Here is a 241452-nt window from a genome sequence, read left to right on the forward strand (position 1 = left end):
TGTGGAAAATGAGCTGCTGCTCCACCGATAAATACCAACAAACTAAAACAAACTGGAAGTGTTGCTTTTAGTGATGTTTTAATAAATAACAAATATGAGGCTTTTATTTTTCTGGAAGTAAAAGGAAATGTTTCCTATCCGTAGTTTCGCTAACTTAACTTTAGCTGAACTTTCACCATGTTCTAACTGATAGATCATTTTTATTATAGCTGCACTTTATTTGCATATTTGGTCATTTCTTATGTTGCTTCTGTTTCACTGCAATTATATTTTAATAATGTCACTTTAAATACAGATAATTGAAAAGAAAAAACTGGCTCTGAAATGCTCAATGAACTGATACCTCATCTCGTGTTAAACTGAATAAGAATTCTTAATAATATAAAATGTAACTGAGTGAGCTGTATTAATTAAAAATTAATTAAATTGAAAGAAACACAACATTGACTGAAAGATTTCATTCAATTAAACATCAAATTCATTTACCTAAGAAAACCATCCTTTATTGTCTTACCTTAAAATGACCTACATTTAATATGTATATATATATATATATATATATATATATACATCTGCAAAGTAAAAGTTTCACACTAAAGATGAATCACTGATGAACATTTAATCCATTAACTAAATTATTATGAGGAAACAGAAATTCATTTCTAATATTTCTATCAAATATGTTTATGTCTATAAAATAGACTGGGCATGAATAAAAATGTCTGCATAGTGAAATATATGAAATCCATCTGCATTTATACATCATACTGATGTTTAAATAACGGGAACTGCAGCCCCCGTTCAGTCAAGTTAGCAGAATTACTGATTAACAACGTTTCCAGGTTTCTCTGACAAAATAAAAACCGTGATTTGATTTGAATGCGACTTTGAAAATGTAAATCAAATTGTAATAATCGTTAGCTAGCTGCTCCACTGGCTCTGAATATTGTCGGACAGAGTTAGTGGTTAATGTTTTAGGTTCTATGACAGTTTTGTGTATGTGTTGCTGAGTAAAGCCTGCTGATTGGTTATCCAGACTCACGGGAGCGTGCACAGAGATAAAAGGAGAGACCCTCTTATGAGTGTATCAGTTGATGGTTGGATGTTGAACGGTACTCATGGCTTACACTGCATGGACATGCTAACTCGCTGTCTGTGCCCGAGCCAGAGACCTCAACCCGACCGAAAAGTGTTGTTGAAGCTTGTATTCCATGCTGACGTTCAGTAAAGGCTGCAAACCAAGATTCCTTGTTGTGCGAAATACTTTCCACCCACGCTCGTAGGATCACAAAGCATCAAAAAGTCCACAGCGCAACAATATTTTTGTTCTCATCTTTGCTAAGCCCAAATGAAAAATTAATCCATATTCTGGCTACATAACCGACAATAACATCCATGGAGTGACCGGAAGTTAGCTGACCTAGCGGAAGTGCTAATGAGGTTACTGTCACACATAGCTTTTAAAATAAATCCTGTCCAGGACACAGAGCTGTAGCTCCGTTTCAGTGTGAGCTCTAATGTTTCTCTGTGTGACTGTGTCTGTCTTCCTCTAATAAAATCCTCCTGTTCACTGAAAGCTGCAGCCATAGATATATTTTTATCTACTGATTCATATCTATGCACATTAGTCTGGTCCGATGCAGTCTCCATGATGACGTTTCACAAGCATGTGAGAACCGGTGAGAACCCAAGTACGGACAGTTACGTACTGAGAAACGGCCACAGTCTTCTTACCGCAAAGGTACAAAGTCTTCTCCTCCGACATCAAGAAACATCTTCAAAGCTTCTTCAAATCCAAACAAATACAATCAAAAGATCAAACTAACGTCATTGGTGCATTTAGGTGCAGTCGGACAACTAAGTTGCATTCAGGAGCGTCGGAAATTGGATTATCAGTAATGTAAATTTTCAACGAAAATTTTGGGGGGCACACGGGGTGGCCAGTCTGATCACAGTGGGGGCCACTAGAGTGCCTGTATAACCAGAGTGGCGACATGACGGGTCCAAAAAATTTTGGTCACGTGATGTATAGGCGCCATTTTGTTTCCAATTCATGAACACTGGGTTTTCCTTTTAACGTTGTGTACACCGCAGAGTGTAATTCTAGGTCTTTTCTCGCTCCCCAAATACCTGAAAAATGACGGGCTGTTGTGCCTTTGGGTGCACAAATCGGTCAGAGAAGGGATCCCACATGTTTAGATTTCCCAGTGATCCAGAAAGAAGGAAACTATGGGAAAATAAAGTCCAGAGAGTGGGATGGAAATCGACTTCATCATTGTTTTTGTGCCAGGTTAGTCTCATGTTATGATGTATGGGTGAATGACAAATAGAAAAGTTTGATGTGATTTTCGGCAGTTGTGGTTATTTTTGACTGACCATTTTCATGCATGGAGATGCATGAAATATGTGCAAACGTATTTTGCTAAATTGACCGAAGCTGCAAACTCAATGATAGAAACATTATACACCCATGGAAAGCTTAGATTCTCATGAATCCACCGGTATAAACCACTTTCAGATGTGATTACCACAGCGGGTAATATGAAGACATTTGTCCAACAAATAACGTAAACAGCAAAACTCACCTTTGAATCCTCATAACTAGTCACAGATGAAAATGGCCATAATCCAACCTTGGACATCCAGACAAAACAAGCCAGTAAAATATTTTGTCCAAAACATGTCTTGAAATCAGTAAGCAATCCACAAATGGCTAGTTTTCGTGAATGTGCACCTCGCGCTGCACATCCCATATTGAGTGAATGGAAACAAAATGGCATCAAATCCCCAGTTGTCGCCACTCTGGTTATACAGGCACTCTCGGGGCCACTGCCCTTCCATGCCACCACGGAAGCTCTGCCATTGTATGCAATTGAGAAAAATTAAAACTGAAAGTTATTTATAAAGATATTGTAGTAAACCTGTTGACAGGCGATAAATCTTCACTTGACTCACTACTTTATATTAAATAACGAAGAACGTCTTGGAGTCTTGCCAGTCTTTTCTTCAGGAGGAAATGACATCATGTGGAGAGGTGTTTTTGTAACGGACAACTTAGTTGAAAGTGGTTACTCAGACACAGATACAGTTTGCTATTTTCCATCTAAAATTTGATTTATTGCCAAAGAAGAAATATCTGTCATGATTATCTCAACTTAACCCTCCTGTCGTCCTGTGGGGCAAATTGACCCGTTTTAAATTTTTTAAAATGTGGGGGAAAAAAATATTTTCACAGTGAAAACTTCCACATTTTCAAAATTTGTTTAGGAAATTTTTGAACATTTTTTGGTGGAAAACAACAAATTAAAAAAAATGTTTAAGAACATTCAGAAAAAAAATCAACCAAAACGCAGTGAATTTTGCTGTCAAATTTAGGGATTTTTTATTTTAAAAAAAATAAAACTTTTGAGGGAAACTATTTAGGAATTTTCTTCCTGAAGATTTTGCAATTTTTTATAAATTTGGGGACATGTTTTTAATTTTTGGACTTTTTTCAGACAAAGCAACAACATTTTTTGGTAAGGACAACACGTGGGTTAATAAAAATAACACAAAACAATTTTTGAAGAAACTCATTTTATTATTGTTTAGCTAATTTGAAGGTGGTTTTTATTAAATTTGGACGGTTATTTAGTTGATATTTTAGTGATATCCAGTCATTTTTTATTAAGTGTTTCAATAATAAATAATTATGGAATTTGTAAAAACATGATCATAATGAGCATAAAAAACATGAGTTTGTTTTTTTTTACCTTTAATAAAAATGTATGCAAGACATATCCCGTGGGCCAAGTCCCTCAATTATATATTGGCCCAGTAACTAGTGTTTTTCTGGAAGAATTTTTCTGCAAAACATTTCTCTACAGCAGTTGTTCCCATACAGATTCATTTTATCTGCAGAACCACCCCTCATATACAGTCAAGGGATTCTAACCAAAACAGAAAATGTTGCACTGATTTTATAGGACTCCACCTGTATTATTGTCACTAAAAAGTATACAGACGGTATAAAATGGATCTCTTTTTTTAATGTAAATAAAGAATTTGTTTGTACCTGTGTTTGCTAGTTACAGTGTGCATGACTTTTAAGGGTGGATTTAGTAGAAGTTCCTGCACAGAATCTTAACACTAGGAAGGGATGAAATCTACTTTAAAGAACTCTGGAAACAAATGGCTGAACAATGAAAGACTGACTCAGAACTTCAAAATTAAAGAATCGATAGACATGATGTAATGTGTCAACTGGGCGGCTGTATAAGCAGAACAAAGACACTTTTCACTGAAGAATCTTAAGCATACTTGTCTGATGTATTTTAAATTGCAATGATTTAAGGAGCTTTATTCAAAATTATAAAAGACCAATTTCAGATTTTCCACCTAGGGTTTCATATATATACATATATGTATACACATTATACAGTATATGAGTCCTTATTAACTTTAACATGACAGTGTTGCCTACATTAGCAAATCATAAGATTGTGTTAACAAAAACTTGGAATGCATTATAAAAATGATCCATCTTTGTCACCGCTGAATCTGCTCAATAATACTCTACTGTTCAAAAGTTTGGGGTCACTTAGAAATGTCCTTTTTTTTGAAAGAAAAGCAGTTTTTTCAGTGACGATAACATTAATCAGAAATCCAGTCTAGACATTGATAATGTTCTAAATTACCACTCTAGTTTGGAAACGGCTGATCTTTAACCACCACTCCTGTGTTCTAATGCTACATTGTGTTAGCTAATGATATTGAAAGGCTAATTGACAATCACAAAACCCTTGTGCAATTATGTTAGCATATGAGTAGAAGTGTGAGTTTTCATGGAAAACATGAAATTGCCTTGGTGACCCCAGCCTTTTGAGCATAGGTATTTCCAGTCTGGACCCTGACTGCACCTCTATTGGCTATTTTCCTGAAGTACAGAAAACAAGAATTCAAGGAAAAGGGTAGCAGGTGAATCTAAAATCAAGATTTGAATAGTCAGCAGTGTTGTTCTGCTGCAGCAGCGAATCCTTCATGTGTCGGAAAGGATGCCGTCATGCGCGCTGAGTTTAATTGAATTAGCCCGGCTCTAGACAGGAGAGTAGCCGGAGCCACGTGTGCTTTTGACATTACATGCTGGCAGATTATCTGAGCGGCGACAACTGGCAGTGAAACCCAATTCTCTCTGTGGTTTCTACTTTTAGACCAGGAAACACGGGGTGAGAGGTTCAGCGGTTGTAAAGCACGAAAGGCTGGAGACCCGACAGGGCAGCAGCTAGTTAAGCAGGTCATTTAAGCGACCCCGCTGACCCTTTAGGGGCCCCGGCATTAATCTGCTGAAGAAACACACCACACACTGTGCTCTTTTTGATTGTTTTTTTTAATGGAATGTATCTTTTCGAGGTATGAAAATAGATCTCACGTTGAAATAAGAAATTGGACAGTGGCTACAAAGGGCACAGCTATAACTGTGTGTGAAATGATGGCAACGGGAAGGCATGTCGGAGAAGCATCACACCAGTCGCATTAGATAAAGGGCACGGCTCCAACCCTGTGTGGGAGATGACAGCAGCACCGAGGCATGTGTCAGGCCGGCGGTGATACTCTGGCGAGAGGGGGAAGCTGTGGAAACACTCCCAGCAAACAGGAAACAACACGAGCCACAGGGAGAGGTTTCTTGACAGCAAGACATCCCTCCATCATAAAAAAAAAAAAACAACAACGGGGGGGAATTTCTGAGCCTGCCACCTGACACTTTCCTCTAAGTGTTGTTCTGCGTATCACCACCTTCAGAAAGATTGTTTAGTCTGTTTGCTTCCTCGTGGAAAGTATTTCATGCCTTCAATGCGCAGTACAAATGATTGATAGAGGTTTGTGAACAGGTCTCAGAGGCAGAGCTGCTGCAGAGACAGAAATATGGAGCCTTAATAACCTTGTAGGTAGAAATCTTCAGAAAACTCAAAGTTCAAGAGTTGTGGCGTGTTTCCAGAAATAGTGGAAGCTATAGAAGTCAATTTTTTGGTGAATGGTAAATTCATTTAGTTGTCACGTTAATTGTATAGAGTTGCACTTCATACTTTCACAGCATTTGAGGAAAGCGTTGATATTCCCAAGTGCCTAAATTTTTCAATCAGCCTTTGAGTTTGCTGCCATGTGTTGCCCGCACATTAGTTTGCAAAATGCTTGTCTCAGTAGCACTCTGTAGTAACTGACTTGGTAGTTCGCTAACTGTCTTTCAGCAAGCTAGCTACAGCGCCCTCCATAATTATTGGCTCCCCTGGTTAAGAAGTGCTGAAAGTCTTAAAATAAATTCAATTTTTATTGCAGAAGCATACTCTCACACTGAAAATTGTTGAAAAATGCATTTTAGAAGATTAGGTGCTGTTTTGTTGGCAAAAGAGGGTTGTACAAAGTATAACATCAGTGGTGCTAATAATGGTGGCAGACATGATTTGATGTAAAAGAATTATTTCTTAATGTGTGATTTTTTTCCCCCCCACTGAATAAATGCACTTGGATTAAAGGTTGGATTTTCCTCTTTTTTTCCATTGTGGTCCTACATTATTTAGAAAAAAAAATGAATTTATTAGAAGCTAAAGATCCGAGTACAGTAGATACAGTAAATCAGAGTAAAGATCAAAACATCTTAACCAGGGGTGCCAATAATTATGAAGGGCGCTGTGGCTTAGTTGTTAACGGGACAGAAATATTCAAAGCACACAGTATTCGGTATAGAAAATCTGCGGAAACTACAAATGGTCACAGCTAGTCAGCTATGATAGCGGGTGTTTATGTTAAGCTAAAGCAGAGTTTTCTCAAAAAGAAATATGTCTAAATTTCCACTTTATTTTTAGGTTTCCTTTGATTTTTTCTTCTGGGTTTCAGACTAATGTTACTTTGCTGGGAAAGTTTTACTGCAACCAGTCAAACTGTCTTTAAAGCAGCTCAGCCTCTGAAGTATGACAAAAAAAGACTTCAGTGTGCACATGGTCTTCTTAGTATGACTAAGCTCTTCTCTGTAACCACTGAAAACAAACTGAGGGTACTAAGCTAGTATCCTCCTCCGATTTAAGACTCACAAGAAAGCAAGAGATAACCTTAGTATGCAGTCAAATAAAACGATGGAACATGATTGATGCACACAATGTAAATACTAAGATATACTGTAGCTTTTAACAAATCAAGCACTTAAAACAAAGTGTGTATATGGGGAGCAGGTATCTCATCATATACAGTATCTACAGATTTTAGTACTGAGAGGTGTAACGCTGCACAGGAGAGAGCAATGTAATGAAATGAGTCTTTGGTTCAGTTGAAAAATGAAATCATGGGAAATGACACATTTTACCGACTAACCTACTTCAACCACTCTAAGATAACTATATGTGATCTCATCTCCAACGGACTAGCAGGCGACGGACCTCAGACCTCCTGTTCCAGTCTAACAACAACCAAACATTCATCAACAACATAACATTTTTTTATAGAAAATATATATACACATCTAATAAATAAGGGATAAACCCATCGCACGGTAGAATACAGTTGTTTTCTCACATGCTTTTTGTCCATCAGTCTTTTGTGAAAGAAGTCTCTGTATTGAAAAGGGCCGGGGCGCTGGTCTGTGGAAACCATTACATGGAAGAGGGGTCCTCCTGGAGAATGGAGCTCAATGGGGAAGCGACAGGGGGAGATGCAGCCCGGGTTCGCACTCATCCTCCAGCTCAGTGTCCAATTAACCTGCGGACGCAATCAACGAGACAGACTGCAGACTGACTGAGGCGGACACAGGACACAGAGGAAATCTAAAGTCACGTGGAACATGGGCAGAATGGGACCTGAGGCTGCTCATTTTAACAGTCTGGATATAGCCATGGACCTCAAATCACTCCTAAAAAATGGAACACTTCAGTGAGGCTGCATTTAAATTGCTTTTCTTTAAGAAAAAGGAGGGAGGATTAGTGCTGCAGGGCTGTAGCCAGGATTTTAGAAATGCAGAGGTCAAGAGAGAACATTCTGGTCAAACACCGAAAATAAAGTTCCTCCAAGAACTAAAAACTCTGGTGGGGAAATACTGAATTCTTTGTGTTTTTATTTAGTCATTGGAATCAGTGCAAAGGTGCTAAAATCACCAAATTGTCACTAAAATATTGATCTAAGTGTCCTCAACAGCACACAATAATATGAGCCCTGATCTGAAGGGCAAATACCTTTCTAATATTTAAAAAGGTAGATTAATTGAATTATCTAAATGCCTAAATTCATTCATTAGACTGAAGAGAGAGTGGTTCTTAAAATAACAATAAATATTCTTATTGTTTTAATGGTGGGGTTCACACCGAAGCCTTTGAGAGCACCGTACAAGAACGGTACTGGCACTTAAACGCCTCTTAATTCTTCCATGTCTGGTGACTCATGCCTACTATTTATCACCGTGACTAAATAAATCAAATATGACTTCTTTGTTTGGTTCATGCCATGCTGGGTTGAGACCTCAGCGTGGCAGCAAATGTGCCACAGAAATCTGTTGTTCAGCCAAACACCACAGCAGCTTGTTTCACTAAGCACAACTTTACTCAGGGTCTGGATGGACTGTCAAAGCTGCACACTCTGACTCTGGTGAGGCTCTTATAGCTGAGGCTGCGCTACACTTCAGGTGAGAGTGCACATTTGGAAGTCAACTCATGCGCGCACACACACATGCAGGAGGGATTCACCTGACCGAGTTTGATTTTTACGCATTATCCGTGCGTCTTTACGCTTAATTTGGATATGGTAGGCGTGTGATATCTATTTCATTTGCTTTTCTATTAAAGTTTTATGACAGAATCTTTACTCAGGTTCAGCGCTTATGCAGCTTTTAACTCCCAATTTCAAAAATGCCAAATCAAATGCGCACCTTTTCAGCATTTATGGAAGTAATTACGCGCCGTGCGTAATTCCATTCTACTTATAACTGTGCGTAATGTTTTGGGTATGGAGAAGACCTCCTTGTATGAAATATCAAACCTGCCGGGGAATGTATATCCAGCACATTTTCCTGCTGAGGGTTTCACCTCCAAAGAGGGGGACGTATATGGCCTACAGCAGAAGCTCTCAAACTTTTCTTTACGCCAAAATAAATCCACATTTTGTGCGACTGTCTCCTGGAAGAACACTGGTTCGGCGTTTGATCAGTGAAGGAGGACTGTAAGCTACGATGACAACAGACGTCCTCACTCATGGCACAAATATCCAGGAAATAATACAAAAAGGTAACAAAAAAAATGGTCCTTAATTTGTAAGGGGATCCCCAGGTGGTCCCCGGACCTGGGGAGCCCCCGTCTTTCTCTTTAGCTGTCTTACCGCTAATGGCGAACCAGTGTCCGCGGGACTCGCCGCAGGTCACGCTACGTTCGGAGAGCTGCGGACGGTCTTCTGTCCGGGCATCTGCACCACCAGCAGCTGCTGCTTTTGCCGGGTGGACTTGACGGCCAGGATCGCCTGCCGGTTCTTGTACTGGACCATCTGCAAGGTGATCTCCGCGTTCCAGCCCTCGTCCTGCGGACACCTGAAGTCGATCTCCTTCCCCTCCGTCATGACCACCGTGAAGTAGACGTACTTGCCCTTCCGCTCCACGCAGTCCACCGTCTTCATGTTGGCGAAGTGCAGCTCCTTGACTTTGCCCGTGTCCCCTCCGCCGCCGTGCTGCTGCTGGTGGTGCTGCGGGTGGTCGTGCTGCTTGGGCGGCAGCAGCAGCACGCCGTCCTCGGTCAGGACGCAGTGCTTCTTCTTCCAGAGCTGCAGCAGCCCGTCGCTCCGCTTCTCCAGCAGACCCTCCTTGAACACCTTCCTCCCGTTTTCCAGCATCTTCACCTGCAGACTTCCACCTTCCTGGCTGCTGGGCTGACTGCACGGACTGTCGGGCGGCTGGACGTCTGTTTATCCTGGAGCAGGTGGAGGCATGGGATGCTTGTGAGGCGGCGGTGCGGAGCGGAGCTGCTGGTTGTTTTGAGGAGGCTGGCTGCCTGTCTGTCTGGTTTGTGGCCACAGTGTGTGAGGGGGGAATGAGGGCGGGAGGGGTCTGGAGGTGCACCGCCCCCCTCAGTGGCATCCAGCCTCCTGAGACAATGACAGCTAATGATAATAAGCAGTTTGGAAGTCTGACAGCAGCTTCATTATGTTGAGTTTAGCGTTTCAAAGTACATTAAAATCATTTGGAGACTTTACACACCAGGACCCAAAGCAGCAGAGGAGCTGCTCTCATTTGTACTGCTGATAGTTTAGAATATTCATACACACTTTCTGAAAGCATTTTGAGCTGTTCAAGTCTCATTTCTAGCATCACATAGGTCATATATAGCCTCTAAAATCTAATTTAAACTTATATATGTACGTCATGTGTGTGTTATTGTGGTTCATCCCAATTTATAAATTTGACAATCAAGATTTAGTGACAGTTTGGAGAAAACAGGAGAACTTTCTTCCAGTTTACCCACAGACTCCTACTAATGGTCCACATGAAACAATGTGAGACAGGTTTAATGCTTTCCATCAACCACTTGTGATCTTACTGCTTGGAAGCATTTTTATTTTTAATTTGTATCATAATGACCTCCCTCTCCCCTCTTCATCTAATGGCCCTTATGGTGGTTGTGTGGTGTTTAATGTGGTCATGTCCAATTGCCATTACAAACCATATTCCCCACAGAATGTCAGAGTTTCAAATGTTACACAACAGCACCCTCTGCTGACTGAGAAGTTATTGTCCAAAGTGCGAGTCCGTACTCAGTGGTCAGCTTGTAATGGCTTTAAGATCCTGATGTGTTCACAGAAACGTTCAGCGCTTTAGTAGAGGTGACTGGAAGAGAATCTTTGAACAGTCCATGTCAGATGCAAATTTGATGGAAACAAATGAAGTCAACCGTCACAGTCATGTTTAACCAATTTATTCATGAACATACACGTACAGTTATTGAGTACATTAGTATTTTTGTAGCATAGCATTTTGCCTTGACAACAGCTGCTCTGAAGGACCCTACAGAAACCCAGTCACGTTCTTCCCCAATGAACATGATCTGAATACTCCCTGCAGAATGAGAAGTACCCTGGCTCTCCACAGTGGACATAATGCTGCCCGACACAACCAACACTTGGCTGTTTTCACAACTGAAAAAGGCATTAAGAATGGACTGAGAGGGAGGCAGGCTACGGTTTGTTCTTGGTTCCCCTCCTGACTATAAGTATTGCTCTGACATGCTTTTCTGTGGCCTTCTGGGTAACAAAAGGAAGGAGGGCTGGGGCGGGGAGTGCAGTGGGTCATTGGCCAACATCATGGCCTTATCACGCTTCCCCGTTTTCTTTCACAGTGATTAAAATGAACAGAGACCTCAGGGGCTGGGCTGAGGTCCGTGTGAGTCACCTGACTAGACATGAATTGGCGACACAAGAGGAAGGGTTTATTTTTTGTGAACCTGACATGTAGACGGACACTTTTCCTCGTCATCCACTGTGCTACATCTGCTCACGCCATTCCTACAAAGCCTCTCTGAAAAGGCAAAGTGTGCCTCCACCGGTTGGAAAAGTAATGCGCTGGAAAACCAGACAGCACAAGTTGAACTCTCCACAGAGCGGGTTTACAGCAGCGCCTCCCGCGGCCCTTCAGACAGAGGTGGGGGGGTGAGCTGCTCACAAGGAATGCTCAGCTAACCGATGACAGGACGCCACTGGTACACCACACACTAGTACAAAGTGCTACAGAAAAGACGACAGCCACGCCACTGCGAGCCTACGAGGAGCCTGAAGCACAAGTTTATTGGGGCTGGGTGTCCCGAACTGGCCGTCCTGCCAAACTGCCTCACTTCCTCCTCCTCCTCCTCATCATCATCTAAAGAATTCTCTGGAATGTTCAAGAGACTCGACCGGGCTGTGCCAAGCCCTGGGAGCGAAGAAGTTGACGCAGACTTCACTTCTGATCAGGTCTAACGGTCTGTCCAGTTGGAGGACGACAGACCGGTTGAGAGAGGTTCCCGATGGTGCCAGCCGGTCTGCGTACTGGAATGTATCGAGAGTGGAAAGCAGTCGAGCACAAGCGGCCAAAACCTCCCACCCTCAGCGAGATTAGATAAACTGGAAGGACACCCAGCTGCAGGTCACCCATCTGTCCTCTGTCTCTAGAGCTGGAAATGCTACAGTGCTTTTCAAGTGCTAAAGGCCCCGCTAAGAATTCAAAAAAAAAAAAGAATAAATCATCTGGGACAACCAGAACTGACCAACCTGGAACTTTGGTAGGAGGAAGAGGAAGCAGAGGGAAGGGGGAGTGTATGAATTGACGTTGCCGCGATGCAGTCTAAACCACAGCTGTTGTCTAAGAGCAAATACAACAAAAGACTTCACAAGAACCCAAACTATTGTAGCAGTGAAGAAACAAGTTCATGCTGTTGAGGGAGATATTTCCTGTAGTCTATCTATTGTACAGAGAAGGAGGAAGAGAAGGAAAAACAGGTCTAGTAAAATACTATGTATATTGAGCCACACAGCTCCCAGTATATTACCATGAGTTTTTGTAACAAAAATCTTGAAACCTTTTTTCTTCAAATTCTCTACCAAGAAAAATACAAAACATTATAAGGCGGTAAGTAACTATATTTTTTAATCGTTTTTTTCTTTTTGTTTGATTTTTTTTCCATTTTTTTTTTTAATTTGAGAAGCTGTTACAGTGCAGTTGATCCTCAAGGCAGCCAGGCCAGGCTTCACTGCTGCTTGCACTCAGCTGGGGGGCTGCATCCTTCTGCAAGAAATCACAGGACCGTGGGCCGTTAGGACAGAAATCACTCGTACAGTCACACTAAAAATCTGATCCACACACAGCCAAGCCACTCCAAGACCCAACACATTCAACAAGCAGCTACAGACTTGAAGTAACAGGTTCTTTCATCTCAGCTACTTTGAACACATGACAGAAGTGACAGATATGGACGGGGTGACTGGGACACATTCAGATCAGACACGCTGTGACGGCTGTGGTTTGTTGGAGCATCTTTGGAAAGGCAGGGATTGCAAAAGTGTTGGGGGCCATGACAACAAAGCTAAGGGAGATACTGTGGGTGGAAGGGTTGGGTTAAATAGGAAAATATACAATACTGTTCAAACGTTTGGGGTCATTTAGAAATGTCCTTTTTTTTTTTTTAAGAAAAGCAGTTTTTTCCAGTGAAGATGACATTAAGTTAATCAGAAATACAGTCTAGACGTTGTTAATGTGGTAAATGAGTATTCCAGCTGGAAACAGCTGATTTTTAATGGAATATCTCCATAGGAGTACAGAGGAACATTTCCAGCAACCATCACTCCTGTGTTCTAATGCTACATTGTGTTAGCTAATGGTGTTGAAAGGCTCACTGATGATTAGAAAACCCTTGTGCAGTTATGCTAGTACACGAGTTTCATGGAAAACATGAAAGTGTCTGGGTGACCCCAAACTTTTGAACGACAGTGTAAATAAACTATTAAAAATACTCTTTGTTTTATAGATTTAAGTAGTAACAAACAGACAAGACTGATGTACTGATATAAATACACTCCAGGCCAGCGAGTCATTAGGAAACTAATGATGTGGCCGTTTTAAAATGAGTGCTACAGGAATCATTTGACATTTTGGGAAATATGTTGACTTTCCAGCAGAGTTAGAGAAGATTGATTTTACACTCATACGACTGAGCAGAACATTAAGAAAGAGTCAGGATCAGGTCGGCTTAGCACGAGCCTGATTGAGTCTGCAGTAGGGATGTTAATGTTCAACAATTAATCTTTTATTTGTCACTATTAAGTGAGTCTATTACAAGGGACACATTTTCAAAAATGTATTGTACATTAGCTTTAATACCTCGCTGTGCACCAATCTTCCTATAGAACTTAATAATACAATATCAGCCTATTCCTTTCAGCAGTCAAAAAATACATAAATCACCATTTCCATCATGAAGTTTTTGCGCTCTTTGGTACCAGAAAGACTACAATTTAACACCTATGTTTACATGCACACTACTATCCAAGACCTTAGCCTGGTTAGTCCAATAAACCTCATCCAGGATTCTCAATGTCTTCTGCCACAGTGGCTGAGATGTTTAAAATTGAACTGTACACAGCTAACCAGGACCTTGGATCCTGTAACGAATATGTTCCATGTAAATCTAAATATGATAAATGCAACAGAACACTAGTATGCATGTAGACACACTGACCATCACCCATTTTTCCATATCACCCTTCAGTAAATAACTTCTACTGGTATTTTTAACTCCTCCTGGACCGGAACAACCTGCATAACACGGTCAAAGTTTGTTTTTTTTTTCCTGGAAGAAACCAAATTGAAGTCAAGGCTTTAAATCTTTGACGGCCTAATGGAACCTAATTTTGCTTGTTGGAGGACGTCGAAAAAATATTAGAAGCCTTTCCACTGCAGGAGCAGGTGGGAAGTGAAATCAAAATTTACAGGAACAACCCTCTAGTTGGCCCTTCCAGCGTTTCTGTTTCCACTGCAGTGTAGCATCAGACCACAACATTTCCTCCCAGTGCGTCAAAACAACAGATAGCAGTTACTGGATGGAACTACAGCACGTAGGAAAGAGAACAGTGGAGATTTAAGCTTTTCTTTTCGGGGAATTACATGGTACAGATGGCAACGTTGGAGAGATGAAGACTGCTACCAGACAAGGACATGGAGAGGGCAGACAAAAGATGGCACTTGTCCTTTCTGAACTCAACCAATCAGAATTTCTTCTCTTCGTCTTCTCTAAATTTAGCCCATCAGTTTTGAGCAGCACACAGCAGTTTTTCCAATGCTGCTCACAAGAATGTACCCTGGATTAGGTACTTTTTCTCCCCTGAAAATGCCCTACAAGAGGTTTTACAGGGGTAGATCCATACTTAAAGTTTGGGTGACAATTCAAACAACTTGCATGTTCCTGCAGTGGAAAATGGCTTATTGTTGGATTTATAAAGTGAGCAAGAACTTGTAATAAATCTAGATAAATACTGGAGTTTAATGCCTATATATATATATATATATATATATATATATATATATATACCAACATTGACATTTGAGAGAAAATCCCACTATATAAGCCCTTTGGTGGATACACTAGGCACAGCGTTTCTAAATCACCATCATCTCTTTGATGTTGCTTAAAGATGATCAATATCTGATAACTGAAGAGTGGCTCAATGCCTTTGAAAACCAGGCGACATAACCTCCACTGGTTAATGACTAAAATGTTTTAAGGTTATAGAAAACGGGATCTTGGAGTAGAAATGACAAAAACATTCTTGAGAAGAGAGCTTTTGTCCATGCAGATGTGCCAAAAGAGCTTGTTTTGTGTTACCACCACAGGATGAGAAATGGAAACACTTTAAAGGCCGCTGATCTCAAATCAATTAGCTGCTAAACACAATGGAAACACTTGGGTAAATAAGGCATAGAAAGTGCACAGAAAGATAATAAAGCTCCCGTCGTACTTGGGGGAAGGGTGTCCTTGCGGCACACAGACACTTCTAGAGGAGACGGCACACTGCAGCTGCTCTTTATGGCCTGATGCCACTCTGACAATTTCAGTGTAAGGTCATTTTCGCCATTGTACAATACATTTGGCTTGTAATGAAGTCGTTTCAAGTGTCCAGATTCCAAAAATAATGCTCTTTTTTGTGACAGGCTTTTACACGCTGTTATATCTCTCCTCCTACTGCAGATGAGATTGTAGCATCTGTTGAGAGACACATTTGATTCCTTTCTTGTTTTTTTTAATCTGCTGCTGCAAGCAATCGAGTTTCTAATGAAAACTACAGAAAACAAGCTTTTATTGCTGACAGTGACGGTGCCCTTAGAGATAATGCATTTTGTTGGCATTTCTTACATTTTGGGAATCTGCCAAACATCGGTTTCAAAAGAGAACAGCCCTCCAAAGTTATTATCCTAGCATTAAAGCAGCTCTATAGAGGAAAATGTAGCTGAATAGAACTCAATGTGAACAAGGAAGGAAGATAAAACCACAGACAAACAGACCAATGACATTTAAATGGGAATTATAACACTGATAAACAAAGAAAAGGATTTATGAAAGACACATCCTCACTCTGACAAACTCAAAAACTAGCCTGTGGTTGTGGAGTTCAACATGGCGAGCACAAAAACACAAAAGAAAAAACAAAAACAGGGAGGCTGGACTAGCTTCAACATACAGAAATGATACAAGTGCAAATGCAGAGCGCGGTATGGGTTAAACTTTTAAAAAACCAACGACAAACCAGTGAGTTAGTAGATCAGGAGGTTGCAGCACGGCGGCGGAGGAGGAGCTGATGTGTGGGGTCAGGGAGTGCAGAGAGATGAATGAAGGATGGAAAAGAACAAGAGGAAAAGGAAAGCCAAAAACTCAAACTGAAAGAGCGGGGTGAAGGGTGGAGGGTGTGATGGTAGTAAGCTGACAATTCACAAGCTGTACCTACCAGGATAGGGTTATTTTTCTACTGTCACCACTTAAACCTAGTGAGGAAAAATTTAAAGAGTAGCTGACAAAAGATGCCAAAAGTGACTGGAGATGAAAAACATTAATGAATAGGAGGAAAAAAAACAAAAAAGCAAAAACTAGCAGAATACAGAATGTCAAAGACGTTTTTTGTTGAGCAGAGAAGCAGCAGAGGTCAGGCTTGTTTTACATCAGGGTTTCTGCAGAAATCAAACAGTCAAATGTAATGCTTATAAATGCCATTTTAATGCTAAACTGTAAAAATTTTAATGCTACGACCGTGAACCCAACAAATTACATGGGTTTGTTTTGGGGGTTTTTTGTAAAAGATGATTTTTATATGAAAACTGTCCTTACATTTCACTATTACTGAATCCTGAAACCACCCCTGATGATCCACGGGTCATTCTCTGAAATCCACGTTTTAAGCCATTTTTGCGTTTCCCCGTTTCCCAGCTTTCCTCCACCTGATCCAGGTGGAGGAAAGCTGGGAAACACCGCCGGCCACTTTGACCATCCTGTTTTAATTTACGGGCAACAAAAAAATACATTTTGTTGTTTGAAAAAAATCCAAAAATTCAACAAAAAAATAAATAAACCCCCCCCCCCCCAAATTTCTGAAAATTTTCAAAACCTTTAGGAAGCAAATTTCAATAACTCCTTAAAAGTTTCCCTAAAAAAAGTTCTATTAAAAAAAAAATAAATTTTGGCAAGGAAATTGTTGTAAATATTTTCAAAAACAATGAGTAAAAATCTTCCGAAAGAATCCTAAAAATATCTTAAGTGACTGCATATATATTAGTAAAGCTTCTAATATTTAAGAACATTCACACACACACAAAAAAAAAATCAAGCAAAATCCAGCGATAAACTGTGGATTTTGGTTGATTTTTGTAATAACACTTTAAGCATTTCTTTTTTATTCCCCACCAAAAAATGTTCAAAGATTTCCCAAAAATGTTGAAAATGTGGACATCAGAAGTTTCACTTTCAAACTTTAAAACTGGTCAATTTGACCCGCAGGACGACACGAGGGTTAAAGACATGACGAACCACCGTCTATAATTATATATTTTTATATTAATACTGTCAAATATTTTCTTGACAACTGCAGAAAGAATTTTTAATGCCACTGAGAATCAAATTTAGTGATTTTTAATGCCATTTAAAGCCTTGATTTCCGCAAAAATCAACTTAATGACTATTAATGCTTTTAAATGACCTGCAGAAACCCTGGACATGGTGTAGTGTCAGACTTGTAAGCTGCTTCAGACTGGTTCTATTTTCTAAAAAAGTCACTAAACTCAGGCCAAATTCAGCTCAACCCACGCATGTGCACTGTGGAAATCCTAAACATCATGCACACAAACTGCACAACTACTAAACATACACGCTAAGACTATTTATCTACAGATTTGTGTCGTTTTGGGGCTTGCGACTCTTTGGAGCCAGCAGAGCTTTTCTTCAGTACATTGTTTGTCCACAGTTTTTCAGCTACATTACCTCCATCAGGAAGGTAGTGAGGCAGAAAATCTCAGTGAATAAATAGAGCCCTGCAGGAGAGGACCTGTTATTTGTTTGTCTCAGTGGGATTACACTAAACCTCAGCAGGTTGGCACTTCATTGTGTGTGTCCTTCCATTCAACAGAACAACCAGAGATGCACCGATATGGAATTTCAGAGTCGATAACAATAACTGATGCTGGTTTGTGGCGGCCAATAAGATAACGAGAATTATTCATCTCATGAAAGGGGATTTCTCCTAATGAAGCCAGTTTTGAGAAAGCCCTCATCATCCCTACAAATAATAATTTAGTTTTGTAGCCCGTAAAGCAAAAAAATCCACCTGCAGTTTTGATAGTCATGTTATCTTAAAAAATAACTTCCAAATTCCATCATTTATTAAAGCCAGAACTGTAAAACCAGAAAGATTCCTTAGATCTACAATTTTCCAACAGTCCCTGAACTACACATCAGTCACTAAACTGAAGGACTCCTCAACTTAACTGCAGACTGTGATTAGACAGAAAACACAGGAGACAAGTATAGAAAGAATTTAAAAATCTAAGTATTAGTAACGCCTGCAATTGATTTCAGGATTTTTCGATCCTCAAAGAAATCCAACTCTGCCTTTGTCCTTTTTGCATTCATAGCAAAATTGTGTTCTACTGCACAAAAGGCATTCCTCTCTTCTTGAATTTATGGCTGTTCCGTTTCCATAGAGCAACAAGATTACATATTGCACTGACAAATGAGCCCAAAGTAAGTTAAAAAAAAAAAAAAAGCAACAGGACACAAAAAAAAAAAAAAGTCCGGTTCAGTGGGTTAAACTGTAGAATACCACCAGACCTTCTATTATTGATCCTCCTTCCTCATTGACGTGCATGTAAAGGCTACAGAGTCCATTAGAATAACAGCCCTGTGGCAGCATCCGTCCTCCTCCCTCTGCTGCTGCTGATGGTCACACTCTGCTGGACTGATACAGCTGCCTGAGGGAGGAGGGGCGGCTTGGTCTCCAGGTTTAGAAAAATTCAGCTCATTTTCAGATACGCAGCTAATCAGGCTTAACCTGCAGTTAGCAGTGTTTATGTATAAATACACGAATAGCAGAACAAGCTTTGTGTGGCTGATCACTCACTGTGGGTACAGAGGTGAATATGCTGCAGTTTTGCAAGCCAGTGTTCCCTTTTTTCCTACTAGTGTTTGCCCAATAGCTCACACCGTCTGTTACTGGCTGATTTTGCTGCACGACCAGCTAATGAGCAGATAGCTTAAAAAAATGGGGTATAATAGTGGAAGATTCTCTCTGCAGCAGCCTCTGCTCTGACTGCTGTGAGGAGCTGAGCTCTTGTGCAAACAGTAACAAACAGAAAGGTCGGGCAGGCTGCCATGCTTTAGATTATCACAGGTAATCGTCAGCTGAAATTCCAGTATCAGAACACCAACTGAATTTTATCACTAGCCAATAAATACTAGCACTAAATGAGTGCATCCTTGGTAACAACTTGTACATTTTGACAGCGCTCCCTTGACAACTAAAGTGGACATACGTATTTCTACTGATAAGCATGAGGACTTCAGGTGCACATCATTTCATTTAGTTTGCATCAGGCATACTGGATCTGTGCATTACTTTGAGTTAAGGTTTTAGTAACAGCATGCAGCATTCAGACTCAGACTGCTGAAAAGTCAGCAGCGAAAAGAGAAGAAATATCCACTGGATGTGTTCTCCATCTTAATCTTGAAGCCAAATCACGGTCACAACAACAAAATAAAAGCTGAAGCAAACCAAAAGCTGGTGTAAAATGAGATGCATTTGACAGTATGTATTCTGTATGTTGAAATCTAAGTCATTAAGGACAGCAGTTCTCTACCTGCAGCTCAGGACACCCAGAGGACACAGAGGTGGAGTGCAAAAAAAAAAAAAAAAAAAAAAAAAAAAAAGGCTTGCTGTAGTAACACTCAAATTGACTCATGAACTGTGGAAAGTTCAGAGAGATCACTGCAGCTATCCATGGCCTCCAGTAAGAGCATCCTGAGCCAACAAAGTTGAGAACTGCTGAGTAAGGTCTTTCTCAGGACACCAGAGATCTTCAGAGGGAGGGTGTGGGTGTGAGGAGGGGTGACTCACCTTGGGATCATAGTCGGGGTCGTTCTCCTCGTCAGCCTCCTCTTCACCTTCCTGAACACACAGCACAGGCAAACTTCAGTCTACTGGACTTCCTCAACAGAACCACAGTCTATTTTAACACTAAAAACCAGGCATCTTTTTGGTCGGAGCCATTTCCTCAATATTCTACAGTATTGTGACCAAGAGCTGAAATGATTCTAGGAGTTATTCCAGTAATTTGATTGCTAAAATTCCTTGAGGCAAAAGTCTCTGAATCGAGGCTTCATTTATTCCACTAGTAGACCCCAGGTCACTAACTGGAGGAACCCAGTCTGGACCTATAATCAATAAATCAGAAGAGGATTTTAAATTTGACGGGACGCTTCTCGTTTAACCGTTGCAGCTTTTCAAGTGTTTACGGCGTTTATCAGATCAGAGGACTGAACTATGAAGGCAGTTTAACAGACTTTCTTTGTGTGAGTCGACAAAAACTAAACCCTCAGTCAGCGTGAACAGGTACGAAGGAGGTTTTCAACTTTCTGCTTCAAAGTCGTCACACAAACAGGAGCGTTTAACCATCATTCGACTCGTTTTCCACAAAATGAACCGATCGCAAAAACGTTGTTTTAATGGAAAACAATGAGGAAAATAAAAATTTAGTGATTATTTTACTAATGTAAGTCAGGAATGCTGGTAGAACACTGTTAAACATGTGTAATGTCTCTATTTTACTGATCAGTGCAGCTGATTATTTCTAACAACAGCTGCACAATAAAACAATCAGACTTCATCTATTCAAACATGATCTTGAAGTGCATGTAGGTCTGACACTGCCTCATAATGAAGGAAATCACTTTAACTTGTGGCCAAATCAAAATGAAACTAAAGTTACTGACTGAACATTCTCTGTAATAGACACTAATAAACTGATCAGTTTTCTTATGCGTGTTCCATCAGCTGCAGCAGCAGCAGTTTAAACTGACTAAACATAAAAACATATTTGTGTGATTTCTGCATCAACAACTACATACATGTAGGCTCCCACAGCTTTAGTTTTAGTTCAATACCCCTGTACTATACTATAAATGTACAATACACTGCAGATGTCCACTCGTGCTCCTCCAGGACATTTATTTCTGTTGCACAGCACGCTCACTTCCACTTTTGATGCTGTAACGCGCATGCAAAGTGTGGAATTTGATTAATCGCCAGATCAAATCGACAGAATACTTGATTCATAAAATAATCCATAGCTGCAGCCCTATTGTGACCATAAATGTTTTACCTCATCATCGGCCTCTTCACCCTCTTCATCGTACTGTTAAAAAGAGAAAAAAAGAATTAGCAACAAAAACATTTGAGTTTTTCCCCCAAATTCATTTTTTATCCCCAGTTAAAACCCTCATTTCTATCCAGCCTGCATTAGTAGACAAACATTCTGCCATCTTATTACCATATCATTCCTTCTAACTTATGACAGCTTAAGAGACACCAAGCCTCATTGTTCTCCCTGACAACTGACGCTCTGATGAAACCAAAACATACTAACAGTAAAGCAGAACAGTGAAACTTGCACAATGGTGGAGAGTTTTATCCAAACGTGATACTAGACGCCGGTACTCACATCATCGTCGTCATCCTCTATGGCCTCTCCTGTGAAGTAGAGCACAGCCCGAGGTACGATGCGCTCACGGATGAAGTGGCCGATTTCAAAGTCGGCAGCCAGAACCGCCTCCGAGTCCTCATCCTGAAAACAGAGCAGCCAGCATCAGTCAGTTCACACGTTTCCTACCTTTTTTATACAAAGGAACCACAGCGGATTCAGATTCAGCAGTTCAATGCAACAACTCTTGGCAAACCTTGCATACTGGGAGGTGGGTTAACAGCCAATTGATATTATTTATGAATCCGTTTTCTCAATATTCCTACAAGCATTTCAATAGAGAGAGTTCTCCTTTGGTTGGATTCCTGGTTTTTACTACAATGCAAGACAACACAAACAAAACAGAGTAACATTTCAGACAGCGTTTAATATTCCTCCTACCGCCCCCAGATTAAAGAGAAAATCAGCACAGATGGAAGGAAGAAGGGAGTTCATCAAAAACCTTCAGCCTGCTTTGTATATCAGTCACTAATGATTGCCTTTAAGACGGGCTAAATGCAGCTGAATTAAAAAAATACGTGATGGCTGTATGTGAAAATAAATTAGCCACATGCTAAACTTAGTTTAAGCTCACGGTTGGGCTTTAGAAACAGTTTTGAACTCTGAACCAGCTCCATAATAATGAACTTAAAGGAATCCTTACGAAAGATAAAATTTGCGTCCACTTATACATTCCTAAACAAATCCATATGTGCTGGTTTATAAACAGCGTACTGCAAACAGCTACAGCATATCGACAACTATCTGTCTGCACCGTTAGTCATGTAAGTTCAATGCCTGCACAACTTGTTACCGGATGCATTTGTCTAAACTTGTAAGAGTAGAATTATTCAGTTATTATACTCAAGGTTGCCGAGTTGTTTGATTATCCAGTGAACAGCACAAACTGTGTGACTGTGTTGGAACAATCACCTTAATTTAGCAAATGCTGCTCCACTACTGTAACAGTAAAATAGCTGAAGGTAACCAGAAACCAGACACCTGTTCCTGTGGTTATTACTGCATGTTGCTCAGGTTTTTGACCATGACATAAACAGGGAATTTTTCTTTTCTGTGACAACAAAAACACACAAACTTTCAGAAGCAACTCTGCTCATCAAATCACATTACAGCTGAATAAAACAACTTCACTGCCATTATAGCAAAACTGTTCTACAACATGCTGCTTCTTCTCGCACACCAGGACAGACTGGCTTCAAAACAGACCCACTAGCTTGTGTCACCACCGTAAAGATGATCTGCGTTAGACTGTAGCTGTGTAACCTCACTGGATAAAAGCATTAATAAATTGAATTATTAGGCTATAGTTTGACAGATTAAAGTACTCAGATCTCTTACTTAAGTAAAAGTACTAATAACACACTGTAAAAGCCTCTCATTCAAAATATTAAAGTAAAATGTTCTGTTGTATTAAAAGTAACAAAAACCCAATGCAGAAAGACGTCTTCTGTGATTGTTCTACAATAATACACTGTATTATATTATATTATATTAGATTAGCACTCATTCACTGATGTAAAAGCAGGATTTCACCGTTGCAGAAAATCTAACCACAGGAATTGGAACGCAAAATCAGAAACTGACTTTATCCAACCTCATTTACAAACTCAATAAAGACCTGACTGTTGCCTAACAGACTATTCCAGTAAACATTAAGTGTAGGAGACAGCCAAACAGACATGATTAGCCACACTGGTTAATGTGACTGTGGCACAGATTTCCATATTCACACAGATCTGGTTAATCCAATATCTGCACATGCAAATTTTCCGGGGTTTCCAAGTTACAAGGTTTACAATAAAACATGTTCTACTTTACTAACATGATCAACTGAGTAAATAACCGAGAAAAAAAGTACACCAACTTACCAACTCTCCATTTTCTGGAACTGTGAACAAAGAAAAGAGGAACAACATCAATTTATGCATGTTTCAAGTACTAAACAAAAACTAAACCAACGCCTGCCTATTATTATTGCTAATATTTCTGCCCTGTCATCCTTACCCTCTGGCGGGGTGAAGAAGTTGAAGAAGGAGTCATTGGGGACCGTTTTGGTGACCGTCCTGACTGTGCCGCGGCCCTTGTGCTTCTGTTTCTTCTTGATCGTTTTCAACGTGACGTTCTTGCCCTTCGTCCAGTCAATCGTGCAACTGTTGTGAAACATGAGGAGCGGCACGAAGCAAGGTCAGGAGGCAGCACTTTAAATGTCAAGTGCAAATGGCATTTTTGGATTTATTCTAGGAATCTAACTAGTGAGGTCACTGTTGACGATTCAGAGAGCAAAGATAATGGAAATACTGGAGGGAAAATGTCTGGTACAGACTATGATGGTCACAGAGGAGGGACCGTTTATAATACAAAGTGTTTATAGAATCTATAATCTTTCCATCCATAATTTATTAAATAAGACGGGAAGCAAAATGAAGCTGAGATTATAAACGCTACTATGAATGTTGGCACCATGACTTCAAATGAGATGAATTTGGATCGACTGGAAAAAGAAAACTGCTAACTGTCTTTGCAGAAACAAAGTGGCAATACCACAACACGCTTTCACCTTACAACAAAGGTAGTAAAATGAGTGGCCGCCCTCACCCTGTGCAGCAAATGATCTCTGGTCCGTCGAAGGAGAAGGGGTCGTTCTCGTCGGGCTCTGACCTCATCTTGTAGGTTTTCGTCAACACTGTGTTTGTGAAGAAGTCGTTGGGCTCAAAGTGGAACTCTAATGTGAAGCTCTGGTGAACGCCGCAAGAGAGTGCAATTAAAAGACCGTCCTGAGTGATCAGACGAGTAGTTAGCCTTCAAAATGAGCATGACGCAGACTCACCATTGGCTGTCCTGGATCTGAGAATTTGACTTTAATATCTTGTAAATGTTTAAGGATGGGTTCATCGTGTTCCTGAGAGGGAAAAGAAACAGCACACATATATTAACTTCAAGGGTGCAAAATATTTTGTTCAATTCTACACCAGCTTGTGCCAGCAGGTGGAGGCAAATCTTGATTTTTCACTGCAGGAGGCAGCTACAGTCTGACCCATTTTCTCTTCCTCTCCAGCATCCGTCTGGATTCGCCTACCTGCAGCATGTCACTGAGCAGGTCCACGTTTTTGAAAACCGTTAACCAGAACTCGGGGATGCCTTTGGGGTCTTCCTTCTCCTCATCCTTCTTCTCTTCCTCTAGCTTGGCCTTCTCCTTCATCTCATCCTGTTAAAGAGAGGCATTTTCTCTTCAAAATAAGGCAGAATTTTTGCTGCCTTTGCACATATTCATCGCTGTACGCAGGAGAGAACAGCTTTCCACCAGCTACACCCACATCCAGCACCGAGCATGGGGGACCAGACACAAAGAACGAAACAGAACTAGCTGCATTGAAGCAACAAAAACAGTACAACAATTTCATCAGTCGCACAGCTGAAATCTGTTCCTACATACTAGCTACATCTTTTTTATTTGCTCTGGATGAGGCTACAAGCTGCATGCATAAAATGTGAAAGCAGAGGGAAACGGAGAAAAAGCCACAAAGCCCTGTGTTCAGCCAGACAGGAAGCATGCAGGTGTATACGTCACCTGTACCTGCTTACTTACTGTCAGCTCTTCCTCTTCATCCGCCTTCCATTCACATTCCTCATCTGTGGGCTCATAGGCTGCTTTCACTATGTCACTTCTCTGTGAAGAACCAGATAATACAAAGTTTGCACCTTTGCCGTACAAATTAAGGTTACATCATACATGTTCTGCAATTCTTATGAAACAGGTGTCAACTGGCTATTCATGGGAAAGTAGCCAGGTTCATCTTTGGTTTGTGTACATAAAAACAAGCCTTTAAAGCTGTGTTAGCAACCTGAGAAACATCCGGGTTACCGTCTACATAAACATCACAAAGGAAAGCTGAGGGAGCAAGGTTACATTTACTTGATGAAAACCTCTCATCTGTTTGTTTTCATTGTGCACTATTCCATAATAAAATAAATTAAAAGTAAATAAAAATTCCCCAATATGCAGCATGTTAAATTTTGTATGCCAAAAATTCACGAGCTTTTTAACACACAGCTGAAAGTTATAAAAGTAGTAGTTTCCACCCTGTGGTTAACACAGTAGCTGCTTACACCAGTTAGAGCGACACCAAAACACCTGAATGATCATCGTACACTCGTACTAATGCGACCACTTGAAATCTGAACTCGCACCCTCTCATCAAATGTCAACATTTTGGTTGCAGTCTGGAGTCTTTACAAGGTCATTTCATCTCAACTACAAACAATTACAGCAAAGACACCTCTCTAGAATAGCTTATTTAATTGGGGCACATGGCATAATGTAAAGACAAGACCCATAAGACACTTCAGCTGTAAAGATTAATAAGCTGTGAATACTATGGTAGCACATTTACAGCTTTAAGCCACACTAGAACGATCAGTTTTATATCTGAGCTCTAAAATGGATCACTGGAACTGGCTGCACAGCTTTGAAATCCTAAGGTTGCTACAGAGATCAAAGGTAGTACAGGGTGTGTGCGCTCAGGACCAAAGATGCTGAGGAAGAATGCATTAATAACATCTGCATTTAAAAATGCATGCTTGAATCGACTCATAACAGTAGGGGCGGACACTGATCAAGTCTACCTATGAGCGCAATAAGATCCATATCCTTGAATATTGAGTATCAGACGACAACAAGCAACCTCACATTTATTTTAACAGAACAGTGATCAAACATGGACCGGATGCACTAAAGCTGCTGCCTCATACGCTTTGGTCCGGTTTGGACATCGGCTTACAGAGAGCAAACAGCCCAACAGGCTTTATTTTGACCTGACAATGATCTGAATTAATGCTGATGTGATCTTCCACTGCCTACGTTTTAACCACTGACACTTACTGCAGTATAAAGATGAAGCTGTCAGTTGAATGTTGTGCACGCTGATCTATGGTAATAACAGAAGAGATAGTCATGTATTTTGCCAACGTTGAGGCAAGAACACTGTTGATTACCACTACATACTAATATTTTTTTCTACACTCTAATTTTCACTCGCATATGGAGAGAAATGTTTGCGCTGCAGAGCCTGGCTGTGACTGCCCTGACGGGGGGTTTTGCTCAAATTGGGTCTTTGGTAACCTGGCAATAGCCAGATTAATAATTGTGTAGTACTTGATAGTACTCCACAATATCAATCTGGGACCGCTCCATGTAAATCCGTTCGGAGGAAAGAGGCATGGACTGGACAATGCAACAGTATGTCCCGCCTCTGACAGGTTTGTTTTTAGCCAATCGCGGGATCTTCACAATGAGTGGAGCCAATTGATAGATTAAACTCTTACCAAAACCCGTAGGTAAAAAAGCACAAGCATCTTTACCATCCAGAAATGCGTAAAGCGCCTCTCATTGTTCTTCCTTCAAAGAAGTGATAGGAGATTCAGCTAAAACTGACTTAATAGCAGCATCTACACGATCGTTGTCCTCCGTTGCCATGTTTGTTTTGATCTACTGGCGCTTGGTGTCGTCTCTTCACACCCGGATATCCCGCCCCACACACGAATACTGCTGCGTGATTGGCCCGTGCCAACTTGGCTCTGTACGAACAGGGAATGCGGGAGCGGAGCAAGATGGTTTCTTGAGAGATTTGTGAACTCACAAATATCGCGAGAAATCAACTTGCTGTCAAGGTTAGGTCTTTGGGGGTTGACTGCATGACAGTAAGCATGATGGTAAATGTGCTACCTTATTACTGTGACCATTTGATGAACAAAAATGTCTAACTTAGAAATGTACTGTGTCCTTTTAACACAGTGGTGGGCTTCAGAAACACAGAATCCATATATAAAAGTATCGGTGAAGAAAACATGACGTACTTTGTCAAAGAGGGGCTGGTAGAGGGCTGCATACTTTCTCTCCAGTTCATGGACTTCTTCGTAGAACTTGGCTTCAATGTGGGCGCATTTGACCTGTAGGTTCTTCAGGGCGTTCACACGTCTCTTGACAACCTTTGGTAAACTGTGGGATGACAGTAAAAAATAGAAAAGACGTGAGGACAATCCTGGAAAGCTTGCCTGTTTTTTTTCCCTGACTTACCGCTGTCCTTTCAGTGCAAAACAGTTCACCTGCAATTATGGCACTTTTGACAAGTAAAACAAAATAATGATTGAACATATAATGAACAGAATGATGAGTTGTAACAGAGTCAAAGTACATTTAAGTGAGCTGCTGTTGTTGCTGGTTTGATTAGATGATTAAACAATGTGTAATCTAAAGATATTAACAATTATATGACCGTGTATTTACTAAATTTAAAACCACAGGACAAAATGTGCTTAATAGGGAGCAAACGGGGGCACGGAGGACCCTGCCTCAAAAGTTAATCTGGTGAGAGATTTCGAGAACAACAACACACTGCAGGGCAGAATTCTCCCCAGAGGATCTGCAGTAAGTCACAGTGGCCTTCCAAGTACACTCTTTAAACAAACTGAAACTCTGCCTCCAACAGCTTTTATTGAGATTTGCCTAATTTAATGGCCTGGTGAAGAAATTATGTCCTATTTGTACACAAATTTACTGCTGCATGCTTGGGGAATTCGTGGCCCGATTCCTGGTGTGGATGATGCAGCGGGTTCCTCTGCGTTACATCATTTAAGAAGTCTTAAGAGGACATTTCGGCATTCACTTCCTGAGGAAATTCAACATTTAAGAAGCGGCAAGCTTAATGTAAAGACGACATCAAACAATCAGCTCAGTCATTCCACAGTCCTGGACTATGATGGGATCTGATTTCAAAAGAATTACTAAGAAATTTAGATTATGCTTATCAGAGAGACAAATTTCACTCACACCACCAAATTAACTGTGTACTGACCCTACCAACCAAACATCTACTGCAATCAGTCTGTGCCATTAATCATGCAAGCTGAATGCCTGTGTGTCTTCTCATCTCCTAAGGCATTAGTCTTAATAAATCGTAGGTCTGTACTCATTTAAGTGAAAGTACTAACACCAGACAGTAAAGGTCCTGCATTTAAAATGGTATGTAAAGCAAAAGCAATAAAGTAAAATCAGGAAAATGCACTACCACATTAAGAGCAGAAGTACTGGATGCAGAAAAATGACTTTTTTGTTGTTTATACTAGGGGTGGGACTTTAACATGTTCATTTTGATTAATTAATTAAATATTGAGTTTTTTGGTTAGAACGTATTCTTTTTAAAATCTTCCCCATGGCAGCTTGGATAAAAGTGTGCCTGTGTGCAAATTGTTAGAGTTTTCTGATCACCTCAATGCAAAACATGTTGCTGTAGCACCAGAGCTAACCTAGCATCCCATAATAGACCACTTTTCAAGACATTGAAAGTGCCCGAGATTACAAAAAGTCTTAAAATGTTAATTATAATCACTATTACTGCACTTTGATTTTGCAATAATCTGTGAATGTAGTAGACAGATGAAAAATGCAGATAAATAGAAATGAAACAAACATTTTTGTCATTTAAGTTCACATACGTCTATTCATCGATTCAGTCAACCAAAATTTATTTTAATTGCAAAACTTTGATTAAAATGCGATTAATTGCAATTAGTTCATTACAAAGCCTCTAATTGATTAGATGAACTTTTGTAATCGTGTCCCACCACTAGTTTATACTATTGTCTATTATATTATTAATCATATAGTAAAGTACAGATGCTCCTTGCATTTGAAACTGCAAGTCTTTGCTGTCCTACACAAGGCACCCAAGCAAAAATATACTGAAGAACGCTCATATGACCACACTATACCCTCACATAAACATCCTAATTACTGCTTCATAATCAGCTGGATAATCTTGCAGGATGGTCAACCAGGCTTTCAGAGCTCTAGTGAGGCTGCACAGAATCAAGTTTCTCCGCAGTACGGTAAATTAAAACGCCTGCACTATCCTGGCAGGGGAATGCATGTTTGGTCCCAAGTGCTGGGATGTAACTGGTGACTTTGTTAGCGACTGCCAAACACTTGACATGCTGATCAAAGAGCTGCTTGCTGATGGTTTTGCTGAGGAGAGGAGCAGTGGGTGGCACAGCCCCACAGCCAAAACACAGCTACATTCACACAGCATCTCAAAAGCTGCTGGAGGTACAGACTGTATCTCTGCTCTCAGGTCAATTTCAGGTTTCAGCGAGCTGGTGCATTCAACGCCTTTGTAGGAAAAGCTCATGAATGCTATAAAAAGTATTCACCCTTCCTGGACTTTTTCCATGTTCAACTATGAATCACAGAGTGTGACAGAAACAACACATCAATCCAAATTAACTACTGTTTACTGTCCATCAATTAATCTTCATGTACTGATTGGAAGTGAACCTATACAGCAGAACAAGTCACTTGAAAAGCCCCACTGAAAACACATATTGCTGTGTGCATTCATTTGAAATGATTTCTGGTATGTTGCAGTTTCTTGAAGGACAACAGGTACTCAAAGCTAAGTGAACTCCAAGTGAATGGGAGAAGAGTGCTTGACATTTTCTTTTTTTTATATGAATAGACAATTTGCTCTTTTCTGAAATTCTGTGAAATATTTCACTGCCTTAAATCCATATTAACAGTCTGAAATTCCTGCTAGGTGTACATAAAAAGCAGGTCAAATCTGCCACAAAGGGCTGGTATATGTCAGACAGTGGCATTTAAATGGACGTACACAGGCATCTCTTGTTCTCTCAGGTTGCCTCTGCTGACCTCCATTTTCTTTGCCGCAGTTCAGCCAATCAAAGCCAAACTCTACAATGGCTGTGCATCAAACAAGCTGCAGGCCTGTTGAGCCGCTCTGTACAAAGTGAAGCTGTGACAACCTCCTCTTGCTACACTGCTTTTTTAGACGGTTAAAAACTGACCGAACCCTAGGCTGGGGTTTGACATAATTTTCATGTGAACAGCTCCACAGTTCATCAATTAAAGCTCAATGGAGCATCAGTTAGGACTCACTCAGTGTTGGTACTGGCTACATAAGTGTATCCTCACTTCTACATTCAGCGGTTTAATTTTTGCTGCCAACCGAGTGTGAACTCAACTTAAAATTGCTTTGCATAGAAGCATTGCTACTCAACAAGGTGCAGTCTCCACTTAGAAAACTAATTATGAAAAAGTATGCAAACTGGCCAAGCAAAAAACATCCACCCACCATCTATTTGCAAGTAAGTGATTGCAGCCTAAAGCAACAGTACTCAGTCTGATTAGCAAGTACCTGAACAAGTTTTAAATGGATTCTATGCTTTGCAACACACACAGTTTTATATCGAATCAACATAAACAAAATGCAAACATAACACAACAGAAAATGTAAAATACTGCAGTTCTGATCAATATAAAGTGCCCATAGGAAGTGTTTACTATGCTTTAGCACAACCGGCCTCAGTGTCCTTAGCCAGAGTGCATTCTGCTTACTATGCTGCAGCCGATTCTGCTTCTATGACGACTAGATAAGGGGTATGTTGAATAAATGTTTGGAGAAGGAGTTACCAACAAGAAAATGAAGCACCCCTCACCTCTCCATGTACCCTGATGGTGAGCCGTTCAGACCATCCAGCCTCTCCTGCAGCGCAGCCAGGATCTGTGGATTCTGCATCATCTGCACAGTCAGCTGACGAGCTGAGGACAAACACATCACAGTCAAAAGTGCAATATTACCAAAGCAAATCGACTGAGGACTGCTGAAGTATTCTTTCACCTAGAATTTGAAAGAGAACTGACCCAGAGTGGGAGGTTTGATTAAACTAAAGCGACACTTAAATAAGCAAATTTATGTTGGGGAAGGGAATCAGCAGCTGCATAACATTTTTATTTATTCTGGTTAACATTATTAATTGATCCTGTCTGCGATACCAGAGCCAGAGATGCTGCAGATCTGTTTACCAGAGTATGTGATCAGGGTGGAGGACACAGAGCAAGATCAGCTTCCTGTCCAAAGCATTCTGTCATCTCTCTATCACATAATGAGTGCTGACCTGTATTTAACATGGATTTCACACATCACTTGTCATTTCCCTTTAACTATATTCATTTTACAGTATTCTTTATTCATTGGATTTTCAATTAGTTGATGACTTTGTATTTGCCATATAGACTCAGCTTTGTTAATATATGGAATGATGCGTCATTTGGTTTATCGATTAATATATTTATTGATAATGCTGCTGGCTATCAGAAAACAACACTATTTAAAATGTGCATCCTTATATTTGACAATCAAAATAGTTGTTAGGCAATGACGCATGTACACGAGAGGCATCTGTCTTCAGCATGGGGTGTCTCTTCCTTTATGCTACCAGGCAGGTGACAGATGGTACAACCCAAGTGTCCAACACATTGTTTGCACCAATCAAAGCTCAGTCAGATCGCTGCTGGCAGGTGAGAAGATTAAAGAGACTAGAAGTCACTTTTCTTGGCATTTTGCTTGCGGTGCGTTAGCAGCTAAAATAGATCAGCTGTCTGCATCGAGTCAAATAAATACACCTATGCCTCTCTGAATTCACAAGCGGCTTTGATACGGGATGCTTCTTTGGTGGACAAATCAATGAGCCTTAGCTAAAACGGTGGCAGATGTCATTGTTGAAGTAATGAATGTGTATCCACTCTGTTTTAGAGACGCATTACTCCACCAAAAACTGATCTTCACTTTCTCTCAACTAATGCAGACTTAAAATGTGGCTATAAAATGAGTGTCTGACACTTAAAGTTAGATTTTAGATGGAATATCAGTTTAAGCATCATCTTGATACACTGTTCAAACCTTAAGGCCATTAACTGTTAAACTGCAACAGCGCAGAGTTTCAACAAATAATCTGTATTTCAGGTCGGATACCAGTGACCTTGCCAACGTTGGGAGCAAGTTCCACCCATTCACCTGAGCATATGTAGGTACATCATTTATGAATCCCTGCTTTAAAAAACATGGAGCAACATTGTCTACAGCGAATAAACTTGAGGACGTGGGCCGCTTCATAATTTAAGGTGCAGTTTAAAAAACAAAAAAACAAAACACCAGTTCACTTCCACAAATCTTCAGAGCCGACTTGTGGATCCCTTGAGTTTGTTACTGTTGTTTCACGGCAGCTTTGATGTGTGACTCTGTGATACGTGAGGCTCCGTAACGAGGGTTTGTACTGCATGTTAACGCTGGCAAGCTGTAACTGTATTACTCATGCATTTATAATCCCCCCTCAGCTTCCAGGCATCGTGTACAGCTTTCCTGAGAGTGTGGTCGCGATGACAGATCAGTCGTAGGCAGCCGGAATGAGCTTTCATTCAAGTCTGGCTTTTTAAAGACTGCTCCAACTTGCTATAAAAAGACGAGGCCAAACAGTCTTCTATATCTATCCACAATGAGCATGGAGTAGGCTAATAAAAGAGGGGCTGTCTGAATCATTTATTGAGCATCAAAGGACGCATAAACAGCATCAAGATCCCAAAATAAAGCAGATTAGTGCCTCCCAGCTCTTAACTACAATTCAAAATCATGTCATGCAAATATCTCCTGCTTAGTTTAAATAGCAGGCGGAGGCACATAGAGTTCACACTGTTGCTCTGCTACTCCAGTGACATTTTAATACACCTGAATGATCCGACATTCACTCTCTACCAAGACTTCTGCACATTTCATCATCTAAATTTTGTATTCTGCTTCGTACACCGTCACATTAACAGAATAACCTACATCGTAAGACCAGATTTTCAAGACATAAGACACAGTCTGCCTACCTTTGCTGTTTTCATCTCCCCCCGTCTCCTCCTCTTCCACTTCCTCCACGTCTTCCATATCTGCCGGGTCCATCTCAGCCTGGTCTTTGCTGCTCAGGGAGACACCGAGGGGGAGGGCAGAAAAAAGGAAGGTCAGCCAAAACACAGACACTTTGGATTGTTTATGAGTGGACAGAATTAACACTGGCCACCAAACTACTCCTGGCATGTTTAGACTGAGGCTGCCAGCGACTTTAGCCACCCTGCCAGTGGCTTCAGCAGGAAATTAGCTACTGGACTCCTTTCCAATTGCAGAAACAATTGATTGTTGGAGCAGAAAAAAATAAAAGGGAACCTTTTCTCATTCACACTGGAATCTTCTCGCTTGAGCATAGCAGTACTTTGACAATAAGCATTAACTGTACCCCCTAAATACATACGCAAGTTCAGTCATTTTCTCCTAGAGGACAATACACTGCAAAACTCTTCTGTTTACACTGTGCGATGCAGTGCAGATCGAAAACACTCCAGCAGTAATCAAAACTAGAGCAGGCTTTTACCCATGATGCTGTTCCAAGCAGTGAAACATGAGACCCTTCTTTGACATGCAGCACAGGAGAGCTCAATGCTGAACATGACACAGCTCCACCAGCACAGCCTCTCATGTCGGCAGCAAGAGCTGGAAATCAATGGCTAACACTGGAGAGTGTGTGTGTGTGTGTGTGTGTGTGTGTGTGTGTGTGTGTGTGTGTGTGTGTGTGTGTGTGTGTGTGTGTGTGTGTATATAAGGGAGACAGCATCCATCTATGTTGTGTGACAACTACTGGAGCGTCACTCCTGCAGGACTAATGTTAAGCTCCATCACTCAGATGTTGTGAGGCGCCTTGTTTGTGTGCGTTTGTGCATGTGTGCCCATGTAGTGTGAAAAGCTGTCAAGATGCAACCTGAGCCCAAACAGCCCCGGGTTTAATAAACAACGGTTTCCATTAGGGCTCCTGCAGGAGGAGGCTGCTGCACTGCCCTCCATCAGCTCAATATGACATACATCTGACCACACCCAAATCAGTGATGTCACAGCAGGTGAGCTTCCTACGACTGTCAAAGACCCAGGTGGCAGAGAGGCCAAGTGTGTGACAGAGTAGCAGAGGATGTACTTACTTGTCCAAGTCTGCCATCTTTGCTGAGTCTCAAAGGATGCTAGAAGGAGACAAGAGAACATTAGCTTAGAAATGCTGGCTTAAACTAATAAAAATTACACTGAACTGGAACTAGATTAGGTCAAGCAGTATTTGCAAATAACCCCTGAGGTTGCATGCAAGGCCAGAGTAATACAGGAGTGATGTTAAAGTTAGTAACACAAAATGAATGACAGTTATCGTTGAAGCACCACCAGCAATGTCTCATCGTTGCTACTGACGTTTCTATACATCTAAAGTTTGGTACATTTATAGACTTTACTTTTAAGTGATCTGTTAAGACTTTTAAAATAAAACACTAACTGTCCATATAACATGTTGTTTCAGCATTGACGGTGCAATAAGGCATTCTCAATATTCACATTGCAATATCCTTCAGACATAACAATATAGACTGATTTAAAGGTTCTTTAAACCAAGCTTTGTTTGTCTGCTCCACACATAAACCGAAGAATGAACAACAAACAGGACAGAAACATTAAAGGAAGATCTGGGTGCAAAACCGAAACAAAACATCAGCGGCATGGAAAAATTTTGGCTCCAGAAAGGTTGTCGATGACCAAAAACAGGCGCCCGCCGTCAGCAGGAACGTGCAATTGTTCCCACTACGCAAGGCGACACGACTAATTTGTTTGACATTTTAAACTGGCATCACGAAGCTCTGTATGATGAGTGCACAGCCTGATCTGAATGCCATCCAGAGTAAATTTTTCTTAGATCTATCTGCGCAACACTGTGTTAGAAAGTTCTTTTTATTTTACACACAGATGCACTACTACAAAAATCACACTTTCTTGAATGAAATTGAGTTACACAACTCATCTTTTGAAAATTGCTCTATTAGAATGATATTTATAAATATATATATATATATATAGCAGAAAAAAAAAACAAGAATGGAATGTCTTTTCGAACATCGTTAACCTTGAATACTAAATCCATTTCTAATTCTTTTTTTCCACTTCCCATTCAGATTTGTCCACCTCTACCTGGGCTCAGGTGTAAAGCATTTGTCTATAAACTCCTGTAATAACTTTCCCAGTTGTGTTTTAATGCATTTTATCCAAATCTACTGTTGATAGTCATAGCCAACGGATTTCCAGAAAAATTCCAGTTCCTTCCTACATCACATCTACATATGCAGCGATGCATCCCCCTTCTGTGTTATCAGAACATGAGCACTACTTTACATGACTTCTCTTATGCAACTTACATTTTACATAAAAGAGTTATGAAATGTCCCCATCCTAACCATGTTAATGGCAATCAAATAAAATGAGCATTTCAAGTAATCCTACTCCTGCAGAATACTGCTGTGTGTGCACAACCTCCATTCGAGAGGAAATGCATAAAAAATGCATATAAAAAGGAACCCTACGCAGCAGTCAACACAACACTTCACCGACATCCAGCGAAAGATCAAAGCGGAGCAGAACCCTTTCTTCTACACACAAGATACTCAAACTGATTAAACAAACTAGACTGTGGAAATCCATATGCTAAAATATGCCACCAATAAAAAAAGAAGTCTACCTGGATGGAGCTTAACTTTCTACACGGCTAAGTGTGTTAGCAACACATTCCTCCCCATTTTGGGAGGTGACACAGGACAAAATTATGGTTCAACACACTGTTTTATTTTTCAAAAACACCCTATGAGACCAGTAGTTTTAGAATGAATAATCAATGAGTTAATCAGTTCCAACAGTGGAACCCGATTACAGCTTCCCTTCGTACCAGATTCTAGACAAAAGAGCTATTTTTTTTAAAATGTATGTATGTGTCATTTTTCCAAGGAATGTTCTGGACAGGCATTTTATGTTTCTACTGATGTTTGCACAAACTGTTCTAGGTAAGTATGAGGTATCACTATCAGCCACAACAAGCAGCAGGTGGTGAGCTACACTTCCCTAAAATTTCTTAACCATCACCTTCATATCAGATTTCCCTCATGATCAATTAAAGAGTATAACAGTAAGAAAACCATCATAACTGAGCACAATTTAATCACTTTTAGAATCTGTCCAAGCAAATATTACATATATTTAGGAGCCATTTGGAGATCGCTATTCGCAATCTTCAATAACCACTGAAATGTGTGGCCAATTGCAGCCAACACACAAGTTAATAAAGAGGACAAAAATGCGGTCTGTGCAGAATACAATTAATTCAACTTTGACTTGAGAAAATTTGATTTAATCAAATATTTTGAAAGTAATGCTATAATTCTTGTTTGGAAGAAGATAATTTTAGTTTAAAATTGCCATTTATTCATTGAAAGTTTGTTCATGCTTTCAGAGGACAGCTTATTTGTATTAAGCATCCTGGCCTTGGTTGAGTTGTGTATCAGTTATATTAAAAAAAAAAGTTCCCTTTTGGGTCCAGACAGGATCAACTGTGGGTGTCAGTCACCCACTTCTCACCTCTTCTCAGCGGCTTCTTCCCTTGAGAGGGATTGATTACTGTGGCGTTCTTTTCACAGGGGGCACATAGGGGAGACTTGTATTGATCATCGCTACCCATAAGACCGTGAGGCAGATCATGACCTGAAAGTGACCAGGGTGTCAAAACCTGCAAGTGCTAAGGTGGTTGTAACTCAAGCCTAAAGTCTTGTGATCAATTACAGACGAGGAAGAAATCTGCACATCAAATGTAACCAAACAGTTTGAGCAGGTTGTGTAAGGGCCAGGAGATTTTCAATATTAGTTCTGGATGAGAACAGACCCAAAGAAGTTGGCATAATGTGTGGCTTTCTGGGGGAAAAAAAGTTATCCTTTTGGCCTCATAATAGCCTGTTAGATCACCACCCTACATATGTGTGATAAGGTGCCGACAGGGCTCAAATGCATTGCATGATAGTAAGTATCCAGACTGATCCTGTCCCGTCACTCTCTACACTGGCTTTGCAACAGCACCAGTAACAAAAATCAGACTGTGATGACAAGAAAGACCACAATTGCAGCCATAAAGCAGGCCTAGCAACACTAACGAAGGAGCATCTGTCCCACCGGTGCTCACTTGATGACTAAAAGCCAGCAGCTGATCATTCCACTGCATGATTGAGCACACATTTCCTGTAATCAAAACTGCAAACAGCTGTATTTCTCAAAGCTATCTCAGTAGAGCACTCTAATGTTCTCAGAGTTCAGAACAACACTGATCAATTTCATGCTTGTGTTTTGTTTTGTTTTTAAAAAGGGAAACAAAGAAGATGAGACAGCTGATGAACCAACAATAAATTAGTCACATGAGCATGTTACTCCCTACAGGATGCCACCTTGGTCTGATAAGAATGTAAACACAGGGCGTTAAATGCTGCAGTATAAAATTCAACTGTCAGCGCTGCTGGCAGGAACCACAAAACAACTAAGTTAGACTTTGCCAAGTATTACATTAAACTTCTGACAGAAATATGTGATAATACACCACTGAGATTTTGGTTGATAAATTTGTGTTGTCCAAATTAATCTTTCAGAACAAGGTGTGATAAAATCCAATTAAATTTGTTACAAGTGTTTGTATGACACCTACAGAGTGGGATCGCACTGAATCACAGTGACACAGTTCATTAAACTGAACTAGTGTAACTATGATTAGCTGATCAGGAAATAATACATCAGCACTTAAGTGGAGGATTTTTTTCTAGTAAAACAGAGTGAATATTTGGGGGATTTAAGCAGGTACGTAAAACTCAACAAGCACTTTGAATACATGACCTTATATCCCCAGAAATCAAGACTGTTTTATACCACTTCTTGACCATTTAAAAGCAAAATGCTTACTCCGCTATGAAAATGAGAAGCAACTAATTTCATCATGGGGAACAATTGTTATTAAATCAGTTCTAATTTAGATTAGGGCTGAGCGATTTGGGAGAAAACATCTAATCACAATTTTATTTGTAAACAAATGTTTTTAAATCAATAAAAAAGTGACAGCACTGTGTTGCTATCAAAACGACTACTGTCACAAATGGAGGGCGGCATGAATGTGTAGGATCACAGACATGACAGTTTAAACTCTGGATCAGATGTGCCTCAAAGTGTACAAGATAAGGCCACTAAATGGCACTGTTTACGCCAGTCGAACCACATAATGCGCTTTGATCAGAGGGGAAGCATAAACAACCTCAGAAAGTTTCAATGTGCTTGAATTAAACAACACTGAATTACAGCATTGGTCTCATTATTTAGCCACACCTCGTATAGCCTAAACTGCAGTCGAACTGTTGATTTAAAGTTGTCTGTTTAGCCCTCATTCAGAATCCTCATTTGGTCGTTGGACAAACAAGAAGCATTCAGAGCACATGGTCTGTGCCAAATCTTTTGAAGAAAATTTTAAATGACATTTCAACAAAAGGTACAGAGGACGGCAGTGGTTCCTAATCCTGGTCTTTGACTGCCACCTATCTGCTGCCTTTCCATCCCACCGTCACTAACTGCATTCACCTCTCATGCCAGGGGCAAATCAGTCCCTTATTAGATGGTGACAGTTTAACAGCTGCAGGGCTCCCAGTCCCAAGGCCCAAAACTTCACCCTTCTGGTGTCAAACTTGAATGGAGTGCCAGTCAAGGAGGAGTTTAAACTGAAAATGAAATGTCTTTTAGGTCTTTAGTAGTCTTTTATACGGTCAAAGCCATCATAACAATCTCTCTATATATTAGGTGGCCTACATACAGCTAATGCAGCAAGATTATTCAACTACAGAGCTGACATGACTGTTCACTGAGCTCAGAGGAAAGCCACGTGACAGATCAAATTGTTTCTTCCTTCATCAGGGGATAAGTGATGAAGAGAGCAAGCTGCGTGTTGACTGATTTGTGGCTTTAATCATGTCCCATTTCTCAACCCAGCACCGCAACCTGCCACTTTCTGAACACGGAGGCACATTTTAAAGCTTTCACTTTTTTTTGCTAACAAAGATGAATGTGCAAATACACATGTGTCAAAGCATAATAAAGACACATATGCCTCACACCACATTATAAAATCTAAGACAGGATGACCGGCACTACCATAGTCACCTTGTATGTTCCAAATTATTGATGGCACAGTACTGTAGAAAGCTCTTAGCAGCGGCACTTTTCAGAAATACTATTATTGTGCACAATGAGATGACAGGCTGTTACAAGCTGGGGTGATACTTGCTTTAAAATGGACAAAAATAGATGCAGGTAGGCAATGCAATGTGGACAAAGAGCTGCACTGAAACCAGGCTGCAGGAATTTCTATGCATGTTAAGTGAAGCCTGTGAGGAACTATGAGGGCATCTGGATCGTATGCCATTGCTGGAATTCTTAAAATATCTAACCATTATGTTGTTTCTCCCCTAAGAAGAATCAGAACATCTTTTTAACAAAGCCTCTGCATCTGATCGGATGACTCATGATATGAGTTAACATTACCGCTTTAACTGGTCTTGTTTAGTTTGGAAGGAACCATCAAGCAACAAAAGCTAGTCGGCACATGTTTTATGAGGTAAGTGAATGGTCCAACAGTGTGTCCAGACGGAGACCCTTTCCTTTCTGGGGCAAGCTTTTCTTCCTAATCCTACCCTGCGACCACGTGTTGCACGCTCAAGTCTAGCAAACCATCAGTGACTAACAAAAAGCCCCGGGTGGGAGCCTGAATGCTTTCTCTCCAACCACATTTCCAACTTCATTTGGACCAAGCAAGCCTGCCAACCTGTTGAAACGTTCACTGACCACTAATGCCCGCTCACTTGTCCCACAAACAAGCCGCCCTCCCGGCTAGTTAACTGGGTAACTTTAGCCGGCCTGCCCGGTCTTGTCACTGCACAGCCTCGGTGTGTCTGGCTAGTTAAGCTAGCTTACGAGCTGCTAGCTTGATGCGCACTACTTGGGCTGAGCAAGTGGGAGGAACAGCTCGACAGACACGGTGCCGTAACTAGAAAATATGGGCCAGTTAGGAAGTGCTGGCACCACGTTTCAACCTGCTTTCTTTATGTAACACAACCAGGCGGTCCGCTTCGATCGAGCGCCGTGTGCCGGATCCCTAAAGTCCGGAGTCCCGTCCACAGTTCCACACCCCGGGTCTCATCCTCCAAAAAAATAAGGTCAAGTCCAAAAATACAAGATACAAGACACGTGTCAACAAATGTCGAAAAACGAAGACAATTACAGGAATTACCCGACGGCTGGTTATCCCTGTGAATGCAGTGGATGTGAAAACAAGCCGGCAGAGAGGAGGCATACAGGAGAAGGGCTGATTTATTATTTTTTTTAAATCGCGTGTAACACATCATGGTGGAGCCCGTCTCAATGGCTGCTGCCGCTATCTGACTTGACTAGCATTAGCAGAGCACAGCCGCCCCTCTTCGCCGCTGTTTGTCAACGCAGCGCGGATGAAATTAAACTTCTGACACGACGCGCAAGTTTGGGGCGTTGGCACCGAAGCCTTTCCCGGGTCCCTGTCCCCTTACCTTAGCTCTGTGGCCGGAGGCTGGACTGGTTCGGCGGCGCTGCGCAGTGAAGCGGTCTCGGGGAAGAAAGAGACTCCGCTCCGATGGCGGTAAAAGGGAGAGAGATCCCGCCGCCTGCGCTCATATACATCCGACGTCATCACGTAAACCGGCAGTCACCGGGGCAACGCTGCTGATGGGAGGGGCGGCGGGGAGGGGTGCCCCTAAGAGGGGAGGAGAGGAGAGGGAACATCATCATCACCACCACCATCATCTCCACATCATTTCTTCATCATCTCATGGTGTTATTAGGGTCTTCCTCTGTCATTAGCATCTACTTCCTTCACATTTAAATTCTTCCTCATCATGTTGCTCAGCGTCACTCAGCAGCTTCATCATCCTCACCATCCAAGCAGACACCCACCATCAAGTCGTGCTCCCTCTCATCATCATCATCATCATCATCATCATCATCATCATCATCATCATCATCATCATCAGTGTGACCCTCAGTGTCCTCCCTGTCCTCAGCACTGTCATTACCATCATTTGCATCACATTTGCATGACTATCTTTATCACCGTCCCCAGCCATCATACTCATCATCATGCAACACTATTGATTCTAGCAACAAGCTCCCCCTTCATCCCTCACGTTCATTCCCTTTAAAATTCCTCTTCATAAGATAAATCCTATTTCTGTCCATTCATTGTAATGCTTCATTAGAGCTACATCACCATTACTGACCTTGGAAACAGCAGTTTTACTCTGACAATTCCCTGGAGCTTTCAGTCATATCTCATCAGCAGATGGATACCATTATATCAAGCTGACAATTCTAGATCTTTTGTAGATTTTTTTTCTTTTGACAATGGTGCATCTGCCACAAGGACACCGCGGGACTGAAGACTTGGAATCTAGGATGTGTGTTTCAAGTACAGAATGACAAATATTACAACCTTAAAAAGGCGCCTATCTAGTTGTTGTTGCCTTTTGACAGCATTGCATTTAACAATGCATGCTGTTGTAAAGGTAGCTACCTTTATGCAGCTTATAGTCTGGATCCACAGATTTGTTAAAGATTTCTGTATCATTGTGAGATAGCGGCATGGCATCAATGACTACAAGTGAACACTACATCAGCTGCCTGCTGACGATTGTGATTGAGATCCTACTACAAATTGACCGTTGTAGACTTATCGGGACTTATCCGTCAGGAATGATACAAGGAACAATTGATTAAATTTTGGAGGTGTTTCGGAGTCTCGTCAATTAGCACCATCTGCTTCATATTTGGGCCATGCGATTTGATATCTGTACATAACATATACATGCATAACACATGTCTATGCTCAGTGCAAGGTAATTTTTTATTAAAGATTTAATCCATCAGAAATGATACAACAACTGAGCAGCCTTGCCGGAGTACTGCATTCTCTGAGTGCTTTTCTTTTTGTTAAACCAAACATTTTCTGGAAGATTGCCTGGAGTCCTCCATGTCTGCACTTTTTGCTCTAATGTTCACTATCTTTATTTCTTCTCATCTTTTTTATAACCACATCATGAACAAAATCAGCAGCCGACACCATGACCAACTATTTCCACCTTAAGACTGTAAAATTGTCTGTAAAACACAGCATTAGAGCATTAGGACATGAGACACCATCAAATGTGTGACTTTCAGACCACAAAAAAGGTCTGAATGTGTCAAACGACTGCCATGACAGTTTAAACCCTGGGTGGTGTTGCAAATTGTTTGCACTAAATTGCAGCCCTTGTGATCTGCTAATTGCATTTTTTTTTTTTTTTTACTGCAACTTCAATTTGAAACCAAATAATCATTCAGTGCTAGGACTGTAAAGAAGCTGTACAGTTTTACAGCAGTTGTAGGTGAGCTGGTGTGCTCAAGCTGCAGTTAGTGTCTGGAGTTTATAGACCTGCACAGTGTAGAGTTAGATCTAAGACATTTTAAGGCATGAATGGATTATTTTCATGGAAAAATCATCAAAATATGAAACTTGACACAAAGAAATTTTACGGATTTAAGTAATGACCAGAGAGCGACCTCAAGAGACACAAAGATCCACCTAAATGAAGCACTTGTCTTGACTTTCTGATATGTCAGTAGCATTAGTTCAACAACCTTCTCCCTGTTCTCTCTGTTCTGGAGTAATTTCAAGAAGTTCTGAAGATTAAATTCTCTGTGAAATGGTTCAATTTTCCAGTACATCACAGAAGTCATATTTGTGCCACCTGAGCTCAAATTGCAATTTTCTCACCTGTTAAAACTCACAAAAGTGACGGAGCAGATTTGCAGCTGCTCTGTAGAAGCACACCTATTACTATTCAAGCATGGCCACTTGTGTTCAGCATCCTGATATATGAGAGAAAATGTCTCCGTGGGTTTCCAGGAGAATACATGTATGCTGTTGCCGTACTTGTTAATAGAATGTGGAGAACCCACAGAGATGAAATCCTCAGTGATGACACATTTCCAAACACAGACGGACTCAGACAACCTCTTGCTTGTGACCCTGAATGAAGCCAGAGGCAAATACTGTGAGGATTTCAGTGTGATTCATCCATCAGGCGGCAGCGGACTGTGTTACTAACACCAGGCGTGCTGCTCGGCTTCAAACCTCCTCTCACTGATATCTGGCAAAAGCCCAAAGGTCGGATTTGTCTCATTCTACGCTTTCCCACAGGAGGAAGGCTTCCCACGTGTGTCTTCCATGTCAGGAAGCAAAGGGGTGAATATTTCCCTGAGTCATGCTGGCCAGTAGCACAGGAATAGACAGTGGAGCAAATAACTAGAGGGATGGCTTCCTATCACTGCTGTCTTTTAGATTCCACTTGGACCTGGGAGCTGCCAGAGTGAAGCTGGTGGCTGAGCAGCTTTAGCCTGGGAACTTCGTAATCTAAGAAATGTTTGGTTTGCATTTATCTTTTTGAATTGGGACAACTTCTAATGAAATTATGTTCAGCCAGGATACTACACTGAGTCAGAGGAAATAACTTTTCCTCTGCAAAGGTATTCTTAATGATCAGTTACTCAACTAGAAAAGCACTATGAAAGCACAGTACTCCACCAAGGCTGTTCATTCCCCAATATGGTATTGTCAGAAATACAGCATTTTTTTTTTTAGAAATGCAGCATTTGTTTATTAGTTATTGATGATCAGAAATCACAGCAACATAGAATGTGGCCATTTAATATTTATGCACCTACCATACTTGCCCAAAATGACCTTGAGGTGAGCACAGGCATGTGTTACTCATGTGTACATTATGTACAGATACCAAATCGTGTGACCTAAATATGTAGCAGGAATTGATGGGACTCAGAAAACCCCCCACAATTTAATCAATTGTTCCTTGTATCATTTGCGATGGATAAGTTCCAATAAGTCCACAGAGGTGGATTTGAAGTAGGATTACAATCATGTGATCATCAGCAGGCAGCTGATGTAGTGTTCACTTGTTGTCATGGTTACAGTGACGCTGTGCCGCTATCTAGCAATGATACAGAAATCTTTAACAAATCAGTGGATCCAGACTATAAGCTGCATCACTGCCAAAATCTAATCAATTGGTCATTGTGTCATTTCTGACCGTCCCTGAAAATTTCATCCGAATGTGTTAGTTTGTTTTTGAATATTGTTGCGAACAGACAGACAGACACACAAACCAACACGATAGTCACATAACTCCGCCTCATTCTTTGGCGGAGTAGTGACTGCTAGCATAAAAGAAAGTTGTTATGCTCATTACTCATAAAAATCAAGATGTTCCAGTTAGTATTTCCACATTATTTAAATGTTGTTAATCACTAAATTAACAAAATGAGGAACATAAGTTTATGAGTTGGCAAATTTTTTTGTTCCAAGTGTTAGGTTGGTAATAGAGGGGATATTCAATCCCAACCTCAAGGTTAAGAAAGATGTAGGAATCAAACCAATTTCATTAAGTTCCCCCAACTTGAATTTAGTTTTCAGTTATCTCATGCAGAAATTTGAGGTTAAATTCCACACAATATTCTGTTAATGCAATTATCAGCATTAATATATCAAGTCAACTCATCAAGACAAAATTTGCAACTTAAAGGGTTTATCTAAATCATTAAGTCTGAATTTGTACCTTGTAGCCATGTCTTCATGTTTTTAATGAAGTGATAAGAATGTGTCCCTTGAATTACATTTTAGTGTGATTAGAGTTGCTGAAAAACACAAAAGAAGGCCTTTTATAAATTTATTAAACTTGTGTTCTTAATTTGATCATTTACAGAGCACTAAATTGAAAAAAAGAAAAGTCTATCAACAAAATAGGTTTTTTATTAATAGCACTAACAATGTCACACTGATTTAACTCTCGTTTGAAAATTTTCAGTAGGCAGTAAAATTTAAAAAATCATTGTCTGACATTTTTTCGGTGAACAAATCAGAGCAAATTGTACAACTGCAAATTATTTTACATAAAATTATACCTTAAGTGGAGAATAGCCAAATGAAAAGTGGAAGATAATATATATTTTAAAAAGATTAATTTGCAAGCATTGTACCTTGCACTTTATTTTTATGCCAGCAATCATCTTGTGAGAGCAGTCTGATTTTTCCTGGGCTCAAGCGTTTCAAATAACAAGGAAGCTCCTTCTAAACAAAATCCTCACTCCTGACTTTGCATTTATGGAGGCAGCCTGGGCTGTCAGCAGGATATCTGGTGAACTTCAAGCTGAATTGGATCCAAGGAGCATGCAGTGGTTTATTTAAATCACACTGAAGTGCATCAAACAGAGTTTTTGAACAAACAGGGGCAACAGTCGCTGCTCAGGGCCCTGCTGCATGGCAATGAGAACTTTGTGCACCGCAGCCTCAAAATGTCAGGGTGGGTTTGTGTTAGGAGCCGAAACTCTGCCACCAACTTCTCTGATGCATGCTGTTCAGAAGTATTCTTCAGTTGGAATCTAAAGGTGGGAGAAAGTAGAGGTTTGAATACTCCTGTGGTCTGAGTGAGTCAGCCCAGAAGGATGCAGGTGTTAGTGACCAACGTTAGACAGCTGTGGCTGGACTGAGCAGATGCTTGGACAGATATTGATTAGGTCCTCCTCTCTGACCACAATAAGAAAACTAGCTGGAAAACCTGTAGGGAGACGTTATTTTCAGTTTGATTTCCTGCATTAAATTAGTATTACAAGTATTTTTACTCCACCAAGGAACGCAGTGGAGTTATGTGACGATCAGTGTTGGTTTGTCTGTCTTTCTGTCTGTTAGCAACATCACTCAAAAACAAATACACGGATTTGGATTAAATTTTCAGGGAAGGTCACAAATGACAGAAGGACCAACTGATTAGATTCTGGCAGTGATACAGCTTATAGTCTGGATCCACGGATTTGTTAAAGATTTCTGTATCATTGCAAGATAGCGGCACAATGTCACTGAAACTATGACAGCAAGTGAACACTACATTAGCTGCTGACGATTCTACTAAAAAGCGACTGCTGCGGCCTTATCGAGACTTCCATTCATCCATTCTCTATACACCGCTTTATCCTCACTAGGGTCACAGGGGTGCTGAAGCCTATCCCAACTGACTCGGGCGAAGGCAGGGGACACCCTGGACAGGTCGCCAGTCTGTCACAGGGCTGCATATACAGACAAACAACCACACTCACATTCACACCTGCGGGCAATTTAGAGTTATCAATTAACCTCAGCATATTTTTGGACTGTGAGAGGAAGCCGGAGTGCCCAGAGAAAACCCACGCATGCACAGGGAGAACATGCAAACGCCATGCAGAAAGATCCCAGACTTATCCAATGGAAATCATGCGACTGAGCAGCCTTGGTGGAGTACTGCGCTCTCTGAGTACTTTCTTGTTAATTATTGTCACTCACTATAAAAATAATCCAGGGGATCTGCTATTTCCAACTCTTACTTAAAAACATGGTTGCCCAAATTCAAATTTATTGATTTGGATAAAACATTTCAAACATTTAATATTATTTTCTTACATATGTTTGACATAATATTGGTAACTGCATCAACTTAATAATGTGTGTAATTTGAACTCAAATTAGTTGTTTCTGCTCAGAATATTTAAAGATTGTGTGTTCAAATACACAACTGAAAGGCAAAATAAAAAGTTGATCTGGCAAAATTGCATGTTGAATGATTGTTTCTTTTTTTTTTTTAAAGCAACAATATGGGAAAAAAGACAAAGAAAGTCAAAAACTACAGGAAAAAATCTAATTGGCAACTTGATTTTTCTAAATTCTTTCAATCTAAAACTTGTGTTCATAATCATGAAAAATGATGTACATAATCCTTGAAAAAGTCTTTGAAATAGCATAGAATTACTATTTGTAGCAACTTAGTTTTTATTAGCAGTCCACTTTAAATCTTGTATTTATACCACCAGTAATTGAATAAGTTTCAAACAAAAAGACTCTTGATTGAAAGGGATGAGATAATTCACCTAATTCAGTCAGGTTGAAACAGATTTTAATCAGAAGGTGTCACAACTCAAAAAGCTTCATGCAAACGTTTACATTATTTTAACTTGTTGAGGTCAAACATGAAATTTTAGACTACAGGTCTTTTCTGAAAACCATTGACATAATAGTGAAAAAATCCAATAAAACCTATCATAAATAAGCATTAGACCAGACTATAACTGATTTCATTTGAGTACAAAATGGTTCCTTTATAAGCAGTGATGATGCCATGAGTGGTTCAGTCATCCCTCAGTGGTCCAAGTAAAGATTCACTTGTGAGAAGTTTATTAAAGTTCCACTTATGGATCCAAGTTTTTTCAGCCAAAACAAGTGTAGCAGGGTGTCATCTGCCTTGGAATCTTTTCTGCAGTCTTTCTCCAATTACACAGTCAAAGCACAAGCACAAACATTCCTCTGCCCACATACTGTCACTGCCTCACTGCATGTTAGATGTTTTTGGTCTCTAAAAGATTCTTCTGTGAGTTTAAAAGGCTAAAATGACCGGTTTTGGTCACTTGGATTGCAGGGGGGTGGACGTAGAAATGTGTGTCCTGATTTCTACTTTCAACGCACACTGTGTAACTCTGCCTCAGACAGAGCAGATGACGTTCTATTGATCTTACATGATTCAGACTGAAATCATTTTCATAGATGAAGTAAGGTGTTATGTTGAGTCACACAGTTTCATGCTATTTCATTTGGATAAAGAGGTACGTTAGCAACTTTAGTGCTCATCGCTAACATACGATTAGATGAGTTGACTCCTCATACAGCTGCTTTAGCTACGTTCTGTGGTGAATTGAGTTGTGGCGTTTTCCAGCCTTATACAAACAATAGTCTTACCCTAAGCAGCAGCAGGCAAAAGGAACATGATGCCATATCTTCTATACCCATATCTTGTGCTGACAAGTCACATACACTACCATTAAAAAGTTTGGGGTCACTTAGAAATGTCTATATAATTGAAATAAATGCATTTTTTTTTCAATGAGAATAACATTAAATTAATCAGAAATCCACTGTAGACATTGTTAATGTGGTAAATCACTATTCTAGCTGGAAACGGCTGATTTTTAATGGAATATCTACATAGGGGTACAGAGGAACATTTCCAGCAACCATCACTCCTGTGTTCTAATGCTACATTGTGTTAGCTGATGGTGTTGAAAGGCTAATTGATGATTAGAAAACCCATGTGCAGTTTTGTGCAGTTATGTTAGCACGTGAATAAAAGCTCAAGTTTTCATGGAAAACATGAAGGTGCTTGGGTGACCCCAAACTTGTAAACAGTAATGTATATTCACATTAAGTCATTTCACTACAATAAAATAGCTGCAGAAAAATTAGCTAGTCTCACGTTACTAGCTAACTTATCATTTCACGAGTCCACTGCACGTGCAGCTGTCATGCTATATGCTGAATTCCATTGTGTGGCAGCCCAGCACTGTTACACAAATTATCAGTACAAGAGACAGAAAGAAACAAACAACTGTCTAGGGGATATGTTCCTCTTGACAGCCGACCAAAATTACTCTTGCATCAAATAAAATTACAAATTTTGTAGGGTTTAAACATTGTTGGAATCATTTGGGTTAATGTCAGTACACCTACCAAGAAAAAACGTTGGTCTAGTCATATTTAGACATTATTGTTAAACACGTTTGTTGTATTCATGGATGAGAGGATATGTCAAAGTTTAATTTGCGCAATGTTTATTCCCAGATTTTTATACTTCTCTCGAATGAAAAGCTATGTTAGTTAATGTAATGCTAAATGCTAGCATACCACTACATGAGTTGACTACTATACAGATACTGCAGCTAACATCATGTGGTGAATTCAGTCATGGGGTAGCCCAGCTGTGTTATTGGTAGTCAGTACAACCAGAAAACAACACTGACAAACACTACAGTCAAGGAAAACAACAGTTACACTCCTTACAAGTTGACAGGACTGGTTCTTTTGGTTCATTACACATGAAACTGTAAGTCCGTACACACTCCAGTTTCAAAGTAGAAGAATTTAGCCATCATGTTGATGGTTTTTCCTGCTCATGATGTGTCTTCCAACACATTAAAAACATTACATGGACATGTTAAAGTAAGAAAAGAAAATCTTGATTTTCACTGCAGGGGATCTTTAACCACTCCAAGCCTGTTAAAATCTCATTCTCGCGACAGATGTAGACTTTTGAGAGTTGCGAGTGACGAATATATTTCATGAGGACATGTGCGAAGTAGCTCTTGAGCCAGACGTTCATCCTGAAGCTTCATTTCTGCTAGAAGTAATTATATCCAGCTTACTGGAGAGGAATAACCTTACGAATTTTGCACGCTGCCAACACGCTATTCTTTATTTGATGCATAATTAGCTGCAGAAGCTCGCAGGCACGTCTCCTCCAAGTCGCAGTGTCCTTCCTCCGTTAATAATGCAGAGGGATGGTGAAACTTTAATTTTCAACTTGAATGCATGTGCACTAACTATCTGGTGTGCATTTCCCCTCCTCGCACAGTCAGGTCACTGTCACTGTGTGCAAACAAAGCGGAACTATTTATACACTTAAAACTTGATAGCTCTTGTGAATTGCCTTGAACAATGAAATAGTGGATCCTAGAGTGAGACTGCCTGTCTGAAAGACTATGTTCAGGGATGGTGGTGACATTTTCGATAACATTTAGAGACGTCACTAATTAATATGAGCAAAGGTGTGTCTCTTAACACAGTCCACTTGGCAATTCAAATTTGTTTCCCCATTATTTTGAAACAACTGCTCTCCCCATATGCCTGACTGACTCTTTGTCAGCACACATGCAAACCCACACACTCCATCCATCCATCCATTCTCTATACACCGCTTTATCCTCACTAGGGTCGCGGGGGGTGCTGGAGCCTATCCCAGCTGACTCGGGCGAAGGCAGAGGACACCCTGGACAGGTCACCAGTCTGTTGCAGGGCCCACACACTCCAGTTAAAGCTAACATGCTGCTTAGTTACTATGGAGTCCAGTATATGAGTCTGTAGCTCCATTCAAAGCTGCACAGCCCTGTTTTGTAGAAATTCTTTAACTATTTCATTCTACGGCATGGTAGCTGTGTTATCTCATTAATTAATGGATAGTTTCTCTTGAAATTTGGTACATTTGTTTTGCTCTTTTTAATACAGAGAGAGAGCAGTGAGTTGGACAAAGGTCAGCCTATGCAGTGCTCTTTGACTCCTCTGGCCCTTTGGCCTCTTGTGGATGAATCAGCAGCTCCTGAATCCAGTGTAAAGCATTGACCCAGAAGAAAGAGGTGACTCTTTGCTATCAGGCAAGAATCCCCTCCCTGAATGGAGGCTATCTGACATTGTAACCCGCACTGGAAACGTCTCTTTATGTTCATTTTCCATCCACTCACGCCTCCTCTATTCCATCGGTGTGCAGCACAAGCGCCACACCATAAGCCATAATGAGTTCTGGGCCATAGGTTCATTAATTTAAAATATGAGAATCCATAATGTTACAGATGCATTATGTAGCAGTGAAAGCAGTGCATGTAGTAGTTGATTCTGCCTCCGAACTGGTCATGCTTATAAATGTTGTTTGCAAGCTGTGAAAGACGTTTTACTTGTTCATGTGTCAAACGCTGTGCAGACATAAAAGTTTTATGGATGGAATCCCTGAGGTACTGTTGCAGAATACACCTTTTGTAGACCCTCACAAACACTCAGACATGACATTTACACAAACACACAAACACTGAAAACTTGGGGATGACATGCACAAAGCTTAGATTAGAGGTTACTGTGGCATATTCACTAAGGATCAAAAGACGTGAATGGAAATGTGACCTTTTTCGCTTTTGTGAGGTGTTTTGATTATTGGGGCGGTGAATGGTAAATGCCTGTGCTTACATAGCGCCTTTTAACCTTCGCTAAGTTCTACAAAACACTGAGCAATGTGCTTCTCATTCTCCCATTCACTAGTCTGACTCACTGGATATAGACTTAACATGGCACCAGCAGGGAATCTGCTAACAATACGGACGTTTACGTGCATTTTGCTGATAGTACACTTGCACAGTTATTAAAGGTCTTAATAATATTACATTATTAAATTGTTGGTTTTACATAAATAAGACATCTGAAAACTCATTGCGAAAAGTAGTTGGAATATTTCATTGATACACATCACAGGCCTTGTAATCAAACACATGTAAAATAGGAAATATCAAAGGCACTTTAAGAACAACTTTTTGTATGTATTGTATTTACAGTATTTTAAATTGTGATGCCAAGATTCAATTTCACTGCAAATATATATAGGTTTTTCTTTTACCTTTCTTTTCTGCTAGCATTGTGTGATGGCTTTAAACACAAGAAGTGACTTTCTCATTATAGCCTCCAAGTCTGGATGAAGACAGTAGGAACTGTCCCAGAAACAACGCTGTAACAGGATGAATCAGGTACAACACAATAAAATATTTATACATGCAAGTTAGATGGCATCATTATCAGAGACACAATCTGCAATTGTGTCAAAACTGCTGCCTAATAATAACATCTCTGACTAAACAATGTTCCCAAAAAACTAACTGCGAAGCCTCCATTAGGTGGAGAAATGCCACCTACTTCTCAAGGGCACCTGGCAGAGCTGCGCAGCAACACATCCTGCGGCCATCAGACTGCAAATTGCCACAGAAAGCCTCCCGTCCGCATAGCGAGGCTCCCTAATGGGCTGTTTAATGAGACCATCAAATGCAAATGGGACCTTAGTTGTGACTCTCAAGAGCCGAGGCAAGGCATTCGGCTTTAGAGCGTGTGGGTGTGAATATTCCACCTCTGCAATTTTCCATTCAAGTAGTAGACATAACACTTGGCTCCAGAGTGATTACTGTGGGAAGCGCAGACTGATGTTATTGCACGATAAGCACTGTCGTCACAGTTATCACAATGGAGGACTCACATCCCAGCTGATCAGTAGCGTCTTTCAAACAAACTGTGTGTGTCTCTGTGTTGTGTCTCATTTGTAATATTTAGCAGCGCTATTTCTTGACACAGTGGTCCACCATCTGCTCACAATCTGCTCACGCATTCAACCTCCTGATTTCTCTTACCTGGGAAAACATGCCTCATCATGCTCTCTATCAAGCACAATAAGTGAATTTTGTGTATTTTTAAAGTGCCTGAATATAGACTCACATAGCCAGACTATTTTGCTGTATACAAATGATCCACCTGTTGCCAATCATCTCCCTCCTCCATAGAGACTCAGCTCAGACCTTCACTCTCTGCCAGACTGATGAGTCATCACCTGTTAGTCAGCTCGGGCCACGCTTAAATTATCAGCCAGCTTTAAATGTACCAGTTTGAGTTACAAAATTATATATGTTAGTCATCTGTAACTGACCACATAATCAAATGTTGAACAGAATTTACTGAATAGTTCCATCAGAATATTAAAACCATCCAGCTAGGTAGTGGGTCATTCCAGGTGAAATGACCAGATATTCCTTGGGGGTGTTGCTGCACCATCTTCAAATTAGTCCTGAATTTGTATGCCATTAGATAGTCACAAAAGTACTTTCTATGCAAAATTGTAGGCCTGTAGCTCAAATAGTTTCTGAGTTGTGGGGGTCTGAAATTTCAGAATTTGGGCTATAAAAAGCCTCACCAGCGTTTTTTGCATCTTTCAGTGGTTATTTCTCAGCCTCTAAACATACCAGAGAGCTGTAAGTTGGTAAACAAGGTATCTGCATGTAGCTAGTGCCCCGCAAACATCCCCAGGTGTTTCCCTACACTCTGCAGGCCGTGGGGGCTTGCTAAAAATGCTAACAAATTAAGAGACACCTACTCACGAGTGGAGTTTGGGACCTTAAAAGTACTAGAAATACTGCACAGAAGTGTTCTAACACCCCTGGGTTCCATTCTACACAAACTTGTGTGATAACTTAGCAAACTGGAGCTTTCTAGGTACCTCAGTTTGGAAATATGAGCTCCCAAGTTGGACGAGATTTTAAATTGGCTATTTTGGGGGCAAAAATCTCAGTGTGGGACAGGTACCAGAGACCCCAAATTTTTCTACAAGACAGTTCCATCTGTCGTCTATCACTGTACAAAAAAGCAGCAAGGTTATATTTGTAGTTACTGAGATATTCTTACTCAAAATGGCACGGGTGATGTCAAAATCGTGGTTTGCTTTTCAGTACTTTAAATTGGGATACAAGTATTAGTAGTCATTCCAATGGTAGTATTATGTATGTTTTGTTCTTTTTGAAATGTTAGTTGTTAAAGGTGACTACCTTCAAAAAGTGTAATGGTATAACTTAGGTATACCTAAGTTATAGAGGAGATATCAAAGAACACTTCTGTGCAGTATTTCTAGTACTTTTAAGGTCCCAAACTCCACTCGTGAGTAGGTGTCTCTTAATTTGTTAGCATTTTTAGCAAGTCTCCATGGCCTGCAGAGTGTAGGGAAACACCTGAGGATGTTTGTGGGGCACTAGCTACATGCAGAGGCCTTGTTTACCAACTTACAGCTCTCTGGTATGTCTAGAGGCTGAGAAATAACCACTGAAAGATGCAAAAAAAACGTTGGCGAGGCTTTTTATAGCCCAAATTCTGAAAATTTCAGACCCTACAACTCAGAAACTGTTTGAGCTACAGGCCTACAATTTTGCATAGAAAGTGCTTTTGTGACTATCTAATGGCATAAAATTTAGGACTAATTTGAAAATGGTGCGGCAACCACCATCTGGTGAAACCACACGGAATGATCCTAGTATTAAAGATCACACAGCAGTTTTTAAGCATTGAGTAAAGCAGGTGGATTAGCAAAGTGGTTTGTGTTTTGAATGATTGCATTTGTGTACTAGCAAATGAAGTCACATCTGAAACATCAATTCTGAAGAAAAGTTGCTGTGCAGAAAGAAGTCGGTCTCATTTAACAGGCTAGGCTCCAAAAATGTAGCCAATAAAACCTTCTTCTCACTGTGGCATAGCTGTCAAAGTTTATAAGGTTTCTAAATGCATCACAAATAAAGAAACCAAAGAGAAAATAATAAATTTGAGGATTCTGTGCAGCCTTTACACTTCAAAAAACATCCATTTATTGTGTCGATCAGCAGCGAGAGGCAACGTTTGACATGGGTTTTCAGAAAATAGCTCATGTTTACATCCTTCATCTCTTTTTAACACACTAATGCACAACACACGGAACAGCAATACATAAATAGTTGAGGCATTTCACTCAAAATCCATAAATGTCATCCTCACATTGGTGCTATAGGAAGAGCAAGACTTCATGTCCATCCATCAAATAGTTGTTAAGACAACTAAACTGTGACGTTGTGGCTTTAGTTGACTTGATTTGATGACTTTTAAATTCAAGTTGGCTGAAATATTGCTTTTTAAAACACACAAACCCATTGTACAAGCAGATTAATACTATTTATAGCTTAGGTTTTAGTGGGACGGAGCCCTCCAGAGGCTGTTGTAATGATTATGGAAAAATATGTATTTTTGGATGGATGAGTGGACAAAACATTGGACTTAACAGTGGACATGCTTATTTCTCTTTTCAAAGTGGCATCCGATCAACTTTTTGTTAAACGACTGTTCTATAATCTTAAGCATGTGGTCATTATCATAACAAGGGTGACAAATGTTGTCCGTTTTAGCCTAAACCAGATCAAGCTTTTGTTTGCACCTAAAATTAACCAGAGGTGAGACACTCCTAAGGATTTTATTCAGAGAGTAGTGACAAATGATCTACTGTATATGATCACTCAGATCAGATGACTTGGTTACTTCTGATTGGTGGACAGAAGTAAATGACATCATAAATTCCACCCATTCGAGCTCTGCTGATCTTACACCAGTTAGACAAACCAGGGCAGAAATTCAATTACAAAAATCCTTCCTGTGAAATAATCAAAACTGCTCTAACTTTAGCAAAAAAAAGAAGAAGATCCAACAGCTATAAATGCGTTCTCATAGCCTTATAGTTCAGAAGTCATAACTGAGAATTATTGCAAGGCTCCTTTGCTGTACAGAGGATACTTCTGAGGTCATAATTCTCAGATTCAGTGGTTTCTGCTCTTTGCCTCTTTGAAAGGATGACAACCCTGTCATCAGCTGCAAAGACATGACTCGACATCTCAGTAGAAGCTGTAAGGAGAGATGCCTGACTGACGTGGCAAAGTTAAATATTAATAGCAGCTTCCTTTAACCTTTCCCTGGATAGCAGATGCTCCCCAGCTAACTCTTCACTTTCCCAACGGAAAAAATAGATTATTACTGGGCTGGTGGCAATCCTCTGTTTGCAGAGCGAACACAGCTGGAGGTGATGAGGAGAGAGAGAGACATCTTGTCTCTCGGGCTCAGTTTTACCACAAATATTAGCCACAAGGCTAATGTTAGCACCACGGCAGCCCTGCAGTTTAAGGGATGCTTTGAAAAAGTCAAACAGCCTCTGAGAGAACAGAAAGATGGGACAGTCTATGTAACGTCTGGAGAAATTATCTGTAAACTTACAATTATAGAGAGAATAACAAGCTGACAGCAGCACAGACGACATGAGTTTGAACTCTATTCAGCAGGTTTATAGTTGGAAATTTTTATCAAAGTTCATTGCACATCGTGTTAGGATCAGTCAGAAGTGTCTGGGAATGAATTCCACCAATGAAGGGAAAGAAAGGAGGATTATTCCACCACATATGTTAGATTTATACAGTACATACAGTACATTTTATACAGTACATTTTAGAAAACTGGAATCTGATCCTTGTTATCAGAATAAAGAATTTGTTTCTTGAGGATTTCTTTAAACCTTAACATCAGTTTTTCCTCCACTTTCTACAAACAGTGTTTTTGTTTTAATCTGAATTAAATTTCTCTCAAAGTTAATCATTTGCTTCAAATATGAGTATTTTGTACATTTACTGTCTAAAAATAATCAGAATATTGTAAAAAGGAAGAAATATTTGATGTGAATGATTGCAGTAAAGAGAGTAACGGTTTGACATCGCATTTAAAATGGTTTTGCTGAAACTGAGAGCGACTTTACTGTAGAGCTTCACAACCAGTAGATGATTAAAAAACACAACCAATAAAAGGAAAAATGATTAAGACAAAGCAATTTTCATCTTATGGGTCATTGGACCAAATAAACAGAAACTTTGCATGTATTGCTTGGAACACTATTACAACATCTAGGGAGGAGTTACAGCTAAAAAATGCTTCTGTAAATCGACACAAAATGGTGTGCTCATGTTTCTGTAGGTTGCAGAGGCTTTCAGAAGGGAGGAATGTACACACCTTCCATACATCAACAACACCCTGCATGGACTTGAGCATCAAGCAAGCTGATTGGTGGATTCAACTTTTGCCGGGTTGTAGGTTTGCAGTGGAGATGGAAACAAGCACAGCACATAGAAGTATTAAAGAAAGATGTTGTCCTCTGTTCAATCTGCAGCCTGGAAAAATATAATCCCAGCTTAAACATAATAGCTCATTTTGCTAGTACAGCCAGTAATCCCAAAGCTGTATTCCACTGCTGCATGTGTGTCTTTCAACTAGGAAGAAAATGTTATTTGGGACTGTCTGACAGCATCATTGGTATAATCTGTATCGGGCTGTTCAGGCTCTTGATGGAAGCTAGTGTATAATGTTTACACTGTCTGTAATAGTTAAAACCCAGACACGGTTTATGGCATTGCACTACACCATTAAAAATAACCATTCTGTGGCGTGTCTATGTTCCAATATTAGCAATCCTGATTGATGTACAGAAGTAAAATATGGCAACAATACATCAAATACCAGAATGGACCTTTCCTTCAGTTTGTCATTTCTGCTTTGCTGTGCCAGTAAGGTGGTGCAACGTCAAGTAAGTAGTGAACTTTTAATTTATATTGCTAATGCAACATAAAACAAAACCCATATCTATATCTGCCATTGTTCTTGTTTCGGGCACATGTTGATTACACAAAGCAAAAACGGGAAATCGCAAACTTATTTGACCCGTCTACACAGATACTCATAAATGCTTTTACATTTTTAAATCTACATTTATGAAGGCTTTTGCAAAACTCTCTTTTTAATGGGCTAAAATTTTATTTGCATGTGGACTAGAGGTCCAGGTGTAGAGGAAAATAATAATTTTTGCAAAATATGTGTGAACAAGGCCTGAAAATACCCAGGTGTTTGCTGTTTGTGTTGGCTGATTAGGGCGAAGTTAGGCAGAGCTGTGCCAAGATTTATAAGGCATCACGAATGTTAACCATTTCGAACCGATGTGACAAAACTAACACCAAATCGAGAGAAATGTCAATCACTCCAGTCAATACTTGCCCAATCACTGACAGGAGGTTAAATCAGGTAAAATGGTGACCACAGAAAGTGATAGTTTGCATGTGACTCTTTTAAATGTCATTTGATGCCTTTTGTTTTTGCTTTGTTTCGATAATTATACATCGTTAGTCAACGAGGAGATATCAAGAAAACACTACTGTAATCCACATCTTAAGAATGTCTTTATTTGCCTCCTGAATTTGTCCTTTCAGACAAAATGTTTCCTCTAGCAGCTCATAGATCCTGCAGCAGAATCAAGACACAGAAGAGTCCAGGTGACGAGGTTTACCTTTTCACTCACTGCTTTGCCCTCCTGCAAATGGCTCCTCTGACAAGGCTGTGATGGGTGTAATCCAGCGGTGTCCTGACAGACTGGATCTCGGCCCGCGCACTCCGTCTGCCACCACACAGCACAATGGGAATTTCAGTTTGATCTGCCAGATGGGATTTTCATCACAAACCGCCACTGTAAAACTAGTGAGAGTGACTTGTGGCAGCAGAGAAGCTCAATCTCCACGTGTTTGATTTTCTGTCTCTGCCTCTGCTCGTCCCGGTGTGATGTACGACTGGGTTCACGCTCGCATTAGGAGGAACATGGCACATGATCAGGGTTAAGTTATGACGCTGCATCAGGATTGATCATTATGCTGTATAACGTCTGAAGCTTCACACGTGCTGCTGCACAAATGCTGGTTGAATTCGAAGGAATGGACGTGACATCTGGGTATCCTGTGAACACACATTCAATAAATGGGAGGAAAAATAGATCACGCTTGGCAGGAGAGATAGAGGAAGGGGGGAGAGGCAACTGGCAGCCGCCTGCCGTCCCTAGCTTACACAACAGGCTTGATAAATACTTAACTAGCTTGTAGCACATGGCATAAACCCCTGTTGTGTAACAAGCAGTGAATAAGGCTCGGGGGGCAGACAGAGCGGTGGAGGTCAGAGTGGAGGACGAGGGGGTAACGGCATCAAGGGGCAAGATCCACTGTATGACACCCGACCACCCTCTCCTCACCCTCCTCCCCCCTCAGTATGAGTCTGTGTGAAGCTTCCAGCTGTGATCCTCTGGATATTATCCTGATGTTGCGTCACAGCCTCACGTCTGCTCCTGGATGATGCGCCATCCAGTTTTCTACAGCAGCAGACACATCACAGCTGTCGGATTAAACCCTCACATCTCCAAAAGTGAAATACAAATAAACAGCATATAATTATTAGCAGTTCAAGGTCATGGTCCTCATATGGTTCCCCACTCTCTCTCTACTCCGACTCATTTCCCTACTGGATAATATCCAATAAAGACAAAACACCCTGCAAAAAAATCTTAAAAATGACAAGAAGTGTTCCCAGTGGTGTAGTGAGCATTAAATGGAAGGATAAGGGAGGCAAATAAATTTAAAAGGAGGCCACTGTTATTTAAAAAAAGCCAATAAAACAGGTATCCAGAGGCAGGTAAAACACAGAGAAACAGCCACTCAGCTGCAACATCATTTCAATTATTATCGAGGAGCATCAAGGACAAATATATTTACAGAATGTCCCTGTTTTAACATTTGAAAGCGTCATATAATCTTAAATATATTTAGAACCAGTGAATAACAGAATCAGCCACTGTAGATATACATTTTCTGCTCTGTAGTACAAGTCACAAATAGCAAGGAAGGCAAAGTGAGTTTCGACAGCTTGCAGCTCATTGTTTTGGGTTAATGGACCGGATTTTTGTTCACTTTCATCAGTCTTATTTCTGGCTGCAACAGACAGCTGTTTTCACTGAAAAGGCTCTGATGACGAGTAAAGAGAGCTAGCAACTAGCTAGTGAACATAATGAAGTATTTAGCAGCTAAAAAAACAGATATTTTCACAGAAATTGGCAGAAACAGAGCTAAGAGAAAAGAAACAGCTAGCAACTGGGTGACAAATGTAATGCAAATTTAGCTTCTAAAGATGCAGACATTTGTGTTATTGTTGGGAGAAACAGGGTTAAAAAGGAGATGAAATGTTAAACTTTTAATTGAATATGAGCAATGAATTTTAAATGAATGCTACTATTGCTGTTTTGGGTGGAAGAGGCTCTAAAAGCACATTGTACACTGTTTGCCCAGCACCAAATAGCAGAGAAACAAAGTTAGCACGTAGTAGGCTAATAAAGCTAAAGAAGAATTTAGCAGCTAAATGCACAATCTTTTTTTCTCAGGAGCTGGTGGAGAGTAACAGAACTGTGAAGTGTGAATAAGCACGAGGCTGAGATTCATCAGGTGGACATAAACTTCAATGCAAATAAATCATTATTGTTAAATATCACTTTCCTAAGGTAATATGTCGCTCTCAAATGGTGAAATAATTGATGCTAATTTAAGATAACACTATTTTATAATACTAATTTGCCAAGTATTTACAAGTGTACACTGAAAAAAATTATAATATTTGGCAGGTTTTTACTGATCAGGTCAAAGTCTTTTTTTATTTAGGCCATTTTTAGGCTGGTGTTAAACTTTCTGTCTCTGTACGAATGCAAGAATCCAGTCTGCATGAAGGAAACTTTCGTCTCCTCATAGCTACACAGACTCAAAATTTGTGTCTGTGCGATGATATATAGTGTGAGTGCAGTGGTGTGAATGAACAGAACTTGTAGATGTGACCTACTGCACATGTAAGTAACTTCTAAGTGGACTAGTACAGTCTAGTAAAGTTGTATTATGACCACAACTACATGCTCATTGGTGTCTACAGTGATCTTAGTGTGTGTCTGCAAGGGAGCATAATTAGCATATTATAAATTCTGCTTTAGTTAGTATGAACTTCATTAAGTCTGTGAAAACATGCAACCAAAATTTGTGTCCATGCATTGACTATGTAACACATGCATGCATTATACACTCACCAGTCACTTTATTGGGTATACCTGTTCACCTGCTTGTAAACACTAATAGCTAATCAGCCAATCACATGGCTGCAACTCAATGCATTTAGGCTTGTAGACATGGTCAAGACAACTTGCTGGAGTTCAAACCGAGCATCAGAATGGGGAAGAAAGGAGATTTAAGTGACTTTGACATGGTTGTTGGTCTGAGTATTTCAGAAATTGCTGATCTGCTGGGATTTTCACACACAACCATCTCTAGGGTTTAAAGAAACTGGTCTGAAAAAGAGAAAATATCCAGTGAGCAGTAGTTGTGTGGATAAAAATGCCTTGCTGATGTGAGAGGTCAGAGGATAATGGGCAGACTGGTTGGAAATGATAGAAAGACAACAGGAACTCAAATAACCACTGGTTACAACCAAAGAATGCAGAACACCATCTCTGAACACAAAACACGTCCAACCTTGAAGAAGATGGACTGCAGCAGCAGAAGACCACACCAGGTGCCACTCCTGTCAGCTAAGAACAGGAGACTGAGGCTACGATTCCCCAAAATTGGTCAATAGAAGTTTGGAAAAACGTTGCCTGATCTGATGAGTCTCCATTTCAGCTGCAAAATTCAGATCAGAATTTGGCATAAACAACATGAAAGGATGCATCCATCATGCCTTGAATGAACAGTTCAGGCAGGTGGTGGTGGTGTAATGGTGTGGGGGATATTTTCTTGGCACACTTTGGCCCCCTTAATACCAGCTGAGCATCATTTAAACACCACAGCCTACCTGAGTATTGTTGCTAACCATGTCCACCCCTTTATGACCACAGTGGACCATCTTCTGACGGCTAATTCCAGAAGGATAATGCTCCAAGTCACAAAGCTCAGATCATCTCAAAGTAGTTTCTTGAACATGAGAATGGCTTCACTGTACTCCAATGGCCAGAGATGCCAGATTTCAATCCAATAGAACCTTTGGAATGTGGTAAAACGAGGGATTAGCATCATGGATGTACAGCCGACAAATCTTCAGCAGCTGTGTGATGCTATCATGTCAATTTGAACCAAAATCTCTGAGGAATGTTTGCAACACCTTGTTGAAAGTATGTTACAAAGAATTAAGGCAGTTCTGAAAGTAAAAGGGGTCCAATCTTTTACTATTAAGGAGTACCTAATAAAGTGGCCAGTGAGTGTATAGACATGTCCTACTGTGGATTCATAGAACACAGATGTCCAAGCAGAACCCATTGGTGGTGTCAGCGACTGTTCCTATGTGTGTTCTCAAAGGAGTATAATCAAGGCTTTATCTGAACAACATGAGCGGCAGCATGGTAACAGCTGATGATATTGTCTACATTCTAAAGAGGAGTACTTCAGTGCTTTATCTATTATCTCCTATAACACAGAATACACTGGAGCATCTTTTATGAAAGGAAAACAGATAATGCAGCTGCACCAAATGTACCATCCACTAGTGCAGTTGGATTCTCTTAGCACGTTGGTTGTGTTTTTCTATGCTCTTATGAATTCTCCATCACGTTTTTCCTTGATCTACTGTCATTTCCCATCGAGGTCAAAGAAAAGACCAAGAACTTTTCAACTCAGGCCCTTACAAACATTTGTTCAGGCAGTCATTTTGACTTGTCTCAATATTGAAAGTACAGATGTATAAATGATGCTTGTGTTGCAGTAGGGGTCCTGTTTTTGTGCATGCTGGTTCACTGTCATGGCTTTCTCGGACACTATATAAGAGAGCCATCATTAATTCCACCTTTGTTTTTCCTACTATAATAAGACAAAATGTCTGCCATGAAAAAGAATGAACACACACGCTTTGGCTGAGTTACTGAAAAGAGAAAGCAGAGTTGTGTTGGAAAGGGAGAGAGAAGGACTTTGTGAGAAAACAAAGCAAAAGGCTTCAGTTCTTCACTGTCATCACTACAAAAATATGGCGCCTCCATTATGATGAAAAGACTCTTCTCTCTCTCTCTGCAGGCAGGTTTGACAGCGCTTAAAAATAGTCGCACAGTGAAATGAAAAAGCCTCTCTTCCAGAGCTCTGGTTTGTGCCGTCAAGCTGCTCTGTAATCCCATTCACCACTGTCACTACTACGTGTCGCCACACTCTTCTCTGGGCAGTGGAATAACCGACTAGCTCGCCCGTTAGCCAGCATCACTCCTGTAAGCCCTGCTTCTCTGACATTAATCTGTGACATGAGTTGACGAGGATGACTCTGAAAATATTAAAAAGCCCTCATGGAAGCTACTGTTTGAAATGTCAGCCAGTGATTGGAATCTGTGTGTGTGCATGTTATGTACTTCAGCAGTTAGTCCATGCTTTAAGCCATTCATAATGATTAGACTTCAGTTGGGATGTTTCCATCTGCAGCGTGAACACAGCCTGCAGGAGATCAACAACTCAACACGATGAGAACAACTTTAGATACCAGAAATGGCAAAGGAAATGGAAATAAATTTAATTAAATGTGATGCACAAAATGTGTCAGCACTGAGTCGCAACAGAAGTGTTGAGTCACAAATATTCAGGGGGAGGATTAAAGAAACTCTGGAGGTTCAATCTCCAGACGACTGTCACTCCCTAAAGCCCTCAGTGTAAATAAAGAACAGGACTAATATAAAGCTAAGAATCATTCATTGACGACTCAAAGCAGGAGGGCATGTTGCACAAACTGCTTTTTTGGACAGAAATGCTTTGAAGAATGGGCCGAGCGAAAATATTTCAGCTCTTGTAAAAACCTCCAAGGATCTGCCTCCGACTTTCTCCAAAATCACAGTTTCAGTGAAGCCTCCTCGAAGCTGGAAGTCATTTTTTTTGAATTTGCCTCCATGCATTATTCATGGCCTGGCTGCTGCCGTTGGCCTGCTCGTGTGCCATGGCCTATTTACAGAGCCACTCGTGAATCCATTAGCCGTGAACGGTGGAGTGCCAGGGCTCATCTCTAAGCAGCTTCACAGGCACGTGAATCCATTCATAACCTCATAGACAATAACAATAAAGAGCAGCTGGGCCTTTTTAAACCTGGCTCTGGCTAATTCATGGATCATAAATAAGGCAGCAATAAAAAAGAAATGAGCAAAACTGATACAAAGCTTGGTATTCCACACTACGTTTTGTTGACTTCTTTGTCATGCTAGCCACGTTGATACATTGGCTTTAGATGTTCATGGTGCCCACAGGAATCCCTTAACTGATCCCTTAACTTTTCTCTAAAGACCATCATAAAATAGGTTGCAAGTTCCTGCAAAGGCAAACAGGGTATTGTACCCAACACCAGCATTGTAGCACCATAACCAAAGATGATGAATATACCGACTAAACACCAGCAACATTATGTTACGTGCATGTTAGCATTACCATTGTGCATTTGTTAGCATGCTGATGGTAGTGTTTAGCTTTAGGAGTCTTGGTGGCTAATGCTGCAATAAAATATTTTCTTCTTATTTGTTTTTAAAAGTGGGACAGTTCGTATTAATGTACATTTCCACGTAAATACGAGAGATTGTAGCCATACGGCCAGATCAAAGATGACTCTGACTGATCAAAGAATCTCTGACTTGAAAGTGTTCACACCTTGCTACTCCGCTAAGGAATACGGTGGGGTTAAGTGATAATTGGCATTGCTTTGTTTATCTGTTTGTCTGTCTGTTTGCAACATTACTCAAAAACTGAAAAACGTATTTGGATGAAATTTTCAGGGAAGATCAGAAATGACTTAAGAACCAAGTGATTGGAATTTGGCAGTTATGCAGCTTATAGTCCGGATCCACGGATGTGGATTGTTAAATATTTATGTATCATTGCAATATAGCGGCATGGCGTCACTGGAGCATGATTGTGATCCTGCTGCAAATCGACCGCTGCGGACTTATCGGGACTTATCCACTGGAAATGATACCAGGAAGAATTGATTAAATTGTGGGGGTGTTTCTGAGTCCCATCAATTCCTGCTGCCTGCTACATATTTAGGTCACAGGATTCAGTATCCATATATAACATACACATGCATAACACACACCTGTGCTCAGTGCAAGGTCGTTTTGTTTGTGGATACATCTGTATTAAATGACTACATGCTATGTTGCCATGATTTCTGATTATCAATAACTAATAAACAAATGCTGCATTTCTGACGATGCCATCTGGGGGAATGAACAGCCTTGGTAGAGTATTGCACTCTCTAGTTTTGAGATGCTTACTCCCACTGTTAACTTCCAAATGGCATAATTCAAAGAGCCTAAATTAATTTTTTTGTATGTTAATTATCAAAACAATTCTTTAAAAATTAGTTGAACCAATTCTAGTGGTTGTCCTGGATTCACTGCTGACTTAAAATGCCAGCTGCAGTCATTTTACTTGCAATTTTTTGGCAATTCTCTAGTTTTAAGTCACACAGCGGTAATACTGTCAAACAGAGTTTTAGCTTAAAATGATAATTCAAACAGCATGACATCCATATAGCTAAAATACAGCCGGTAACTTCAGACTCTTAGTACTATTAACCCTGCATATCAAACTTTTGACCCTTTCACAACTTTAACTCTACAGAACATACAACATTGTATCAATGTACAAGTTTTTCATAGATGTTGTGTCAGTATCAGTGTGGGAGCAGTTGTCCACGGGGAGAGCAGGCTGGGCCTCTGAGGAGGTCGGGGACAACCGGCGTCTAATCCACAGGTTCAATGAAAAGCGCTACATCGGCTTGTTCGGGCAGAGCAAGATCATTGTCAGTGGCCATTTGCAGGCATGTGGCTGGCTGGCTCTGGCCTTCAGAGCCTTCTCACGCTATATCCAGAGTCGGTGCTGAACGCTGCAAACCTGCCGGCCACCGCGTGCTCCATCAAGCTGGGGAAAGTACATGAAAAGGTTTCTGAAAAGTGTTTTAAAAATAGATAAGCGTAGATCAAATTTTTGAAAAAAAAATGACTGAAGTGCACAATAAACAATAAAGTTATGTAACAGGGACAGAGCTGCAGACCTCAGGCCAGTGTCAAAGTGGGAAAAATGAGTCACTCTTTTCACACAGATGGCACAGCTGCCCACCAAGGCCTTTGCTTTTATGAAAAACATCACTTACTGCTCTAATAATAACACCTGAGAGCACATCCATCAGTGTTATTATTGGTGCAAGCAGAAGCTAATGATGTTCTCCAAGATAATCAGGGTTTAATAAAGTAGCTGTCAACATGTGCACTGACTGACACATACAGGTTTTAGAGTTTGGCTGTAATCTTTAGTAGCTGTGGTCAAGTTAAAAAAAAACAGTTTGCAACACACTGCAGAAACTCAAAATCTTACCAAGTCTGTCTTATTTTTAGTCACAACATCTCATCCCACTTGATTTAAGATAAATTCACTTAACAAGTGACATTTCAGCAAGATGGAGGGACTTGTTTTAAGACAATACATCTTAAATATCTTGCTAAGTCAAACGATCTTGAAATTATTTTGTTTTGAGTTGAATTTTACAAGAAAACTCCAAATAAGTTTAACCCTCATGTCGTCCTGCGGATGAAATTGAAACGTTTTAAAGTTTGAAAATGTGGGAAAAATATATTTTGACAGTGAAACGTCTGATGTCCACATTTTCAACATTTTGGGGAAATCTTTGAACATTTTTTGGTGGAAAAAAGAAATGCAAAAAATGTTTCTTAAGAACATTTTGGTCGATTTTTTGTGAAGGTTCTTAAAAAAATATTAGAAGTTTCACTGGCTAACTAGAAAAGTACTCCAAGGCTGTTCATTTCCCCATATGGCATTGTCAGAAATGCAGCATTTTTTTAATTTTAAATTTTAGAAATGCGGCATTTGTTCATTAGTAACTGATGACCAGAAATCTAGGCAAAATAGAATCTAATCATTTAAAATACATGTACCCACAAACAAAATGATGTTGCACTGAGCAAGAGTCATGTGTTATGGATGTGTACATTATGTTCGGATACCGAATCGCGTGAACGAAAAGTGTAGCATGTGCCCGGAATTGATGGGACTCAGAAACACCCCAACAATTTTAAACAATTGTTCCTTGTATAATTTCGGACCGATAAATCCTGATAAGTCCACAGCAGTCGATTCATTGTGGGATCATAATCAGCAGGCAGCTGACGTAGCGATCATTTGTTATCATACTGCAAAAACTCAAAATCTTACCAAATCTATTTGTCTTATTTTTAGTCAAAACGTCTCATCCCACTTGATTTAAGATAAATTCACTTAACAAGTGACATTTCAGCAAGATGGAGGGTCTTGTTTTAAGACAACGCATCTTAAATATCTTGCTAAGTCAAACAATCTTGAAAATATCTTGTTTTGAGTTGAATTTTACAAGAAAACTCCAAATAAGTTTAACCTTCATGTCGTCCTGCGGGTCAGATTAACCTGTTTTAAAGTTTGAAAATGTGGGAAAAAAATATTTTCACAGTGAAACTTCTGATGTCCACATTTTTAACATTTTTGGAAAATTTTTCAACATTTTTGGTGGAAAAAAAGAAATGTTAAAAATGTTTCTTAAGATCATTCGCAAAAAAATCAACCAAAATCCAGCGAATTTCATTCTGTGAATGCTCTTAAAGAAAATATTAGAAGTTTTACTGATATATATATATGCAATCACTTTAGATATTTTTAGACATTTTTTGAAAGATTTTTAGTAATTTTTAAAAAATATTTACAAGAATTTTCTTGCCAAATTTGAGGGATTAAAAAAATAAAACTCTAAAGGGAAATTTTTAAGGAATTTTTTGGAATTTTCTTCCTGAAGGTTTCGCAAATTTTCAGAAATTTGGGGAATTTTTTTGCTGAATTTTTTCGATTTTTTTCAGACAAGGAAACAATATTTTTTGGTGCCCATAAATGAGGACAACAGGAGGGTTAAAACATCTCAAATTGGAAGGTTACATGAAAGCAAAAATCTATTTTTGAGTGAAAAACTACAATTTTTTTTAAGCATACGTGGCTTATTTTAAGACACCTAAGCTTGACAATCCTGGTAAAATTTTGCTTAAAATAAGTTTTCACAGCTAATTTTAAGATCTCAATATTCTAAATATCAGATCTTCTTTCAAGAAATCTTACCAAGCCAATTTTCACTTGTTCTATTGGCAGATCTTTTCACTTATTTCAAGGTAAAAGTTCCTTGAAATAAGCTTTTATTTCTTGTTTTGAGAGGGGCATTTTTCCAGTGCATAATTACAGTGATGCCATCCTGCTATCTTGCAATTATTATTCCATTATTCCGTTTTTTGAGCAACGTTGCTAACAGACAGACAAACCAACTCCAACTGTTACATAACTCCACTGTGTTCCCTGGCAGCGTAAAAATGCTAACTTATTACTTATAAATATCTAAACAACTGTAGAGAGCAGTGAAATATCATTTAACATCACTTTATTTGGGAAAATAGAACAATTGGCAAATAAGCCTCATTTGCTGTCATATTCTAGCAATAAAAAGTTTTCATTTTTATCCTGCACATGCACATTGGCTTTACATTTCAAGAATACACCACCATGAAATCAATACAAGAGAAGGGGCCAGGTTTATTTCTTTCTCTCTTTCAGGCAGGCACCCACATTTCAGCTGCTTTAAAAGGATCTGAAGCTGTGCACACATCACCCACTGCATTAAAAATAGTCGCTGCTATCCCAAAACAACGTCTTCTTTTTGCATCCCTTCATTTATTTTTAGTTTCCAGATAAATGCGACTCACCTGGCACAATATACTGAACAGTATGTGCCGACCCAGCCGTCCTGACAGGACATATGAGTGGTTTGTGGGTCTACATTCTCACACAGAGAAAACTGACCTTTTCTTTAATTAGCTATTTCTTTTGTACCAATGCAATCTGGAACCTCTTGCTTTTGTATCCGTCCATCTTTTCTGAAACTCTCCACCATCCGCAGTCTAACAAAGGGAAAATTCAATCAAAATAACCTTGTGTTTCTGTAATCCTGACACTGGTGCTGCCGTATCTCGCCGCTGTTCTCCACAGGACTGCAGAGGCATCTGGAGCTTCAGTAATGAAAAGCTTCCCCAGTCCAAAAGCTCTCAGCTGTGCCCTCTCTTAACCTTTCCTCCCACATGGACTTCCTCCTCTATCACTGAGTCATCCCACCATTCACTGTTAGCTTACAGTGTTCCACTGACAATGACTGAGATTTTGGCTTCTTACATCACATCTGTTTATATGACAGAAACACAAAACACGTTTTTTACTCAGTTCCACTTTTGTCTCTCCCCCCGTCTCTGCTGTGCTATTTTACTGTGGCAATAAAACGGAGAGTAATGAGTCGTTTTTTCTGTTTATTCAGAAATGCTTTGTCCTTTATTGTGTTTAGTATTTACATGTGGAAATTAACTTAAACCTGTTGGAAGAAATGTGCAAGACCAAAGCATTATCTAGTCAAATGCAAAAAGGTAGCAGAGGGGCCACAGTCACCATGCATAGAGTTCATTTGCCCGTTGGGTCTAGGGCCCCTGGACCAGAATCTCAATAAGAACATTTCTTATTATATCATCAGTCAGACACACCAGCACACCATGCAACACAGAGAAGGAAACTGATCACAAAGAGAAGCAAAACAACCACAGTGTGACACAGAATGGCCACAAAGTCAGCATAATGACACAAAACAACCATGAACATTAAACAACTACAAAGTAATGCAAAGTGACCACAAAGTGATGAAAAATGACAACAAAAAGATGCAAAGTGTTTTTCAGATTCAGGGACTGTCTCAATCTTCACCGGTTAATAATTTTGTGGCCGCCAGGGGGGCGTCGGTCAGAACACAATACAAGATGTTTCCTTTTTCTCCCTTTATTCAGTAGCAATCACTCTTGAACATCTATGTGTGGTTCAGTAGAACACACAGAGAAAATGACAAGCAACAACAAATACGTCTGTGCAGTCCCAGCAAACACTCTCCTCTGGCCCCTCCACGAACACGAACAAGGTTCTCCTCTGCAGAGCAGCAGAGTGTAGTGGCCTCTGATTGGCCAATGTCTCGATTGCCTGTTTGCAGGCCCTTTCCAGCTGTCCTTCATCACACAAACAGAACACGAAAGAGCACAGGACAACCTCAAAGTGATGCACAACAGCTATAAAGAGATGCTAAGTGATAGTTTAGTGACTATAAAGTTGACTAAACAACCACAAAAGTGCACATTGGCCATAAAATTGCATTAAACAACAGCAAAGTGATCCAGAACAACATCAAAAACCTGCAAAATGAACACAAAAAACAGCCACTAAGTGATGCTAGATGATCACAAAAAGGTGAAAAATAAACACAAATTTAGAACAAAACTACTAAGAGACACGAAATGAGTGATTTACTATGACCACAAAGGGACAGTAGACAACCGCAAAGTGGTGCAAGATGATGCCAAAGTGATGCAAAACAACAATAAAGTGAAGCAAAATTATCCCCAAAGATGCACTGAACGATGCACAATTACCAGACAAATAATGTCAAACACAAAATCCCCAATTTGTCATTTTGTGTTTTGCTTTATTCGTTGTTTTGAGATTCTTTTTTGTCATTTTGTTTCTCGCTTTTGTGATTTTTTTTTTGTTGCCTGGTTTGTGTCATTTATATAATTTTTTGTCTCGTTTTTTTTCATTTGTCCATTTTTTGTGGCTTTGTAAGTTTTTTGTCAAATTCTTTTTGTCTGTTTTCTTTCATGTTGTTTGTATCATGTTTTGGTCATTTTGTTTCTCACTTTTATCATTTTGCATCTCATTTTTGCAATATTTTGTCTTGCTTTTTTGTTTTGTGTCTTTTTTTGTCGAACTTTTGTCGTTTTGATCGTAAAGTAAAATACTACGTATATCATCCAGTTCCAGATACCTGTGACTAAAAGTTTTGTGCATTTGCAGGTACACTGAGATCTGTAAGTTGTAATGTGTAAATGACAAACCAAGGCAAAATGCTGATTTTATTTTTCTTAAGAAATTTTAGGTTGTTCATACTGTTTTGTAAAAAGAAAATTTCTGAAATGTGAACTTATTTGCACTAAAACAAAGGGAAAATTTAGGGTTGCAGTTATTTATAGGTTTTATGCCGTGATTTTACTGGTCCCGTCCACTTGAGATGAAATTGAGCTGAATGTGGCCCCTGAAATAAAACGAGTTTGACACTCCTGGTCTAAACTCCATGAGTGTCGTCTGCTGCTATAAACATTGTGACACATTGGGGAATGTGACAATGATGGTCTGTTATAGAGTTCAGTCATTACTGTCGTTCAGTTTTTGTCTCTGTTTCATTTATGGACTGTTTTTAGAACGTCTGTACTTCTCACCAGCACAGCTTGCACGTCCTCTTTTACTTTTCAAGTGTTTTTTTCATTTGCGCTAAAGGACGGACTGTTCAGAAAGCAAAAATTGGATTCTTTCAAAGCACTTCTAAAAGCAATCCAAGTTTGAATCAAAGGAAAGTTAACAGAACGCTCGTGTTTTACAGCAGCATGGTGCTTCAGATTTACTGTCCACCTGGGAGCTGCTGGGAGCCTCGGAGCTGCTAACACGCCTGGTGTCTGCTGGAGATGTGTTTCTCTACCACCAGCACTTTCCATCAGTGCACGACATGAAAAAACACCATTCTAGGAACAAGTCTGTTAACCTTCACAGCTCCTTCTATCAGCCACGTATCCAAGGCAGCGATGATTTCTGAGCCAGACAGAGGCAGTGCTTTGTTGTTGAACATCACAGACAGCAGACAAGAATAAAAAGCTCACACCATTTCCTGCTTTCACAGGTTGTGAGAACGGAGAGAAAAAATAAAGGTGGTGAACATAACTGCTAGTGGCAGTGGAACATAGAAAATGATATGTGTGTATATTGTCTGATGTCTTTCATTCTGAGATGAATCAAAACAAAATCCAAATGTGAAAACACACCTACAGGTTTCTAAGCAGACACTATGACTAGTATTAGTATAGTATTACTCACAAGCTGACATTACAAGGTGAGTGTAGAATTAAGACAGGACAGGACAGGACAAGACTAGAAACAACAAGGTAAGACAGTACAGGACAGGACAGGACAGGACAGGACAGGACAAGACAAGACAAGACAAGACAAGACAAGACAAGACAAGACTAGAAACGACAGGATAAGACAGTACAAGACAAGACAAGACAAGACAGGACAAGATAAGATAAGATAAGATAAGATAGGCAGAAGAAAGAAGCCTTTGGAATGTTACAGCAAAGATAGTACAAACATTTAAGTCAAGAAGTAAAAAAAATAAAAATACACCAAAATATACATAAAAAATACATATATGATACATATATAATGATATAAAAATATATTTTGATGGACTTAGACTGACTTTATTAATCTCCCGAGAGAAATTAAGTTGTTACAACAGCTGGATATTCAATAAAGGGGTAAACAATAAGACAACACAGAATATTAGGCTATGAAGTGAAGAAAAAATAAAATAAAAATATATAAAACACAAGAAAAGCACTTAAAGTGCAGTTCTTTGCCAAGACTGCTCAGTCATTGTATGATTTCCAGTGGATGAAATCTTTAAAAAGAAATCTTTAATAAATCCATGGATCCAGACTATGAGCTGCATCACTGCTAAATTCTAATCACTTGGTCCTTAAGTCTTTTCTAACCTTTCCTGAAAATGTCATCCAAATCCGTTAGTCTGTTTTTGAGTAATGATGTGAACAGACAGACAGACAGACAGACAAACCAAAGGCAATCGTCACATACAGTGCATCCAGAAAGTATTCACAGCGTTTCACTTTTTCCACATTTTGTTATGTTACAGCCTTATTCCAAATCGGATTCAATTATTTTTTCCCTTAAAATTCTACACATAACACCCCATAATGACAAAATGAAAAAGTTTTTTTGAGAGTCTTGCAAATTTATTAAAAATAAAAAACAAAGAAATTACATGTACATAAGTATTCACAGCCTTTGCCATGAAGCTCTAAATTGAGCTCATGTGCATCCTGTTTCCACTGATCATCCTTGAGACGCTTCTAGTGCTTAATTGGAGTCCACCTGTGGCAAATTCAGTTGATTGGACATGATTTGGAAAGGCACACACCTGTCTATATAAGGTTCCACAGTTGGCAGTGCATGTCAGAGCATAAACCAAGCATGAAGTCAAAGGAATTGTCTGTAGACCTCCGAAACAGGATTGTGACGAGGCACAAGTCTGGGGAAGGGTACAGAAAAATTTCTGCTGCTTTGAAGGTCCCAATGAGCACGGTGGCCTCCATCATCCGTAAATGGAAGACATTTGGAACCACCAGGACTCTTCCTAGAGCCGGCCGGCCATCTAAACTGAGCAATCGGGGGAGAAGGGCCTTAGTCAGAGAGGTGACTAAGAACCCCATGGTCACTTTGTCAGAGCTCCAGCGTTCCTCTGTGGAGAGAGGAGAACCTTCCAGAAGGACAACCATCTCTGCAGCAATCCACAAATCAGGCCTGTTTGGTAGAGTGGCCAGACGGAAGCCACTTCTTAGTAAAAGGCACATGGCAGCCCGCCTGGAGTTTGCCAAAAGGCACCTGAAGGACTCTCAGACCATCAGCAAAAAAATTCTCTGGTCTGATGAGACAAAGATTGAACTCTTTGGTGTGAATGCTAGGCGTTTTGTTTGGAGGAAACCAGGCACTGCTCATCACCAGGCCAATACCATCCCTACAGTGAAGCATGGTGGCGGTAGCATCATGCTGTGGGGATGTTTTTCAGCAGCAGGAACTGGGAAACTAGTCAAGATAGAGGGGAAGATGAATGCAGCAATGTACAGAGACATCCTGGATGAAAACCTGCTCCAAAGCGCTCTTGACCTCAAACTGGGGCGGCGGTTCATCTTTCAGCAGGACAACGACCCTAAGCACACAGCCAAGATAGCAAAGAAGTGGCTTCAGGACAACTCTGTGAATGTCCTTGAGTGGCCCAGCCAGAGCCCGGACTTGAATCCAATTGAGCATCTCTGGAGAGATCTGAAAATGGCTGTGCACCGGCGCTCCCCATCCAACTTGATGGAGCTTGAGAGGTGTTGCAAAGAGGAATGGGCAAAACTGCCCAAAGATAGGTGTGCCAAGCTTGTGGCATCATATTCAAAAAGACTTGAGGCTGTAATTGCTGCCAAAGGTGCATCAACAAAGTATTAAGCAAAGGCTGTGAATACTTATGTACATGTGGTCTCTTAGTTTTTTATTTTTAATAAATTTTCAAGAATCTCAAAAAAACTTTTTTCATGTTGTCATTATGGGGTGTTGTGTGTAGAATTTTAAGGGAAAAAATGAATTGAATCCGATTTGGTATAAGACTGTAACATAACAAAATGTGGAAAAGGTAACGCGCTGTGAATACTTTCCGGATGCACTGTAGATACATTGCATTCCTTGGCAGAGTAATAACAGAAAAAATCAACAGAATATACAAGAGCAATGCAGAAATGTGCAAATGAGAACTTGCTTGGTGCAGATGAGTTTACAGATAGAAGGAATGGAGTTTAGAATATGAAGTGTCCAGTATGTAAACTGGTTTCATTATTGCACGTATCAATAGTATTACACAGATTTTTTGACAAATAGAAGATACTGGTCGAGTCATTAGAAATTGGAAAGACATTTACCAGTACAGGGGGTCTAATGCAGAGATGCTAAAAAGGTGCATCAGAGTAAATGCGAGATTGGGTGTTTTATGAAGTTTTCCCCATGCAAGGGACTAAACATGAGGATATTTAAGCTTCCGTAACTTTGATTTCAACTGCAATAAATTCTCCTCTTAGCAGAACCTCAACTTTCTGAAAGCCCCGATCTTAACTGCTTTAATAGACCCTTTAACATAGCCTGGTCCTTTCCACTCAGTCAACATCTGTGTTAAAGTGACAACACGCATGGTGGAACATGCCTCACTTGACACCAGTGCTGTTGTGTTACACATGACACCTTTGATTCCAGAGCGCTGGCATGCTACATGAAAGTACACACTTAAGTGGCATTATACTGGCTCGTTTGGTGCAGTAGGAACAAGCAAAGGCAAGCAATGATGGCAAAATGATGGGATGTTCTTAGCAGCATCAACTGTGTGAAAGTGTCTTTTTTTAACAGCGATGTTAAAGGGAGTCATAGCTGTAGTAGATATCCTATAGAAATTCTTTATTTTATAAGAGAGCAGTTAGGAGTTGAGCATTTCTTTCCAACTTTCCTATAGCCAGTACCAGGGCCCGTTAGAAGAAATGTACCTTTCAATATGCACAGATATCCAGAAATCCATGGATCCGTACTATAAGCAACATCACTTCAAAATCTAACCACTTGGTCCTTGTGTCATTTCTGACCTTTGCTGAAAATTTCATCCAACTCTATCCGTTTTTGAGTAATGTTGCTAACAGACAGACAAACAGATAATCCAATGCCAATTGTCACATAACTCCGCAGTGTTCCACAGGATCATTTTCTCATAAACTTCTAGACAATCAGACTTCTTTTAGCAACCAGAGGAGTCGCCCCCTGCTAGCTGTTAGAAAGAATGGCGGTTTTATACAGTTGTGCATTTTCAATTTTCAGACTCAGGCTCATCTTTAAACAGTCTGTGGTTCTGATTGCAGTTCATCACTGAAAAAAATAGCTATTGTTTGCACAAAAAAGAAAATTACAGCATGTAACTCTATGGAAAGTATTCTACATTTAAGTTTAAGTATGGATAAAACAAGTGAAATACAATGATCTAATTAGCAAGTGTTGTTAAATAGGTATATTTTTGATATTTAAACTAATCATCTATTGCCTTAATCTCCCTTCTTAGCACCCAGACATGACAATGTTCCCAGTCTTTTCATCCAACATGCATACACATATAACCTTATATACCAAAATATCAAATTATCCCTTTATAGTTGCCCCTAGAGACTTTAGCATCATTGACCTGATGATGTTTGAAACCAGAGAAAACCAAACAGACCAAAGACATCTACACTACCGTTCAAAAGTTTGGGGTCACTTAGAAATATCCCTTTTTTTTCTCAATGGAGATAACATTAAATGCAACAGGAATCCAGTCTAGACATTGTTAATGTGGTAAATGACTATTCTAGCTGGAAACAGCTGATTTTTAATGGAATATCTCCATAGAGGTACAGAGGAACAACTTCAGCAACCATCACTCCTGTGTTCTAATGCTACATTGTGTTAGCTAGTAGTGTTGAAAGGCTCATTGATGATTAGAAAACCCTTGTGAAGTTATGTTAGCACATGAATAAAAGTGTGAGTTTTCATGGAAAATATGAAACTGTCTGAGTGACCCCAAACTTTTGAACGGTAGTACACGTCCAGGCAGGGATGATTTCGTTTTCGGCTTGATAAGACATGTTGTGTAATGTTGTTTAGACACCAGCGACAGATGCAGTTTCCTCTTTATTGAGCCAGACTAAACTGTGAATTTCCAGCGTGTCAACATACTCAGAATACAACACACACACACACACACACACACACACACACACACACACACACACGATGCATTCTGCTATTTATAGCGATAGAGTTAGCACCTAAACCAGCCCAAATGCCAATCCTTGAGAGACGTCTTTGTCTGGGTCAGGACAGAGTGTAACCGAACCGAGCAGAGACCAACAGAGGTGTCTGATAAGGCGGAGAGGAGTCAGCACATTGTCGGCCACACAGACAGGCAGGCTGGCAACCAGAGGAGGCAGCGCTTCAAAATCTCTGAGTCATCGCCTGGCTTCTTTTGATTACTGCCCCCCTCCCCCTCCAACAGCAGCACCGGCTCCTCTTCCATCCCATCCTCTGTTGTCTCAGCCATCAGTCTCAGTGACAGCGCATGCAAATAGAGCTGTTAGGAGTCAGACAGCAGCCGTACACACAGACGGGCTACCTGGGAGAAACCCTCCACCGCCATGAATGCAGGAGGGGAACACTGAGGACATCTCAGGCACTTCATTAGCCGGTGGAGAGTGGGCAGAGGTGTGAAGGGACATGCTGGGGATTCAGTGGCAGCAACTATGTACTGATCTTTACCAAAAATCCTCAGAGCTGAATCACAACAGCGGTGGAAAAGAGCAAGCTGACCTTTCTGTCATCGATGGCGGCTTTGAGATGATTTGATGTTTAATAAGAAATGATACAGGAGATAAAAATCAGTGCAGATTACACATAAAATAATCCTCTCTAGCAAACTGAGGCAGAATCACAAACTGACAAAAATATGTCAACAGCTCCAACACAAAAGGAATCACATTTCAGCAGCGTTGTGAAAGTGATTGGTCTATTTATAGCAGCTGCTCCACTAATGCAGCCGGCGACTGGCAGCCAGGAGAAAGACGATAAAGAGAGAGACGGCAAGAGGTTGTTTACTTGGACTAATATTTCCCCACATGAGCACGTCAGGCTGCTGTTTGTGAGGACAGATGTTTGTTTGAGGCAAGAAACTTAGACAGCGTTGTGGGAAACCTTGTATACTGTGCACTCACAGTTTAGTATTATATCTTAGTATCAAGTAAACTTAACTGGTTAAAAGTCCTGCTATGAACAGAGAGCTTACATTTATCAAGGTCAGGTTATTTGGCTTCAGTATGTAAGAAACTAATACAGAAAATTTCAGTCCCCCCTGGAAAAAACAATACCTTAGTTCTCACATCAGTTTTGTTTTGTTTTGATCTTCCATGAGGTTCTCCAGGTTTGTTGGAAAATACAAAACACTGGCGTAGACAAAGTGGGTGTGATGAGCAAAAATTAAAGCATTTTTTTTTTCAAAATTACAGACAATGTTCATAGATTTTGTTCTGTCTACATGGACTCAAGACAAAACATGATTCAAAAATAATTCTGAATTTTTACATGTACGTTGAAAATGTGTTACAACAACACAACTTGCAGCAGTTTCAAATTTGTCTGTGTACAAATTTTGTTAAAACTTTAGATAATTTAGAATGAAATTAGAAAAGTGCTCAGAGAGCGCAGTACTCCGCCAAGGCTGTTCATTCCCCCATATGGCATTGTCAGAAATGTAGCTTTGTTTATTAGTTACTGATGATCAGGAATCATGGCAACACATAATTTAATATAGATGTACCCACAAACAAAATGACCTTGCGCTGAGCACAGGTGTGTGTTATGCATGTGTACGTAATGTACGGATACTGAATCACGTGACCTAAATATGTAGCGAGCAGCAGGAATTGATGGGACCCCCACAATTTAATCAATTGTTTCTTGAATCATTTCCATTGGATAAGTCCTGATAAGTCCCCAGTGATGGATCTGTAGTAGAATCACAATCGTAATTGCCAGCAGGCAGCTGATGTAGTGTTCACTTGTTGTCATAGTAACAGTGACACCGTGCTGCTATCTCACAGTGATCCAGAAATCTTTAACAAATCCATGGATCCAGACTATAAGCCACATCCCTACCAAAGTCTAATCAGTTGGTCCTTGTGTCATTTCTGACCTCCACTGAAAATTTCATCCAAATCTGTTAGTCTGGTTTTGAGTAATGTTGCTAACAGACTGACAGACAGACAGACGTTGATCGTCACATAACTCCGCCCCATTCCTTGGTGGAGAAATAAAACAACACTGGTAAGCAATTACTGGAGAGACATAGTTACAATGAATTTAATAAAAGAAACCATCTGCATTCTGATTCTCTGTTTGCTTTTATGTGTAAATGGCACTATATCTTCCTTAATGTATACCAGCACAACTAAAATATCTTCCAGTAGTGGAATCAGAATCTCAAAGAGACTTACATTGCTTCTGTTCCAATGCACGCTTTTGTTTCAGGTGCTGCTACTTTTACTTCTAATAGCATTTAAACATTGGTCTGTTCCATTTCCATACCACTGAGGTAACATGACTACCTTTCTTTGTTATAATTTAATTGTCTTGACTGCGGGTGCCATTATTCCAGTCTGATAGTGACTGGTGAAGCTCTCCCATGCCAACATCTCCACCAAGCAGCCTCTGTTTCTTCTGTAGCTACAGTGATCTGATGGTGTTGGTGACTGAATGAGAGCAGGCGAAGGACTTACCTTGATTTAGGTACTTTTCAAATCATTTAATGCAAAAAATTTGAACTAATTGGATAGAATGTAGCAGCATTAACATGCTTTAGTTTCATGTAAGTAACACTAACACATCGCCTTTGTTGATGTGACTGATATGACTAATGAGGATATGATTTGGTGATCAGTTTGCTATTACACAGTATAAGCACTTATTTAGAGTTGTGTTTATTTTACTAAGAAAAAATCTGTAGCTGCTAAATGCTGCACCATGTTCCTTGCTAACTGTGTCTGCCTGCTGTTTGGTGCTGAGCAGGAACTAAAATATTATGCTGAAATCCTGTATAATGCTTCAAAGAGCTGAGGGGAACTGCAGAGTCTCTGCTGGTTTGTCATCAAGAGCGAAACCTTTTGACGTTACACATGGTCATCTCACTAACTGCTCACATAAAATAGTGATTAGTGCAGCTTTAAAGCTTCTTCAGAGGCTGAGTCATCTGGGACATGCTTCAAAGGGGAAATGTGGCACTTTAAATGTCTCAGTAGTTCCCTCATTGATTATAATATAATTGTTTCTGTGAGCATGTTTCTAGTGCGATATCAATGACAGAGTCTTTCACAAAAAACAGACACATGACGCCCACTTGGAATCTGTTGATGGTAACTGTTTTAGCGAAACAAAGAGACGACAGCTGAGCGACAGAGCAGGACACTGAAAACTGATTTGGTTTGATCTGCTGGATAGAGGTCTGCTAACACAATTTGAATCAGTGTCAGTATGCAGCTCGATGCATACTCAGAGGTCAAAGTTCACCAGCCAGCCAAACAATGCCTTGGCTGTGGACACGCAGATCCACATAACTTGCTGTCCGAGGCCTTTGCTAAAATGCTGCGGTGGTGAAACGCAATCCGAGCGCGATGTGCTGTGTTGATGATCTCTGCCGCTACGCCAACATTAGATCAGCTTTTGTATTTATGGCGATGCGAAGCTAAATGAAGGAAACCTGAGACAGGAGCTGGGAGTCCATTAATGAAACGGAGAGGGACGATGTATGCAAAGAATTTGTCTTTGGTAATGTTTTTAGATCCGGACGAGAATGACAGATGTAGTTCACAACCTACAGAGCTAGGTCACACAGGGGGAACAGACGATCATAGTCAGACTCCAGCTGGAATCACAACTCTCATATGTTGAAGGGCATTTAGCATGCTAGCAGTGAGGACCTAGGGATGGCAATACTGAATATACACTTATTTGTAATCCCTACAACTGACTTGGTGATCCGTTCACTTTTTAACCAGTGCCACCAGCAGGTCAAAATTAAACTCATCCAGCGAAGCATCTCCGCATCCTGCATAGTTGATTGAAAGAGACATTTTGACACACATCCATGGTCCTCAGAGAACATTGGCTTTTCATTCAGCTGACATTTGAGATATATTTGTGTTTTTGTATGTTTCATCAACCAAACATTTGATGCCGATTCGCACAAGCTGTACTTTTTTAGTGTTAATTGAAACTAATATCAGCATACTAATATATCCATGGTGATATGTCAGCACTAAAGAATGGTCTGGATTGGATGAATTTCTTTATATCAATCACAGGTTTTGTTAGCGGTGTAAAGCTAGGACGTAGTGATAGCAAATGTTCTCATCATATTCTTTATATGATGAGAACGTGCCTGGCTGCCGTAGCTGACCTGCCACTCTCAATGCAGACGGCTTCTCAGGTGGTGCTTCCTCACCTGTCTCGTCTGTACCAGGCGTGAACTAACCGTGACGTCACCCGTTGGTTTCAATGCCGAGAAAATGAAGCCTGGATTTTGCTACTTCCTGGTCACCATTTTGGATTTTTTGGAGCCAGTGACGTAAAAAGCGTCATCAAACAGGCTGGACCGGAGAGCAACTCGGGGCAGGACCAGTCAATGGGACTGTCAATTAAGTATAGCCACGCCCCCTGGCTCCTCCAACTTTAACGATTTATTTAAAATTCAGTATTGATTTATTTTAAGATCGGTCACCTGATCTCTCATTTTGACCATGAAAACTAACAGGAAAAAAATCCTGAGCTGTAGAAAAACAGCCTATCAAATTTTATTTTTTCCAAAAATGAATTGGGGTCTATGGAGAAAAAGCTTTTTGGAGCCAACCCTAGTGGACGGTGTGATATTGCAAGTTTTTGACACTTCCGGGTGGCCTTCAATTTTGGAGCCAGATGCTACGTCCACTTTATATACAGTCTATGGTCTGTACCCAGCCCGGGGGCGGGGGGAGGGGGTGTGAATGGGTAGAAGGTGAAGCATTGTTTTTAATCGTTTCTAATCTGTAAAGCACTTTGTACTGCAATTTCTTGTATAAAAAATGCTATATAAATAAAGTTTGATTTGATTTGATATAGGTCTTTACAACCAGTCAAAGAAAGAGCCAAGCAGGAATGCCATGTTGTCTTACCCAGATCTTTGTCTAGATTTGTGATTTTCAGTGTGTCGGTTTCTGCTCTGTAGCCGTTTTTGTTTGCCGGACTAACAGATATATCAAAAATGACAACATATAGAGAGGAAGAAGTGTGTAAATGTGGAAAAACTGAGCCACTGGTTGACTTATACCTACTAAGTTCCTTAAAGACATCCTACAAGACGGTCATTGTGGTAGACATCATACAGTGTAAAAGTGTGAACACACTGGAAATCTCATTGACTCTCTTTTTTTTGCCTCCACAGATTAATATGGCTTTGTCGAAAGAAGAAAGAGGTGAACTAATACTTCTCAGTGGACATATTGAAAGATAGCAGATAAATTTCATGCACGTCATCCAAGGAGGATTCCACTTGGCCTTTCCACGGTGGTGAAGGTGGTTAAAAAGTTTAAAGAAACGGGCAGTGTCATGGACAAACCCTATTCTGGAGAAGGTGTTCTCAAAGAAAATCACACATGCAACACACTTGACTGAACGCATAAAGAGTGAATGTGCTAAAATTGACAGCAGTGTGGATGTATTGCATGTGTTCATGTGGAATCTTGCAAAGTGCATCAACTTTTGCATCACAAATGATGGAAATCATACTGAAGATGTTAATAATCCTATTGAATATAATGTGGTTAAAAATTTCATTTCTTGAAAATATGTATTGATATGTATTTTGCCTTTGTATCCAGAATTTAGGGACACCCTGTATTTGCTAAACATCCGATGTTCAAAACAACCAATGCCAAGAACCAAGAACCAATGCAATGGTCACATGTGAGTTCAGCTATGAGACATATAGTATTGCTAAATCACTTGATCGACTAAGATGCAGACAGCAGCATCTGTACTGTCTAATCAAGCATAATTAATCTTAAAGAGCTGTTCTGGTTAAATACTACATTCTATATCCATCTGAGTAGCTTAAGTTTTGGAGTTGACAGAGCATTGCAGTGCTCATTAGTTTCATCCATGTGCTCTCTGACATGTCAAACAACAAGACATGAGTTCTACCCAAAGTTTAACAGTGAGAAATGTAAAATGTTGCCTGGATTGCTGAGTTCTGGCAAACAGCCCTGATCTAAATGATACGTTTCAAGTCGTTCTTGTCATCTAGAGGTGAGGAAATCCTTGACCATAAAGGAAACACGAGCCACCACCATCCCTTGTCAGTCGCATGTCACTTGTGTTTCTCATCATAGGCTATTCTGCAGTCAGATTCTATTTGTGAGCAGCTCATTTGAACATTGCAGCTCCACAGCAGCTAACGTCTGTCCATCAGCAGCCTGGTGCCAAGAACTAACATCTGAGCCACAGATTCAGCTTTCTCAGCTGAAATCAGCTCAAAATGTCACTTGTAAAGGATAAACATCATCTGTACTTGTGAACAGATGGTCAATGCATATGTTGCCTTAAACAGATGTACCTACAGCACTGACAGCAGTGTAGCATGTTGCCATGTGCTAGACTGCATTATTCAGGCTTGTGTTGTCACAGAGTGGTGGCAGCTTAAGACACATGGCAAAAAGCATGATTAAGTGAGGAAAAACCCAGGAGATCACATCTGCATTAGAATGTGTTTCGTGATCTGGGAGAGACAGAGGAGGCAGCTGTACTTATAGGGGTTCCCCAAAGCAATTCCTCTTTCTAAAAATAGCTGCAGTTCTGCCAACCTGGACGAGAGGACGGGGGAAAAAAAAATCATCCGAGGCTTGCATTCAAATGAAGAGAGGCAGAGAGGGAGAGAGCTCACCGATGTCTTGTTAGTATATTGTGACAGCCTTCTAATTAAACTAAAGCACACATAATGGTTGGTAATGAAAGCAGGGAAAAACTACTGATATGTTAAATAACCTAGAGCAACAGAAAATGGTCGTGCACTGGCTTTCTTTCCTGCATTGCACTTTACAGGCGTTGCATAAATTACATGTCACACTTTCCTTATCTTTGGCCCAGATGTTGGGGAGGAGGAGAGGAGAGTGTAAAGAGCTGGTTCTACGAGCAGAGCTGCCCTGAGAGCCAGCTAGGGCGCTCCATAGAGTGTTCATGTCTGTGTTGTCCCTACAGACAGGGTAAAAAAAAAAAAAAAGAAAGAAAAAAATGATAATAAAAAGACGACTAAATGCTCCACTAATCCGGCCGTGAATGAGAGCGGCTCGCTGCAGCAGTTCTTTTATGCTCTGTCGATTCCACGGGGGGATAAACACAACGCTGAGCCAGCACCCAGCTCACCCTCGGCAGCCCCGCTGCACTGCAAACACTGCGGATTAGCTCATTTTATGTCTGTTAACCCATTTAAGCCTACCAGCACATACAGCTGCCACAGTGGGCGCAGGGTTTTCGGGTGACGTAACGCACCCTCTGGCGGACATACTGGAGGTCCTCTTCATCCACAGCTGTCTGACCTGTGAGGGATGGAGGGGAGCAGTTTTTATTTTAGTGCTGTTTTGACTGGAAATCTTAAAAACAATAATTCATTACACAATAATGCACAGTCTAGGACACTAATGGCTGATTAAGAATTGAGATACAGAGCAAACATCCACCCATCCATTAGCTGTAGGCTTACCATTTATACAGACAATCACACTCACATTCACACCTATGGACAATTTGGAGTTACCAGTTAACCTCAACCTGTTTTTGGACTGCGGGAGGAAGACGGAGTACCTGGAGAAAATCCACGCATGCACAGGGAGAACATGCAAAAAAATCCCAGGAAGGCTGGAGCGTGTACCGGTGATCGAGCTGCAAGGTGACAATGCTAACCACCAAGTCACTGTGCAGGCCTACAGTACAAACATGTATTCAGATAACTGACTGAACTGTGCACAGTTTACATAAACTGACGCTACATGACACAGAATGTATCAGTGGCCTTCATACTGTAACATCCGTGAGCTAAAATGTGTGCTGGCTCAGATCTGCTTTATTACAGAATTCAAGTAGAAAACACGACAGAAATATGACGTTTATATTGGCTTCATGTGTTAATTTAAAGATTAAGATTATAGTATCTTTATTGTTACAGACAGATCTGACATTTTCACATCAAGTGGACTTTGAAGTCATATTACTTTTATCGATACACCAACTTTTCCACCTTTGGCCAAGTGTAAAAATTATTATTTGGGCTGTTGTTGTATTTTTATAAAATAAATTGAAGATACACATAAAAACATGGATATAGATGGATGGATATAGACTTTTTGGCTGCCTGATGGTACAAAAAGTAAATGGTCCTATATCTAAACTATCTTTACGGTCCCTTAACATGTTTTCCCAAAATGACAGGGCAGGAAGTGTAGCAGACATATTTTCCAACCCTCATTTGGTTTAAACACAAAAGAGACTTGGCTTGATATAAACCCAATGAAAACAGAGGACTTTTGTCATGAAGGTTTACAACAATATAGACTGCTGAGTGGCGAGACTTGCCCATTTTAATCTGGTTCAATGATTTTGAAATTAACAGCAGTTAAAGCTACCATGTTAAAATCGGAAGATTTTTTTTGGCCTATTCATCCATCTCAACCTCCTCTCCATGCTGAATTTGTGCCTCTATTAGAACATCACTTCCTTTCCTCTTTGTCCACACAATAATTGCTACATGGTGCCTTGACAATGAACTGTAAATCTGGGATCTATTCATAGACTGTACATCAAAGATGGGCATAGCCTCTGAAATGTGAAGCTGAGACATACAGTACACTAGGTAACTTAAACTTGCAGTCTTTTTAATGGCCAGTAGAGGGTGAGTCCTCTGGTTGCAAAAAGAAGTTGGATTACATAGAAATCCATGAGAAAATGACCCTACCCAACACCCTATGACTTTTCAAAAATGTTTTAAGTCTTCTGTAATACAACAGGATGTTCATTTTGTAAATTGTTACCTTTAAGAGTAAACTAAATAATACAGTGGGTTTGATGTAGAATGAGACTATCTTGTGATTGATTTGTAGTGTATTTGATTTCTCAAATGAGATCCGTTCATCATTTATTACATATGGTTTCACAAGAATCAAGATGGTGGCGGCCAAATTCTAAACTTCAGGCTTTAAAGCAGTAGTCAAACCAATGGGTAGTGTCATGGTAGCTACATGGAAGCCATCTCTAATACACACCAAAAAAATTCAGGGTCACCCAGACAATTTAATGTCTTTCATGAAAAGTCACACTTTTATTCATGTGCTAACATAACTGCACAGGGGTTTTCTAATCATCAATGAGCCTTTCAACACCATTAGCTAACACAATGTAGCATTAGAACACAGGAGTGATGGTTGCTGGAAATGTTCCTCTGTACCCCTATGGAGATATTCCATTAAAAATCAGCTGTTTCCAGCTCAAATAGTCATTTACCACATTACCAAAGTCTAGATTGATTCATTTAATGTTATCTTTGTTGACAAAAACTGCTTTTCTTTCAAAAATAAGGACATTTCTAAGTGACCCCAAACTTTTGAATGGTAAAGTTTGTGTCTTTGATCTGTTTGGTTTTCTCTGGTTTCATTGGACCAACAATGCTGAAGCCTCTAAGGGCAATCATAAAGTTATGATTTGATATTTTAGTACATAAGGTTTTATGTGTTTGCATGTTGGATGAAAAGACTGAGAACATTGCCATGTCAAGTGACCCTAAACTTTCAAACGGTAGTGTACATATGATCAAAATGCTGCAAAAACAACTCATGAGGTTGGTTTTCATGGGTCTTAATGGCGTGATAACAGCAAATCCTTTCATTAAAGAAAAGTTTTCTTTTAGAAAGGTATATTAAGATAAGCATAAACTCAACACATTAACTCGAGCTCACACACAACATATTCTTCTGTCAGATTTGTGTAGCCATTACTGTTTTTCCACACAGTAATTTGCTCTTGAAGGTGAAATGTCATTGAAAGGTCATATTTATAGGGCCAAGCAGCGAGGATTTAGTAGCTTTAAGTACTGATCAGCCTTTTCAAATGGGTGAGTAAATATCCTACTTTATCACAGGAAACTAGAGGAGTGTGTCTAAATGCACCGTGCCAGTGTTTGTAACATAACGCTCACAGATGAAAAGTATTACCGTCGAGTCACGCCCAGCGACATCAGTCTGCCGGCCCGTTGCCAGGACGATGCCAAGGGGGGCAGAGTGTGTGCACTGGCCTGAGGAGAAAAATGATGACAATACAGAGATGAAGGCAGATTACATAATGATAAACACAACATGAGGTGGTTCCTTTATCATCGGCTACAGCTGAACCCTCTCTCCTCCCTCCCTCCGTCTCTTATTGCCTTTGCTCTTCATCATTTCTTCTTTTTAAGTTTAATATCTATCTCCTGCTGTTTTCCTCTCACTTTGCTTTCCTTACACCCTCCTTTTATTGCTCTCCTGTCTCTCCTTTCACCCTCTTTTCCTTTTCCTCTTCCAGATCCTCCCTACTCCCCCCTCTTGTCTGGCCCTCTCCTCCTTTAACTTCACTCTCATATTTCTGTTTACTGCTCTCTTCCTTGTTACTCTTCCTGCTTTATTTCCTCCATGCTTCCCTCCCTCAGCCCTAACTCATTCCCTCCTCCCTCGTTCCTCTCCAGCCTTGAAGGAAAGCCAGCCAGTCGTCAGGATGATGTATCCTAGCAACAGTGACATCCCACCCATCCAGCCTCAGTATGAACCAAATTTAATTTTTTGGATGAAGAGGAGAGAGATGGTGATTAGAATGAGAGGAGGAGGGCTGAAAGGATACCAATCAGCCGATAATGTCGCTATCATGGATTTAATTTGAACATCAAACGCTGACCGCACTGCCTGACTGCTTTGCTCCAACTCTTCCCTCAGACCACGACCACGTGACCTTGGTTAAGCATTTTGCAAAGTCAGTGACCACAAATCAAAGATTCCAAAACAACAACATGCAAGGACAGCAACGGGTTGAAGACTTCTGAGGTTTAACGTCTGAGAAGGCTTTAGGCTTTCTGTGAGAGTATTTCAGAACCAATGAAAAGTGTCAAAAATGTCAAAATTCTCTACTTTTACTTTGTTAAATGTGAATATTTTCTGACAACAAGATATTTGAGAACGTCATCTTGGACTTGGAAAGCACTGACTCACATTATTCACCATTAGCTGATATTTTATGGACCAAACAACTAACTTGTTAATCAAGAAAATAACCAGAAAATGAGTCAACAATAAGAATAATTTGTATTCTTTATTCCTTGTGCAAAGTAAACTCTGCAGTCAGGAGTGTCAAAGTCTTCTAAGTTCAGGAGCCACACTCAGCCCAATTTGATCTTAAGTGGGCCGGACCAGTAAAATCATAAAATAATAAATTTGCAGAAAAAAAACAAAACAAAAAACAAACAAACTTGTAGCTCCTCAAATGGCCACTTGAGGCTGACTTCACAACTGAGTCAATCCAATGTTAAAATGTCCAACTTCAAAGCAGAAATAAACATTTTTACAATCCAGTAAGAAAAAGGATTTTGTTCTATAATTTCCTCATTCATGACAACAATAGAGGAGGAGAATCTTTACATAATTGAACCAAAAATTGCATTCAGACCTAAAGTTAAAGATAACTCAGAGGGTTGACAGGTTGGTGTGTTTTGACTGGCCCACCTCAGCTCCACCCTGGCTCCACTGTCTTGTTCATTCTAGGACTGAGTGAGCATTAGGAGGAGTCTAAAGCCACTACGCTGTTCAGGACACCTATGGGTGACATCCTGGAACGCTAATCTATCTGTGTAGACCAGGGGTCGGCAACCTTTAACACTCAAAGAACCATTTCGACCCGTTTCCCACAGAAAAGAAAACACCGGGAGCCGCAAAATCCTTTTGGCATTTAAAATGAAGACAACACTGCATTTATCGCTTTTTTACCTCTATGCCCTTGTTAATCAGTCATGATTAATTAATTACAAAGCCTCTAATTAGATAGATTCATTTTTTAAAATTGTGTCCTACCACTAATATTTATCTTACTTGGTTAATGTCATTTTTGCTCCTGGACCTCATATGTTATGTAATGTTAGCTGGAAATCAATATTTTGCGAATGTCTACTTAACTTGTAAACTCTATTTTTCTATTTATCTTAAGCTAATAACTTTTCTCCGGTAAGTCACTGCCCTATTTTCCAAGACCACACTCCTCTGACTCTCTGACCTGCTGCCTGGATGCTGGACGTGACATCGAGCCGTGTTCTCGTGAGTAACGTCGTATTAACCTGACATATCAAAGAGTACATACTGAGCAAGACAATTATCCATAGTTTACCTTAGTACTCATGAGTGCCCGACACAATGCAGGACTCTGCTGTGAAGACGGAGACGTGCAGAAGTGGTGTATTTGCGACAATAAGAAAAAGAAAGAAATTTGAAGGAGCGACGGCTAGGATTTAGGAACGGTGGCCCACCGCTGCTGAATGAATGCAGAGCAAACACTGGGATCCAAAGATCAACAGGACTCCAAATGAATACATGCAGGCCGGTGAGTGTCGGAGATTGACGGCTGGGACGCATATTTTGACAGAGAAAAAATTAAGACATTTTATTTTGATGTTACAAAATCACCATAATCTTCAAATTTAGAATTAAATTTTAAAAATCAACAATTTAAAATAAAAGAAATTTTAATTAAATAATCTGCTGATTATTTTCCAAAGTTACAGGGAGCCACAACAGAGGGACTAAAGAGCCGCATGCGGCTCCAAAGCCGCGGGTTGCTGACCCCTGGTGTAGACAGTCTATGGGTTTACATCATATCTGACTGGTGATTATGTGGTATTTATGTTCTAGGGACTGTTAAAATGAGTCTTCATTCCTGGGCATTCCTGGGATCTTTCTGCATGGAGTTAGCATGTTTTCCCTGTTCATGCGGTGGTTTTCTCTGGGTTCTCCGGCTTCCTCCCACAGTCCAAAAACATGCTGAGGTTAACTGGTGATTCTAAATTGTCTGTAGGTGTGAATGTGATTGTTTGTCTCTATATGTAGCCCTGTGATAGGCTGGTGATCTGTCCAGGGTGTCTCCTGTCTTCACCCTAAGTCACATGGGATAGACTCCAGCCCCTCATAACCCTAATGAGGATTACAGTAAGTAGTGTTTAGATAATGGATGGATGGATGGCTGTTAAAATTACAGTTATGGCTCCCTCCCTATTCATTTAGAGAGGAGATGTTCTTGTTAGCCTGAAATAACTGCCCAGGAGTGTTACCGAAATGGTTGCCGAGTGGTGAGATTCACCTATAAATACTTTGCACACGGCTTATTCCATCCCAAAACACCAAATATTCAGGAAGGTGGTTGCAGCACCACCTTCAATTTTACTGTGGGTGCTGGTGGTGGGAAATCACGATAAAAAAGCTTTGTGTGTGCAAAATTACAGGCTTATACTCCCAATAATTTTTGAGTTATGGCATTTTCAAATTTTAATAATTCAGGCCAAAATGCCCTCCCCCTAATCCTCGCCTGGAATTTTTAGGTTTTAAAATGCTTATATCTCTGCTTCTGGGTATAACAGAGACTTGAAATTTTTTTTCCAAGCTCTCTACATGTTGGTGATGTCCCAGAAACAACACACACTCTCAGGAGAAGTCTCTACAGAGCAGGGGGGCTTGCCCAAAATGTATAAATTATTTGTAAATAAAACACTCGTAGGGTTAAGGGTGTTAAAAATACTAGAAATCTTACAGACGAATGTCTTAGCACCATTTAGTATTGCTCTAGACCAGACTTTGTTAAATTGGACATGTCTCGCCCCTCCTGTGTAATGGAACTTGTGTTGGCCTAGTGACTGGAAACTCACCAGAGCTAGATTTCCTGGGTGCTAGAACCAGGTGGCGTTGTCGAAACCATAGTTGGTCTGATTGAGTACCAAGATTCCTTGTAAATCTCGCCACATTAGTATTTGAGATCTGCATAAGCATTTCCTTAAATGTCTGAAGCTGCAAATGCGATTATACAAACACTATACGCCAATGGAAAGCTTAGATTCTCATGAATCCGCCGGTATAAACCACTTTCAGATGAGATTACCACAGCGGGTAATATAAACACATTTGTCCGACAAACAACGAATATCCATCCATCCTTTCTCTATACACGGCTTCAACGCACACAGCGCGACTCACATTTCCGGGTTCATCATTACACACAGATGAAAATATTCCACAAAAAACGGCCATATTCCAACCTTGGACATCCAGATGTAACAAGCCAGTAAAATATTTTGTCCAAAACATGTCCTGAAGTCGGTATAAAATCCATGAATCGGTCGTTTTCGAGGAAATGCACCTCGCGATGCGCGTCCAATAGTCCCTGTATTTCTCGTCATATTTTTATTTACAAATAAAATATTAGCGATTTTTTTTTTGTACTGAAAATGGCTGGAATTGACTGCAGCTTATAGGGCTGCAAAAAAAATGCCCAGAGCGCTTTACAGAGGAATGCTGTGACAAAAACAACTGCACAGCTAAGAATCAAGGCACTATTAGCAGCTGCCTCAAAATAAAAACGTAGTAACTGTATCTGATTAACAGCTGTAATGTGATTACTTCATTAAGGAACATTTAGGAAAATTTAATGTAATTGCAGTAACTTGTTACACCAGCACTGGCCGTTTTTACATCTGCCCTGGCGAGAAAGTCGCTCTTTCTTGTTGCAAAGAACATGATAGATATTTGATATTTATCCGTCCTCTGGTTGGGAAAAGTACAGAAAGTCTGTGTCAATAAATATTGACTGAAAGAAGTGTTAGTTCCCAGCCCTGTGTGGACAACATCAGCGGAAAAAGAAAAATACTCTACGAAGTGAGTGTAATGGAAAAGTAACATCCATTAGTTTTTCTCTCTGATGTCTGAGGTCAGCAGCAGCATCTTCACCAGGATGGATGTGGCTGTCAGGAGGTTTAGAGACACCCTGCTGAAATAATCTGAGGAAAATCTTATCAAATGGTTTGACATGTGCTGGATGTTTGAGATTTAAATCTGCCCAACCACCACAGATACATTATGAAGACCTGCGCTGACAAGGACTGGCTTATCCTTTAAAAAATAGCTTTTTCCTTCATTCAAATCTGTGTTCAAAGGGTGATATCAACATTTTCTATTATCGTCTGATCGTAGACATTTTATTTTTACAGATGTGTTGCTCACATGTGGCTCTATGCTGTGCAGGCTGCGTGACCCGAGTTATGGATGTGGTCATTGTAATGTTGCATGGATGTTTTGCTGCTTCCTGTTTCTCTTCATAGATCTCTGCTGAGTTCTTGTTTCTCTTTGTCATTTTAGCGTCTTGTTATCTAATGTTTTCATACCTTTACAAGGTATTCCATCAAATGTGTTCAGTTGGCCTCTCATGAAAAACAAATGTGGATGTGTGATGATTCATTTTACAGCTAATCCAACAGTGACTATTTTAGTAGCTGATCTACACTGTCCAGCCCAAAAAAAAGAGCTGCACACTCTGTTTTGTTGGACTGCCTTAAGCTTTGAGAACGACACTCATTCACCGTGACATCATTTTGATAAGCTTCTGCAATGTCACCGCATTTATTCCTGACCAGAGTTGCATTAATTTTCTACCAAGATCTTATATTGATGATGGGAGAGTTGGACCACTGCACCAAGTCTTCTCCAGAACATCCCAAAGATTCTCAGTGTGTCTGAGGTCTGGACTCTGTGGAGGACAATCCATATGTGAAAATGTCTCATGCTCCCTGATCCACTCATTCTCAATGTGAGCCCCGTGAATCCTGGTATCGTCATCTTGGAACATGCCCATGCCATCAGGGAAGAAAAACTCCACTGATGGAAAGACCTGGTTGTTCAGTATATTCAGGTAGTCAACTGACCTCATTCTTTGGGAACAGAACATTGCTGAACCTGACCAACCCCAGATCATAACCCTAATCCTTGTAGGCAGTAGCCATGATGAGTTCATCACTTCATCCGCCTCTCTTCTTACCCTGATGCACCCATCACTCTGGAACAGGGTAAATCTGGACTCATCAGACCACATGACCTTCTTTCATTTCTCCAGAGTCCAATCTTTATGCTACCTAGCAAACTGAAGCTTTTTTTTCTGATTAGCCTCACTGATCAGTGGTTTTGTTAGAGCTACAGCTGTTTAGTCCCAATCCTTGCAGTTCTCTTCACATTGTGCGAGTAGAAATGTTCTTACTTTCACTATTAAACCAAGCCATGAGGTCTACTGTTGATTTCCTACAATCATCTAAGACAGGGGTGTCAAGATCCGTTCCTGGAGGGCCACTATCCTGCATGTTTTAGATGTTTCCCTCTTCCAACACAGCTGATTCAAATGATCAGGCTCGTTATCAGGCTTCTGCTGAGCTTGATGATCATAGATATATACAAACACTAGGGCTGAATCCCAAACCGCCCCCTACACACTCCCCCTCCACTTCCGAGTGTCACTCCAAAAGAAGTCACACTCGCAGCTGTGGAGGGCACCTATTATTGAAGGGGGAGGGTATAAATACGATCGTCAGGAATGGGACGCCCTGTCGCCTCACCGGAAAACGGAAAACGTCATCGCCATGGTAACACAAAGACGCCTACTGTGCATGGCTGTAGCGCTGTGGCACAGGTTGCAACTATCAAGGATCGCTGCTGCTTCCAGAAGATGAAAGCATCCCACTTTTTTTTCACTCACATGTTTTCCAATCCTATTATCTGGCATTTCAAATGAATCCAACAAATGAATGAATAAATGAATTCAGTCAGTTGTGTTCAAATTTTAAGGTGTCAGGGGGCGCACAATTAAATCAAACGTCAGCAGAGAAGAAGATTTGTTTCTTTTGATTTATCTTTTTACACCACTCTTTTTGTGATGTTCTGTCAGTGTGAAAAGGGTGTGGGAGAAATAATGGATGCATGTGGAACTCACGTCAATATGATTGTTTCCTCCTCCATTTCGACGTTGCACTTCCTGAAAAAGTTGTCCAGAGTGAGCATCGATGCAGACTCGCTATTTAAAGGCTGAACAGTCCACTCTCCCTCCGCACTACGCGGTTTGGGACGGCCCTTAATATGGAGGACCCTCCGCGAGAACGCGCAAACGGAGGGGTAGTGTGTAGGGATAGTGTGTAGGGGCCGGTTTGTATGGAGGTATTTCAGGTGCAAAAGAACCATCCAACACATTATTAAAACCTGAAGGATAGTGGAGAACCATCATCTCTGAGAAAAAATGTGGTCAGAACAAACTCTTAGATCAGGGGTGTCAAACTCAGTTCCTGGAGGGCCACTATCCTGCATGTTTTAGATGTTTCCCTCTTCCAACACACCTGATTCAAATGATCAGCTTATCATCAACATAGATATATACAAACACTGGGGCTGAATCCCAAACCCTATGGAGGTATTTCAGGTGCAAAATGTTTGAGCACCTGTAACATCGACTTTGTAGTTGTGTACATTGAATTTGTATGTGTACATTGAATTTGTATGTGTATCAGCAAATCTGATTTCCCACACTCTATGAGTTGTGTACTTGTAAAATAATTTTTTGTATGTGTCGATTTTTTTTTCTTCCCACAAATACAACACAAAAATACACATTCACAAATCGTAATTACAGGCGCACAAATCACATTTACAGGTGTACAAATCATATTTACAGGTGTACAAATCATATTTACAGGTGTACAAATCCTTCTCTACAAGTCACATATTTCAACATTGACACGCTCACATTTTGCACCTATTGTTGCAGCACACTAAGTGCAAAACATACTTGTGCACCTGTATTGTACGAAGTGAAGTTGAGGTGAGAATTTGAATATGTGCAAATCTGAATGTGAACTTGTGCAATAAGTATGTGAAATAATTTACCACCAAAATACACAAATTGCTACTTACAACCACTCGAATCCTCCCCACGAGTCACACATTCTCTGTTTTCTACAGGTGCAAATCAGAAATCGTACTTCCGGTCCCGCTGAGATATTTGGTGCAAAACTACAAAACGATCAGATCTGTGTATAAATTCTATGCTCTGAGATTGACAGACTTCGGCCAGTCAGGGAGACGCTTTGCCCGCCCAGCCAATCAGAGGTTTTTATTCCGTCTGAGGTCGCTTTACCGACTTCCGGGTGTGGAATTTCACGATGGAGAGAGTGTAGGGAGTTCTTGTTTTGGACGGCTGGTCTGCTCTAATCTCTATAATGTGCATTTCCCAGTGACTCAAATAACTTATCCATTCCTCTTAGTATATTGAAATCAAAGCCCATACCAGTGGTTGGCGACTGGCGGCCCGCGGGGCAAAACTGGCCCATCAGGAATAATATCTGGCCCGCCAGATGATTTTGAAAATTTGATTTGGCATGGAGCCACGCCGGTCCGTCACCGCAACACGAAACTCGCGTTGTCGGCTGCTGCCGGGCATTTCCGCGTTTGCACTACTGGTCGGACACAGTTGTACCAGCCAGATTTCACTGAGTAACAGTGTGTGCAAAACATGTGTGTGTCTCGGGAGTCATTTTTAATACATCTGTGATCAGAGACATGTGTCCCAAGCAGCGGCGATCAGCTGTAGAAGCTCCGCTGCTCGCGGTATCGCCAGTAGCGGTTCTCGACCTGGACCTGGTCTAATGGGGTCTGGATGAGAAAAAAAACAGTAAAATGTGCCTTTGTTGCATTTTCACAAATAGAATAAAGTTTTCACAAATCAGAGACTATGTTTTTATGAATCTGCAGGCTCTGTAGAATAGTCAAGTACAGATTTGAGGAGTGTAGGTACAGTGGTTTTCAATCTGGACCTGGTCTAATAAGGACTGGTTATAAAGCAAAAACGGTGAAATATCCCCTTAAACGTTTTCACAAATAAAATACAAATTTTACAAATACAATAGCTCTTGTCAGGCATAGTTAATGTCTTACCCAAATGTCTAAAATGTTTACACATCAAGAAGTGTCGAAAAAAACAGATAATCAGTGGATAAACTGTCACACCGCAGGTTCATTTCATTTCCCCTTAAGTGCTGAATCGGAAGCTAACTTCAGCGTCGTTGGGCACGTAGAAATGACTGAATAAATTGAATAGAGTAGTCTTCTATGTCACTGTTTCTAAAACAGGGCGTTTTTCTGGACTAATTAAAAAAAAGGTAAAAATTAAGAGTATACCCACTTCTCCAGGGACCACTACACCACTGGTTAAATTCAGGTGGTGACTTAAAAGAGTCCATAAAGAGAATTAATCTTTCAGTTAATCAGAGACAGAGATATGTGGAACAGCATGGGCAGGAGAAACTGTAATCTGAAAAGTAACTAGTTATTTTGTAGATTCAAACCTCCAATATTTACCCCAGAGATGTGGAGTAGTAGAAGTACATCGCGTAAAGCACAAGAACCTAAAATTTGAAGTTAAACATTCTGTAGAGTCAGCAGAAAACTTCAGCGCTCATCACATGACAAATGGAGAAGGAAAGAGAAAAAAAGTTCTGATACATAAATTCTGAGAAAAACTACAGCATAAGTACCTCAAATTTGGACTAAACTACAGTACTTGGCTGAATGTGTTTTGTAATTTTCCACTACTCTCACTATAATCGCATGCAAACTTAAGGGAGACCAAAATAACACCCACAGACACTTGAGCAGGAGAGGAAGAACACAGGAAGGAAGGCAGTGTTTACGTCTGTCATATGAAAACTGAAGGTGTCAGAGTGACTGGCAGCACAGGAGTCACAGGGTTCTCTCTGATTCCTTTAAAGAATCAGCAGCAAATTCTATGACAGACACTTGTAAGTACAGTTTATATGTTCTATCTGTTTGAATTGTTTGTATTAGAATATCAAGGAAGTGCATTTAAAAGAGAAGTCCACGCTTTTTCACTTCCCACTTCCTCTTAAAAAGGATTTTGCTTCATATTTGTCAGACTTTGCATAGATCCCGTTGAGGTTCCGTCCAGTGCTTCTCACACTTGTATGTTCTGTCCTCAGCGTGCCGACATGTCCGCTACCTGCAGCTTCTTATCTCGCGATGAGCTTCTGTGCTGCATCTGTCTGGACGTGTTCACTGATCCGGTCACCATACCGTGCAGACACAGCTTCTGCAAGAGCTGCATCACACAACACTGGACCGTCAATGACCTCAACACATGTCCCATGTGCAGGAGATCTTTCAAGAGAAGACCTGAGCTACATGTTGACGCTGACATTTCTGAGATGGTTCATCAGCTCAGACAGTTAACTGGAGAGGAAATCAGCGTCTGCTCAAAGGAACGAGAGGACAAAGCAGACGTTCTGTGTGACGTCTGCACCAGAACCAAACTGAAGGCTGTCAAGTCCTGCCTGGTGTGTCTGACCTCCTACTGTGAGACTCATCTGGAGCTTCATCACAGATTCCCAGGTCTGAGGAGACATCAGCTGATGGATCCGGAAAAGAACCTGGAGGACAAACTGTGGAAGAAGCATGACAGAGCTGTGGTGCTGCTCTGTGGGATTCAGTAGATATGTGTGTGTTGGAACATACTAACCACCGCTTTGTGCTTCTGGAGGAACGATTTTAAAGACAGAAGGCAGAGCTGGGGAGACAGATCACGGAAAGACGACAGGACCTAAACAACCCCTTTGAGGACAGAAACGAAACATCTTGGATAGGAGGTCAAACATCTTCAAGAACCATAAAAAGAAGTCCAGTTGATTTCTACTGATTGAATTACCGGGACGTGGATGACTGAAAGCCTACAGAGACTCTTCGGGAACATTTTACAGCTAGGTCAGTTTAAAGAGAAGACTGGCTGGACCGTCAGAGAGGCAGGAAATACTAGAAGTCTGGAGAAGTTCAAGGTGCATAAAAAATCCTATTTTAGTTAAAATGCAGTTAAAATGTGTAAGTAAAACTACTGGTTTTGGTACCTCTGACTGATATATTGTTAGATATGACATCTTTAGATTATTAATAGTGAAGCATCAGTGTGCTAGAAGCATGTTACTGTTGGAGCTGCTGCAGGTTTTAACAACTTGATATCACTTTACTGAGGGTTCATCACAGGATAAATGGTTCAATAGATAAAAAAAATTAAGCTCTGGTCCACAAATCTGTTTTTCTCTTTTCTCTGATTTTTACAGAGATATTGGATCATTGGAATATTTTCTGAAATGAAACCATGATAAATGTTCAGAGGGAAAAATGGCTTTTTTGGTGGCGCTGTAAACAACTCATAGACATCTGAAATGTGAGCCAGACTACGCTGCTTTTTGTAAGAAGCCACAGCGTCAATCCTTCATAATGTGCTGTGTTTTAAAAGCTTTTTGTATCACTAATAATCCAATGTCTTCATCTCAAATGTAACTCAAACTGTCAGATAAATGTAGTAGAGTAAAAAGTGCAATATTACCATCTGAAATGTTGAGGGGTGAAGCTGGAAAGTAAAAAAAAAAAACGTTTTCAAAAACTGCAGTTGCCGTGACCTGGGTCAGCATTGCTTTGATGGAAGTCCATATAAAAAGGAGGTGTCAGTGTGTTTTCCATTAACTAGCAATGACAGGACAACTGAGTGCTGCAGTGACACTCAGTTTGTGGAGATTGGAAACAGAGAAAGGCGGTTTTAGCAGGTAATACATGCTGAACCTTGGTGAAACGTCATAGGTTTGTATAAACAAAACACAGATGAAGCTACAGGAAAGTACAGAACTGTCAGTGAGGTGTGTCTCTAACTCACCCTGAAAGCAGGAGTAGGAAGGTGTGGATGTGGTTTTTCATCAAACGGTGCTGTACAGATGTAGCATAGATTTATGTTTTGTCTTTATCTCAGTGTGAAGCCACAGAGGGCCTCTTTAGGGGTACTTGATCTAGGTCAGAGTACTTTCAATTCAATTTAAAGTACTCTGACACCTGCCGCATGTCTTCATGGTTTGATTGGAGCATTTCCAACAGTTACTGTAAAGATTTTGAAATGTTATTTGCACACGTGCACACAGAATAGTATGGTATGTAAACTGAAATTACACTTTTTAAAGCTCTGTTTGTTAATAAGAATCCGTTGCGTTTTTTTCAGTAAGGAATGTATTTTTTCATTAATAAATAAAGGTATTGTCAAAACTTGGCTGAGTCATCTGGTAGTGCACTTTCTGTTTTCACTCGTCCACATCATGTTTGGTATGACTTCAAAATTTCACTTTAAAAAAAGCAGGTAATGCTGTATCAGACCACACCAGACACACGTGTAAAAGAGGAGATAAACCACTGGCTTGGTGTCCAGATATCTCAGCTGGTGTTATAAAATTCTAATAATGTTATGATAAAATGCTCTTTATGATTTCAAACTACTGTATAACTGTGTGACTGTGAACTCATACAACCCAATGTGCCCAGTAAATTTCCATGATTTAACTTTGACCAGGAAAATATAACAAGCTGGTCCTGCAAGCGTCCGATTGAAACTGGCAGCTCAGAAAACTGATAATACCAGTGTAGCTTGTTTATGTGCCTGCATAAAAATTAAACTGTATCCATCTATTACCAGTCACTCGTTCGGACTCTGCTCTGTTCCAGTGATTCCTTGTGCAACTAAAACTTTGCTTTGACTTGAGAAACGACTGAATATTTATTTAGAGAAGTCAGGACTCCACTGAAGAATTCTCCTGACAGTGGGCGACCCATAAACAGGAGCTATAGTCCTCAATGCAGCGGTGTGGGTTTGATTCCAGCTCATGGCCTTTTTCTACAGGTCTTCTCTCTACATTCCTGTCTCTCTCCACTAATACAGTGAACAAAAGACCAAAAAACATTTTTAAAAACCCCCACCAGCTTACCGCCAGTGGAAGGTTGACTTATACAGGACAAACAGGACTGTTTAAATATAATATTCAAGAGTCTTCTGGGAAGAAACTATAAAGCCTGGTTCAACTAAGACTGGGCCACTGCAATATCTGCCAGCAAACACAGGTAAGTGGAGGAGATCAGTTTGAACCAACTGTTTAAATAACTCACAACACACATCTAACTGGCATGTAGATGCTACGTTTTAGAGGTACTTCTTTAATGACATTTTCAAAGGATTGAAATCCATCCATTCTCTATACGCCGCTTTATCCTCACTAGGGTCGCGGGGGGTGCTGGAGCCTATCCCAGCTGACTCGGGCAAAGGCAGGGGACACCCTGGACAGGTCACCAGTCTGTCACAGGGCTACATATACAGACAAACAATCACACTCACATTCACACCTACGGACAATTTAGAGTAACTTATTGACTGTAGAAGGAAGCCGGAGTACCCGGAGAAAACCCACGCATGCACAGGGAGAACATGCAAACTCCATGGAGAAAGATCTCAGGCCCACCCTGGGATTCGAACCGGGGATCTTCTTGCTGCAAGATGAAAGTGCTAACCACTACCCCACTGTGCAGCCCCAAGGATTGAAATGGAAAAAAAATATTAAAATTAGTAGCATGGGTGCCCAGATAGGTCAACAGTTTGAGCGGGTGACCCATAAACTGCAGTGGCCTGGATTCAATTCCCCCTATTCTTTTCCTCATTTTCCTCTCTGATTCTTCACTAGTCTGTCAAAAATAGTGAAAAAAATAACTTTATTATTTTTTTTAGCAGTATATCTCATTCAAAAATGGTATGCTACCATTCAACAGTTTGGGGTCACTCAGACAATTTCATGCTTTACATGAAAACTCACACTTTTATCCATGTGCTAACATAACTGTACAAGGGTTTTCTAATCATCAATGAGCCTTTCAACACCATTAGCTAACACAATGTAGCATTAGAACACAGGAGTGATGGTTGCTGGAAATGTTCCTCTGTACCCCTATGGAGATATTCCATTAAAAATCAGCCGTTTCCAGCTAGAATAGTCATTTACCACATTAGCAATGTCTGGACTGCAGTTCTGATGCATTTAATGTTATTTTCATCGGGAAAAAAAATGCTTTTCTATCAAAAAATAAGGACATTTCGAAGTGACTCCAAACATTTATACGGTAGTGTATATTTATAGGTTGTACCGTATCGATGCTATTTTATACACTGCAAAAACTCAAAATCTTGCCAAGTCTATTCGTCATATTTTTTGTCAGAACGTCTCATCCCACTTAATTTAAGATAAATAAACTAACAAGTGACATTTCAGCAAGATGGAAGGACTCGTTTTAAGACAATGCATCTTAAATATCTTGTTAAGTCAAACAATCTTGAAATTATCTTGTTTTAACCTCGTGTCGTCCTGCGGGTCAAATAAAAATGTGGAATATATATATATATATATATTCACAGTGAAAACTTCCACGTGTTCAAAAAATTTTTGGGAAATTTTTGAACGTTTTTTGGTGGAAAAATAGAAATGTTAAAAATAAATGTTGCAAAAATTGTAAATATTTTCAAAAAATAAAAAAAAATTCCCATAAACATCTAAAGTGATTCCATATATATCAGTAAAACTTCTAATATTTTCTTTAAGAATATTTTGAAAAAAAATCAACCAAAATCTGGCGAAGTTCTTTAAGAACATTCGGAAATTCGCTGGGTTTTGGTTGATTTTTTTTCTGAATGTTCTTAAATTTCTTTTAACATTTCTTTTTTTCCATCAAAAAATTTTCAAAAAATTTTGATGCGTTGTCTTAAAACAAGTCCCTCCATCTTGCTGAAATGTCACTTGTTAAGTGAATTTATCTTTAATCAAGTGGGATGAGACATTCTGACTAAAAATAAAACAGATAGACTTGATAAGATTTTGAGTTTTTGCAGTGTACCCTGGAAGATCATCGAAAAAGAAAGTTGAGAACTTCTCAGAGAAACAATTCACCAGACTGAAGGCTGTGAAGTTCTGTGTGATGTGTCCGACCTCCTACTGTCAGACTCACCTGGAGACAAAATACAACGTGATGGATCCTCAGGAGCTTATCTCCTCCTGTCTGATGATGAAAGTTGTGATGATGTTAAGAAGATTTTCCCAGACAGCGCAGAGAGATGGTCTGGCAGTGAAGTCTTGGGAAAGCAGAGTTTCTCTTGGAGAAGATTTCACTCTGAAGGAAAACTAAACAGGATTTATTAGCGGTCAGAGAGTCAGCAGAAACACAACGTGCCCCAAGAACGGTTATGTGGAAATGATTCCAGCTCTGCTGCTCTTTCTGTCCGTCTCTCTCTGAAGTTGAAGCCTCAGGAGTTGAGGGTGTTTGTGGATTTTGAGGAGGGTCTGGTCTTCTTTTACGACATGGATGCTGCAGTTCTCAGTAGCTCACTTCATTGAGAAACTCTGCCTACATAAAAGGGAGAACATGCAAACTCCATGCAGAAAGATCCCAGGAAGGCTGGGATGTGAACCAGGGATCTTCTAGCTGCAAGGCGACAGTGCTAACCACTGAACACCACAAAGTGCAATATGTGCAATTTACATTTCAGGGTATCTATTTTTTATTTTATTTACACAAAGTGCTCTTTTTACAACCTTCCTAATATTGTATTGGTCCCCTGACCCATCAAGGCCTGGACTCCTCTAGACCTCTGAAGTTGTGCTGCGGTATGAGCAGATCCTTTAAGTCCTGGACGTTGTGACGTAGGGCCTCCATGGATCAGACTTGTTTGTCCAGCACATCTCACAGAGGCTGGATTGGATTGAGATCTGGGGAATTTGGAGGCCAAGGCAACACCTCAAAATCATTGTTGTGCTCTCCAAACCATTCCTGAATCATTTTTGCTTTGTGACACATTATCTTGCTGAAAGAGTCCACAGCCATCAGGGAATACCGCTGCTCTGCAACAATGCTTAGGTAGGCGGTACGTGTCAAAGTAGCATTCACATGGATGGTAGGAACCATGGTTTCCCAGCAGAACATTTCACAAGCAGCACACTGCCTCTGCCGTCTTGCCTTCTTCCCCATAGAGCATCCATGTGTTCCCCAGGTAAATGATGTTCAGCTATGTCTGTCATTTAAAAGAAAACATGATTCATCAGACCAGGCCACCTTCTTCCATTGCTTCATGGTCCAGTTCTGATGCCCACATGTCCACCAGGGTCGGCATGACTGCTCTGAGGCTATACAGCTCCACAGTCATCAAACTGTGATGCACCATAAATTTTGGCACCTATCTTTCAGCAATCTGAGCAACAGTAGCTCTTCTGTTGGGTCAGACCACATGAGCCTTGGTCACCCATGACCCTGTCGCTGGTTCACTACTGTTCCTTCCTCGAGCACTTTTGATAGATCCTGACCACTGCAGACCAGAAACACCCCACAAGAACTGCAGTTCTGGAGATGTTCTGACCCAGTTATCTAGACATCACAATTTGTTCCTTGTCAGACTCACTCAAATCCTCACATATGCCCATTTTTCCTGCTTCTGACACATTCACTTTGAGGACAAAATGTTCATTTGCTGCCTATTACATCCAACCCACATAACAGGTTCCATGATGAAGAAATAATCACCTGTCAGTGGTCGTAATATTATGCCTGATGGGTGTATTTTGTTTTTCCTTGTACACAAAACTGACTCGAGAAAACCCGCAAAGAATTCCAGTGTACCTGTGCTGTACCTGTGCAAACAGCAGTAAAACTGTTCTCTCTATTCTTATGCGTCAGTCTGCCACATTAATTAGACTGATCATTAGATTGGCTTTAAATTTTAAGCTCCTTTCGGCTAAATGACACCTGTTCAGCACTAAATAACAGACAATGAAGCAGTTTTTGATGACAATTTCCGATAGTAATCCTCAAAGCTTTTAAGTCCATGAGTTGATGAAATCTGAGCAAGTGCACCATTCGTGTTGATCTTCTGGAGCATGAAGGGAGGAGGATTGAAAATGATGAAGACAGTGTTGCGTTCTTTAAAGACGGTGGATTTTTAATTTTAACGTGGTTTTCAAGGGCAGTGGCTGTTGACTTCTACAGTGCAGATGATTCATATGGACTCATTAAACTACCTGTAAAACTTTAAGTAAATTTCATTTAAATAGCATCTTTAAAGAGCAGAAGTGTTTGCTCAGTGGGAGCCATTGGGTTTCTTTTTGTAATGCAGGTGGTGCAGGTGTTAGAAATAACCCCCACAATTGATGATTCGTTGGTTAAAGTGATGTTAGAGGAAGATTAGTCCTCAAAAGTACCACTTGTTGTCCTCTTTAATCAAAATTTTCAACCCAGTCAGGGTTGAAACCTACCCAGCATCATTTCAGGGCTTCTACTGTGGATTGTTTCTCTTCTGAGAACAGCTGTGGTGGTGTGGTTCTTGTGGTTAGAACACTTACAGGTTCAGGGCGTCCTGCAGCGGAAAAACAACTTCCTGTACAGTCTTAATGTCGACATTTAAGGTGCCCCTGTTTGTACTTTCTACTTGAGAGATGACATGGCATTGGTAAAACAAGTCCTATGAGCTCAAGTAAGAAGCAAAGAAGACACAGAGAAACAGAAATTGCAGGAGCAAAAACAAAGCTAAGACCTCAGAAGCACGGTTTCTTTTTGTGTTGAGCCCAGAGCGAGGACAATCAACAAACCCTGATTACAGAAGCTCACCACTCCTGCTGGTACTGAAGCTGCAGATCTCAAATGTTTCTGAGAGAGGGCACAGCATTTAATGAAACATGCACCAGTAGGATCACGTCTACATGTAATTATAACAATAACCATCATGAATAAGACTAAATCCAAGAAACACAAACAACCACTGCTGCAGTCAGCCTGTGCTCACTGTGATTTTAGTTTAGTTTGGCCTGCAGCTCAGTGACTCACATTTAGAATGTATTTGAATAACTTGCAATGGTGCATTTTTTGGTAAATATTTTCAAAGCCCCAAATGTTTCAAAACCCACAAACAATGCCTCTGGTAAACTGTTTGTCTTTTTACAATATATTTTACTGTGAAATGTTATATTTGAAATGAATCAGCTGAAAATGTAACATCTTTTTTGGGATAAGGTGCCTGAGCTGGTCTCCATCCTCTCCTCTCTTCACCACCTTTCTCCTCTGCCCTTTATCGATCCCTTCTTCTACCTCTTCCTTACAAATCCCCTCCCTCTTTCCCCCTCTCCCTCTCAGGCCTTTCCACCTCCATTTCACTCTCCTCGCTCTGTGCTCAGGAGCTCTTGGGCAGGAAGCAGGGCAGAAAAGGGGGCTGGGAACTGATATCAGATGTTTTGTTGTATTGAGATGGACAGGAAGGACTGTTCTGCTCTATCAACCTTCATCATTGTCCTTGGTGGAGGCAATGACAGCAGGGACGGCTGGCCAGCGGAATCAACCGCTGTGAGAGCTGCTGAAGCTCACTTAGACATCACTTTTAGAGGCTTTCAAGGAGGAGTTCTGTTGAAATGTAAAGACAAAGCTCGGGTATTTTCGCAAAACCTTGAGTCCTGACATCATGTGGATGTTTGACATGTACACCCTAAACATTGCAGATGAAGTAACCCCTCCATAGCAACAGCAGTCCTGATGCCAGTTGCCACCCTCAGCAGTCAATGACCCCGACACGGCCTGGTATGGCAACCTTACTGCGAAGCTGAAGCCAAACTGGTTAGCTTGGTGCACGGCCTTGAAGGTGATGGGAAAAGCGACTACCATCCTTGCTGTCCATTTATGAACAAACTGTTTTAGGCAAGCCCAGAGGATCGTACTGAGCGTCACAATATAGAGCTCCTACCCTCAGGGAGATATAGACACAATACAATATTAGGCAGGTGGTCATAATGCATGCCTGCTCGGTGTATTTACATTAATTTCTTGCTGGTACTTTTAATATTCTACGTTAATACTTTTGAATTTTTTTTAATATTTGTGTTTATCTTTGATTTATGTGCTTATGCTTCCACGCTGAGATCTGATAAGTCCATCTACTACAGATGGGGCGTCAGTAGGCCGATAGCGAAGACGCACAGCTGAACTAACAGCCGTGTCGAAACCTCAGCTGAACTTTCTCCTCTCATTTCCTGCCATACTCCACTGATAGATTCTAAATAATTAACAGGAAGAATAAAGCAATCTGACCGTACTTTAACACGTGTAATGTTGTGCTGACCATATGGATTAATAATGATCTGGATTAAAAAAGGAGAAATTCTTGGAGAAGTCAGTGTCGGTTCATACTTTGATGCCCGGGATCACAGTTCTGACCTGTGGATGCTGGAAGAGCTGAGGTTAGTTTTACTGCTGGAGGGCAACATAACAGCTTCTGATGAGGTGATGTCTGGATGTGAAGCTGCTGCTGCTGTCCAGCCTCAATCCTCCTTAACTCCAGCTACCAGGGACATGTGAATTATTAGAAAAATCAGTGAACCTGGCGTGACTGACGGTTGAGTGGTTTGGAGACAAATCACACGGACACGTCTGCCTGGAGCAGATCTCTGGTTGCGGTCCAGCTAGGACTGTTTGCTGTATGTGGTTCCCTGCTTCTCCTGCATCTGTCTCTGCAAAAAAAAAGAAAAAAAAAACGCCAGAAAAAAATCTTATCTAATGAAGCTGATGGGGCTAACAGCTGGATGTGTATGATGCTTCAGCAACACATGACAGTTTAATCAGCTCAGCTGCTGCCGAGCTGGAAGCAGCTCTACATCCCCTCTGATGGGACTGAGCTGCTTTACATTCACCACTTTTCAAACCAGGAAATGCCACTTCAAATTAAATACATTAAAAATGTTAAGTGCACGATGTATGTAAGAACGTTACATGCACACTTTATTTTCTTGTATCTCTGATGTTTTCTCAAGTTTAGTGTTTTCCAGTTATTGTTTACTGTATGCTAATCTGTTAGCTTAAAGGTCCATATCATTATCATTTTAAGAATTATGTAGGTTCACATGTCTCAAATGTGTATTTCGTTTCATAGTGGCTGAGACATCGACTCAAATCCCAATTTCCAGCCAACTCTAAACTAAAAACTCACAACTTGACTGGCATAACGTGGTAAATAATGAGTGTGAAAGCCTGGAAGGCATGAAATGGTTAATCAAAGGTTGTTGCTAAGGTCGGACCGTACCCGTAGCTGTGGCTACGGATACGCACTTGCCATTTGCCAATCAGATACGCGAGCTCTGGTCACGTGATCCCGGTACGCTAGCTGTACGGACCCGTAGCATCGGTACGACAGTACGGACCCTAAACTGACCTAACATACCCTAACTTAACCTTTGCTTACTTTCAACAGTTTGCAGTGGTTGCAGCTTCTTGTCGCGAGACTGCGTACGGGTCGTCTGTCTGGCAAATGGAAAGTGCCGTACCGTATGTGGACACTACCTAAATCAAAATGGACAGCATGTAATAAACGTTGTTCCAGAACAAGCACTCCTTCATGTGAACGGAAATCCTAAATATCACTGGTCTGCCCATGCAGGAAAATGCACCCATCACATCACAAAACATCAAACAGTCAGGAATGTCTTGGGGAACATGACAGTCACCCAAGATGTTGAGTGACCTCCAAACTTCCTAGACCAAATTCTGATCCAGCATCAACAGGATGCAGTGGAACATGTTTGATTCCCAAAGGATCCACTGCCAACGTCCCGGTTCAGACCCCATCGACACCTTGAGAGGTTCAGGTCCAGGTCCAGTGGTTCAGAGCATTTTTGACGACATAACGGCCCAACACAATATTAGGCAGGTGGTAATAATAATGCATAACTGGTGTATATTTCATATATATACACTACTGTTCAAAAGCTTGGGCTCACTTATTTTGGACTTCATCACCATGTCACCAACTGCTACAGCTCTGGCTATGAATCACCAGTGAGTTAAGTGTTTATACTTCCATTGAAATGTCTTAAGTTGTTGCTGGGCATTGGTTCCTCATTCTCGCTCGTTTACTTGCCTGTTTTAAGCTTCCAGGTTCTATGGATAGACCATGTTTAACTTCAAAACACTATGAACAGATATGGAGAAAGTGCACATAAAATGCTCAAAATGTCTGCAAAAAACTTCATGCACCTGAAGATTGACAGTAAGCGTTCACACATTTGGTTGGTCTGAGTTTGGACATGGGATAGGATCTTTCTGATCTATGGATAAAGGAAGAGAGAAGGGGATGGACTTCATCATATTTGGTCAGGGTCTTGACACAATAAGGACATGTAAATATGATCAAATCAATGTAAAATGATACTTAAGAGCATGTCCATACACTTTGCACACATGGATAAATAAAACCTTGGAATGCTGAGATGACAGGATGTGTTGTTTCAAGGCTTTCTCCTGTTAAAACTGTACCTTTGACCACCACCTGTACCTGCATCAAAAGAAAGGGAAGAAGACTTGGTGTGTTTGTTCTGTTATTTACTGCACGAGTTTGGCCGTGGTGAAGTAAACAACTCTGAGCAAACTTCAATAAATCTGATTTAAATCTGAACCAATTCTCTTTGTCCATTTCGCTCTCTCATTCACGCTGCAATTTCATTCCTGCTTTAATCCATTCTCTTTTGACAGAGCTTTCATTTATTTTTCACTATTTGCTTTTCTGATGCCATTTAGATTAGTTCTCTCCAACACTGCAGCCCACAGTCTTCGGACTTCTGCTGTATTGTTGGGGTGACCTATTTCTGCTGCACTCCTTTAACCACGCCTACACTTAGAAGTCATTTCATGTTTTGACGTACAATTTATCACTGCATACGTCTGTGCAGTTGCAAAGCTACACATATAATTGTAATATCCATCTAAACAGTAATGACTTTATCATATAACATCAGTAAATACAGAATCAATGATAAATCCTAAAATAAACAAGACCTGAGTATGTCATTTGTTTTTATTCTGTGTTAAGTTACATGTGACCATTAAACTTCCAGGAAGTTATAGTTGCCACGGAGATACAGTAAATATATTCAGGTACTCTTATATGAAAAAGTGAGTGGGTGTGTGTCGTGTGCGTCGTGTGGTGTGTGTGGGAGGGGGGACTCGAAGGGGGTTAAACATTGACAGTGTGTACAAGGTTGAGACAGTCACTTGTGTGTGATTTGTCAAGGAGTGGAATAAAACTGACTGGGATTTAAAATCATTTCTGAAAAACAACAAGAAAGGGAACAGTTATCTAAAGCTACGAGCAGAAAGAAAAAACATGAACATAAAACCACATAGAAAAAGAGGAATAAACTAAAATGCTAATTTACAGACACACAGGCAACAACAGACGGCAGAGATCGTTTGTTTCCCTCTGAATTTGTGTGTGAGAGATACGAGGAGAGGACGACGGACGAGAGAGGAGAGGTCTCTACTCTCTCTACTCTCCTCTCTCCCCCGCTCCCTTCTCTGGTGGCAGGAATCAAGCATCCGAAAACCTACGGCGAGCTACTTGGACGCGCCTCAGGAGGGGGAGGCGGGAGCTGGGTGTGGTGGCGACCTGTGGAGTTGGAGTCAGACTCGTTTTCTAAGGCTTCGTTATGGCACGTCCACTCTAAAACGCTACAGACTACAGCTGCAGCCAGAGTCCCACAGTCCTCCCCCACCTCCCACCCCATCGTCACCCCTTCTTTAGGACTCTGGACTCTGGCTATGTCTGTAAGCTCCACACCCAGCACCCCCACATCACTGCCGGCCTCCTTCACCTCCGCTACACCCCTTCTCTACCCCTCCCCGATCCGACTCTAGAAGGCACTGGTATTTACTTATTTCTCCACATTCTAACATCTGGATTCTCTATTTAAGATGAGCAATTGAGGCAATGAGGATGCACGAAAACACACGTACAGATACACTCGGGCCAGCCGGGTAACTTACGGGGGTAGAGCTTGCTCCCGCCGATGCTACCAGTCCTTCTTTATACCTGTGTTGGCGTCACAAATGTTTTCATCATGTAACAGTCTGCTGACGGCGGAGGCAATCGGATATGTAAACATCGACAAGGCTAACATCATGACAGGCGAAGAGATATACAAAATCAATGTTCAGATGTGGTCCGTAAGTGGTTTGGACTTTAGGAATGGCCTATAAGCGCTTAAGTAGAAGGTAACTGGGCTTTCTAATTTTGGTTCACTAAGATGTTTTGCTTCTCGTCAGGAGGCTTCATCAGTTCTGACTGGTGGGGGGGTCCCAGATATTTGGCCTCAAACACGCCTGGAAAGGGTTGACTCAAGATGTTACTAGAGGTGAAACCGCACTCAAAACTGCATTGTAACTAGCTGATAAGTGCTGCCACCAGCCACTTCAAACAAAGGAAGCATCACAGATGAGAGGTGAAACATCTTGAGGAACAAAAAGAAGTCCAGCTGCTTTCTACTGTAGCACTGAGGATTACCTTGACCTGGACGATTTAGAATCTACACGTAGATGTAAATGGCCTAAATTCGTTGCATCATTTTGATTTACTTGCACCTCAGGAGAAAATCCTGACAGACTGTTAGAAAGTTCAGGTATGGGCTTCAATGTGCTGCCTTCACCCTGGTTTGAAAACAAATCTGGTTTCTGAACTACACTATTGTTCAAAAGTTTGGGGTCACTCAGACAACTTCATGTTTTCCATGAAAACTTACACTTTTATTCATGTGCAAACATAACTGCACAAGGGTTTTCTAATCATCAATGAGCCTTTCAACACCATTAGCTAACACAATGCAGCATTAGAACACAGGAGTGATGGTTGCTGGAAATGTTTCTCTGTACCCCTGAATTAAAATTAATCAGCCGTTTATCGGTATTTTTTTTCTGCCAAATATCGGAACCTGTATCGGCCTCAAAAATGCATATCATTCGGTTGAAATCTTTGTCTTTGGTATAGCACAATCCAGCTATACAATTACAAAATTTGAGCCTGGAAGTATTCAGGGTGGTACCTCAGTGGTTTGTGTAGTTGTGGTCTTTTTATTTCTGACAACTGACAGAGCGTTCCCAAAAACGAAGGCAGCAGATTGCACCCGCTATGTATACTAACAACATTTACGAACTTCCGCAACATCTTGAGGCCATTTGGATACATTTTGATGCTAATCTAATTGTGTGCCCAGCTAATTATTTTTTTTCCCCCATGTTCATGTGTATCTACAGAGCAGTGGACAGAAAGACACACAAGGTTGAAAAGAGTGGTTTGTGCACAGAGCGAGTGTCTGCATTGAAAACCTTGGTGTTGACACGCCATGCGCTAACCGCGAGAAACTGTTACCCCATTGGATATTTACACAGTGAACAGGGACCGGCTCCTACTCTACACACTGAGTTTGGCTGGTACATTTGGAATGGTTTACTATGGAGACAGTTAGAAAAAGTCTAGGAGTCTATGTCCTCCTATTACTAGTAGTTTACTAAAGTGTCTATTCTAGTTTTCCTGGTTAACATCTGAGGCTCAAAAGCACTGGAAGAGATGACTGATGCTCTGAATTCGACTTGCCTTCGTGGCACAGCAGTCAGGGCTGTTAACAGTTTTCTCTACCAATATGTTCCTGAAGTCAGTTTTATATTTGGAGCCAGCTAGATCAGCTGAACCTTCTCTTTCTAAATTCTTCTACTGTCAATTTTAAAGTATTAGTTCCAATATATTTTGAGGATTTCACTTTCATTGTAAGATTTATGTCACCCATTCTGTATAGTAAGTATGAAGCAAAGTTGATTACCTTAGTTTAGCATAAAGGCTCAGAGGCAGCAACAACCAACTACCTCCAGACATCACTAATCAACATGTTAGATCTGTTTGTTTAATCTGTACAAAACCAAAAGAAGAGCTGTGACTGTATGCTGTAAATGAAAGATGGACGTAGCATCTGGGTTTGAAAAGAAGAGCCAATGCTGAAGTGTTTTAACCCCCTAAAACCTGCTGTTGCAAAAATACATCAGTTTTATTTCTTTTTATTATATATAAAGCTCTTTTTTTTCTATATTTGGCTTTTACAGGGTTGTGTTGTTTATGCATAAATAAATAGGTTGTTTCGAAGAACATTTCGACGTAATTTAAAAAGAACTGTCCCGATGTGATGTATTAAGGGCTTCGTTTTTCAGTGTTTTTGGGCCTGAGCTACATCAGATTTGCACATTTCTTTATAAATTAATTAGAAAAATTAGGAGAAACAATCAATCTGTTATGTTTAATCAACTTAAAAATGTTTTTTGTTTTTATTTTCCTTCAAGGACTTTATTTTTCCAATGTTTTCGGGCCTGATAAACGTCACAGTTGCCCATGGTTTAAAAATTATGTAGCAATTTCAGAAGAACCAACCTAGCTGTTGTAATGTAAATTGAACTGAAACAGTTTTTGTTTCTATTGTTCAGTGTTCTTTGTCTCAAATCGTTCAGATCCAGCGTTCAGGCCTGAGATATGTCATATGTGCACATTTCTTGTCAAATTACAATAAAGCTGATGCTATATTTTTGCAACAGTGGGTTTTACAGGATTAAACCAACAACCAGCAGGGGGAGACTCCTGAGGTCTATGAGAAAAGAATCAGACTTCTTACTTTATCTGTTATCTCAGAAAAGAATTTCCTATTTGTCTCATTGTCTCAATCGCTAGTTTGAAGCCTTCTTTAACACGGCATGATGTTGTTTTTGTAAATTCTGTTTCCATTTAGAGTAAGATGGACGAATGTTTAGTTTTAAAATACCAAACAGAGGCATCAAAAAATTCTAACTGAAAACAGTAGTCTACAAGCCAATGGGTGAGGCCACAGGTGCTATGGCCATCTTATATACAGTTTATGGATTTTTAGTTACTGAATAATTCTAAGGAACTTCTTTAACTGTTCACTGGTAACATGACAACCTCACAGTGACAAATAACAGCTACTCACATAATCCCAAACCAAATTCAAATATGTAGCTTTTACACTTTGGTTTTTGTGCAGGTTGACCAGGACGTTTTAATAAGTGACCTCTAGTGGTGAAGGCCGGTGGATTCTGTTCCCTTGAACAGTGCCAGGACAGCTCATTTCCACGGGCAGAACTTCTCATTTAACTCTCAACAGGAAAGCAACCAAACTTACTCCCTATATCACTCCATTAATGCTAAATAAGGTTTACAAAGAGCATCATTCTGCTTTGCAGCGTCCATGCTTTGAAATGTCTAAACCCCACTTCTTTCTCTGAACTCTTGGTTAAAAACAGACCAACTCCTTCTACCTGAATCCTAGGGCAGTGCTGACTGGAGTTCATGAAAAATCGACTTATTTTAGTCCTCTGTTGATAAGAGCATCCACTTGAAGCGATAAAAATAATGACTGTATAAACAACGCAAACATCGGATATTTCCAGTGCATTTGTGCCTTAAAGAAAATACTGTACATAGGGCTAATGTCCTAACCACGCTCCTGTCTGTACATGCTACCTACAGTATACAGTGACATTGTGTCAGACATCTGACTTTTTTTTAAAACACTGACTTTGTATGCAAAAGGTGGAGTTTTTATTATACAAGAGAAATTATAGCTTCTATTCCTTCTGACAATGTGTTGTTTGCCTTCATTGTCTATTCCCATGTGTGGATTTCCCAGCCTATATCAAAGTATCTGATAATAAAAAAATAAAAGTCACACAATGGACCACTTTGTTTTTCTCTCCCTTATCTGTTTTTGTCCGAGCACACCGCTATTCACAAAGGACACGCCAAGCAAAGAAACAAAAGGATTAAAAAAACACGTTAAAATTAAAGGTATACTTTATCTGTGTTACAATCTGAGTTATGGTCCTCATTTCCTGTTAAAAAGTTCCCTGTCAGTTGAGGTGAAATGTGAATCAACAGAGCAGTTTCACTCCATCAGGAAATAAAATGAAAAAAAAAACAAAAACAAACAACAGCTAGAAAATGGCTGCTGTCTTTGCCTCTCACATCAAGGCAAATCAATGAGCTCCGGAGTGGCAGTTGAGACTTCATCACGTCAAAATCTCACCTCCAACGACTCCTCCTTACCGCCGCTCCTCCTCTCCGCTTTGAAATCTGTGGATCTCCCCAGAGATTTGGAATGGACTGGTTAAAAATAAATAACAGTTTTTAAAAAGTCTCTTTCAGCGTGGAAGTTTCAGCTCTTCTGTAACTGGGTTTAATAAAGACAGAGAAGAAGACAGCTGGAGGAGACTGCTATAGTCACTTATTGTGGTTCACGTGTTTGAGTCCTCCATGGTGATGCCTAATGTTCAGGGAGTGTGTTTGTGTGTGTGTGTGAGGGCATCACTCCTTCTCTGCGGGTTATGGCTGCTACTTGAAGATATAGTTGATCAGGACCTGAAGGAGGATGAGGAAAACGATGATGACGTAGTCGCGCTGCTGAAGGAACGAGCTGCCCTCCACCCGGCCGGCTGCACGACTCCGTAACACACTGATGCTCCTACAAACACACATACGATCTGTAAGCACTAAAAGGTGTGGCGTCACTGTCAGAATGCAGTGCAACCGACACACTTCTCACCTGTTAATGTCCTCCTGCGTCTGTTTTATAGATTCAATGGCACTTTGAAGTTCACTGAGGTCTGCTCCTTTTTTCCTCAGTCGACTGTTGTGTTTGCTTTGTGTCCTGCAACAAAGAACATTAGAGAGCGTTTCTACATTTTTCACCAAATTAAATTAAACCTCTAAATGCACGAATGACCCACCGTTTATGTAAGGCAGATTAGGCCGTGTATTAAAACCATGTTGCTTGTAACCTTTTCAGAATACATTAGTGAAACCATTTGTGTGTATTAGCAATGACATCAGGGAGGTTGAACTAAATGTGGTTCTAATTCCTTTCGGGCTAAACTATCGTTTGGGCTAGCTTCATCAGTCTCATGGTCTGGTTCTGCTTTTAAATTAATGGGTTTATGTAAGGCCCAAATCTGAATTCCACATTCTAAATAGCCTTGGTAGCATCTTCATTTGCAGAGCCTTCAATATCCAGAAGTAAGCTCTGCTCTAAACCTGTTACCCAAGTGCTGCACAACCATGTTACTCTACTGTAATAAAATTACGAAATTAAATTCTTCATTATTGCGTCTGCAGTTATCATCATAATAAGGTCAAGCTGGGAACAAAAACAACAAAAAGAAAAACAAACATGATCTGCTATTACTTGTATTTAACATCCCAGGTTACCTAAAGGTTGTTAGCGACCCTCTAGGACAGGGGAGTCAAACATAAGGCCTGTGGGCCGAAACTGGCCCACAGGATGACTTTGCAAAGTGCAAAAAATACAGAAGTGAAAATGAATACTTACTGTGAAAATATTTAAATGCACAATAGTTTGGTTTAGTTGAACTCTATTGTTGATGTACTGCCATAACTTTTGTGCATTTTCTTTGTATAAATTTTATACGTTTACAAGGCAGGGGAACAACTTGAACTTTATTTATTTGTATAGCACTTTTCATGCAGAACAACACAGAGTGCTTCACAAGAATGTAAAAACAAAGAAGACAATAAATAAATACAATTAAAAGTAGAAATAAAAATAAAAAAACCAACTCTCCACCCTCCCTACATATAGACAGCCATTCACATGCACACACCCACGCAAGCACACACACACACATACACAGACTCACACACCCACCCAACATGACATCATCAAGACATGGCGAGGCACCGAGGCTAGAAGAAAGGAAGGAAGACACCACCTTGAAGAGGGGGGCAGCCACACTCTGCAACTTAACCTTCTTCCTTAATAGTTCCTACTTTAGTTTGTTTGATGTGGTACTCAGGACTACTACACAGATGTGGAAATGAACATATATTTAAAATGATTTCTAGATCCTGACAAGTTGTAAATACTAATTGTTCAGTGTCAGACACCTACAACTAAATGTTTGGTGCCTTTATAGACACACTGATGTGTAAATTGTAATATACAAATGATAAACCGACGCATAATATTGTTAAAATTTCATTTATTTTTCTTAAGAAATTTCAGGTTCAGGTCAGTTTGAGAAAGAATAATATTCCTATTTTATTATTACTCCGCCAAGGAACGTGGCAGAGTTATGTGACGACCGGCAGATGTTTGTCTGCCTGTTTATCTGTGTGCAACATTACTTAAATATGGACAAATGGATTTAGATGGAATTTTCAGGGAAGGTCAGAAATGACACAAGGACCAAGTGATTCGATTTTGGCGGTGATGTGGCCTCTAGTCTGGATCCACAGATTTGTTAAAGATTTCTGTATCATTGCGAGATAGCAGCACAGCGTCACTCTTACTGTGATAACAAGTGAACACTACATCAGCTGGCTTCTGATGATCACATGATTGCTTTCTTACTATACAAGGAACAACTGATTAAATTATGGGGGTGTTTCCTAGTCCCATCAATTCCTGCCGCCCGCTACATATTTAGGTCATGCAATTTGGTATCCATACATAACGTACACGTGCATAACACACGCCTGTGCTCGGCGTAAGGTCATTTTGTTTGTGGGTACATCTATAATAAATGGCCACATTCTATGGTGCTGTGATTTCTGCCACGACTATTTTTTTTTTAAAGATTTCAGCTGCCGGACATCACAGAATGACTGAGCAGCCTTGGCAAAGTACTGCACTCTCTGAGTGCTTTTCTTGTTCAGAGCTGTTTTACGCTGCAGTTTCGTGATTGACAGGCTTATAAAAAATGTAAGTTCCATTCCTAACTTTATTTCTTAGATGTTTTTGAGCTGCTGTGTATTTGTAAGAATGATAATGTATGACGGTTAGTGTAACTAAATGTTTTACAGCTCGTTTTAGTCATGTTATCCTGTGTCTATTTGTATGTGGGTGTGAAGGTGCGTAGCTCACGTTCGCTGCCAGATGAGTCTTGGCGGTCGGGTTCGGGTGAAGAGCAGCCGCTCTCTGGGCTCTTGGGCTTGTCGCTCTTGTGTTTCCTCTTTGGCACCGTTACCTGTTTACACATGCATGTACGTGAGCACACACAAACACACAAGAATAAACAAGTTAAACAACCAGGTCACACTCACCAGCTACAACCCAATTAAATATATACCAAAAAATCTTAGCATCCAAGACTGATAAATATAAAGAAAAAAAGGCCTATGTTTCAATAGTCCCTTCCCCCCAACACACACACAAACATGCTAGTCGGCATTGGCGAGATGATGACGGCTGTGTGAGGCATGCTGGTACATCAGTAAATCACTAATCAGTAACACACAAACAGCATCCAAAAGTAACCAAACCTGCCAAGAGCTGGCACATTACCAGCATTTAGTTCAAAGGCACTGAAGTGATTGGATTATAGCTTTTTAATGCAATATTTCAGGCAGATAATCTTATCTTGCAAACCAGATTTTAAGGTTGATTTAGAGCTGGCAGCACAAACACATTTCGAGGTTTGTCTGACAAAGACCTGAAGGTCAAAATGTGAAACAGCGTAAACACACTCTCCATGATTCTTTAAGAAATAAACCCATAAGGACAGATTTGAATTAACTAAGCACCGTTTCATGACAGCATGGAGAGTTTCCAAAGACACAAAGACGTTAATGCCGTGTGCAGAGCAGCCAATCACGGGAGTCTGATGTCGCTGCACAGCAATTGGTAAAAGGTAAACCAATGCCTGAAAGTACTGATGGTGACTTATATATTCACATGATTCCCTGGCTTTGGCACTTGGCAGGCGGCTACTTTGAACACACACACACACACACACACACACACATGTTTGTACTTCTATCTTAGTGAGGACATCCATAGGCGTAATGCATTTCCTAGAGCCTTACCCTAACCTTAACCATCACAACTGATTGCCTAAACTTAATCCTTACCCTAACCCTAACCAAACCTCAATTCATACCTGTTCTCTAAAAACAAGTCTTCACCCTCAAACATGGCTGTTTCAAAGTGAGGACCGGCCAAAATGTCCTCACTTTGATAGTTAAATGCAGAAATGGTACTCACCATGTAGCAAGTACAAGAACACACACACACACACATACATACATACATGTGTGTGTCTTGCTATCATTGTGGGGACTTACCATTGACTCACATTCATATCTAACCCCTAACCCTAACCCTAACCCAAACAACGCCTAACCCTAAAGAAACGTTTTTGCACTTTTACTTTTTTCAGTAACAACAACATGGCCAAGAAAACACTGTTTAAACTTGTGGGGACCGAAATGAGGTCCCCACAAGTGACATTGTTTTCGGTTTTCCTACAGTTGTGGAGACATTTGGTCCCCACAAGTATAGCAAAAACATGGGCACGCACACACACACACGCACACACACACACACACACACACGCGCACACACACGCGCACACACACACGTTAGACTGACTGCCCACAACAGCCTTTACAATCTCAACACAGAATTAACAAAAAGCAGCATGTCAATAAAGTTAAGAGGCCATTAGCCAACATAACATGGAAACAAACAAATCAGAGGTGAGGATGGGTGAGGACAGCTGCTCTGAAGCAACCATGTACTGACGGCATTGTTGGTGATGATGAAGCTTTTCTCATTTTTGGATTTGGGATGGGAAACAAGAGTCTTTCTGCACCTTAAAATACTCTTTTCTTCTTCTCATTTCTTCTCTTTTTTTGGTCTCAGCTCAAATATCTGACTCTGTATTTGCTAAATATTCCATTATGTTCACCAGCAGGTTTGTAGCTTTGTCAGTCTGCTTTTGGACAGGTAGTGTACAGTGGGTTTTTAAGAATGCAATCATTGAAAAGAGCTGCCTGCTGAACTGCAACGGTAAATCTGTGGCCCGAGAAGTCAAAACAATGAGTTTAATGGCACTAAAATGTTCCACAGAGCTGAAAGAAGCTGCAGATTCAGAGCTTTTAGAGTAAATGTTGATTAAAGCTCATTTAAAATGAAGTGCGACTGTGCAAAGCTCAAACTCAGATTAATTTTTGTACATTTTGATGATAACTTGCAGCTCAAGATTCTCCCTCTAAAATAAAAAAAATAAATAACAGGAAATGTTGCTGGAATTGCAGTGATGGTTAAATTAATGTGGAAATGTTTTTCTGCACTTTGCAGCCTGACTTGTTTTCACTGTGATTTTTCACCGCGTAAGACAAAAGAAGTCTGCAGCCGAACTATGCTTCCAAATACTGCTGATGTTACATGTTCCTCTTGAAGCTGAATCATCTTTTTTCTCTCCAAAGCAATAACAAAGAATATCATCTTGTTATCCGTTTACTACAGCATGCAGTTGGACATGACCTTCCCTCCTTACAGAGAGAGCAGCCGGTGCCAGAACAAGAAAGGTGAAGTAGAAGTTGCAGGGACAAAGAGAGAAAAATAAAAGAGACAAGAGGAGCAGCGGCGATGACGGCGGTGGCAGCACAGCGATGACGACACAAACAGAAGAAGCGACAATGGAGACGGTGCATCGGGTGCTGCGTGGAAGATGGCTGAGACAGCGGGATGCGTTTTTTGAATGGCAGTTGTCGGGACAACCTACCTGGCACTTGCAATTGTCCCTCCGCGGCCCCTGGTTACTCAGACTAATAAGACTGCCAGAACGTACCATAGGGGTGCGGTGTCGGACCTTGGTCTGGATACAGCCGTCTTTTTCAAACTGGATCAAGTCATTGAGTGGATCCCACGGCCTCGTACTGGAGAGAGAAGGATGAGTAGAAATAAGGAGGCAGACATGGATGGAGTACGGGGAAGACAGTTAGAATCAAGGACACAAACAAGTACATGAATGAAGATTATGTAAATAGAACAGAAAACATGAATTAGAGTACATTTTTATTAAATAAGAAAAAAAATGGGGACACCCAGCTGGCTCAGCTCGCTAGCAGGCGACCCATTTACAGGGACTATAGACCCTGATGGAGTGGTCAAAGTTTTGAAGGTCATCCCCCCACTCTTCTACCCACGTTTCCTGTCTCTCTCTCTCCACTATGCTATGCATAATAAAAGCAAAATCCCCAAAATACATCTATAAAAATAATAAAGAAAGAGTGAGATGTCATCAAAATCCTTTCTTCTACTATGAAAAACAGTACTGGCATCCTTCATCACTCAAAACTAAAGGTCATGCATCATTCATGAGTGAGAAGGATCTCTTTATTCACATTTTTCCTCTTTAGTTATCCAACATACTGTATGGCAGACAAATAACCCAGTTATCATAGCAGCCTGGACATCAGCTCTGCAGTTACAGTCAGTCACCACTAGATGACACCCTGCTCCACTGGACAATCCAGTAAAGACAATGCAGTAACACACGGCAGAAGCTTTAAACTTTAGTGTATTTAAAACCACCCATAATATGGAAATCCATGTGCAGCTACAGCCAAACACGGTAAAGGAGAGCATTGATAAGTTCACTTTGGAATAATCCCCTCATCTTGGTCTTGTTCAGGAAGTAAATTTAAGGAAAACATTTTCATGATTAACCTTTCAAACACTAATCAGCATCAGCCTTATACATCCAGTATTAGTCCAGCCCTACATGTATTAGCACTGTCTGCTCCTCTGAACAGGTTAATAAGCAGTATGCTGCAGTATAGCTGTATGGATTCATTTTTATCATCAGAGTTTGATTTGCAATGACGCACACAACTGCTGAACCGATTTTATCTGCTTATGTTTGTTTAACGTAACAGAGGTGAAGTAGCAGTATTATTTTAGCCCTTCAGGGTGCTTCTAGTCTGATTTAGAATCACACTAGTTCACAGTTACCAGAGGAGTCACTCACTCGGCATATCTGTAATGCCACTCTCCGGTGACAGAGTCCTGCTCGAACAGGGCAGGGATCCACTCCTCGCATTTGGCTTTCCGCTCGCGGGCTGACTTCCTCTGAGCTTCCTCCAGGATGAACTTCTCATTGGTGGCTTCGGTTTGGTCCTTGTTGTTGATGGCCCGCGTCACATGCTGCCACAGTCTGGTGGGTTGGGAGGGAACAAAGGACATTCACATACGGAATACTGTATGGCTGGACTAAAAACTGTAAAAGCAGCACAAGTACATTAAAAGGGAATAAAATAACAACAGTTTATACATTATAAAAAGAAGACAGTGTCTCTATTTTTTGTCATGTGGCAAGTAAAAACATTTTGAGATAATTTGATACTTTTCACAGTTTAAGGATGAGCTGATATTTTGATAAATGTGAAAATGAAGCGCACCTTTCTGACTCGTACTCCCCCTGCTCCTCTGGTGGGACGGTGCAGCGGGTCAGCCGGCTCTGCCTCAGATCCGGAGTGGGGTTCCAAAAAGTGTCCATCGTTCCCGTCTTTTTGTCGTTGATGAAGATTTCGCTGTCCTGTAAGAGGAAATTCAAAAGCGTGTTCTATTTTCCTAGTAAAAGCTGTTATCTGTAGTAAGTAGCTATTTAGTTCTGCAGGGATGAGGCTAAGACTAGTTTGGTATAATTTCTTCTCTAATTTCTTGTCTTGACTGTGGCTTATATGTTAGTTAGAAGAAGCTAAACAGTAGAAATGTTACCATTTTTTTTACTCTTGGACAAAACTTGATTATATTTAAAAGAACTACTGGTTCTGTGGTTATTATGTAACAAACAATGGCTGGATAAATGTGTGAAGAATGCGTCTTACCCAGTGTCCTTCTAGCGTCGCTAACACCTCTTTTCCCAGCTTGATCTTTCCAGAAACCTGATTGACACTATCACTGCTGCCCAGAAAAGGCTGGAGGGAAGAGAGGAGCAGGGAGGAGGGGACAGCAAAGGAAGGGGAGACAGAGAGGAGGCAAAGGGTGAGGAAGAGGAAAAGCAATAAAAAGTAGGAATTGAAAAGACAGCAAGGGAAAAGGAGGAGGAGAGAAAGAGGAAAACAAAGGAAGGTGTGGGAGAAGGGAGGGAGAGATATATGCACACATACAATTTACTGACAAAGAAAAAAACCTCTGTGACTCATTGAGTTTCATTTTATCTGCATGTTTGTGTCTGTAGTATGTTAAAACAAAAGGTTTGCTGTGTCTCGGCTCTTGAGGCTTAACGTCAGATTGTGTTATTGAGAGGACATATTTAAAAACAAAATAAACAGGACATAAAGCAGAAGAAAAGGAGTATTTCAGTAAAGGTGTCAACTTTCAATGCAACCTTTTTTTAATTTTAGACCAACTGAACAACAAATTAAAGTGACCGAGAAACCACTGTCATCAACACTCAGTTCAACTAATTTTGTTGTACATATCACTAAATAATCTTCTCTTCTAGCTCACATGTACTATAAGGATACACCACTAGAGGGCAAAACATGACAAAATAACTGCATTTATGTATTTTTCGGACTATTTTAAACATTAGTTCACTCTACGTATGGACCAAACATATCCTATTTAGTATCTTATGTTATTTTGTATTGATGTTTTCTCATATGTACCTGTCGCTAGTTCATGAGTGGAGATGATGGTGTGGATGATGGTTGGGGAATAGGATGTTTTTCAGGGAAGGTAAAGCAGCGGAATGGTGGAGATGTTGATGGCACGGGGGAGTGAGACATTCAGAAAAGATATGTGAGAAACACTCGAGGTATTACATCTCTAAGATGTTTAAAAAGTTCTCTATCCTTATTAGATTAGGGCAAAGGTCTTACTATACCCCCAGCTAACTAAATATCTGCTATTCTTAAATATTTACACTGGAAAAAATGCCCCTCTAAAAACAAGAAAAAAAATTATTTCAAGGAACTTTTACCCTGAAATAAGTGAAAAAAATCTGCCAATAGAACAAGTAAAAAATGGCTTGGTAAGATTTCTTGAAATAAGAGAAGATGTTTAGAATATTAAGCTCTTAAAATTAGCTGTGAAAACTTATTTTCAGCTATATTTTAGCAAGATTGTCAAGCTTAGGTGTCTTAAAATAAGACAGACATGCTAAAAAAAAGTTTTTTACTCAAAAATTAATTTTTGCTTTCATGTAACCTCCTAATTTGAAATGTATTTACCCTCCTGTTGTCTTCATTTACAGGCACCAAACAATATTGTTACTTTGTCTGAAAAAAATAAAAAAAATCAGAAAAAAAATGATCAAATTTCTGAAAATTTGCAAAACTTTCAGGAAGAAAATTCCAATAATTCCTTAAAAGTTTCTCTTAAACTTTTTATTTAAAAAAATTCCCCAAATTTGGCAAGAAAATTTTTATAAATATTTTCAAAAAAAATGAGCAAAAATCTTCCAAAAAATCCTAAAAATATCTAAAGTGATTCCATATATATCAGTAAAACTTCTAATATTTTCTTTAGGAACATTCACATAAAAATCAACCAAAACCCAGCGAAATTCGCTGGATTTTGGTTGATTTTTTGGTGAATGTTCCTAAAGAAACATTTTTAACATTTCTTTTATCCACCGAAAATGTTCAAAAATTTCCCAAAAATGTTGAAAATTTGGACATCAGAAGTTTCACTGTGAAAATACGTTTTTTCCCACATTTTCAAACTTTAAAACAGGTTAATCTGACCCGCAGGATGACATGAGGCTTAAACTTATTTTGAGTTTTCTTGTAAAATTCAATTCAAAATGACATAATTTCAAGATTGTTTGACTTAACAAGATATTTAAGATGCATTGTCTTAAAACAAGTCCCTCCATCTTGCTGAAATGTCGCTTGTTAAGTGAATTTATCTTAAATCAAGTGGGATGAGACATTTTAACTAAAAATAAGACAAATAGACTTGGTAAGATTCTGAGTTTTTGCAGTGTACAGTTGTTCCAAACCAGAAAACCCAGTTATACCTTCAGCTTGAACTCCAGCTGAGCACTGTAGCCCGTTTTCTCACATGCAATGGTGATCTGACCGCCCAGCTCCAGGGTCATGGTTCCATACAGGATTCCTAAAAAAACAAACAAAAAAGTCTGAGAATTTAACTGATGGGGAACTCTAATATTCTATGCAAAGCAACATTAATCTGACAGCTATTATGAGAAAATGTGCTTTGATTGTCCAACACAGACTGCTGCAATGCAAACCCTGCATGAGTTGTATTAGTTACATATGTCTGCATTCATCTGCTGTTTTCTATGAGCTCTCTGGTAACATTTAAAGAGGAGATCAGCCTGAACTGTGATGCTGCAACAGTTCACACATTCTACAGAGATCACAGCACCATAGCAGTATGACTGTGGTGTGATCAGGGGTGTGAAGTTTAGCGGGATGTACTCCAACCTTTACAGTGAGCGTAGGGCATGTTCATCACATAGTCCTCCCCTCGGTTGAGAAAAGTGAGCCGAGCCTCCCCGTCTAAAATGGCCGACAGCGAGTTTCCTAGATGTAAAGAGTGTGGATGTTCATCCGTAGTCAGAGGACAGAGAAGCTCAAACAGCAAAGCAATAATAAAGCAACGGCTGAATAAACATTGGCGTAGTTTTTATTGGAATTAAAGGCTTCGTGTGTGTTTGTACCATAGAACTTGGACTTGGCCAGGATGCTGCCGCTGAGACAGAACCCGTCCTTCCTGTTACTGACATAGAAGGCTGACACTGGGGGATGATGGGATACCTGAAGAAAGAACAATTCAAATGTGTGATATGTCAGATTTTGAACATGAAGATAGCACTGATGTACCAGCAAACAGCTATCTGCTGTGTAAAGATATAGCGGAGCAACGCCATAGATTCCCTCTGTGTGTTGTAATCCAGGCTTATCTGCTTTGACAGTTGCTTCAGCTACAGGTGCATGTTGATGCATTTTGATGCATGTGAAATCCTCCCTGCATTTACAAACACACCAAAAATGACCTCACACTGCAGTGTGAAAGTGAAAGTGAAAGTGCAGCGGAGTGTTGAGCTGTGTGAGAGTCTGTTCTGTTTAGTGATTGTCCTTCTCCACTATGTCTGTTCTGTTCTTTGTGTGTCTGTTTCCAGACTGGTCTGCTGCAGTCGGTATGTGTTGTGTGTCTGTGTGCACATGGGACACATAGACTGTAGCAGACCTATGTGGAAACAGACAGTGCAGAATCAGATAACGTGACTCATTGTAAATATTCTCCAGAGCCAGTGGCTAATGGTTGTATCTGGATTAATCCTTGTTGGTTCTTGTAAACAATCTTTCTGGTCACCTGGTTTGAGGTGCTGATGCTCTAGGAAAATCCAGTGGTTCTGGGTGTTGCTAAGTCAGTCAAAAACGGCGATCATACACCGATCAGCCACAACATTAAAACCACCTGCTGCCAAAACAGCTCTGATCATTGCTACATGAACATGGGACCTCTATGGGTGTCCTGTTAATGTCTGGCACCTGGACATTGTCAGTGGATCCCTTTGGTCCACTGGGTTCCTGGATGGGGCCTCTATGGATCCAGTGAAAACTATGTTGGAACAAAAATCTGATCTATTCCAGATTTAACCCACCTAAGCAAAAAAAATAAAACAAACAAAAAATACATTAAAATCTCCATGTTTTTGCATTTTAGCACATAAAATAGTGCTCATTCAAATAAAAAAAAAAGTGTTTAATTGAGTCTTTACACAACAATCTATTCCAGATTTGACCAACCTAAGCAATTTGATCTGGACCTGATCTAATGTGGTCCAGATATGAAAAAAACAAACAAACAAAAATCTGGGAAATCTCCACTTTTTGCATTTTCACAAATAGAGTGACAGTTTTACTCATCAGGAACTGTATATTAAATAATCTCCGGTCTCTGTATGACAACCCAGTTCATTCATTTTTACCTGTCAGTGGTTTTAATGTTGTGGCTGATCGTTGTATGTAATTGATTTACAAGAACAATCTGTAATGTGGTTTTATGGGAGTTATCTGATAAGGATGGAGCAAGGTTGTGAACCATCAGACTGCTGCTGCTTTTAGTGACGTTGTTACCTGTTCTGCGATGTAGAACGTCTTGCTGTTGGTCTTCTGATGGAGCCACATGCAGCGGAACGTCTCTCCAATAATGGGGTTGTAAGGCTTCTTCAACCCCTGCATCAAAAACCAGCATAAGACGAGATTTTACTACAACCTGCTGTATGGGGAAAATGTGCACACTTTAAGTAGCTCATCGTCATTGAGCGGTCTGTACTGACCTTTGGCTTTTTGTAAAATCCAGATATGTACCACTTGACCACTTTCTTCATTCGGTTGTAGGCATTCTCTTCAATGGCAGCTCTGAGAATGAAAACCAAACTTTAAGGATGCTCCTCTATAAAAAAACTCCATGCCTACAACTTCTGCTAGTATAAAATTCTCTTCATTTTCTCTCCTGGCTGTTCTCTAGCTTTCAAGCTGTAGTGAAATATACGGAGAATTTGTAAACAGGAAAATATTTTGCATCCCCATGTCATATTCTATCACCTAATCAGATTAACTTTAACTGTCCATCATAAAAAAAAAAACAGGAATCAGGGGGAGATTTGCGGAAGTAAACAAAGATAGGTTTAAAGAGTAAGTAACTAAAGGGGGAAAAAGGACCACTTCAAATAGCTGCTAAATATTTCCTTGATTTACTATTTTGCAAACTCTTTTTCCTGTTCTTAGCATTTATATACCAACATGGAGCAAAGCAGAATCTTGAATAGGAAGGTTAAAAAACAAACAAACAAATAACTATTTGCAATTTGGGAACATAAGCTTAATTGCTTCCTTGTCAAGATATAGATGGATAAGAAGCATGTTATCGCTCTCATGTATTTACACTAAATATGGGGACCGGGCCAGCAGGACCAGGAGATGATAAGCTCAGTTTAGTATCAACAATGGATAAGGGGGAAACTAGACGGGCTCTGTTTGAGCGGGTTGCCTGGAAACCTCATGAAGAGGATAAACCTCCAGAGAACCACTGTGTCATGCCAAGGAACAGCTCCACCAAAAAGTGCCCCCTGAAAACCCGACCTGTTTCTTTCCGCATTTTTGTCTGTGTACATGGTAAACAAACTGATGCAATTTTAAGAGTGTGTGAGCCAGGTGAGTTGTTTCATCATTTACCATCAATGTAAAACTAAGCCAAATGCCTACTAGCTAGGATGCTATTTGTATTGATTCTAATTTACCTATTGGCCAGAAAGAGAGTTGTTTAATTGCCCAGTTGTCAAACTGTTCCTTTAAAGTGCAATAGATTTTAACCCTGCAAATCCCAAAACCTGCAACTGAGTTTGAAAGGCATACTTTTGCTTAAGAAATTGCCAGAACTTGACTTCATCAGAGCAAGAAACTGTACAAGCATTAGCTGGATTGTCAGCTTTATCACAATGCTGACACAGATTCTCTTACTACTGTTTCTTGGTTTGGAGAGTAGTGTGCTGCTAATACTGCAGCTAGCAGCCAGGAAACAAAGTAGGAACTTCTTTCTCCTCTCTTATTTCTTAAGTGGGTTTTAAGCGGTTTGTATCCTGTGTTATTGATAGCTGGGAGGCTTTGAAGAAAATTGAAACTGATCTGGTTTTCCTGACAGCAAGGAGGGGTTGTATACTGCCATTTGAAATAACAGAAAGCTCGATGACAAGCAGAAAATGGGAAAGTCTTACTCTGACAGGAAGTCTGCATGGTAGTAGTAGTCAGAGAGTTTGTCCAGGAAGGATCTTTGCTCCAAGATGAAAGTGGGAAGTACAACCTTGGACAGATCCATGCCAGGTCGGACCTGCTTCAGCAAGGTCCAGATCAGAGATTTATTCTCCTCTGATACGGTTTCTGTCTGGGCAGCCTCACCAGCCTGGAGACATAAAACAGCAGAGAAGTGAAGCCTTTATCTTTGCTGGGTGGAGCTCATTATAATACAGCAGACAAATTCTTCTCAGTATAAAGCAAAACTTACTCGCCTCCTTTTTTCAACAGATTTTTTTTTACTTCCATGCACACACATCAACACAGTGCCTCAGAAATGTTCATATTCTACCATGAGTGTCCACGGGCTTAAAATGTTTACGTTGTTGTTTGTACAACTGGTGCTTTCATTCCATTTTTTTCCGAGCTTCAGTTGGTGTTTAATTAGTGAGCTGTCAAACTTCCTCAGTATGGAAATGGATGTCAGCGCTTTCACACTTGTCGTCCTATCACCATCCCTTGCAGACACTCACACACACACCAACCCACACAAACCGTGATCAAAGCCTGTCCATGCTACAGCGTTAATTGCCCCAGCACAGGAACATGCTAATTTCTCCTCATTATGCAAGAAACTTTTATAAAAACAAGCCTTTAGATGATATGATTTCAGCTACAGATGAAAACGGTTTCGAGAAATCCTAAGAGACCATGTCCTAATGCGACAATATCTCATTCCTTGTAGATAAGAATACCCTGGATTAAAGCAACTAGAGAAAACTTTAAGCAAACTCTTTGTTCCTTACCTCCCCCAACTCCTCGTGGGACTGCTCCAGGTATGGGGTTTCCCGCAGATGTTCGTTGGGGTCCAGGTCGATGTACGAGTCGTCTTGGCGCTCTGATGTGTCGCTGTCGCTCTCCTCGCTCTTCTCCAGGCCTTCTGGGTCTGACTCCTCGTGATCCTGCTCTCCCTCCCTGTCTGATTTGTCTGAGTACAGATCCGGATCTTTTAAATGGTCGCTGTCGTTGAACCTGAAGGAGAAGGGGGTGGAATGGTTAGAAAGATGTCTGAAAGAAGAAAATGTGCAACATTTGAAAAAGACAGGTAGTGCAGGTCTAATGTCTCTACTTACTGGAAACCATGCATGTTGTGAGCTCGGAGGAGGCTGTAGAAATTAATGGAGTGTTCTCCTCCGCTGGTAACTGTGCTCATGTCCTCTTTCCCCTCGCGGATCATGGTTCTCTTCAGCAGACTGGAGCACTTCAGGGCCAGCTCTAAGGCATCCATCCAGCATCGGCCTGGAAAAGAGACTAAACTGATCAGCAAACCGCCAAAAACTGCATACTTCTGAGAATCACATCCCCCCTTACTTTAGAGCTAACTCTAGAAGGTGTTGTACTTTAATAATCTTTTCATTCTTATACTTTTTATTATAAGAATAAGTTATGCTGTTAATGTAATGAAAACAACAACAGAGAAGGTTTAGTACATGAGAAAGTCTTGCTTGACCAAATCTTTTTCTAAGTAATTTTCAGGAAAATATGGTGAAAACATATTTCACACATTTAGACACAATAAAATAGAGTAACTACTCCACAGACGGTAAAATAGGAAACCCACTGAACACATTTGATTTGGTTTCTGCTTGGCTGCTGCAGCACCATGGAGAGAGACGAGGGAGAAGGCTGGACTGGATGTTTCAGCACCACGGAGAGAGACACAGAGGAGATGGGCTGTGGCTAAATCTCTTGTTCATCGAGGCAGCACATAAAAACGTCTATGAAGAGGGTTTTACAAATGGTCGGTTACCAAAAAGCAGACAGCAATTTCACAAAATTGCCTTCCATTTGAACCCCCATTTCAAGGTTCGCTCTTGCTTGTGCTGTGTTGTTTCACCATCACACAGACAAACTGAAACCTACATACACCCTTATACAGAGAGGAGCGCAACAGATCACAAAACTAGTAGTTCAGACCATATCACAGCTTCCAGATTTGATTTTTTGGATGATGAAAAAATAAACATATAAAGGTGAAAGGGAAATACTGTCACAACTGTCACTGTCAACTGCTTTTAACATGCACTGTTTGCAGGAATAAAACTGCTTTGTATCTTGTCACTACAACTCTCCATTGAGATTTAGGAAATGATTTCTTGCCAAAATGGATGTACGGTTCCAGTGCTGCTTGTTAATCTGCTGGTAAGAATTTCATGAATCTTGGCGGTGATGTAAGGCATGAGCACAGGAAGAATCCATTCAAATTTGGTACAGATTTGGATCAGTTTGTCCTAAAATGAGAGATTGGGCATTAGAATTGAGAACAACTGTACACTCTCAGTGTCCTCGTAGTTACCTCAAGTAACTTTACTACTACCCCAAGGAGTCAGAGCCTCGACGGTGATACATGACGATCAGCATCTGTTTGTCTGTCTGTCTGTCTGTCTGTTAGCAACATTACTCAAAAACTGACAAATGGATAGACCTGAAATTTTCAGGGAAGGTCAGAAATGACACAAGGACCAAGTGATTAGATTTTAGCAGTGATGAGGCTTATAGTCTGGATCCACAGACTTTTTAGAGATTTCATCTGTCAGAAATCATACGACTGAGCAGCCTTGGTGGAGTATTGTACTCTTTGAGTGCTGTTCTTGTTATATTAATTGTTTAGCATTTGTGTTTTCTTATGTTTCTATGGTGTTGTCTCTTCTGTCACACTGGATGCCCAATAAATACACTACTGTTCAGAAAGTTTGGAGTCACTTAGAAATGTCCTTATTTTTGACACAAAAGCAGATATTTTTTCAATGAAAATAACATTAACCCTTTAAGCTTCAGTCAATTCCAGCCGTTTTCAGTACAAAAAATCGCTAATATTCTATTTTTAAATAAAAAAAATTACGAAAAATACGGGGAATATTGGACGCGCATCGGGAGGTGCATTTCCTTGAAAACAACCGATTCGGGGATTTTATACCGACTTCAGGACATGTTTTGGACAAAATAGTTTACTGGCTTGTGTCATCTGATGTAAAAGGTTGGACTATGGCCGTTTTTTGTGGAATCTTTTTTTTTGTGTGTAATAATAAACCCGGAAATGTGAGTCGCGCTGTGTGCTTTGAAGCCGTGTATAGAGAACGGATGGATGAATATTTGTTTTTGTCGGACAAATGTGTTTTTCTCACCCGCTGTGGTAATCGCATCTGAAAGTGGTTTATACCGGCGGATTCATGAGAATCTAAGCTTTCCATCGGTGTATAGTGTTTGTATAATCGCGTTTGCACCCGTCGGACATTCTTGAAATTCCTATGCAAATTAGTAGGTGTACCGCCGGCGGTACACTGAAGCTTAAAGGGTTAAATGAATCATAAATCCAGTCTAGGCATTGTTAATGTGGTAAATGACTATTCTAGCTGGAAACGGCTGATTTTTACTGGAATATCTCCATAGGGGTACAGAGGAACATTTCCAGTAACCATCACTCCTGTGTTCTAATGCTACATTGTGTTAGCTAATGGTGTTGAAAGACTAACTGATGATTAGAAAAGCCTTGAGCAGTTATGTTAGCACATGAACAAAAGTGTGAGTTTTCATGGAAAACATGAAAATGTCTGGGTGACCTCAAACTTTTGAACAATACTGTACTTGAAGTTTAATATTTTCATGTTGAAGTTCAGTCTAGCTATTTAGCATTGCAATATCATGTTGTGCTGTAGACTGTTTTTAAATAAGGACAAAAATGAATGCAGCAGAACATATTCTTCTTACTTGCCAGAGTCTGGATCCTACATTACCCATAATGCAACAAACTGCCAACAGCTCAGGTGCTGATTTGGGTGTACTGTGCTCATAGTGGCTAATGCAGCTTTCAGTCAGCAGGTTCAAGTACAGATGAGGTGTGAGTTGCTAAACAAAAACTAACTGTATGTGACTACAAAACTAAGGCAAAAAACCCAATTTTTTTATGGGGCAAATAAACAGAATGAGAACACTAATGCTGTTTGGTGATATGTGTCCAACTGCCACAAACACATATTTGAGGTTAAAGTACTGAAATATGAGTCAGTGTTGAGAAACTAGCTCAGTCTCTCAGCTTTAGTATGAAAAACTAAGATTCATGTTACTGCCTCCTCTACATTTCTCCAAATTCATCGGGTTATCTCTATCACTCATTGTTTGTCAGCTGGTGACAGGAGTCAGAGATAGCCGTGAATGACAGCTTGTCTCTTACCATCAGACTCGGAGGCAGCACGGAAGATGAGGTGGCTGCTGGGTAACGGCTGTGTGATGGAGCCCACCGCCTCTCCTTTAGGTCCCTGATGACAATAAGAGACAAAAAGAGGAAGCACATGTTCAAAACAATCACAGTGTTGAAGGCTGATGTGAGTATTTTGTGTCCGCTCCTTTAATGGTTCTCAATGTTCTCTCTTTTCCTTTGAGATGGTTTCAAGATCCCCTTTGTGGCTGCCGAGGTTCACCTGCAGTGTTTATACTCCTTCCTTCAGATTGTAATTATTTATATGTGCAAACAGACAAAAATTTACACTCAGAACTGTGTAATTATGCAAATGAGTAACAAGAGGGGACAGAGGGCAGAGAAGCAGAGAGGGAGAAGTGCTTTTTCAACAGTGAAGAGGACAATGAGGAGAGCAGGAATGCTGTAATCTACAGCACAGATCGGTAATTGTGTTTCAAGCTTTTTCATCACATAAACAAACACGAAAACACTTGAGATGGGAGGTCAGTGATGAATACCAAATCACAGCTTGAGTGGACGACTGAACAGAGCCCAGAACAAATGGAAAACATGAAAATGATTGGCTGGGCATGCAAAATTTCTATACCAAGATGTGCTCTTTAATTATACAGCTACCATCTACATCTGATTCATTATTTAACTGTAAGGGGACAAAGGATTTTGTTTTTAATGGAACAGCGTATTGTCCATGATTATCCGTTTGTATTCATTTTGCTTAGTTGGTCGCTGGAGAGCAAAACGGGCTGCATTCACGTTCATCTATCTGCATCACAAAGCACAGGCATTATCTCTTCTCTGGCTCCACACTTATCAGTCTGTTAGTGTGAATAAATGAATAGTTTAACTTATTGGGAAGATATTCATTTGCTCTTTGCTGAGAATTAGATGACAATAGTTTTACCAGTTTCATGTCTGTATGATAAATATGAAGATATGACTAGAAATCAATGAGCTGATCTATTGCATTAGGAAACAGCTAGCCTCAATTTCTCTATATTAAAAAAAAATGTCAAAAAGGTACGGGTTATATTTTTAAATCAAGGCAGTGAAAATGTGAAAAAAAGCCATAAAAAAGGTTAAAAGAGTGTTCATTTATTTTTTAGATCCAACCAGAACTGGAATAACTCTTCTTCCAGATCAGCTCTTTAAATGTTAAAAGGTTCAGCCTTTGCAGAGATAAGTGCAGCAGCACTTTAGTGCACATTTTAATCACCCAGTTTATCTCCTTCTGCAGGAATTCAGCCACTTACTACAACTGGTGCTGTTAATCTCCATACTGACCTCTGATTTTTTTTTTTTTTTGTTTTAGTTTGCAGTAACAGGACTTGGAGTGAACACTGTGCATAGATACAGAGAGGTGTGTCACTTTTGGCCAGTTAGCTGGGTACAACGTATCCTGATTCTAGCAGAGTCTAAAGAAATAAGAAACTATGAGAAGTACTGCTTGTTTGTTTGTTCTGTTTAACAAGAAACTATTGCAAAAACAAGGGCTGCACAGTGGCTTGGTGGTTAGCACTTTCAGCTTCTTGTAGCTAGAAGCAGAAGGAGGATCTTTCTGCATGGAGTTTGCATGCTCCCCCTGCGTATGTCTGGGTTTTCTCCATGTTCACCGGCTTCCTCCTACAGTCCAAAAACATGCTGAGGTTAATTGGTAACTCTAAATTGTCTGTAGATGTGAACGTGAGTGCGATGGATGGATGGATATTGCAAAAAAAAAGCTGCACCTTTGCACTGAACAGATGAATTGTGTTTTTTTGGCAGTCGCAAAATAGCTATTTAAAGTAAACATTGATGCTGTTAAAAAATACTCAGTGAGGGCCTTTGAGTGTCTGAGCCAAATTTCATTCACAGCTCGATCCTTTTTACTTTCTCCACTTTACCCTTTACAAGCATTTAATTCTTTACAGTTAATTACTTTTATTCTGTTCAGTGGGTGATGCTTCTATTTGTTCTTGCTACACAGGGCACGCTCCAGCTGCTTTGCTTCTCTGCAATATTTGAAAGGTTAACAAAGCTGCCTCTGATGTGTCATGCAATGCACACAACTTTCTCACTTTGTGGGCGCTAATATCGATTCTGTGGTTGTATGTAAACCTTTGAAGCTGCACGTATCTAATAAAAAAAACGAAACATCCTGTTAACATTGTGTCAAACTCAGACTGACAAAGGTTTGTGTGTGACTTCCAGCAACCTTAGCACTGAATTGTACACTGTGTTTTGCTTTCACTGTAATGTACAAACCAGCCTGATGTTCAGACTTCTTTCTGTGGGAAGAAACAGTCTGCTGAGCCAGTTTTTTGCATATTATCATGCATTCGTTACTATTAAACTCTATCATCAAGCACAATAAATACCTACAAAGAGTGAATGGAAGACTCTCAGGAATGTGTCTGTCAGTGTAACTATTACAGATAGTCCCTAACGTTCCTCAGCCACCAAGAATCTCTCCTTGTCCTTGATTTTCTTAAAATAGACTACATTGACTCAGCACTCCTTGGCCTTTCCACAGTGTCCCTCAAAGCTGGAGATCCTGTATTTCACAGGGCACATTCTGACCTTGACAGCCCAGATGGACTGTTCCAGTGGATGAAAGAGCTTGAAACAGAAGCCGTCCTTCTTGGAGGGCCTCTCGATCAGCTCACAGGCATTGAGCAGCACCGTTCCCACCCACTGTCCATTTTTGTGGGTTTTATAGATGAGCAGGACGCCTGGTTTCAGCACACACCACAGCTTGGTCCAGCTCTTCAGAGTGCCACGGATCTAGAGACATATGTTGACAAAGAAATGTCATGTAATCTACACCCTGACCAAAATCCCTTTCAGCTCAAGGATCTACAAGTAATACACCAGCACTGTGAGGCTTTATTTGAAGCATTTGGTTTGTTACTTTGAGTAAACAAAAGCTTTAAACATGTCCATCAAATGAGCACAAAAGCTGAAAATGTTTGCATGTGAACTTTACTCTGTTCTCTATTGAAGTCATTTTTTATTAAGGCAGAAATGTTGGTGATCTGAGCTAATGCCAGAAAAATATGAAATTACTTTGTAACAGTTTTATTTGTTCACAGGTCAAGAATTAATAGTGGATTGAAATACACACACTAGCATCCAAAAATTTGAGGTCATCAGACAATTTCATGTTTTCCATTAAAACTCACACTTTTATCCATGTGCTAACATAACTGCACAAGGGTTTTCTAATCATCAATGAGTCTTTCAACACCATTAGCTAACACAATGTAGCATTAGAACACAGGAGTGATGGCTGCTGGAAATGTTCCTCTGTACCCCTATGGAGATATTCCAGTAAAAATCAGCTGTTTCCAGCTAGAATAGTCATTTATGACATTAACAATGCCAAGACTGAATTTCTGATTAATTTAATGTCATCTTCATTGAAAAAACTGCTTTTCTATCAAAAAATAAGGACATTTCTAAGTGACCCCACATTTTTGCATGGTACTGTACAGGTAAAGGAAATATTGACTGCGGTCCCACCTTCAGCCAGTCGGCCATGACGATGACAGAAGGATCAGTGATGGTGCTGAGCAGCTCCTTAGTTGCTCTCTTCTTCTCTTCCCTGTAGTTCTTTTTCTGCACCTGAAGGGAGCACAGACAGTTGTACAATGCAAACATTAATTTACACGACTATGAATTATCACACTCCACACATGGCTTCTCACTGAATATTATTTGCCAGGAAATAAGAGTGAAATCACACTCCTCTGTGTCTGCTCAATGAACATCTGGTCCCATCTGACTGCTGAGTGACGTGTTTTCTGTATTTGCATCTTTAAATGTCATGTATTGTGCATATTTTGTATTGTTGTGACACCAGTGCACCATAGGAAAGAACAGATATACGGTATTTTATGTGTAAATAACTGCAGTGGGAACACATTGTGAAATGATATTGCTTGACAAGCATCAGTGATTAGGCTACACTTAACACTCTCCATGAAAGAGTATTTTTAAAACCCTGAGAATTAGCGTCTAGATACACACGACGTAAGCTGCTTTGAGCTTACTTACCTTGAGGGATTCCTTCTTGGTGAGCTTTCCTCCAGACGCTGACACATCCTTGTCTGAGCCATTGTACAGCTTTGTTTCAGACTGTCAACACACAAGAGGAGGAAGTTTAATAGAACAGATCCATCTCACTTCTGTATCTGTCATTCTTAACCCTCATAGTGTCCTCCCCGTTGCCATACACCTTTTGTCCTCTGGGGTCAAAATTACCCCGCCTGATTTGACTGTGAGTTAAAGTAGTATAAATTGTCAATAAATTTTGCGTTACACCTTTAGTCTTACTTCAGTCCAACCCATTACCACAAATTTTCACTTAATTTTGGAATTTAGGGCCAAATAGACCTTGTTACATGAAAGTATACAACAACAAAAGATTTTACTTGGGGTCAGAATGACCTGAGGGGCAACTCGGGGGTTAAATGTAGTAATTTTCAGCTTAGACTAAACAGCACTTAAGCCATGTGTTTGTTTAATTTAACCACAAATATCTGTCTGTTTAACAATCATCCTTTCCAATTTTAGCTTGTTTAACTGCTGCACTAAATGACTAAATGAGCCTGTCTTCATAGAAAAAACGACCACATAGTTCGTCTGTACACGCCCGTATTACGACCGAGTGTTATGTTTTGACGTTAAGCGACCTCTAGCAGTTGAGTAAATATCGACACTCTGATGTCTCAGCTGAAACGTCACCATGAACAAACTTTTACCTAACACTATCCCTAACCCTAACCCTAAACCCATGTTGCGAAAGTGAGGGAAAAGCCGTTTCGCGAATTAAATCCCGTAATGCACTCCTTTCTCCCGTAGGGGCGCTAACGTAAATACGCTCTCACGGGTCGTATTCCGGGGCACGTTACATACAACCTGTGTGGTCGTATGAGTTTGAGGACTTGTTGGCCTAAATACAACCCAAGCTACCAAGTGTGTCCTTTTAATGGAAAATCTATTCCCACAATTGATTTAATGAACACTGTCAACTGAAATGAGGACGCTACATTAGATTTCTTCATAACAACTAGAAGTAACATCAGTGGAAAACAGCATCTCCAGGTGATTGTCCTTTCCTTGCAAGCTCATTTACTTCCCCGGTATCCCAAATATAGTTCAGTTAGTGGAATGAGGTGTATAAATGCTACGGCAGGTGTGTCTGCGCCAGATCCCTTCACATGCCAAGTAGAGTGACTGAAGGTGGAGGGGCAGATGAGGGTGTATGTGGGAATTCTCCAGCAGGGTTACTTAAGGCCTGAGTAGCCACAGGCAGCGTGGGAGAAGGACGGAAGTGATAGTCAGCTAAAATCTTACTTTCTAAATCTTTCTTCTCTTCAGAAACCTGTCGGGGTTCCTTGTTGGAAATGTGTCCATCCTCATGATGGACGTTTCTGATAGCAGAATCTAAAGATTAACTTAAGTCCACAGACAATCTTGTTTTAGTTTTGGGAAGTCATGCTGATAAAGAGGTTTTAAATCTCCGAAACGACCATCTTGTCATACGTCTTCAGACTTGTACATCATAACAAAAATTTAATAAGACTGTCTGGTGCGAGCATCTCTGCTGTGACTCAGAAGAAGACTCAGACACCCACACTCAAACTGACAAACATATTTGACGAGGACCACGACAGATAAACGAGACGAGCCTCCCACTTTCTGAGCTCACATGAAAGAAGGGCAGAGTTAGGATTTGACTTATAAATGTTTGATGCTGTACAGTGTACATGATGTGTGACTCATCTCAATGTAGGCTATCTCATGCCTGAGGAAAAACGGGAGAAAAGGAAAGACGATGTGCAGCAATTCCCTAATTCTCTGGTCTCATTAGAGCACCCAAACTGAAGCACCCAATCATTCCTTCCCAGCCATCACAGCTCATCAGCTCAGTGCAGTGATTTTTTCTCACCTTGCTCTTAGATATGGAATGTGAGTCCTCTTTCAAAGGCAGAGGCAAGAGGTCCTCCTTCCCCCTCTCGAAACCTGGAACAAAAAAGCTCAGTTCATCATCGCTGTTTTTTTCAGGTGAAAACTGGGCTGCTGTGGTTTCAGGTGGACCTGCCTGCTTGTGCCTGCCAAAACCAACTTTTTAGAGGCAAAAATACTGACCAGGGTCCACAGGGTCAATCAGGGGCTTTCACAAAAAGACAGTATAAACAGGACCTGCAGTGGAAAGGGATTAGCGCGCACCTTTTCATTTATTTAATCCTGTGATTTTCAAAACATTAACCAGGCACTCACATCATGAGGAGGTTTTAAGCCTAGCTGCATAAAAATAAACTGAGACCCGCTCTAAATCCCAGCATAAAAATGAAAAGGCATTGGCATTTAATGATAATGGACACAAGGAAAATGTATTTAATTTAATATTTTTGTATACGTTGTTATTCAATTAGTCCATCAACAGAAAATGAATCCACAGTTTTTTTTTGATAACTATACAAACTGAGTCTCCTTTCAAGCAAATATGCCAATCATTCTCTGGATCTAATGTGAAGATTTGCTGCTTTTCTGTTTCAGATAAAAGAAAACGGAAAATAGTGTTTCAGAACGACTGGTTTGATATTAAGACACTGACGGGTATAAATTAAGCAACTGGCACAATAAAATAATTAAAATAAGAGTGTCAACAGTAATAATAATACAATTCTTTCAACTTCAAAGCAATTAATTATTGCGTTTATACACAAATTCATCAAACAAGTGTATCTGCTTAAATTAAGCTCTACTGAAAGTTGAGAATGGATTCAGGTAACACAGTCACAGTGTTAGCGCACACTAAACTGATTCAGGTCCCCTGGATTTCCGTAATAGCTTCACCAGAAGAGCAACTTGTCATGTTCAGAAACAGATGTCAAAAAAAACATTCATAATCAGCTCTATATTTCACAGCTTCTCTGAATAAAAAGAAAGTTGATTAATGACTTAGTAGAGAGGCAGTGAATAATCAATAATTGAATAACTTAAGTTGTCAAATATTAAATGATGGTCAAGTATTTAGATAAATCCATTATTCATCTTGGGTCATTTATAACTACAACCACGACTTTCAGTCGGGGCGGCTGGTATTGGTGGTGCCTCTGTGTATTGCTTGTGTTCCTGTGTGTTCCTTCGGTCCGCAAGTACTTGTGGTGGGTACTACGGACAAATTCGAGCTTCTGTTGGCAGCTGCTGATTTAGGGTGGAGTTTATAGACGCAGTGGAGACTGAGGCTCCAACTAGCAGTCTGCTGTTCCGTATATAGAGTCTTCATATTCAGAGGCACCAGTTTTATTTAGCTTGTTTTGGTGCACTGTTGTATTAGTTTTTGTTACTTGTGGTGGGTGTTGCTAACGTACTTATGTTTGGCTAGGGAGTTTCAGTTACTTTGCTTGTGTTTAGATAGTTGTAGAAACTCTGTTAGCCTTCATTTTGATCTATTCTGTTCTTTGATTTAACAACACCCACCAGTCCTGAGTTCTTCGTATGATCACTTTTTTGTTCAGTTTGCCTGAACAAAACTACACTGAGCAATAAAATTCCTTTACCTGAACCATTAACATCTAGTTATTTTGTTGCATCCAGCCAATCCTACAGGGTGGATCGTATCATGAGGAAAAAAGTCAAAACTCTCTGATTCCAGCTTCTGAAATGTGAATATTTTCTGGCCTTTTACCTCTTCTATGTAAGTATCAGTGGGTTGCTTACAAAACAAATGTGGACACCATCTTGGCCTTTGGAAGACACCGATCAACATTTTTCACAATTTTGGGACAAATGTTTGAATACAAACAAGCGAAAGGTTAATCAGGTTAGTTATTTGCTGCCCTATCAATCAGACAGTGAACACCAAAATGATCGCTTTTAAATCAAGCAAAGGTACTTCTCATATTTACATAAAATCTGCAGTGTTTCTCTTCATATTAAATATATTACTTTTTGGATTTGGGGCTATTTGTCAAATGAAGGAAAAGCTTGAGAACAACTCTGAACTTTTAGCTCTAGTCAACAGTCGGTGATGACAGTAATTATTAGTATGTATGCTTTCATTTCCACTTTTGCGACTCCTCAAATGCCTCAGTTGCCAGCTGGAATCCCATTACACAATGACAGACACGGGAGAATACTGTCCTTCAAGGCAACTGGAAACAAGCCACAGACTCTAGATGGCAACATGCTGGCGCCTCCTACAAAGTGCCTATTCTTAACTCGGATCAAATGTTTGTTAAATTAGCTGCTGAAAGGAGGTTCCGTATTTCAGTCTGTAGTTTGACTGGGGCAGCGTCGGCACGGAAAGTTGACTCAAAACAAAGGTCAAGACAACTGCCAACTGCTCCAGTGAAGCTGCTCAAAGGAATGTGTGCTTCTATGCATGTTACACAGGCCAGTAATGAATGTAGGTGAAATACTGATGAAGTGCGTCAGGACAAAGCTAGAAAGAGGGTTGCTCTCTGGTCTTTATTTGAGCTCTACTTCAGAATAGGCAGTTTCTAACCAATTAGTCAAACCACAGCCACAGATTCCTCGCTGAGATCACGACAGGTGGCGACTCCAGCGGTCTCAAGGTGGCAGAGGGCTCGTGAATATTTTATAGTTTCTGTCTCCAGTCCACAGATCCTCAGCATTCAGCATGAGAGTAAAGGAACCACTGCAGAGTTTCATTTCAAAATGAGATATTTATCATTCAGAAAGAGAGTGGCGTCATATTTGATCCCCCATTTGTTTTAATGAAAAGCAAACTATCCATTTTTGTGTATTCATACCGCATACTTCAGTATTGTTCAGCGGACATCCTGTGTGAATTCTCAAATGATGTTCAGTTTATTCCAGGAAGGATTTTATGCAGAAATGTTTGTCATATCCTCTTTTTATTAAACTGCTTTATTTCCCCTGCTTGTTCCATTTCCAACAATCTTTTAGCAGATGCCTTCAAATACACTTTCTAGCCAGTGGTGTCTCATGTGTGCATAAAGTAATAATGATTGCAATATCAAGCAAAGTCCAAACTAAAGTGCACTAAGAAATGGAAGGTAAAGAAGAGCTTTGGTGTGTTAGAAGCACTTTTTCTCCAGACAACATCTCTTGAGGATGAGAAAAGGGTGCAACAGCAGGTTAACAACCTTTCTGTAAAAGTGCTAAAACAGTCGTTTCTGAGTATCTTTGTCAAGAATACTTCAGCTATTTCAACATCTGCTGCTTTGAAAGGAGCAGACCAGATGTTCTCATGCTGCCAAATTTTCTTCAGAAGATAAAAAAATAGAATCTGCAAACTTTCCCTACATGATATATATATTCCTTTAATATTTCTACCCTGAGATTGTTTTCTGCATCAATCTGTAAACGGGCAACACAAATCTAACTGGAAATAGAAACTATTCTCAACCGAACCGATTGCTTCTAATTGCTGCAATTTAAATTATCTAAAGGTCTAAATAAAAACACAGTCATATACATCCAGAAGTGACAACCTGCACTGTCCTCTCTGCTTTGACTACCGTCTCAGTTTTAATGCAGGTCCAGTTGCAGTGGTGCATTAGACGTCCCGACAGGCCATCTGTACCTACTTGACAGGCACATCTCCATGCCAACTTCAGCTGGTAAACAACTCAAAGGCAGTTCAGCCACAATAGCAAACCACAAGAGGTTATGCCATCCTGCTCCCTTCATTTCAACTGGAAGATGATCATAGAGTAATTAAATCGATGAACAAGGAATAAAGTCAGAATGTTGCACAAGAAATTTTACTTTCTATAGCATCTGTTGTCATTGAGGTAAAAGTCAAACTTAATTTAAACATGTTTATCTAACTGTGTGCAGTAATGTGCTAGGAGTTATTAAAGAGGCTCCGTCTGAAGATGACTGTTTTCTAGAAAACACTGGTTTGCACGCAGTCGGTTATTTGAATGACACAAATAAAAATGAAACCTATTGTTAACAGTCTAAGTAAAAGCATGATAAATGAATTCATTAACCCACTAACATGTACAAGCTTGCTAGTCATTCAATTTGCAATCAAGGTCGCACAAAATTAATGTGGTCCACTGTGATGAAGTGTCCCATTTACAGTGGGTACGGAAAGTATTCAGACCCCTTGAAAATTTTCACTCTCTGTGTCATTGCAGCCATTTGCCAAAATCAAAAAAGTTAATTTTATTTCTCATTAATGTACACTCAGCACCCCATCTTGACAGAAAAAAACAGAAATGTAGAAATTTTTGCAAATTTATTAAAAAGAAAAACTGAAATATCACATGGTCAGAAGTATTCAGACCCTTTGCAGCGACATTCATATTTAACTCACATGCTGTCCATTTCTTCTGATCCTCCTCGAGATGGTTCTGCTTCTTTATTGGAGTCCAGCTGTGTTTAATTAAACTGATTGGACTTGATTAGGAAAGGCACAGACCTGTCTATATAAGACCTTACAGCTCACAGTGCATGTCAGAGCAAATGAGAATCATGAGGTCCAAGGAACTGCCCAAGGAGCTCAGAGACAGAATTGTGGCAAGGCACAGATCTGGCCAAGGTTACAAAAGAATTTCTGCAGCACTCAAGGTTCCTAAGAGCACAGTGGCCTCCATAATCCTCAAATGGAAGAAGTTGGGGACGACCACAACTCTTCCTAGACCTGGCCGTCCAGCCAAACTGAGCAATGGTGGGAGAAGAGCCTTGGTGAGAGAGGTAAAGAAGAACCCAAAGATCACTGTGGCTGAGCTCCAGAGATGCAGTCGGGAGACAGGAGAAAGTTCCACAAAGTCAACTATCACTGCAGCCCTCCACCAGTCGGGGCTTTATGGCAGAGTGGCCCGACGGAAGCCTCTCCTCAGTGCAAGACACATGAAAGCCCGCATAGAGTTTGCCAAAAAACACATGAAGGACTCCCAGACTATGAGAAATAAGATTCTCTGGTCTGATGAGACCAAGATTGAACTTTTTGGTGTTAATTCTAAGCGGTATGTGTGGAGAAAACCAGGCACTGCTCATCACCTGCCCAATACAATCCCTACAGTGAAACATGGTGGTGGGAGCATCATGTTGTGGGGGTGTTTTTCAGCTGCAGGGACAGGACGACTGGTTGCAATTGAAGGAAGGATGAATGCGGCCAAGTACCGAGATATCCTGGAGGAAAACCTCTTCCAGAGTGCTCAGGACCTCAGAGTGGGCCGAAGGTTCACCTTTCAACAGGACAATGACCCTAAGCACACAGCTAAAATAACAAAGGAGTGGCTTCAGAACAACTCTGTGAGCGTTCTTGACTGGCCCAGCCAGAGCCCTGACCTAAACCCAATTGAGCATCTCTGGAGAGACCTCAAAATGGCTGTCCACCAACGTTCACCATCCAACCTGATGGAACTGGAGAGGATCTGCAAGGAAGAATGGCAGAGGATCCCCAAATCTAGGTGTGAAAAACTTGTTGCATCATTCCCAAGAAGACTCATGGCTGTACTAACTGAAAAGGGTGCTTCTACTCAATACTGAAGCAGAACCATCTCAAGGAGGATCACAAGAAATGGACAGCACGTGAGTTGAATATGAATGTAGCTGCAAAGGGTCTGAATACTTCTGACCATGTGATATTTCAGTTTTTCTTTTTAATAAATTTGCAAAAATTTCTACATTTCTGTTTTTTTCTGTCAAGATGGGGTGCTGAGTGTACATTAATGAGAAATAAAATGAACCTTTTTGATTTTGGCAAATGGCTGCAATGACACAGAGAGTGAAAAATTTCAAGGGGTCTGAATACTTTCCGTACCCACTGTAATTTCACTTAAAGGCGCCACTCCCCCACTCACCTAAACGTTGTATCATGGCACAAATACAAACACAATGGAAACAGAAATATTGCACTACAACGTGGCTACACATAAAAAAGCTTGTTAAGTAATTAAAGCTAAAGAAAATCTACAAAGTTTCCTTCACTGAGGGTAAAAAAAACTGAAGCTGATTTATGACAAGGTAAGGCAAAATAGGAAATGGTATATACCAACATGAATGCTATATACAGATGTCAATTTAAAAGAGTCTACAAATTGTTAAAATCACAAGCAATTCCTCATCCCACATGTGACATTTATCAAAAGAGCTTCAGTCTGTTCTTTCTATGCTGGTCTAAATTATAAAACTGTTTTTGAGGTAGTGTGGAAGGCTAATACGCATTAGCCCACATGAACCTCTCTGTTAAATTTCTGGATTATACTGAATGTTAACAATACTTTGGCTAACAAGAGGGCTTTGCATGAGAGGGCTGCAGTGAAATTTTGATAAGCTACTCCTGAGGACAATGACAGAGACTCAAGGTAAAAGAAAGCATTAGTGGTGTGTGTTTCAGACAGAAATATGATGATTCCCAAGTGTTGGTGTACATTTCGTTGTTCAAAATGAATTTTTCACCCAAATGAAGCTGGCATAGCATGACTTAACAGGCAGATAAGATAGCTGTGTAAACTGTTAAATGCATCTGCTTTAATATATGAATACACATTTACACACTTACCAAGAGAGTGTTGCAAACTACTTCTATATAGATTCCTTTAAATTTTATGCTTTGAGGAGTTAAAAAGCAAAGATTAGCTGGAAAACAGCTTTGGTTCTTGTTACCCTGTCACATAAATAATGGAAACACTGTTGAGAGATGCCACTGGGGCTGACAAAGGTCAGCGTTCAGTCTCCCAGGCAGAGACCTGCTATCCCCATCTGCAAATACAATAATCTAAAATCAATACCTTTGGTGTCTTTATTCTTTCCACAACAAGGTTTTAGCATTGGGAGACTAATGAGCCCTGACGTTGATGCTGCTTACTTCCATTAATTTATAATCATCTATTATATTGCCTCTTATCTATCCATTATAAGTGAGGTGTCCCATAACCGCTGGGAAAATGGAGTTGTCTTTTTGTAAGACAGTCCAAAAAGTAGTTGGAGCTCTGCCACACTGACTTAAAAGGACCACCATAAAAAAGATATTTAATGCAAGCCATTAAAATGATCGATTTCAAAAGTGTGTGGCAACAAGAGGAAAGACCATAGACAGCATGTTAAATATTCTACCAGCCTCCAACTCTAGAAGTGCCACTGTTTTCTTTCAAACAGCCAGCAGGGGGCGCCTCCTCTGGCTGCTATAGAAGTCTGAATGTATAAAAGCCTTTGAGGAAACGACCATACTTCTCACTTGATTTATTGCCTCACTCAACATTTTCCTAATGAGGTTATGGTCTTAATGGGCAGTTTCAGATCTCCTTCCATACAGCATGACGCTCATTTTGTAAATGATGTTTCCATTTAGAGGAAAATGAACAATGAAGCAGATTATGCTTTCGGGGAAAGCTATCTTGTGCTTGACAGGTCGCTGTAATACTGCTGTGTGTGAGATGTCCTTGAGCTCTCTGGCAGATTCACCCTTTACTGGTTACATCAGGTGTCAAGGTGGTGAGGATTGAATGGTTGAGGCATCAAAACAGCAGTTCACAAACCAGTGAGTAACGACAAATAATGATGGGTTTATGTAAACAGTCTATAGGAAAGACCCCATCCAGAGCTTATATGACCATTGCTATTGTAAACCAAGTAAACTACTTGGTAAGAGCTTCAAAATGAACAGAATACAAACACTTGACAAGTAAAAAGTATCAAAAATTTGATTGTGGGACACAGTGAACATTTAAACAAATGCAAAGGTAAAAAAATATATTTTCCACACTAGTATGTTTAACCTTAATGACAATGTGTGTAGAAATTCACCAGATCTTGCCCTTGAAGTGTGTAAATGAACATAAGGGTTTGTGTGTTTGCGTCTGTGGCTGGAGTTGTAGAAGACTCACGCCCCACTGCAGACTGACTGAGGCATTTGCCTTTTAAAAAACAGGCGCCGCAATGATCTCACACTGCATCAAAGATCACAGACCGGAGAGAGAAAGAGAGACACAGAGAGTGAAAGGACAGAACAGCAAAGAGACTGAGAAAGGAAGAGACTGAAAGCCTTTGCACATTTATAATCTCCCTTACTACATCACAGGAAGCACAATACGCATCAGACATCATAACAGAGAAGAAAGTCGGGGGGAAAATACGAATAAAACATTCAGCTCAGTTTTTTTGCTTTAAAAGCAGCAAGTTTTCAGAAAATAAACTCTCTCTAGTGATGCGGTTTCTAATGTCATTGAGGATATTCCTATGAGTGGCTTTGTAACGGTAAACAAAGTAAGTACAACAGTCACTGCGTACACAAATATCAGTCCCAACATGAAAACTTCAACTGATGCACATGATCTGATCATCTGCAGTTGTGGTATTGTTGACATTCACTGCCTCAACCCTGAAATCAATTCTTCGCATCCTGGTCATGTTTAATGCAACACTGAAGCTGCCTCTCCCACCAGAAGCAGCTGATTCTCACTGCAGGCACCTCGGAGTCCTACAACGGCCGCAGATTCAATCACATTCATTCAAATCAGCTTCATTTAAAGATCATACTTGCACAAAATCAGACTAATCCACAAAATTAAATCATCTGCTTTCTATAATTCTTTAAACTGCTCAAAAGCAACATACAACATTAATCATTCGGCTGTATTTTGTTGGAAATATGGAGGCTGCCATGGCAACAGGTGAGCTGAGAACTGAGAACAACAAACTGAGCCCAGCTACTCCTCAATTTTAGAAAGCAAATTGCCTGGGTGTTTGCGACTGAGGGAAACTGCAACAGCATCTCTAACATTTCTGCATATGTTTGCATCAGTCATGAAAACTGATTGACGGCTAATCCACTAAGGGGATACAACAAACTGCACAATTTAGTTTTTACTTCAAGTTTTTGCCTAATCAGTAGCCTAAATTGAATTTTATTATTCTTACATAATATGCGAGGACACATCTGTCAGGTATCATAGGCATACAGAATAGAATAGAATCACTTTATTCATCCCCAAAGGGAAATTCAGTAATTTATAAATTCAGTAATAGATACAGACAGGTGACAAATTAAAGGACCCTTACAGTGACTGGCTGCAATGCAGAGACTTCATTGGCTGAGTAGCGTCACGTGGGATGTCTGAACTCGTACGCAATTGTACTGTGTGTTTCCTGACCTGAAAACCAACGCTGTAAACACTGGAAACGCTGTGCTGGTAAAACAGAAGTAACCTGTCAAATTTAAAATCCCTTTAAAATTTACTGATTACAGGTCCGGTTCAGTCTAAGACGGCATCTGGGTTTGGATCCAGACAGCAGTCCACCATTTAGTGACGGATCACTGTACATACAAAGTTGTTCTGAATGATCACTTTTATTCTAAGTTATGCTTGGCACGTGTGACCCAACACCTTGTCAAGACACTTTATGACGGTTTGCTATTTAATTTGTCAACAGTCTGTATTTCCTTCTGTCTATATGGAGCCACTGCTACATTAATCACTTTACTGAAATTAAATTTTTGGTCATTTGCGAGGGCGCTGTAGATTTTTTACTAAAACAAGAAAAGCACTCAAAGAACGCAGCACTCCGCCAAGGCTGCTCAGTTGTATCATTTCCGATGGATAAGTCCAGATAAAACCGCAGTGGTGGATTTGTAGTATGATCACAATCATGTGATCGTCAGCAGGCAGCTGATGTAGCGTTCACTTGTTGTCATAGTTACAGGGACGATGTGCTGCTATCTAGCAATGATACAGAAATATTTCACAAATCCATGGATCCAGACTATAAGCTGCATCACTGTGGACAAACATGTGCAGATCGTCACATAACTTTGTTATGTGACTTGGCGGAATAATTAACTGTATACCATGTTTGACAGTGAGCCAACATTTTATTCTACCAACGTGGGACACTGACACTACAGTTATCTTTTGAAATCTTGGAGAGATCTTCAAGAACCATGAACGTAATTGCAAAAAGTATTTGCAACAGCAATGCACAGTCTCCTTTTACTAATTAAAAAAACATCTTTATCTTCTTTAAAGGTTTGAGACTCAACTGAATGTTCTAACATGCACTATGCCAAGTCATGCTGACCTCAGGATGAGCAGCAATTCCATCTAATTATACCACCAGAGTAAGGCTTTTTCCACTCTCTTATTAGTTTCACAAAGGTCCCATTTTCAACCTCCAAACCAATTTCACTTTCAGTCAGTCCCTGCCTAGAGGAGAAACAAGAGTAAACAGCACAGCTCCAAGTACTCAGACCATATGGCAGGGTGTGTTCCCTTATATTGTGCTTGATATTAGCCTGTCAATTCCCACATGAACAATACAATGTCACAGAAAAGGCCGTCGCGATGGGTATCATTGAAATGTGCACAGCTGAGCCCAGGTTTCATTTTAATCTCCAGACCTCGCTCCTGGCCTTCAAAAACCTGCTTTTTATGGAGCCTGAAAGCGTATTGCACAAAATAACACAACTACTGAGATGAAGCGGATCAATCCACACTGAGTGGATTTATTCTGTCTCCACACAGACAGCTCATCAAGACAAAAGCATATAATTTTTTGGAAGTGGTGATGTTTCAAACGGGATGTGTCTTGGATGGCAGAGGGAGCATCGGGTCAGTTGTGCTGCCATGGCTACTGCTTGGTGGCGGTGATTTATTTTTATTTCACTTGGTCTGAGTTCATGTGTGCTGTCAGATATTGGGATATCATTGGCTGCTGGTAAAGACTGATGGTAATGACGTAATGCACTGTCTTCAGAAATTTAAGAGAAGGGTTTGGGAAGGTTGAACAACAACGATTTGCTAAGACAATGGTATCAGAAAAATAAATAAAAACCCCACCAGATTCATGAAAATTTTGATGGGTAAAAGCTAAAAGTCAAGAGCAAACTAGAAAACAGAGTGGTGCAGCATTTGAAAGGCCCTGTAGTTACCGACTGTTTTCCAATACTGATTATATTCGATCATTTGATTGTTTCTGTGTTCACCTGACCTTGTGTTCTGAGTAACCAAAGGTCCCAATGATAATTAGTTTGTTACTATAAAACAGGAAACGTAATCCTAAAGATCAAAGAGGCTGTAACAAGCAAGTTTTTTCATTCTTGGTTTAAAATGAGAAATGTACGCTACAATGCTTATTTGTTCATCAAAATGGTTAGAAATCATAATTTTATGGGGTGAGCAGTCTAGCTGTGTAACAGAATTTGGTATAAAATGCTTGCTCACATTTTCACATCTACTTTAAGACTTTAAGTATATCACATTTGATTTAAGAGTTTTAGGGAAATGTTTTCATGATCAGTTAACCTGCCAGTGTTTCTAAATTAATCAATGACTTGTCTGGCCAACATGAAAATAAAACAGCAAAAAATACATTAAAAAAAGGCAGAATCGCAGAAAATAACTCCTCTTTAATATGCTTTTTTCAGGGCTCAAACAAATTATTAGCAATCAAGGAGATGAATAACTAATCTTTAATAATTATGTGTTAAAATTGTAATTAATAGAAACTTCAACACAGAACTTAGTTGAAGTGCCTTTTTTGTTTTTGTTTGTTTTTTTATTAATGCTTAACATCGATCTAATTAAAAGAAAACTTTTCAACATTAGTTCTCCAGTAATAATAGGCTATTACTCAAGGCCTGTAACCAATCAGTGATGTGAAGCCAACACCAATCTGTTCCAATCAGCCAGTGCTTTGGTTAGGACATTACACCAGAGTATAGACAACAGACAGTGGCAGCTACATAAAAAAAAAAGTCAAGTGATAATTTGTTGACCACTATTTTAGTGCTGTATAGTTTGAGTCTGACTAACATTTAAATACAATGGAAGACAAAGTGAAGTGAGCAAATTTTCACATTTGAGAGGCTGAAATCAAAACCAGTCTTGTTCGATCCATACCTTCAGAGATTTACAAGTAATAACGGAGCTCTTCTGTTTTTTTGTTAAAGAAAAGAAATCAGTGTTTCTGAAAGTATTGGTAAAACACTGTGTCTGCACTGATAATGACATTTCTTACAAAGTATCCGGCCTCAATCACTACAGGAAGCAAAAAGGCAAGAGACAATTTGCCATCTGACAGCAACGACCAGCATACATTTCACAGCATTCTAACAAAAACGGAGTCATCAGCCATCTGTGAGCGCCTTCTATGCAACAATTCAACGAGTCATGACAGCAGACATGTGGAGGATATGTAGGTGAAAAAAAACATAACCAACAGGGGCATAGATTAATCAAGAGAATGCAAAAAAAAAACAAAGCAAAGAAAGTGAGTTATTACAACCTGCCTGCGGCAGCTGTTTCCAGCAGCTCCTCTTAGCAGAATCACTAAAATAAGGATGAATGGAGCCGGGGCTGGGACTCAAATGTGAGAAATACACCGTGACTCAGACAATGTCTTGAGATATGTGTATAGCTGGAGGAGATGCTAGTTTACAAGAGAAAGAAGTGGGCTCATGGTCAAAAGGTCACCAGACCAAATCCCCAGATAAGGTAAGGGCCTGAGGAGAGAAATACGATTGCGAACACTGTCATCTCAACAATTGCTATTAAGATGGCTGTAAGCACAGAACTGACTGAGCTGCACACTGGCGAACCGCAGAGGACTGAGTTGTACCAGGTTGTGAAAGTCTGCTGCATCAGAAGTGCAGCAGTGCGTTGCTGAAAAACAGTCCGCCTTTCCCTGATTAATAAAAACGGTCATCTACGAAGGTGGAACAGAGGATATCCACTCTCTGAAAGCTCTGGTGGAGGCCAACTGTCTGCCTCCAGGTTTGTGTCCTCCTCAGCAGGACGAACAACAGGAAGATCACACAGGCAGCGATTTTATAAATGAGCACTAAACTGATTTAATCCTAAATGTTCTGTGGGATTAAGTGTCCTAAAAATGAGGATTATCAGTGCACTCTCATAGAGGTATCATTAGAACCTGTGTAAATCCAAACCAGCTGAGGTGAGGCCTGAGCCGTGCATCAGCAGTGTGCACCAGCCTGTACTTACTTTGTTTACCGTTACAAAGCCACTCATAGGAATATCCTCAATGACATTAGAAACCGCATCACTAGAGAGAGTTTATTTGAACTTCACAACCTGTCCGGTTCTAAAACAGAGGGCAAAGTAGAAAGAGTCCTTGAAGTAAGAAGTCATTAAGAGACATCTCACAGCTATGACAAAGCAAAAAAGTAGCACATACTGCCTGAACTTACACTGCAATGAGACGATATATATTCAGCCTGCTTCAAAAAACTTAAAGCTGAAATAATTGTGTCGTTAAAGACCTCCTGTGGTGAAAACCTAGCTTTATACCTCGTTAACATGTCCATGTAGTGCTTTTAATACCCTGGAAGAACGTACTGAATGAAATAAATGGTCAGTGCCTGGGCTGAGCATTTCTATCTTGAATTATGCTAACGATAGCCTTAAAAACACAGAAGGCTGAGTGGAGAGAGGGGGAGAAATCTGCACATGCAGAGTTGTACTTACATCTAAGCTACTCTACGGCAGGAAGGGATTAAACACTTAATTTCCTACATTCTGGTAAATATTCATGCAGCAATTTGTGCCTTTTCTGCACTCATTTATGTAAAGGAAAACACAAAAGGGAGGTACCCAGTGTGTACTCAAAATATACGGATCTAATGACATATTCCACAGCAGATTGTGGATGTATGAGCTTAAAATAATTCAGATTGTGAGAGTAATAAAAATAACCAGAGCTCGGAAAAAAAAAGCTTCTCCGTGAGGCATTGTTGCGTTTATTGTTTATATTATAGCATTATATATATATATATATATATATATAAATAAACATTGATTGCTTCTTTATTGTTCGTAGTGAGGTGAACAAATAAAAGCGTTCTGAATACTGAGACAGACATATCCCTTGAAACCTTTCTGAAATCTGCGGCTTTTTTCTTCTACATAAAATGCCTGTAAATACTTTTTGAAACAAATCAAATCCAATTCAAATATTTACATCCAAGTTTGCCAACTTGTAGTCTTCTTCATTGTCTTTACTGGAAGGTCAACAACAAAACTAGGACCCACATGTGTAAATATAGCTCCATAATGCCACTAGTGATCACTGGTTAACTTAAGGTTATTAATGTAAAGTTATTTACTTAGATTTTAATGTCAGGAACGACTAAAGTATAAGGATCTGTCAGATGGTGAATCAATAGACTTTCAATATCTATTGATTTTCAATTAATAGACAGCGACTCTTCTGGAGAAACGTACTACACCATGTTTTTGACAAAATCTCACCACTTTATAAGGAAGACTGATTTCTTCTGGTGTTTTATAATTGACAAATCCTGAATTTTCAACAAATCCTGATGTCAGTATTTTGGAAACAAATGTAGAAAATGTGAAACAGCCACCCACAATCATTTACTAAGTTAACATGTAGAGTTTTTGGAGGGATTGAAATGCAGTCTTCCTTTAGTGTTTAAATACGATGCGACACTGGGATGATTTTGAAAAGATTAATACATTCCTGTAGACAATTACTGCAATGTTCCTGAACTGATTTTACCCCCACTCCATGTAGGGATTGGTTACATGTGCAGGTGTGAGGGGAAAAAAAGGCAGCATTTGAATGCATTTCCCGAGTTTGCTTAGTAGCTTCTGTCAACTTATTGTGAAAAAATACTACACATCCAACACTATGAATGCCTAAAATGCAAAAAAAAAAAAAAAAACCCTGCAAGTGTGTACCATTTATCCCCATTTCTTTAAGGGTTTTCACCCTGTTTTCAAGTGTAAACGGGTAGAAACAGCAGCAAACACTTCTCTGACAGACAAAACTTCATTTCAAGCACACATGCCTTACACCAAATTCATAAACATACATCCAGAAAAACATGTTGACCCTCACATGCGTTCGTACAAGTGATGCATTCAGATGGTTTTTCTTTCAGCTTTCTTTCTGCTGACAAGAACAATGTGCTTCTTGTTACAGGCAGGTCAAGGTGGTAAAATGTGGTAGTCATACTGAGAAACCTCACACAATCCCAGACTGCACCCATTCTCCAAAAGAGAACGTACAGCCCCTAATCAGGTGAGTCCAAACAAGCTCAAACTGGTCACAAAGATTCACTAAATATTCAGTTTCTTTCTGAAGAACTGCTGTATTTGTGACACAGTACCTCCACATCACTTTTAGAGCTACTAGTCGAGCATGACGTAAAACTAAAAAGGTCTAAAACTGGGTCTGCAGCCCTTCCAAAGGCAGGAGACTCCCCGCCGTCATGCACCCACCTGGCAACGAGATGGGTGAGAGCTCGTTATAGCCCCCGAAGGAGGCATTGCGGATGAGTTTGCGTCCGTCCGGGTGTGGAGGTCGAAGTGATGCTGTCCCGCCGCACGTGGAGAAACGGCGACGACTCAGCAGGCCCTCCTCCTTCATCATGAGGCCGGCGGGAGCTCCCTCCGTGGGTGGGAGGGATGGAGGGAGGGCTGGGGGAACGGTAAGGAAAATGGAAGGGTGGAAGGTCGAGCGGTTTGGGGAAACGGTCCGCTCCGTCCCAGGCAGCTAGTGTGCGAGCGAGTAAATCAACCACACACACAAAAACACAAACACACACAGAGTGGCTCAGATAGCAGACACTGAACTAGTGCAGTATGCTGCTTTCCTCTACGCCTCCTTCAGCCGACTGCTCTCTCACACACTCTCTCCCTCTCTGCTCTCTGAGTGTGTATGAAAGCAGCAGCAGCAGCAGCAGCCTGTAAGTACTTAATAACGAATAAGCTGAGCCCCTCCTACTCCCTCTCCTCCGGAAGGGTAGGGGAGCTGCATCTTAGCTTGAAAATAGCTCTAATGCTCCACATCTCATCTTTCACATCAGCTCAATCTCTTGCTACATTTTTAATTCATTATTTTGGATTCAAAGGGCCACTTCACTGCTTTTCAACCGTATTTCTATGGATTAGTCACAAGTGTGGCGTGTCTCTGACATCTATGATGCTTGTTGTTTTTTTTCTAAATATTGCTCCAGCTGAATTTAGTCTCACTATTAAATCCTCTGACATCAGCAGATGATAGAAAAAGACACAGGGAGGGATTGTCTGAGATAACTGTCTTTTTCCCTCTTTTATAGCAGCTATGTAATTTGAAAACCACACTGTGGAAAATTCTAAATTTTCACCTACAAAAATGTGTGTGACACAACCACAGCAAACGTCAGAGCAGACTTGTATAAGCCACAGACCACAGATGACTAATGTGAAGCTCAAGCTGTTACTGATATTCCTGCCTTTAAGGTTCGTGGCTAACCCAGCCAGGTAGCGTACGGCGTGGCTGTTGTTTGAGCTGCCCAACTCACAGCATCACGGCTGCTAGCTAGCGTGACAGCAGCTGGTCCACTGGGAGTGAAAAGCCAAAGCTGCCAGTTCTACCAAAAGTAACCTGAAGCCATCATTAAAGGTGTAGAGTATGAAATCTAACCATAAAATTGACTTTATATTGAGCTTGGCTTCACTCCAGAAACAAATATATTACATAGTTGCTATTTAGTTCAGTGACGACTTTCTTAAATCTGATGTTCAATGTCATTCTTGACTTTAACCCTCGTGTTGTCCTGCGGGTCAAAGTGACCCGGTTTAAAGCTTGAAAATGTGGGGGAAAAAATATATTTTCACAGTGAAACTTCTGATGTCCACATTCTCAACATTTTTGGGGAATTTTTAAACATTTTTTGGTGGAAAAATGAAGCATTAAAAATGGTTTTAAGAACATTCACAAAAAAATCAAGCAAAATCCAGCGAATTTTGCTGGATTTTGGTTGATTTTTCTGTGAATGTTCTTAAAGAAAATATTACAAGTTTTACTGATATATATGTGTAATCACTTTCGATATTTTTATCCATTTTTGGAAGATTTTTTACAATTTTTAAAAAAATATTAAAAATTTTTCTTACCAAATTTGGGGGATTTTTTAAAAGTCAAATTTTTAAGGGAAATTTTTAAGGACTCATTAGAATTTTCTCCCTGAAAATTTTGTAAATTTTCATAAATTTGAGGAATTTTTTTGCTGAATTTTTGGATTTCTTTCAGACAAGGAAACAATATTTTTTTGGAGTCCATAAATGAAGACAACAGGAGGGTTAAAAGCCGCAAATGAACAAACTATCTGACCACAGGGTCCATTCAGTGGATATGTTGGTTGGATGACATTGTTTTAATCAGCAGATGGAGTTTAGCCAGATGTCATATGTATGAATTTGTTAGTGCTAAAATTAGCATATTTTCCCTGCACTACAATAGCTTCTTGTCCATGTTCATAAGGTTTCTTAGTTGGTACAATTATGCTCCTGAACAGCTTCCAGGAAGATTTGGTGTCGAAATGGCTACTTGGGCATTTTGTGAAATGACTTTTGTTGCTAAGGTAAAAAAGTCCTACAAATATGGATCTAAAATGAAACTGGTCATTTATAGGGTAGGGCATTGAGTACTGCTTTTATTAAAAGAAAGTTTAACTTCGATTCTGCTTATTGGTTCCAAAACAAATATCAATTGTGCTAGTTTCAGAAAAACAGTGTACTGGTTACTACCACTGTCTGTCTGCACCATTACTCATGTGAGCTGTAAGCCTGTGTGTCATCACCTCTCCTAATACATTTGTTTGTACATTATTCTCAGTTAAAATGCTAAGTTGCTTGATTAGTTGGTGAACACAAATTGTATGATTATCTTACAACAATCAACTAAATTCAGCAAATGCTCTAACACATTTTACAAGGACAAGATTAGATTCTGCTTTTGTTAGGATCAACAAGTAAAAGGAAGACTCAAAACATTAAAGAAACCAAGGTTCTGATTACTTGATCAAAATGTATCTGCTGACGACATTTACCCGTGGGAAGCAGTGTTTCACACAATTGTGTGAAAAAGGCATTAGACTGTATTAACATTGCATCAATAGCAACAGAGAGTTTTAGTAACTATTCTGCCCAACAATTCCCACAGTAAACTCACAAGTGTACATGACCACCTTCCTTAAAGGAGACATGCAACTAGACTGTTTATAATTGAATGGTACATATTGTATGCAAGTATAATTCAGTTCAATTAAATTTTAATTATATAGCAGCAATTATAATTCAGATTGTCTCAAGACGCTTTACAGAACCCAAATGGCTTGATCATAATCAGGAAATGCGCTATGGTATTGAAGTAAAATTACTCAATTCAGACGAATGCCTCCTGCATATCATTAGGACCTCATCACTAATACATTTATGTAAAGATTTTAGTGCTGAACTAATCCGAACCCGGTCAACCTCAAAAGTTGGAATTAGGAACTGTTAAAGAATGGAATCGACAAGCAGAATCAGAATTGTTAAATTACAAACAATACTCAGCCCCAGTTATCAAAACCTTTACAAACAACAATCAGCAAAGCAATGATCTCTTTTGCTGATGACATCTTTCAACATACTTTAGGTTATAATAGCAGCTAGTTAGCAGTGATGGTGGAAGAGTGTCTTTGAAGTCCATGTAGGAACTGTGGCTCAGGCTCCTTTAAGAACACATTTTTATTTCTGAATGGCTCTGAAGAGGTTGTAGGATTAATGGCCTACAAAAACGCTGGCACTCGGCATGAATATCCATATTAATAGCAGCGAAATACATTTCCTCTTCTTTCTAACCACGCTAATCCGTACAGCTTGTAAAATGTGACTGCTACGCAGACACAAGTCATCACACTGCACACACACAAGTCAGCACAAAACAGAAGCTCTACTGAGGACAGAAGGAAGCTCGTTGTCACACCATTGCAATAAGGACCCAGCTGCTACTCCCTGATTTACACCAGGACAACCAGTTACTTCAAAATACAGGATACTTAGACCAACAAATAACTAAAAGAATGGGAAAGTTGATCAAACAAAATGTAAATGTAATGCAATATATATAAATCTAGAAGTTGACCTATTTGCTACTTTCAGCATTCACACTTGGAGATCTTCAGAGTCACATAAAAAGATGCGATCTGATGAAAACGGCTCCAGTGTGATAATAACAGGTCACTGAAACGTGTGCTTCTCCTAGATGCATTTTAATAGTGCTGAAACCAAACGCACTGTCTGTGACCAAGCAGGTGACACTGACTGTAAATTGCTTCGTGGGCAGAAACCTGTGACGCACTAAGGACACTGCTTACCTCAACGGTACAAATGCAGCTGGGTTTTTGGGATAAATGTGGCTCAAAAAGGCCAATATAGTTGGATGGTATTGGACTCCCTTTGAGAAAATCAGCTCTTCACCACTCTGCTTGTATCCATCACACACAGTTTTTTATAAACTCTCACTGGTGCACTGAAGGTCATGAAAGAAGATTACAGTCATCAGGACAGTTTATATAAAGTTAAAAGATAGTGTGCCTTGACCCAGCGCAAGGACGCTGCAAGTGGCTACTTCATCTGGGCAAGAATGAACAGACTTGGCATTGGGCCTTATCTTTGAAACCAAATCTGTGGCACATTGTCTGCTGTTGATCCGTCCACAGACGTCTCGCAACTTCATCTTCCTTTTAATTGAACTGCCCGATTTATTGTGTTAATTTAGTCCTTCCAAAAACGTCTAACTCTGCTGGCCATTTGCCAATTCTGACGACTAACACTCCATGGAGGCATTTCATCCAGGACCTTGCAGAGGTAAACAGTGCCATCCCTTCCAAAACAGATGTAACACAGCCACGCCAGATGTAACATCAATCTACAGTAGATAAATCAGCAGCTCTACCCGTCTGATTCAAATGTGCTTTAATTAACACAGGTAATTAGATGTTCTGCATTTATAATTCAGATCCCAGACCTAATTAACCTGCTTGCAGAGGAAATGCCCATTTCTGCTGGTCCAATGATATTAGAGGAACTTGTGAAACATTTTCTAAATATAGTCATCATCTGGGTCATTTTTCAAGTTATTGTCAGTGAAGTTAGAGTTGACTCTTGCTAATCAGTAGTGATTTTCCTCACTATATTCACTGAGTTACCAAATAGAGCCAAGTAATAGTCAAGCATGACATTACAATGATGTAAACATCCAGTCTGTGATCAGTTCCATTATTTCTTCATTTCTGCTTTTGGTCTTCTTTTTTTCCTTTGCAGTCCCCGGTAAATACTTCATATGCCCTCCAATTTGTTGAAACCAGGCATGGGTGAAATATTTTGATGCACTCTACCAACAAATATGCAACTTTTATGCCACATTACTGCAACAGGGACACGCACAACAGCCAGTTAGGCATACTGATATGAACAATGTTTGGAGAGCCGTTCTTTAGCTCTACTGGCTCCACTGGTTGGATGGAATTACTCAGGCACCACCTTTACCTGCTCCAGTACTTTGTGTCTCATGTGTATCGGGTGAGCTGGTGTCAGGTACAGGGGTTGTGGCTCTGCTGAACAGACCAGTACAGGGGAGGATTAGGACCTACAGCTGGCCAGTGGAAAGTAATCCAATACAGATGCAGATTTGTATTGGCAGAGACAAAGTTTTTGATTAATTTTGTTAAAATTCTTTCCTTCTATGTCACGATGCAATTGCAGTGACATGATGTTAATTGATTTTAACAGAGCAAAGATGAGTATAAAAGTATGCAATGGCAACAGACTTCTTTTTCAGTGACATACCGCAGTAGCACAGCATGATGCACAATCACCTGAAGAGCAAACACACAGGTGATACTGGAAGATGCACTGCCAGAAAAGACAAAACCATGTCTTTGTCTCTTCATAAGTAGCCAGAGCTTTGTAATATCTTCCTTTGTACCTTCCAAATATATTAAACATAAAACTCAAAATTAAAACAAAGTTAAATGAAGTGGTCAGGTTTTCTTTTTGTGCTATCACCATGACAACAGATTCAATACTTTGTCTTCTGACACAATGCCTGTAAAATTAATGGATTTCATCAGCTTCGGCTGTACTTATTGTTTAGTGCTAATTAGCATAACAGAGCATGCTAATAAACTAAGGTAAGTGAGTAAATAGTCTACAAGTGGATATCATCACATTGAGCATGTTAGCATGATCATGTTGGCATTTAGTTCAAACCACTGCTGTCCCTAAATACAGCCTCAAAGAGTCACTAAGACTCCTCGTCTTGTTTACAAAGAGCAGACATGTCATTATAGAAAGTAAGTTAGTCTAACAGATGTGATTTCTCTAGAGCGTGTGATGGTACAAAAACAAAGTAGATCCTTTTTGCTGTTTTTAGCATATATCAGCAATAAAACTTTTTTATCGCAACACAATTAGGAGCACAAAAGCTACAATCAGCAGAGGACAATGATTTGTAGATCATGTAATCACAATCACACAAAAGTAACACTATACTTGTTCATAAGTCAACGATAGCACGGTAACCCGTGAGTGGCTATTCAGCTGATACCTTACAATGCAAGTGATACATACACTGCAGACAGCAGGCCACAAGCAGACAAACATCTATAGTCTTACATAAGGGCTACAAGGAGACCCTGTAATCCTGGGATTAGCTTTGGAACAAAGAAGCCTTTTAAAAACACTGGCCTACAGGCATCTTCCTCTGTACTCCTCCCCTTACATACAGAAAGCTTAACTCAAGGGCCTTGTTTGACTCCACACTAAAACTTTGGTGATCAAAAGTTGTTTTATGCTGGTGTGATCTTCCTTCTGTCCTCATGAAAGCAACCTCATAGGAAACGCACACATATGAAAGCATGATACAGACAAACTAAAAATGCCACTGTTGCTACACTGCTACGCCAACAAGCACTACCTTGACAGCTGGTACGTTTTAATACTGTACCTTGCTTCCCTAAAGTGTCCCAAGGTCAAGTGTTAACAGCAGTATAATCTCCTGAATCATGCTAAAATCAGTCCTGCATTACGCCCAAGTGGTGTCAGTCCAGACAGGCCTCCGGTTGTCCGAGCAGAGCTCAGGCTCCGAAGCCGAGATTTCCTCCATGTCTTCCTGTGCTTCCACAGCCTTGTCGTTACCTGTGGTACATATCTCCACTGTAAAACCCTGTCCCTCTTAGCGATCAGGCCTCCCAGGGCTCAGCCACTCATTGGATGAGTGCGGAGGCAGAAGTAAGGACAGTGGATTGGCAATGGCTGAAGGCGCAGATAAGACCAGCCCACTCAATGTTGTTAACCCCGTCTGACAGGATATAATCTCAGCAGCTGAGCCTAAATCCATGATGACCCCACCTGATCTCACACTCTTGCACTTCACTGGTTTTAACCTATTCTCTGTTACAGCAATTACTCTCCAGTGTATATACCGTATTTCCATCTCTTCTTCATTTCTTTGTTTTGAATCTCTTTCTCAGTTCTCTCACTGGTCTTATCCTCTTTATTATACCCCTCCCTCCCCCACTGTGTGACACTCATTCCCCACCCATTTCCCTCTGCTCAATAGAGGCAGACTGTCTGTTTACCTGGAAAGGAGACGAGCCAAAACATGGCAGTAAAAGCAGACTAGCTTCAAAGCTGATTGAAGAAGTCTTGTCAAGCAACCTCCTGAGTTTATTTTTGTTCTCAGTGAGTCATACAGAAAAGACGGCTCACTTGGCAACCGGACCAGAGACACAGTTTGTCTGTGCGTATGTGGTGATGCAACAAAACTCAGATTAAACTAAATAATCCAAACAACTTTCCAAATACATTATGAAAGCAGTATGAATCATAAAGTACTAAATAAAGCACAACCAACAGCTTTGCTGTTCTCTACTAAAGTTCAACTGATCTCAGTAGAAATGTTTAAAAAAGCAGTAACAATGTAACTGTAGAGGCAGGTGTCGATGTTTTTTTATATGATGACTAAGGACGGACAAAATTCAGAGTATTAAATAAGTGCTATGTACTACAAGAAACTCAAACTTCATGATGACGCAGTTCAAGAAAAAAGTGGAAAATGTATAATAAAAAAATTATAGAAAGTCACAGTTTCTGTGCTGAAACTTAAAACATCTCAGTCAGAGTTGTGTCACAGGTTTTTGAGATGTTCAAGGTTCAGTGAACGACTTTTCAGAACCACTAAACGCCACATGCCTGGACAACACCTTAACCCTCCCTTCACTTCCATTATCAACGAAAAAACTTCATGTAAGAATTGCCAGCACAAGCATTGAAAAATACATTGAATAAATCATAGTTGTTGCACATGAATTTGATTTTTAAAAAATACAAATAAAATGCTTTTTGAAAAATTCTTGGTATTTTAGTGCATTTGAGGAAAACTGGGTGCACGTTCATGTTTACCCTGCGGTGTGGGACATCACTCTCGGCCTCTGTTAAAACCTGCAAAGGGCAAACAGTTTCAAAGAGAGAGATTTGGATGCACTAACATCCACACAGTTAGACCAGCAGCTAAACCAAGAGTGACAATATTCACTGCTATGGAGCACCATCAGTCTGCTACTTCTTAACATACCCGGTAGTTGTTTGCTTTGCTGCTATAATTATGTTACATTTATGTTCAAATTGCATATCACACCTTAAGGAGAACTCGCTCTTCATCGTCTCAGAAAAAAAAACCCTGTTCTATCATCTGATGTTTTTATCTCTCAAATGACGATAACACTACTACTACTACCACCAATAGTAAAAATAACAATAATAAGAAAAGCACGCCGAGGCCGCAGCACTCCGCCAAGGCTGCTCAGTTGTGCGATTTCCGAAGCACAAGTCCCCATAAGTCTGCAGCAGTTGATTTGTAGTAGAATCACAATCATGTCAGCAGGCAGCTGACGTAGTGTTCACTTGTTGCCATGGTTACAGTGACGCTGTGCCACTATCTCGCAATGATACAGAAATCTTTAACAAATCCATGGATCCAGACTATAAGCTGCATCACTGCCAAAATCTAATCACTTGGTCCTCGTGTCATTTCTGACCTTCCCTGAAAATTTCATCTAAATCCGTTAGTCCATATTTCAGTAATGATGCGCACAGACGCACAGACAAACAAACGTATGGCGGTTGTCACATAACTCTGCCTTGTTTCTTGGCTGAGTAATAATAAAATAAAAGTATTATACTTTGTCAAACTGGCAATTATAAACAGCAGTATTGAGGCTGCTAACAACATGATTCACAACTGACACACTTGAGACTCAAATCATCATTTATTTTGCTGCAAATTTGTTCATCAGGTTCTGTTCTTGAGAGGATAAAGGGTTGAAATTTAATTATTATTGTCAATTCTTATGTAAACAAGGATTTTCAAGCACTGCCCTTTTAGAGTGATTGCTGAATATGCAAATGTATCAAGTGGGTTAGTCAGAGGTGAGGCTCTTCAGTGCTGCAGGCCAATCAATGAGATTATGCTTCAACAGACCTTGTGAGAATCACTGCCATGAATTTGTGATTGTTAGTTACTGTGCAGCACCAATTACCACACAGAGCTATGGAACGTCGTTTTAAAAATAACTACCCATCTTCACACCTTAGCTGTGAATTTTCACACAACTCCTACAGTGTTCATCTCCATTTCAGAAATGTCATGTCACTGCAGCTCACCACCTCGTGACTCTAACGTCTGTGCTTCTTAGAGAAATACAGTGCAACAATTAACACAAGGAAATACAGCAGCGGCCAGGAAAAACAAATAAAAGCACGCGGCGTCACCACTCTGACCAACGGCAAAATCAAAATACTGTAAAAATTAAAGTTAAATCAGTTGCCATGGACAGCAGGGTGTTGAGAGATCGAAGAAAGCTTACATGCTGCCGTATGACTTGCTAATTTGACAGATTAGTAACCACTTATGCTTGTAGGTTTGCTGCTACTTAACCCTCAAGAAACTACCAGTCAAGGAATTACAGCATTTTCAAGGATGTTATTATTATCTACTATAATTCAACTGGACAGGATATTGTGTTGGACTATTTCCCGAAAGGAAATCATCAAATATAACGTTAAAAGGCAATATATATGAATACAGATATAGGTAAAAATTTGAAAGCTATAAAGCTGTGATGCAGCACAAGCTTTTCCTATAGCTGTTCCAGTTGGTCTGTTGATCTGGTGAGCTGATATGCACTAACACATGAATCACACAAGTCTGAAACAAAGAAAATGAAACTCAAGTGATCCCTGAGAGGAAACACATCTATTAAATATGCCATACAGTGTGTTTGTTGTTGAACAACACAGAGGGGCAGTCACTGAGTTCTCTGCAATGCTTACTCCCTCTGCTGGTAGGGAGCTGCTTTCAAAATCAAAAATGTGGAAAAGGAAGTCAGAGCAGCTACCGTTGTTGCATATATTGAGACCTTTAAACTCAGCTTTTCAGCACGTGGCATGTAAGCAGATTTGCCCAGAATATTTTTTAATTAAATGTAAAGTCTCAAGGGTTACAAGGATTAAAGCATTAATGATTTATAGCAGTAGAAACATGACATGTGCCTTTCTTTACTGCTTTTCTGGTTCCCTTAACTGTGACTTAAACTCTGAAACTGGAGTAAAACATCTTGAGAAATACTGGGTAGCTATGGGCTAAATACTGTGTATCTTGATTTACAGCATGTATGCCTGCCTTCATGAGATACAGAAATGTTTCCGGCATCCATAGTTTGACAGTCTTCAACTAAAATCCAATGTCTACTTTCCATCTTTAAAAAAAACTCACAAGAATACAACAAGACCTATCTGAAAAGGTGTAAACAAAATGATAAAACCTTGCAGATGACTGATCACAGCACAAATCCACAAGGGGGCGCTACAACACAAGAACAAGATTCATGTTGCATGACTAGTGATGTGAGACTGTGGCCAAATCTACTCTTATATCTACACAGTAATGAATCCTCTCTTTGAGTTGCTCCTATTCTGTTCTGTGTGAACCTCAGTGTGACCATTAATATATTAAAATGAGATGGTTTCTAACCATATAGCCACAGTAATGACTCTTTTCTGAAGAACAACGTCTAAAAATGATGAGCAAACTGGTATTTTCAAACATGGAATTAGGATCTATATATGAGAATGTCTGAGGGAGTTCAATGTATGTATAAAAAAATCAGCAACAGAGAATCACAGAAGCAGCTTATCCTGCAGGTTTATGGCTGTGAATGAGTAGACAGACAGGCCAAGAGCCACTCCTCACAGAGTATGAGATAATGTTTGTCCACCAGGTCTGGGAAAGTTAAAGACTAAACATAACAGCCATAGTTGTCCTGGGGCCAGTAAACGTCTAGTCCTTTTCATTGTGTTAATATGCACTGCCCAAAATAAAACAAGACAAAGGAAGGAGGATTAAAAGAGTTAAGAGGCTCAAGGTAGACAGTATGCGACTCTGTTTCAACTTCAGTGGCACATACAGAGAGAGTGCAGCTCTTTGATAGGGTGAGTTTACATTTTAAACATGTAGTACATTTAGTGCAGGTAGGATTTTAGTGGCTACATGGCTACATCTGCACTGATCCAGTTTGAGACAGTCATCCTGATTATTCATCAACCAATAAATATTCATGTGTCTCATCAGGACAATTGCTGCAGAGGATCTGCAGTTTCACATTCAGACTCATCGCATAGAACAAGTCTCTCCACAAAAAAATGTGCAGGGAATCAGAAAAATCTGATCATCTGAGAGAAAATTAATCACAGGGCAAATCCGTCAGAGGAAACTTCTCAGTCTGATTTGATTTGCTGTCAGACTTTTACATCTATCCTAAGTACTTTTTGACCAAACAGTAGCAGGGAGTCGAGAGTACAGCATGAGATGATGGGAAATGTTCAAATATAGTGTAAAAGTAGCACAAGAGAGAAACAGAGAGAATTCACGGAACACACACACACACACACACACACACACACACACACACACACACACACACACACACACACACACACACACACACACACACACACACACACACACACACACACACACACACACACACACACACACACACACACACACACACACACACACACACACACACACACACACACACACACCATTATTGCCAGCATTGCTAACATTACTATAGGCTACCGGTCATACCAGTCCAAAAAAGGCTTCAGCAGCAAAACTAGACAATGTGCTGAAGTTAGCAAGAGTGCATTTTTTTAACCTATGTGCTTAACTTGCCATTTGTAAGAGGATAAATGGGTTAATATTTACTTCATGTACTTAAATTCCCTCTCCCGTTAGTGAACAAACCTATAAAAATAATAATATGTGCGTATATCTATTACATATATACACAACTCTGTTCAAACACTGTGAAACTACTCTACACTATACAATGGTAAGTTGTAGTACTGCAGTAATTCAGTCATACATGTTCAAACTGGAAACCAATTCTGAAGAATAATGACACAGAAAGCCCCACACTGCAAACTGACAGGATTGGTTCCCCAGACTTTGAAACTTTGGACGTATAAATCCGTATTTTTGAGACTCTGTCATTAGCACACAGTAATTCAAGGTGGAAATGTGCAACCATAGTGTTCACTTCTTATTTCGGTCATGACATGTCATACAGCACAGTTAAAACACCACACAGACAGTGTATTTCATGAGAAAATACTTGCATATTTGAAAAACTACAACACAATGTGATGAAAATTAGGGAATAAAGGGGTTTATTAATAAGTAGTAGAGGTGATGGAAAAATGTACATTATTCTGTACTTATGTATATTATTCTTTGGTTACCATGACAACAGCTAAACAATGAGGCGGTAGTACATTTGCATAAACAGCAAGGCAAAAAGGAGCATTGAAGGTCACAGGGTGACTTAATCAAAGCCTTGTAAGGTAAGAAGATATTTGAAAGACAGGCATGTCTCACATAAAGGCCTTTATTTATCTCTCTGTAGTAGAAGCAATTTAAGGCCCTGGCCACTGTTGGTCAGTTTGTAGTCGCTTCTACCACAATGCTTTGTTTTTTCCTGCATTGTGTGCAATTTCAGTCGGAATTACAGCGCCCTCCATAATTATTGGCACCCCTGGTTAAGATGTGTTCTTTAGCTTCTAATAAATTCATTTTTTTTCTAAGTAATATAGGAACACACTGGAAAAAAAGAGGAAAATCCAACCTTTAATTCAAGTGCATGGGGAAAAAAAAAAATCACACATTAAGAAATAATTATTTTACATTAAATCATGTGTGCCACAATTATTACTAGCACCACTGATTTTAGTACTTTGTACAACCCCCTTTTGCCAACAAAACAGCACCTAATCTTCTCCTATAATGCATTTTTCAACAATTTTCAGTGTGAGAGTATGCTTCTGAAATTAAAAAATGAATGTATTTTAAGGTTTTCAACACATCTTAACCATGGGTGCCAATAATTACAGAGGATGCTGTGTATGCTGGAATGCAAATATGATTAAATTATTATATGGGAAAATTCTTTACTGCTGTGACAACATACCATATAGCGGTACAAATCCTGTAAGTCGTGAGCATATTTTGTAGTACAAGTAATCCATTAAACCTTAACGAATCCTGCTGCATAATGCCATTTTTGATCTGTTAATAAAACCCCACATAACTAACAAGTATGGGTTGATTTCTGCACCTTTGCTGCATGTCTTATCCCTGTTTTTCTCATTTCACCTACTGTACCATCCACTGATAAAGGCAAAACGCCACAAACTAAAGAAAAAAAAAAACCAAACAGAGCAACAGAACACGTCCTACCATGGCTGTAGCTGACCCCCGGGCTCAGGGTGGAGGGGGTGGCGACGTGTTCCCTGTTGGGTGTCTGGAGGCCCGCCTCCTTGTCCCTCTCCTTGTCCCGCTCCTTCACCTGGCGCTGGCTCATCCTGCCTGGGGTCAGAAGCACGGTGTCATCCCCGCACACTATGGCAGCTACACACAGAGAGAAAGGGAACCGGGGAAAGGGAGATAGAGAGGGACAGAGAGGTAGATGAATATAGCGGGGGAGGTGGCACATGAAGAGGGAAGACATGAGAGGACAGATCAGACATGTTGCCATCTTATTTCACATCAGACAACATCTACAGCCCTCTTGTGGAGCATCTGCTACGTGCAGCCTTCTGTTTCATAACCTCTTTTTGATAACTTACATAACATTTGTTTTCATCCAGGTCTTATGATTGGAAAAAAGCAGTTTGGTGTGAGCTGATAACCTGAGTATGCATGTTTGTCTGTTATCAGTCCAGGTTGTTTATCCAGTGCTAATGAAGCAAGCAGCCATGCTATTGCTTAGCGATGGGAGATCATTCTGGATGAGGACCAAAATAAATGTGTGAAACAGAAAAACAAGTTTTATCTTTGATAACAAGTCACTCCCTGATTTTGTCCCGCTGTGACTCTGAATAGCACTCCAGATAACACACAAATCTGTCTCAGTTCAGAAACATCAACAGTGAGCTAAGAGGTGCTTTAACGTTTTTTGACAGTTTTCAAATAAACGAGTATACAGATTGAAAAAGTGCACACCAATGCATACTGCACATTCAATAATTGATGCTTTTGGACCTCTGCAGCTGTCAGATCAACTCAAATACCCTTCTAGCAACACAACCTCTTACACTTCAAAGATGAATGTGCTTTATTTATGACCAACTGGATATTGTCACAATAAGATTTTGAACAGGACAGTGATCCTGGAATTTTAAACATGTAGGCTCAGTCCTTGTTTTCCAGTGGGATGTGTCGTACCACCAATTTATGCTGTCTTACATTCTGACAACTTGAGGTGGTATGCTAGGACTCACTGTAGCTTAAAAAGGCACTAGCGTAAATTGTTGCCTTTTTAGCTCAGCGAATGAGTGAGCTCCTCAATCCTGCACTGTGATGTGTCCTGAAGTTACACAGCAAAATACTGCATGAATGTTGGTGAATGGCAGTGACATGCAGACACACAGATACATGTGGTAACAAAGATACTATATAATCCTAATCATAATCCAGTGACGTCAGCCTCTGCCTATCCTATCAGACAGCAGTGTGTGTTCAGCAGCTGATTTGTTGTGTGATTTGTGGAAACTGAGCTCTATAAATGTCTGTGAGCTATTGCAGATAACACATAAAATACGGGTTTTGTAGTCATTTCATAATTTGATTAGATAAAAATCTGGCATCTCCGGTCTGATGCCCTCTGGACAATTTAAGTATTTTGTGTCATCGTGCCAAGATCTAAAAAGCTCTCTAATGCCTTTAGAATAAAGTTTTGGTTGTGGCTGGCTTTGAGTCTGGCCAAAGATATGACAAGATATTTCAGATAAGCCTTTCCACTGTGAGAAAATCGTCTAAAAGTGGTGTAGATTTCCAGCAATTGTGAAGGTGTTCAAGGACTGGCTGCCCCAGAAAATTCAGCCCAACAATCCCAAAATCTCATCACAGGAGCTGCAGGTATCTCTGAAATTGTTTTTTTTTTTTTTTTGTCAAATGCTGCATCTACATTCAGAAAGAGATTGCACAAATTTTACCTGCATGAGATTCGGGAGAATGACTATGTTGTTCAGACATTACAGTAAAAATGCAGTCTGCCAGTGAATTTACAAGCACAGACCAGGCCTTTTTAACTAATGTACTCTGGACAGACACGTCAAAGACGGAGTTGTTTTTTGCACAGTGACGATAGACATGTTTTGAGCAGACTACAGATAGCTAACTGCAAAGTATGTTGGTGAAAATGTTATGGTTTGGTGTGGCTTTGCCATGTCAGCAACTGGACAGCCTACAGTCATTGATTCAACAAAGAATTCTGCAGGACATCAAAGCCCATTTCAAGGTAATGTGAGGCCATTTGTCCATAAGCTGAAGCTGAACTAGAAGTGGAGCTATTAAAGGATCATGATCCCAAGTACGCTAGAAAATCCACCAAGAAATAGCAGTAAAAGGAGACATGGAGGGTGTAGGAATGGCCTAGTTTTGACGTTTTGTAGCCCAATGAAATGATGTGGAGTATTTCAAAATGGGCAGTATGTACAAAAAAAGCCTTCAAAAGTCTTGGAAGTTTGAAGGTAACCATTAACATTGTTAATAAAGAAGGGCAAGACAAGTTTGTGAGGCAAAAATAGCTTCTTGTATTTATTTATTTTACAAAACAATATTAAATCTGTTGATATTTTTGATGAATAAATGATTGCAAAAAGATCATTTTATTTTACTTGTTTTTACTTTTTGTAGGTTGTTTCAAAGGGGATCAAATTCTTCTTCGTGCAAATAAGTCAAAGACGAAACAACTTCCACTACTCTATGCATCGATTTCTTCATGTGACTTGACATGCTGATGCACTTTCTAAACAGACATCAGACAGGTGAAGGTTGCAAAGAGGAAATCAGAGTCACACCTAGCAAACCACTAAGACACACATGTCACAGTAGATCTTACAGGTCTGAATCTCCCAAAATAGGAGTCAGTACAGGTGGAGAAAGAAGCCTGTGCAACTTGACAAACCTGCAAAGTGCTAAGCAGAATGGAAGTCAAAAAGGCCATATGCAAATTCCTCTCCAATGATAAACTACAATTTATGGTTCATTTCTACAGGTGGACATTTTCTAGAGAAATCTAATTTTTGGCAGGAGCCTATGATGAGTTCAAACGCACAACACCATGGAAAAATATGAACACTGATCAGATGGAAAGGCAGAAAATGGTTTCATTACTGTTAGCTTCTATTTGCGGCTATAAACAAATACTCTCCCTTGTGTTCCTGGGCCTAAATACCAGCGCTGGCCCTTTTGCACTGCCCTTAGCCCTTCCTATGAAAGGTCACTGGCTTACCGGAGGTGGCATGGTGTTCTCTCAACTCTGCATGGTGCTAGCAGGGGAGAAGGGTGGAGACAGAAAAAGAAAAGTAAAAAGAGCAAGAAAAAAAAGCAAGAGGGGAAAACATAGAAGACAAGAAAGAGAGAGTGAGAGGGATTGGAAAAAGTGTGTCAGAGGTTTTTGGATAAAGATTAAAGGAGGGGAAGGGAGGACGGGGATCCACCATGTGTTGTTGACCAGATGTTGGCAGTGGTAGGTTTGCGTGCAGCAGGGTTGGCGATAGTGGGCAGCATCAGCAGCAGCAGTGGGAGAAGCCGCAGCCACACGGGACGACAACGAATAATAACAAAAAAAGAAGAGACAGGAGACAGAAAACAAAAGAAAAAACAGACATTAGTTTAACCAAAATGTGGATGGAAGACAACTTAACACAAAACTGACAGGAGATTGGGGTAATGGGGGGATGACAAACAGCTGGGTAATACAAGAGGAATGAACAGTGACAGGACTGCACAGCAAATATACACAATGTTGTATTAAACTTGTAACATCACAGAATATATTTCAACAATAGCTGCAATATGGAAAAAATAATAGACTATGTCAGTGCACTTTAATATATCAACTAACAACTGTTTGCATTATGGAACATTCTGTTATTTGCTCTACCTAAAAGACGCCAGAGAAGATAAAATGCTAAATCATTTCTGACAAAGCAAACACATTTGATGAGCTGGAAACAAAAGGTTCATGGTATTTTGTGCTTACAATGACTGACAAAACAGTTATCAAAATAGTTCATAAGCCTTTAACAAAGACTGATTAATCTACAGACTGCTGTTTTCATCATAATGCATAAAGTCATGACTTAAAAGAAGCAAATGTAAATGAATTTCAACTGGATTTTTGCTATGAGGCTACAACTGTGTTCATAACTATGTGAAGCTCTAGTTATGCACAACTGTGCTACGAGCAAAATGATAATGCCAACAAACTAACAAGCTCTCAAGCAAAGTTTGTATAAAATTGTCAAGCAAATTTGAAGTAAAAGTGTATTGTTGCCAGAACATGGTGGCATAAGCTATGCTAGGCGAGTAGAAAAAGCTGGAAACAAAGCCAGATGCTTAGTAACTGCTTAATAAACTTTAAAGAAGAAGAAGAAACAAAACTGTGGCCATCCACGAGAGAAAAACGAAAGAAATGTTCTCAATCAGGCAAGTTGGAACCATTCATTCATGTCAGTTGGTAGTGGCCATGTTTCATGCTTCCTGGAGGTGAAAACAATCAAAGAAGCAGAAACAGTTCATGACCCAGATAGCAAACTATGGGTGAATCAATGTTGAATCTATGTTGAGACCTAACATAGAAATTATACAGAAAGCGCAAGGTTGATAAAATGTTGAGTCAACATTTGCTTTTCAACCATAAATCACACTTTACCCAGATAGCAAAAGATGTTAAATCAATGTTGAATTCGGGTTAAGAAGGTTGAATTTTGGTTACGGTTGAAGATTGATGGTTGGATCAACGTTGATTCAACAACATTTTGTCAACATTGAAGTTTGTGTTTAAAAGATACCATTGAATCTACATTGTATTTTGGTTTAATTAAAATGTTTGACAGGTCAATGTTTAATTAATGTTGAATCTGTGTTTGCAAACATGTAATCTATGTAAGCAAACGTTGACTCAACATTTTATCAACCTTGCGCTTTCTGTATAATTTCTACATTGGGTCTCAACATAGATTCAACATTGATTCACCCATAGTTTGCTATCTGGGGAGTCATGTGAGTTGACTACTTCAAGCAACATATTTACAAAACTGGGTAAGTTCGAGAGAATTTGCCGAATGCGAAGTATGTATATAAATACATTATGGAAATACGAGACAATGCTAAAATCCTGGGGGTTACTCAGTAATACTTAACAGCTGTAACGTACCAGTTATAATGTAAAATGCTAACATATGCTACGTAGATAAGCATTTGATCATCAAATTCAAGATGGCACAGGAGGAAAACTGATGCGATTGTGAACATCAGGAGGATTCATCCAGGCTCAAGTGGCCTAAAAATAATGATAAAAATAATAATAATGACAGTTTAATTAATTACCTTAATTTATTTAGTTATTAATTAGCTCTAATTCACACGGCAGTAGCTATAATTGCTGAGAAGCCGTGGTCACACACCCTCCTCCTGTTCACCACAGAGAGCAGAAGCATTTAACAGCTGGTCAAAAAAGGAAGCGGCTATGATTAGGTTTGCTCACCGCAGCTATCCTCGATTCTGCAAGCAGCATCTCTGCAGCGGAACAGCGGCAACTTCACTAGTTCTCTCCAGCCACAGTCATGGCCATCTCTCAGACCCACAATATACCAACACACTGCGGTGTAGTCCAAATGTTGCCACCCTCAAGAAGACGTCTGGCTCAGGTTTGCGTAGAAACGGCCATTTAACAAGACCCTAATTAACCCATGTTGCCAATCCGTACAGCTGCAGTCGGCTGCTTCAACGCCACGGTCACAACCGGAGCAGGACGTGATCGTCTAATCCCCAGACAGAAGAAACGACCACAAGCAGCTCAGTAAGCAGAAAGACAAAGAAAACTATGCCACTGATTGGATATTGCTCAGGTAATCAGGAATGGGAAATCAAATCGCCAAGTGCTGATTGGTTAGAACCCTGAGAGTCACTGTCTGAGAAGATAGAAACACTAAGAGCTGCTTACAACAATAAGGCAAAGGGATTAGGAAACTTTCGCTGAACGTCAGAGGTCGAGCACTGAGGCTTTGTGGAGAGGCATCCAGAGAACGGTTTTGTAATTTAATCTTGGCTCAGCTGATCGTCTCACAGAGGAAAGGCACAGTTAGACGTTGCTCATTCCCCTCAGGTTGACCTGCAGTCAACGGAGCGTAGAGGTCAGAGGAGGCCAGGTAGATTCCTAGACAGTTCATCCTAAGTAGTCCAGGGATCCCAGCCAACAATCCTCTGTTGTTCCAACCTGTACAGTAACGCCGCCTTCTACCATCACAGCCTGAGTCTAATCCCACAGCAAACTATACCAATCAAATTCTCTATTTGGATTAATAAGGTAGAAACTCGTAGCAACAGTCAGCAGCTTCCTTGACTGACAGACGGATGTGTGAACTCGGGGTGGATGCTCTTTATAAAAACCTCACCTCATGATCAGTGCTGATTAATTATGCAGATGAGTGTGTGGGGGTGGTGAAGGGCTGACAGAGAGACAAAGTGAAGGGCCACAAAAAAAATCTCCAAGTGTCACTAACAAAAAATATTAACTGCGACAGGCAGCCTGAGAAGAGCTTTATTGGTACAGTGTAATGAGAGTGCACTGCTGGATCACGGCATGCGGCAAGGCTAGATTAGCATTTGAAAAGCTTTTTTCCACTATAAATTGACAATCAAGCAGGGGAGGCTTGTGGGGTTGGATCTAAACGCATGGCAGACTGATCAAAGGGGACCAAACAACCAGCTACAGTTTGAATCAGCCCTGCATACATATATATATATATATATATATATATATATACACACATGTTCTTGGAAAAACAGCTGATTTATGCTGTGTAAACCTACAAGTATCGTAAGCTTGACTTCTTTCATGTTTCTCTCTGTGTCTGTGGTTATTGATGAGAAGGTCTGGCTCTCTTTTTCATGTTCAGGTTTTTTATATGTAGCTTAAAAAATACACTACAAATCATGAAATAGCTTCTGACGCTGTGTTAATGTAAATACATCAGCATCAGGGCTTCACTGGGCATATATTTATGGATAAACAAAAAAGGCAGGTCAAAATTCGGTCCTTTCTTTATTCTGCTGTGTCGGGTTTACTTCAGTCTGCTTGGGATGCAGGCAGCTATCCTAAACGAGACAAGTGAGAGTACTAGGCTCCATATGTGAGTGAAAATTATTGGTGACTGTTCAACATCCAGGCTGGAGAAACACACAAATTTGCTCAGCTCTGACAATAATGAGGCTATTGTCTCTCTGCTCTTATTAGCGAAGATCGGTGTAAAAATCCTCGTTTTTAGCTGGTGCCGACAGTCACATCCAGCAGTTTAAAGGACAAACATCAGCAATGAAAGGTCATATCAGCTGTTACTAATCAATAGTTTTTCCATCAGTGAATCAATGGCAGGCCAAAATAGTTGCATGACTCGCCTCAGCTCCACTCATGCTCCCACTCTTTGCACATTTGGTGACGGCTTCAGAACCACTCTTTTGGACACCTTCAGCAGACGTCACTGAGGATTTAGCCATCTTTACATACGTTCTACGGTTCGGATCCATGTGTACTGAGTGAGTACTCAGATCACGCACACAACTACAAAATCAACCTTCATTCTGATCTCTGCTACACAGCGACACGATAAGTTATGTGACTGTATCCTGCACTGTTGGGATGTAATTGTTGTGTCCACAGACAGACATATAAATACCTGTCAAACTACTCCAAACCACATTTGTGGTAGTTCCACCACATTTTTGCAGCAGCTATTGTGGCTGGTAAAGAATGTGTCAATGTGATTTCTGCAAGTGAGCATCTGTACTCAACTGAAGACTGTACACTGGATTAAGTAAAAGAAGCACCAGGGTTCAGTTACATTCTAACAACTGAGCTTTCATCTGCACCATATGAAAAGATTCAAATGATCAACTTCACAGTCTTGGCCCAGCAGTTAATTACAAAAAATACGTTGAGGTAAATTCATAAAGCTACAGCTGTTATTTTGTTGTGTCAGATACTTATTAAACAACAAAAGCACTCAGACAGCGCAGTACTCCGACAAGGCTGTTCATTCCCCTATATGGCATTGTCAGAAATGCAGCATTTTTGTTTTTTAGGAATGCAGCATTTGTTTACTTACTAGTTACTGATGGTCAGAAATCACGGCAACATACAATGTGGCCATTTAATATAGATGTATCCACAAACAAAATAACCTTGCATTGAGCACAGCTGTGTGTTATACATGTGTATGTTATGTACGGATACTGAAAAGCATGGCCGAAATATATAACAGGTGGCAGGAACTGATGGGACTCAGAAACACCCCCATAAATTAATGAATTGTTCCTTGTATCATTTCTGACAGATAAGTCCTGACAAGTCCACAGCGGTCCATTTGTAGTAGGATCGCAATCGTGATCATCAGCAGCCAGCTGACGTAGTGTTCAATTGTTGTCATGGTTACAGTGATGTCATGATGATACCTCACAATGATACAGAAATCTTTAACAAATCCATGGATCCAGATTATAAGCTGCATCACTGCCAAAATCTAATCAATTAGTCCTTGTGTGATTTCTGACCTTCCCTGAAAATTTCATCCAAATCCGTTGGTTTGTTTTGAGCAATGCTGCTAACAGACAGACAGACAGACAGATGGACAGACAAACACACGCCGATCGTCACATAACTCTGCCGAGTTTCTTGATGGAGTTATGAATATTATGGTCCATCCAAGTATATGGCTGGACTTTGCAATATCAAATGTTATGGGAGATGGACTTGGGGAAAAAAATACCTTAAAACCTGTAACTTTAAGTTCTATTAATTGATTTTAATGAATAAACTGATGATTGTTCTTGATAACATTCAGTTTCCAAAAGAAACAAATCAGCACATGTCCCATCACACACTTTCAGTCTCTATTTACTGATACTTCTGTGGTTCTAACTTAAGCAGCTGCAGCTGTAAGAGCGCTGAGCTCAGTAAACAAATGATTTAAATTTAGTAAGACAGTGGGTTTAGGGGGGTTTCTGAAGTCCTGAGTCTAGTCTGAAACAGATATTCAACTGTACTTCAGCGAACTCCTACTTTAAAGGCACAAGATGAGTTTATGCAACCTTATATTTAATTAAACTGGGTTAAATAAAGGAAAATATGCCTTTGAGGGATTGATTCACTTGAACTCAAGAGAATAATCTCATGTTGGATAGAAAATATGACATGGCCAAGACTGAATTGCATGTATCAAGTTATAGTTTATTCAGCATTTTATCATTAAACTGTTTCGGGTTAAAATGACACAATACTCCGAAACCCATTTCAGTGAAGCTGTGCTGAGTGTTTAGATAACTCAAACACACATACACACTGACACAGCTGATTACAGATGCTGGGAAAGCTGACATCTGACATCCATGTTTGACTAAACGAACATTTTAGACATGAAACTCCAATTCCAGTCCCAGACATCTACTTAAATCTAACTGATACTGAGTTATTTAGGATCATACTGACATTAATATCATGAGGTCTTATTGTCATCACATTGTCATCATTGCAGATTTTCCTGATATCATAGATGCTCACTAAAACACTGATTTATCTGTCGGGCTCTGACATTCAATCCAACCACATTTCTTTCTTATACAGTGACTGTCTCTAGCTGGACTTTTAAGACACGTCAACCTTTTTCCCTCGTCACTATCCTTGCAGCATTTTTCTCTGATGACAAGAGACGGGAACATTTTGACCAGATCCTGTGCTGGACTTCAAAGTGTCCATAAAAACTCATTCTAACAGGGGACAGTGGTTGAAATATGCATCTACATTTTTACCTTTTTTTACTATTCATTTCATTGCTGGTGATTATTCCTGTTGTCAGACAGAGGAAAACTACTTGACATACTGTAGGCTCACAGCTGTTGTCATGTTGTAACAGATAAAGCATCCAACCAAAATGTTTTTCATGCAGGTAGTGTTTCCACTGAAGCGTAAACCAAGCAGGAGATCTTAGATAAACCAAAGGAGTTGAGCAATCAGGATGTTAGTGAACATGCATGACTGCACACATAAATGTAATACTGTAAGACTGAGCAGCGATATAATCAAGTCCAAATACAGAAATCAAAAGGCAGGTTTTGCTGCAACACATGACGGTGAGCAAACCTTAGCCTGCTCTGTTTGATCAGGGAGAAGCCGAATAATATGAGCCAGAACAAACAGACTCCTGATGACAGCTGATGCATTTGGATCCCAAGGTAGTCTGTTCTTTCAGGAAGGACAAAACCTAATAGATATGTAATTTAAGCTTGCACTTCAACTAAGACTGCAGATGCATTTCGATATGTTTGGAAGATCTCTGTACCTTAAAACATGTCACAGCGTTCATATTTTAACAACCTTCAGGTGTGAGTGAGTTGAATGTGTAACTGTGTATCTCTGCATGGACACCAGACAACCTTTACAGGATCGACAAAGGCAAAATAAAGACAGACCAATGTTCCCATCACTTCAAGGTGTAGTGTGGCTTTCCATTTCTCCTCAGGCAGAACACAGCAAAAGCAAGGTGACATTTTGCTGTCTGAGTCTTTTTCATCTGTCTTTTATCTTGCTTTCAGAGCAAAGCCAGCAGCCTGCTGTGTCAATGAGATGACATGCAAGGACAGTGGAGCACATGTTCTGAACTAAAAGTGAAATATTTCACATTCTGTCTGAAGCAGAGACGTGAAGCAAACACAGAGAGGAGTCAAACCATCTGGTGTTTTGTTTTTTCTTCTCCAGTTTTGAGAGAAGTCACTGAGTGGCTTGCAAGTATAAAATTTAGCAACAAATACACAGCATATTTTACAAATCTGTATTCTTATTTTTTCTGTACAGGTCCCAGTAGAAACATCTTTCTTTCAGCAGAGAGCAGCAGAAACAGTCTATGCATTAGGGACTATAACTCTTGTGTATGGGTCACCTGCTAGTGATGCATGTTGAGGCTCATATGTGCCGTCATTTGTTGATCCTAAGAACATTCCTCAGACCGACATCTTCCACAGCGCTAATCAGAATACAGTCTATAGCTAACTACATTTGTTAGCTTGTCTTGTCTTGTTTATCTCTGTCTCTCCCACATGCTGCATCCAATCAGTCTGCTGAAGCCTCCCTCCACTGGTAGTTTGGGTGAGACGTGATGACACTCATTCCAAGTCCTGATCAACATCCAGCCCTGCTGTCACCCATGGTTGGTCTGCATGTGTATTCAGAGCCAGTGAGCAATGGACTTTCGCAATAATAACTTTTTTCTGTCTTGCTACTGCTGACACTCAACTACAACCGACTACATGAACGGCCAAGAATGCTGCTAGTGTCCATGTCAATTTATGTGATATTTATTGTCTTGATTTATTATTATTATTTATGGTTTTACTGAGTTTTTACTATTTTGCTGGGTTTTTACTGTTTTGTGTGGTTTTTACTTTTAAATTTGTTTATTTTTTATTGTTTTCTTACTAGAATGATTGTGTAAAATGCTGCTAAACAAATTGCCCTTCAAGGGACAAATAATAAAGTTGAGTTAACAATCTTTAAAAAAAATGCTAAATAAAATAACTGTCACCTTTAATTACATGTTAATGTGCCCAGTCCTAATATATATCTACATATACAGGGCTTTGCAAAAGTTCTGTTACACTCGGTTTCATGATCTTTAGAGACGTTTACATGTCGGAGTGAAAAATTCCATTAAATAAACTGAAAGTTCTACCTTATAGGCAGGTGTCCTTAATACAAATTTTTTTCTCCGGTGAAGTTGTATCAAGATGGAAGTCAAGAGTTGAGATATCTGCTCTCCTTCATGCTGAACATCAGCCGGATGACCGTCCACAGTGTCGCGGAGAGGCTAAAGAATGGTGACGATCTTTCAGGTCTTCACCATTCTTGAAAGATCACTGAAAGATCTTCACCATTCTTGAGCCTCTCCGCGACTCTGTGGATGGTCATCCGGCTGATGCTCAGCTGCTTGGCTCTGTCAGACTTGTTGTGGCCAGCATGAAGGAGAGCAGATATCTCAACTCTTTTGACTTCCATCTTGATACAACTTCACCGGAGAACAAATTTGTGTTAATGACACCTGCCTATAAGGTAGAACTTTCAGTTTGTTTAATGGAATTTTTCACTCCGACATGTAAACGTCTGTAAAGATCATGAAACCGTGTAACAGAACTTTTGCAAAGCCCCGTATATAAAGCAAAACATGACGCTCAAAAAATTGAAGGGAACTCTTCATTCTTATGTTATTTTGTTCTCAATAAATTACAGTGTCTATTGATCACTGATCGGTGTAAAACAAAATAATTAACCCAGTGAAGGGGGATTAACAATCACTTCAGCTTATGAACAAGACAGATTCATAGAGGAAGTTTAGTTGAATTTATGTTATACTGTGATGATGAAGTGTTCCCTTAATTTTTTTGAGAAGTACATAATTAAAAAAAAAAAAAAAAAAGAATACACAAGTACCACATGCCTGACTTAGGTTGAACTACTACTGAATTGGTAATTAATTTCTACTAGAAATGCCCTTGAGTTTAACCAAAGAATTGGAGCCTATCTGGACATATTTTTAAAGAATCATTAAAGCCTATGAACCTTCTATTCTTTCTTTGGCATCACTGTGTTTCTCCCCCTCAGCCTGCTAGGGCTACAGCATTGTCATCCTTTCCTGTCGGGTTCTGCGGAGCGAAAATAGCACAACATGTGTGGTAATTATCATTAGCAAAAGCAGTGAACACACCATTCAGGTACCAGCTTCTCATTTTTAGACAGTGTAGGGTCGCTGCTAGATGTTGCTAAGAAGAAATAAGGTAGAAAAGCTGCAGCTATTATTTCACGGATACATATTTGATTAGCATTTACACATCTGTCAGTATGTGGTTTGTCTAGAGACCAAAATAATTCTAAACAAAACATACAGCTCAACAATCAATACATATTCATGCGTCTAAAGAAAATGATGATGGAAAACCTCTACTGAAACATACTGAACTCTTATTTCCCCCAAAGCTTCCAAACTTCTACGACAAACCCTGCCTCAAACACAGAGCACGCTCTCTGTCTGCGAAAAGATGAAGAGTGCTTACACAGAATAAATGCCATGACATATTACATAATGTTTAAACATCACTCGCAGCAGATTTCTGACCCAGTTTTTTAGTAGCAGGGAACGAAGAGATAACACCAATAGGTTTTTTTCCCCCAGTATCTTCAGGGCACCTTTTGTCATTTATTCAACTTGAAATCAAAGCACTATGTTATGAAAGAAAAACCTAAAAAAAACAAAAAACGAGTCTAACACTCTCCTGTGTATTCAAGCAAATATCTAGAAAACAGTCAACAAATTCCCCTTCTGTGTGTCAGAGGTCATGATTGGAAAAGATCGACAATTACAGAGGCTAAAGGATACCAAAATAGAGAGATTTGGAGAGTCTAGATCCTAGACCGGTGCTGGTTGGCTCAGTCAAAAGAGGTTTCAGTGTCAGCTTTTTTTCTTAAAAAAAGCTCGACAGTACACTTTATAAATCAAGCGACTGCATCCAAGTATTGGTTTATTTAACGTGTCGGCTCTCTTTATACACAAGCTTTGGAAAGTGTGAGTCACAGTTTCATAGTTCACGTCTGGGGTCGTTTAACCTTCACAGGGCTCATCCTCATGCAAAAAAATAAACTAAGAAAAAAATACTGTAATCTCCCAAGGCATCTGAGGGAGAACATTTGGTACAAACAACCTTGACCTGTGTGAGTGCTCTATCATCAGTGTTCTGACTTCACCAATACCCGACCTGCCAGATTTGGCTCCGTGCAACCTCTACCCCAAAATGAAAAGCAAGCTAAAGGCTCGTAGAAGAGACGGTGTGCTTCACAGATGGTGCTTAAGGAGTGTTCAAGTGTGACAGGAACACTGGGAGCAGTGTATCACTGCACAAGGATCCAAATATGAATTTAGTGTGAATTTTGCTTCTTTTAGGCACAGACTTTGAGTTTTTTTTAATCACAACTTGTAGTTTGTCCAACTCTCTGATCTATTCTGGAAGAACACCAAACAATCTTCCAAAATATATTGTCTAATTGGGTCATGTTATGATTGTGATAGAGTGCTATGTAACTAAAGTCTCCCACACATTTGGTTAGCTCTGTATAGAGGCATCTTCTGCTTTAATCTTTTTTTTTAAAAAAACATGCAAAACACTGGCACATCATGAGATGAAATGAGACTTTTAAAAGGTTTAACTTACATTATAGTCAACCGTGTGTCTTTATTTATTATGTGTGTTGATGCAGCTTTAACTTCAAACACAATTTTTTTATCTTTTCATAAGGTTGATTGTGTCTGACACTGCGGCAAACAGAGACTAACACTTCGAGCAGAAGGTGAGAATTAAATAGCATAAGTTTAAGATAGTTTTTACACTTAAACTGTCTATAAAACAACATGAGTCTTAAGTTTTTTTGCTAAAAACAGTGGGTTTATCACTATATTACACACTCATTTGATTTATTTTAGATATGAAAATACTGATCTGTGCAGCCTGACAAAAAAAGCTAAATTTGTGACTTCAATCTACAGTGGTTAATGTAACGTCAAAATATTAGTCTTTAATACAATTAAGCTATTTCTCGATGTGTCGCCCTTTGTTATAGCAATCACCAAGTTCCCACTTGTACTGTCTTACAGTACTGACAAACTGCTTAACATGTTAATGTAAAATGGTGACTTTGTGTTGTTATTGCCCTTGGAGAGAAAAAACAGCCACTTAGGTTAATACGAGTCTCCCACCAGCTTCACACTATAATGAAGTGCCCAACAGCAGCTGCAGTGACAGTAGATTAATCAACAATGCTTATGAAGCCTGGCTTGGAGTTCTGTTATTTATGAAGCTAATGACCTGTGTATTTATGACTGGATTACACCGTCATTGAAAAGTTCGGGGTCACCCAGACAATTTCATGTTTCCATGAAAACTCACACTTTTATCCATGTGCTAACATAATTACACAAGGGATTTCTAATCATCAATGAGCCTTTCAACACCATTAGCTAACACAATGTAGCATTAGATCACAGGAGTGATGGTTGCTGGAAATGTTCCTCTGTACCCCTATGGAGATATTCCACTAAAAATCAGCTGTTTCCAGCTAGAATAGTCATTTAGCACATTAACAATGTCTGGACTGGATTTCTGATTCATTTAATGTTATCGTCTTTGAAAAATATATAGTGTTATTTATATTGTATATGGTGTATAGTAGTAAGGATATATACCAGTGATTCACCAATACTGAATGTCCTCAAGTTTTCAATAATGTGATTTTCGCATCAAAAAGACTCTACAAGATTTATCGAAACCCTGCATTTACCTTCTTAAAAGAACCTGCTCTGAATAAAATTCTATAAAAAAGTCAAATCTAATCAGTCTCATAAAAATACCCAGAACTTTTCTTCCCTGCCGAAACCCACAGTTTGTAAATAACCATCAAATAATTAATTTTCTGGAAAAACCATCGCATGTGATGATATCTTGCTTCTATTCGCTGTGCCAGTCTTAATTAAGAAATCTGACACAAGCTAGGTCATTGTAAGAATGTCCTAATCAAGAGTTTCTGACCCAGATATTTCCTGAAAAGACTGAGAATTCTCATAGAGGGAAATCATCACAGTCCCCTACACGGAAGGAAGTGAATTCCATTCTGGTGTTATTTCCAGAAATGATAAGCACCAATAGAAGTCTCCTGACATCAACACGGGACAGACGGGAGCTCCAGTGGGTCACAGCACAGCGATGGAGAGGCATTCACAAGCATGTTTAGGGTCCTAGGGAAGCATGCGAGTAGACAGATCCAATTAAACTGACCTGAGTTGTTTATGACCAGGGCAATAAGAGTGACTAATTGTTAAACATTCAGAATTATGCATGATTATTGTGTGAAATGGCATTAGAATGACTGACGACCCTGACACAAACATGCAGAGTATATTAATATTGTAGTTTTAATATCTGATTGTTTGGGGTGGAGGGCTTTTAAATGAGACATTTCCAGGCTTTAATTTTAATTATAATTTGGTTCATATTAAACTCTTGCACGGTACATGTATGGGAAAAATAAACAACTTATTTTAGCATATTCAAAATCATAAAGGAACAGCTTGCAAATAATGCACTTTTATTATATATCAAAATATAACAATTACCAGAAATATGTGACCAAAACTCTGTAAAGTCCAACTAAGTATTTTTATTGGTTGCATTCATGCTCCTGACATTTAGATAAGAATAAAACTCCCATTTGCCCAATACTGATACAGATGTTTAGGGAACGTTGATAAACTGTAGCATCTCTTAGGAGTAAACTTTAACTTCAGAAAATAATTTGGGTTACACGCTCCCCACTGCTCAACTTTCTGCATGCATCAGCCACACAGCAAAAACCAAAACCACAAAAATATTCTCTGACCGTGGGAAACACTAAATGGTGAATCATATCTCAGTCATACATGCTAACATTCATTTATATAAAGAACAATATGCAGAGTCAGTCTGAGGACCTGATAATTATTTTTCAAGGTATTTTTGCAATTAAGTGAATAATAGTTTCATCTAATGATACATATGGAAGTGAAACTTTCTGGTTATAGCTTAGGGTTTGCTCTGGAGGGTTCGGGCCATTTGGGTTCTGTAAAGTGTCTTGAGACAATCTGAATTGTAATTTGCGCTATATAAATAAAATTGAATTTAATAGCTTTCCGTAGCCCAAAATTATGTATTGAAATTGCCTCATTTGTCTAAAACTTAAAGACATTCAGTGGAAGGTAGTGCAGCATCAAGGAACAGCAGCAAATCCTCACATTTACAAAACTGCAACCAGAAATTATTTTTGCTTGACAAATGTCCATTAAATTGATTATTCAATAGCAAAAAAATGAAACTGCTTTTGTATTTTCTGTCAGTCAGCTCTAACTGAGTGTCCAGGAGCAGTGTGCAGCTGATCAATCTAGACGGTGAAAACTTTTTCTCGTAGAAGTACTTGTGGAGAAAAAAAGAAACACTCCAGCAGCATTTCAAACATCCATACAATCGACCTTGCATGGTTCAGCACTCTCCCTAAAGCCAGCCCTGCTACATTAAGCATCAAAACAGGACTCACTTATAGAAAACAGGTGGAAATAAAGAACACTTTACTAAAGGAAGCATGCCAATTATTCTGTGTTTATCTTGTCATAAAAGTAAAGTGAGGCAAAAGTGATGTCAAATTGTTGCAAAATACAAGAATTAAAGTCACACAACCACAGAAATTATCAGACAATAAAATTCTGCAATTTCAGTGATGTACATCTGAGAGCAGACTGAAAATTCTGCTTTATAAATGATGGTACTGCACTTCGCATTTGTGCAATACCAAATTTTGCAGTATTTTGAAAACAGACACGGCATTGAAATTCACCATAACCTAAAGATCCTTCTCTGCAGCGCTAGTTGAGTGTGAAATCACTGATTCCAGGCCAGCATGCGGCCGTGTCAGAGTGGCTTTATCCATCACAGAACTGACACATCTGCCAGTAAGAGGAGGGTCCATGCCCAAAGCGTGAGTTCAAGCAGGCAGAGAGCTATGGTATGAGATGCAGCTCTTGGACGCTGCCCAAATGGCTGCTGATTTACAGCTGGAGAGGAACGGCAACATGCGCCATAAATAAAATGTACTGATCGTATGGACCTCAAGAGTGTGTCCAGAGCGCTTCCGTTGGCCAAGATGCTGTCCAAAGTAAGGCATGACGCAAGGCAGTTAACACAGAGATCCAAGGTACTTATTCATTTCTGAAGCTGGGAGAAAGGGAGCAGCAACAATCTCACAGGCAACCAGTTTTGTGTTTAAGCATCTGTAAAGATGGGTACCACAAACCAGTAATAAACAGGCCCTGAGGTTAAATTTTTAATGACCCAAGGATAGGAAAGCTCTGATGTTATCATTTCTGCTCTCAGTATTGGACAAATGAAGCAAACAAATTTCCTATTTATTATTGTTACATAAACATTATCTTGCAGATTTTCATCAGCTCAAGTTTCCAGTTTGCCTGTGATGCATTTCTGCTATTCCCAATCCAGAACACAGATCTGTCTCAGAGCCAAACGCTGCAGCACTGTGCACTGCAGACACACACAGCCTCCGCTTTGAGTGGCAATGGCATAAAGAAGGAAACATTCAAAAGTGTGGCTACACTTCACCGGAGTTCATGCAGACAATGCTTGTTGCCACAAGCTCAACAAGTCCTCTGCTGGAAAGAGCTGACTCATGATCAATGTGTGGAAACATCCAGTGAATAGCCCAGCTTGCAGCTCATCTCTTGTTGCCCCAGGTATGGTGAATATGCCAGGAGGCTAGAGTCCTCACACACACTGAATTACATTATAAAAACACAGGTGAATAAATAAAATAAACCAATATCTATCTGGCCACTATTGGTGTGTTCATTAATTCAATTTGAAATGGTCAGAGTTCCATCTGAATTGTTGAGCGCTAAGACCGGTGACTTTAAGGCTGCAAGGGCAGAAGAACTGATGGAAACATTTCCTCACATAAAACCTTTAATTCCTATAATTACAGTGTAATCACATAATCATAATCACAGTAAAAACATGAACAAAGAAAAAGTGAAAGCCTGGCATTCAAGCTTCAACCTAAAAGTGAAGAATGAAAGAGAGAAAATCTATCATTTTTTCTCCTAAAAATACAAAAATAACAGATAAAAGAATAGTCACAGTACCACATCAAAAATCTGTACTGGTTAGAGTAGTAGTAGTACCGTTAAATTCTTAATAAAACCTATCTGTAAGTCTGTTTCAACTATATATATATATATATATATATATATATATATATATATATATATATATATATATATATATATATATAGAGAGAGAGAGAGAGAGAGAGAGAGAGAGAGAGAGAGAGAGAGAGAGAGAGAGAGAGAGAGAAAAAACCAACAGGCAGATGTAAGGTGAGTGAGGACAATGCAAGGTTCACATTTCCTTCTACGTCACTGATGTATAGAAAACTCTGAACAAAGCATTGCCATTTACTGCTTTGGCAGAGCTATGTTGGACCCAACATTTCTAATCATTAGGAACAAAGGTGTGGGGAGAATGTTAAGTAGACTGTGGCACAATGGTCCCACTACTACAGTCAAAAAATTACTTAAATCAGTGGAGCATTTCAGCACTGTGCGAGGGAGCAGGTGTGGAGAACATGGTGGCATCATTTAGAAGCTGACCCACAGCGCTGCCTGTCAGAGAGCCCAAAATCTGCTAATGGTAATTATGCTACTGCATTGAAGGGAGGTTATTATGTCAGTCTTTAAATAAATCTCTACTGCCTTGAAACTTAGAGGAGGCTAATAAAGGGACTAAAAATCTTGAAATAGAATGCATCTTCAACCAGGGATCCGTATGTTGCCTGACACTCATAGTAACGTGACTGATACTGTTCTGCATACATTCATCAACTGTCTAGAGGGATTGTGTTTAAGTCTGACACTAGACCTCAACCATCCAACAAATCTGCACAAATTGACAGAGGAGGTTCATTCTGAGACTTATTTTTACAGGGGGGTCTTGAATGTCAGAATTCCGTTCCTACGGAGCGACGTAACACAATTTTTGCTGTAAGTCGGAACTCACATAAGTACCTATGTCACTCACCTCCGCTAACTCAGTGGTAAAATCATAATGTAGGACATAAAAACACTGTACAGTAAAAATCAGAAGAGTGTGACTTACGCTTGGGAGCCATAATCAAGGGCAAAAAGTTTCCAAAAACACACCACAAACAAAAGAAAGTGAATGTAGCACAATCCAATGTGGCGTACAACCAGCGAATGTAAACAAAGCCGTCCTCCTCATATAGCGCCACGTGATGACGCATTTGTCCGCTCACCAACTAGTTCCCGTTCAAAATTTGTTTTAACGTCGCAATCGCCGTACATTGGAAGGACGGAACAAGACTTTTTAAATAAATTTATGGTGATGTAACCACGAAATGCTGTAGGTCGAAGACGTAAACTGAGGGCCTATTGTATTAGGGGGAAAAAACTTTCATACAACCTGGAAAAAGTTAATTAATGGATTTTATCACAATTTTTAATTATTTCCTTGTCCTTATGGATGTAAAACCAAATACCATTCTACTACTGTGACACTCAAGGAAAGCTAAAAACTTAATCCTTCCCTAGAAAGTTCAAAAGTAATAAGGAGCATATTTTTACTGTGATTTATACGTGGATTTATAGACATTTATGACGGGCATCAGAAATAATTGTGTCCTTGGGAAGTGTAAGTCACAATGATGCTAAATATATGGGCATTATGTCTGTGTTAAGATGTGACTGAGTCGTGACTCAGAAGGTGTCTGATTTTTAACGCAAATTTTGGTAAATCACCTCATCTTATTTTTGTTTCACATGTTTCCATTCACCATGTGAATTGGAAAACGACCAATGGCACAAATTTCTACAAAAGAAAAACGGTGTGTGAAAGAGGAAAGACTGTTAAGGACTCATTAATTAACATAAAACATTAAACTGACTTGATGCTTGATTCTCTGAGTTTAGGTGACCAAATCTATACTGAGAAAGAAACTTCAATCTTCAACCTAAAATCATGATGAAGACTACAGTTATTGCCCTGCGGTTGTATGTCGCTGCCAAATACTCCAGCTGTCATTTAACTACATGTCTGTCCAGTTAGTTCACTGTGAAGACCCTGAAGTGTCAAAGTTTACTGAGACAAACTAAAATCTAATTATTTGTAAATGCTCACAGCTTGGCCAAAATGGATGAGTTTCGGCTGAAGATTATCATAGAGAGCAGAGGTGGGTATAGAAGATTATTGTCACATGTATCTGAACAAATATGGTCACAATCTCCCCCTGTAAGTTAAATAATGGCCAGAGAAGTGGTTTTAGCTGAACATTAGGACTTCAGAGTGAAGTTAACCGCTGACCTTTTTGACAGAAAACACAATCACCACATCTTATCCTGTGAGACATTTGTGTAAAACTTTGACCAATTAGTTTATGAATGCTTGAATTACAGTGACCTCTGACAACCAATTTTTTTTTATCTTTTCATCTCTGAGTCCAAGTGAATGTTTGAAGTAAAACTTCAGAGAAATGTGCCTTACAGCATTCTTGAAATATCATGTTCACAGGAATGACATGGACAGACAGACAACCCGCAAACATAATGCCTACAGCCTCAGCTGTCGCAGAGACACAACAAAGACAGCATTAAGCCGACAGGGTTTCAACGGGGACACCACCATGCAGCTGTAGGCGAGAGTCTCTAAAGTGTCTTTCATTTTTTTGCATGTTTTCATAATTGCTTTTAAAGAAATTGAAAAATACTGTCCACTGAGAACAACGTGTACAAGTGTATACTTCTTATAAACAGCTAATGGCTTTAAATGGGGTTTTTAAAGTGGGGCTTTCCAATTCAAGAGAAAATAGCAAGTTGCTTTAAGTGGCATCAACAAGGCTTCTCAGTAAGTAACTCCCAAAAGACAGTAGTGATTGTTTGGAAATGTGGTTCATAGGGTTGTTCACAGTTTGAATTCTTTGAATGTTATATATTTCTTTGTACAGATCAAGACAAGTCATCGTAAATGCTTAATTTTTTTATTCTACGTTTGTCTCAGCAAGAAAATCAGATGAATGCACGATATAAAATGGAATTAAAGATATTCAATTGCAATTAAATGTAAAGCCTCTACCTTGTGCTTTAGATAAGGAAATCAGATGCACGTATGGCGGGACAGGAAATCCACAGAGATTATTCTCCGCAGAAGAGCAAATTCCGACACTAGAGCAAACAGGAGCAACCCTAACGGATTTCTGTTTATCGTCTCCTCTCTCCACTGCTAAGATAAACCTAACAATGTCCACTCAGAAGCATCCAGGAAGTAAGCAGATTAGGAAAGATGTCTGCTTTATTTTACAATATAAAGCAGTTCTTACGGCCGTGTTTTATCTTTAATGAGCAAGGGCTAGAGGAACCTGACACAGGCTGCATAGAGCATTTCATTAGACCATAGGATTTCAGCACATCAGTCTTCAGAACAGAGGAGGTGGGGGGTGGCTGGGTGGGTCCGTGGGCCTCATGCTGAGCCGAGTTTTGGTTTCATCACAGCAGGGGGGGACTTGGGGCGCAGGAGGAGCAAGAGGGTGAGGGGGGTATCTGGTCTTGTTAAGGAACTTAAAAACGCTTTGAGGACAGAGTCAGATTAGATGATGAACTTAACGAAGTCAAATGGTACCAAATACTGCAAGTAACACAATTTTGAATCGGCAGTCCACTTGAGAATGAGCTCCATATTAGAAAATTGGTATAATGCTTCATTGATCAAAGGCAGAGCGATGTGGTATGTTTCCACCCATGTCTCCACATAGTCAAGCTGTGAAGTAGGACATTCTCCATCTGAAATTCAAAGCCGCAAAGCACCACTGAGGATTGGTTTAACAATGCGGAAGCTGCACCACTGGCTGATGACAGTTGGATTTTTATCTTGTTAGCTGATTTTGGTATCTGTCTCGAGCAGGAAGATTCAACTCAAAATGTGATTTTAGAGTTTCAGTTAATATGCTGCATAGAGACGTCTAATAGCATTGTATGTTTTAACTCATCAAAATTTTATGTTGCAACCAAGAAAGAACTCCTGGAGAACTGCTGAAATACTCAAAGCTACCTTGCATGTAATTTTAAAGTTCTGCAGAAAGGATCATTTTGTCATTTTTCATTTTAGTATATATATGCTCTGTAGCTTGAGGACACCTTTTAATTCTGAGGGAACTGCACAATTCAACAGATTTCATATTAAAAGACTATTTTAAAAGTATCATTGGACCAGGACTAGATTCCAAACTTGTGTCTCAAATTGTACAGAATCGCAGGTACATCACTGAAACTTGCATTTTTGAGTGAGCTCAGAGAAAACTTTGAGTTCTTTAGTGTCAAATTCCCAACATACACATTTAAGAGAATTAACATTGACTTAAGGGAGTGTAAAACAAAGGGTCTAGGTACATTTTCCAGCTGCAAAGATGAATGTGCCGTCATATCGAGTGCCAAAACAAAACACCAATTTCATCAAACAGTCTGGCTTTAATCAATTTATGTACTCACACAAGTGTTTTGGTGCATTCAAAACCGAAAATCCATTCACGACCTTGGTGTAAAACTACTAGAATGCCTGTTCAAAAATGATTCTCTATCGTGTTTTAGGAAGCAGCCCAGCCCAGCTCCAGACTCCAGCAGCTGTTCAGAATGAATGAGCACAGGCCTTGGCTCGTACTGTCAATCTGATTACAGTCACTCCGGCCTAGCTGTCTGCACCCCATGGATGCAGCCAAGACTCCTGCAGAGCCTCTTTTGTGGGGGGGAATAAAGGCAAACAAAAACACAACTATTCCTGGAAAACTGTTGTTACATAACGGCATCCAAGCAAATAGATAATCGCTTAATTTGCCCTCATTCAAATGAGCTGCGACGCATTTAGGTGGCAATTAGGAGCCTTGATTGCCATTTTTGCTGTTAATTGATGTGATTTTCAGATAGAAAGCGAAGCATGTCATTGTGCCGTCTTGTAAGCTTCCCTTAGCATTTGAATTAGAGGGTTGCATTTCGACTCTATAATGTTTCCATAATGCACTTATATCCTTGCCTGTAGCTGTTTGCAAGCAACCAGAGACCCCTCCTGCCCCATCTCCCCCATCATTTGGTTTGATTAGATCCATGCTTTGGCTCTCAGCCGGCAGCAGCCTTAATCATACACATGCTAGGAATTCTTTGGAAACACTTGAAGCAACAAACATTGAGCCATGCAACTCTCTCTAACAGAAACACTCAGCGGTGAAAGAGAGAGAACAACACCATCAACAGACTCCGGAGTGAAACCTCATCAGCAAAACTGGAAACTTTAATATCAACTCCACATTATTACAAATGAGCAATCTTTTGAGATGCGGTCTTTAAAAGCACAGCAGGGGCAACTTCAGCTCGGTCTAACCGCCCACGTCTGCTTCCCGTTTTGACACTTTGACAGTGTCAAGGTTGACTTAGAGAAAGAGGAAATGCGTACCGTGTGTCGGTCCGTCAGCCGAGGGAGGCGAGCTCGTCGCTGCTACTGCTTCTTGGTCAGACTAAACCTGGTACGACAAGCCACCGAGCTCAGCCCCGTCTCTCTCCCACACACAGACACTTGGCAAACGCTGAAGGGAGGAGACAAGGCAGCGAGAACAAGCATGCAAGAGAATTCGAGCCTCCCTCCCTCCCGCTTTCTCCGATGAGTGCTCTTTCCTCTCTTTCCTGCTCTTTTTCTTCCTCTCCTTCTCATCATTCAAAACCTTCGGTAATTTTGTTTCCCTGCTCAGTAAATTTGTTACATCACCAGCGTTTGCTTACTCGTCCTCGGCTTTTATCTGTCCTCAAAACACTCATGATGTTCCCTCTAGCCATCTCTTCATCCATCCAACTGTCCCCCCCCCATTTTCAGCTAATTTTTTGACCCCGTCTAGGGCATTTCGACTACTGTGCACCTCTTTTAGACGTGTTTCTGACACAAACATCATCTGACACAAAAGCCAGTCAAAACCACACGACCACGAAAACAAGGAAGTAGGGCGTCCTCTGTTTAGAAATGGGTGAACTCGGAGCCACAGTTAAAATCTAGTGTACTGAAGCAGCGATTAGCGCAAGACGGAGCTCTGTGTACACCCTCGAGTGCACTTACTGTAACCACACGGCTCTTCCTCATGCTCTTGATGATTGAGGTCCTTCTGCACCAATAAACCAAAGCGACTGAGCCAATCTCCTCGGCCATCACGGAAAAATTACCCCAGAGGAGGATGAGCACAGGACGCAGCCGCCCTGCGACCTTGTTATGGGTCCAGTAATGCAAGCTTTACTGCCCTCTCCTCTGCTACTGTTTCCACTAACCTGCTTAACTGGGCATTTAAAGACACACAGCAGGATGTAGAGCAGGGGTGTCAAACATGCGGCCGACGACTTCGCAAAATGCAAAAGTTTCATTTAACTGCAAATTTTAAATTCGTAAAATTATACATTTTAAATAATTTCTAGACCATGACAAGTTTTGATCATGCAGTAAAATATATTGTTCATTGTTTTTTTGTCGTTTTGTGTCACATTTTAGTAATATTTTGTGTCGTTTTTGATGTTTTATCGTCTGTCATTTGTCTCATGTTTTTGTCGTTTTGTTTACTTTTTGTCTTACTTGTGTTTTTTGTCTAATTTTTGTCATTTTGTGTTTTGCTTTATTTGGTGTTCGTCTTTTTGTCGTTTTGTGTCTCAATTGCCTCATTTTTGTCTCATTTGTGTCACTTGTATGTTTTTTTCTGTTGCTTCATAACCTGTATGTCTAATTTTTGTCTCCTTTTTGTTTTGTGTTGTTTGTCTCGGTTTTTTTTTTTTGTCGTTTTGATCATAAAGTAAAATACTAGATTTCTTGCACCAAAAAGGAGAAGCTTTCCAATTTCGTTATACACTGTACTGTGACAATAAAGCATATTCTATTCTATTCTATTCTAGTTCCAGAAATCTGAGATTAAATGTTTTGGGTCTTTGTAGACACTCTGATCTGTAAGTTGTAATATGCAAATGCTAAACCGAGGCATAATGTTGTTGAAATTGAACTTATTTATATACCTCTGATGTAAAGGCGCACAGAAAAATGCTGAGGAGTTTGTCATTTTTGTGGTGGGTTGTTTGTAGATAAAGCAACACATCTGATCATAAGTACGAGCAAATAATCCACAAAACAAGACCGAGTCAGATGGCTTTGATATCAGTCTCATCAACATTAGTGTACTCAGGCGACGTAAACCTGAGGGCTGCAGTGTTTACTAATCAAATGCTTCCACATTTTTGTCTGTACTCCGCAATTAGGATGAAAATGATGAGTGATGGGAAACACAAGTACAGTAAACAGGAGCTGATCTCAGAAATGGTACTCCATGAATAAAATCTGCAAGTGTTCTCAGCAAAAGTATCACCAGCTTGCCTGACATCATCATTATTTAGGACTTGTTGGTAGCAGTACAATGAGAAAAACTTAAAATAGCGCGGAAACTCACCATGTCAGTTTTGTTTTCTATTGTTGTTGGAGAGCTGCTCCAAAGCCACCATCTGCTTTGACACATTTTGTGTCTGCTAGCAGATACATGAACGTGTCAGTTGCCAGGTAAGTTTGTTAAGGAATCATTTTGTGCCAGGCTATCACACGCTGTCTTGTCGTTGCCAGGAAACCAGTGCAGACCCCAGGATGCCATTTTTACACTTTGATTTATGCACAAAATAAACCAAAAAAACATCATATGGTGTCTTCATTAGAGATGCTCGAGGCAGATTTTGTTAACTCCAGTCAGAGCTAAGTCAAGATTTAAGGAGCTCAAGTTTGAACTGACAGAGAAAGTCCAGATTCAAAACAATCACGACTGTCTGAGCAATGTTGAGCAACTATTATTGGGTGGTTGGCAGCAGCAAAATAAATTTCTAAAGTCGGAATGGCAAAGACGTCAGCAAATAGTTGACTACTTACACATCCAACAGGCAGAAAACAACATTATCCTTAATTACTAATTGTTTTTCTGGCCACTCATGTGGGCTGAATATTCCCCAGGGCTGGGTGATTAAATAAATTTTACAGGGAACATCTGGTTCTCTAGCAGCTAAAATCTTGCTTTTGGGAGTGGTTTATCAGGGCTTTTTCTCTTACAATGGCTGCCTGCTACAACTACAAAAACAAGAAGGACAGTAAAGTTCTATAAAACCAAGACGATGAGCTGGAAGATGTTAAAAAAGCTCAGTGAAGCTTAGTGGGTGCCAAAATCTATAAGTTAACTATTAATTATTATGAAAATCTTCTTGTAGCTTTAAAATGGGAAATCTTATTCTGATCAAACCAAGTTGTATCAACAGTCATTGTATCGGACCAAATATACACTGCTCAAAAAAATTAAAGGAACACTTTGAAAATACATCATATTTCAATATAGGAAAAAAACAAACTGGATATTAGCATTGATATAGACTGGATAATGTGTTAGAAATGAAAAGATGCCACATTGTTTGATGGGAATGAAAATTATCAACCCCCCAGGAGCGCTAAATTCAAGACACCCCAAAATCAAAGTGAAAAACTGATGTGGCAGGCTAGTCCATCTTGCTGAAATTCCTTGGCAGCAACTCAAAATGGTATTCAGTAGTTTGTATGGTCTCCATGTGCTTCTATGCATGACTGACGATGTCGGGACAAGCTCTGAACGAGACGACAGATGGTGTCCTGGGGTATCTCCTCCCAGAACTGGACCAGGGCATCGCTGAGCTCCTGGACAGTCTGAGGAGCAACCTGATGGGGTTGGATAGAACAAAACATAATGTTCCAAAGGTGTTCTCTTGGATTCAGGTCAGGTGAGCGTGGGGGCCAGCTAATGGTATCAGTTCCTTCATCCTCCAGGAACTGCATGAGTTCTCTTACCACATAAGACTGGGCATTGTCGTGCACCAGAAGGAATCCAGGACCACTGCACCAATGTAGGGTCTGACAATGGGTCAAAGGATTTCATCCTGATACCTAAAGGCAGTCAGAATGCCATTGTCCAGCCTGTAGAGGTCTGTGCGTCCCTCCATGGATATGCCTCCCCACACCATCACTGACCCCCCACCAAACCGGTCATGCTGAACAATGTTACAGGCAGCATAATGTTCTCCACACCTTCTCCAGACCCTTTCATGCCTGTCACATGCGCTCAGGGTGAACCTGCTCTCATCTGTGAAAAGTACAGGGCACCAGTGGTGGACTTGCAAATTCCTGTGTTCTATGGCAAATGCCAGCCGAGCTCCACGGTGCCAGTCAGCGAGCACAGCGGGCACTAGAGGACGCTGGGCCCTCAGACCACTCTCATTACATCTCTTTCTGATTGTTTGGTCAGAGACATTCACACCAGTGGTCTGCTGGAGGTCATTTTGTAGAGCTATTGCAGTGCTCATCCTGTTCCTCCTTGCACAAAGGAGCAGGTACCTGTCCTGCTGATTGGTTGAGGACCTTCGACAGCCCTGTCAAGCTCTCCCAGACTAACTGCTTGTCTCCTGGAATCTCCTCCATGCGCTTGAGAATGTGCTGGGAGACACAGCAAACCTTCTGGCAATGGCACATGTTGATGTTCCATCCTGGAGGAGTTGGACTATCTGTGGAACCTCTGTAGGGTCCAGGTATCGCCTCATGCTACCAGAAGTGACACTTACCCTAGCCAAATGCAAAACTAGTGAAAAACAGTCAGAAAACATTAGGAAGGAAATAAATGTCAGTGGCCTTCACCTGTAAACTCATTCCTGTTTTGCGGGTTGTCTCATTGTTACCCCTGTAGTGCATCTGTTGTTAATTTTATGAACACCAAAGCAGCTGAAACTGACTAAAAAGCCCCTCAGTTACTTACTTGACCAGATCAGTATCCCACATGTTTGACTGATTTGATGCAATACTTAGATTAAAGAGTGTTCCTTTAATTTTTTTGACCAGTGTAGTTCAGTTTTTTGTTTGTTAGTTTTACTGTTTAACTAGTTTTTCACTGTTTACTAGCAAATAGAACAACTGTCAAAGATTGATTGGACTAAGCTGGCTTCATTCTCTGCCCCAAACTACCCATCAGGTGGTTGAACAGATTTAGAAACATCTTCACCTCCACATCTTTCCACTGACATACTGGGGAGATCTGTGTCTGACTGTTTCTGTCACTCGAAACCAACAACCCATCCCTCACATCAACTTCATGCAGCGCCAGGACAGCTTTGTGGAAGCGAGATAGGAGCCAAAAAGTTACTTTTCTCTGGGTCTTTTTTCTTATTTTCTACTCAACAATTTGTCATTTCTGAATCTTTTGAATGAGTCTTCCAGTTGAAAATGTCTGAATTTTCACACTAATGAAACTGAGGAAGTGTAACAAAGACTTTTGTTCATGTTTAAAAATAGTATAGTACTGTGAGCATACAGTAGTTGCTGTTTTAAGCTCTGAAAGCCATCTTTCACTGTAGAGAGCACATGTAAAAATGGCCATCCTAGCAGAGTAGAGTGCATTTCTTAGAACAGACGTACAAAGAAAGAGTTGTAAGGAGGCAGTGAGCATGGAGGGAGATGCCTGTGATTCACATCATGAGGTTCAAAATTATTTTCATCTTGACAAAAAAAGGCCTGTTTCTTGCATGTTACTGTGGTGGCTGTGGATGTAAAACAACAGCACTTTCTTCTCAAGGGAGCCTGAATCGAGCAGAACACACCAAACAAAAACTGCATCTACTACGCTCAGAAATGCAAACTCATTTGCAACAGAACACTGGCCATTATAATTAGACTAAAGAGTTCAGCTGCAGGCAGGAAGCTCCCGCTGAGAGTGATTTAGTCTGTGACTTTGACAATGTTTTCCCAAAGAAAACCCAACAAAGCAAACATTTATAGTGCTGACTGTGACAGCAGCACGAAAACCCTTAAAACCTCTGAACCTCAAAAACCAATTCTACACCAGATTCTGCAGAAAACAAAACCCCTTTTCCTCTTTTGCACAAAAGAAAAGCCATATGAAAAATGAGTTCACATTGAGTAAACACATAATGAGACCAAAAATGGCTGGAATCTGCTTGGAGTTCAGAGGGTTAACAGTAACTGTGGTAAAAGCAATACATTAGGTTTCATTTTTTGCATTGTTTGAGAAACTGATTAAATTTCTACAGCTGATTTCAAAGGTACCTAATCAGTGACTCACAACTTCCCCTGTTTGTCAATGCAAAACTAGAAAATCACACACCCACATCAGTTACACAGAAAATAACCTATCTTTATCAGTTTCTATGCAAAAACAGGCTTAGAATTAGTCATATTCTGGATAGGATGATGGAAAATACATGAACTGAGAAACCAGTTTCAAAGCAGACTTTCAAATCTGATATCAGTTCATCACATTCCATCAGTTAACGGTTATTTGCGTTGTTTCTAGGTGCTCTGTAGTAAATAAACACCTTTTGTCAAAGATATAATGCAAAACCTGAATATGAAGTCAGTAAGTTACATTTTGTAACAATGTACTAACAACTCATAACTTTACGCAAACAAGAAAAGCACTCAAAGTAACAAAAAATAACTTTGCTGTCAGCACAGGTGTGTGTTTTGCATGTGTACGTTATGTACGGATACCAAATTACATGACCTAAATTTGCAGCAGGCGGCAGGAACTAAAGGGACTCAAACACCCCCACTATTTAATCAATCGTTCCTTGTATCATTTCTGTCCTGTTTTGTCCAGTCCTGATAAGTCCGCAGTGGTGGATTTGTAGTAGAATCACAATCATGTGATCATCAGCAGGCAGCTGATGTAGTGTTCACTTGTTGTCATGGTTACAGTGATGCTGTGCCACTATCTCACAATGACACAGAAATGTTTAACAAATCCATGGATCCAGACTAAAAGCCGCATCACTGCCAAAATCTATTCACTTGGTTCTTGTGTCATTTCTGACCTTACCTGAAAATTTCATCCAAATCCATAAGTCTGTTTTTGAGTAATGTTGCAAACAGACAGACAGACGGACAAATGTACGTCAATTGTCACGCAACTCTGCGTTCCTTGACAGAGTAATAAAGCTATATCTTCTCAATTTTGTAGCAGTATCTTATGAACATGCATCCAACATCAAAACACAGGGACAGGGTTAGGTAAGTTTGTGAAACACTACACGTGCCGAGTTGGGCTATCAAAAGTCATACAGACAGACAGTAGAAATGGACACACCAGCTCAACAGTCAAAACGACCTTAAGATTTGTAATCCACTGTTGGATACGTTAAAGCCTTGCTTGGCCATGAATTTATATGAAAGGCCTGGTACAGTGCCAGATTATTTGAAGTTTAGTATTAAAAATGTGGTAGTATGTAGGCCAAAAATCTGTGCAGCAAAGATTGGACACACCACAAACAACAAAGACACATCCTGAAGCTCACTATGTGCTAAAACACGTTCCAGCAACTAGACATGCATACACTACCGTGCAAAAGTTTGAGGTCACCCAGGCAATTTCATGGTTTCCATGAAAACTCACACTTTTATTCATGTGCTAACACAACTGCACAAGGGTTTTCTTATCATCAATGAGCCTTTCAACACCATTAGCTAACACAATGTAGCATTAGAACACAGGAGTGATGGTTGCTGGAAATGTTCCTCTGTATCCCTATGGAGATATTCCATTAAAAATCAGCTGTTCCCAGATAGAATAGTCATTTACCACATTACCAATGTCTAGACTGGATTTCAGATTCAGTTAAAAGTCATTGCAGTATTCATGAATGCATTCTTCATTTATTGCATGGCACACAAAATGTCATGATATTGCTGTAAATAGGACTGCATACAGCAGCAGGATAGATTTGTAAAAGGGGACATGTATAATACACGATGTCACGTATGATTGAGAGGATGGCTCCCCTCACTTCTCGGTATTGAAGCTAGCAGAATACACACTTCATCATAATTGCAGCCCATGTGCTGACACCCAATATATTACCCTCCTCGAGCCAAGGAACTATATACTCCAAGAGGGGCGTGTCTGTGTGGCTGCACAGATCGATTAACAGCAGCAAGAAACAGGGAGATAAATGTGCTGTTACTCAGGGTCGTATAGTAAAAAGGCAATACTTAAATAGCTGGATCTTAAGGGGGCACACACACAGTGCCTCGATAAATTGTCAGATCAATGTACTGCTACATGACTGTGCCTTTTTCATTCCCCGTGTCAATAAATCCACCCACCACCTCTGCACAGCTAAAAGACGGATTGTTCTGTTTGACAAGGACTGAACAAATCTGGGCAGAAGCACTCCACTTTCTCCACTGCACCGCACAGTTCAATCCTGGATGCTAAAACCTGCAACTGCCCCCACGTCATCTGAGGTTCCCTTCGTCAAACCTTTTCAAAGTTGCTGTATATTTTCAGGCTGTCATTTGCACTTTTCTCTGAGAGCGAGGCTAAGCTAAAGACGTGGAGGATAAGCTTGCTGTTCCCGTTTACCTGAACCAATTTACTTCAGCGGTGAGAATGTGTCTCATCAGCTCTGGCTGTCAGCTGTGCTCCATCAACAGCTTCCAGAGTCTGACCGTTGATGTACAGAAGCTGACAGAGCCTCGGTTTCTTACTCCCTAGGAGGAGCCTGGAGCCAATTTTCACCTCTGGCTTCTTGTAGCCCCACGGAGCTTATTTCTGTCACACTATGTGGCATTGTAGCGTTAGTGGTAAGACCCTCTAAAAGTCCTGCCAGTTACAAATCCCTTTTCACTGCAGACAAAAGATTATCAACAATGTGATGTCAAAAGTTACACGTGGATGACTAGTGGGGCTACATCTTGTCTTTATGTTGTGGCATTGAGCACTTTTAATTTCTTTGATTCTTGGTCTAAAACAAGTATAGCTTTCTAGCATAGTTCTGACTTCTTCATTCGTCTGTGACATCTGTGGTTAGCCTTCTGACACCCAAGCAGTTCCGAGGAATTTTTCTTCTTTTATAGATGCTGAGTTTATTCATTTCAAGTGAAACATGGAGAAAGAAAAGAATTTTATTAAATATTAGTAGTGGTTAGCACTTTCGCCTTGCAGTAAGAAGATCCCCGGTTCAAATCCCGGCCTGGGATCTTTCTGCATGGAGTTTGCATGTTCTCCCTGTGCATGCGTGGGTTTTCTCCGGGCACTCCGGCTTCCTCCCACAGTCCAAAAATATGCTGAGGTTAATTGATCACTCTAAATTGTCTGTAGGTGTGAATGTGAGTGTGATTGTTTGTCTGTATATGTAGCCCTGTGACAGACTGGCGACCTGTCCAGGGTGTCCCCTGCCTTCGCCCGAGTCAGCTGGGATAGGCTCCAGCACCCCCTGCAACCCTAGTGAGGATAAAGCGGTGTATAGAGGATGGATGGATTTTAAAAATTATGATTGTGTTTGCTTATGTTTCCTGCCAGGGGTTGCACAGTGGAGTGGTGGTTGGTAACGCTGCCTGGGATCTTTCTGCATAGGGTTTGCATGTTCTCCTTGAGCAGCGACGGTTCTCTGGCTTCCTCCCACAGTCCAAAAACATGCTGAGGTTAATTTGTAATTCTGACCTGTCTGTAGGCGTGAATTTGAGTGTGATTTTCTCAATGTGTAGTCCTGTGATAGACTGGTGACCTGTGCAGGGTGTCTCTGTGTACTGTGTGCATTAACTGTGTGTGATCTGAGGTACCAGTTTTGTTTAATTAGTTCTTTGCAATATTTGTATTAGTTTCTGTTACTTGTGGTGGGTGCTGCTTCTGTGTTTAAGTTTGGCTAGGGAGCATAGTTCTGTTTGCTTAGCTCAATTTAGATTTCATTTGGCTTTATTGTGTGCTTTGACTTGGCAACACCCATCAGTCTTGTTTTGCTTTGTTTGACCACTTCCATGTTTAATTTGCTACTGAGCAATAAAATCCTTTACGTGAACCAAATAACATCCAGCTGACCCTAGATGTCGGACCGTAACACCTACCTTCAACCTAGCTGGGATAGACTCCAGTGCCTAATGAGGATAATGGATGCTGCCTGAGAAATGGCCATTGCATGCGATGCATTCATAGACAGTCAGAAAGTTTAAAATCTGATTTTTATTTCTCTTTTCACACTTTCTTGCTGTGACAAATTGTGTAATTTTGGTGATTTTTTTTAAAACATGACTTTCAAATCTGCTTGCAGGCTGTGGAGTCAAGGGTACTAATAATGCTTTTTCTGTTGATTAGGGTCAAAAAAGCTGCTATTATTCTTAGTTTCACCGTTACAAAACAAACCTTAAATCACAATTCTTCTGAGTACGATAGACAAGGACAGTTAAAAGAAATTGGATTAAACTAAACAGCTTTTTTCTATGTTTTCATGTATATATGCATGTAAGCCATTCACTGCAGCCACCTGAGCACATGTTGAGCTGAATCCCAACAACAGCGCGCTTACATTTAGCAGGTTTAGTGTTTACAATGGTCAGAATCTTTGCTTAGCACGTTAGCATTGCAAGATAAACATAAAGAAAAAAGCTTAGGCTGATGGGGAAATTAGTTTTTCAGCTATTTGGTCAAATGAAACTGAAACTTGACCACATGATTATATTAGATTAAAAAGTGAAAGGATTGCCATGAATTTTTTTTTTTTTTAAAACATCACTTGGGTATCATGTACGTCTTTACTAAATTTCAAGGCAACTCTTTCGATTGTTGTCAAGATATTTCGGTCCAGTGAACCAGCAGACAGGTACAGCTATCCCTACAGCCACACAGCTGGCACGAACTAAAGTCTCCTTTGAGAGAAGAGTGCTCTGTAAACACACCTGACTCTGAATCTGGAAATCTTAGACTCAGAGGCCATGCAGACACGCATGAAAAGAATCCATTAATGACCTACACCGTTTGTCGATTTTTATTATAAAAGTAATCTTAGCCTCCAGATAATGTGAATATAGGAATTGATTTCGATTTAGGTAATTGGGTATTCTTGTGTAGCAAACAGGAGACAAACTCTCTTTGATTCCTATCTATGGAAGTCTGTCAAGATCTGCATTATTAAGAATGTCATTCTGCTTTACATGAAGAGTACTGCAACACTGTAGACGACTGATTTATGTTGAAAGAAAGAGTTGTTATGGAGAGACTCTTAAAAATAAAACTGAATCACAAGCCTGCCTGAGGTTTAATGGGTTTAATTATCTTTGATGCAACAAGGCTAATGGCCTGTGGTGTAGTTGGAACAGATGGAAACTGTGCCAGCGTCCTGGGATGCATATGGAAGACACTTGTTGCTCGCAGAAACAAAAAACAGCTTTGACTAGATCTAAAAAAATAAATCACATGAAAGGGAACAGAGCACATTTTATTTTTCTAGCAACATTCTGCTTCCCAGCACAACCAGTCTTGTGCTGTTGGCAACCATGAAAGCTTATCTGGAACAAATGGACGTGAAGCACCTTGCCAAAGGGCAATTCAGCAGCCACTGAGTATTTATTCTCATTCATTTTCGCTGCTCAAATATCCTCAGCTGGTGATCTCCTCGTCACAGATCCTCTTCGCTTACCTCTAAGTTACCTTAAGCCCATTGTTCAAGCGCATAATGGCTGTCTGTGTGCCTTTTCACTGCTGACTATTCTGAACAGCAGGTCACCAGTGCTTTCATTACAGTATGCACAATGCAAATGACAGGACGGTGAATGGTGGTGGATGTTTGAAACAGGAGGGGGGCTGGCTGCTATAAACCTTCCTGAAGCGTCTCCTGACTGGGAGGATGTCAGAGGGAATGGAGAAGCGGCAGACACCTGGCGTGCTTCCCAGAGCCTTTCATCTCGTGTTGGGAGCCATCCTCCCTACCAACAGGCCCTTTCAGCAAACAGCAGGGCAAACCAGCTACACAATACGTCCCACAGTCTGAGGCTCACAGCATTCTGGCAACGCAGTCCCTCTACTCTTATAATGTGTGATCAAGTGATAACACACTGCCCTGGACCCTCCACAAAAGAGCTCTGTTGCTAAATCTCCAAGACATGCACATTCATCAGATTCAATCCATTTACAAGCAGATACAGTGATATGGCTTTCAATGCAATTTATGCATCAGCACTCTAATTATGCAGTGGTTAAAACAGACTGAAGGGAAGACAGGGTCAGAAATTAGCTTGCACTAATAACAGAGACTCACTGTCATTAAAACTCCCTCCCACTTTAAGCAAGACTCCAAGAAGTAGGAAAGTACTTTCGGCTCTGCTCCCATTCAGCCCCAATGTGTCGCTCTGTATGTGGAGGCCAGTGGGAGAGGCGGCCAGCACTGTTATCATCTCACTTATCTCCAATAATAATTGCCCTCCTGCTCGCTGCTAAAATGGCCACTGAGGATTACGACTGAAATGAACGGGCAGAATAAGGATTCCAGGAGGGTTATTTAATGTGTGAATATGCGTGTGCTCACTGCCACGTGCTCGGTCACATCGTATTTCACCCAATATTTTTGCTGCGGATGGCTTCATTTTGTATGCATATGGCTCCTCTCAAGCTCAAGTTGTTCAGCCTACCATTAACATAACCTCAAACTTGTGCTGAATACAGATAAGACTACATGTTTTATTCAAAAGCACTTATTTTACTTCTCTTTTCATGCAAAAAATGCCCATCACAAGTTCCCATGAACGCAATCTGAGCAACAGCCCAAAGTTCAGGAAATACTCTAATTTGAGCAGTTGAATGCAGTGAAGTCTGGACATTTTGACTTAACATAATGACTTCAACACTAATTAGATTATTGAAGAGAGTTGTTACTCAAATAATCAAGTAAGTGGCAAAGAAACGAAAGAGAAAATGGGGTTTCTTTACTCAGAACAGGAAGATACACACTGTGTGACACTAGGTTGGCCCTAATCATCAACAATGAGTGAATTACTCACATTGATAAATTGCTAAAACCCTTTTCTAATCATGGTCTTTGTTGCTATATACACCATCTCATCTGACCAGTTGAAAGCCCTGTGATTTGTGAAAATCTCTCATCTCTGGCTAGATTTTCTCAATCCGGTCAGTGTGTCAGGAGGCGGGGCGGAATTCTAGTTTCTTCTCAAAGTGGTTGAATTACAATGGCTAGAAAGTTATTTTCAAAATTTATTGACGAATATTGCTAAAAAAAAAAAAACTGGCTACACCTGCAATGAATAAAGGTGATAGGTTTCCTTCTTTGGTTTATTTTATGAACATCATGCTTGAATGTAAGACCTGCTGTGATTTATTAGCAGAAAATCTGGGGGGAAAAAGGAAACTCAGAATATTCAGGAACTGAAGGTAAATAAATGTATCTTTGTCAGAAAATACTGTTTCCGGAATCCAGATTTTTGTATTTTTGTAGGAGTTTGCCTTTAGTATGGGACTGTTGATCTGCAACACCAAACAGGAAGTTGTCGCAACACTGAATTGGAACACAAAAAGAACAACAGTGGATGACTGTGTGAGGATTTTCTATGGCCTGATGTGTCTCCATTTCTGTTCCAAGAGAAGAATGTGTTGAAGCAACACACCTCTGACCTTTAATCATCTGAAACCAGAGGCAGTCTTGTCTATCTACTGACCCACACACACACTGCCCAGGACAGAAGTTAACTAGAAGCAGCAAAATATGGTGTCTGCCACAGTCGCTCTGACAAGCCTGTGGCAGCTTGGTAATATTAGCACTTCCAGCTGATCATTAAGGTTTGGAGAGTGTACTCCTGGAGCACATGTCCTGTCACTGTTGCCAGCAGGAAACAGGAGCCCTTTCCACCTTAAGACTATACATGGAGGTTAAGCAAAGACCACCAGTTATTAGAGATAATTATCCACATCTAAGAGACAGTGAGGCACAGTGGGCGGATATAAGGTTACTGTTCAGGTATAAAGTGGAACCTACGTGCGCAGTCCTCAATAATGGTGTTACTTTGAGATTCTCTGTCAGAAAATCTAAAAACATAGCAGCTCCATGAACCTCATTATTCTTTAAAAGCATCTTTTTTAATGTATTCTCAATTATCTCCTGCTCTGGAACACTGAGACACTCTCTTGTTTAGAAGCTTTAAAATGCATCTCCATGTGGGAGAGTACAAATATATGCTACTACAACTTACCAAAGTTTTTTCAGGCTCCTGCTGGGACTCAGAGGAGGACTCCATGGTCGTGTTAAACCAGAGTCGGGCCCGTCAGCGCTGCTGTGATGACTGCATATCTGTAAAGAAGGAAAGGCTATGCGTTACCAAAGGAGGACATCATTACGACTTACAACATGTAGAATTTCCTTTAGATATTTGTTGTTTTTGGTAAACAATGCATTAAAAAAAAATCAATCCTCTAATCTAAGCAGTCATTTTTTGGCTGAACAAAGACATCTCCTATTTTTGCCACTGCATTGTAAAGCAGCAGAAACCTGCGCACGTTCCTCCACTGCTATTTTCCACCTAAATAAGTGAGAAACAGCTTGAGGCCTTCAGTAAACAGCCTGTTTCTAGTGCAAGCAGGGGAGGATGGAGGATCAGCCTGCCTGTCAGCTACCTTCCCCGGAGAGTCGTGAAAAATTCAGTCTTTCAATCTATCCTTTTCTGCCTGCCCTCGGCTTGTTTTCCCTATAGAAGTGTTGGAGCATGACACTGTTTTTAACCTTTATCTATCTAGGGAAAGTTGGTGCTGCCTGCCACTTAACTGCTCCACTGGACCAGATGGGGAGTCACTCATATACCAGTGGGGCGACCCGCTGTAGGCTCAATCCACAGGAATCTGACCCAACATCTGTCTGTATGTATGGGGTGGGGTGTTAAAAGAAAGGTTCAGGAACATTTCTTTGAACTAACTTTGTCATTAGTTTTAAAATTACATAGTACACAGTAGTTTTTTAAATCACAATATGACACAGTAAGTAACTTAATGGAATAAATTGATTTCATTTTAAAAAGACACTCCATTACATCACAGCTATAAAAAACAAAACCCAAATACACCCTGTGCATGATAGCATGTGCTAGTTCCGGTTGAAAAACTCCGGGTGCTACAGTTACTTCCGGTCCCGCTTACAGTGCTGTCAAAATGGAAGAAGCCAGCAGTACACTTTACTTTTCCAGATGCCTAAGCAACTTGCCTAAAATTTCTGTTGACGATGTTTATCGTCTCGTTGATGATTTTTCGTCAGCTCCTCAAAGCAAACGGGAAAAGGGATTCAAATTTTATATATCCCAGTAACTTTGAAGGTAAGCGGCATCACATCCTACATAACTAGCGCTAGCTTAACTGTAGGGCTTGCTAAACATGTACCTTATTTTATTTTCTAGTATTTATACATTACTATTTTTTGCTTAGTTAGCTACTAGAAGCCACTTTACACTTTAGTCTTTGGTACTTAGTCGAGTTCAGCAAGACATTTTATATTTGTAGTTTTGTTTGAACAAAATGACAAATAAATGCTTGGATTTCCTCTATATTTGATTAGGTGTCAAAACGGATTAACAAATGATTGAAGAGTGCACGGATTGTTGTTACAGTTTATCAGATATTTGCTGTTTGATCAGTGACTATGCACTAATATTCCCGATCCTCAGCTCAGTGTGAAACATTTTTTTCGTCTAATTTTGGCAATCCACTGAGCCCGCAAATGCTGGTCTTTTGGAAAACAGTGAAGGCTTATAGAACCGTTATAAACATCAGAAGCCGAACATAATGGTACACTACAGTACCTCCCATATCGACCTTGAACACGCTAAAATCTGTTTTTTTGTTTTGCCGAGAAAACAGTGTTTTTCTTTTTTGATTCCATGTTATCCATGCTGCGAAATAGCCTCCGGAAGGACCTGTAAGCCCTCCCGGTCAGAACCCGGAAGTTAGCATTTTGACGTGCACAGGGTCTATTAAAAGCTCTTCAAAACTAACCTTTACAGCTAACCCCATTTTGCATATTCTATTCTGCTGAACTCCTGCATCATCAGAGCAGATTTATTGTTTTTGCCTTCTGTAGCATTTACTGTGATGTTAAGTTTTTTTTTCTTTCTCAAAGCTACAAATGTGTCCAAACAGGAGAGGAATGGTGCTTTATTGAATTTAACTACATTTAAGGAGCAATACACCAACACAGAACATTTTTCTCCCGATTCAGATTCTAGTACCTGCATTTAGCAAATCTGCAGAGTAGTACTGTCACACTCGTTCTCCTTTTTTCCAAAAATGGAGTAGACTTCACTGTGAGGACCTTATTGATTTATTGTCCACACCATCAAGTTTTATATCGTTCTTTTGTATACACATGCAATCTATTGCAAAGCCGTCCAACCTAGAAGAAGAAACCTTCCAGTGTTCTTCCTACAAATATGTCAGCAATTTTTTGTCCTGTTCCAAATATCTAAAATTACAATTCAGTCTGAAAATACAGTGTCTTTTGCTGACATATGACGTTGTATGCAGATTGTAGGTCAAATATATGACAAATCTAACAGCTAGTAGGCCATCGTGACTAAATACAAACTGAATTTTACAGCAACACTGACAAAGACACTGAACAATACCCAATCTCCTGAATACAGACACAAAGATAAACTAAAAGCTGTTTTTTTACTGCATTTTTGAGTGATTCAATGATTTAGTGTTCATGGCAAAACAGAAGAACAACCCTAAAACCAAGAATTAAAACCTAAGATTCCATAACAAGACAAGCACTCAAGGCTGCTCAGTCGTATGATCTCCGACGGATGAAATCTTTAAAAAATTCGTGGTTCGCAATCATGTGATCGTCCGCAGGCAGCTGACGTAGTGTTCACTTGTCATAGTTACAGTGATGCCGTGCTGCTATCTTTAGCAAATCCGTGCATCCAGACTATTAGTCGCATCACTGTCAAAATCTAATCACTTGGTCCTTGTGTCATTTCTGACTTTTCCTGAAAATTTCATCCAAATCCACTAGTCCATATTTGAGCAATGCTGCGAATGGACAGACAGATAAACCACTGCTAATCGTCACATACCACCGTGTTCCTTGGTGGAGTGATTAAAAGGGCTGGACCAAATATTCGATTGTTACGGTGGTATCTGAATATTTATTTTGACATCCGAATATTCGGATATTTGTCATTAATCGGGGAAGAATATCCGGAGCCCAGAAACTCCTATTTGGGACAGCCCTAGTAATTACTAGCAAAGTGACAAAGTAAGAAAACCATCAACTGCCCCATCCAGCTGCCCCTCGGCAAATTTCTTTACCGTCCATGCAGTCACTGTATCCATGCAGAATAAAGTTCAGGTCTAACCTTTTCATTTGCAGTTGTAATGTCAGTGCCAGCTAAATCCTGAACATGAGTTCTTGAACAAGTGGGACCATCTGTTAATTACACTATGCTTTCGGGGAGATTATTTTGGGTGGAGCAGCTGTCTGGCATCACGTGGTTTCTCTCCAAACGCTTTCAAGATTATAGCAAGCAGCCACTTACACCGATTTACTGTTTTGTGTCAATATTTTAACTGTATGAACACAGTGGCCCTGCCTGAGATTACAGTTTATCAGATTAAGGCTGTTGTAACGTGGCAGTAAATGCTTCACTTGCATTGAAGCAGCTTGAGGCTGAGTCCGAGTCCAAAGTGATAGTGCTTTAACTGCAATCGCAATGCCACTGACAGCTGTAAGACGCTTATTCTTAAAAATCTCTGGCTCTTACTCACTCCCATTCAAAGAATTAACCTGCGTCTACAAATTCGAAGTCAAACTTTTTAACTAGTAAGGAAAGTCTCAACTGAAAAACTGATGTCCTCTAATAAGAGCACTGGTGGTCAGGTTGGAAATGAGGTCTTCACTGATAAGGTCTGAAGTCTTATAGAGGGCTTTGACGTCTGCTGAGTGGGTGTTGATTGACAGCTGTGACTCAAAGTTCACTCGTCTACTGGTCTCCCACCACCTGAGTTTACAATACTAGCTCAATGTTAAAATTTGATTATGATTTCTGGCCCTGATAGCACATTTTTACATTCCGATGCCTACATGGGTCCACCAAGGAGTACAAGATATAGATTTTAACGTCTAGTCTAGTCCACGAGGGTCTACAAGGGTTTGCATGTCCCTTTTCATCGGTGGTCCCCGAACACACGTCTTTCCACTGTGTTTGGTACAGCATAGATATTATCATGCTGACATGGTGCTGCAGCAGCTGTACAGTGGCTTGGTGTTTAGCACTTTCGCCTTGCAGCTAGAAGATCCGTGGTTTGCATCCTCGCCTTCCAGATCTTTCTGCATGAGGTTTGCATGTTCTCCCCGTGCATGCATGGGTTTTCTCCTGGTACTCTGGGTTCCTCCCACAGTCCAAAAACATGCTGAGGTTAAATGGTAAAATCGAAATTGTCTGTATGTGTAGTCCTGTGATAGAATGGTGACTTGTCCAGGGTGTTCCCTGTCTTCGCCCTAAGTCAGCTTGGATTGACTCCAGCCCCCGGTAACCCTAATGAGGATAAAGCGCTGTATAGATGATGGATTGATTGAGCTGCGCTCCAATCTGTAACAAGCTGCTCTATCCTCTAAAAAGTGTAAAGTCACAGGCAGCCTTTCATAAGCATCCATAGGAACCCCAAGTGTTTTCCTGTGTTTGCTATATGTGGCAATGCGACTGACCTACTGTAGTATGAAAAGAAACAAAGTTCCCATCTGCGTTTTCTGTTTTAAGTTTCCTTCTGTCTATGTTGTGTCTCCAGAATGTGAAAAACAACATCCCACACTCTTGTTTTTGAAGGCCTTCGCTCTAAGAGAACAAGATTGTGCCACTGTAAGTTGAATGACAACAAACTACTGGCATATACAGTCTTTAACAGCACTGAGGAGCCTCAAGCAGATGACTTTGAAATTTGGAAGGTCATTTGTAAAGCAAAGATGTGGTAGTAAAAAAGATCATTTTATTCATGTTTTGACCTTTATGTGGATTAAAAAAAGGTTAAAAATAGATAATTTGGTTTGCCCTGCTTCCCGTTAACCCTGCTGAGATGGTGCTGAGATCAATAATTTCATCATGAGAAAGGGTAATCTCATCGAGTCCAATCAGAGCACTGAAATTGTGCAATAAAGGCCCGAGAAGGACATAAAAAAGGCTGTTACAAGCCACAATCATTAAAGCCAGAGACTATTGACAAACCCGATCCTGTGTTTTCAGCAGGTGGTATTCCATTTGGCTGAGGCGAAAATCATTGCAGTTTTTCAACGAAATTGTATTGGATCTCTTCAGCCCAACACATAGGCCATTTCTTGTGGAAATTATCACACACATACACATTTGTAAAGTTTTATTTCGAGCATCCTTTGGGGAACAGGTAGGAAGCTGCTGCCAACATTAGCCCATAAGCTTCCTCATGAAGGTGCCAAGAAAAGAGAAGCATGAAGGTAGCAGGAAGGAAGCAGTTTAAGAGACTATTCAGAGACAAAGAGTGCCTAATATTTGACAGAGGACACAAGGACATCCTGACAAAGAGACGGTCACTAAATCCCTCCACCAGTCATTCTACTAATGTAACGCTCCAGTGCCCCAACAGCCTCTTGGCTCCAGCCAGCACACACACTTCATCTGGCCCCAATTCTCAAGGACCCATCACACGGAGACAGATGCTTTCCACTCTTTCTCAAAGCCAGCTTTAGCAATCAGCAATCATGACTCAGCCTGGAGCGGCAACCACACAGCTGAGGTGGGAAAGTAACAGGAAAAAAATCAGAGAAGGTTTTGTAGCAGTGCGGGGGAGTTTTTTTTTTTTTTTTAAACATTTATTGCAATTATACAGCGTCTGAAGTTTGTTGGAGGAATGGCAACTGCATTTCCTTCTGAAATGCAGAAGGTGTCATATCTAAGCTCTGGCCCTAGAGTTAACTTGTTGCCGTTGACGTACATTTTCTGTATTTAGCTGACACATTCTCAGAGGAACATATGCCTCGATTCTGCTGCAGCTTATTTTTGGATGACTAAATGGGCATTAACCCTGCAGCTGGCCTATATTTGGTCGCTTTGGGCCACATAATGGATCATACTACTAATCCTAATGTGTCCATCTTTGGTAGTGAGCTGAAATTCCCTGGAGTGAGGAAGCAGTAGTGCTATATGTGTGCAGTTCACTGAGAACCTGTGGCTCAATTCATGTGACTTGGTCAAAGCAGGCAGCAGTGTGAGGGATGGAAACGGTATTTCACTGATCTTTCCACTGAAGTCTAACTTGTTTTCTTCCACTGACGGGAATAATGCCACCCATGTCATTTCAAGGTGACTCAGAGCTGTACCATCTCCTCAAAACTGCCACGGAAGAATCTTCATAAAAACTGATAAGTTGAAAAAGGTGATATGTGGAGCAACGTAGTGCATGGTAAAATGTATTCTGCCATTTTTTCTATGAGTATCAGTCATATATACCATCTAATAAATATCACATATAATTATTGCTTGTATTATTTTTAAAAATTTGCACATTAACTTTAATTATGGGTATTTAAGAGTCATCACGTAATACAACAATGGACAAGTCAGGGACAAACAATTCCCTCTGCTGTGCTTCTATTGTGTTGACTTTCTCCCACACTTTATTGATAGTCTGCTGCTTCACACTAGCTGGCACATCAGAGTCTGTTTCAGCTGTAGCACAGCAGTCTGAGAGCTTAGAGCTATGAATCGTTGCCAAAGTTAGAGGGCAAATGCACAGGGAATCCTAAACTTGTGGCTTGGCAGTGGCCCCAAAAACAAAGCCGGAAACACTAGCGGAGGGGTTTCTCCACAGAGCCAAAACTGATAGCGCTGTATGCTTAGAGAGACAAAGGCTCTGATTGCCATGTGTTGGTTTTTATGAAACAACTACTATGAGCAGTGTACTATTGTTGTTGTGAATGCTGAAACATAATCACTGGCATTAAATACCACTGATGGTTAAAAGCCTCATTACTTTGCATTTTTTTTATATTTTGTTGCTCTTTGTTTTGAATACCTTTAAAGACTGCAGATATAAAGTCTTGAATTTTTCATCTCAGCTTTTCTGAATAGAAGTTGATAGCTTTGCAGAGCAATTATAGCCTAATTACTGTTCTAAATGTGGTCTAATTATGGCCACAACTTCCATTTAATCAGGGCTGCACAACACTAACCACGCTCCGTCAAAAAATAAAATCATTACATTGCTTACATGCAAACAGAATAAGTTTGTTTTAAAAGCAGAACGTACGAGAAACAGGCATTACAGAAAATGTTTGGCTTGACAATAAAGAAAGAAGATCTGAAAATTGTGTTTGGGTTGAACATGCAGCAGTGAAACACAATGATTTTGATTATGTTCAGATTAACAGTAGGGACCTGCTCAAGGGCAGGCAAGGACAGCAATCATTTCAGGATCCTAAGCTGATTGTAGTGATGATGCTGTCCACTCTCAGAAGAGAAGGTAGCTCTGTGACGGCCAAAGAGGCACATTCAGAGGTTCATCCCGTCACTGCTGAATGTCTTAGAAATGATAAGCGTTTGTTTAGTTGCAGATACACTGCTATCACACTAAATGAGTAAACACAGCATGAGAATGTTGCATGTCTGACAATTAAAACACAGCACCTCAGCACAAACAAACAGCATATCTATGTTGCTGACAGAGGATTCTGTTTGTCCTTCATTACTTCTCCTTGAGGTGACAGCCAGCCTCAGATTTGTCAGAACAAGGTTACTTTTGTCTCCATTCCTGCTCAGTAATGATGACGCTTTTAGGATAATCTCAACCAATGGTTTCTAAAAGCTAGATTCTGAAAAGGTAAATGGATGCTGCACAGTTGATGCTACAGGCAAAGCATTTCCACTTCCCACCAAAGTACAGTTAAAGATAACATAAAACACATCACATTATTATGTTTGTAATCTTGTGTCTATGCTGAAATAATGTATCTGTCTCAATAAATAAACGGCGAGCTGTGTGGTTGTGCTGGCTCCACCGGATACTTCAGCTTTGGGTACAGTACTAAAGCTGCTGCAACTAGTCCCCATAATCAGTGATTTTAACACTGACTGTGCATCAACACTGATATTTTTAACTGCCACATATTTATTTTATTTTAGGAATTCATTTATTTAATTGTAAAATATGTTTTTCTGTCATATCACAACAAAATGCTGCGTCATGAGGTCAATGCTTTGCTTTCAGTCATTGGTCCGGTGCACTCGGCACTACAGTCACTGCAGCAGCAACACAATTCCACAGTTCCTCCAAAGACCAAGTGAGAGGTACTACAATAGAGTGGTTTGTACCCTGTGTAGAGTTTAGATGGCACACCACTGCAGCACAGCAGAAGCCTCAAACACCTGAAGAGAAAAAAAATACACGGGCGCTTTTTGGTGCAGAGACACTTTACATCTGCTTGCTTCTCTCCTCCTCTACTGTAACACAGCTGAATTCCAAATAAAGCTGTTCACATTTAGATATTTTTGATCTTTCTGCTTCTGCTCTGCACCACTAAAATTTTGATTTTATCACCATAATGTCTTCCGACAGGCCATGCACATGAATTAAAGGCAACAGCTGTGCTGCGATATTTGGCTACGTTTTCCTTGACTTCAAAGCTACAAATGAAGTCAGAGAACGATTATAATAGAATTAGAAAAGGAGTTTGTTCACCTGCTTCGTGCATGTAAAATATGCACTCAGAGGCTGTACTCACAGAAAACTGAGCTGCGCTTTGAGCTAAATGCTAACATCAGGATGCTAACAGTGAAATTAGCAGTCTGATATTTGCCATGTTAGCATGGTAACGTCACTGTTTTTAATACTATTGTACTACTATCTACCTCACGACTGTCAAACTGAAAGATAAAATGACCTTCATTGTCACAACTATGAGCAGCAAAATGCAGTCTCAGAATATTGCAAACATTTGCAGAGCGTTTTGGTGTAAGGTAAGTCTTTACATTCATGATCTGTTGCTCAGAGTGGACCTCCTGGATCCAATTTCATCTCCTCACTGGTACCTCACTGGTGACATGCCCTGCCAACACATTCGTATTACTATAACGGAGGGCTGCTTTCAGTCTGAATGCCCGACTTTGAAAAGGTGAGTAGAAGGACAACACAAATCCATAATGATGTACACTAACTGCTGCTTCACTCTAATACACTAAAATAATATTAAGCAAATGATTAAAATGCAAACCAGTAGACAGACATACCATCTGGAGCTTTCTATCCCCTGCAGTGCAATAGTTATAGTGCCATTATCACTATAACTGAGAGCTCATTCATACACATCAAGGCATGTAGTACTGGGAAACCTATAAAGCCTCAGTTCTTGACAGATAAAACCAGCCAAAGCAGATGAGAGGATCAAACATGCTGCTACACTAGAAATGTCAGTTTGCCCGGAATGAGGAACGGATGGTCAAACAATGTTTTCCAGAAATTCTCTCTATAAGGAAAAGCACAAGACATCGAAAGCAGGGGAAAGGGGAATTTAAAGTCACTCGGTCCAATGTAATCTTCTGCCTGTCCCAGTTTGGTGCTGTGCTTAGGGAGAGACTTGTTTAAAGAGAATTAAATCATGTAGGTCAGGGAGTGAGGAATATTAATCAACCATGTAGGCAGAGGCAGAGGACTGCCTTGCCAGACCACAGAGAATCCAGCACATTCACCAGAATACGAATCATTTGTCATCCTCCCAGAGAGGATAGAAATGTACAAAAATCTGCTACTGTACAAGCAGTACAACAGAAGCTCATATGGAGAGAGTAGGATCACGTTTAATGTAAGCTTGGCTTGTAAAAACAACAGAGATGTGCAGATCTCACAGCTCTGCGCAATTAAATATGTGGTGGCCATTCCTGCAGATGAAACCTCATCCATGAACAGGTCAAGTTCAACAAATGCAAGATGCTTTGACCCCTCTATATAAAGTTGAGGGCATCCTGAAGGTTTGGCTAGAAAAGGTGCATGTGGCCTTCTAATGAACAGGAAACTCTATTTTAAATAAAAAACAGCATTTATGAAGCAGGTTGACTCATTTGGAAGCATTGCCTTGGCTTGAGGCATGTCAAATGTCAGTGACCAGAAATAACCTGATGCTCTGCTGAAAACAACTATTGCCCTCGCACCCTCCCCTCCGACAAACAATGTCCAAAACCTGACGGGCAGATTTAAAAGTACAGTTTGTACAGCATGCCAGAGACTGATAATCATGTTATGTGGCTTCAACTCATACTTGATCCAAGAGTTTAATGCCAGTGCTGCTGGATACTTCCAATGCAGATTTGGCTTTACATGCAGTTTATCCATTTATAGCGGCATCAGAACAGTGACCTACAGATATACAAATGGAATCACATTCAGCTGACATCGTGCATTGTCCATGCATTTACTGACAACTCCAACAAGGTTTCTGCTAGAAACTCACAACACGCTGATGGCTGCATGACGGTACAGTCTAATTTCTGTAATAATTCACCAAGAACGAGGTGCTCACAAGCTGTTCTTTGTTGAATCTAGACACACCTAATGGTTTAGCTTATTAACAAAATGTTCAGTTCCTTTGCTGGTTATTCAGACACATTTAGAATCTTCAGCGTACTAAAGTTGCCCGTGTTGCTGCATCTTGTCTCATGCTAAAGTCGCAATATTTGTATTTATTCGCGATGTAGCACAATGTTAATGTTAATTCCCTAACCATTTTCTGATGCCACCAAAAATATATATTGTTAAATAATTAAAATAATACTACTAACATATGATGATGTGTCAACTAAGGCAGTGGTCCCCAACCACCAGGTGGCAGATCAGTACTGGGCCACACAGAGAGAAAAAAAATGTTTTGTTTTATATTGTATTTCTGGTGGAGTCTGGAGGGTGTTTTATTTTGAAAAATGACTAAATCGTCTTCCTATCTGTGCTCCTTTCCTGTACGTGATGTTAAACGAAGCCGTCAATCTGCTAAAATTAATTTTTTTTAAAACGTTTCTGGAGAGCTTCTTTTAAAAGAGGGAGAGACTTGATGCTGAGACAGAAGAAAAAGTAAGCAAATATTTAGCAATAACAGCATTTTTTTTTTTGCAATCATAATTACTCCGCCAAGAAAAGCAGTGGAGTTATGTGACAATCGGCATACGTTTGTCTAAGAGCAGCATTACTCAAAAATAGACTAATGGATTTGGATGAAATTATCAGGGAAGGTCAGAAATGACAAGGTTTGGTTTGATTAGATTTTGGCAGTGATGTGGTTTTTAGTCTGGATCCACGGATTTATTCAAGATTTCTGTGTCATTGCCAGATACCAGCATGCCGTCACTGTAACTATGACAACAAGTGAACACTACATCAACTGCCTGCTGTTGATCACATGATTGTGATCCTACTACAAATCAATCACTGCGGACTTATCAGGACTTATCTGTTGGAAATGATGCAAAGAACAATTGATTAAATTCTGGGTATGTTTGAGTCCCATCAATTCCCACCGCCAGCTACATATTTAGGTTACGTGATTCGATATCACATAACGTACATATGCATAACACACACGTGTTCCACGCAAGGTAATTTTTTTATTAAAGATTTCATCTGTCGGAAATGATACAGTACCTGTCAAAAGTTTGGAAACACCTAGTTTTTTATGATTTTTGAAAGACATATGCATGATTCTATTGTTTATCTGCAACAAACTAAGTTATTTAACAGTATTAAGATTTATTTTGATCAAATAAATATATAAATGTACAGATATTGGTACAAAAAGGTCAATTTTCATCAAACTGTCACCTCAGTCATTAACAGTAGGTTTTGGATGAAATACATGCAGTTGTATTTTGATCCACTTCATATGTTTCTGTGTACAACAGGTTTTGAGCACATACTAACTCATTATATGCATGTAAGTTAAATGCCTTATCGACCATTATTTAGTGCATTGATGCATGGAAAACTGTTTGGTCTTTGAGCATTGAAACAGGGTAGTATAAAAGGCAGTGACACATCTTGTTTAGTGTTAGTAGTTTCAAAAATGGCAGGAAAGAAGCAAATCTCTATTGAAAAACGCCAGTCTGTAGTTGTTTTGAGAAATGAAGGCTATTCCTTGCGAGCTATAGCCAAGAAATTGAAGATTTCATTAAAAGGCGTTTACTACTGCCTGCAGAGAAAAAACAGTACTGGGTCCAACAAAGACAGAAAAAGGAGTGGAAGGCCAAAATGTACCACTCCACAAGAGGACAAGTATCTCAGGGTGTCCAGCCTTCGTAACAGACACTTAACTAGTCCTCAGCTTACAGCAGAGCTCAATGATACACGTGATGTACCAGTGTCAACGTCAACTGTTGCGAGGAGGCTCAGAGATGCAGGGCTGATGGGCAGAATTTCCTGCAAGAAACCACTCCTTAAGGCTGCTAATAAAGCAAAGCGACTAAAGTGGGCGAAAGCACACAAGAATTGGACAGTGAATGACTGGAAGAAAGTTCTGTGGACAGACGAGTCCAAATTTGAGATTTTTGGTTCTAAGAGAAGAACGTATGTGAGACGCAGAACAGGAGAGAAAATGTTACCAGACTGCCTCACACCTACAGTCAAACATGGAGGTGGAAACGTAATGGTTTGGGGCTGTTTTGGAGCAGGGATGGTTGGAGACTTATTCCGGGTGAAAGGAATATTGAACCAACATGGCTACCATTCCATACTTCAACGCCATGCAATTCCATCTGGACTGCGGCTAATTGGAACCAACTTCACCATGCAACAAGACAATGACCCCAAGCACACGTCCAAGCTCTGTAGGCGTTATTTAGAGAGCAAACAGTCAGCTGGAGTGTTATATATCATGGAATGGCCTGCCCAGTCACCAGACCTAAATCCGATTGAACTGCTCTGGGACGAACTGGACCGTAAGGTCAGAAAGAAATGTCCAACTTCCCAAGAACACCTTTGGCAGGTTTTACTAAAGGCATGGCAAAGTATTTCAGCTGAATATTTGGAAAAACTAACTGTTCGGATGTCAAGAGTGTGCAAAGCTGTTATAGCTGTTAAGGGAGGATTTTTCAATGAAAATAAAGTTTAACTGTTTCTTAAGATTTTGTACCAATATCTGTAAATTTATATATTTATTTGATCAAAATAAGTCTTAATACTGTTAAATAACCTAGTTTGTTGCAGATAAACAATGGAATCATGCATATGTCTCTCAAAAATCATAAAAAACTAGGTGTTTCCAAACTTTTGACAGGTACTGTACGACTGAGCTGCCTTGGAGTACTGCCATCTCCAAGTACTTTTCTTGTTTGTTATGTGTGTGATGATCAACTACTACACATCAATCATGACAGTGCTACAGGAGCTTTATTCACCCTAAACCATTTAGTAGTGTTTTTGTTTTCATCTGAGTTGTCTTTAGCTTGCTACAACCTATTATCTAAATCATGACAACTAGAATTTGTAAATTTAAATGTGGTTACGCCTCTAGAACTAAAAGAGGTGCAAGCGCATTTCTTATGAACACTCTTCTAGAAGCTGGGAAGACACTGTCTGATTGTCTATTGATCACGCATGATGATTTAACGCACTACACGTTTGAATCAGCCTCCCTGCAGTCAGACCCTACAACATTTCAGCTTACACGGTACGGATCAAACAACCAGACACCACAGGGAGCTCACATTGAACGTAAACATGAAGCCACCTATCGCTTTCGTCCAGTCACACTTAAAAAGCTTCTTTAAACTAAATGCTTCGCACTTAATGTAGACACAAAAAACATACACAAAGGCAGCATTATGCAGCAGTCCCTTTTCAGAGATAAGTTTTTTTTTTTTTTTCAAATGCTGCACTTGTCTTGATAAACATTTTAATCTATTTAGGATTTATTCGTATGTCAAAGCATACAGGCCACAGTCCTATGATGAAGTAATCATGACATTTATGCATTCATATTGACAAAATGCCAACATTAGAATTATGGACAATAAGCCACTATTAAAAAGAAAATCATAACAATGTTACTTTTTGCATAAAAAAATGTGACCTCAAAAACCAAGATTCATAACATACAATGAGACAAATACACTTTATCACAAGAACAAGCCTGATCATGGGTATAATGTTGCCCTACCGGATATTCACCCGTTTCTGGTTCATACTAGAGCAACCAATTTTCAATAAGATGCATTATGACAGCATGTGCTTCCATCAGCTGGTGGAAATTCAATTTCAAATCTCTCCCCTCATGTGTCACATGCACTCCATTAGAAACACTTTCCACTACATCTCAGCACAGCAACACAACACACTAGCATCAAATGAAGAAGAATGATTTAGAATACTATAACAGGAGCGATCACTAATGTGAAAATGTACTAAAACCTATGGGGTCCTTTGATCTGACAAAAAAATTCCCATCTGAACGCAGCCCCTTCTCTCCATTAATTGTGGGGGGAAAGCATGTGGAGATCCAAGTGTGTCACCTTGCAAAATCAAAATGCTTTAGGATGCAACAAGGTGACTCAGCACTCACTAACACCCTTTTATCTGATCTATCAGAGCGACGTGTGGATGGGAATGCTGACGGGCAGGAGGAGGAGGAGGAGGATGAGAAGGTCTCAACTCTTATGGTGTCAAGGAGACTGTGGTGACCTCCGAGTGTTCTGACCAGTTACAGGAGAAACACTGCGGCTGCCCGGGTTTTTAATGGACTGTTGGCTCGGACAGAACAAACCAACCCTGCCACAGAGACAGAAAGGAAGAAGAAGAAATAAAAAAAAAATAAATCACAGAGACAGCCGAGCTCCACTAGAGAGCCGCAAAATGAAAATGTGTATGACGCATGCAGCTTCAGCTGAATAATGTGTGTCTGTGTGTGATACCCCTTACATAACAGAAAAGGGAGACAAGATGTGAGGCAGACATGCTGGCACATCCGTCCTAAAGATGCAATCATTTCAATTGGACATTCTGAAGGATTTGTGGATGTCCTGGGGAAGCAACGAGTGCAAAGGTCAGACTGGCGAGCGACATTCCTGTGACCCGAAAATGACCTTTGATAAAGACGGCAAGAAAAAAAGCAATGCCTGAAGATGGGATCGGTGCTGCCAGCAGCTGAACAGATATCATGATTTACACTTGCATATATGCTTCACTTCTTCATCTTTACTTGGGATTTCAACAGCTACTACCTGCAGTCTAACAGCAGACATTCTGACAACCAGCGAGCCTGGTATCAGGAGACATCATCAGGCTGGAGTGCGATCTGACCTCATTGTATTACAAGTTGTTTTTTTGACAGTACATACAAACACAGCATGCACAGCAACAACAAAAAAAAAGCAACAAGAGTGAGATTATCACGAGCAGGATCATAAATAACATTTATCCACATCCAGTGCAGGTAAACCCTAACGCATGAAGACACAAGCGTGGATAAAGTCAGACCGATGTAGCATGCATGTGTGAAAGAGAACGGCCGGGGGATGAATGGAGGACCTACCTCATGCAGCTCGGGCAGCAAAAAGCACCATTACATTTACAGCACAGCCTCCGAGAGAGGAAAAGAGAGAGAGAGAGGCAGGGAGGGAGAGAGACCTCGAGATGACATCACCATATTTTTCTCCCTCCTCCTCTGAAATGTAGGCTAGCGCTGCAGGGCTGCCGGTGTCGGCGGCGGAGCAGCAGCGAGAGCTCCCTCTGTGAGACAGAAGTGGAGTATGCTGTACGTATAAGCCGTCCCCGCTGCTCAGGACTGATGTGGGTTCAATGTATGGAGCCCACACACAGAATAAGCAATAAAAACACCTAAAATACACAAGAGATTTTTAATATTCAGCGGAACAATCTTATCTTTTTACATGAGTATTATGTGCTCCTATTAAAACAAGTGCACATGAATATAAAAGCAAGCATTTCAAGGATATTTGACACAAGCATACATACAAAAACACTTAAATCGATGCGAAAGACTACAAGAAAGCTCTAATAGGTGAAGATGCATTATCATCAGGTGGCTGTTGTCCAAATAGAATAGTTTCCCAATGGGAATGTTGCATTAAACTGGTAGTGATAACAGATTTTTGAAGCTTGACATATTGATAGAACTGTAATATTGCACATATGCTAATATTGTAAATATACAAGCATGTGGGACTATCTTGTTGACGCACTGATGTAAAGTACGGTTATGGCTATAGGCTTTCTATGCTTGTATTCTGAGCGTGATTGAGTAGCCAAAGAAGAGACAAAACATCCAACAAACAAAGCGAAAATAATCCATTGGTGAAATCTGACACTAGGTATCCTCATTTCTCATAATTCGATATGAAACTGAAACTTTTGCATTATATCGCTCTGTCATAATTTACCCAATTAGAGCCATCTTCAGTATCTCCATAGTATAAGAAATGTTGCACTGCCTTCCACATGTGCAGCAGTATAAAAATATATGCAAGTGGCATGACAGGTGACCATGCCTATTGCAGAAAGTAAAGCTACCTATCCAAGCAGGCAACACAATGCAACGAGCATTAGCCTTAGAAGATAATTCTACTACCAACTGAATTTCTCACAGTCACTGAAACCATATGCAGCTTTACTGAAGAACCAGAAATAATGTTAGTGAAAATACTAAATTCACAGTGAAGGCAATGAGTCAGGAGCTGAGGTAAACAGCAAGTCAGGCACTGACCAAAATGTTAATGTATCGCTGCCTGTGTATCACAGAAGACATCATTTGCTATGGCTGTTCTGATACAGTGTTTGAAATAAAGAGAAAATGAGCAATTAAGATTTCCTAGCACACCAGCCAATCGATTTCACGGTGAAAACTATGATGGGAAACCTGATTACAGAGCCCACCTTCTCCTTTAGGAGGAGATAAGCCTGTGACCTTTCTGACAGCTACATAACAAGGAGGCAAAACCATGAGCTTTGGTAGAGAGCACTGCATCATAATGGGCAGAAATGTGCTGCAAGTGCAAGGCTTTGGCTTTCAACATCACCTTTTAAACTGCTTCTTCGAGGACACTCTTCTTCGTGTAAGGTTATCTTTGATGCTACTAGTATTGTGTAAGGTTTTACTATCGCTGCATTTTATTCTCCTTTGTGTTAAATCTGCAGTGCATTATTGATATGTTTTACACGTAAAAGTAATCTATATGCTTCTGGTGTCCTGTTAAAGACAATTCAGTTCGCATAACCAGGCTTTTATGGGGCAAGTATAAGTGTTTTTTATGTAGATACAGCCATTGGGGGGCATAACAGCTCATTTTTCAAACTGTAAAGAAATCTGCGTCTTGGAAATCAAGTTTATTTTCATCTGAAGATGGATCAGGGCTTGTTAAAGTCTCTTTACTTTGTCCTGACTTTGTTTGGAGGTGGCAGAGACAGAAAGGAGTGGTGGAAGGTAGTTAACAATTACTTAGCTTTTCTTTTTTTACAAATCACCTGAGCCCACTATCATGTTTTCCAATTTCCTGACTCAGTTTTTACAATGTAATTCAATTGTGTATGTAATGAAATCAAACAGAATCTTCTCTATTTTCCCCTTTATGTCCTATTTCTACACCAGCTTTCTATATTATTCTGATGCATCACCGTGCCCACAGGAGTGTAATGTGTTTGTTTCTTATCCCAGGAGCCAGTTTTGGAAGAATTCTATGGGAATCTGGCGAACACAAAGAAACCTAACACGGCATTTGTTTTTGTATTTTAAGATCGGGAACGTGTTTTCCTTAAGCAGCTGTTCACTTGTCTGACAGGCAGGATGTATGCGTTTCTGTATTATGTGTGTGCATGTACCGGTCCAGCTGCAGTGGAAACACGCTGTTGACAAAAGCACCCAGCTGTGTGTGTGTGTTCCTGAGGGAGGAACAGGCAGGTCAGAGTTGGGGTTGACGTGTCAGAAACACTGCCAGGGCTCTACATACACACTTAAACGAGAGCACACCATATCATAGCATTTCATAGACAGGTGCACAAATGTAGAGTCTGCAGGTAGCCTCATCAAATGACAGACTACAACAAGAAATTTAGTGATTTTACACAAAGCACCCTGACTGCATCAAGTATTTGTAACAAGCAGTGCCCTTCAGCATTCTTCACCTCTCTTACCTCATGATTTAACACATTGCTTTTCAGAGAATGTCCACAATTAAGTCATAGCACCTCCATGACCCAAAACTGTTCATGTGTTGTTTCCCTGAAGGGGTAAACAGAGGTCTGGCTTCCACAACAGCTATCATTTGGTGTGTCAACTAAATTTTAGTCAAACTAAAATTTTCATTGGTTCCGCCAGCACGCTTCACATTTAGCAGGTCTGTCTGTGTGCATCTCGGTGACCCAAACTAGGCAACAAAGTCACTCAGTTTCCAGCAGGGTAAATGTGATATTAGAACATTTTATTTCACTGCTTTTAAAGTCATTTTGGTCATAAATCTGTCTGAGCTGCTGTATTGAACTAGGGACACTAGGGGCTTTGTTGTGCACAGGTCAAGTACTGTCTACTGATGCATGTTAGGTGTTTATGGAATATCCATAAATTGTAGCATCTACCAATACAGGGGGCTCTCCTACGGATCGATGCAAGTCAATTTTCGCCATAAGTCAGAACTCTGGTGTTATATGGCAAAAATGTAAACAAAACCATTACGTGCATCACGATATTGATCAGTTCTTCAGAAAAAGTCATGAATACCAATGACTTTCATGATTAATTTTACAAGAAGATAACAGAACATGTTGCACTTTTTCCCCCTATCTGAGTGTTTTATTATATCTAATTTCACTTCCACGGTGATAGCTTTCCTTTTCTTTGAAGTGCTGCCATCAGAAGAGACCGATTTATGCTTGGGAGCCATAATGAAGGCAAAAAGTTAGCAAATGTAGCACAATCCAAAATGGTGTACAACCGGTGAATGTAAACCAAGCCGTCTTATAGCGGTGCGTCATGTCGTATTTATCCGCCACACTCGTCAACTAGTTCAACGTAACCAGTTCCGATGAAACGTTGTACATCGTAAACTGAGGACCCGGGCATAACCAGTGCCGACGAAACGCCGTAGGTCGAGGGCGTCGTACACTGAGGATCCCTGTAGTCTGCATGTGAGACACTTAGGAAGCTCTGGTAAATTGTAGCTTCAACAAACAAATGGGGATAAACGCTCTCCTTCCCTCTTAACTGCATGAGTGTTTATGCACACCAGTCACACTTCACCGCCCACCATCACCACTAAATTCCCTGCGATATGTTATAATGGCCCTTAGAACATTATGCATTGCATTTTTGCAAAGACTGCAACCAAACTCATCCAATGCTGTGACAATGTGTGGCAAGCAAAGCAGGCCACTCCCTGTAACAGCAATAAAAATTTAATACTGCTTACAATGTAGTCAAAAACACTAAGTTTTATGAGCTTTAAATCTGAGATTGCCCTAATGAGAAAGAACGGGGTGAATATCCAAAACATTTATCTGCATCATTATTTTTGCTTACAGTCATTTACATAATGTGTTAATAAATATGCATGTGAACTAACAAACAAGGCGACGTTTAAAAATGATCATTTGCAAAGAAAAAAAAGCAGTAATTTTGCAGCACCGTATTTCTGTGCAACATAGCATTTTGTAACGTTAACCAACACATAACACAACTTCGCTGGATAATACATCAAATTCCCTTTTGTAAATGCATTATTAAAACGAAAAAAATATATTTTTTTAAACATTTGTTGGAAAGGAAATCTCATTATATGCTCCTTCACTGCAAAAGCAACATTCTACCGTCATCTCTCCACGGATAGATGCACTTAAACTAAAATTACACAGTTGTATGGAGCTTGAAGCCACTGGTGAAGCATCAGTCTTGACAAGTTGGGGGTGGGTGGGAGAGCAGTAGATAGAAAATAGAGAGAATCTCCAGGGGCTCTTCTGACTACAGAGCACGTGGTCAACTACAGCAAGTCACACATTTGCGATTTGAGTATAGGCGCTACATTTCCAAGCTTTTGCAAACAAATCCTTTGCAAAGATGGACAGTGGACTACTTTCTGATGCGCTAAGCCCTTAACTACAGCATCTGTGCAAATATACCAACACTCATTATAAACAAAAAAGAAAAGGTGAGAGCCTCTTTATAGCTCCAGTCTATAGCATCATAGTATTTCACCTCTTCCGTCTTCATTTCTGTTTCATCTGATTAGACATACCTCTCCACGTAAAAAAGACCTGTCTTGATAGAATTAATTGGAAACCACTCAACTTCCACCTTCATGATCTTCCTCACCACTTCCCCAGATCTTATAAAAACGAACCCTGCAAATAAGCTTTCATATGAGAAGCTAGAGGAGTTTGACCATGGTGAACTGTGCAGAAGTCAAAGCCATATATGAGAGGATTACAAAACTGTAGTAAAAAGCTATTTTAGGAGGATTAATAGGAATGACGACTTTTTTTTAAAGGACAAAAACGTGTGATGTGGAATCTGTTTTGCCCTCAAAGGGACATAATTTCTGCAAGAGACGAGAAGTAATCTAAAGGACGGAGCACTGCCCAAGGCTTAATTCTTCAACAATAGCTCACAGTTAAGGATCTCATTGTTGAACACAGAGATCGGCCCCTTCACAAATAACTGCAATTATCAGGCCAAACCTTTGCACAGTGACTCAGTAAAAACTGCTCAGTCTGAACATGAGGTGGAGAGATGTTCTTACACTGATAAGTTATCAAACAACAAGATAGAAGACTTTTGAGAGAAAGACAGAGAAGTTGAAGGAAAATACACAAAAGTAAAACTCTGAGGCACAAAAAGAAAACTGTGGTTTTAAACAAGACATTATTGACAGGTCTGTATCACATTCTCTTTGTATTTGTTATCCTAGCACTGCAGGGGAATTGGTAATATCATCTTTAACACTGCGTTATAACTGCTTGTAAGACTGGAGACCCAGAGTAGAACTCTTAATAATTTGCTCTGGATACCAGCATCAGCTGGATTGCATTTGGTCATTTAACCTCATCCTTCTTCACTGATCAGTCATCAGTAACCCCAGTCTTCTGTGCTATAGGAGGACCCTGAGGAACAGCTGCAGGTTCAGGGATGTGACACCCTGAGGGGAAATTCTGTGATTAATCCCAGTGACATAATGTAGTTGTGCGTCACAACCACTCTCCTTTCCCCTCGGGCTACAACTAACCCCAAAGGGATTATTACAGCCGGACCCGTGCTGTTTTCTGGAGAATTCTATCGGCAGCATGGAGGAGATGCAGAGCATACCATGGTTGATCTGAATACCTGTCAGGCGCTAAAAGCTAGAACATCGGGTGTCAGCATTCTGGCATGATATGAAATTGTATCCTTGCTCAACACTGTACACTCTGTCTGAACACGAGCTTAGCAAAACAATGTCTCACCATCCCACTGTGTGAAACAGGCCCATCAAAAGCAATACGCATTGTGCATCCCTCAAAGAGCAGCAGCTGTACACAGGACTGAATGAGCAAATTAGGACACTAGAAAGCAAAGCATGTACAACACTTGTAAACTCCTTCAGCTACACATGAAAAAGGCTGATTGGAGCAGAGACAATAACTGTAGCCATCGTGTTTGAGAGTAAATTGAAAAAAATGTTTCCACCTTATTATTGGAAACATCTAGTAATTCAATCATTCTGAGCCTCAATAATCATAAACTCTGCAGAATGCTGAAGTGAACAATTACTTTCTCAACAATATTTGTAAATATTATTTTCAATATGAGGGTGGAAGTAACTGCGGCACTAATTACAATGCGCAACAATAACTTTGTCCTCTTTGACACACCACTCTGCCTCAATAAAAGTGCCCCCCTTTCCTTTCAACATGCTGTAAAAACAAGCGGTGAAAACTGGAATGTAACTCCCCACTGCGAGTACAACTAAAATCTCACAAGCATTGGGAGCAAACAACTTGTACCCATAATAAAAAAGCTGATTTTCTGATTAAACAATCACTGAATTTGCCATGTTTTTGTTCACTGTACATGTATTGTTAATGTCTTTGCAGGAATGTGTTTCCAGTCGGTAAAACAAAGAAAGAAAAAACAAAACCTACTACCAAAGGTGCATATGAGTAATACAGCAAAAGAAAACGCAGACTCCAGTGCCTTTGTTTCCATTCTATTCAAAGAGCTCAGGGACACTGATCCTCTCTAAAAGCTGCACCACTGGATTGTAGTCATCCAACTCAAATGCCTCACATGGATGTTTTTTATACCTCTTGCAGATATTCTGCAGCACACTTGAAATGTTCTCGGTACAATGCTGGGTGTGTTCGTTGGTTACAAACACCTGCAGTTCCACACCCTGTGCTGAGCCGAGCTTTATTTCAGTCTTCATGAGTCAACTCGTGAGTTCAGACACAGCGTTTTTTTGGGATGGACAGGAAGTCTTCTAGAAGCCTGGCAGCTGGTCATGACCGTCATGCGTCAAAGCAAGATTCTGCTGTGTGGGGAAAATCTGGGGCCTGATTCACCACCAAAATCATGTAACCAGTGAAATGAAGAAGTTTCAAGAGAGGCTTTATTCCACTTGTCAAGGTCTTTCACATTTAAAAAGTTAGTCAAAGATGAAGAAATTTTTCTCAACAGTGCATTCATTTAACTTCAAGAGCATGTGGGCCTTCACTGTTTTGGCCTTGGTGTTACAAAGAATGTTCCTGATTAATTCAAATGGCATACAAGAGCAACACTTCTCACAAAGTTGAACATGTGGAAGTTCCAACTGCAATCGTTTTACTGTTGCTGTGCTGGAACAGATGAGAAAATAATTGTGCACATTTTTGAATTGTACAATTACTCTACCCTCTGCTCTTCAGGGTTTACAGCAGCATTTAACAATGGAAGCTGCCTACTGTGCCTAAAGATACAAAGCTCTTCTGCTGATCTGCAAAAATATTCTTGGTAAAATGTCTCAAGTTGGAATTAATCTGCCATTTTCCACAGCAGGACTAAAAGCACCTACTCCAAAAGGTACTTCTGACCAGTCCCGACACATTACTGTGTGGAAAACTCAAATTACACCAATACTAATTGGTTAAACTCACAGAGGACAACAAGAACCCTTTTTCTACCATGTTGATGCCCTCATCATGTAGCAGTTTTCTCCTCTCCAACATCGGCTATCATGACAAACTTTAATTGTTCTTTTTCCTTTGTACTTAAAGCACTGGAGGAATGTCCAGTAACTACTATTTGTGATTGTTTTGAGACACTCAGAGCTGACGAAGCAGTTGAAACTGTTGGATCCTACATTGCAATTGAAACAGAAAGATTAAAAGGGCTGATTATGGGGTTCATCGTGTAACCTTCATACTAGAAAGTGGTCTAATTTAAGAGAAGATGGAAACATGTTAGGAACAAACTCTAATTTAGCTGTTTTCTGGGATGGGTAATTCTGTTCATACTGTGCTTTGTCTTTTACATTGCAGATTTAGCATGAAAGGTGGCTAAGACCATTTTACACAAGTTGCTTAATGTTTTTAATTTTAAAGAGGCATTTACTGCTAATCTGAATATCTAAACACTCTCTATTTAAATCAGAGTCAAATTCATCCTCTACAAAGCTTTTAAACAATGCACACAGGCCCACACACATCACATTTCAACAACAACTGATTTACAATCATAGATGAGCTTTGGAAGAATGGCACAAACAGCTCTACTAAGCAGTAAATGAAAAGTTTTATCTTTGAGTCTCTAGACTCATAAAGACACAGTTGACATAATGTACTTCTTATTTGTCGTCCATTTGAATGGAAAAAGCCTATACAACTGAAGAAATGATACTAGACACTTTAATGTGCAACCCTGAGAGTGATAGAGCTTTCTGTGAAACAGAAGGAAACAGCAGTTCAAGTGGGCAGCAATAAGGTTCCCTTGCCTCCAAAGCTATACTCTTGGAGCCCAACGACAGTGGACAGTGAAGTTAATGGGCCGGGACACCTATAAAGGCCCTGACACGCCCACGCTCCTTTATCAAATAAATCCAGCTCAGCAGTAGACCTGGTGCAAGATGGCCACATGAAGCACATTTGGCGAAGTCCTTTAATCACCAAAGACAGGCGCAAATTAAACAAGTTAAAGCTATGTTTGTTTTGCTTTGTTTGATGTCTGGGAGCCGACGGCACACAGGCATCAATAAAACTGTGGGTACGTACAGTAACTTGGTTTGGTCGGAATGAAAACAGCTGTTTTTCACTGGGAAGTCTCAGCTAACCTTCTCGATGCTTGTTGAACTGCTCACAAGGGAAAAGCAGGGCAAAACGTAACCTCATTTGTGTGCTGCTGCTGGATAAATCCACGCTGATGAGAAGCGAGAGGCAACTATCTCACTTTGAGCACATCTGCTGTTTGTCTGAGCAAATGCATCCAATCAGCCAAACCACAGCCAGTGGCCTGAGCGTCCCAGCTGGGAAGATTACGCCGCACTGTGGCACCGGCCTTGGCATTTCCATAACTTCATCAGCATCACAGCATTAGCTATGGCCACTAATAGCGTTCTAGCGCAGAAAGAGACGAGGCTGTGGCAGAAGAGGTACCTTGCTGACAGGTGAGCATGTGCTCAGAGGGGGCTGATTAAGGATCGTAACTATGAATAAGGACTATAAATTCATACTTTATTTCCCAAGGCTTGTAGCTTATTTTTGTTGCTATCAGCTGAGATAAGCACTAACTGTGTACTGTGTATTTATTTATAACCTCGAATATCAGCAATATTTAGCTTTTTGCTTGTTTTATGAGCATATTCTGATCATTTGTGTATGTATTTATAGGACTGTGTATACATGAAACTGCTGTACTGCAGAATAATTCACCATTAGTAAGCTCCACTCCCACATAAAAATGCAGATTTTCACTCAGCATAAATTAACAGAGAATATTTTCCACTTGCAAAAGCCGCTGAGAAATTTCAGCGTTGCAGTACAAACAGAAATTGCATTTTGCAGCAGAACATATTATATATTCAACATTTTCACAACTCAATGAAACAGTTTAGTTAAGTAGCAGTAGAACTAGCCATAAGAAAACTGTTCAACTGAATTTCCGATGTCAGTTAACCCTCTAAATCTCAACCAGTTTCTGGGCATTTGTTGCTCACGTCACATTTTTATTCACTGTAGGCCAGCGCTCGATTTAGACGGTTGCCAGGTCGCCATTTGTGACGGTTTTTTAGTCGCAAATGGCGACCTGGCGATCGTCCAAATCGAGCGCTCGATCGAGCTGAACCGTGTATCATGTTTTCTTCATGGAGGCAGCCACTTTGTATGATGTCATCAACCTCCTATCATTCCCGGCGCTCCCGGCGACCTGGCAACCGTCTAAATCGAGCGCTGCTGCAGGCTAATTTCTTACTGCGATATAAAGTCATACACCTCTATGGAAACAGCACAACCATGGCTAAAAGGAAAGAAAACTCACAAATGTCATAAGTGTAGTATAACTTAGCTACAATGTCACAAAACACACATAGAAGAGAAAAAATGACTGTAGCTACAGAAAGTTAATTCACCATGTTGAATGTTTCTTCCAACAACTTGCTCCTCTGTACACCATCTTTTGAGCCATGCGGCATTGATCAAGTATGTTGCATTTTCCTTCTAATCTCTCTAATTGGTTTCTAGCCTTGTGTCCTGTTTGTTCCATGTAAACACAGTCTGCAGTTCAACTGAGAACCTGAAGTTTTGTCTTGTGACTGCTGGTCACAGCTGAGTCGGTCAAGGTTTCTCATTTTCACCGAGGAGCAGAGAATTTTTTTTTTTTTTTACAAAATCTGGTGAATGCTGAAGCTTACTTTGATAATATCCCATCATTAAGCATAGAATAGATCCACTTTACCAACAGAACCACACGACATATGATCAGCTCCATGACTCTCTGAAGAAAATGTGGCAATTCATCCTGGTTTTCCAGTATTTGACCAATAAATGGCATGATTTTGAAGATAACATGCATTTCAAACTAGGGATGTCCCGATCCGATCACATGATCGGAAATCGGGCCCGATCACGTGATTACAGACTCGATCGGGATCGGAAGTGACCTCCCGATTTGGACTCGGTTGGATATATATGTTTATTTTTTATTTAATTTCCTTTTTAAATGAGATGTATATAGATGAAAACAGGAATAGGCTCAAACCTGACAAGGTGGAAATGTTGGTTTTCATCAAGAAAAACATACATGTCCTTCAGTGAAACTCTAGACAAATATGTGCCATTCATAAGAGCACATTACTACTACTGGCCTTACGGTATTATAAAGTGGCTCTTTGTTAACTTTGTTCCCTATTGTTTACATGCCTTTGAGTTGAGCTGACCTGCTGTTTATTTTATAGAAGTTTATTATTTATTTATTTTTGCTGTTGTACCTAAGCCAAAAGGGAAATTTATTATTTATTTTACTTTTGTACCTAAGCTAAAAGGGAAATTTGTTATTTTTACTTTTGTACCTAAGCTAAAAGGGAAATTTATTTATTTTCTGATTGTTATTTTTAGTCACAGAAATGTACTGTTCTAAGTGTTGTTTTGAATTGACGTTAAGAAAATAAAAAAGGAAAACTTTTCATAAGTTTTTTTGTTATTTTTTTAATAGATAATATACATGTTTTACTATATTAGAAAAGAATCGGATCGGGACTCGGAATCGGCAGATACTCAAAATGATAGGACTCGGACTCGGACTTGGTGGCAAAAAAACCTGATCGGGACATCCCTATTTCAAACCCTAGAGGGTTTTAGAGTTCAGAGGGTTAAATGCAGTGGATAAAAACCTTCATATAAGCACGTAATGAGAACGCAAAGTTCTGTTGCATGAACAACCCCAAGGGTGCTGCGTCTTTGCTAATTAGCTGCCGATCATATCCCTTGATAACAAAGTGTGCTTCTCTCCATCGTTCTCTGTGAAAGCCTCCAGAGGCAAGCAAGTCTGCTGCTGTCTGGGCTTCTTGATGCCCCATCAACCCTTGCAGACCAACGATTGCCCTCGTCCTTCTGGGTCAAAGAACAACCCCTATCTGGATCTCACTCCTGACCAGACAACACTGTGTCCTCCAATATGTCAACCTAAGCACCACACTCCTGACAGTTCGCTTCAAGCTTTGACTGCCTTGGTCAAACACAACATGGATCCAGTTGTGACGCCACCATTTGGTGACTCCAGGTCCTGGCCTGTCACTCAAAACCTCAACACCACGGTACAGCAGCCTCACTTTGGTCACTATACAAGGACCTCAGGGGACATAAAGTTCCTTTAACATTTGGGTATTTATGTCCTCTTCTAGATCACGTCGCTTTACCCCTTAGCTGAATTTACTTGCTTTGATTATTTGTTGTCCATCAAAAGTGGAGACCATTCCTTTATCATCACTTTTTTATTCATTATTATTTAGGTTTTTTTTCTGTTATTAGATTTGTGTGTTCCATTTGTGCGCTACCATGAAAATTATAACCTGTGTGTTATGATAGATAAAATGGCTAGATTCAGAAGAAGAAAGGCCCTCAGAGAGCACAGTACTCTGCTGAGGTTGCTCAGTCGTTGGATCGTTTCCGACGGATGAATCTTTAATGAAAAATTGCATGGTGATGAGCACAGACGTGTGTTTTGCATGTGTACATTAAGTACGGATACCAAAAAGAATGACCTAAATATGTAGCGGGTGGCAGGAACTGATGGGACTCAGAAACACCCCCACAATTTGATCAGTTGTTCCTTCTGTCATTTCTAATAGATAAGTCCTGACAAGTCTGCAGCGGTCGATTTGTAGTAGAATCACAATCATGTCGACAACAGGCAGCTGACGTAGTGTTCACTTGTTGTCATAGTTACAGTGATGCCATGTCATTATCTGGCAATGATACAGAAATGTTTAACAAATCCATGGATCCAGACTATAAGCTGCACCACTGCCAAAATCTAATCACTTGGTCCTTGTGTCATTTCTGACCTTCCCTGAAAATTTATATCCAAATCTGTTAGTCCATTTTTGAATAATGTTGCTAACAGACAGAAAGACAAACATGCGCCGATCGTCACATAACTCTGTCACGTTCTTGGCGGAGTAATAAACATTTTTGGTTTTGAAAATGGGTTATTAAAAATTTACTTTCAAAACTGACTTCACAACTCAACAGATTTAAATTCACTACAGTTGTCAGTTTATGAAATAATGCAAGTGTAACGAACAGACAAGCTGCTGCGAATCCGTCAGTTTTACTGGAAAGCCAAAACCCATTGAGAACAACAGAATCTACTACTAGAAACTGAAGAGCAGTTTCTGTATGAGCGGAGATGCTCAATATCAGTATCGACCATGAATGTTTATTTAAGTGCATGCATAGACAATAGCCTGTTCTGCATTGACTGGTACTCTGTAGTGACCTCAGGGAACAATTAAGTACTGCTGACCTCTTCATTCCACGGAAGAAATCGACAGAGAACAATGAGTCAAAACTACAGCGCTAGCTTCCCTTGAGAGATTTTCTCTGTCTTTTAGCGAGGATAAAGAAATAGTTTATGTCTAAAAACAACAAGGAGGTGTGGAAGAAAAGCTTTCATGCTCAGCAAACAATTATTGGAAAAATAAAGAGCACAAAATAAATCAGTCAAACCTGCTCACCGCTTTTTGCCCATATTACTCGCATTATCTGATTTCCCATGCGTGTGCAAACACATAAAGCAACAAAACACAAATTGAAGGTGCTGTGGACACAAGCCGACACCCTACAGCTCAGTAAAACAAGTGCATGGACTAACATGGGTACAGGACACAGCACAACTAAAACTGATTTGCTTCAAATTTCATGAATACATCTAATGTAAATAAGAACTGTTAGTGTGAAGCAGAAATACTAGCTCAAAATGATTTCTGCAAGACACACAGCCCTGCTGAAAGTTAAGTATACAAGTAAAAAGCCTCTCTCCTTGCAACAAGCCAAGCACTTGGCATAATTAATCAGCTCCATTAACAGAGCTGTGCAATCTGAGGTAAATGCACCACCAAAGCTTTATTTCTAAGAGCCACAGGAGTCCTACAAATTCTTTTCAATTAATAATAATAACTAGAAATGGCAAATACGTTTTTAGATTTTCTGTTGCAGTCAAAACATTTTGAATAAAGTGCCACGTTGCTTCTTAAGATTATTTTTTTAACCATCAAAGTGTTTTTGTCGTGTGTTTATTGAGATATTCATGTGAATCTGGTCTCTACCCAAGAACAATATATGTGGGATGTTTTGGGACACTAAAGACATGACAAGACATTCTGTCACTATTTAAAATGTCCTGTTTTAAAAGCAGAATTTCACAGTTTAAACGAATGACCAGAGTAAAAATAAAATGGTCAGTTAATGGATTTATAAGCCCATCCACAGGAAAATAATCTGTACTATTTATTACCAATATTTTCTACATTTTTTTCAGACAAAAAACACAACATAGTATTTGTTTACAGCGTTTTACGATAAAACACAATCGATATATTTCAGTTTTCTGACAGTGTGTGTGAAACCATTTCAGCTTTTTCCCCCATTCTGTACTATTGTCATATCAACTAGAGAAAAATATTTCATTTCTGATTTCCTACGAACAATAAAATAATAGCAAATATATTTACATATTTTATTTTTCCACTTTAAACCAACAACAACAAAAAAGGAAATTGGTCCATTTTTTTTCCATTTTAAGCCAAAAAAAAAAAAACAAAAAACAAATCAGCATCACTTTTGATTTTTCTTTTAGAAACCAACAATGAAAACAACTGAAAATAGGCCTATTTTCCTTTTTCTGTTTTACACTTTCAATGAAGACAAACACAAGTGCAACTAAGATAGCTAAAACGAAAAGGCTACAGATGTAATGCAAAATGTCAGTATTAATGAAGACAAGTCATATATTTAAAGCACTAAAGCCTTGATAGTCATGTGAAGTCACAGCAGATTTTAAACAACAGCTGTTGAGCCAAAGCGTTTCCCAGCAGAGAGACTTGCATTACAAATTTACCTAACAAGCAACAGAACTCTACAATATTACATCAAACACACATTTCCTGAGTTAATTAGACATTAAGGTTAAGCCCCTACAATATTATGAATTATATAAATTTACCTGTCTTTGTCAGCATTAATATAATGCAGGAGAATCTCCCAAAGCAGATTTCAAACTGAGAGCTCCGTGTCGACCAGGTTAGTGCACAGGCAACAAGGTGAGGTTCAAGAAGAGCTCAATGGAAACTCCATTTGACTGGCAAATGAGCTGGTTGCTCCTGTGACCTTGGATTGGGCACCTCGGCAAATGTTTGCCATGGAAAGTCTGGGATTACTCTCCTTTACATGCACACGAGCAGAGGAGAGGATGGAAATATGGAAATACAGTGTATGACTGGCACCGGAGGAAACCGATGACTTCTCATCGTCGTCTAAGATCCTCTGCCCGTTTGAAAATAATCCGTTCAGCGTCCCCAGATCTGATCATCTTCTCGACAAAAAACATGAACTGCACTAGGTGCTTCCAACATCATTTCATGCTTCCCACTGCATCATTGAGTCAGAGCAACAACGACATCAGAGGCTGTTAAATGGAGAATCAGCTTCAAGCTATAAAAACTAACGGACAGCTACAAAAATATACAAATTGGGCAGAGGGTGGGTATGGAGTAGTGAGAGTGCCAAATTACATAAATCTATAAAAGAATAAGCAATTGAAAGTGGAAATGTAAAGATTAATGAATTAAAAATAAATAATAAAAGTAGAAATATAAAGACAAATAAACAAAATAATGAAAAAAATAAGAAGAAACGTGCTTATAAATAAAATAAAAATAATCTGGAAATATAAAGCAATATTAATTGAAAAATTAATCAATAAAAGAAAGGCTAAAAAAGTAGAAAGAAATGTGCTTTCCCTTTGCTTTTAAAGCAACATTAAAAGTCGCCTTTTCTTTAATGGATTAATTTTTTTTATTAGCATTTTTACATAGTAACCTTATTTATTTTTTGTCTTTATATTGCCACTTTTATTTTCTTATTCTTTTATAGATTTACTTTTGCAAATTTGTAATCCATAAAAAGAAGAAGTGACATTTAATGTCGCTTTAAAAGCAAAGGAAAAACACATTTCTTATTTATTTTTCCTTTATATTTTTACTTATATGTGCCTTTACTTTTATGGAATAATTTTTTGATTAGTACTCCTTTATATTGCTGCATTATTTTATTTATAAGCACACTTTTTCTTTTTTTTTTTTTTACTTTTTTATTTATTTGTCTTCATAGCTCTACTTTTATTAGCCGTTTCTTTAATGTATTTTTAAAAAATATTCCTTTATAAAGCAACATCATTTATTTACTAATTTGTCTTTATATGTCCATTTCCATTTGCTATATTCTATTATGGATTTATTTTAGTAATTTGGCACTCTCACTACTCCACATATGTGGGAGCGAGAGAGAGCTTCATGAAATCCCAGGTGGACAACATGAGAGGCTGATATGTGATATCAGGCCAGGATGCACCGGATGTACCAGTTGCCTGACACAATTAGGAAGAGTTGCTAGTGCCAGTCAGTCTCCTGTTTCTGCTCCTGGCTGCTGTCAGGTGAAAGTGGTAACAGAGTACCAGGGCTAAGGAGGCTGAGGACATGCAACACTGCAGCAGGAAGGGGGGGGGGGGATGTGCAGCCAGCTGGGGAGGTCAGGTTGGAGGAGCAGCTACATTTACACCACAAAACACAACAGCCACACGGAGCCGAACCCCGCTGCTTGTTCCTCGAATCGCTCGGAGACACTCGGCTGCAGGAAATCCAAATTAAGCTGATCACTCCCCACTTGGTTGCACGGCACACGGCGCCCTGCCCGCACGGATGCTGTGAATTAGCTTCCAACTACAAGTGGGCTATTTCTCGAAATGCTCACCCCGGTTTATGAGTTGGTGCAGATGCGGGGAGCTCAGTGGAGCGTACGGAGATGAAGATGCTACACCTCAGCGTCGAGCGTCTTGATTTATTACATAATCGTACGCATTGCTCGACTGCGGAGTCACGGCTGTCACCCCGCCACACGGAGAATTAGCAATTAAGCTAGCAGCGTTTAATCACCAGCACAAGGCGGCAGACGGCAGCGGTCATTCCGGGCTCTGAGTCGGTTTGCACTCACCTTTGTGTCGCTGATGGTCTCCCGGAAGGCTGTCTGAGCGGCTCGCGGAGGAAAATTAAAAGCTGGCTGGAAATTAAAGCTTCAGTTTTCGGAGACGTTTGTCTGTTTGCTAACTGTTAGCTGGCGATGTTTCTACGTTTATTAATGTTACTTCACGGGCTTCAGCCGGTGATGGTTTGCTCTCTTCTCAGCCTAGCGGCGACACGCTGTACTAATAATAAAGTCTGGAAGGTTAAAAATTAACTTCACACAAATGCTCTGCTGTGTAGTGACTGTTTACCTGCAGTCGACTTGTTAGCCACTACCGCGCCTGAGCGCCTCTGTCATGGGTTTGAGTGGGAAAAGGACAAGGCTGAAGGAATATACAGCAGTTCCTGTTTCAGATTTCAAAATAAGAGCTACAAAAATATTTTTTGATAACTGGATTTTGGCTACCTATGGCATATGATTTTTGGATTAATTTTTGTTACTAAATTAATTTTAAAATAATAAATTTTAGATGTTGAAACTAAATTTCTAATTTCCATTAGCATCAGCTTGGCCTCAACTGATATGTTTTATCAGGACTAATATCAAGTATTAGTAAATAAGATTCGAAGTCAATCGTCATGACACATTTAGAACTTGAGAACACATACAGATACAGAGAGGCCATTGCATCAGAGCCAAAATGGTACATTTTTAAACTGATTTATTTGACTGAAAATTAAATAAAATAAATACCAACACTGACAATAACAAAAATGCTTAAAATTGGATCTCATAATACGGAGCGGACTGAGAAAATTTTCAGTTAAACCTTTTCAATTAATGGGTGCCTTTCCTGGCATACTTATTTTTCATATCTGCTTCAGTAAAAATCATTTTTATTGGATTAATTGGCCTCATTGTACTAATTTTGCTGTCTAAATATTCCTTTCACTTGACAACTTGCGCAGATGTATCTGCTGCTGAGTATAAACATTACCTTAATTTGTCATCCTTTATTAAATTGTTCTCTTCATCTTGTATTTTACTGTTTTATCTTCATATTATACCCATAAAGCACATTCTCAGTACATCTACAATGACTGTCTACCTGAATGTGCAATGTCACTTTTTGCTGCTTTCGTGCAAATTTCTATATGTGCAATTTCCTAACATATTTATTCTATTTATTGGTTCTTATTCAATCTCATTTACCTCCCATATTGTTTACATCTGACCTCCTTTACAGTTGCTGTCATTTTTTAATATTGTTTTGTTATATAGGTACATTTTATTTTATTATTTAATATTGTATTTCTTATTGCTTGTTGTCATGCACCATCCATCCGACTATTTATGTTTTCATCATGCCATGTATGATGACAATAAAACCATTCTATTCTATTCTATTCTATTCTATACACACACACACACACACACACACACACACACACACACACACACAACGCTGCAACTCAATGCATTCAGGCATGTAGACATGGTCGAGACAACTTGCTGAAGTTCAAACTGAGCATCAGAGTGGGGAATCCCTGAATAGTTAAGGCAATTCTGAAGGCAAAAGGGAGTCCAACCTTTTACTAGTAAGGTGGACCTAATAAAGTGTCTGTATAATGTAGCGCACTGTATGGGGTTTTATTTTGAAAGCTAAACACCCAATATCCTCTGAACTGTTTGTCACAGGATGACTTGATGCACCAGCTCTCCTCCCTGGAGTCTGCTCGGTGATCGTCTGATTTTCCTGGCTGGACAGGACATAATTAACATGTGATCAGTCTTGTGCACTTTCAGTTCACACGCAGTCTCAAAAAAACCTTTAAATCTGCTAAACCAGAGATGTGAAAGGACCGTCACGCTTCGTTCTGCTGCGTTAAATCATGTCAGGCTGGTGAGCAGTGTGACTTGTTGCTATTCAAAGATTAAATCAAGCTATTACTGTATTAAGCCATGACTGTTATCTAAAATTATACACGTGTGTGTACACAATGAACAATTATGCTACATCACAGAAATATGTCTGACACATTATTGTAGTTCACTGTTGTAAATCTACTTACTGCTGCTATTTGTGGTATATGGGATGATCATAACATATGCGTATATTTAATGTCTCCTGTAATAATATATTTATAATGGTTGAAAAATATAAAATAAGTGGACGCCAAACTGCGCAAGATGACTACAGGTGGTTTGAGTAAAGGAACCATCTATGTTTGGGCAGATGATGACATCTGGTGGCTGCTGGAGGTTTGGAATTGGTGGAACTCCACAGTCCAAGATGGGACATGGACAACATCTAGGGGCACAAATGAGTTACTGCAATGTGATTCAAACTTTCTTTCAGCTGTGTCTAGTCTTCATATGAAATATCAGCCATCATCCAGGCAAAACATTTCAGATTTGTAATTATGGAGGTTTTATTGTGACCACCGATGGAGAAAGTAATCAGATCCTTGAAGTACCAGTACTCCAATGTAAAAATGCTCTTTTACAAGTGAAAATCCTTTATACAGTACTGTTCAAAAGTTTCGAATCACTTGCAAATGTCCTTATTTTTGAAAGAAAATCATTTTTTTAATTCAATGAAATTAACATTAAATGAATCACAAATCCCGTCTAGACATTGTTAATGTGGTAAATGACTACTCTAGCTGGAAAGGGCTGATTTTTAATGGAATATCTCCATAGGGGTACAGAGGAACATTTACAGTAGCCATCACTCCTGTGTTCTAATGCTACATTGTGTTAGCTAATGGTGTGGGTGGACCCCAAACTTTTGAATGGTAGCATATGTAGAAATGCATAAGGGCATGCTGCAAAATGTAATTAGTGCATTCAAGTCAATCTTATAGATATAGATTGGCTTATTAACGGTGAAGCATCTGTGTGTCAGCCACATGTTACTGTTGGAGTTACTGCAGGTTCCAACGCCTTTATGTGCAGTTTAATGTCCAGGGACAGCAGATAAATCTGGGGTGTCCAGACATGATAAATGGGAGAAGAAAGAAGAAAAAACAAAGCACAAATCCTGAAGCACAAATCTATTTTCAGTTATTCTCTAATCTTTGACGGTTGCTGACACACAGGATCATTTGAACATTTCTTGAAATGTGGGAAGTTCAGAGAGGAAAAAAATCACTATTTGGTGGAGCTGTGAGAAGTCAAACATGTTGGAAACCACTGGTTTAATCTGAAGAGTTTAATATTTTTCATGTGTATAGTATTAATTTTAAAAGTGTGTATAGCTGTCAAAGAAATGCAATGAACAATATTTCTCTCACTCAAGCATACTGAAGAATCCTCAACTAATGTGCACATACCAAACAACTGCAATGAAGTATAGTACTTGAGTAAATGCACTTAGTTCCACTTCCCGCTACTGCACGTAACCATATGACACTAAACACTGTAAACCTGAAGAAATCATACTTTGCCTTAACTAACTGTTTGTTAGTTTATTGTTGTTGCTGATATCACTTCTACTCGTGTTAACGTTATGCATATGATATCATTTCATTGGATTTATTAAGTTACCTTTTACACTTTTAAATTAATTGTAATATTTGTATTACTACCTCAAGCTCTTTATCACTGATAAGATCATTCAAGAGTGCACAAAATTGGAGGAGTGGAGAGCAGCAACAGCTGGAGGAAAAGAGTGGGGAAAAATGTCAACCAAAATGGATGTTGACATTCTGAATATTCTTCTTTTTCAATTATCTAAATGTTCAAAATCTGTTATAGGGTGAAAAATAATCATATTTCTAACACTATATCATTCTTATATGGACAAAATATAATAGAAACAATAATACAAATGATTATTTTCTACCAAAATGGTTTAAAAACACATTGATTCTTATACGGGTCATTTTTAATCCACTCATGTAAGAGTGTAAGGTCTAATCAGTAGTGCATGTAAGGGCTAAAGAAAAGTCAGACGAGGTAGTATCTATTGGAACTTGTTTGTCAGAGGACAGTAATGTCAGTGTGAATGTGGTTAGCCATTCTAATTCAGAGCTCAGACTTGAAAAAAAAATGAACAAAAATGATATGCGATTTTGGAATTCAATGTTTGCTCATAAGTAATGCTGATAATCCTAGGAAGGATTATAAAGCAGAAATATTCTATGGTTGGTGGCACAATATACACACAACACCTAAACAATAGAGGATATCAGACAACACTTTTACTGTTTAGTGTAGAACTGGTTTGGTTGAGTCTGCAGTGATCAAATAATCCAATTACCCCCAGAGGGAAAAGCACTTCTCTTGCCTTTATTGCAGTCATCTATACTGCTGTCTCCTTCGACTATCCTGAATTGAATGTGCAGGTTTGTTTTGTGAACGTTGCTCAGTTGTTGGGCCACTGATTCAAACCAAGAACTGGTTTTATAGAAGAGCAATGATAGAGGAACTGCTTCTTTTGGTTTGTTACAGATGAAACAATGAATATCTGAATCTGTGTTTTTGACACTGTCATCAGTGCCCTTCTCCTTTGAGGTTGAAATGCTTAGTCATGGTGTAGACCGCTTATTTTATTCATAAATATATATCTATATATAAAAAACACCATATGGACATAAAAAAGTAAAACATTTGACTCACTTCTGAGTGTGTCAGTAAAAAGGTGATAAGAACTTGTCACACTCTTTTGGACAATCTTTGATGGACAATATTTTTGGTGTATGCACAAAACTGACCTAAATAGAGTCAGAGAGAGATTCAAATACAGCTAGCACTTATTTTTATTGTTGATTATTTTTCCCCTTAAACGATTGATTGTTTTGTCCGTCAAATGTAAAAAAAAAATTGAGTTAACTGGGTTTTTTTCCAAAGCCCAAGGTGGCGTCCTCAAATGTTATAGTTTGTCAACAACCGAAGGATGATCAGTTTACTGTCATATAGAATGAAAGAAACCAAAAAATATTCTCATTTAAACCATTAAAAAATACCTTTGGGCTCACCAATTATTCAATTATTAAAATATTTTTGAATAATTTAATATTTGATTATTTTATTGATTAATTATTGCAGCCTTACTTTACACGGCTGAAATACGTGTTATTAAGTGAAGCTGAATCTAAATATTTTTGTGCATTTTGCATCTACTCATAAAACAACAGCTTAATATGACAAAAAGCTTATGTACTGGTGGAAGCAAAAGATCAAGCTGTGCACTGGATGCAGGCTTAATATGAAAGGAATAAACTATGATGTCCATGAAGAACCCACTGAAGAAATGAAAAATAGCATCAGATCTGTGTGGAGCAACAAGTGCAATGTATCGAGACCTTCAGCACCTTCTGACTGACATTCAAGCTCCTATTCCAGACATCAGTTTTGGAAAAAGCTTTCTATTCACAACTACTGTTGTATTTACACAAAATTAACATTTTAAAACCAGGGTTCAGGCCTCACTGCAGCACAGAATCTGCTCTACTCAAAGTAACCAGTGACTTGCTGTTGTCTTTAGTCAAATTATTGGCCTGCATCAAGCAAAGAAAACAACTAAGGAGATGAAACTGCTATAATCAGGTTACGAACTGTCCAATGCATCATTAAAACCTGAAAGACTGTGGTGAACCATCATCTTCATTAAACAAATATGGTTGGTCATGTGATCTGATGAGTCCAGATTTACCCTGCTCCAAAGGGATAGGGGCATCAGGGTAAGAAGAGACAGATGAAGTGATGAACTCATCATGTCTAGTAACTGAAAGCCTCTGGGGGTTAGGGTTATGATCTGGGGTTGGTCAGGTTCAGCAACGTTATGTTCTGGAGAAGACTTTGCACAGTGGTCTGACTCTCCCATCATCAATATAAGATCTCAGTAGAAAATAAATGCAACTCTGGACAGAAATAAATGCTGTGACCTTACAGAAGCTTATTGAAACAATGCCATGGCGAATGTGTGTCATCCTCTTAGCTAAAGACAGTCCAACAAAAACATTAGCGTGTGCAATGTTTTGGTTGGCTGGGCAAGGTATTTTCCTTGTATAGACTTTTCCTAAGACTCTATTTTCCACAAACGTTTCTCCATCCATTGCTTTGCTGATGACACACTAATACACCGGCCTCTAAATCTGGATGACTCCACCTCCATCACATCCATCCTAACTTGCCTCCAGGAGGTGAAGCACTGGATGGACAAAAACAGACTTTTTTTTCCAATGACCATTATGAGCCAATTCGGCCCTTTGACAGCAAACTTACATGCCTGTTCCAGGAATCTTGGTGTTGTCTTTCGTTCAGCCTTGAAATTTAACAACAGATTGTGGTAAATGGTGCTGCTTTCAACTGACAAACATTGATCAATTCTGAATCAGCCTCTGTTTAAATGATATGAAGACCACTAAACAGAATAGTTTTCAAGCAGCCCCAAAACTATGTAGTAACCTTCCTCATTTAAATTAAAATTGCCTTCTTCAGTGACATATTTTCAGTGGCTTTTGATTGCTTTTGATAATCTTAATATTTTAGGATTATAAATGTACATTATTTTAGATGTTGATCTTGCAAGTTGCCATCCTGCTTTGTCTTCTACTATTCTATTTTGATTTAC

At 40.0% G+C, this 241452-nt stretch overlaps 3 protein-coding genes and 1 long non-coding RNA gene across 15 annotated transcripts; 1 reads left to right on the forward strand and 3 right to left on the reverse strand.

Moving 5' to 3' along the window:
* Positions 1–5347: 5347 nt before the first annotated feature.
* Positions 5348–10031, reverse strand: phlda1 (pleckstrin homology-like domain, family A, member 1). The gene is made up of 2 exons (XM_022210734.2): positions 9331–10031; positions 5348–7725 (listed from the first exon to the last, which is right to left on the reverse strand). The coding sequence occupies exon 1, from the start codon at positions 9832–9834 to the stop codon at positions 9370–9372; it is 465 nt and encodes a 154-aa protein (XP_022066426.1). The 5' UTR covers positions 9835–10031; the 3' UTR covers positions 5348–7725; positions 9331–9369.
* An 866-nt stretch (positions 10032–10897) lies between these two features.
* Positions 10898–41235, reverse strand: nap1l1 (nucleosome assembly protein 1-like 1). 3 transcript variants are annotated; one of them, XM_022210732.2, is made up of 16 exons: positions 41094–41235; positions 34614–34652; positions 33477–33565; positions 31265–31367; positions 27611–27752; positions 25332–25424; positions 24834–24962; positions 24585–24656; positions 24353–24492; positions 23762–23907; positions 23626–23645; positions 21719–21841; positions 21380–21412; positions 20116–20166; positions 16465–16501; positions 10898–12754 (listed from the first exon to the last, which is right to left on the reverse strand). In XM_022210732.2, exons 2-15 carry the CDS (start codon positions 34628–34630, stop codon positions 16496–16498), a joined length of 1164 nt encoding a protein of 387 aa, XP_022066424.1. In that variant the 5' UTR covers positions 34631–34652; positions 41094–41235; the 3' UTR covers positions 10898–12754; positions 16465–16495. The 3 variants fall into 3 exon arrangements, with proteins under 3 accessions (XP_022066424.1, XP_022066423.2, XP_022066422.2); XM_022210731.2 differs by lacking the exon at positions 16465–16501 and having other exon boundaries at positions 25344–25424; XM_022210730.2 differs by lacking the exon at positions 16465–16501.
* A 54643-nt stretch (positions 41236–95878) lies between these two features.
* Positions 95879–98298, forward strand: LOC127536439 (uncharacterized). The gene is made up of 2 exons (XR_007945432.1): positions 95879–95992; positions 96191–98298. It is a non-coding gene; the product is annotated as an uncharacterized LOC127536439 (long non-coding RNA).
* Positions 98299–112743: 14445 nt separating this feature from the next.
* On the reverse strand, positions 112744–235244 carry osbpl8 (oxysterol binding protein-like 8). 10 transcript variants are annotated; one of them, XM_051954743.1, is made up of 22 exons: positions 234903–235244; positions 202895–202992; positions 168384–168420; positions 165326–165496; positions 136671–136744; positions 134774–134854; positions 134240–134341; positions 133298–133501; positions 130715–130799; positions 127617–127782; positions 127290–127515; positions 126468–126652; positions 125031–125112; positions 124828–124926; positions 123405–123501; positions 123169–123267; positions 122739–122836; positions 120598–120687; positions 120169–120305; positions 119739–119924; positions 118557–118644; positions 113542–115949 (listed from the first exon to the last, which is right to left on the reverse strand). In XM_051954743.1, exons 2-22 carry the CDS (start codon positions 202937–202939, stop codon positions 115812–115814), a joined length of 2490 nt encoding a protein of 829 aa, XP_051810703.1. In that variant the 5' UTR covers positions 202940–202992; positions 234903–235244; the 3' UTR covers positions 113542–115811. The 10 variants fall into 10 exon arrangements, with proteins under 10 accessions (XP_051810871.1, XP_051810703.1, XP_051810575.1 ...); XM_051954615.1 differs by having other exon boundaries at positions 118491–118644; positions 234903–235243; XM_051954710.1 differs by having other exon boundaries at positions 118491–118644; positions 235183–235202.
* Positions 235245–241452: the final 6208 nt, after the last annotated feature.

This window comes from Acanthochromis polyacanthus, chromosome 1, assembly GCF_021347895.1.
Source record: "Acanthochromis polyacanthus isolate Apoly-LR-REF ecotype Palm Island chromosome 1, KAUST_Apoly_ChrSc, whole genome shotgun sequence".
NCBI classification, from domain to species: domain Eukaryota; kingdom Metazoa; phylum Chordata; class Actinopteri; family Pomacentridae; genus Acanthochromis; species Acanthochromis polyacanthus.

Bases quoted from the DNA above. Each gene is read 5' to 3' on its own strand.
- phlda1 (XM_022210734.2), bottom strand. From the start codon at position 9,834: ATGCTGGAAAACGGGAGGAAGGTGTTCAAGGAGGGTCTGCTGGAGAAG.
- osbpl8 (XM_051954911.1), bottom strand. From the start codon at position 152,083: ATGATGAAGGAGGAGGGCCTGCTGAGTCGTCGCCGTTTCTCCACGTGC. The intron at 127,783-130,714 runs GTAAGAGACAAG...TCTCTTTTCCAG, and splicing joins TGCTGCCTCCGAGTCTGATG to GCCGATGCTGGATGGATGCC. The intron at 123,502-124,827 runs GTAACAACGTCA...TTCTTTCTTCAG, and splicing joins CGTTCTACATCGCAGAACAG to GTATCCCATCATCCCCCAGT.
- nap1l1 (XM_022210730.2), bottom strand. The intron at 25,425-27,610 runs GTACGTCATGTT...GGTTCTTCACAG, and splicing joins ACCAGCCCCTCTTTGACAAA to AGAAGTGACATAGTGAAAGC. The intron at 23,646-23,761 runs GTAAGGATGACA...CTTTGTTCACAG, and splicing joins CTTCTTCACCCCGCCAGAGG to TTCCAGAAAATGGAGAGTTG.